The sequence below is a fragment of the Equus caballus genome, chromosome 1 (assembly GCF_041296265.1).
Source record: "Equus caballus isolate H_3958 breed thoroughbred chromosome 1, TB-T2T, whole genome shotgun sequence".
In the NCBI taxonomy this organism is placed as follows: Eukaryota; Metazoa; Chordata; class Mammalia; order Perissodactyla; family Equidae; genus Equus; species Equus caballus.
Genome location: NC_091684.1, coordinates 159,893,808 through 160,177,364, shown reverse-complemented (window position 1 = coordinate 160,177,364; position 283,557 = coordinate 159,893,808). Strand labels below are relative to the sequence as shown.

The 283,557-nt window shown below is 47.3% G+C and overlaps 6 protein-coding genes across 53 annotated transcripts in view; 4 read left to right on the top strand and 2 right to left on the bottom strand.

The window, feature by feature from the left end:
• MGA (MAX dimerization protein MGA) overlaps nt 1-84,688 on the top strand; it is a 153,167-nt gene extending 68,479 nt beyond the window's left edge. For 8 of the 39 annotated variants that reach the window (XM_023619444.2, XM_023619473.2, XM_023619441.2 and 5 more), the window contains 22 exons: nt 24,218-25,166; nt 26,003-26,081; nt 26,200-26,295; nt 34,522-34,653; nt 35,125-35,229; nt 36,537-37,198; nt 38,377-38,722; nt 53,874-54,100; nt 55,153-55,329; nt 55,948-56,020; nt 57,366-57,886; nt 60,119-60,416; nt 61,601-62,221; nt 65,620-65,910; nt 66,088-67,604; nt 70,453-70,583; nt 73,176-73,227; nt 75,505-75,711; nt 76,573-76,684; nt 76,967-77,200; nt 78,324-78,500; nt 79,377-84,688. In XM_023619444.2, the coding sequence (XP_023475212.1) occupies nt 24,218-25,166; nt 26,003-26,081; nt 26,200-26,295; nt 34,522-34,653; nt 35,125-35,229; nt 36,537-37,198; nt 38,377-38,722; nt 53,874-54,100; nt 55,153-55,329; nt 55,948-56,020; nt 57,366-57,886; nt 60,119-60,416; nt 61,601-62,221; nt 65,620-65,910; nt 66,088-67,604; nt 70,453-70,583; nt 73,176-73,227; nt 75,505-75,711; nt 76,573-76,684; nt 76,967-77,200; nt 78,324-78,500; nt 79,377-80,653 (8,284 nt within the window). In that variant the 3' untranslated portion in view covers nt 80,654-84,688. Of the gene's footprint in view, nt 1-24,217; nt 25,167-26,002; nt 26,082-26,199; nt 26,296-34,521; nt 34,654-35,124; nt 35,230-36,536; nt 37,199-38,376; nt 38,723-53,873; nt 54,101-55,152; nt 55,330-55,947; nt 56,021-56,357; nt 56,574-57,365; nt 57,887-60,118; nt 60,417-61,600; nt 62,222-65,619; nt 65,911-66,087; nt 67,605-70,452; nt 70,584-73,175; nt 73,228-75,504; nt 75,712-76,572; nt 76,685-76,966; nt 77,201-78,323; nt 78,501-79,376 lie in introns of those variants that run through there. The other 31 variants (XM_070238922.1, XM_070238915.1, XM_023619495.2 and 28 more) reach the window with 25 other exon arrangements.
• Nucleotides 84,689-86,765: 2,077 nt separating this feature from the next.
• Nucleotides 86,766-136,578, top strand: MAPKBP1 (mitogen-activated protein kinase binding protein 1). Of its 9 annotated transcripts, none has more exons than XM_023619536.2 (32): nt 86,909-87,022; nt 87,619-87,840; nt 109,501-109,592; nt 119,856-119,918; nt 120,143-120,200; nt 120,957-121,127; nt 121,524-121,661; nt 121,919-122,101; nt 122,334-122,351; nt 122,678-122,838; nt 123,616-123,805; nt 124,357-124,503; nt 124,727-124,902; nt 125,671-125,762; nt 126,057-126,182; nt 126,552-126,622; nt 126,784-126,905; nt 127,189-127,264; nt 127,375-127,486; nt 127,664-127,727; nt 127,983-128,117; nt 128,314-128,450; nt 128,645-128,700; nt 129,807-130,043; nt 130,507-130,673; nt 130,906-131,051; nt 131,213-131,365; nt 131,534-131,618; nt 131,919-132,202; nt 132,427-133,023; nt 133,461-133,546; nt 134,166-136,578. In XM_023619536.2, exons 1-32 carry the CDS (start codon nt 87,008-87,010, stop codon nt 134,391-134,393), a joined length of 4,608 nt encoding a protein of 1,535 aa, XP_023475304.1. In that variant the 5' UTR covers nt 86,909-87,007; the 3' UTR covers nt 134,394-136,578. The 9 variants fall into 9 exon arrangements, with proteins under 9 accessions (XP_070095153.1, XP_023475304.1, XP_023475291.1 ...); XM_023619523.2 differs by having other exon boundaries at nt 86,910-87,022; nt 131,168-131,365; XM_023619541.2 differs by having other exon boundaries at nt 86,925-87,054; nt 131,168-131,365.
• Nucleotides 136,579-137,054: 476 nt separating this feature from the next.
• Nucleotides 137,055-143,184, top strand: JMJD7 (jumonji domain containing 7). Its single transcript, NM_001204232.1, has 8 exons — nt 137,055-137,118; nt 140,808-140,961; nt 141,037-141,290; nt 141,649-141,705; nt 142,200-142,295; nt 142,504-142,580; nt 142,809-142,968; nt 143,096-143,184. The coding sequence occupies exons 1-8, from the start codon at nt 137,055-137,057 to the stop codon at nt 143,182-143,184; spliced, it is 951 nt and encodes a 316-aa protein (NP_001191161.1).
• A 1,600-nt stretch (nt 143,185-144,784) lies between these two features.
• PLA2G4B (phospholipase A2 group IVB) lies at nt 144,785-154,321 on the top strand. Its single transcript, NM_001204234.1, has 20 exons — nt 144,785-144,793; nt 146,026-146,098; nt 146,406-146,542; nt 146,690-146,821; nt 147,213-147,253; nt 147,444-147,486; nt 147,727-147,781; nt 148,105-148,235; nt 148,498-148,581; nt 148,872-148,909; nt 149,785-149,920; nt 150,649-150,785; nt 151,045-151,267; nt 151,412-151,529; nt 151,851-151,988; nt 152,137-152,241; nt 152,410-152,589; nt 152,943-153,109; nt 153,725-153,911; nt 154,077-154,321. Exons 1-20 carry the CDS (start codon nt 144,785-144,787, stop codon nt 154,319-154,321), a joined length of 2,379 nt encoding a protein of 792 aa, NP_001191163.1.
• Nucleotides 154,322-155,518: 1,197 nt separating this feature from the next.
• Nucleotides 155,519-210,576, bottom strand: SPTBN5 (spectrin beta, non-erythrocytic 5). Its single transcript, XM_070241851.1, is given in 70 exon segments — nt 155,519-155,654; nt 156,387-156,547; nt 156,792-156,876; nt 158,022-158,107; nt 158,222-158,313; nt 158,407-158,493; nt 158,756-158,827; nt 159,010-159,225; nt 159,554-159,658; nt 159,829-160,005; nt 160,235-160,424; nt 160,560-160,777; nt 161,013-161,168; nt 162,139-162,333; nt 162,593-162,797; nt 162,916-163,112; nt 163,589-163,801; nt 164,033-164,219; nt 164,399-164,655; nt 164,737-164,874; nt 165,777-165,923; nt 166,069-166,159; nt 168,005-168,177; nt 168,820-168,897; nt 169,162-169,350; nt 169,566-169,728; nt 170,002-170,123; nt 170,318-170,431; nt 171,204-171,318; nt 171,403-171,518; nt 172,972-173,067; nt 173,244-173,435; nt 173,581-173,730; nt 174,249-174,416; nt 174,821-174,925; nt 175,146-175,295; nt 175,466-175,669; nt 176,936-177,115; nt 177,334-177,444; nt 177,580-177,694; nt 178,432-178,577; nt 178,843-178,975; nt 179,363-179,520; nt 180,620-180,736; nt 180,919-181,119; nt 181,348-181,534; nt 182,390-182,604; nt 183,062-183,226; nt 183,695-183,874; nt 184,600-184,699; nt 184,900-185,039; nt 185,193-185,433; nt 186,501-186,788; nt 187,103-187,342; nt 187,579-187,709; nt 190,184-190,336; nt 191,019-191,219; nt 193,209-193,415; nt 193,493-193,693; nt 193,782-193,935; nt 194,180-194,412; nt 194,524-194,662; nt 196,217-196,848; nt 197,669-197,897; nt 198,434-198,591; nt 200,673-200,789; nt 203,501-203,668; nt 203,908-204,017; nt 204,020-204,382; nt 210,438-210,576. Coding segments are annotated over 70 exon segments (11,787 nt in total). The 3' UTR covers nt 155,519-155,529.
• EHD4 (EH domain containing 4) lies at nt 207,599-283,230 on the bottom strand. 2 transcript variants are annotated; one of them, XM_023619430.2, is made up of 6 exons: nt 282,839-283,230; nt 264,019-264,195; nt 255,679-255,776; nt 228,291-228,703; nt 218,970-219,134; nt 207,599-211,667 (listed from the first exon to the last, which is right to left on the bottom strand). In XM_023619430.2, exons 1-6 carry the CDS (start codon nt 283,072-283,074, stop codon nt 211,140-211,142), a joined length of 1,617 nt encoding a protein of 538 aa, XP_023475198.1. In that variant the 5' UTR covers nt 283,075-283,230; the 3' UTR covers nt 207,599-211,139. The 2 variants fall into 2 exon arrangements, with proteins under 2 accessions (XP_023475198.1, XP_070094912.1); XM_070238811.1 differs by lacking the exon at nt 282,839-283,230 and adding an exon at nt 269,183-269,543.
• Nucleotides 283,231-283,557: the final 327 nt, after the last annotated feature.

The following is a 283,557-nucleotide window of genomic DNA, read 5'->3' as shown; positions in this document are numbered from 1 at the left end:
AAGATTTTTTTTTTGAGTTAGGTTCACAGCAAAATTGAGAGCAAGGTACAGAGATTTCTCGTATACCCCCTGTCTGCACACATGCATAGCCTCCCCAATTATCGACATCCCCTACCAGAGTAGTATATTTGTTATAATTGATGAACCTACATTGACACCTCATAATCACCCAAAGTCCATAGGTTACATTAGGGTTCACTCTTGGTGTTGTACATCCCATGAATTTGGACAAATGTATAATGATGCATATCCACCATTAGAGAATCATACAGAGTATTTCCATTGCTCTAAAAATCTTCTGTGCTCTGCCTGTTAATCCTCCACTTCCTGCCTAACCTCTGGCAACCTGTGATCTTCTCATTGTTTCCATAGCTTTGCCTTTTCCAGAATGTCATATAGTTGGAATCATACAATATAGAGCCTTTTCAGATTGGCTTCTTTCACTTAGTAACATGTATTTAAGGTTCCTTCATGTCTTTTTGTGGCTTGATAGCGTGTTTCTTTTTAGTGCTGAATAATATTCAATTGTCCAGATGTACCAGTTAGTTCATTCACCTACTGAAGGACATCTTGGTTGCTTCCAAATTTTGGTAATTATGAGTAAAGCTGCTGTAAACATTCACGTCCAAGTTTTCAGTTCATTTCAGTAGATACCAAGGAGCATGATTGCTAGATTGCGTGGTAAGAGTATGTTTAGATTTGTAAGAAACTGCCAAAGTGTCTTCTGAAGTGGCTGTACCATTTTGCATTACCATCAGCAATGAATGACTTCCTGTTGCTTTACATCCCTGTCAGCATTTGGTGTTGTCAGTTTTCTGGATTTTGGCCATTTTGATAGGTGTCTAGTGGTATCTCGTTTTAATTTGCATTTCCCTGATGACCCATGATGTGGAGCATCTTTTCATACACTTATTTGCCATCTGTATATCTTCTTTGGTGAGGTGTCTGATAGGTCTGTGGCCCAATTTTTAATCAGATTGTTTTCTTATTAAGTTTAATGGGTTCTTTGTATATTTTGGATAATAGTCCTTTATCAGATATGTCTTTTGCAAATATTTTCTCCCAGTCTGTGGCTTGTTGTCCTGTTCTCATGACGTCTTTCACAGAGCAGAAGTTTTTTATTTTAATGAAGTTCAGCCTATGAATTATTGCTTTCATGGATCATGTCTTTGGTGTTGTAGCTAAAAAGTCATTGTCATATGCAAAGTCATGTAGGTTTTCTCCTGTGTTATCTTTTAGGAGTCTTATAGTTTGTGTTTTGCATTTTGGTTTATAATTCATTTTGAATTAATTTTTGTGAATAGTGGAAGGTGTGTGTCTGGATTCATTTTTTTGCATGTGGACGTCTGGCTGTTCCAGCACCATTTATTGAGAAGAGTATCTTTTTTTTTTTTTTTTTTTTTTTTTGCTTTTTTTTTTTTTTTTATTAATGTTATGATAGATTACAACCTTGTGAGATTTCAGTTGTACATTTTTGTTAGTCATGTTGTGGGTACACCACTTCCCCCTCCGTACCCTCCCCCCACCCCCCCTTTTCCCTGGTAACCACCGATCAGATCTCCTTATCAATATGCTAATTTCCACCTATGAGTGGAGTCATATAGAGTTCGTCTTTCTCTGACTGACTTATTTCGCTTAACATAATGCCCTCGAGGTCCATCCACATTGTTGTGAATGGGCCAATTTCGTCTTTTTTTATGGCTGAGTAGTATTCCATTGTGTATATGTACCACATCTTCTTTATCCAATCATCAGTTTCTGGGCATGTAGGCTGGTTCCACGTCTTGGCTATTGTAAATAATGCTGCGATGAACATAGGGGTGCAACGGACTCTTGAGATATCTGATATCAGGTTCTTAGGATAGATACCCAGTAATGGGATGGCTGGGTCATAGGGTATTTCTATTTTTAACTTTTTGAGAAATCTCCATACTGTTTTCCATAGTGGCTGTACCAGTTTGCATTCCCACCAACAGTGTATGAGGGTTCCTCTTTCTCCACACCCTCTCCAACATTTGTCGTTCTTGGTTTTGGATGTTTTTGCCAATCTAACGGGGGTAAGGTGATATCTTAGTGTAGTTTTGATTTGCATTTCCCTGATGATTAGCGATGATGAACATCTTTTCATGCGTCTATTGGCCATATTCATATCTTCTTTTGAGAAATGTCTGTTCATGTCCTCTGCCCATTTTTTGATCGGGTTGTTTGTTTTTTTGTTGTTAAGCAGTGTGAGTTCTTTGTATATTATGGAGATTAACCCTTTGTCGGATAAGTGGCTTGTAAATATTTTTTCCCAATTAGTGAGCTGTTTTTTTGTTTCAATCCTGTTTTCCCTTGCCTTGAAGAAGCTCTTTAGTCTGATGAAGTCCCATTTGTTTATTCTTTCTATTGTTTCCCTCAAATGAGGAGTTACAGTGTCCGAAAAGATTCTTTTGAAACTGATGTCAAAGAGTGTACTGCCTATATTCTCTTCCAAAAGACTTATTGTCTCAGGCCTAATCTTTAGGTCTTTGATCCATTTTGAGTTTATTTTGGTGTGTGGTGAAAAAGAATGGTCAATTTTCAATCTTTTGCATGTGGCTGTCCAGTTTTCCCAGCACCATTTGTTGAAGAGACTTTCTTTTCTCCATTGTAGGCCCTCTGCTCCTTTGTCGAAGATTAGCTGTCCATAGATGTGTGGTTTTATCTCTGGGCTTTCAATTCTGTTCCATTGATCTGTGGACCTGTTTTTGTACCAGTACCATGCTGTTTTGATCACTGTAGCTTTGTAGTATGTTTTGAAATCGGGGATTGTGATTCCGCCGGCTTTGTTTTTCTTGCTCAGGATTGCTTTAGCAATTCGCGGTCTTTTGTTGCCCCATATGAATTTTAGGATTGTTTGTTCAATTTCTGTGAAGAATGTTCTTGGGATTCTGATTGGGATAGCATTGAACCTGTATATTGCTTTAGGTAGTATGGACATTTTAACTATGTTTATTCTTCCAATCCATGTGCAAGGAATGTTTTTCCATCTCTTTATGTCATCGCCTATTTCTTTCAAGAAAGTCTTGTAGTTTTCATTGTATAGATCCTTCACTTCCTTGGTTAAGTTTATCCCAAGGTATTTTATTCTTTTCGTTGCGATTGTGAATGGGATAGAGTTCTTGAGTTCTTTTTCTGTTAGTTTATTGTTAGTGTATAGAAATGCTACTGATTTATGCACGTTAATTTTATACCCTGCTACTTTGCTGTAGTTGTTGATTATTTCTAATAGTTTTTCTGTGGATTCTTTGGGGTTTTCTATGTATAATTCATTTTGAATTAATTTTTGTGAATAGTGGAAGGTGTGTGTCTGGATTCATTTTTTTGCATGTGGACGTCTGGCTGTTCCAGCACCATTTATTGAGAAGAGTATCTTTTTTTTTTTAACAGTTTTTTTTTTTTTTTCCTTTTTCTCCCCAAAGCCCCCCGGTACATAGTTGTATATTCTTGGTTGTGGGTCCTTCTAGTGGTGGCATGTGGGACGCTGCCTCAGCGCGGTTTGATGAGCAGTGCCATGTCCGCGCCCAGGATTCGAACCAACGAAACACTGGGCCGCGTGCAGCAGAGTGCGCGAACTTAACCACTCGGCCACGGGGCCAGCCCTGAGAAGACTGTCTTTACTTCATTGTATTGTCTTTGTTCTTTTGTTGAAGATCAGTTGATTCTATTTATGTGGGTCTGTTTCTGAACTCTAGTCTCTTCCATTAACCTCTTTGTCTGTTCTTTCACCAATACCACACTGTTTTGATTACTGTAGCTTAATAGTAAGTCTTGAAGTTGGGTTGTGTCAGCCCTCTAACTTTATTCTTCTCCTTCAATATTGTGTTGGCTATTTTTGGTCTTTTTATTTTCCATATAAACTTTAGAATCAGTTTATTGATACCCATAGAATACCTTTCTGGGAGTTTGATTGTGGTTCCATTAAATCTGTAGATCAAATAGGGAAGAACTGACATCTTGACTGCATTGAGTCTTCCCGTCCATGAACATGGAATATCTATCCGTTTATTTGGTTCTTTAATTTCTTTCATCAGTTTTGTGATTTTTCCTCATACAAATCTTGTACATATTTTATTAGATTTATACCTAAGTATTTTATTTTTTTTGGGTGGTAATGTAAATGGCATTGTGTTCTTAACTTCTTCACTTGTAGATTGCTGGTATATAGAAAGTGATTGACTTTTGTATATTAGCTTGTATCTCGCAACCTTGCTATAATTGCTTATTAGTTCCGAAGTTTTTTTGTTGATTCTTATGGATTTTTTACCTAGATGATCATGTCATTTGTGAACAAAGACAGTTTTATTGTTTCTTTCTCCAGTCTGTATTATTTTTGTTTCCTTTTCTTGTCTTACTGCATTAGCTAGGACTTCTAGTATGATGTTGAAAAGGAGTGGTGAGAGGAGACTGCTTTGCTTTGTTCCTGGTCTTGGTGGGAAAGCTTCTAGTTTCTCACCACTAAATATTATGTTAGCTTTAGGCTTTTTGTAGATATTGTTAATCAAGGTGAGGAACTTCCCCTCCATTCCTAGTTTACTGAGAGTTTTTATCATGAGTGAGTGTTGGATTTTGCCATGTATTTTCTGAATCTGTTGATATGATCATGTGATTTTTTTCTTAGTCTTTTGATATGATGGATTACATTAATTGACATTTGAATGTTGAACCAGCCTTACGTATGTTGGATAAATCCTACTTGGTCATAGTGTGAGATTCATTTTATACCTTGTTGAATTCGATTCACTATTATTTTGTTGATGATTTTTGCATCTATGGTCAGGAGAGATGATGGTCTGTTATTTTCTTTTCTTATAATATCTGTCTGTTTTTGGTATTAGGGTAATCCTGGCCTCATAGAATGAATTGGAAGTATTTTCTCAGCTTCTGTCTTTTGAAAGAGATTGTAGGGAATTGGTATACTATCCTCTTTAAATGTTTGGGAAAATTCATCAGTGAACTCATCTTGACCTGGGGCTTTCTCTTTTGGAAGGTTATTAGTTATTGATTCAATTTCTTTAATAGATGTTGGCCTATTCTGATTATTAGTTCTTCTTGTGTGAGTTTTAGCATATTATTTTTCAAGAAATTGGTCCATTTCATCTGGTTTATCAAATTCGTGGACATAGAATTGTTCATAGTATTCCTTTATTATCCTTTTCATGTCCTTGGGATCTGTAGTGATGTCCTCTCTTTCATTTCTGATAGTAGTAATTTGTGTCCTCTCTTTTTCTTAGGTAGCCTGGCGAGAGGCTTCTTGATTTTACTAATCTTTTCAAAATAACAGCTTTTGTTTTCGTCTCTTAGTTTTCTGTTTTCAATTTCATTGATTTCGGCTCTGATTCATATTATTTCTTTTCTGCTGCTTTTTAATTTGCTTTTCTTTTTCTAGTTTCCTAAAGTGGAAACTTAGATTATTGATTTTAGATTTTCCATCTTTTCTAATATATGCATTTAATGGTATAAATACCCCTCTAAGCGCTACTTCTCTGCATGCTACAAATTTTGATAAGTTGTATTTACATTTTCATTTAGTTCAGATATTTTAAAATTTCTTTTAAGATCTCTTCTTCTTGGACCCATGTGTTATTTAGAAGTGTGTTGTTTAGTCTTCATTTCTTTTGGGATTTTCCAGTCACCTTTCTGTTAATGATTTCTAGTTTAATTCCACTGTAGTCAGAGCGCAGACATTTCTTGATTTCTAGCCTTTTAAACTTATTAATATGTGTTTAATGGTCCATCCAGAATGTAATTTTTCTTGGTGAATCTTTCATATGAGCATAAGAAGAATGTGTATTCTGCTGTTTTTGGTTAGTCTGTAGATGTCAATTATTTTCAGTTGATTGATAGTGTTATTGACAACTATGTCCTTAACAGATTTTCTGTCTTCTGGATCTGTTTCTGATAGAGGATGTTGAAGTCTACCTATAATAATAGATTTATCTATTTCTCCTTGCAGTTCTATTAATTTTTGCTTCACATAGTTAGACACACTATTCTTGGACACATGTGTTAAGGATTGTTATGTCTTCTTGAAGAATTGATTCTTTATCATTATGTAATGCCCTTCTTTATCCCCGATAACTGTCTTTACTTTGAAGTCTGCTCTCTCTGAAATCAAGATAGCTACTTGTATTTTCTTTTGATTAGAGTTAGCATGGTATATTTTTCTCCATCCATTTACTTTTAATGTTTATGTGTCTTTATATTGAAAGTGGGTTCTTGTTGACAATATATAGTTGGGTCTTGTTTTTTGATTCATTTTGACAATCTCTCTCTCTCGGTGCATTTAGACTATTGACATTCAAAGTGATTATTGATACAGTTGGATTAATATCTACCATATTTGTTAGAGTTTTCTCTTGCCTTTTTTCTTGCTACTATTTTTGTCTTCCACTCTTTTTCTGCTTTTTGTGGTTTTGATTGAGCATTTTATATGATTCAGTTTTCTCTCCTTTCTTAGTATATCAGTTGTACTTTTTTTTTTTTAGTGATTGCTCTAGAGTTTGAATCTACATTTACAACGTATTCAAGTCCACTTTCAAATAACGCTATACTGCTTCACAGGTACTTTGTAATTCCTTCTTCCTATCATTTGTATCATTGCTGTCATTCATTTCACTTACATATAAGCATATGTACATATAATATATACATAAGTACATATAATCAAATAGATTGTTGCAATTGTGATTTCAAACAGACTCTTACCTGTTAGATCACTAAGAATAAGAAAAATAAAAGTTTTTATTTTACCTTCATTTATTTCTTTTTTGTTCTTTCTTTATGAAGATCTGAGTTTCTGACCTATATTATTTTCCTTTTGTTGAAGAACTTCTTTTTAACATTTCTTGCAAGTCAGATGTACTGGCACCAAATTCCCTCAATTTTTGCTTGAGAAAATCTTTATTTCTCCTTCAGTTTTGAAGGATAATTTTGTAAGGTACAGAATTCTAGATTGACGTTTTACTCTCTGAAAACTTTAAATATTTTACTCTCTTCTTGGTTCTCTGGTTTTTGAGAAGTTGGATATGATTTTTATCTCTGTTTCTCTATAAGTAAGGTGTCTTTTTTTCCTCTGGCTTCTTTCAGTATTTTTTCTTTATCTTTGATTTTCTGTAGTTTAAAAATATCACTGTGTAGTTTTTTGGGCATTTATCCTGCTTGGTGGTCTGTGAGCTTCTGGATCGGTGGTTTGGTGTCTGACATTAATTTGGTGAAATTCTCAGTCATTATTCTTTCAAATAGTTCTTTTGTTCCTTACTTTCCTCTCCTGGTATTCCCATTATGTGTATGTTACACTTTTTGTAGTTGTCCCACAGTCCTTGGATATTCTCTTCTGTTCTTTTCAGTGTTTGTTCTCTTTGCCTTTCAGTTTTGAAAATTTCTGTTGATATGTCTTCAAATGCAGAGGTTGTTTTCACAGCTGTGTCCAGTCTACTAATAAGCCAGCAAAGGCATTCTTCATTTCTTTTACCATGTTTTTGATCTTTAGTATCCCTTTTTGGTTCTTTCTTAGGATTTTCACTTTTCTGCTTATGTTTCCCATCTGTTCTTGCATGTTCTCTCCTTCATCCATTAGAACCTTTAGGATATTAATCATAGTTATTTTAAATTACCAGTCTGATAATTCCAACATGCCTGTCATGTCTGGTTTTGTTCTTTGCCCTGTGTCTTCAAATTGTGTTTTTTGCCTTTTAGTATGCTTTGTAATTTTTTCTCAGTAGCTGGACATGATGTACTGGGTAAAATTAACTGCTGTAAATTTGGTGTTAAGGTGTAAGTGTGGGGGGAGAGGAAGTGTTCTATAGTCCTATAATTAGGTCTCAGTTTTTCGGTGAGCCTGTTCCTCTGGACTGTGAACTTCACAATTGCTTCTCATTTCTCCCCTCCCTGCTTGACGTGGGACAGGATTGGCTACAGTGGGCTGGAGTTGGTCATTTCCCTTCCTTCAGGTCAGGCTCTGATAAAACCCCAGCAGGTTAGCCTCTGGCTAACTAGTTTCTCCAGAGGTCAGGCCTTGTTGAGAAGAACAGAGTGCTCCCCCCCTCCTCCTAGGGATTTTTCTCAGGGCATATTTACTGTGAGAGTCTTTTCTAATTCCTGGAGGTAAAATTCACAAAAGTGTGGGAGCTCCCTTCTCCCCCATGACTGAATCCTCTGGAGCTTCTAAGTGTCAGACTTCTCCACACTGAGCCTCCAGCAGTTTGTCAGAGGTTGGGTTTTCCTACCCTGACGCTGATTCCTGCAGTGGTTTCCACTTGTCAGTCTCTCTCCTGGTAAAGCCACGATCCCCCGCTGTATTCACCTCTCTCAGCATTTTGCACTGTGTTCTCACCTCTCATGGATCCAAGAAGAGTTCTTGATTTTTCAGTCCATTTAGTGTTTTATTTGTTAGGACATAGTGGCAATTTCCAAGCTCTTTACTTGTGGAACCTGGGAACCAGAAACTTGCTTTATTTTGAATGTTAGAAACCAAGTTCAGTGGAAGTAAATCCCAGCCCAATACTTTTACTTTACCTTCCCTTTCTCACTTAATTGATATCCCATTAATAGCTACTGTTTCAGTTTGGAATCCCTATGCTGATGAGTTCTCCTTGACTTGTCTATTGGCAAGTTCGTGCTTTGTTTTTTCTAAGCGTTGACAGGTACAGTGAATGCTACTAAAGCAATGTACATGTTTTCCCTTTTTTTCTATGAAGTGGGGAAGTGGTTTTCAGTTTACGCTTTTTATTGTGGCATTTTTTGTAGTTGCAGCTAGTAGATGCCATCTGTCATACTTGATTCTCCAACTTACAGTCTCATCATCTGGATTACCCAACAATTAAAAAAAATTTTAAACACTTCACCACCAATATTTTTATCCTTGTCATCCAAAAGCAATTTAATCTGTCCTTGGATCATGGAGAACTTATTTTTAAAATTAAATTACTTTGGAGGCCAGAGTGAGGAGGGAGTTTGTTAACTGAAAGAGACAGATGTTTTTATTATTTATCTTTGTTATATGTTATGTTCTTTGATTTAGACAGCAGTTTTTGATGTTATATCTGGTTGAGCTTTTAATCTTAATAGATCAAGAAAATGGTTCTGATTTATGAATGCATAAATATCTCTGTCACTGATAGGAAAAACACAACTTGAAGTACATGCCTCAAGAAATAGCATTGTCTTCATGTGTGAAAATGGTATTTAGCTATATGCAAACTTTGTCTCCAAATGCTTAGTTTGGGAGTCCAGAGGAATGGTGTATCTTTTCGTGATATGAATGCTGGTTATATGTTTGCGTTCAATTCGCGAAAATTCATCTAGGGGCCGGCCCCATGGCTGAGTGGTTAAGTTCGAGCACTCTGTTTCGGCGGCCTAGGGTTTCATCGCTTCGAATCCTTGGCCCAGACATAGCACTGCTCATCAGGCCATGCTGAGGTGGCATCTCACATGCCACAACTAGAAGGACCCACAACTAAAAACACACAACTATGTACCGGGTGGCTTTGGGGAGGAAAAGGAAAGATAAAATCTTTAAAAAGAAAAAAAAGAAAATTCATCTAGCTGTACTGTGTGCATGTGTGTGTGATATGCATCACATTTCAATTTAGTAAGTCACATAATTAAAGAGAGGAAATGAGAGCCTCTTTAGATGTTTTGTTTACCTTTTTTTCTTTTTTGAGGAAGATTAGCCCTGAGCTAACATTTGCCATCAATCCTCCTCTTTTTTTTTCCTGAGGAAGATTGGCCCTGAGCTAACTTCTGTGCCCATCTTCCTCTACGTTATATGTGGAATGCCTGCCACAGCATGGCTTGATAAACGGTGCCTAGGTCCTTACCTGGGATCTGAATCAGCAAACCCCGGGCTGCTGAAGCAGAGTATGTGAACTTAACTGCTGTGCCACTGGGCCGGTCCCCTCTTAGATGTTTGGCAAAGAAAAAAGTGGTAGATAAATTTGGTGGCATTATGCAAGAGAGACTGAAGAGAGAAAGACAATGGCAGATAATTTAGGAATGAAGTGATGGAAGCCTGAACAGGAACAGTAGTAAGAATAAGAAGGGTGCAAATCTCAAATACCACAGAAGTAGAACCAGTAAGATTTGGTGGCCAAGAAGAATAAGAATAAAAGAGAAAAACAAGTTCTCTTCCATTGTGTATTCTATACGTGTGTTCTTAAACTGGTACCACAGTGTTTTGATTACTGTGACTTTGTAGTAAATTTTGAAATCAAGGAGGGTGAGTCTACCGACTTTGTTCTTATTTTTCAAGATCGTTTTGGCTATCAAGGATCCCTTGAAATTCCATATGAATTTTAGTATTTTTTTTACTTCCGCAAAAAGCACCGTTGGGATTTTGATAAGGATTACACTGAATCTGTATATTGCTTTGGGTAGCGTTGCTACCTTAACAATATTATGTCTTCCAATCTATGAACATGGGATGTTTTTCAGTTTATTTAGGTCTTCTTTAATTTCTTCCGGTAATACTTATAGTTTTCAATGTAAGAGTCTTGCCTTCTTAGTTAAATCTTTTCCTATGTATTTTATTCTTTTTGACACTATTGTAAATTGAACGATTTTCTTAATTTCTTTTTTGAAAAGGAAGTTACTGTTTCATATTGTATATTTTTCATTGCATAGAAATATAGCTGTGTATTTATTTTTTTAAAGATTGGCACCTGAGCTAACTACTGTTGCCAATCTTATTTTTTTTCCTGGTTTGTCTCCCCAAATCCCCCCAGTACGTAGTTGTGTACTTTTTAGTTGTGAGTCCTTCTAGTTGTGGCATGTGGGATGCTGCCTCAACGTGGCCTGACAAGTGGTACCATGTCCTCGCCTGGGGTCCGAACCAGCGAAACCCTGGGCCACCAAAGTGGAGCGTGCGAACTTAACCACTGGGCCACAGGGCCGGCCCCTATAGCTGATTCTTGTATGTTGATTTTGTACCCTACAGCTTTGCTGAATTTGTTTATTAACTGACAGGTTTTTTTTTGTGTGTGTGTGTGTTCTTTAGAGTTTTCTTCGTATAAAATCACATCATCTTTGAATTTACTTCTTCCTTTCCAATTTGAATGCATATTTCTTTCTTTTTCTTGGTCTGATTGCGCTAGCTAGAACTTCCAGTACTATGTTGCATTGAGGTGATGAAATTGGGAGCATTGTGGTTTTAATTTGTGTTAAAGTTGAACGCCTTTTCATATACTTATTGCCCGTTGGGATTGCTCAGCTGATAATATATGTGAGGGTCTGTTCTTGGTGTCCAGAGCTTTAGTCAAGTGGGTGTGATTGATTAAATCGTTGGCCAGGGGATTGAACTCAGTCTCCAGCTTCCTCCTTCCCCTCCCTGGAGGTCAGGTGGCTGTAAAGTCCCAATCCTCTGATCACAGAGTTGGTCTTTCTAGTGCTCAGCCCCCATCATGAATGACAAAGACACTGGTATCACTCATGAATTTCCAAGGGTTTTAGAAGCTCTGTGCGTGGAACGCTAGAGAAGACCAGGCAAATGGTACATATATGTAATTTCAAAAGTTTAAATAAAACTACATGATGAAAAATAGTACTCCCTTGCTTCACTCCTCTTCACCTTCTAATTTCCTTGTTAGAGGAGATTTGTTTTTCCATTTTTAATCATTTCTCGTGATATTTGTCTCTGTCTAAATCATATGCTTAATGCCAGCTAATTATCAGTTTTATGTTATCCAGGTCTTTCAGCTGTTACTCTTCTCGAATCTTGTTAGTATAGTTACACAGAAAAAGCGTCCGTTCTTTAATGTTATGATATATGCTATACTGCTGAGCCAAGTAGTATACCATAATTACATTTTCTTGTATAACTTTTTCAGTAGTTAATTGTTGCCATGTTTTTTCTTTTCCTTAGTTTTCTATGTAGCTGGTACTAATTCTTCTCAAATTCTTCAGTTAAGCCTGAAATCTCTTAGTTCATTCACACCCTCAGATACATTCATCTAATGAACGTAAACTTTTTTTTTTGTCTCCTCTGGATACTACCCTTAGTCGTTCTTTATCCTCCTTTACCACTCAAACTGGTGGGTCTCTTAAGACCTGCCTTCTTGGGATTTCGCTTTGCTGTCATCTGGCTGTCTGTACATTTACCTTTCTCTTATGTAGGTCCTCCTGTTTCCTGTATCTTAAGCTATCTGTCTTGGTTTGTTTTCTCTTTTTTTGTCAAGTACATATTTCAGTAGTTTCCTAAGAAAGGATGTATGGGACATAGAATTTTAGAATGTTTAAATAAAATCGCTTTTGATGAAAATAGTAGTCCCCTGCTTCACCCCCTCCTAACCCCTAATTTTCTTCTTGTGTGTTGAAAAATAGCTTTATTATGCCCTCATACTTTATAAATTATTTGATTTGGCATAGAGTTCTATGTTGAAAATGTGCCGTTGTGTTCTACTTCCTCATTGAGAAGTTTGTTTTTTCAGGTTTATTGAGAAATAATTGATATACATTACTGTATGAGTTCAGGGTGTACAGCATGATGGTTTGATTTACATATATTGTGAAATGTTTATTGTGGTAGGTTCAGCTAACATCCATCTTCTCATATAGATACAATAAAAAGAAAAAAATTTCCTCCTTGTGATGAGAACTTAGGGTTTACTGTCTTAACAATTTTCCTTTATACCATACAGCAGTTGTTAACGATACTTATCGTGTTCTCCATTATATCCCTAGTACCTCTTTATCTTATAACTGGAAGTTTGTACCATTTCTGTTGAGAAGTTTGATGCCATTTTGGTTCCTGGTCATTTGAGGGCTCTTAAGATCTTTTGTTGATCCCTCATATTATGAAATTTCACAGTGATGAGCCTTGGTATGGTTTTTCTCATCGTGTTATGTTTTTTCTTTCTTTCTTTCTTTTTTTTTTCTGTGAGAAAGATTGGCCCTGAGCTAACATCCATTGCCGATCTTCCTCTTTTTTTTTTTTTTTTTAAAGATTTTATTCTTTTCCTTTTTCTCCCCAAAGCCCCTCAGTACATAGTTGTATTTTCTTTGTTGTGGGTCCTTCTAGTTGTGGCATGTGGGATGCTGCCTCAGTGTGGTTTGATGAGCAGTGCCATGTCCGCGCCCAGGATTCGAACCAACGAAACACTGGGCCGCCTGCAGCGGAGTGCACGAACTTAACCGCTCGGCCATGGGGTTAAGTTCCTCTTTTTGCTTGAGGAAGATTGTCCCTGAACTAAAATATGTGCCAGTCTTCCTCTCTCTTGTGTGTGGGATGCTGCCACAGCATGGCTTGGTGAGGGGTGTGTAGGTCTGTGCCTGGGATCCAAACCTGGGAACCCTGGGCCACTGAAGCAGAGTGCGAGAGCTTAACCACTGTGCCACTGGGCTGGCCCCCTGTGTTATGCTTTTTCAATTAAGAAATTCATGTTCTTTGGTTCTAGGAACATTTTTAGTATTATTTCTCTGATAATTTTTTCACTTTCATTTTTCTGTTTTCTTTTTTTTTTTAAACTCCTGACAGTTGGATGGATTGATTATCATATATAATCTTTTATTTCCTATCTTTTTGCTCTACTTTATGTAAGATTTCCTTGATTTAGCTTCTAAGTTACTGAAATTTTTATTGCATCTGTCAGATTGCAATTTCCAAGAGCTTTTTTTTTCTTTCACACTCTACATTCCCTTTTCCCAGTAGATCTCTTTTTTTCCTGTTAGTCTAATAAGCACCAGTTTCATGGAAGACATTATGTTATGGGTTCTTCTGATGTACATGTCTTTGTTGTAGCCTGTATTAAATTAAATACGCTGTATAGGCATACCTTGGAGATTTTGCGGGTTTGGTTCCAGACCACCACAATAAAGCAAATATTGCAATAAAGCGAGTCACAAATTATTTGGTTTCCCAGTGTATATAAAAGTTCTGTTTACACTATACTGTAGTCTATCAAGTGTGCAAAAGCACCATGTCTAAAAAAACAATGTACATAATTAAGAGAAATTTATTCCTGAAAAATGCTAACCATCATCTGAGTCTTGAGCTGTAATCTTTTTGCTGGTAGGGGTCTTGCCTTGATGTTGATGGCTGCTGACTGATCAGGGTGATGGTTGCTGAAGGTTGGGTTGAGTGTGGCAATTTCTTAAAATAAGACAACAATGAAGTTTGCTGCATTGATTGACTCTTCCTTTCATGAATTTCTGTATGGCATGTGATGCTCTTTGATAGCATTTTACCCATAGTAGAACTTCTTTCAAAATTGGAGTCAGGCCTCTCAAACCCTGTCACTGCTTTGTCAGCCAAGTTTATGTAATATTCTAAATCTTTTGCTGTCATTTCAACTGTCTTCATAGCATCTTCACCAGGAATAGATTCCATCTCAAGAAACCACTTTCTTTGCTCATCCATAAGAAGCATGAAGCTCTTAAAGTTTTATCATCAGCAGTTCAGTCACATCTTCAGGCTCCCCTTCTAATTCTAGTTCTCTTGGTGTTTTTATCACATCTGCACTTACTTGTTCTACTGAAGTTTTGATCTCCTCAAAGTCATCCGTGAGGGTTGGAATCAGTTTCTTCTGAACTCCTGTTAAGGTTGATATTTTGACCTCTTCCCGTGAATCATGAATGTTCTTAATGGCATCTAGAGTGGTGAATCTTTTCCAGAATGTTTTCAATTGACTTTGCCCAGATCCATCAGAGGAATCACTGTCTATGGCAGCTGTAGCCTTACAAAGTGTATTTCTTAAATAATAAGACTTGGAAGTCAAAATTACTCCTTGATCAATGGGCTTGCCGAATGGATGTTGTCTTAGCGGGCACGAGAACATTAATCTCATTGTACATCTATCTCCATCAGAGCTCTTGGGTAACCAGATGCGCTGTCCATGAGCAGTAATATTTTGAAAGGAGTCCTTTTTTTCCTGAGCAGTAGGTCTCAACAGTGGACTTAAAATATTCAGTAAACCATGTTGTAAACAGATGTGCTGTCATCCAGGCTTTGTTGTTCCATTTATAGAGCCACAGGCAGAGTAGATTTAGCATAATGCTTAAGGGCCCTAGGATTTTCGAAATTGTAAATGAGCATTGGCTTCAACTTAAAGTCTCCAGCTGCATTAGCCCCTAACAAGTGAGTCAGTCTGTCCTTTGGAACTTTGAAGGCAGGCATTGACTTCTCCTCTCTAGCTATGAAAGTCTTAGCTGGCATCTTCTTCTGTTTTGTCTACATTGAAAATTTGTTTTTTAATGTAGCCACCTTCATTGATTTTCTTAGGTAGATCTTCTGGAAACGTGCTGAAGCTTCTACATCAGCACTTTTGCTGCTTCATCTTACACTTTTACAGAGGCAGTTTCTTTTCTTGAACCTCATGAACTGACCTCTGCTAGCTTCACACTTTTCTTCTGCAGCTTCCTCACCTCTCTCAGCCTTCATAGAGTTGAAGAGAGTTAGGGCCTTGCTCTGGATTAGCTTTTGTTTTAAGGGAATGTTGTGGCTACTTTGATCTGTCCACACCACTAAAACTTTCTTCATATCAGCAATAAGGCTATTTTGCTTTCTTATCATCTGTATGTTCACTGGAATAGCACTTTTAATTTCCTTCAAGAACTTTTTCTTTGCATTCACAAGTTGGCTAATTACTTGATGCAAGAGGCCTAGCTTTGGGCCTGTGTTGGCTGTCGACGTGCCATCCTCACTAAGGTTAATCATTTCTAGCTTTTGATGTAAAGTGAGAGATGTGCAACTCTTTGTTTCACTTGAACACTAGAGGCCATTAATTGGCCTAATTTTAATCTTCTTGTATCTCAGGGAATAGGGAGGCCTGAGGAGAGGGAGACAAGGGGAATGGCAGTCAGAACACACACATTTATCAGTTAAGTTCACCGTCTTGTATGTGCATGGTTTATGGAGCCCCAAAATAATTAACTAGTAACATCAAAGATCACTGATCACAGATCATCATAACAAATATAATAATGACCAAGTTTGAAATATTGTGAGAATCACCAAAATGTGAGACAGACATGCTGTGAGAAAAATGGTGCCAGTAGAGTTGCTCGACACAAGGTTGCTACAAACTTTGAATTTGTGAAAAAAAAACCCAGTATTTGTGAAGCACAGTAAAGCAAAGTGCAATAAAATGAGATATACCTGTATTGTCTACTTGTCTCCTGCACTGGTCTGCACTATGTCTGTATTGTCTACATTCCTTGAATGTAGGGACTGTGCTTTATTTACTTTGGTAATCCCTGTGCTCAACAAAATGTGTCTGACAGATTGTAGGTGCTTGGCAAATGTTCGCTGAACGAGTTTATCTATGGCACTTAAAGCTTTTTAAGTGTGTCTCAGAGTGGCTGGTATATGTCTTATTTATTTGTTGCATTGATTACGTACTGCCAAAAAAAAAGTGTAATTCTTTGAATTAATTGATGTGTACTACATTGATTTTGCCCATATTCTTGCTTAGATAATCTTTGATCTAATTTATTTGGATAGAGACTTCATAGAAGTGTGAAACTTTAGGATTGTTTGCAAAATCTTCTTGCCAAGACAAATTTCATGCATTATGCATAAAGGTTTTATTGGAAGATAAGGAGAGAGACTTTCTGTGAACGTTTCTAACTTAGCAAGTTTCATTCCTCAGGATGATGTGGAAGTAGTCATTGCAGTAGCAGCCAAGAACTAGCTTTATGAGGTTCGCAGCTATGGCAAACAAAATTTGGGTCATATGGCTAAATGAAGGTAGAGATTTTTTTCTTACACTTTGGACGTTAGGGTCTTGAAATGTGAAGATAATGAGAGAATCATTAAGTGTGAATATACTAAGTTACTTAATAGAGAATGGCATTTATATATGAATATACATAAAAACAGATAATAGGGAAAGGGAAAAGAGAAAGGTTGTTTTGCTTAACCTTTAAAGACATAAAGGAAGACTGGATTGTGGTGATGATCGCAAAATAAATTTATTGAAAATCATTGTCGTCACTTAAAATGGGTGGATTTTATGTTGTGTAACTTATACAATAAAGCTGTTAAAAGAAAAACGGATAAAGAGCTGTTTCCACCAGTTAAGTGAAATTTTTGAAAACGGGAAGTTGTTTTAGCTTTTACTTTTTCTTTTTTTGGTGAAGAAGATTGGCCCTGAGCTGACATCTGTTGCCAGTCTTTCTCTTTTTTTTTCTTTTCTTTTTTTTTTTTGAGGAAGATTAGCCCTGAGCTAACTACTGACAGTCCTCCTCTTTTTTGCTGAGGAATCCTGGCCCGAGCTAACATCCGTGCCCATCTTCCTCTGCTTTCTATGTGGGACGCCTACCACAGCATGGTGTGCCAAGTGGTGCCATGTCCACACCTGGGATCTGAACTGGTGAACCGCAGGCCGCCGAGAAGCGGAACGTGCGAACTTAACTGCTGCGCCACCGGGCTGGCCCCAAGTCTTCTCTTTTTGCTTGAGGAAGATTGTCCCTGAGCTGACATCTGTGCCAGTCTTACTGTTTCATATGTGGGACACTGCCACAGCATGGCTTGATGAGGGGTGTGTAGGTCTGTGCCTGGGATCCAAACCTGTGAACCCCAGCCTGCCGAAGTGGACTGCGTGAACTTAACTACTATGCCACAGGGCTGGCCACAAGCTTTTACTTTTAAGTCTGTAATCCTTCTTGGCTTAATTTTTGTGTATGGTGTGAGGGTGGAGGTCAAGGCTCATATTTTATCCATGCAGATATCTAGGTGCTTCTGGCATCATTTATTGAAAGACTTTATTTTCCCCATTAAAATGCACTTGTGCCTTGGAAAATCAGCTGACTATATATGGGTGGGTCTATTTTTGGACTAAATTCTCTTCCATCTGTTTGTCTATTCTTTTGCCAATACCATACGGTCTTGATGACAGTAGTTACAATAAATCTTGGAATTTGGTAGTGTAAGCCTCCAAATTCTGATAGTATATAGAAATATAACTGATTTTTTTATATTAATCTTGTATCTGATGACTTTGTTGAATTCACTTACTAGTTTGTAATTCCTTTGGATTTTCTACATACACAATTATGTTGTCTCTGAACAAAGTTAGTTTTACTTCTTCCTTTTCAATCTTTACACCTGTAAGCTCTCTTGCCTTATTGCCCTGTTTGGACTTTCAGTACTATGTTTTAACTAAATTTTGAGACTGGTCATTCATGTCTCCTGATCTTAGAGAAAATCATTTGACATATCTTGTTGGATATTATGATGTTGGCTGTAGGTTTTTTGTAATGCCCTGTATCACATTGAGAAGCTTTCCTTCTAGTCCTAATTTCCTGAGTGGTGTTAAGAAAGAGTGTTGAATTTTATCAAATGATTTTCCCGTATCCATTGAGGGTGTCATATGTTTTTCTCCCTTTATTTTGTTAATATGCTTAGTTACATTGATTGATTCTTTTGGAGGGCGAGGGTGAGGGCTTGAAATAGTATACTATCCTTGCATTCCTGGGATAAATACTACCTGGTTATAATATCTTTTTTAATATTACCAAATTCACTTTGCTAATATTTTGTTGGGGGTTTTTGCACCTGAATTCATGAGGGGTATTTGTTTGTAGTTTTATTTCTGGTACATTGGTTTCAGGGTCATGCTTTCTTCATAAAACAAGTTGTAAAGTGTTGCATTTTCCTGTATTTTCTGAGTTTGTGCAATATTGGTATTTTTTCTTTATGTGTTTGATAGACTTCATCCGGGAAGCTACAGAGTTTTCTTTGTTGGCAGGTTTCAAATCACAGATTCCATTTCTCTGTTGTTTTCTATTGATTTTTTCCTCTCATCTTTATTTCCTTCTTTCTGTTTTCTTTTTGTTTAATTTGCCTAGCAGTTAGCAGACTAAGACCCATGGACCATACCTAGCTCACTGTTTATGTTTTTTGGCCTACAAACTAAGAATGGTTTTTATATTTTTAAATGATTGGGGGGGAAAAACAAATAAAAGAAGAATAATATTTTGTCACATGAAAATTATATAAAGTTCAAATTTGTGTCCATTTGTTAGAACAGGCTATGCATATTTATGTGTTGTCCGTGGATTTTTTTTAATGCTATAATAGCGTAGTTGAGTAGTTGCATAGAGACCATGTGGACTTCAAAGCCTAAAATTTTTACTATCTAGCCCTTTAAAAGTTTATCAACCCCTAACTAAGATAATTGCTTTTAGATGTTTTATTTAAAGCTATATTATTCCCTTTGAGCACTGCTTTAGGTGCATCCTACAAATTTTGATATGTTCTGTTGATAGTTGCTATTGATTTGTAGTTTGATTCTATTGTTGTTAGAGAACATGTGACTTAAAACCTTTGAAATTTATCATAACTTTGCTTTATTGTCTAGCATATGGTCTGTTTTGATTAATGCTTCTTATATACTTGAAAAATGATGTATGTATTGTACAGTTGTTGGATATAGTGTTCTATAAAGTCTTGTCAGGTAAGTTCGATTGATAGTATTGTTTAATTCTTATATCTCCTTACTGAATTTTTTTTTTTTTTTGGTTTGTTTGTCTTATCAGTTACTGAGAAAGGTGTGTTAAAATCTCCCAGTACAGTTGTAAATTAGTCTGTTTCTCTGTTTAGCACTATAAATTTTTGCTTCAGATATTTTGAAACTATATGATAACGTACACGTACATTTGGGGTTATGTCTTTTTGATGAATTGAGCCCATAAAATTTTTATAATGTCTCTATCTCTGATGGTACTCTTGTTTTAAAGTTTACTTTGTTTTCTTTCTTCTTGATTTTCTGTTTGCATGGTTGTATCTTTTTCCCTTCTTTTCCTTTCAGTCTGTGTCTTTTTGTTTAAATTGTGGTTCTTTTAAGCAGCTTATAGTTGGGACGTTGTCTGCTGTTAAAATCTCTTGACATTTAATTGGGCTGTTTTATTCATTTACTTTTTAGTGTTATTGCTGGTATGGCTGGGTTTTAAGCATTTCCTCTTGCTGTATTGTTTCTCTCATCTGTTCTTTGATTATCCTTCCCTGTTTTCATTTGAATTGAGTTTTAAAAATTGTATTTGTATTGCCTGTTGGTTTTCAGCTATACTTCTGTAGGCTTTTTTTTTTTTTTTGGTGTTTGTATTAGTTTGCTCAGGCTAATGTAACGAAATACTGTAGACTGGGTGGCTTAAACAACAGAAATTTATTTTCTCATAGTTCTGGAGGCTGGAAACTCCAAGTTGATGGTTTTGGCAGGGTTAAGTTTCTGCTGAGAGCTTTCATCCTGGCTTCTAGGCAGCTGCCTTCTAGCTGTGTCCTCATATAGGGGGAGGAGAGACTCCTCACCTTTATGACCTCATTTAACCTTAATTACCTCCTCCAGACCCTCTCCATCTGCAGTCACATGGGGTGTTAGAGCTTCAATGTATGAAATTGGGAGGGACACAATTCAATCCATAGCAGTGGTTATAGAGATTAAAATGTGCATAAATAACTTATCAAGTAGAATTGGATTATTCTAACAGTTCATGAACAGCTCATGTCCTTATAGTTCATGTCTTTATATATATGTTATATAAACTCCTAAAACATTATTTTATTTGCTTTAGATAGCCAGTAGTCATTTAAAGAAATATAAGGAAAAGCCTTTAATAGTTACTCAAATATTTATTTTTCCTCGGTCTTTTCTTTTGTTTCTGGATCCATTTTCATATTGGTTCATTTCCTAAGAACTTCCTTTAATATTTCTTTTAACTTTTTAAAAATTGAGATGTAATTCACAGCTATAAAATTCACCCTTTTAGGGGCTGGCCTGCTGGTATAGTGGTTAAGTTCACGTGCTCCGCTTCAGCAGCCTAGGGTTTGCCGGTTTGGATCCCGGGTGTGGGCCTACACACTGCTATCCAGCTGTGCTGTGCTAGGCGTCCTACATATAAAGTAGAGCAAGTTGGGCACAGATGTCAGCTCAGGGCTAACTAAACTTCCTCAAAAAAAATTCCACCCTTTTAAAGTGTACAGTTCACTGGTTTTTAGTATATTCACAGACTTGTCCAGTCATGACTACAGTCATTTTTGGGACATTTTCATCACCCCCAAAAGGAACTTTGTGCCCTCTGCTAGTCACTCCCTATTTTCCCTCAGTCACTCATCAACCCCACCCCAACCATATGCAACTTTTTTTTTTTCCTTTGTCTCTGGATTTGCCTATTCTGGACATTTTGTGTAAATGGAATCATATAATATGTAGTCTTTTGTGCCTGGCTTCTTTTACTTACATAGTGTTTTCAAAGTTCATTCATGTTATAGCATGTATCTGTACTTCATTCCTTTTATTGCTGAATAATACTCTGTGTGTGGATATACCACATTTTATTTATCCATTCATTAGTTGGTAGACATTAAGGTTGTTTCCACTTTTTGGCTATTATGCATAATGTTGCTGTGAAATCTGTGTACAAATTTTTGTATGCAAGAAATTTTGAGTGTTGATAAGCCCATTCTTTTCCCACTGAATTGTCTTGGCATCCTTGCCAGTTGAAATCAGTTGGTATAAATGTGGGTGTTTATTACTGGACTCTGAATTCTGTACAGTTAATCTGTATGTTTAGCCTTATGCCAATATCACACTGTTTTGATTACTGTAACTTTATAGTAAGTTTTGAAATTGAGAAGTATGAGTCCTCAAAGAATTTTGTTCCTATTTTTTGACATGTTTTTGGTTATTTTGAGCTCTCTTGTATTTCCATATGAATTGTAGAATCAACTTGTCAATTCCCACAAAAATCGCAGGTGGGATCTTGATAGGGATTGTGTTGGATCTCCAGGTCACTTTCAGAGAGTATTGCTCTCTTACCAATATTAAATCTTCTAGTACATAAACATAGGATATTTATCCTTTTATCTAGGTCATATTTAATGTCTTTCAACAATGTTTTGTAGTTTCCTGTATAAAAGTCTTACACCTCTTTGGTTCAATTTATTCCTAAGTATTTTATTCTTGTTGATGCTATTGTAAATGAAATTGTTTTGTTTATTCCTAATGTGTAGAAATAAAATTTTTGCATGTGTGTATTCATTTTGGATCCTGCAGTCTTGCCAAACTCATTTATTAGTTGCAGTAGTTTTTTAATGTAGTCTTTAGGATTTTTCTATATACAAGATAATGTCATCTGTGAATGGAGAATTTTACTTCTTCCTTTTCAATCTGGATGTCTTTTATTTCTTTTTCTTGCCTAATCACCCTGGTAGATCCTCTAAGTACAGTTGAGTAGAAGTGATGAGAGCCAATATCCTTGTCTTTTTTCTTATCTTAGGAGGTGATATTTCTTGTGCTGTCTGAATTCTGTCAGCTATCTGAAAATGTCTTTAGCCTTGAAGACTTCTTTTGGTAGATCTTAGAACATTAGGTTGATTCTTCAAATACTTCATGATGAGTGTCTTTCCATTGTTTTCTGGCATATATTGTTTCAAATGAGTAGTCAGCGTGTGGCATTCTCATTGTTAGTCCTCCCGTGTAGTGTGTCTTTTTTCTCTGCTGCTTATAAGGTTTTTCTTTTGATCTTTAATTTTCACCAACCTGATCTTTATGTGCTTATCTATGACTCTCTTTGCATTTGTTATCCTTGGTGTTTGCTGAGCTTCTTGGAAGTTAGGTTAAAATCTTTCGCTTTTGGAATGTTTTTCATTTTCTTTTCAAATGTTTCTCCTTTCTTTCTCCTGCCTTTTTGGAAGTGCTGTTACTAGTATGTTAGATCATTTGGTGGTGTTCCACAGGTGTCTGACACTCTTTTCTTTTTTCTTTTCTATTCTTTAGGTGATTTGCTTTAGTTAATTTCAGCTCACTTCTGGGTTTCAGATGTGTTAAGGGTGGCGTTGGACTCCTCTGTCTGATGTGACCTTGGGATCTAAGCGCTGGGAGACTCCAAGTTCTCTGTTTTCATGCCATGTTTCCTGCATCACTGCTGCTTATTCTGCAGAAATCCCCTGGAGGATAGTTGGTGGGAGCAAGGACTAATTTTCTGTTTGGGGTTCTCCTGATTCTAGTCTGTCCATACTCAGGCATTAAAAGTTTGCCTGACTTCTTTGTGTCCCAGCAAAGATCTTTTGCCTATAGCTACTTTTTTCTCTGTTCACTTGTGCTTCAGGCAGTGTAAATGCTACTCAGGGTTGAAAAATTTTGGCAATCTGCAGTCACGTAGAGAAGACTGGTTCCTTTTTCTAATTCAGTTCATTTAGACTTATTTGTGTCCAAAGGTCTTCCATGGCTTTAAAGAAAAAGAAGGTTTTTAATTTATCTGGTATTTTCTCATTGTTATGATGGAAGTGATGGTTTTGTGATCTCCCACATTCTAACTGGAAGCGAACATCCTCCATTGAAAGATTTTTGAGCAAGGTCAAGATCTTAAGTAAATCATGCAAGGAACAAGTAACTGTACATTGACAGAATGGTTGCTTGTGCATATTTGAGATAAATGAAAGTTTTACAAAGACAATGACTTTAATTGGGTTAGTTAGTTCTAGCATGTCCTCAAGATACGTTGGTACAGTTTGTATACTTTCAATGGTTAGTTGGGAGGAGGGAGAAACTAAAAAGATGATTTTATTTTTTTAATGAATTATGAACACTAGATCTACCTAGGTCATATGTACTTGCCTTCAACTACCCTACCCTTTGATTTTGGAATAATTAAGGTGGATTCTTTATATTGAAAGTGAATTTCCCTATTTTAAAATAGAAAACTCACCTGGCAACACCATCGTGAATAAACTAAAAAACTACTGGATTGTACATTTTTAAATGGTTAAAATGTTATATGAATTTTATCTCAATTTAAAAAAGAAGAGAAAAATTAGCGGGAAGTTTAAAAGGCCTTTCCTGATGTTTATTGCAATTTGTAATTGCAGTGGACTTTTGTTTGCTTTTACTGCACTTGGTAATCAATGTGTAGATTGATTTCTATAGTTTGATTTTGGGTCAGTGCCAGGTGACTTTCAAAATTGAGTTCATTTGAAAAATACCATTAGGAAAACAAGTGTTATATCTTGCTTTCTGATTTAGTGATAAGAGGGGCACTTGTTAAAGCTTTACTCTTTATATATTTTCTGTGAGAAATGGACAGAAAATGTAAAACTATGATGTTGATAAACTGCTTTTGAGAATCTTATGTTAAACAGAGTGTTTTTTGAGGAATGGCTTGTGAAATCTGATGTGTCGCTTGGTTTCCAGGAATCTTTTTTTCTCTTGAGTCTTATTTATGGATAGTTCTGTCCTTTTTAACCCTACCTCCCCTGTATCTCCAGTCTTGTTGCCAACAATTTTGAAGACGGCTCTCATGTAGCATCACCATTAGACCCGAATGGAAACTTCAATGTTGTCATTAAAGAGGAACCACTAGATGATTATGAATATGGACTTGGTGAGTGCCCAGAAGGGGTCACTGTGAAACAGGAAGAGACAGATGAGGAAACAGATGTATACTCCAACAGTGATGATGATCCTATACTGGAAAAACAGCTAAAGAGGCACAATAAAGTTGATAACCTAGAAGCTGACCATCCGTCTTCTAAATGGCTACCAAACAGCCCATCAGGTGTTGCTAAAGCCAAAATGTTCAAATTAGATGCTGGAAAGATGCCAGTAGTCTATCTGGAGCCTTGTGCTGTCACCAAAAGCACAGTGAAGATTTCTGAGCTCCCTGATAACATGCTTTCCACATCTCGAAAGGATAAATCTTCTGTGTTGACAGAGTTAGACTATTTGCCTATGTACATTGAAAATTCCAATGAGACTGGCTTCTGCTTAGGCAAAGAATCAGAAAATGGTCTTAGAAAACATTCACCAGATCTCAGAGTGGTACAGAAATATCCCTCACTTAAAGAGCCTCAATGGAAATATCCTGATATATCTGACAGCTTCAACACAGAAACAATACTTGACAGTTCAAAGAGTTCAACTGGGGACTCATTTTTAGGAAAAGAGGACTTAGGCAGAAAGAGAGCAACTATGCTTAAGATTTCAACAGCCTCCAAGGCTGTGAATGCTAATCAGAATTCCCCTCTAAATGTACCTGGAAAAAGAGGAAGGCCACGAAAATTGAAACTCTCTAAGGCAGGGCGACCGCCTAAAAACACAGGAAAATCTTTAACTTCTACGAAGAACACTCCCCTGGGTCCTGGGAGTACCTTTCCAGATGTGAAGCCTGATCTGGAAGACGTGGATGGTGTTCTCTTTGTTTCCTTTGAATCGAAGGTAAGATTGTCATTTTCAGCATTCTTTCTAAGGGCAAATAGTCATTCTTGAGTTGTATACTTTGATAACTTAGAATCTAGTTTTTGTGAGTGCATCCATTATGTAAGCTTGCGTGCCTGGAGAGGGGAACGTCTCCATAATGTTTGGTTTAGTTAACAGGTATCACTTAAGATATTTTGTTTGAATGGACTTAAAAAATTATGTCTGCTTTGATCTCAGTTCATGATTTTTGCATTGTGTTTAGGTTGAATTTTTAAAATCTTTGGGTCTTACTCAAATTTTCATTATTATGGACTTTAAAAAAGCATGAATACATGAAAAGTTTACTAACTCTTTTGGGGCGCCCTATCCCCTGATTTACATCAGCAATAGAAGAGTACATTGGAGAACCACGTATTAGTAGGCTTCTTAATTCTGCTATCTTACATGTCGATAGTTTCTTTCTTTTACTCTTGAACCAGATTATTTTTCTTTCAGATTTTTATAGAAGCTTAGTGTTTCTAAACTGGCTACACAGAGGTTGAATTCTCTCTACCTGGTCTTTTCCTCCCCCCTTGTTAATTGCTGAGAAAGCTGTCTTTACATAGGCTCTAAGAAATCAGTATGCAAATGGGTACAAATATAGTTTTAGGTCATTTATCTGAATATGTTATATTCAGGTTTTTTGCTCTCTTTTTTTCTTTCTGATTATTAAAGTAATGTTTAGAATATTTAGAAAATACCCTAAAGTATCCAAAGGAAAAAAATGTTCCTAGTTTACTTTTAAGCTTTTAGAAGTCATATATGACCTTTTTGTTTGTTTTTTGTTTTTTTTGTTTTTTGTTTTTTTAATATAGGAAGCTCTAGACATTCATGCAGTTGATGGGACAACAGAAGAACCCTGTAGTCTTCAGGCATCAACCACAAATGACCCAGGTATTACCTAATAGTAAAAAAAAAAGATCTATTTGGGATTTGGCTCCAGAAGTGGAAGATGCAATGTTCATTTTTCTGTAGGATATAGTAGCTTATTTTATCATTGTTTTCTGAGTAGGTTGCAGAGCAAGAATTTCCCAATTGGAAAAGGAATTGATAGAAGATTTGAAGGCCTTGCGGCACAAGCAGGTGATACATCCTGGTCTTCAAGAAGGTAATATTCTCTAAAAAAAAAAAGATACAAGCCAACTTTTAATTTTATTCTCTTTCTTCTCTGCTTCCCATCTCTTCCCCCTCTTCCTTTTTCTCCTTCCCCCTTTTTCTGTTTTGTCTCCTTTCCCCCATCCTTGATTTCATTTCTTTCAGCGCCTCTCTAAGCTTACATTTTTGTCTTCTCTCTGTCCATGACTCTTCCCTTTAACTTAAAAACATGTCTAGGTCTTTTTTAGCGTAAGAGAAATTTACTTGTGAAGCATAATATCTTATGCATTAAAAAAATGTATCAAGAAAGTGGTGTTTTCTCTTTTCTTTCCTATATCCCAGTATTTTCCCCTCTATTTCTCATCTTTAAATTTTGGTTGCTTTTGTTTTTGTGTTTTTTTTGAGGGGAGGGTCCTACTTATTCTTAAGCACTTAGTAATATATTTGAGTGTGTAAATAGAAGAATACTTTTCTTTCTCGTGTGGCTGTAAACATATTTTATATGTTTCATATATTTCTTGGGACTTATTTTAAAATTTTCATTATTATCTCTATTTTGTTGTAATAGATTATCTTGACTTTGATTACATCACTTAATCCTTTTTTTAAAATAATGAAATCTGTACTTACTGCCATCGTAGTAACTACTGATTTTCCTGTTTGCACTGTAAATGAAAGATTGTAAGCCATGCCCCAAGTTTTAGTTTCTTTTTTTTTTAAGATTTTGTTTTTCCTTTTTCTCCCAAAGCCCCCCAGTACATAGTTGTATATTTTAGTTGTGGGTCCTTCTAGTTGTGGCATGTGGGGTGCCATGTGAGCATGGCCTGATGAGCAGTGCCATGTCCGCACCCAGGATTCGAACTGGTGAAACCCTGGGCTGCTGAAGCAGAGCACGCAAACTTAACCATTCGGCCGCAGGGCTGGCCCCCTAAGTTTTAGTTTCTTAAATCTTTGATTTTAGCTGTGCTTCTTGGAGTAGTTTATTGTGTTTTTGACTGTTAGTCAGTTTTGTTTTCAAAGGACTATTTAGCTGATTTACATTATATAGTAGATAATTTATATGAGAGTCTAAGCATTATATACTAACAAATGAAAAGTTGATTTATAAAATAATCGTTCAGTTTCTAAATCAAGGTAATACCTGAAGAACTTTTGCTTTAATATGAGATGGCTTGTGTGACAGTGTGATCTTAAAGTTTGCAAATCTCAATCTAAGTGATAAGGACTGGATACTAAAGATTATAAGGACCATCACAGTCATATCACAGTAGTCTTGCTGGTAATAACATTTGCTATCGTTTATTGTCAGCTTTCACTTCTGCCGTTTTATTTAAATAATGTTCTTTTCCCCCTGTAAGTTAACTTATCCTTTGTCTTTTTTCCCTCTCCTACTTTCATCTTTTGTTGGTAATGTACTTTGATAATGTATAAATATTATGACATTTATATTGTGTTCTTTCAGCCTAATCCCTGCATTCGTTTTAGTCTTAATTCTAGATTTAAATATATTCATTGCTCCCTGCTGGTCTTTTTGCTCTGGTGTGTTTGCCCATTTCCTGGTTGGCTAAAGTTTTAGTTTTTTCCTTCTCTTATAGACATTTTAGTCAAATCTGTAAATTTTTTCTGTGTATAATGAAGTTCAAAGGCAAATACTTATGGAAACTAAGCAGGTAACATAAATAAAGTGAAATGAACCTGAACTTGCTGGTGGGGTTGGACTCTGATGAGCTGGAGCACAGGTGCCTCTTCTAAAGGGGCAGTCACATCAGGGGATTGTTGTCATATGGGAATGTGGGCCCAGTATTTTCAGAAATTCCCATTGTTCAGTAGAAGCTGAAGTCATTTTTATGTAATGTCTCTCAATTTTTAAGTGGTGGCAGCTAATACTAGTTTTTTGGGCAAAGCTTTAAAAGCACTGTGAGCCAAATAAAACATGTGTGAGACAGAGTTTGACCTGCTATACAGATACTGCATTTGGTGTTATGTTCAAGTTTTCATTTAATTCTTACATTGTGAAAATTAATCCAGCTGCATTCTTAGATAGTTTCAGTTCTTTAAACCAGATCTGTAATCCATTTGGTACTTACTTTTCATGAGATGTGAGGTAGAGTTCTATTTTAGATTTTTTTCCTCTGTTTTATTTTGACAGATGTTCCCCCCACACCCCAACCTTTGCTTCTTAAGACTTAGGATTTCAAAAGAATAAGTTAATTTGGCTAACTATTTGTAGTACCTGAGTGATGCCAACCCCAGGTCTCTGAAGATAATGAAAGTGTTCTTCCAGATCCCTCTCTAAAAATGGATACTTGAAGTACTTTGTTAAATTTCAGTTCAAAGTCATATTTCTTTGCTTTTCTATTAACTGTAGAGTTTCAATATTCTTTGGAAAATAAGCAGTTAAAAATCTTTTTGAGCTGAAAAAAGCTTGAAAGCTTTTTTTTTTTTTTTTTTTGGAGGAAGATTAGCCCTGAGCTAACATCTGCTGCCAATCCTCCTCTTTTTGCTGAGGAAGCCTGGCCCTAAGCTAACATCCGTGCCCATCTTCCTCTGCTTTATATGTGGGACGCCTGCCACAGCATGGCTTGTTGAGTGGTGCCATGTCTGCACCCGGGATCTGAACCGGCGAACCCCAGGCTGCTGAAGGGGAACGTGGAAACTTAACTACTGCACCACCAGGCTGCCCAGCTTGAAAAACTTTTTGAGCTTGCTTAGAAATTGTGGAAGAAATGTTAATTAAGCCTGAGACAATGCTTTTATTGTTGTTGATGATAGTTTTGTTGCTAAAATAAAATAGGGTTCTTAATTTTGTTTTCCAGAGTACTATATTTTTGTCTCTTATACTACCTTTATTGTATCTAAATTGGTTTATTTTCTTTCTGTCAACCTGAAAATATCATCTGTTTTTGAACTTTAAAGGTATTTTTGTAAAAACATTTCTACTTCATTGCTACCAAACTAATTCTATGTCATTTTTTGTGTGTGTGAGGAAGATTGGCCCTGAGCTCACGTCTGTTGCCTATCTTCCTCTTTTAGCTTGAGGAAGATTGTTGCTGAGCTAACATTTGTGCCAAACTTCCTCTTTTTGTATATGGGACCCCATCTCAGCGTGGCTTGATGAGTGGTGTGTAGGTCTGTGCCTGGGATCTGAACCTGTGAACCCCAGGCTGCTGAAGCGGAGCATGCCAACTTAACTACTTTGCTACCGGGCTGGCCCCTCAATTTGTAAATGAACTGTTTTTTTTTTTCTTTTTTTGCTGAGCAAGATTCACCCTGACCTAACATCTGCCGCCAATCTTCCTCTTTTTTGGTATGTGAGTTACCACCACAGCACGGCCACTGACAGACGAGTGGTGTAGGTCTGCGCCCAGGAACCGAATCTGGGCCGCTGAAGTGGAGCGTACCAGACTTACCCACTAGGCCACCGGGGCTGGCCCTAAACTTTTTATTTTATATAAGTTTTAGATTTGCACAAAAATGGAGAACATAGTATACTCATATACTATGCACCCAGTTTACCCTGTTATTAACATCAAACATTAGTGTGGTACATTTATTCCAATTAGTGAACCAATATTGATATATTATTATTATCTAAAGTCTATCGTTTTTCAGATTTCCTTAGTTTTTGGTTCCAGGACCCTATCTAGGAAACCACATTACATTTAGTAGTTGTGTCTTCTTAGAATCCTTTTGGCTGGGACAGTTTCTCAGACTTTTTATTTGTTTTTTTTGAGGAAGATTAGCCCTGAGCTAACATCTGCCGCCACTCCTCCTCTTTTTGCTGAGGAAGACTGGCCCTGAGCTAACATCTGTGCCCGTCTTTCTCTACTTTATATGTGGGATGCTTGCCACAACATGGCTTGATAGGTGATACATAGGTCTGTGCCCAGGATCCGAACTGGTGTACCCCTACCTGCTGAAGTGCAGTGTGTGAACTTAACCACTACGCCACTGGGTCAGCCCCAGACTTACTTTGTTTTTAATGACCTTAGCAATTTTGAAGAGTACTCGTCAGGTATTTTGTAGAAGGTCCCTTCGTGGGGATTTATCTGATGTTTTTCTTATGGTTAGAGTTAGGTTACGTGTTCATGGAATGAAGACCACAGAAGTAAAGTGCCATTCTCATCCCATTATATCAAGGGTATATCGTATCAACATGATTTTTCACTGACCTTTCCATGCTGTACTCTCTTGGAAGGAAGTGACTGGGTAGCCCACATGTAATGAGTGGGGAGTTATGCTCCACCTTCTTGAGGGTGAGGTATCTGCATAAATTATTTGGAATTCTTCACTAAAGATTTGTCTTTTCTCCTTCATTTGTTTATGTAGTCATTTTTTTTAATATCAGTATGGACTCTTGTCAATGTTAATGTTACATTCTTTTGTGACAGTCTTTCTAGCGCTCTCTACCTTTTCCTTTTAAGTTATTTAAAACTGTTCTATTTCAGTTAATTTAAAAATATCATGAGAGTACTGTTAAATGTGTCGTTAGCTGGAGTTTTTCATTTCTATTTGTCTGCTTTTTTTGTTCTGTGTTGGCTAGTTATATAGCTTTTTATTCCTCTTGAGTGTGTTTTTGTGGATACTTTATATTTCAGTGGGTTTGGCAAGAGGCAGGCATTTTTTGCCACAGTTTATTGTCTTAGGTGACTCTGTCTTTGAACCTAAAGGTTATCTTTTGTTCATTTCTAGTCTTTTTTGTAGTGATGTGATAGTATGTCTTTAAGAAGTAGCTCCTAATATGGTGAAAAGACAAAAACATTTAGAAATATAATTTACTTTAAATTGTCGTATTTGGAAAAGATTTTCTGGTTTTTTGGGATACCAATTATGATTTATCTTGTTTTCTGCAAGCTAAAGTTATTCTCATTCATATGAAACCAACTAAGTGTAGATTTCATGTATCTGTTACTTGGGGAAGGATTTTCTTGGCAGAACAAACATTTCAGGATAGTATAGATAAGCTAAATTGGGAATTACTTTAAACAGTGTCCATCTGCCCTTGACCTCTCTATTTTTAGAACTTTTAAAAAATTAATACGTATGTTTAAAATAAATTTGGCTTTTATCTTGTTTTGAGACTTGCTGTCACTTTCAGGGGAAGGAGGCGGTTCAGAATTCAAGTAAGTGCAGACAAGGAAATATGAGAAATAGTCTCTAAATTTGATTGTACGGGTCTGGATTTTGCCTATCTACCTACTTGGCTATATGGGTACATTTTTAACAACTGAATTCCTTTCTTTCTACCTTCTGTGTAGGCAGCTGTTCTGGCAGTTTTTGTCATTAATAACAATAATAGAATATTTTTCTCTTCTCAAAGCACTACAGAATCTCATTTTATCCTTTGTGTAGGATTTAGTTCTCACTTGAGTTTCTGCAATATCTTACTTTCTGGTTCCACTCGGTTCTCCTTCCCCACCTTTCCTAGTTAATTCCTACTTATTCTAACTTAAGAATTCTACCTCTATAAAGTTTTACTAGATTCTCTTGGACTTTGCACGTGTCATTTCTTTTTGCTCACCTCTCATAGGACTTATTTACTCTATTGTAACTACTAATGAGTCAGTTGGGGAAATATAACTAAACCTCCTTGAGGTCTGGGAAATGTCTTTTATCTCTGTCATCATCTGTATAACAGAGTATTTCACAGAGAAGGTGCTGTAAATTCTTAAAACATGAAATGCAGTGTGGTGGACTGGCATTGATTTTACTGATGAGGAAGGTAAAGCTAAGAGAAGTTTACCCCAAAGATAAGATTAGAAACCATTTGTTTTGACTCATTATCTTATTTTCTCCCCACTTGATTGGAAACGAGGAAAGAATCTTTTGTTTTATTGATGTTAGTTTTAATCACATCATGTGACTAAGTAAAATAAAAATGATAAATATTTGTTTTAAAGAATTAGAATTGCAAACTAAAACAGAATAACCATCTTTTTTTCAGGTAAGTTCTATGTGGAAGATACACAAATTAGCCATAAGAATTTGTGGCTCATACCGTACCTATAATGTCTTCACCTTTTAGGGACCAGCACTGTGTAAGCTGTTGGAAACCTGTACCTATGACTTTTAATGGTTATTACTGTGATACTTTGAACTCCTTTGGCTTCAGTTTTGTCAAAATTTAAGTAAATACTTTCCTGCTCCATAATATGAAGCCAGTAATCCACAAATGAGGAAATCCAAATTAGAAGACTGTCAGTAGTAACAGAAAAATGAGAATTTAGGAACAATGGAATGTAAATTTATACCGATAAGATGGGAACCATTTTTAAAGTCCAGTGATATAAAATATTGGAGAGGTTGTGGATCAGCAAGAACTCTCATGCGCTACTGACAGGAGTATAAATTGAGAGTAATTTGGCGATATCTAGCGCACACATTCCCAACCAGTGCATTGTTGCACATCGTTATCCATGAGTGTGTGACAGATATGCTCTTGAGATACTGATCTCCTCAGAGTGGCCAGGCAAGACCAAGGGAAATTAATAGCTGTAGAGTTGGTTGCCTCCAGCCAGAAACAGCCTCATGTTTATCCCAGTTTTGTTGTATAATTATTATTTTATATGCTATTGCATAACAAGGATTCAGAATAATAACTATAATAATAATAATAACTATATAATAATAACTAATAACTGAATTTATTAAAGAATATCAGATGACTTAGAGAGTCTCCCAAAAGGCCAGAGAAGCAAGCCCCGGGACTGTGCAGTCAGGAAAAATGCTGAAATTACATTCCCAGACTACTCAGAAGCAATCCAACAACATTGGACAGTCACCACCGTTTTCAGTATGGACACTGAAGATGATATGCTAGAGCTAGGACTTTGGTTCCTTTTGCCTCTGAAAGTTCTTCACTTGACCAAACACTCACCCTCCTTTACGCAATTCTGCATGGTATCCCTTTCCTCGTGATGCTCTCTTTTAAATTGAAGTGTTTCATGGATGCATCTGATTGATGAAACCTATGTCCTATATCTGCACATAAACTGCAAGGCATGTTGGAAAGTGAGTTTTTCTAACACCTACCTTGAAGAGGTAGGAGTGATAATGTGGAAAAGTAACAGCTGTAGGAAGGGTGTTCAGAATATTTTGGGCAGCCACAAGATATGCCAGACACTCACAACATTCAGTACATTGAAAGATGAACATACTCCACACATGGCAATTCCACTCCAGGGTAAACGTCATAAGGCAAAGCTAAATGCACTAGAGAAGTTCTTGCACATGTTCACATGTATGATGTGCATTCTGGTACAAGATGTACTGTTATACTGCGGCATTGTTTGTAATAGAAGTAAGAGACAGCTTAATTCTCGTCAGTAGGAAAATGGTGGATAAATTGGAGTATATTCATAATCTGGAATAGTGTACAGCAGTGAAAATAAGTCATCTAGAGATAAATCTGTCAACATAGACAAATCTCAGATGTTAAACGTTAAGCAAAAAAAAAATTGTAAAAGGATATGTAAAGTAAATACTTTCTCAAAAGATTGCCTCTTAATCCACAAATAAGTCATGATATTTATAGGCTTAATTAACCATAAAAACCAATAATAGTAACTACAGAATTAGTAGCCTTAATCAAGCCAAAAGCTCAGTCTAGGGCAAGTTTGTGTTAGAGGTCCCAGAAAGGGTTAAAGCACAAAAGATCTGAATTCTGCTGTGTTTATATATTAGTTATCTATTGTTGCTTAACAAGTTACCACAAACTTAGTACCTTAACACATTTATTGCCTCCCAGTTTCTGTGGGTCAGGAGTCTGGGCACGGCTTAACTGGATCTTCTGGTTTGGGTCTTCCAGACTGCAATCAAGACGTCAGGCCTGGTTTCTCATTAGAAGCTTGGCTAGGGAGGGATCTGCTTCCAATTTCTCTCAGGTTGTTGGCAGAATTTATATCCTTGCAGCAGCAAGATGGGTGATACACTCAGTCTTATATTATCATTCACACATAATCATGTACATCCCATCCCTTTTGCCATGTTCCATCAGCTAGAAACAAATCACAGGCCCATACTCACATGGGGAAGGAGGAGGGGGGAAGATTACACACACATGTAGTACCAGGAGGTGAGCGTCATGGGGTCACCTTAAAGTCTGTCTGCCACTTTTTATTTTTATTTTGTCATTTTTGCTCTCCGCTATCTCCTTTATCTCTATTAACCACCCCTCCTCCCCCCCCGCAACCAAAGGTTAAAAGAAGCTAATATGATTTGTGGTCCTTTTTTCTTGTAGTGGGCTTAAAATTGAATTCAGTGGATCCAACAATGAGCATTGATCTTAAATATTTGGGAGTACAGCTGCCTTTGGCTCCAGCCACTAGCTTTCCTTTCTGGAACCTTACAGGAACTAACCCTGCCTCTCCTGGTGAGTGCATCACATTTGTAAAGTCAGACAAAGTTGTGATATAAATAAAAAGCTACCTTTGTTAGAGACATTTAAGGTAGTTCTTTTAGCTACTCTTCTTCCTTTTTTTTCTTTTTGGTGAGGAAGATTGGCTCTGAGCTAACATCTGTTGCCAATCTTCCACTTTTTGCCTGAGAAAGATTGTTACTGAGCTAACATCTGTGCCACCCTTCCTCCATTTTTGTATGTGGGATGCTGCCACAGCATGGCTTGACGAGTGGTGCATAGGTCCGTGCCCAGAATCCGAACCAGTGAACCCCGGGCCACTGAAGCGGAGCACTCAAACTTAACCACTAAGCCACTGGGCCAGCCCCCTAATGGCATAATCTTAGCAATGATTTATACATTTTAGATAAAGTCTTAGGAATTGATGAGATATTAAATATTGGCTTGCTAAAATTTTGGTCATCTTTTTTACTTTTTCTTTTATAGATGCTGGATTTCCCTTTGTTTCTAGGACAGGGAAGACCAATGACTTCACCAAGATCAAGGGATGGAGAGGAAAGTTTCATAGTGCTTCTGCCTCTAGGAATGAAGGTAATTAGCTTTTTAAAAATTTATAAGTAAGTTCTGAAAAATGCTGCCAAAAAAAGCCTTTTGTTAAAATTGTCTTGGTTGTTTTTCTTCATCTCTTCTGTCCATGCCTTAAAATAAACTGAAAATTGTTGGCTTTTGTTCATTGCTGGTGTTCCATAGCCCCGATCCTGGGGTTCAGTCCCTAACCATGTTAGGCTTAAGTAATCTCTGCAGCCCTTTTTAAAAACCGCACTTCCTTTCTGTTATTCCTGTAGTTACAAAAAGCATCATTCTCAAGCATTATTTCAAAACTGTGTACTTCAGAGCTGGATAGTGATTCCCGATAGCATTATACTTCAAAGTAAACTTCTAATTCAAGCATTTTGACTGAATGCCTGTAGGTCTCCTTTCTTAGTGCTTTTCCTTTCCCTCTGTACTTTTTTGCAGTTTATGCTCCAACCAGATAAATATAGTGTTTGTCCAAAATAGTTTTTCTCATCTTTGACTCTTTGTACAGTGTTATAATAGTGTAATACTTGTGTCTCTACTAAGCTTGCTTTTTTGTTTCTTAAAAATGAAATTTTGTACTCTTCTTTTTGTGCTCTTACCTCTTCATTGTATCAGAGTCCAGGACTGCAGGCTCTTAAATAATCTCTTGGCATTCTTTTGAGGTCTAATTTAAATATATTTTGTGCTCTTATGTTTTTATTTAGATGTGGTCTCTATACTAAGGTTATAAGTTGTCAGAGGTTGTAAACTCTTAACCCTAGTGTTAATTATTACTATTCCTAGGACTTTGTAAAAATTAATGCTAAGTATGTATTAAGATAATGTTAGATAATGGCTTTTAATATAACTAGCAGATGATATTCAGTCTCTTTACTTGGTGGGTTTTTTTTTTAATATACCTTTTGGTGAGGAAGATTGGCCGTAAGCTAATATCTGTTGCCAATCTTCCTCTTTTTCTTTTCCCTCCCCAAAGCCCCAGTACATAGTTGTATATGCTAGTTGTTGGTTATTCTAGTTCCTCTATATGGAATGCCACCTCAGCATGGCCTGATGAGTGGTGCGAAGGTTCTGTGCCCAGCATCCAAACCAGTGAACCCCGGGCTGCTAAAGGAGAGTGTGTGAACTTAACCACTTGGCCCTAGGGCTGGCCCCCTTCACTTGGTTTTATATTTTATATTTTTCTTCATTCTAAAGAGGGACAGTTTAGAAGATTTCAATAGCATATAACCGAATACTTCTGGCCTTTTAAGTATATTTTTCTAGAGATCTAAAGGTCTGTCCTAGATTTCTTTTAAGTATCTGTATCTCCTTATTTCTAGGTGGAAATTCAGAAGGTTCACTGAAAAACCGTTCTGCTTTCTGCAGTGATAAGCTAGATGAATATTTGGAAAACGAAGGCAAGCTTATGGAAACAAACATGGGTTTCTCTTCCAGTGCTCCCACATCTCCTGTGGTATACCAGCTTCCCACCAAGAGTACCAGCTATGTCCGAACACTTGATAGTGTACTAAAGAAGCAGTCTACCATTTCCCCTTGTACGTCTTACTCTTTGAAGCCTCATTCTGTACCCTCTGCCTCTCGAAAGGTGAAGTCTCAAAACAAACAGGCAACTTTCAGTGGCCGAACTAAATCATCTTATAAATCCATTTTACCATACCCCATTTCACCAAAACAGAAACACACTCATATAATTCCAGGAGATAAGGTTACCAAGAATTCTTCCAGCACCATCTCAGAAAATCCGGTGAATAATTTTGTTGTGCCAACTTTAGATGAAAATACATTTCCAAAGCAGATTAGTTTGCGGCAGGCACACCAGCAGCAGCAGCAACAGCAACAGGGAACTCGCCCTCCAGGCTTGTCTAAGTCTCAAGTGAAGCTAATGGACCTGGAAGATTGTGCACTTTGGGAAGGAAAACCAAGGACCTATATCACCGAAGAGCGAGCAGATGTATCCTTAACAACTCTGCTTACTGCTCAAGTAAGTATCTGTTGTCTTCCAGAAGCATATTAGTTCTTGGCTAGAAAGAATTAGGTTAGTGAGAGGAAATGGGACTAGGGCTTTTTGGCAGGAGGTTTGGGCATTTAGTTACCTCAGTGACAACCAAGGAGATGTCCTCCGCATTTGTTGTTCTTTATCAGCTAGATATCCAAGTGTAGATCCTTCCTGCCAGCAGAGGGAGACAGTACAGTTGTGCTTTGAATAATGTCTTTCTCCTTTATAAAGGCAACTGGCTACTCTGAAAGTCTCTGATTTCATTCTCCAGAGGGTGGGCAAGTACATTTGCTGATCTTGTTAAAACAGCTTTGAAAATTCTGCTTAAAAGGTGTACTAAATCCCAGAAAATCCAACAAATTATAAATGTACAGAGAAAAAGCTTTTGTCTTTTGTAAAATTTTATGTTAAGAATTTTTTATTTTTATTATTGATTCATCTTTCTTAGCAGCCTCTGATGCATGTGAAATGACACAACAGCATCTGGAAAATTTTTTTAATGACATTTCTGTACTTTACCTTCCATTTTTTAATTCTGTTACTAAATTCTAGAGCTAAAAATCCTCAGATGTTAGGACTAAACACAAAATGTGTCCTTTATTATTAATTATTCCTAAAGACTTTTATGCACATATTATCCTATTCCTTTTTTATTAATTACCGTGAAACAGAGGTCAGCAAACTGTTTATGTAAAGGGCCAGATGGTAAATATTTTAGGCTCAGCAGGACGTACACTCTGCTGCAGTTACTCACTTCTGCTGTTGTAATGCCATAGACTGTAAATGAATGAGCCTGGCTCTGTTCCAGTGAAACTTTATGTATGAAACAGACTGGCTTTGGCCCGTGGCCTTAAGCTTGGCAACCTCTGCCCTAGAACATTATGTGTGATTTCTGTGGAGACTAAGTTCATCCTTGTTCATATTTTGTCTCATAATTATTTAAAACACTTATTCTCTTGCTTGTCTGTGCTATGCATTAGAATGGGAGATTGTTCAGAATCCTTGTTATATTCATTTTCTGTTCTTTGAAGCTGTGCTAATCTTTTGTTGTTACTACTGAGTGCTCAGAGTCAGAGAAGAAGACAGACTAATATATGACTGTAAGTAATTGGTTGTGTTAGGGGATGATTTAACAGATTTACAATTTTCTACTTTAACTTTAGGCATCTCTCAAAACTAAACCTATCCACACAATCATAAGGAAGCGAGCGCCTCCATGCAACAATGACTTCTGTCGATTGGGTTGCGTATGTTCAAGTCTAGCTTTGGAGAAGCGCCAGCCTGCTCACTGCCGCCGACCAGACTGCATGTTTGGCTGCACTTGTTTGAAAAGAAAAGTTGTGCTTGTTAAAGGGGGATCCAAAACTAAGCATTTCCAGAGGAAGGCTGCCCATCGTGATCCAGTTTTTTATGATACTCTGGGAGAGGAGCAAAGAGAAGGAGAAGAGGGAGTCAAGGAGGAAGAAGAACAATTGAAAGAGAAAAAGAAGAGAAAGAAGCTGGAATACAGTGAGTATTAATTGAGAGTTAAAACAGAGTATAGTTTTATATTTTTAGAAAAGTATGGTTATTTGAAACCTATTTTGAATATTACTATTACTTTAATTCTGATCAATGATCTAAGAAGAATTTTGAGAAATTCTTATTATCCTTAAATGCTCTTTCTATATGGCATATGTGATACACACATGCACACACACACACACACACACACACGTTCTTTTTAAGTTTTCTCTTGAAGATGGATTTTTTTGTGCTAAATTTGAATTGTTCTCTCATTTGGACTTTCGGAATGCATTTGAAGCTTCATTTGTTTTTCTGTGTGCTCCACTGCACCCCCTGCCGTGTTCTTTGAATATACAGATGATTGGTATAATCCATCATTTTCTTTTTTTCTCTCCAGCTGTATTGAGGTATAATTGACAAATAAAATTGCAAATATTTAAAGTATACAACATGATGATTTGGCATATGTATACATTGTGAAATGATTGACATAGTCAAGTTAACTAACACATCTCATTTTATTTTCTAAAAGAAGAAGTTTGTAACAAGACCCTCTGGTTATGGTTTGAGTCATTCACCAAGTGGTTGGAGATTTAGGGACAGAATAAGGACGTAACAGTTGAGCATTATATACTCTTTTGAAATCCTTATTCCTTTTTGATAAAATATTACAAAAACCCAGCTTACGTATTATTTCATTCTTGATTTTTTTCCCTTTCTACTGTCTTTTTTTATTTTGTTTAAAATAAATATCTGGAATAAATAAATTCCAGATATTAGCAGTTTAATTTTTTAAAGTCCATTTATTAATCTAATGAAATATATTTTTAATCTTGAAGATAGAGAAAGACTTTCTAAGCAAGACTCCAAAGAAACCATAGAAGGAAAAGACCTCCAGACTTAACTATCTCTTGCTTTTTTCCTTTTTTGAGGAGAATGGGGGAGGAATTTTGAACAAAACTAAAATATGAATTATTATATTACAGCCTGGAAAAAATAAAACTCCTGGATATGTAGGAAAAAAACACAGCCACTCCAATAAAAGTTAGGAAAGAATTCAGAAAGGCAATTTACAGAAGAAAGTTTATGACAAATGGTCAATAAACCTATCACTAAAGACATATAAATTTAAAACAAAGTATCAATTTCTGCCTACCAGTTTGAATATCCAGTGTTAAGAGTATAAAAAAACTGGCACTATCCAACTGTTGGTAAAAGTGTAGTTGGTACAATTCCAGCAACATCTATAAATGTTTAAAGTGCACTCACTTTATAATATCATAGCATAATGTCACAGGAGTTTCACTTTTACTAGCATATCCTGAACATAGATGTTCATCACTGAATTGTTTATATTAAAGAACACCCAAAAAGGCTAAATTGGACAACTTAGATGAGATGGACAAATTCTTTGAAAGACACAAAGCTACCAGACTCACTGAAGAAGAGAAAAGTAACTGCCTAGCCCTTTACTTATGAACTTGTAGTGAAAAACCCCACAATAATGACACCAGGTCCAGATGGCTTCACTGGTGAATTCTGTAAAACGTTTAAGGAAGAAATAATACCCATTCTACACAACACTCATCAAATGGTCTCATTCTATGAGACCAGCGTTGCCCTGATACTCAGACCAGAAAAAGGCATTATGAGAAAACTGTGGAGTAATATCTCTCATGAACGTATGTAAAAAGTATAAATAAAATTTTAGCAAATCAAATCCAAGAATATATTTAAAGAATCATATATCATGACCAAGTGGGATTTATCCCAGGAATGCAAGGTTGATTTAACATGTGAAAACAAACAGTGGAGTTCACTATTACCATAGTGGACTTTTTATAAAATGCCATATGATTGTTTCAACAGATATTTAAAAAAATTTACAGAATCTATTTCTGGTAAAAATTGTTGGCACACTAGAATAGAAGAAAACTTCCTCAACCTGATAAAGAGCATCTAGGAAAAACTCTACAATCCACATATTAATGGTGAAAGACTGAGTGCTTTTCCCCAAAGATTAGGAATGAGGAAGAATGTCTTCTTTTACCGTGTCTCATCATACTGGAGGGCCTAGACAGTGCAGGAAGGCATGAAAAAGAAAATGCATCTAGATTGGAAAGGAAGAAGTAAAATTAGCTTTATTCATAGATTGGAAAATCCTAAAGAATCCACAAAAAAGCTACTAGAACTATGTTAGTTTAGTGAGGTTACAGCATACAGCAGTATCGGTATACAATGTATTTGTATATATGCCAGTGAACAATTGGAAATTGAAATAAAAAATACCATTTAAAATAGCATCCAAAAAATTAGACACTTAAGGATAAATTTGATGAAAGTTGCGTAAGACTTTTATGCTAAAAACTGCAAAACACTGCTGAGAGCACTTTTAAAGGACCTAAATAAATGGAGAGAGATACAATTTATGCATCAGAAGAATGTGTTGGGAAGATAAATCGATTTGATGCTGTTCCAGTAAAAATCCAAGCAGGCTTTTTTGGGTGGAAATGGACAGGTTGTTTCTAAAATTTATGTGGAAAAGTGAAGGACTTGGAGTAGTCCGTTGATAAACAACTTTGATAAAGCGGAACATGGTATACTTATACTACCTGATTTTTAAGACTTACTGTAAAGCTCAAGTAATTTGGATAAAGAAAGATATATAGATCAATGGAACAGAATAGAGAGTTCAGAAACTGATACACACATATATACACAAGGCCAATTAATTTTTGACACAATTCCAAGGTAGTTCAATGAGGAAATGATGATCTTTTCAACAGATGGTTCTGGGGCAAGTGGATAACTATAGACACTCACCCCTCCTTCCCCATAAAAGGTGAACCTCAACCATTACTTCACACCATACACAAAAATTAACTCAAAATCTGAGTTAATGTCAAAGATTAAATGTAAGTTCTTAAGGTATAAAATATATAGAAGAAAATATAGGAAAAAACCCTTTGTGACTTTGTGGCTCATAAAGATTTCTTAAATAGGACATCAAACGCTTGGATTATAAATGCAAGAAAAGTAATGAAATTGAATTTCTCAAAATTAAAAACTTGTTCTTCAAAAGACCTTTAAGAAAATGAAAAGACAAGCCATAGACCAGGAGAAATACTTAGAAAAGATGCATCTGACATAGGACTTGTATCTGCAATAAATAAGGAATTGTTGAAACTCTTTAAGAAGAATGCTTACAACTCAGTAAGAAGGCGGTCAACGTAGTTTAAATGAACAGGAAAGCAAAAAGACTCTTCACTATGAAAGATATATTAACAGCAGATAAACACATGAAAAAATGCTTAGCATCGGTAGTCATTAGGGAAATGCTTATTAAAACCACAAGGAGACACTGCTGTGTACCACCAAGTGGCTAAAATTAAGAAGTTTGACCATACCAAATACTGTGAGAATATAGAGCAATTGGAAGTCTTATACATAGCTAACAGGAATGTAAAAGTCACTTTGGAAAACAGTTTGATAGTTTCATTTTACTTCTGTGTGTTTATTGAAGAGCAGTGATAGCTTATGTCACCATAGAGTCTTTTACATGAGTGTTCATTACAGCGTTATTTGTAATAGCAAGAAAATTGGAAACAACCCAGGTGTCCATCAACAGGTGAATGGGTAAAGAAATTTGGGATGGATAAAAACAATGGAATACTACTCAGCGGTAAAATGAAACAAACTGTTGATACACTCAGCAACAATCAACCTCAGAATAATTAGGCTGAATGAAGGCGGCCATATCTCCCCTGTCCACCCCAAAAGTTAACGTTTTTTTCCCATTCATGTAAAAAAACTTTTTAAATAGAAACTGATATATAGATCACTGGTTGCCTGGGCAAGAGTTGGGGTGGTGTTTGGAAGCAGAGGGAGAGATGGATGGATTTCAGAGAGGTAATCCAATTACAATTACAAGGAATCTTGGAGGTGGTATTTACCTTGACTATCTTAATTGTAGTGATGGTTTCACAGGGGTATATGGATGTCAAAACCCATCAAGTTGTATCTATGGTATCGTAGGTCAATTATAGCTCAAAACTAGAACAGAAAAAAGGGAAAACAAATTTAGTTATAGGACTATTTATTGCAGACTTTAAAATTGAAAAAAAGGGATAAAATTTATTGTATAATCTGGGTTAAATTTTTATATATCTCTACAAAGGAATACAATATAGTCATTAAAAATGATGTAGAGGGGCTGGCCCTGTAGGCGAGTGGTTCAGTTTGCACACTCTGCTTCAGTGGCCCAGGGTTTCAGTGGTTTGGATCCTGGCCACAGACATAACATGCCACCACTGCTCATCAAGCCATGCTGAGGTGGCATCCCACATAGCACAACTAGAATATACAAGTATGTACTGAAGTGCTTTGGGGAGAAGAAGCAGCAGCAGCAGCAGCTTGGCAACAAATGTTAGCTCAGGTGTCAATCTTTAGAGAAATCAAAACAAAAAAACCAATGTAGAATGTTTAAAGGCACAGGAAACATCACACTGTAGTAATTGATAATCATAAAATAGTATGTACCATATTATCTCAATTACATCAGGATATATATGTACATATATGCACTTAAAAACAAGGAAATAATGCCCAATTTTTACAGTAATTATCTCTGGATATTGAGATTTTGGATGACTTTAGATTTCTAATTGTTTTAAATCATCTGCAATGAATATCTTATGTTGTAATTAGTAAAGGTGTCTGTATATATAAAGTGTATATGTAAAGGATGACATATGACAGGGCTGTAAGTTTGGCTTAGCTATGAATAGTAGTATAATTTGCCATAATAACAGATTAGAGGAGAAAAATCTATATTAGTTAATGTTGTGAAGTTGATAAAAATTCAGCATCCATTCTTTAAAAATTTTTTTACTTTTATTGTGGTATACACTTAACATAAAATTTACCATCTTAACCATCTTTAGGTGCACAGTTCACTGGTATTAAATACATTCACATTGTTGTGCCACAGATCACCACCACCTACCTCCATAACTTTCTTCATCTTTTTTTTTTTTAAAGATTTTATTATTTCCTTTTTCTCCCCAAAGCCCCCCGGTACATAGTTGTATATTCTTCGTTGTGGGTTCTTCTAGTTGTGGTATGTGGGACGCTGCCTCAGCGTGGTCTGATGAGCAGTGCCATGTCCGCCCCCAGGATTCGAACCAACGAAACACTGGGCCGCCTGCAGCGGAGCGCGCGAACTTAACCACTCGGCCACGGGGCCAGCCCCAGCTTTCTTCATCTTGTAAAGCTGAAACACTATACCCATGAAACAATAACTCCCCATTTCCCTCTCTCCCCCAGCCCCTGGCCACCATTCTGCTTTGTATTTTTTGATTTTGACTTCTCTCAGCACTGCATGTAACTGGAGTCATACGGTATTTGTCTGTGACTGGCTTATCTTACTTAGCATAACATCCTCAAGGTTCATCCATGTTGCAGCATATTGCAGAGTTTTCTTCCTTTTTAAGGCTGAATAATATTTCATTGTATGTATGTACCACATTTTGTTTATCCATTCATCCATTGATGGACACTTTGGTTGCTTCCATGTTTTAGCTGTTATGAATAATGCTGCTATAAACATGGGTGTACAAAAGACCCTGCTTTCAGTTCTTTTGGGTATATAGCCAGAAGTGGAATTTCTGATCATATGGTAATTCTACTTTTAATTTTTTGAGGAACTGCCATATTGTTTTCCACAGCCAGTTATACCATATTACATTGCCATCAACAAACAGTGCATAAGGCTTCTAGTTTTTCCATATCCTCGCCATCACTTGTTATTTTGTTTTTTTGATAGTAACCATCCTAATGGATGTGAAGTGGTATCTTGTTGTAGTTTTGATTTGCATTTTCCTAATGATTAGTCATGTTGAGCATCTTTTCATGTGCTTATTGGCCATTTGTATATTTTCTTTGGAGAAAGGTCTGTTCAAGTCCTTCGCCTATTGTTGAATTAGGTTATTTTTCTTTCATTGAGTTTTAAGAGTGCTCCATGTATTCTGGATTAATCCCTTATCGAATATATGTTTTGTAAATACTTTCTCCCATTCTGTGGGTTGCCTTTTTCTCTGTGTCTTTTGGGGCACAAAATTTAAAAATTTTTATGAATCCAGCTTGTCTTTTTTCTTTTGTTATCTGTGCCTTTGGTGTCATATCTAAGAAATCATTGCCAATCCAGTGTTGTGAAGCTTTCGACCTGTGTTTTTTTCTAAGAGTTTTATTGTTTTAGGCCTTACGTTTAGGTCTTTGAGCCATTTTGAGTTAAATTTTTTTTTTTTTTTTTTTAAAGATTTTATTTTTCCTTTTTCTCCCCAAAGCCACCCGGTACATAGTTGTGTATTCCTCGTTGTGGGCTCTTCTAGTTGTGGCATGTGGGACGCTGCCTCAGCGTGGTCTCATGAGCAGTGCCATGTCCGCGCCCAGGACTCGAACTACGAAACACTGGGCCGCCTGCAGCAGAGCGCGCGAACTCAACCACTCGGCCACGGGGCCAGCCCCCATTTTGAGTTAAATTTTATATGTGGCGTTGGAGTCCACCTTCATTCTTTGGCATGTAGATAGCCAGTTTTCCCGGCACCATTTGTTGAAAAGACTGTCCTTTTCCCATTGAATGGTCTTGGCACCCTTGTCAAAAATTATTTGACCATATATGTGAGGGTTTATTTCTGGGCTGTCTCTTGTATCCCATTGGTCTATATATCTTCCTTTATGCCAGTATCATACTGTTTTGATTACTGTATCTTTGTAGTAAGTTTTGAAATCAGGAAGTGTGTGTCCTCCAGTTTTGTGGCATTTCTTCAAATGCTTTTTCTGCGTAAACTGAGATGATCAGGTGGTTTTTTTTTTACCGTCATTATGTTGATGTGGTGTATTACATAGATTGATTTTTGTATGTTGAATCATCCTTGCATTCCAGGAATAAATCTCACTTCTAATTTTCTTTGTGATTTCTTCTTTGATCCATTGATTCGTCAGAAATGTGGTGTTTAATTTCCACTGTTTCGTGAATTTTCCCAGTTTCCTTTTGTTACTGATGTCTAATTTCATCCTGTTGTGGTCAGAGAAGATAATTTGTGTGATATCTGTCTTTTAAAATCTACTGAGACTTAATTCGTGGCCTAACATATGGACTGTCTTGGAAAATGTCCCACGTTGCACTTGAGAAGAATGTATATTCTGTTATTGGGTAGAATGGTCTTTGTGCCTGTTATATCTAATTGGTTTATTGTGTTAAGTCTTCTGTTTTCTTTTCTTCTGTTTGGTTGTATTCATTATTGTGAGTGGAATATTGAAGTCTTCAACTCTTACTGTAGAACTGTATTTCTAACTTCGATTCTGCCAGTTTTGCTTCATATATTTTGGTCTGTTATTAGGTATGTAAATATTTGTTATTTCCTCGGGATGTATTGAACCTTCTATTAATAAATAATATCCTTTGTCTCTTTTAACGTTTTTAGATTTCATGTTTATTTTGTCTGATGTTGGTATAGCCATCCCTGATCTTTTTTAGTTATTTGCATGGAATATCTTTTCCATCCTCTCACTTTTAAGCTCTTTATGTCTTTGGATCTCAAGGGAGTCTCTCATAGACAGGATATAGTTGGAACAGATGTTTTTGTCAATCCTAACAATCTGTCTTTTGATGGGAGAATTTAACTCGTTTGCATTTAAAGTAATTACTGATAAGGAGGGAGTTACTTCTGTAATATGTGCTATTTGTTATCTGTATGCCTTATGGCTTTTTTGTTTTTGTTTTCTTTATGCCTTATAGCTTTTTCCCCCTCATTTCCTGCATTACTGTCTTTTGTATTTAGTTGATATTTTGTAGTGAAATGTTTAAATTCTTATTTCCTTTTATGTATATCCTATAGCTGTTTTCTTTGTGGTTACTGGAGGGATTACATCCTAAAGTTATAACACACTAATTGGAATTTATACCAACTTAACTTCAGTAACATATAAGAACTTTGCTCCTTTACAGCTCCATCCCCACCCCTTTTGGTTGTTGATGTCATAGTATTACATCTTTATACATTATGTGCCCCAAAACATAAGCTAATAATTTTAAAAAATGTGTTAGTCTTAAATTATGTAGAAAACAAAATTTGGAGTTACAAACTAGAGTTACAGTAATACTAACTTTCACACTAATAATTGTTTTTTTTTTTAAAGATTTTATTTTTTCCTTTTTCTCCCCAAAGCCCCCCGGTACATAGTTGTGTATTCTTCGTTGTGGGTTCCTCTAGTTGTGGCATGTGGGACACTGCCTCAGCATGGTCTGATGAGCAGTGCCATGTCCGCACCCAGGATTCGAACCGACGAAACACTGGGCCGCCTGCAGCGGAGCGCGCGAACTTAACCACTTGGCCATGGGGCCAGCCCCTCTAATAATTGTTTTTTATCTTTAAATGTATTAGTCTCTTAAATATTGTAGGAAAGAAAGTGCAGTTACAGACCATTGTTATAATAGTACTAGCTTTAATAATGCTCATGTGTTTACCTTTATCGAGATCTTTATTTTTCCACATGGTTTTGAACTATTGTCTAGTGTCCTTTCATTTCACCTTACAGAACTTCCTTGAGTATTTCTTGGAGGCAGGTTGAGTGGTCATGAAATGAACCCCCTCAGCTTTTGTTTATCTGGTAATTTCTTAAATTCTCCCTCACTCTAAAAGGACAGTTTTGCCAGAAACAGGAATCTTAGTTGATAGTTTTTTTCTTTTAGCACTTTGAATATATCAGTCCACTGTCTGCTGGCCTCCAAAGTTTCTGATGAGTAATCTGCTCATGTTTTTATTAAGGATCACTTGTTTGTGGTGATTTGTTTCTCTCTTGCTGCTTTCAAGATTCTTTCTCTTTGGAAAATTTGATTATACAGTTATGCACTGTGTAATGATGTTTTGGTTCATGATGGACTGCATATATGATGGTGGTTCCATAAGATCAGTACCATTTAGTCTAGGTGTGTAGTAGGCTATAGCATCTAGGTTTGTGGTAGTACACTCTGTGCTGTTAGCACAATGATAGAATTGCCTTATGACACATTTCTCTGAATGGATCCCCATCACTAATAGACACATGACCGTAATGTGTCTCAGTGTGAATCTCTTTGACTTCATCTTACTTGGAGTTTGTTGAACTTCTTAAATGTTCCTATTCATGTCTCTCCTCAAATTTGGCTCGGTTTTAGCCATTATTTCTTCAGATATTCTTTCTGCCTCTTTCTCTTTCTCTTCTTTTTCTAAAACTCTCATGATGTGCATGTTGGTACACTTGATGCTGTCCCACAGGTCCCTTAGGCTCTGTTCGCTTTTCTTCATTTCCTTTTGTTTCTGTTCCTCAGACTCCATAATTTCCATTGTCCTGTTGAGAAGTTCACGGATTCTTTCTTCTGACTGTTCAAATCTGCCTTGAATCCCTCTAGTGAGTTTTTCATTTCAGTTATTGTACTTTTCAGCTCCAAGTTTTCTTTTTGGTTTATTTTCAGATTTTCTGTCCCTTTGGTATTTCCATTTTGTTCACACATTATTTTCTTGACTTTCTCCACATCTTCCTGTATTTCTTTGAGGTCTTTAAGATAGTTGTTTTTAAAATCTTTGATATGTCTGCCATTAAGGTCCTTTTCAGGGACAGTTTCTGTGATTAATTTTTTTCCTTTGAATGGGCCATACTTTCCTGTTTTTTTGTGTGTCTTGTGATGTTTTGTGGAACACTGGACATTTGAATCTAATAATGTGGTAACTCTGGAAATCAGATAGTCTTCCTTCCCTAGGGTTTTTGTGGGGGTTTTTTTTTTGTTGTTATTTATTTATTTATTATTGTAGGCTGGCTTTGTGCCAAGGATCAGCCTGAGGTGTAAACTTAAGGTCTTCTCAGGTCTTTTCTGAGCCTTTCCTTGGGCATGCATGGTCATTTTCTAGTTTTTCCTGTGTATGCAGTTGATTTTGAATTTTCTAGCCTTTAATGTCTGGCTCCTGAAGGGGGAAAAAGTGAAAAACGAAGGGGAGAAAAAGGATACTGGCTTTTTAATCCCTGGAAGTCACTTAAGACAGAGTAGGATAAGAGCTTGGAACAGTGAGGAGAGGTGCAACAACAGTGACTGCCTACCTCTTTGCACCTCTGTGGTCAGAAGCAGCAATCAGAGCAGAGACCCCTGATATTTGGAGGACAGAGTCCTTTTTAACTACTGGCTCCCCAAGATGTGTGCAAGCTGCTGTAGGAACACATGCACAGCTGCATGCCAGGTAGCTGGGGGCTTGGGAAGGCATAGCTGCTACTGTGCTAAGAGCTGAAATTGACCACAGTTAGTGACAGTTTACTGTCCATATCTTCCCCGAGAAGTTTCAAGCCTTCAACAGACTCCACAGTTCCAAAATAATTACACCGGACAGATTCTACAGTGTAGTTATTCAGATAGGGAGACAGATTTCTTGGTGCTTCCCTCTCTGCTGTCTTCCCAGAATCCTGTCAACATCTATTCTTGATTTAGATAACTGATAGCAGGCAAAACTGACTATTATAAAGGTGTCACTTCTCATTTTCATCTGTAAGTTCATTGTAATCCTAATCAAAATCTCAACAGGTTTTATGTGAAACTTGAAAAGCTGGTCCCAAAATTTACATGGAAATGCTAAGGACCTAGGTATAGCCAGGGCAGTGTTTAACAATGACAAGGTGGGAGGACTTGCCCTTTTGAATGTCAAAACTTACAAAACCACCACATTTAAGAGGGTTACACTGGTTTGAGGATAAAGTCAATAGACTAGTAGAACAGAATAGAGAGACTAAAGTAGATTCAAACATATATGGACAAAACGGCAGAGGAATAAGGAAAGAATGATTTTTTAAATAATTGGTTGCAGGATCATTGAATATCCGTATGGGAAAAAGTGAAACATTTTATTCCTCACACCATACACAGAAATATATTCTAAGTAGATTATAGACTTAAGTTGAAAAGCTAAAATATACAAAACAACTTTTAGAAGATAATACAGAAGAATGTGTATATATGATCTCTCATTAGGAAAGGATTTCTTAAGGATAACTGAAGAAAATACCAATCCTTAAAGAATAATACATTTGATTATTTAAAAATGAGAAATTCAAATCTTTAAGACATTGAGTTAGTGAAAATGTAAGCTACAATGAGAGAACAGATAGTTGTAATACCTACCTAAGGACCTGTATTCAGAATATATAGAGATGTCAGCAAATTAATCAGAATTAAACAGTCCCATGAAAAGTGGGCAAGACTTTTAGAGGCATTTCATAAAGAGGGATGTTGACTATCTCAATCATAATTAGGGAATGCAAACTAAATTCTCAGCAAGATTCCACTACATGCCTTCCAGAATGGTAATAATTAAAATCCTCTGATAATATCAACTGTTGATAAATGGGAACTCTCATACGCTGCTGATGGGACTGTAAATTGATATAAACACTTTGGAAAATAATTTGGCAATATCTACTAAAGTTGGTGATACACTTACCCTTGTTCTAGTAGTTTGACTCCGGAGTAACCAGTAGAACTGCATTGTACAACAGTGTTGATGACATTATGATTCACAGTAGCTGAAACCTTAAAACAACCCCAGATATCTAATACCAGTAGAATGAATGAACAATAGTATGAATAATCAGTGGAATAGTGTACCACAGTAACAATAAATTGTAGGTATGTGCAACAGCATAGATGCCTTTTACAAATATAATATTCAGTGAAAAAAATAGGCAAAAGAATACATCTCTGTGGTTACATTTATATAAATTTCAAAAGCTGACAAAATTAAGCTATGATATGTAGGGTATGGATTTTGGAGTTAAAAAAGGAAAGCCAGGGAAGTGGCTGTCATTTAAGTGATACTCTTGTGGGAAGGGATTTTGATTGAGAAAGGGTGTGCAAAGGCTTCTGGGGTTGATGGCAGTATTCCATTCCTTGACCTGTATAGTGTTTACATGATTGTGTACTTGTTAATGTGTATTAAGATGTAAGTGCATTATTTCTGCCCTTTATAGGTGTTATATTTTGCCCATGGGTATATGTATTATAAAAAGAGTTAAAACACCTACAAAAATGACAAGGAAAGGAATATAGTATGCTGATTATTAGCATAGCAGTTTTCTGGGACTTCTCTAACAGTATTCATTTATGGAGCAACTACTGTGGGCTCTTGTAGCAGTGAGAGGAGCTAAGATACAGACAATTAAAACCAAGTCCATCTCTAAGAGGTTACCGTTAATTTGACAAAACAGGTGTGTGGTAAACATTTAGATATGTATTTTTTTTGTAATTTTAAGTGCCACAATAACAAAAGTGCCATAATGTTTTAAGTGTCATGAATAAAAGGCTTATTGAGATCCCAGAAGACAGAGTGATAATGCTAGGGGACCTTGGGAAGGTAATATGTATTAGGAGGCATTTGAATAGAAATAAGGGGATACCACCTCTTTCTTGAAATGGGTTTCTGTGAATATATACTACACTCTTCCTTCAATCTTGCCTTTGCTAGCTCCTTTTTTTATGGGTTTCAGGTAAAGGGTAGGGGGATCTCTAGTGTATTGTGAAGGGGAGAAGAGAAGAGCTCTATCTTGGGTCCCAGGCTGTGAAAAGGAATCAAGTGGACAGTGGGCTAATGGAGTGTGACGAAGTGGTCTGTTGTTGTTGCCCTTGTGAGGAGTCTGTCCATTTTCATGGCTTCGTATTTAGTCTCTGCCAGTGACAGTCCTGATTTTTACTGCTTACCGTATTTGATTATGTTGCTATCACTTCAATCTTACATGTTCTAGACAGAACTGAGTCTCTACCCTTCTCAGTCAGCTCCTTTTATGAACTCCTCTGTTTACTGGAACCACTTTTTCCATTTATCCGTAGTTGAAACTATAGAGTTGTCTTTGATTCCCTGTGAGGGATTAAGATGTTCTAGGACATTTTTAACAGATTTTGTTCTGAAGTACTGTACTCTGCATTTTGTAGCTATTATTTTCAAAAGAAAAAGATGAAAAGGGATCTTTACTTAGTATAATCCTTAGCTTATGGAAGCTTAGAAAATCCTTGAAAGATGATTGAAAGAGTTCAGAGATAAAGTGCTTGCCCTGAAAGCACTTTTGTTTTTGTAATAGAATTAATATGTATATGAAATAATTGGCATCACTTGGCAATACAGTTTTTACCAAATGAATGGTAGAGCCTCTGTAAATACCGTCTTTATTGTGAGGGCTTCCCTGGGTGTCTGTTTTAAAATGGCGGCACTCCCCCTCAAAATACATACTCATACATACTCACTATATATACTGCTTATTTCCCTTTTCTGCTTTTCCTCATAAGCACTTATCACTATCCAACATATTTTCCTTGTTTGTCTTGTTTATTGCCTGCCTCACCCTCTTCCTTCTGGCTTAAATGTAAGCTCCTTGAAGGCAGGGACTTTTGTCAGTTTTGTTCATTACTGTATCTGCAAAGTCTGATACGTAGTAAACATTCAAATACTCAAATGCGTGAATGAATACTAGGGTCTTAGAAGCCTTTGTGAATTATGTAATAAATGAGCTAGGTTATAAAACTTGGATAACAGAGACTGCTAATTAGCTAAGTAATTGGCTCAATCACCTTCTAGCTCTGAAGTTTTTTTCCTCCCTATTTTAACCTTCAAGCCTTTATTCAGTATTTTGTGGTTATGCTCTGAATGATGTTAGCTCTTAAGAGACTTTTAGACAAAGTTGTTCTTTACTAGTGGGGTCTTAATGTTCAGAATAAATATACTTAGGAATGAAATCAGGTTGCATTTTGGATTCTGCTTTGTTATGAAAGATTAATTGAACTAAGTATTTGAATTAAGTGTGAATGCTGCTCAGTCACATTTTATGTGACTTTAGGCAAAGATTTTGGATCTTTGGCTTAGAACCAGCTACGTCTTCTCTGAGGACTGACTGCTAAAATACAAAATAACAATGTTTGCTTCTCTGTGGCTGTCTTCTTTATGGGAATGGGCAGTTTTGCTTAAAGAATAAAGCCAGGAGCCTCTTAACCTAGATCCTCCATTTAATTTGGTTAAGTACTTTAGTGCGTGTTTTCATTTGTGTAGAATTTCTTGACAGTAGGATTTCATCTCAGTTGGGTTTCATTGCTTATCTGTTGATACATTTTTGCTCCTATGCTCAGTTCGGGCTGTCTTTTGAATATAATTTATCATCAGAAGGCAACGGTAACAGCTCAGTCGCTGGAGCCAGGTTGACTGAGTGATCCTGATTCTGCCTCTTACTCTTGGACTCCCCTGAACCTCAGCTTCTGCAAAATGGGAGTAATAGTATCTCAAGGAGTATTGTGATCATTAAATGAGTTAAAACATATTAAGTGCTTAGAGTAAGTACAAGTAAGATTCAATAAATAGTTGTTGTTTGTTGTAAAATTAAAAGGTGTAGTATAGAATGATTATCTTTGCAGGATAAGAGAAGGCCTTTTCTGACCATACTAAATATAATAGCAACTCCTGTTAATTCTCCATCCCTTACCCTGCTATATTTTCTGTGTGGCACTTATCGTTACTTGATGTTATATGTTTATTAGTTTGTTTCTCCTACTGGACTGGAAGCTCTGTCAGGGCAAGAACTTTGTTTTATTCATAATTATGTTCACTCTAGTGCCTAAAACAGTATCTGATTTATAATAGGTGTTCAACAAATATTTGGTTAATAGATGAATAAATTAAGGTGCATGAGAGCGGCTGGCCCTGTGGCCGAGTGGTTAAGTTTGCGTGCTCCGCTTTGGCAGCCCAGGGTTTCGCTGGTTTGGATCCTGGGTAGTACTGCTCATCAAGCCATGCTGAGGCGGCGTCCCACATAGCACAACCAGTAGGACCTACAACTAGAATATATAACTATGTACTGGGGGAATTTGGGGAGAAAAAACAGAAAAAAAAAAAGAAGATTGGTAACTTGTTAGCTCAGGTGTTAATCTTTAAAAAAAAAAAGTACATGAGAACAACTAAAGATTTTTTAGGCGGCATCTGTTTGATTGTTGTAATGAGTTACTGCTTTTTATGAGGGAGTGTATTTTGTTTTGGCAGTGCCTCAGTGAACTTCTGTTGCCAAAGGCACCTAAAATCTTATCCTTCTTTTTCTTAAGCTATATGTGAAACAGAGCCTGAACAGCCTGTTCGACATTACCCATTATGGGTGAAAGTAGAAGGTGAAGTAGATCCAGAGCCAGTTTATATCCCAACGCCTTCTGTCATTGAGCCCATGAAACCATTGTTGTTGCCTCAGCCGGAAGTTTTATCTACTACTGTGAAGGGCAAATTGCTCACTGGAATTAAACCTGCACGGGCATATACTCCCAAACCCAATCCTGTGGTAAGCCTGGAGTTTAATGTTTTATTGCAAGTTACAAAAATCATTTGTAAAGATGGTGGGTTTCAACCAGATTTTGGTTTGTATTCTGTTTGCTTTCAGGTAATATGCCTGCAAGCCATCTCCCTTTCTGATTTAATCAGTTTAGTTGCTGGCACTTAAAAAATGTCATAAAAGTAGAGGTGAATAGTGGTGATTCTTAAAAGGTAGCCAAATCTCTTTTAAGGAGGAGCATATAAAGGTGGACTTTTTTTTACATGATGTCATGAAAGTCTTTTAAAGAATGTTGAGCAATTAGGATGTAGTACATGTTATTAATAAAAAAGCATTAAGAAGAAGCTTTTGGAAGTAACTCATCTTTTTAAAGCAAATTCTTTATATACAATAATAGTAAAGTTCAAGATTTAAAACAATAGTTGTTATATGATTGTGTGAAGACGGATAGGTAAAAGAGCTGATGCTTCTGTTGTGTTAATAGCTTAAGCATTTCTGATTATTAAATCCACTTCAGTCTTCTCAGTGCATTAAATTGAAGAAAGATCCTTACGTACGATGTTATTCAGTGTGATCTCTGTACCAGTGCTGGTCCAAAGTTGTTTGTTACCAGTCTGAGATGAAACAAGAATGGAAAATGAGTAAATATTTAGAAACTTTTACAGCAAGTTGATAGAGTAATTTATATTTATTAAATTGAATACTAAAAAACTTGGGCTTGTATTTTAACGTCTTTCGTTTTTATAGTAATTTATTTTATTGTCGTTTACAAAAGTATCAGTCTCTGTTGGACTGGTAATTAAGAAATGTATCCTTTGTCACAGATCATTGACAAGCAGCGTTTGGAGTGAGCTGAAATTTCTTAATAGAGAACCAGATCTTTTCTGACTGGCCCAAGTTTCACTACATATGAACTATACTTGTACTATTTAACTTTAAAGTTTGTGTTTAAAAATTTCAAGTGTTGTAATAGAAACAAAGATTAAACATCTTTTTCCTTTTGGAATCTAGAAGACTTTTTTCTCCATTGCATAGAATGTTTTGTTATATGACACTTACAGATTCGGGAAGAGGACAAGGATCCGGTCTATTTGTACTTTGAAAGTATGATGACTTGTGCCCGAGTTCGAGTATATGAACGAAAAAAAGCGGAACAGAAACAACCGTCACCATCTGCATCCCCATCATTTCAGCAGCAAGGCTCATGTCATTCTAGTCCTGAGAACTGTAATGCAAAGGTGAACTGCTTGTTGCGTAATTTCTCGTTTTAACTTCCAATTCCCTGTTACTGATATGAGAATTTGAATTACTATTAGAATAATTCGGAGTAATTCTTGTGGGGTAGAGAAGACTTACTTGACGTGTATATCAGTTTATCTGTTTTCTTTGTGTACTTTTTCTAGAAAACAGTCCCTTAGGATTATTAAAAGTATTATTCTTTCTGCTGCTGGGGTAATTTTTAAAAGTTTAAACATTCGTGGTTTTAATTAAATCACTTATCTTTATTAAGCTTTGTGTCATTTCATGTTGGTGAATTTCCTAAATAACTGAAGCTTGTTCCATTAAACATCAAATATTTGTCCTTCTTTACCAGAATATACTATCAAGTACAGTGTAAATTCCTCTCTTGGTGACTCAGTCACTATCAAGGACATTAGAGAGCAAGACTGCTTATTTTTGCTGAGGGTCGTATAATGTGATGGTAACATAGCTGTGCATGGCAATGTGATGCTTTTGCCATTTTAGTCTTTGTGCTGTCTCAGGCTTCTTTGAGAGATTTAATGCTTGTATTCTAGTCTCTATTGATATTAAATATTTGTTGAATTGAAATATTTCTGTGTTATTTCTTTCTTCAGGAGCTGAATTCTGAACAGCAGCCCTTGAAACCAATCACTTGTGACTTGGAGGATGATTCTGATAAATCACAAGGTCAGAATGAAAACTAGATGTTATCAGTTGATAGTAATTATATAGGTGTGGATTATAAAAATAATGGGGGAAAACCAAAACTACCAATCCAGAATGTGTCTACCTAGCCCTTTTTCTAGTTTCTGCTAAAAATAGAGAAGATAGATCAGTCTTTTTCCATTATTTTGGTCTGTTATCACTCCTGTTCTAAGAGATAAAATTCATTTGTGTTGATATGGTATGTTGTTGCAAGCGACATTTAGGATGAGGGCAGTGATTCTCTTTTTTAAATCTCTTTCCAAACCGCAGCAACATTGGCATCGTTAGCAATTGAACTTTTCCCTCTGATTCTCAATAGTTGCTACTACTGGAGAAATGCAGAGGGAGAAAGGAAGGATTATCATTGATTATCTAGCTGAGGCTACTGCCAGAATTGCTATGACGAGAGGCAGTGTCTAGGGAGATACCTAATACTGCTCTATACCTGCTAGATACCTACCTGCTTCTTAAGACTTCAGACATGTAAGCCGCAGTGCTTCTCAACTTTTTTTGGTGACATGGTACACACAAAAAATGATAATGTTTCTACAGCACACTCGGGTAAGTGGAGAAAGCTGCTGGGGTGGTGGGAACCTGCCTGAGAGCACAACTACCCTGAAGGCTGAGGGGATCTGTATCCTGATATAGCCTCTAACCATGTTACATTGGTTGGGAGACTCTTCTCTAGAAACCAAGGTGGCTAGTGAAATATACATCTAGTTAACTTGTTGCCACGAATATGAATACATGGGTGAGTTGAGTGATCTGCAGACAGTGTTGAAATGGAGCAGTCACATCCAGAGGCATGGAAGTAGTTCAGAAATATTTGCAGTAGAAACTAGAGGTAGAGTGTACCCTTTTTTATAAACCAGAACACTATCTCTTTTGCTGTTCTTTACGATTGATTCCATCCTCATATGTTACAAAGTATCTTACATGTATCTTTGCTTTGCCTATATGAATAGCAGAACATTAAAGTATACTAGATAAACTAAACTTTGGTTATAGGTCGTGATTTGTTTGCAAGATAACACTTATGTAACAGTTATGGGTTTTTAGAGCAGTCTTAAGTGGGATTCTCTTTTTATTAGAGAGCCTGGTCAGCAGGATAGTGAAGAACATTATAGTCTGATTCTCTGGAATCTTTCTTTTTCCTGGAAAGCTCCCAAATTATGAGAGGTAAATTACCACTAAAAGTATGTGGGAAAGGAATACTAGGCAACTGTTGAATTTCTATGACCTTGGCACTTTTCTGAGAAGGAAAATAAAAATCTTTCAAAATGCAACATAGAATCCTGTGATGCGGAAATATTTTTCAATTTCTTAGCAGAAAAGAGCTGGAAGTCTTCCTGCAATGAAGGGGAATCCTCTTCTACCTCCTATGTGCATCAAAGGTCACCTGGTGGTCCCACCAAACTGATAGAAATCATCTCAGACTGCAACTGGGAGGAGGATCGGAACAAGATTTTGAGCATCTTATCCCAGCACATCAATAGCAACATGCCACAATCACTTAAGGTGGGCAGCTTCATCATTGAGTTGGCTTCTCAGCGAAAGAGCCGGGGTGAGAAGAACCCTCCTGTTTATTCTTCTCGTGTGAAAATCTCAATGCCATCATGTCAAGACCAAGATGATATGGCTGAGAAATCTGGATCAGAGACTCCTGATGGTCCATTATCCCCTGGGAAAATGGATGATATCTCTCCTGTGCAGACAGATGCCCTGGATTCAGTGAGGGAGAGATTACATGGAGGCAAAGGTCTGCCCTTTTATGCAGGGCTTTCTCCTGCAGGGAAGCTTGTGGCCTATAAACGTAAACCCAGTTCAAGCACATCTGGGCTTATCCAGGTGAGAATTATCTTTAATCTGGATGTAGCACCTTTTTATACTTAGGTAACATTTTGATTTTTCAGAGCCCCTGTGGGCCTTATATCATTTATCCTTACACTTCCTGGGAACTGGGTAACAAAATCATTATCTCTTTTTGTAATAGGCCTAGGTTAGATGCATACCTAGAGTGAACTTTTGGCACCTTTACAAACAGAAATGTAGAGCCCTGTGTTAGCTTATAATTTTCTTCCTAGTCTTCCCAGAAAGTTGCTCCTCTTAAATTTTATTGCCTGGGCTCTCACGCTACTTTGATAACCAAGCAAGGATAGGTAGGGATTCAGTTTAGTTCTTGCCATTTTTGTTAGCACACAGCTTTCAAAACAAAACAAGGTGAAACTGATTTTAAGATAGGCAGTGTATGTTTGGAAACTTTGGGAAAATTTTTATTTAGTAACGTGTTATTCAAATACGTAAAATTTTAAACAATTTAGATGCAGTTTACTTATATTTTTTTCTTTATTTGAATCATTGGGTTTTTGCCAGTATAATCATTGTTGTAGGACAAATACTTCTTTGCTGTTTAGTACCTCAGGCAGGTTATATTAGTAAAATTATGCTGGCATCTAGAAAATCCTTTGGAAAGAGAAGTTCTGAATCAAAATGTAATCGTAGTCAAAAAGGTTTTTTCCTCTTGCTCAGTGACATGAAATGCACTTTTATCTCAGAGCAGCAAACGTGTTGAAGTGTCTGACGTTACTGCTAAGGTTACTTGACTTTACTAGCTTGATTGCTTCTCTGGGTTAAGGACTGTTCCATTAATAATAGGACTGATCTACTTAATTAAAACTTCTTATTACAGTTTACTCTTGGTGGTGCTATGTAACTGCTTCTGTTGGTAGTTCTTAAACTCTTAATGATGAGAACAGTGTTTTCTTTTTATTTCATTTATTGATTGCTATTTTGAGAGCAAAGACTTATCTGAGATCATTTCTAGTGGTACTAGATCCCCTGAAATTCAGCCATGGGTATTTTGTGTTCTCCTTTCCTGTCTAGGACTCAGAAAGCCACCGTAAAATGTGAACTTGCCTAAGCAGTCAGGCTACTGTAACGTGGGCTTTGGGGAACCTGCCGGGTAGTCTTCAGAGCAAGTCCCAAAGGACCAGATGGGGTATTTGACCTAGACTCCTAGAGCCTGAAAAAAATGTATAGTAAAGTTTACTTTGGGATCACATTTTTGTGTACCAAACTTGAGGTGCAGATATTCCTGATCTGTCTGGGAATAATCATAATTTTAAGTAGCAGAGAGTAATTTTGTTTTGTGTCTTTGAAGAGAGAGTGGCTTGCTGTAGCTATTCTCCTCACCAATTCCTTATTTTATTTGGAGAAGAGGAGTTTCTCCAGTTCACTCCACCTCCTCCCCCTTTTAAATGATGGAAAGGAGGGACAGAAAAGGATGTCTTCTTTAGTCACCAGCAATATAACTTAGAGAACGTGGGTAAGAAACTTGGGAGGTTTTTGGGTTTTTCCTTTTTAAAAAACAGTATCCTTTTGCCCAGGATGGGTAGTCTTATCAACTCAGGCAGTAGAGAAAAATCTTTACTTCATTCGTTGATTCACTTTCTTCTGATAGTATAGTGACTATTTCTAAAATCATGTGTTTCTACTAGCATTTTTCTTGAGCCCAAGTTTTGTCCAAGATATGAAGACGATATCTTCAAAGTTTGAGTTTTTTGAAAACTGAGGTGACTTTGTGGCTTTCTTATAATTTAAAGTAGACTCACCATATGTTTTTGAAATATTAAGGATGCTTGAAAGGACCCTTGTGAGAGGCTTTTAGTATGACTCTCTGGTCTTGTCAGAGAGATTCTGTGGAACGGTTATTCACTTTTTGCTGATGATTGTTAATAGCATAACTAGAATTGCTTATTGACAAGTAAAACAATTGGATGATTCCTTAGACTGGACTGTATCTTTCACATATCTAGGATGCAGATATGATGAGTTTCTAAGATTGTCTGTTTCCAGACTACCAAAATGAAGGAGATGAGATTAGTTTAGAATATCAGGTGACGGCATTTTTTCACCTCCTAATTACTCAGATGATACCAAATGGAAAAAGTCAATTTCTTTTTCCCTTTAAATCTGAAAAATAGACTTTTAAAACCTTGTAAAAATGAAACCCCTGTCAAGGGAGATGAGTTAGCAAGAGAATTTTATCTTTACAGAATTTCTCTTTGCCACTTGTTTCAGGTTAATGGTAAGAGTTACCCGCAGGCTAAGTTGCTATTGGGACAGATGGGGGCATTGCATCCAGCCAATAGGCTAGCTGCTTATATCACAGGCAGGTTGCGACCCTCAGTCCTGGACCTCTCAACCCTCAGTACTGTCATCTCCAAGGTAGCATCCAATGCCAAGGTGGCTGCATCCAGGAAACCACGTACCCTGTTGCCTTCAACATCCAATTCCAAAACGGCATCCTCCTCCGGCACCACAACAAATCGCCCTGGGAAGAATCTGAAGGCATTTGTCCCAGCAAAAAGACCAATTGGTAAGTTGGACTGTATGTATGTTTTGGAAAGGCCTGTGACTTGGTGCTGGGCCAGTGGATACAGGTATGGAGGCTGTACAAATTAGAGAAATAGAGAATTTGGCATTCTTCTGATTCTTGACATCTGTTTTGCCTGAAATTTTTGTATTTTTGGGTAACTTTTCTGATGACCTACAATACTAGATGAATCGAACTCTAGTTTTTACACTTATTTCTCCGACTTTTAGACTGGCTTTATTTATGTAGAAAAGACTCAGGTTTTTAATTTTGCTTTTAAAAAAGGAAAGACATATTCTTAAATACATTCCCTAATTTAGTATTTCTCCTATGAGGACTGGAGTTTTTGGTACCAATCATATATGTATGTTCCTTGAACTTATGAAACCAAAGAGCAGGCAAAATCAAAGTGGTTTAAGTTGGTATAGTTTTGAAGTAAAGTCTCTTGTAAAACATAAGTTTCGGGAGCATTACTTTATTCTATTCATCCCTGTTCTGTGAATGCAAACCTCTTTTGTTTAACATTTCAATGCTAGAGTCTGTAATAAATTTCCTTCTTGAAAGCATTTGTGTTTTAACATTGAGAAGTATATTCAGTTGGTTTATTGACTTCCTCTTTTTGTTGTTTCAAACATTTAGGAATAAGAGAAAGTATCAATTGCTGTGTTCTTATTCTGGTAATTCAAAGAAAAAGCAGTCCTGTCCTCCCCTCTTGTGAAAAATGTCTTTATACATTTTAGAAATACGAAAAACTTAACTATCTCCTAAGAGGACAGCAATAAAGAGATGGAGGTGCTGGGACCAAGATTAAGTGGCGGAAACAAGTTTTAAAATTAGAATTAGGAAAAAATATCTGCTGCTTTCTTTCTGCATCTGTTTTAGATGATGAAGTTGTGTGCTACTGTATTGTCTTTTTAGTGTCCTGGCACTTTGGCTCTATTGCAGAGCCAAAAGAATTTTAGTAGGAACACGCAGTTTCAATCCCTTTCTTGTTAGAATTATAAAGTTGTGGTTTGGGTTGAAGGAAGTGTTTGATTTCTTGAGTGGAAATTGGCACATATAATACAGATAGGTAGTACCTGTAAGAAATTGACCCGGTGGTGCACAATAAATGTTGATAAACACAGTCACTAACAGGATAAAATATGAGAACTAAAGATTTTTGACCTGCAAATTTTTATTTGCAGCGGCTCGACCCTCTCCTGGTGGTGTGTTCACACAGTTTGTGATGAGTAAAGTTGGAGCCCTGCAGCAGAAGATACCTGGAGTTAGCACACCCCAACCCCTAACAGGGCCACAGAAGTTCAGTATCAGACCTTCTCCAGTAATGGTCGTCACACCTGTGGTTTCTTCTGAGCCAGTTCAGGTGTGCAGCCCTGTGACTGCTGCTGTCACTACTACCACCCCTCAAGTGTTTTTAGAGAATGTTACTGCTGTGACACCTATGACTGCTATTTCTGACGTGGGAGCTAAAGAAACTACTTCTGGTGCCACCACTGCAGGGGTTGTTGAGGTCTCTGAAACTAATACCAGCACCCCTGTAACACCTACCCAGTCTGCAGCCACTGTGAACCTTATCAAAACGACTGGGATAACTACCCCTGTGGCTTCAGTTGCTTTTCCTAAGTCTTTGGTAGCATCTCCTCCAACCATAACTCTTCCTGTTGCTTCCACTGCCTCCACCTCCATAGTCGTGGTGACCACAGCTGCATCTTCCTCCATGGTGACTACACCAACTTCATCTCTGGGCTCTGTTCCCATTATACTCTCAGGAATTGATGGGAATCCACCAGTGAGCCAGAGACCAGGTAAGGCCTAGTCGTTACTAGCTGGTTTATTGTTCAGTTGTTTCTGTAACTTGTGGTTGTGATAGGATTATAGATATATCAGGGTAACAGTGTAGGTGTTTCTGCTATAACATGATATATGTATTCCTGAAAACCTTTGCACTCTGCAAAACTGAACACTAAAAATAATAGAGCTTGTGGTTAATATAGGGTTAGGACAAATCATTGAAAATCTATGCAACTTTGTAACCAGAGCACTAATAAAACCACAACTGGTACCTTGGAGATAAATTGAACAGCCTTGACAGATGGTTTAGTGGGACTGGAGATTTCCTCAGGAGATTGAAAATACCCAAAAACATTAGAATGGAAATGCTGGCTGAAGGTTACTAAAATAATGTAGAAGGGAGTGGAGCTCTGAACCAGTGGAGCAGCCAGTTAAGTGGGCAGAGGAGGAAGTGCAACCTGCTGTGTGCTGAGAGCTAGGGTGCACATCTCTGAGGAGGGAACCCAAATGTAGGTGCTCCCTTTTTTTCCGGGGAGGGGGGTGCTTTTAAATTAAAAAAACAGATCAGAGGGCTTTTACAGTGCAGCCAAGCTGAGGGCTTTTTTTCCTGTCTCCTTGCTGAAGATTAAAGTCTAGGTCCTCTTGCCTAGGAAAAATCATTTGTGAATCAACTCAGCTCCCATGCACTACTGACATTATCCTCCTACTTAATTATTATATATGAACTGATTGAAATAAAAATAAGGAAGCATATTTCTTTGTTTAGGACTCTGATTTTTTATATGTTTATCAAATTTTAATTGAAATTAAAATTTTTCTCTTGTTGGCTTAGGTTAAGTGAATTTAAAATAGGAATATCCTACACTTTGGTAATTTTTATATTCTCATTTGACCAGCTAAGGTAAATGGTTCTCTTGGTGTACTCAGAGAGGGATTGCTGTAGAAAAGAGTGAGAGACTTTGCAGGGTTTAGGGGGAAATAAATAGCCAACAGCAATTCTGTTTTTGTTACTGATATTTATCCTGCTACATATTTGTGCCTTTAGTGGTATGATCCAAATCCCTGTTGATAATTTAGGGAAGAAGTGATTTGGGAATTAGTTTATAAGTTGAAAGGAAAAGTGAATCCCAGTATTAAATTTGTTGTCTTCTGCTTCTCCCCATAAATAAAAACATAGAAAAAATGGTTAGTTTAATGAGTAATTTCGGAAGTGAGATCATTGTTGATGAAGCTGCTTTCATTTCCTATCGAATCTCAAGGTTCATATCTTGTCATATTTTAACTGGTTGTGTTTTCTAAACCATTTGCATTCCAATCTTTCTTTATATTTTTAGTTCTATTGTGAAACAAAAGTAGTCTGGCTTTTTATAGTTCTTTGGTTTTTTGTTTTGTTTGTTTGTTTGTTTGTGAGGAAGATTAGCCCTGAGCTGACATCTGCTGCTAATCATCCTCTTTTTGCTCAGGAAGACTGGCCCTGAGCTAACATCCGTGCCCATCTTCCTCTACTTTCTCTGTGGGACGCCTGCCACAGCATGGTTTGACAGGTGGTGCTGGGTCTGCACCCGGGATCCGAACCGGCAAACCCCGGGCAGCCAAAGTGGAATGTGCAAACTTAACCGCTGTGCCGCCCAGCTGGCCCCTTTGTAGTTCTTTGGAAACAGTAATAATAAATATTAAATTCTAGCCAGCTACTAGATGTTCTTAGCATGTGGCTTGTTCTCTGTTAATGAAGAAAGCTAGAAAATGTTCGCATAATATTAAAGACATCAAAGACTGGTACTTTCTTCTGTATATAATCCAAAGATTAAAATTGAAAAGGGAATTACTTTCTCACAGTGTGATATTCGGTGTTATTCTATATCCGTATATCACCTAAAAGTATCTTCTCTAATACCACTTGAGGAAATACTAATGTTAACAAATTTTCTTGTTTGCTCTTTTGTAAGTGGAGTTGAGTCAGATAACTGCTAATTCTAAGGAATTGTGGGTAATTTTGTTCTGGGTTCATAAAGAGGATCCCAACTCAGGCACTTAGACATCTGTGACATTTTCATTTGACTTCCCTTATTTTTCTCTTTCCCCCTCTTCCCCATTTCAGTAAATACATGTTTAGTGTGTGTATAAAGGCTGCTTTCTTTCTCTGAATTGCAGTAATTTGTTTTTGAATCACTTTCTAAAACTTAATTTGCATAGAAATGTTCAGGAAATTAAGTATGCTTTAATGTATTTCTTAATTGACGTAAGATAGATGAATGGTTTTTGTTTAAACTGCACTCTGTTTTTTTCATGAACAAGTTTGTCTTTGTGTTTTGTTTCATTTTCAAGAGTAGTTAGGAGCTCTACATGTTAGGAGCATGACCTTCTTTTAGAAATTTGGTACGTTTTTGTGGGCAGAGTGCTTACCTGATAGGATATTACACGTTACGCTAAAATCTTTGTTTCATTTGGTTTGTTGATTTTGTGCCAAACTAATGAAAAGTTTTGTTTATTAGTAATTTTAAATAAGTTCACTAATTTGAATGGTAATGTTAGACTAGTTTCATTTATGCTTACTATTATCATTATTCCTACCTCTTTATCCCCCTGGCCAAAAATAGATCTGTGGATTACTCATATTAGTTTTTCCCAGATCTTTAGTATTTCTGAGTACCTCTTCTAGACATTAAATTGCATCTTTAGCTACTATTAATGGTTTGAAATCTCTTTTAATTCACATCTTCTCCATTAAATTTCTGCTTTTTCTGTTTGTTTTAAAACTATCTTTTGCCTCTTCTTAACCAGGCTTTATTTCCCTACTTCTTTGATGTCTCTTTATTTGTTCCATTTTGTGGGGGGGGGGGGGGGGGTATGTACTTTTTCTTTTTCTTTTGAAAAATAATTTCCACAAAGCAAAGACGCTTTGCTTATTTGTCAGTGAATTTTAAAAGCCAAGAAATTTTTAATACCTTGTGGTTTTTAGTCTTTGGCTTTATCTTACTTGAGTATGACCTGTGAAACTAAGTCATAAGTCTAGTTAAGTGTTAACAGCCTGAATTTTAAAGTTGAAGAATAGAATTTTATCATGAATGATCTCTTTAACTTTCATGAGAATCCAAATTTAGAAGCCTGCCCAAGTTTTTCATTAGGCAGAAGCGTTATCTCTTTAAAGGTGCCTCTTGACAACTGATGCTTTCTTTTTTTACCATTCCAAATGTAAGGCCCTGCAATGTCTGGTTAATACTTAGGTTTAAGATAAATTGTTCTCAGCCATAGTACTATTAAGTAGTGTCTAATAGAGGTATAGGATTTCACCAACTTTATAATTCAAATTAGAAATTATTTGTAGCATGGTCAGATCCTATGTCATAATAATTTTTTCCTATATATGTTAAAGGGAAATTCTAATACTATGTTTCCATTTCCTGTTTTTCAGAAAATGCCCCTCAGATTCCAGTGGCTACTTCACAGGTCTCTCCTAACACAGTGAAACGTCCTGGACCTCGATTGTTGTTGATTCCAGTGCAGCAGGGTTCTCCTACTCTTAGACCTGTCCCAAACACACAACTTCAGGGGCATCGGATGGTCTTGCAGCCTGTTAGGAGCCCAAGTGGAATGAACCTATTCAGGCACCCTAATGGTCAGATTGTCCAGCTCCTCCCTTTGCATCAGCTTCGAGGCTCTAATACCCAGCCCAACTTACAGCCTGTCGTGTTTCGGAACCCAGGTATAAAATTGGAGATCTTTCTGATGAGTTTTCTTTTGTTGAATCATTTGGCCATATAGTATGTTAATACACCAGGATTGGTTTTATTAGTCTCGGAGTCATCTTCCAAGAAGAAAAGCATACCTTGGAAGTCTTGATATAGGCAATGGTGATTTAAAATTTTCTTTTTCTTGCCAGGGTCTGTGATGGGAATCCGGTTACCCACTCCTTCCAAACCTTCAGAGACTCCACCATCTTCTGCTTCATCCTCTGCTTTCTCTGTTATGAATCCTGTAATTCAGGCTGTTGGTTCTTCTCCAGCAGTGAATGTTATCACTCAGGCACCATCATTGCTTTCTTCTGGACCTAGTTTTGTGTCTCAGTCTGGTACATTGACCCTTAGGATTTCCCCTCCTGAACCACAAAGCTTTGCAAGTAAAACAGGCTCTGAAACCAAAATAACCTACAGCTCAGGAGGGCAGCCTGTTGGTACAGCCAGTCTTATTCCTCTCCAGTCTGGAAGTTTTGCCTTGTTGCAGCTCCCAGGACAAAAACCTGTTCCCAGCTCCATTCTTCAACATGTTGCTTCTCTTCAGATGAAGAGAGAATCTCAGAATGCAGACCAGAAAGATGAAACAAGCTTTTTAAAAAGAGAGCAGGAGGCTAAGAAGGCCCTACAGTCAGAAGGAGACGCTATAGACTCTGAGACTAATATAATAAAGCAAAACTCAGGAGCTCCTGCCTCTGAAGAAATCCTGAATGATTCCTTGGAAGATGAGGGTGATCATTTAGATGAAGAATCTCTTATAGAAGAAGATCCTGCAACTGTTAAACCTTCTGAGCACTCCTGTATCAGTGGGTCACACATAGGTGAAGACTATAAAGATACTGATGAAGAGTATGGGATTACGAATCATAACAGTTCTAAAGAAAAACTGACTGTTCTAGAAGTTAAGACCATTTCTGAAAAAGCTAGTGATATGACAGTCCAAAGTGTAAGTAATGTACAGTTTAAAAAACCTGGTGGTGTGAAAATGGAACTGCAGAAAGGATTGGTTGATCCAGAGGAAAAATCAAATGAATTTCCAGTCATCTCTAAGGAAGAAAGTAAACTTGAATTATCAGGGAGCACCGTTGTAGAGCAGCAATCTAATCTACAGCCAGAGGCCAAGGAGAAGGGATGTGGAGACTCTCTGGAGAAGGACAGTATTAGGGAGAGATGGAGAAAACACTTGAAGGGCCCTTTGACCGAGAAGTGTGTCGGAACTTCACAAGAATGCAAGGAGGAGGCAGATGAGCAGCTAATTAAAGAAACAAAGACTTGTTCAGAAAATTCAGATGTGTTTCAACAAGAACAAGGCATCTCTGATTTACTTGGAAAAAATGGAACTACTGAGAATACCAGAATTTTAAAAACTGAATGTGATTCTTGGAGTAGGATTTCTAGTCCTGCAGCCTTCTCCGTTGTTCCCAAGAGAGCTCCAAAAGGGAGCAGAGGGGAAGGACATTTTCAAGGTCACTTAATGCTGTCAGGAGAACACATACAACCAAAGCAAGAGAAGAAGGGTGGGAGAAGCAGTGCTGACTTCGCTGTTTTGGATCTGGAAGAGGAGGATGAGGAAGATGAGAATGACAAAACCGATGATTCTATTGATGAGATTGTGGATGTTGTTTCTGACTACCAGAGTGAGGAGGTTGATGATGTAGAAAAAGTGGTGAGCCCATTTTTGTTGTGACTGAACCCTCAAGGATTTAAATGATTTATTAGAGACAGTAGCTTTTCCAGAAGATCACTAATACCTGATGCATTCAATTGGATGCCTAGGTTTAGATCATGATTAAATGACTTTGTAGTTTTTAGGCAGTGTCAGTCATGTAACATTTATTGAGCTTATATTGTTCTTTGAGACTTAGCTGATATTAAGGAAGGCGGGCTGAAGCCTCTAGGGGGATAGATGCTTGAGAGTCCCTATCAAGTTAGATTTAAAAAAAGAAATCCTGAGACCACTGCTCCCAATTGATCTCACTTAGTTTCTTTGACATTGTCTATACGAAGTGGTAGATATATAAGAACAGAGACTGAATGACCTTAGAACTGAAAGAGAACTTGCCTACCTGCATTTAGAGAAAGATTTTTATTTTTGGAGAAAAATGGAAAATACTATTTAATATTTTAATATAACCCTTCCTTTAAGTTGCTTCTTAATTATCTGCTAAAATTAAGTAGTTTCTAGAATTTGTATTCTGAACTTTGATCATCTTTTGTAAAATTTATTATAATTTTATTTATTTTATAATTTATTTATTTTTATAATAAATATAATTTTTATAATTTATTTATTTTGTTTTTCTGAAGCCAATTTTGTAGACTTCCTATTTAGGGTTTTGTTTACTGAACTGAGTAACTGAGAGTCAGGTATGATACAACGCAGGAGTTGGACAAACTTTTTCTGTAAATGGCCAGATTGTAAATATTTTACACTTTGCAGGCTAGATGGCGTGCTATTGCAACTACTCAATTGCTGTTGTAGTGTGAAGGCATCAGTAAACAGCAATAAGTGAATGAGTGTGACTGTGTTCCAGTAAAATTTTATTTACAGAAACAGGTGGCAGGCTGTGATTTGCTGACCCCTGACATGGGATCTGATGTAAAACCTAAGATTATAGCCAGCTGTTTGTGAGGTGTCCTGAAATCTAAACTGTGTCCTTCTCTTCGGGAGCAGATAATATGGCTCTCTGCACAGATTGTCATGCAATTGGTTGTTTAGAATCTTACTTGAGATTCATTCAGCCTCTGTGTTACCTGCTCCTTCTCTGTTAATCCCCATCTGCCTTATGAGGATAAAATACAACAAAAAGATTAGTATTTTAAAACTCTACAATGTTTAAATATTTTAATGTTCCTGTGTTGGTTATTTCTGTACCTCAGTTGTCTCATTTGTAAAATGAGGATCTAGCCTTACAATTGGATGATTCGATATGTATTTGCCTTATAGTCTATCTATAGCATAATCCTTTTGGAGGATAGATGTCTCTAGGTAGCTGAAGAATCTGAATTCATTGAGCTTAGGATTTAGATTGCAGATCATCTTGTGCCTTTTGTAGAGTCTCCCCTTGTAAGTCAGCCAGAGTAAGCATCAGACCAAAAACAGTCCAACTTGAAAACCAGTGAAAACTATTGCTGTCAGTAGAACTGACTTAATAGAACCTTTAGAGTGTCTTCATCATACAGGGTGGCATTGCTTGAATTTCCTAATAGGAAATCTGACATACAGGGTATACTGACTTTTTTTAAAGTAAGGCTGTTATATTCAGTGATCTCTTAAATCTAAATTCTACATTGTCTTTATATACATATCCAACACCTATGATACCTTTATGCTTGTGGATTAGCATTATGTTGGAATAATATAAGGAAAGTTGTGAGTAGCATCTTTTAATTTAAATCTTCCACTGTGCAATTTGTTGGATATTATTTACAAAGCCTGCAGTTAAAGCCATGCAGTAGGCAGACGTTCTTCAGTTTAAATATTGTAGAGCATCTATCTGTATTACTATTCATACTCTTGAGATTCTGTTGATTTAGCTTCCTAGAGTTAATTTTGATACACATTGTTTAAATTTAATATACATTGTTTAAATTGTGCTTAAATTGGGGAACATAAAGGATGGCTTGCATTTAGTGTCTGTCAGCTTTATGGAGCCTATAATTTGGGGGTAAGTAATTTTTCCAACAAGTTTAAACACAGGATTAATAAGGTGATTGGGATGCCTCATTTTGAGTTGTGCGCCTCTAGTATACTACAATTATAGATAATATATTCCCTGTTTAGTTTCTGGCGTACTAAACACTACTTTTAAAGGTGGACTTAAAAATATCTTCATATCCCATAATCCAAATATTCTACTGTTACATAAAATACACAATGAGTTTCTACGACAGGTGCTCAATAAATGCTTACTGATTGACTCCTCTTTTGGTATAATCAAGTACAGCAAGCCTGGACTTCTTTCAATACCCCAAATTCTTCAAAAGTTCTCATTCTATGGGATTGAGAGTCTTAGAATATAGCCCAGACAGCCTTCTATTTCCATATCTGCCTCGAATATTTTTTGTGGGTGTCTGATAGGGGATTAGCCATGAAGCACTCTAAAAATAGAACCTGCATTTTTCTCCTTTTCACCTTCCCACTCACCAAATTTTATTTTACTGCTATTTAATCTTAAGATTTATGCAGCTTTAATACATCCATACCTGAATTTTGTCCACTAGAAATAACACTAAATCAGCAATACAGCCCTTTGAGGACTCTATTCAGTCTAATGATGTCTGTTTAATAGATATCTGTAATTTATAATGTAGTTCTTGGTGGTTAGCTCTAATCATATGTTGTCTTTATGACTTAATTTGTTAATTATAAGGAGGAATTTAGGATTACCAATACTCATGGTATAAGATCAATGTTTGGCACTGGTTGGTTTTATAAGGGGAGCATTCGGTTGAAAAGTCTAGGTGTGCTTGCTTCTCAAAACTTTATTTACTCTTGGAATGCTGTATTTCAGAATAACTGTGTAGAATACATTGAAGATGATGAGGAGCAGGTGGACATTGAGACTGTGGAAGAGCTCTCCGAGGAAATTAATGTTGCCCACATAAAGACCACAGCTGCCCACACACAGACTTTCAAACAGCCGTAAGTCTTATTTCTCTTTTGATTGTTGTTGTTGTTTTATGACTATAAACAAACTAAATGTTCTGTTTTGGAGTTCTGCGTAATCGACCTGGTTCCTTTATTCTCTAGTTTTTTTCTCATCAGTAGATAAGAAGAGAAGCTGGAATTTAGAGGTAATTAACTTGGCTTGGTTATTTCTAGAAGACAGTTTATAAATGTAAATAACATATGCTTTTGGAGCCTGACATATTGGTTAAAATACTAGTTTTGCTAGTTTGTAGCTATATAACCTTGGGCAAGTCTTTAATCTCTGAATCCTAGATTCTTTACCTATGAAATGAGAAAAAAGGCCCCAGTTGAAGTGTTCAGTGAGATAGTGTGTGCACCTAGCATAACTGACATAAGTGGATGACTCAACAAAGCTTAGTTCCTTTATCTTTTAAGAATAAGGCATTAGGGGCCGGCCCGGTGGTACAGCGGTTAAGTTCACACGTTCCGCTTCTTGGCGGCCCGGGGTTCGCTGGTTTGGATCCCCAGTGCGGACATGGCACCGCTTGGCAAAAGCCATGCTGTGGTAGGCGTCCCACATATAAAGTGGAGGAAGATCAGCCTGGCTGTTAGCTCAGGGCCGGTCTTCCTTGGCAAAAAGAGGAGGATTGGCAGTTGTTAGCTCTGGGCTAATCTTCCTCAAAAAAAAAAAAAAAAAAAGAATAAGGCATTAAATTCTAAATTTGGTTACTTTACTAGTTGAACAGGTAAGATGCAGTTAGGAAAATTTTCCTACCTCTTAAGTAGATGATGAGATGAAAATATATAGGGCATGGTGACTCGCTCAGGAAAACTTATTCCATTTTCTGTTTTAGTAAGGCTTGTATTGATTAAAGATTAAGGTGTGAGAGACAGAAGGGAAAGAAGGTATGGGTTCTTATTTTGTACTAGATATTCTGCTTTTCCTGTTATCTCATTAACCACCATGTAAAGTAGCAATGAGTTGAGAAAGAGTAATTCTTCATCCCTAGTGATGCTGAGAAGGTCTGAGGAGCAAGAACTAGGCCTAGTAGTTTTCTTCACTTCAGAGCTGTTTGGAGGCTACTTCAGTTGCCTACTGGTTAAGGTTGAAAGAATTTAAATATCTTAAAAGCTTAATTAGACTTAAGTTCCATGATATTGAAGGATACAAATTCTGTATACTGAAATCAAGTTCCTAAACAATAGGAACAAACAAAAAATGTAATATAAAAAATGCCATTTACAATAATAATAGAAAAAAGCTGTTTGGGACTATTAACAAAAACTGTGCAAGGCTTTTATAAAATGTTATTGAAACACATTGAAGAAGAATTCGATAAATGGAGAGATACCATGTTAATGGACTGGAATAATAAAGGGCCAAGAATAACTGACACACACAGCACAAACTGTAAAAGAACAGATTGTTAAAAATTTTTTAATTTCTATCTATGAGAACACCATGAAAACAGTGAAGGGGCAAATTCAGACTGTAAGGAAAATATTTGCAATACATGTTTGACAAAGGAGTAGTATCGAGGATATAAAATAACTGTTACAAGTCAATAAGAAAAAGGTGATCCAGTAGAAAAGTAAGTAGTGGATATCACAGGCAATTCACAGAAGAGGAAACCTGGATGGCCAGTGAACACCTGCACATTTGTTCAGCCTCACACATAGTTAGGGAAATACACCTTAAAACAACAATGACTTCACCAATTCACACCCATAAGACTGACGGAAATTGAGATTTCTGTTAGTAGTTATCCAGTTGTGGAGCAGTAGGAACATACTACAAGTGGGAGTATAAATTGCTATAACCACTTTGGAGAGCAGTGTGATGTTACTAAAGTTGAAGATGTGCCTCTCTTTCTTCCACCCGGCATCCCGCACCCTAGAAACAATTTCACATGTGTACAAGGGGTCATGTCTGGGACTATCCACTGCAACATTGTTTGCCATTATGAAAATTTGGAAACAACCTAAATTCTAACATTCTGAAAAAGTAAGTTTTGGAAAATTCACACTTTGGAATACTGTATAGCAGTTAAAATGATTGAACTCGAACTATATTTATCAACATATGTCAGATGTAACTTGAGTGAAACAAATCAGTTGAAGAAAGATACACTATAATATATAATGTTTAAAATGCTACATGGTATTTTCTGTTTAGGGATACATCATACATTCTAGTAAAATAGTGATGATGTGCCTGGTAAACGCACTTATGAGAAGGAAGGAAGAAAAGACATGTCGTTGAGTAGGCTGCACATAGGATCTCTTACATTTTTGAGATGTTTTATTTATCAAGCTGAGTGGGTAGTTACATGGATATTCATCATATTTTTGTTTATACAGTTTTGTATGTCTGACCTATTTCATGATTGAAAAAGTAATTTGTAGTTTAGGGACTATTTGGACGCTTTTCTTAGAGAAAAAAGTATACTGTTGAATAAATCGTCTTATCACATATTGGACTTTGGAGAAAAGAAGCTAGTTACACTTTAGACAATTTGGGATGGTTTGCTTTAATATAGCTGTGAAATAGGTCTTAGATTATTGAATTTCAGTAAGATATTGGAAAATGCTGTCTTTATCTAGGTGCCGAACCCATATCTCTGCAGATGAAAAAGCGGCTGAAAAGAGTCGAAAGGTATTTACAATATATTTAATGATAATTACTCACTTAAAATTGATAAATTTGTCTTCAGGTTAAAACATTAGCAATATTAGCTATGACTTTTTTCAGGGCTATTTTTCCCAGTGAGTTAATAATCAGCTTTTTTTCCTTATTATACTGTTAATACTTTTTTTTCCTCTTAATTCTGTACAATCCCGAGAAGATAGAATAATTTAGAGGAATTAAAATGGGTATGGAGTGTATGAAAATTGATGTGCTTATTTGAAAACTAATCCTATAATGTAATGATGTGATGTAAACAAGCTGGCATTCTTCTTTGTCTAGGCTCATGATTGTCGGTGACCTAGAAAATGAATTACTTTCTGAAATGATGGCTAGTAATTCAAGGAGCCATGAAATTATAAACCTTCTTTGATTTTCTTAATGTATTCCATGCATGATAATCACGGTACCATAATTAAGCAAGGTTTTCTCTTTATCCTTACTAACTTAAGAATGGAAGAGAGTCTAGTTGTTTAAACCATTTTCAACTTGTTATTCTGTCTTCTTAATTTAAGAGATAAAGACAATGATGGAGATTGGGTTGAGGTGGAAGGTGGTATTCAGGTCCTTTCAAAAACCACTGGGCAATTAGTTTGGGTTTGGTCTGGTTATGGGGATCATATGATACATATTTGCGTGTATCACTATATTTAATTTTTTTCATCATAAAACATTTTTCAGACATAGGAATTTTCAGAATAGCTTATTTATACAATCCATTGTTTTGTACCTTCATTAGGACGTGCAAATTATTTGTAGTGTCTTGCTATATTTAAACTTTGTGTTAATTTTCTATCTTCTTGTATCTTTTCTTCTCCTATGCTATACTAATGCACAATGAATTAAACTTTAGAAAGACCCTGAGTTTATATTAGAGTTTTCAGGTATTGTCAGGGTTATAATAAAGGCAAACAGTGGCAGAAAAAAAGAAAGACAATTAGAGATATCAGAAGGGGGAAAACACAAAACCAAAAAACTGCGGAGGACAGGAAATACAATTATTGCTCACTTTATGAATGGTATTCATGTTGTCATAATAGGGTAGTCACTGTTGATGATTTTTTAAAACTTTTATAACCTATGAATAAAATATGGAAGACTTAATTTAAGTCTTGAAAAAAATGTGTAAGTACAAATGACAAATTGTGAGGTGAAAGAGGGAAGAAGAAATAAAGGGAAGGATATAAGTGGGCATCCTCATTTTACAAAGAGATACTGTCTGTTGTTGATGAAATGAGAAATTGAGATAGAATTATATTCAAGTTGCAAAGGGATCAATAGAAGAACTAAAATTAATGATCTCTATTAGGAAGATGGGATGGTGAGATGTAAGAGAGTAGTATGAGTTAAATCATCATCTGCGTAGCAGGGCATAAATAGATAGCATTGAAAATTGAAAAGTAGCTTATATTGCTGTTTTTTATTTAGGATATATATTTAAGAGCCAGAAACAGCCACTAAAAGAATCAAAAAGTGGTTGTTTCTAAGGATCCAGGTACAGGTGCAGGGCTTTTCATTGTAAGTTCTTTAAATGTTTATATTTAAAACTCTATATGCCTCTATTACTTCTTTGTAGTAAATAACTTTAAAAATTGAAATAGAATAAATAAGAGAGAAAGGAAGCCTAAGGCGTCCTGAAAGTCAAGGAAGACTTTCCTGAAAAATGCAAAGTTTGAGTTTTAAACGTTAAGTTATGGAGGATAGGGTGGGAGGGATAGGTGCAGGCAATAACCAGTGTAATGGCAAGGAGGTGTGAGGTTGCGGTGTGTTTTGGAAACTTCTAGCACTCTGGAATGGTTGGAGAAAACAGTCATTTAGGAAGAGTGGCAGTTGATCCTTTACCAATTTGTAAAGGGTCTTATAGTATTTAAGAAAAAAATTTTAAACGTTTTACACCAATCAAAATTTTGTCAGTTTTTTTCATATAATTTGTGTCATGAAAACAAGTTTTAATAATAATAAATTACATGGATAAGCCTTTATAGATCCCTTCCCCTCAGATTCTTCTCATTTGAGAACCACTGAAATTGGAGCAGGGAAGTGCTATCACAATAGCATGTATTAGGATTTACACTGTGGAAGTTAGATTTGGAGGAGGATGGACTGGTAGTAAGATTACCAATTAAGAGTCTCTTATAGTAGTCTGGACAGAAGATAGTAGGTGTCTGATATAGTACCATTTGGGATGGAAGGAAGAGGGCAGGTACATGTGAAAAATATTTAGGTGGCAATCTTTTATTTGGACAGGCTCCACCTATTCCTCTAAAACTGAAGCCTGATTACTGGAGTGAAAAGCTACAGAAAGAAGCAGAAGCTTTTGCTTATTATCGCCGAACACACACTGCCAATGAGCGGCGCCGGCGTGGTGAAATGAGGGATCTCTTTGAGAAATTGAAGATCACATTGGGATTACTTCATTCTTCCAAGGTTTCCAAAAGTCTCATTCTCACTAGGGTAAGTGTTCTGTGTAAATGACAAATAAGAACTTGAGTAAGAGAATCTTCTAGAGGTACTATGAGAAAGAGAATCCGTTACCAAATGAGGGAGATTGAAATAGAGCTTGTATTTAACATTTGAATGTGGACCTAGTGAGTGCTCAATAAATCCCGTAGGGGGAAAATCCCGTTGAGTCAGAGTAGCTTTTCACTGGAAGTCAAATTCTTCACTGGCTGAGCTATCCTTCCTTCAAATAAAGTCAGAAACTCTGGTGAGCTCTGTTTAGCATAATCTCTTTACATTGGTATTCTCCATAGCACTTAGAAGAGTTTATCACAGTGAAAAGTGCAACATAAGTGATATTTTAACACACTTCTCAACAGTTGACAGTCATTTTAAAAGAAAACCTGAAATTTTCAAGCCAGCAGAAGTTTTAACTTTGCATGTAGAATATCTAAGATAATTTCATTTAAATTGCTTTTAAGTAGAAATTGGAGGAGTCCAAGGCAAGCATTCCTGTCCCTCCAGGGTAAAGTTATTTCAACCAGATTTTACGTAGACTAGGAGATGATTTTAAAGTTGGTTATTAAAATCTGAGCAGAGTAAAATGTTTTGTATCTCCTTGCAGTGTTGGGAACACCTGTTAATTACTCAGTGATGCATTTTGGAAATAATCATGTTCCTTAAGAGTATAAACCAGAAAACCTCCTACAGTTTAACAAAAAATAATTTCCCTAACTTCAAGAATTGTTTTAAATGGCATTATAAAGTTCTCTAAAATATCAGATAAAAATTTTTTCATTGAAGAAACTGTGTAGGCCTCACTCATTTTTAGGAAAGAGCGAATCGATTGACATGATGTTACTATTTCTATTCTAGGCGTTCAGTGAAATTCAGGGACTAACAGATCAGGCAGACAAGTTGATAGGACAGAAAAATCTGCTGACTCGAAAACGGAATATTTTGATACGGAAAGTATCATCTCTTTCAGGTAAGATATGTGAATGATCTCTGGTAAAGAGTATAACAACAGCTTTAGTGAGGAGAAATCCTCAGTAGACCTTTCAGATACTACTTAGTTTAAGGCTTGGTTCCCAGAGTTCACACCAGTTATCCTTTGACAGGGTGGGACATTTCTTCTGGATGATAATCACTCTTGGCTTCCATAGTTTTGGGGAATATAGTTAAGTCAACTGAATTTCAGTTGACTCTATTTCTCATTATTATTTGGGGTCATATAAAGAGTGACTATTTATTCCCTATCAACCTATAGGTAAGACAGAAGAAGTGGTCCTGAAGAAGCTAGAGTATATTTATGCAAAACAACAAGCACTAGAGGCACAAAAAAGAAAAAAGAAGATGGGATCAGATGAGTTTGATGTGTCTCCCAGGACTAGCAAACAGCAGGAAGGATCTTCTGCATCTTCTGTAGATCTTGGACAGATGTTTCTAAATAACAGGAAGGGGAAACCTTTGATTCTTTCCAGAAAAAGAGACCAGACCACAGGTAGGAGGGACGTTTTGCTTTCCTTAATGTAGATGAACATGTTTGTAGTGGACTGAACGTCTTCTCTTGGCCATAATTTTAGTTTCAATTAAATGAATTAAAGATAGGTTTTATAAAATGTAGAACGTTAATTACATTAGATTTCAGTTTCTAGCTTTACACACACAAGCAAATCCTAAGAAGTTACCAGTCATGGTAACATACAAGACCTACTTCGATAGCAGTCTACAGTGATGCATTTTTCTTCCAGTGTTTCAGTGAGTATTTTTTTAAGCTGCCCTCTTTTCAGACTTTATACTTGAACTCTTGATTTCCCTGCAGATCTGCTCATGAGTTAAGGAAGTTTGGATCTAGCTGAGACAAAGAAATTGGAAATTTTAAAAAATTTTAATTTCGTTTAATCAGGCTCTATTTTCCATCCGATTGCCTATCAGTGAGTTGCTATTAAGGAACAAAGTAAATTGGTTTTAAGTTCTTGCTCTCTCCTATTTTGATTTTGGAAATGAGGCTATATTGATTTTACATTCCTTGTTTATATCCTTAGAGAATGGTATATCCTTTTTTACTCTGGGTAGCCCAGTGTATGAATCAGGAAGTCTGATTTATTATATCAGTTAAGAAAGTAGTGATGGATACTAAAATATGAGTTCGTTTTTACATTGCAGAATCAAATCATGTTATTGCTAAGAAAGGATTTTGATGATCATTTATTCCAGTCACCTCATTTCACAGATGGAAAAACTGAAGTCTAGAAGCTTGAAGTAGTTCAGTAGAAGTGTGTAGAAAAGGTGTTATAGAGCTGTAAAGGATAGAATTGTGTGTGCCTTCATCCTGATTCACCATCAAGACTATCAGAAGCATTCCACTGAAAAAGTGGTTCCATAGCTCTGTTCCTCAGCAGAAAGCAACTCTGTTCCTTAGGAGAATCAGTGGACACGTAACCATTACTCAGTAAAAAGTGGTCCAAAAAGTAAATTCCAAGTTGAGATTCCCTAACTAAATTTGAAATTTACTTCTTGCCTTTTAAATCAGGGTGTGGTTTTAGGGATGTTTCCTAGACTCTTAGGCTACTCTAGCTTTAGTGTATCTTTTATACTTAACTCATTTTTGATCTTCCTTACAGAAAATACCTCACCCTCTAACACTCCACACACCTCTGCCAACATTGTGATGACTCCACAAGGACAGTTGCTCACCTTAAAAGGTCCCCTATTCTCAGGACCAGTGGTAACTGTTTCTCCTGCTCTCTTAGAAGCAGATCTGAAGCCTCAGGTTGCCAGCAGTGCTATGGCTCAATCAGGTATGTCTTCAGTGTTGTCTTCCATGGATACTAAAAAAGAGTTATCCCTGGTATCTGACAGTGACAGAGAAAGCCTTTGAATGTGTTTATTAATGTTAAAGAGCTATTGTATTTGCATTTGCCTTAGTAAGAGAATACCCTCTTTTTAGAACGTATTCGGCTCAGTCTGTGGTATTTACTGGTCTTTTTGCCTGGGTTTGGGAACTATTTTGTGAGCTCTAGTTATTTCTAAGTAGGAAAAGAATTAAAAAGGTGAAAGTCAAAGGAAGACAAGGAGTCATTGTTTCAGTTTTTAGTGTTGATAACTGTTTGTCATTTTTGTGCTGTACTCAGAGATGGTGTACTCCTACATTGCCAGCCTGATTCAGTTTGAGCACCACTCCCTTTGGAGGCTAAGTAGAGTTGAAAAGGAAGTCTTACTTTGATGACTTAGGTTCTAGGCACCTAAATTTATATTAAGGTAAAAGGGTAACCTTACCAATACAAATACTGCTAAAGCCAATCTGGAGGAGTCAGCCTTTCTCTTACAGCGCTGCCTCTAGGGCTTCATTTTTCCCTTAGAGTAGCAGATAACTGGGTGAACAGAATCAAGTTGCATGTCTGCCTCAAGATAAAGAATTAACTTGGGCAACATTTCTATAAAATAATGAAAGGAAACTTTTATTAATGATGAAATATCAAAGAGTCTTTTGGTTAGATTTTGCCTGTTTTCTTATTAGGCTACGTCCATAATTTGAAGAACTAGTATTTCCTTTCATCTTCTTGATAAAAGTAGACAGGTGAATTTTGACTACAACTCCCTAAGGTGGTTATTGAGTATGAATAATGAGAGACAGTCTTACCATTGTAGATCTAAATGCTTTTTTTTCCTCCTAGAAAATGACGACTTATTTATGATGCCGAGAATTGTTAATGTGACTTCACTGGCCACAGAAGGAGGTTTGGTAGAAATGGGTGGCAGCAAATATCCTCATGAACTTCCTGATGGTAAGCCACCTGACCACCTGCAAAACACTGTCAGGAATGAAGATAACTCCTTTGAAGATTCAGGGAGAATCTCTTCCAGAGGCAACCATAGAGATGGCAGAATGGCATTGGGTCCAACACAGGTTTTTCTGGCAAATAAAGACTCTGGTTTTCCACAAATAGTTGATGTTTCCAGTATGCAAGAAGCACAGGAGTTTTTACCCAAAAAGATTTCTGGTGATATGAGAGGAATTCAGTATAAATGGAAAGAGAGTGAATCAAGACGAGAGAGACTGAAGCCAAAGGAGTCTCCATTTCATAAATTAAAGATGAAAGATCTCAAAGACTCAAGCATAGAGATGGAACTGAGAAAAGTAGCATCAGCTATAGAGGAAGCAGCACTAGATCCCAACGAACTGCTAACTAACATGGAAGATGAGGATGATACTGATGAGACACTGACTTCTTTGCTCAATGAGATTGCCTTTCTTAATCAGCAACTAAATGATGATTCTGTTAGCCTGGCTGAACTGCCCAGTTCTATGGATGCAGAGTTTCCAGGGGATGCTCGGCGGGCTTTTATCAGTAAGCTGCCTCCTGGGAACAGAACAACTTTCCAGGTTGGCCACTTGGGAACTGATTTAAAAGAGTTGCCTGATGTACAAGGGGAGAGTGACTCTGTCAGTCCCCTCCTCTTGCACTTGGAAGACGATGACTTTTCTGAGAGTGAAAAACAACTTGCAGAACCAGCCTCTGAGCCAGATGTCCTTAAGATTGTTATTGACTCTGAGATAAAGGATCCCCTCCTTTCCCACAGGAAAGCCAATGATGGAGGGAAAAATACTTCTGGCGTCCCTGCAGAGCCTGAAAGTGTGTCCTCACCCCCCGTCCTACACATGAAGGCTGGCCTAGAGAATAGCAGCACAGATACTTTGTGGAGGCCTATGCCAAAGTTGGCACCTCTAGGTTTAAAAGTAGCTAATCCTTCCAGTGATGCAGATGGTCAGAGTCTCAAGGTGATGCCTTGTTTGGCACCTGTAGCTGCCAAAGTTGGGTCAGTTGGACACAAAATAAACTTAACAGGGAATGACCAGGAATGCCGGGAGAGCAAGGTGATGCCTACATTGGCACCTATTGTGGCCAAATTGGGCAACTCTGGGGCCTCACCAAGTTCTGCAGGGAAATGAACTTATTTGTCCTCAGGCAGAAGCCAGGCTGTGAGAGGAACCCTCCTTTCTCTGCAGGCATCTGTTTATTTGTGTCATGGAACAGTGATCCTTGACTTTGATGTGGTAGATAACGGTAGAGAAAGGGGGTAGGGTGCCGACCTCGGTATAAGAAATTACTACTATGAAATTCTGATCATGTTAAAATGTGTTACCTCACTTGTGGTGCTGGGTCTCCTCATCCTCTCTAAGAAGATGTGATCCATTACTGAACACGAGGTGCCCCTCTTACCCAAGGAATTCGTGACAAGACTCTAGGTCCATAGTGGTTCCTAGTTCTTCCCTCCCAGAGAAAAAGCTGCTTGAGACTTCGGAGTTGCTATGGACTGAATTGTAGTTGATAGCTGTTGTTTAAGTCGGAAATCCAAGGAATGTGATGCACTTGTGCAAAGGGATTCAGAAGAGAGAGTTTTTAGTTGGTGTTTCAAGAGGAGGGGGAGAGAGGATAGGTACCATGGAATACCAAAGTGAAGGACTTTGTGTCATTCAGTGAAATTTTCTCTTCTTTCATATCCCAAGTAGTTTTCATTCCTTCATCTTTTCAATCAGAATTATAAATCCAAGCCTTCTGGTAAAGTAGGAATGCTTTTAACTTTTATTAGTAAGATAATTATTTTGAGATGTTTAAAAAAATACTAGTTCTCCCTTATTGTCTTTGGGTATTGAAAAGACCATTTCACAGTACCAGGGATTTTTCTACCTGGAATGTGTATTTTGGAGATAGGCATAGAGGGAGCCCTCCCCCTTTCACAAATCACGTCATTCAGGAGACAGCTAAAATGAAAAGCATTCCCTCCCCAGACCAGAGACAGTGGCCAAAATAAGAAATTGTGGGGCTGGATATTTCCCAAATCAAACCAGCCTTCTGGTGCTTGAAGGTTTCATTCACTATTACCTGCACAGGATGTAAGGAAAAGTAAAGTCACAGTAGGCACTCTTTACCAGGGAAATAAGGCAGTATTTGAATCACAAGATATATTTTTTATTATCTGCTACCATGGATTCAATGATCTGTAGAGCTTTTTCACTCATTAGCTGTCAGGGTATGAAGGACTGATAGCCTGTAAAGATAAAGATATTTATATTTTTGTATAGTTGTTTTCATAGATTTCTCAAAGGCTGAAGATTTCAACCTAGAAGATGAGATTTGTATTGAGTATAGAAATGATGTTTCCTATCTAGTTTGTAAATAATCATGGTGCACTTGAGGGGTCTCTTGGAAACTCCTGGGGGTAAGAATCACTATTCTGAAAATGTATAGATTGGGGTTTAGCTGCTGCATTTTGCCTTTCTTAAATAATTATATTTTGGAATGTAACCCCTGTTCTGTCTTCATTGACAGGATTTGCTTGTGTTGTGAAACACTAACACAAGAGCTTCCAGTACCTGGGCTGTGCCTAGGTGATGCTATTTCTTCTACATCCCCTGCCTTCTTTATCCCAAATCCCACTCAGCATATCTTCAGACCCAGTTTGTGAGACCAACTTGGAATAATTTTAGTCGGTAAATTATTACTTCCGTGGTTGGTTCCCTTTCTAGTAACTCTGATAATCAACAGATTGAAAAATTTCCTCTGCAAATGGCAGTGGGAGCAAATCCTTTGTTGGTTTTGCGCTACATGCCTTTCTAGACCTGCTCATCAGCATTCATCCTTCACTCCTCTAAAGGTTACTGAAGAAGCTTGAAGTAGGTAATGAGCGCCCCATAGCTTCTCATTATCCCTCTCACTCCTCTTTACCCAGCAGATTTCATTCAATGCCTTAGCCAAGGAGTCCAGCACCTGTCTCCCCTGCTAATAATTGTCCTTGGAGATGCTAATACTTTAATCCAGGTATAGCAGTTTCCCATTATTTCCTTGCTTGCCTCATCCTCACATTTCCTCCTGACTTCCCAAGGCTCTTGTTATGGCTTTTGAGGGTCAGCCAAGGAGCAGGCAAGTGAGTGAATAATCCTCAGGAAAAGGACCACCATTCTGCTTCTGAACACTGTTCTCTTTTTTAGAAGGAAAATAGACAAACAGTAATAGTCAGTTCTTGGTGGGAAGATATTTGACTGTTATGAGAGATGTACAAAGATGGAAATCAGAGATGATTACGGTTGTGGAAGGGAGGCTGCAGATGTCATTACAAATCCTCAAGATAATGGTATTTTCAAGACCTCTTAGAAGTAGGAAGTCATCAGGGCTAATTTGAGGAGGCCTCAGTCTTCAGAACAATCCTGCAGTCTTGACAGAAATCTAAAATCTCCAAAAAACTCCTACCTTTTAACCTTTCCCCAGGAGAAACTGATCTTTGAAAATTATGTGTGATTATGAAAGATGTAGTTGAGTAAGAGGAGGTGAGGAATTGGGAGGGTAGTGAGCTCTCACCCTAACTCAATAAGAAGCATGATCTCAGTAGACCAATAATTCGCCTTTTTATACATCTGTAAATAAATGGAATGTTTTTAAGAATAAAATTATGTCAGATTTAGCTTTTTCTTTTATATATTAAATATATATCTTTCCTTTTCTGCTTTTGAAAAAATGACTATTTTTTTAGAAACCTAAGAACAGAAAAAGTTTGGCGAGTGGAAGGCAGAATGTATAAACTTGAAATAAATCAGTTATAATAAAGCAGGACTTGGTGTTGGGAGCTTTGTGCTGAGTTGGACTAGAGAATTCTAATGCCCTGAGACATATTTGAGAGAGGTGTCACTGAAGTAGTTTTATCATAGGAATTCCTTACTGTTATAAAAGTGTCCGACATGCCTTTTGGGGAAAGTTTTGGGTGTTCTAATCTTTGTAGCATGTTTTACATGGGGACTTCAAAATTTTGTACAGCTTAATGGCAAGTGTTTGTCTCAAGAAGTCGTTCTACAATCAAGAAAGGCTAGCTTCATAGTACCAAGGTGTGCAAGGTAATATACCTGTTACCCTGGGGAATAACAGGACATTAAACACAGTTTTACAGGCTAAGGACAGTAGAAGTTCTTAAAGCAAGATACATGTTAGCCACTATCATGATTTACAAAAAAATTTTATTAAAGGAGTGCTTTACACATTGAACTACTCTTAGATCACAGATCAAGTCCAGTTATATAAATTTCATATAAATTACTTTGTGTAATTTATAGTAAATGCAGGTTTTTTTCCCCCAGAATTATGGTTGAAATACCTGACAGCAGGTCTTTCTATAATAAGTTTGAAAAGGTTTGAACACAGAAGAAAGGGAGACAATCCATATATTTTGAAGGCACGGTTTAATAGTATAGTTTTTTTCCCCTAATTATACTGGTTGAGATATTGAAATGGAATGGGTCAGGTGAATTGAGAGAGAAATGCACTTTGAAGACAGGTCTAAAAAATGGTGATAACCTTTTCCTCACTCCCAGAAGATTAGGGGGGAAAAAACCAGTGCACAGAGTAGACAGCACATTTTGAGGTACTCTTATAGAGAATGATTGAGAACCAAGAATTAGAACACATTTCTTGCACAAAATTGTTGATTTTGAAGAAAGTGCTTATAAGGGCATCAGTGCTTCTTGTCATTGTATTATCTCGAATGAAATTTTACATGAACATGAATGGCTGGATGCATAAAAAATTAAAACTGAGGTGTACACACTGCCATTTGGAGGGGAAAAAAATGCATTTTTAAAATTAAGTTAGAGGGAAATGATATATATACAGCTTTTGAACTGAGGCATAATTGTAGTATATTAAATGTGACTGAACTAGTCTACAAAGATACGTAAGTGTTGAGTAATAGTGATGGAGGTGTGTGTGGAGAGTGAGAAGGCTAAACCATGGGATGAGTTGGGAATTTTGAGACAAATCTAAGCTCTACTAAATTCTTTTGTTGTAAACTCGGCTGTTAGATTTTGTTAAATAGGAAAGCAGTCTTAGAAGCATTGTTTTGAGATCCATCCTGTTTCCAACTGCAAGCATTGGTCTCAGCTGTCCCACAGTGCCTTGCATGTAAAGGTGCTCAATAAATATTTGAACTGATGAGTAAATGTTTAGCCTGTTAGTTTTCCAGGATCTTATAATTGCATCTATTTGCATCTTAAGCCTAGGGTGAATTTTAAAATCTGAAGAGCATAGTGCAAAATAAACAATTGTATACATCTCTTCCTAGACATGTAGAATTTAGAGTCTGACAACCATGTATACATGTTTAGGACATATACAAGGAGAAGAAAAAGTGAAGTAGCGTATGGATGGTGAAATAGTTATGTAAGGGTCAACTGCACTTTGGAGAGTGGGATGACAAATATTTAATTTGGTGAAAAGGGAATAACACTTCTGTTCATACTGGATCTAGGACTATTTTCTAAGGAATTAATTCATGAATCAGGAGAACAGCATGCAGCTTGTACCCTTATTAGCACTTCAAAGGCTGCATGGTACCTAGACACTAAGGCTGGACTAAATTGTGAAGAATTAAAAATAGGTGCTTTTGGCTTTAGACTGGGAATATCCAGATTCTGAGACACACGAAATCTCATTACACTGTTCTCAGTTGTTTTTCAGCTAGATCGTCTTAGACAGCAAAAGCAGGAGCTTGGATTTGCTTCTCCAACTTGAGCTTCAGATGAGAGTAATTTGGGGAACATTTTCTCTAAGGTAGCTTTGGACAGGAAATGACCAATGATACTTTGTAAACCCATTTACCAGGCCATGAGTGGTTAGGCAAGTGAGAAAAACACTAGTGGACGCAAAATGATCTGGAGAGAATTAAGGACAACTCATGGGTGGAGATGGCAGTTGCTGGGGAATGCAGCACCCAAGTAAGGACACCAGGTGGCACCATCTATTAGCAGTTATACATTGCCTCCTACCTCCAACAGAGAGGTAAAATCACAGGCTAGCAAGGAGTTGAAGGAACCAACCCCCCATTACATACTGTTGTGGCTAATGACTCTTGCCTCCTTCCTCTAGATTTGGGAAATAAATGTGAAAATCTCATTTTATGTTTCGTTACATCTGCATGGTAGAAGGGAAGGAAGCTTCCTGCTTCTGGTAGGTATTGCCAGTTGGTCTTTTAGGAGGTTGCTTCCCTGATCTTTGTGTCAACATGTGAGCTTTACAGATCTCGCTTTTAATACGTGGCTACAATACACACAGGATCATACTTGATCTACAACTTGGCCAGTACAATACCCACCCACAGCGATGGGTTTAGGGGTCCTTTCCCTCTTGCTAACATATATCCGCCAGGGGTTCTAAGGCTCTGGATAGGGTGAGACAGATACACCAGTGTACTTTTTCTCTGGGACTTAAGTCTTGGCTTAGGCTAACCTTTTCATAAATTTCTTGAAATAGCAACAAGAGAGAAAGTCAGGCTTCTAGAAAATAAACTCTCAGGCTGAGACATCTATGAAATATGAATATGCAAAGATACTTCTGTGTCCCACCCCCCAGCTAGAAAAACTAGGCCACTAAAACTAGTGCCACTAAGCTTGACGGTGACCTCGCTAAAGTAACAGTACTAGGGAAAAGGTTTCACCAGTAAATTTTAACACGAACGAGGAAAACATCTGGAGCAACAAGGCTCTGGTTAATTCTAGGTGAGAGAGCTTGGTGGGACATTGGCTAAAGCCTAAAGAAATCATGAAGCATATATCCCATAGGCACATTCGCTTGTCTTCCCTATCCCCAACACACCTAAAGCGCCCTCCCCTTTCTTCCCTCATGGCCAATCAGGTCGCAGAGTTCAAAACACTTTAGCGATCCAAAGAGTTACTCAGGAGAGTAATTTCCGCGTAGGTCAAAGCGGTCGGGCAGGCGGTAAGCAGAAACTTCTCCAATCGCTTTAAATCCTAGCGTTTGGGGTCGATGGGAGCAGAGCCGTATGGCTGTACCTCAATCTTATAATTCTGAGTTGGGAGTTAGTTTCAGCTCTGGTCCTTCGGGCTTATCAAATCCCAACTGTAGCACCCTGGGGGCGTGGTTACCGTCTTGTTGGGGCTCTGGGAAGTGCAGTTCTGTGGGGGACCAGTCCTGATAATACCATAAAAGGCTTGGTTCTCTCAATTCTGAAGCCATATTCTGTTGACCTTCCTCTAGGAGCGATACCCGCGATTCCGTTGTGCAGAACCCGTGGTTCTCGAGTCCCACGTCCTCTGCTTCCTAGGCCCTTCATTGGCCCCGCCCCCATAAACCTTACTCGTCCACTCTCGGAACGCCCTCCTGGATGCAGACCGCACCCCCTCGCCTCGGCTCCGCCTACCCAGCCCGTAGCTTGGCCCAGGCGGTAGTTCGCGTTTTGAGCCGTTCGTGCCACCATAGCTGCTCCTACCGCTGCTGCCGCGGAGCGCAGAGCGCTGAGCGCGATGCCTGAGGGCGCTGTAAGCGGGGCGGCCCCCTCGCCCCGGGGCTGGTGAGGCCGGGCCCGAGCGGGGGCGCTGGCGAGTAGCAGGGGCTTCTGAGGGAGGTGAAAGATAAGGGTCCAGTGCTCCTGTGGAGCACCAAGAGCGAGCTCCAGAGGGTCGGGGGTGGGGGAGGGAGGCTCCCGTGGCAGAACGCGTTGCCGGGCCACAGCGAGCCCCGCCGCGCCGAGTGTCCCCGTAGCCACCAGCACAGGTATCCAGGCCCCCTGGGGGACTCCTTGGTGCCCTCTGCGGCCTCTTTTCTCGGGCACTGCAGTTGCCATGGAAACAGCGGGTCATTAACGGGGACCAGAACAGTCACAAGTCCTACTACGGCTCACCCCATCCCTCCAGTTAAACTCCTCTGGCAGGCGTGGGCCTGGCATTTCTTCGCGGCTCCGGCTTCCCTCCCCTCCCCCCACGCCCCCCCCCCCCCCCTTTTTCGTGGGTCTGCCCTTCAAACGTTGTAAGAAACCGCGCAGGACTTGAAGGCGGGGAGCAGGAGAGGGCAATACCTAGAGATAAGAGCTGCAGGCACGGCTAGGCAGAAGGTAAGGTGGCCTCTGCCATCTCAGGTCAGTGAGAGGGCATACTGGAAGGCCGTGTGGAGTGGGAAGGCAGTGCCACTGTTGAGACAAGTCCCAAGATTGGGCCAGGAACTGTCCCGGGGGCTCCTCATCATGACGGCTGTGGAAGGGTCGACCATTACCAGCCGGATCAAGAACCTGCTGCGGTCCCCATCCATCAAATTACGCAGGAGTAAGGCAGGAAACCGGCGAGAGGACCTCAGCTCTAAGGTGAGTCCTAGTGTTGGGAGCCCCGACTTTGCGACCCTCCCCTCCTCTGCTCCATGTTCCTCTTTCACCTTCCTCTTTCTTTGGAAAGAGGAGAACTAGAAGCTCCTGTTGGCTCTAAAGGATCAAGTGTGCCCATCTCTGCCCCTCAAGAAAGCATTGATTTAGTTTCAGATTAAAGGAAAAAGAGCACAGGGGTGGGCATGCTGAGATTCATCCGTGAAAAGAGAGAAATAGGAGGAAGGCACCTTGGGTTTAATTGTGGCCTCACTACAAACTAAGTCTGTGCTTGGGGAAGCCAGGTAATACGCTATGACTCAGTTTCCCTTCTTGGAAGAAGGTAGTGGGGCCAAATACCCTGTGAAGGGCTAAGCTGTGACTAATGTGACTACAAGTGTTACTGTCACAGCTAAGGTTATGTAAGACAGTAGTAGCAGAAAGAAAAATGCTGAAATACCTAGGCTGAGGAATTGGTTTGGTAAATGCTCTTGCCTGGGTCAAAACGAATTTCTCTCTTCAAGAGACCTAAATTGATTTAACCAAAGCTTCTTGGCTTCTTAGGAATGATAACATGCAAGGAGCCAGATATCTGCCCGAAAAACAGTTCTGGTTTGCCCTTGAAGATTACTTACCTTATTCGCTATATGCTGGGCCCTGATGCAGAAGTACCTCGGAGGCCAAGTCCCTTTCCATCCCCTCACTTGTCCAGGTGTTGGTCTGAATGCCTTCTTCAACTTTGTTGAGCCCCATAGCTTCGAGAATGCAAAAGTAGACTGAATTTATTTAATCCCTGAGGGAATCTAGGGCTTTGTTCCCATAGGATCAGATTAGACTTTTGTGTCTTATTAGCAGCCTGTGAGCCCAGTAGCCTTGTGTGGTACAGGATTGCTACAGGGAGAGGCGTATTGAGACAGCAGCATTTTATTGCCTTGCCTGTATCACATAAAGCCAATGAGGAACGATTTAGAGTGCTAATGTGCAAGCTGGCAGGGTTCTGGGAGGGATTCATTCAGATCCCATACCCCTTAGCAGAACCTTGCTTGGATTTGGTCAGAAGGTGAAGAGCTTTCCTGTATATTTCAGCAGAGATGGTATTGAATAAAAATTGGCCACAAGATTCCACGACAGTGGAGATAGGGACCTTTCCAAGGGCTTTTATTAATCATTGTTCATATTCTCTAGAGGCAGGAGAATGAGCCTGAAACTGAGAAACTGTCTTAGATCTGCCTCTGTTTACTCATTTGCTGTGTTGGATCATTCTTAGTACTGCAAGCTCTCCTATTCCTGGCTAGGAACTTGGCAATGATCAGCACTGTTAGCGTAATCCTCTCATATCTTTGGTCTCTTTTTCTGACCAAGAATGGTATAGGTAGTAGAAATGTATGATGAGAGTTTAGTCTTCCGTGTCAATACTTATTGTAATTTTGATCTGGAATCCAGAAGTTACGGTCACCATTCTTTAAAACTTCGCATGTCATTCATCATTAATGCATTCAACAAAAATTTATTGCATGCCTATTATGTGTGGAATCAGTGATGAATAAAACATTATCCTTGCCATCAAAGAGCTTGTGGCTAGTCAGACATGTAGACAAATAATTACAACATGGTGTGGTAGGTGCTGTCCTACAGGTATGCATAAAGATGTTAATGGCATCACAGGGGAGGGAACCTAAGTCAGCTTAGAGGAATTAGGAAAGATTTCATAGAGGAAGGGATGCTTGAACTGTTGAGTCCTGACGCAAGAGGAGAAGAGTAGAAGCTCTCCAGGAAAACAGTGAGAAAGAGCATCCCTGGCATCGCCATTAAACAGCCCTGTTTCAAATAGGAATTCATTGCTTCAGACTGCTTTAAATGGCTTTGTTTGTCCTTGAACTGTGAATGGAGGAAATGCTTAGCTGAAGTTGAATGACCCTTGAATAGTCCAACAGAGCAGAGTGCTGGTGCATATCTTTAACACCCAAAAGTAGTAGCTGTCTTTGTTTGCCTAGGACCCTACAGATGCCTCACTCCCCACACTCCTTATTGCAGACTCTGCCTAAGACGATTCTAAAAGCCTGCCTGTGGTAACCCGTATAGGACCTGGTGTATAAGGCTTCATGAGCTGCTGTAATGTGTGGTAGCTGTGGGTAATCATGGTAACAGTCAGCGAGTTTGTGATTCATGGGTAACTAATTCTGAAATAAAATTCGAAAACCAAAAGACATGTGCCTTTTTTGTAGAGGCAAAGAAGGAAGTGACAGAGGGCCTTTACATGGCTCTCACCTCACATGGCCTGCTGCTTTGAATCATACTGTTCCTTCTATCTACAGTAGCCTTTTCACCAAATTCTCCACTTATTTTTAGATCTAGCTGTGTATTTTCTGGAGCCACAGGGCCTTCTCTGACTAGCCCCACTACCTGGGAACCAATCTCTAAGTGTTCTTTTATGTATGTCTTCGTTTCCTAAGGTCAGGGGTCATGTTCTTTATTTCCTTTACATCACACTTTGTAGAATAAGTGAATGAGAACAATTTAAAGATGTCAAATCTAGTAGGGATAAACTTGGAATTCCAGAAGAATGGGAAATGATCAGGAGGAGTTTGTGACCTCTTTAGAAGAGAAATCAAATTTAGGAATAGTAAAATGTTGAAGAAGAAGTAGAGATGCAGCCTGTTTAGGTGTGGAAGGCACAAGAGAGAAGGAGAAGTGCATATATGCAGAAAATAGTGCTCGTTAAAGGCTTTTTAATTCAGGAGAGACCTAGTTAAAAATATGGTTAAAAGCTGAAGTGAGAGCCAGTAGAAATGGGGATTTAAGTTATTAGAGAGAGAGTAGATTAGAGCTGAGATTTTTATGAAAGTTTCTCTAAGGGAGGGAAATCTCTGCAATGTAATAGAATTGGAAAAGAATAATTTGAGGTTTTATGCCAGATCTGCTGAGTCTTGATGAATGTAACTCAAAGTTATCAGTCATAAACACCCCTCCACTTCAAATCCTATGCAGTTGTCAGTTCTACCTCTCATCTCAGTTGAGGCTGTGTTTTCCTTAGGCAAATGTGTGTGCTCTTGGTAGCTAACCCTCCCCCTCTTTTCTTAAAGTTTCTGAAAGATTTTTATGTGGAGGGAGCTGGATTGTTTTTCTGTTTCAACAAAGGACAGAAATGGACTGAAGCCGAGCAGGCAAGATTTAAGTTAGGGATACAAAAGGATTGCCTGTGCTGGAGGGTTGTTAGATTTTGAAAAAGTAAGTGGGGGAGGTTTTGAAATTCTCCTCCTCCTTAATAGCCATTAATCCAATCTGGGTTATATATTATCCCTTCTGGAAACAATGGGCAAGTTGCAGCTTTCTTCTAGTTCTCAGTTTTTATGAATACAAGTCTAATTCATTCTTTCTTTTTCATTTTTTCCCAAAATTTTCTCTTGTTTGATTGTATGGTGCTGCTTTGAGCCTTTTAATATGTGTCTCTAAGAAGAGTTTGTGCGGGTGAGTTTCATGGAGGAGAAAAAACTGACAATAATCTAATCTCAGCTTTTGCTCAGTGTTTGAGCCCAGGTGTTACTATTGAGACTCTTTAATCTGTCTGTTTGGTGGTGGAAAACATACTCATTTTCAAAGCATTGTGTGGGTCGTTGGCTCTAGCTCTAGCTTGTTGGCTCTCAACTTGGAGGAGGGGTCAGGAGGGCAGTGAGACATCAGAATACGTGTGCAATATTTAAAAATACACATTCCTGGGCCCATCCTAGCTATATGGAATCAGAACCTCTGGGGGTAGAGTTTGGTAGTTGAATATATATTAAGTTCCACCAGAAGTCCACTGCGGGGTTGTGAACCCTTGACTTAGGTGCTAGGACCCTGAAATCTTTTGGCTTCGCATCCAAGTCCTCATTGAGGCTTCCTGAGAGTAAATAAAGCCAGCCCAGTAAGTGTACTCTTCTCCTTGAGTAGTTTTCATCTCCACTGTGTCTTCTAGACTCATGGCTCTGTAAACTGCTGTGTCCTGAGAGAATCTGAGAGAACTACCCTGTTGCAGGGTCAGATATGAGGAGCAAGTCATTGCCTTACTAAGAGAGTTTAACAGGAATTTCCTCTGGGGGCAGGTATAAGAAACTTTATGATAATATCCCTGAGTCCTGGCCAGTTTTTTCTGTCACCATTCCATTACCCCCTTCCCTTGGGACTCATAGAAACCAAGAGTTTTTAGTGTTTAATATGCACTCTCTGGGCTCCCTACCTAGGCTAGATGACCAAGAGTAATGGCCCCTGTGGCCAACAGCCCTGCCCCTCACCTCCCTTTGTGAGTGAACTTGGGCAGGTTCTCATTGAGTTTTCTATCTCTGATGTATTCTTCAATTAAGGCTTGTGAAGTGTCTTGAGATCTTCAGAACAGGTGGTGTACAATGAAAGTGTGAGGTATTTTCCTGGTTTTGTTCCTTTGATCTCCATTTCATTTCTCCTTCCGGTGCCTGCAGCTGCCCTCAGCCTTCAAAGTGATTCTCACTGGAGAGAGAGGATTCTTCTCTCCCCAGCCCAACACCTCTTCCTTTGCTGCCTAAAATAGCCCAGCCTAAGTTGTCTTGCAAAGCTGTCCCTCATCTACTTGGCCTCACTCATTTCAGAGTCCAACAGCCTTGCTGCTTTCCAAGTTTCTTTTCCCTCTCTCAGCTTGCAATTTAGGGCAAGTTTCCCCTGTTGGATCAGTTTGAGTCACTGTCTTATTTCTTGCCAGTATTTTGAATGTCTCTGGGACTATTGGTATTTCTCTGAGTTCATTTCTCTCTTCCATTTGTCACCTGTGTGTTTTCATTTCTTGACTAATGAAAAAACATTGGTAGAAGTGAGGCTTCAGCCTGACCTCTGTAATCTCTTCGTCAACCCCCTCAGTCTAAAGTTGGGCTTGTGGCTGTTATCACTGTCTCTTTGTTTGGAAAACAGTCGAGGGCTTGAAATTTGGGACTATGTTTATTCAAACTAAGCTTCTCTGGGAACGTGGTCTGTCCCACTGTTGTTCACAGAGTATCTGTTGGTTTTACTTCATGTACAGACTGCAGTGTTGGTAAGAAAAAAAAAGCTACAGAGTTTTCAGTAGGATTTGTTATATTATACATCACATTACCACTACTACAAGCTAAGCCTTTCCTCTGGGTTCCATTGTTGAGTGCAGGACAAGGCCAGATTTTCTGTCAGCTTCCTTTTACAGCAGTTCTCAGTAGAGGTGTGGAATGAGAGCTGCCCACCTGCTTGGAAGTTTACTGAATCAAATCCACATTGTGGGTTTTACCTTAACTTTTGTTATCTGTTAAAATTTAAAAAGAAAAAAAAAGGAGGGGAGGGCAAGAAATAAAGTGAATATGACAGACAGATTGGGTGGTGTGGATCTTTAGGGTTGGTATTTTTCTTTTTCTTTTTTTAGAGATTGGCACCTGAGCTAACAACTGTTGCCAATCTTTTTTTTTCTTTTTCTGATTTTTCTCCCTAATTCCCCCCAGTACATAGCTGTATATTTTAGTTGTGGGTCCTTCTAGTTGCGGCATGTGGGATGCCACCTCAGCGTGGCCTGATGAGCAGCGCCATGTCCAGGCGCAGGACCCGAACCAGCAAAACCCTGGACCACCCAACAGGAGCACACAAACTTAACCACTCGGCCACGGGGCTGGCCCCATAGGGTTGGTGTTTCTGAGTGTTCAGATTTTCCAAATCTTGGTTTCCTTCCGCCAAACAGTTATATCAGCAAGTCCACAGCGCTTCTTACTTGGCCACAGCATTTTCCTTTGGTTTGAAGGACACTTACAGAAGAATGAGATCACAGTATGGATGTCTCCTCTTAGACTTCTAGGGAGTAAATTCCACCACCTCTCATTTTATCACAGAGAGTGTTTATAGTGCTTTTTTGTTGCTTCCCTAGTCTGTAAAACAGTCTTTTTTTTTTTAATACTAGATGTTTAAGTTTATGCACCTTATCTCTGCCCCTAAAACTAGAATGAGGCTAAAGATGTTTTCCCTTCCCTGCTCCTTCATTCATAGTTGAGATTTAAATTTACTTGAAGATCTTGGAACAACACTTTGTGAAACCACATGGCTGATTTTTTTTCACTTTGTCAAATTCTCTTTTGGAGGAGTGCTGGAAGGGCGTTTCTTAGGTTCTCCTGGATTTGAACATTGCTTCTCATTCATGCTGAGCTCACTAGAACTTCTAACTTCCCATCATACCTCTCATCAGTCTTTGAGGTCTCTGTTCCTTTAGTGGTGCTTCTGGTCATTTCCCCATAAGTTCAGCTGACCCCATTAAAGAGTCTGGCACTTAAAAAACAAAACAAAACCTTTAAAAAATTATGAAATAGACATAGAAAATTTCATGAAATATAATAATATCGTATTGTGAATAATTATAAAATGATTGCCCGTGTAACCATCACTCAAGTCAAGAAATAGAACACTGCCAAGGTGTTGGTATTTTCTGAAGGATGCAATGCTGATGGTGTCATCAAGGTGGGTGAGGGTGGACTTGAGGTTTTTGTCTTATGTAATTAAGATGATTTTATTTTTTAAAATTAAAATGCCCAAGGATTTGTTCTTTTACTTTTCAGGTTTCTTCTTTTCCCATCCATTACAGATTTGTGCCATTCACCATTTTGAGGCAGGATGCTTACTGAAACCACTCCTTTCCAGCCTTTGTTGTCAGTGCTGCCTGTCCTTATCTTACTCTCCAATAATAATACTAGAAATAATAATGTTTATAGGGGTAATAATGACTAACATTTATTGAGCTTTTGCTATGTACTGTGCTAAGCATTTTACATATATTATCTCATTCAAGTTTTACACTACCCCACTATAAATACTATTCCTGTTTTGTAGATAAGGAAACTGATTCTAAGAGAGGTCAGGTGAGTAGCTGGTGGTAGGCTCAGTAGGCAGCTGAGCTGGATTCAAACCTCAGCTATCTTAACTCCGAAACCCACACCTAATCTTTATTCTGTACTCCTTGCAGGGAGTCTTCACGTGCAAAACGTGACACTAAGCACAGAAGTATGCCTAGTATTGCTGTAGCCAAGAGTCGCATTTTGCATTCAGCTTGGAAAGTTGCAAGGGCAGTATCTGAAAAAATATGCTTTTCCCTCAGCATTCCCCATAAAAGTTCATTTAATGAATTTCTCAGATTGTTATTTTAGAGCCATCATTTAGTAACCCTTGTCCTTCTGCATCCTTGCTCCTCTTCCCATCCCCAACTCCAGATTTCCTGAACTGGTATCCCCACTTCTCTCCCTGTGGTACTGTTAGGAGCTATACAGCTTGTGTTTCTGTGGGTACGTGAATGTCAGCTTGACAAGGTGCAGCTGTGTGGTTCCAGATGACCATAAGCCACAGGCAGATGCTGCTTCTTTCTTGGGATTGGAGCGGGGTCGGGGAGTGAAGTGGAGACCCACAGATGCCGTGGTTGTTTTTGTATGTGGGTATCATGGGGCTTTAAGCTGTTCTGCTCTTAGTTGGCAGTAGATTGTGTAGCTCATATTCCTGACTGCTTGCTAGTGCTACCTACCCTACATCTCTTCCTCTTTGCCTCTGTACTCCACCTCTTTGGTATCTCTGTGGCTGTCCCTACCCACAATTGACCTCTTCTTTGAAGCCGTGGAGAGTCGCTGAGTTAAAATGCCTATTTTCTGTGGAAAAAAACTGGGTCTAAAATGTCCTATGCCAGGGCTGACCTGGATAATGACAGTTGGGGTTCAGTGAAGATGAAAATGAGCAAAAATGAGGTCATTTGCCCATGTGACTGTTTGGCTAGGTTGCTACAGGGTTGCTAAGTTCCTTGAGTAAGTGCCTTGGCTCATCTGATCTCAAATTTGTATTATTTTGGTTTTCTTCCTCAAATGGGCAACAGTGATGACATTATGGGTAAAAAGCATGGTTTTGGGTTTTTTTTCTGAGGAAGATTCTCCCTGGGCTTAAATCAGCTGCCAATCTTCCTTTTTTTTTTATGTGAGCTGCTGCCATAGCATGGCCAATGACAGAGAAGTGGTGTGGGTCCATACTCAGGAAGTGGGCCCAGGCCGCAGGAGCAGAGCATCCCAAATTTAACCACTAGGGCACAGGGGCTAGCCCAAAGCATGGGATCTTAATGGATGCTTTCCTGCAGCTGCCCCAGTTAGTCCTGAGGAGAGGAAGCCCCAAGCCAGGTGGATCGGGTGGAGGGCAGTCTACAGGCAGTCTGTGTTCATGGGGGCGGAGCTCAGAGCACGCTTAGAAGCCTTGACCCTTGCTGCCTCTCAGCTCCTGCCCTGGAGAAAAGCAAGCAGCTGCTTGTCAGGACTAAACATGCAACAGGCAAGCTCATTGGTCAGCTTCTGTTTGGGAAAGCACAGTATCTTTGCACATCGTGATTGTTTTCATATAACATCATAACCTGCTGCTGACTTTTCTAAACATGTTCTTTCTCTTTAGATTGTGCTTGCTTCCCTGGGCTGCTCTGGTCTCTTGTGAGGCCCCTACAGAAGGTGTTGCAGAGGCTTTCCCTCAGAGCAAACCCAGAACTGCTAGTGAACAGGGCTTCTAAGAGTTAATGTGCAGATAGATTAGTTGGTGGGGCAGCGTCTTCTTAAAATGCAGATTCAGATTCAGGCGCACCCTGGGACTCTCTATTTCTGCCAAGCTCCCAAGTGATTCCTAAGCTGCTCTTCCTTGGGCCATATTTTGAGAAGCCAGGCTATTTGTGTGTGTGTGTGTGTGTCTAGTGGGGGTGTTGGAGGGGTGGGACAGCTTCTTCATTTCTGAGGGAGCTGGCTTCTCATTTGTAAAATTGGAATACCGATGGCTTTTTCCCAGGGCTGTTGTGAGGATTAAATGAGATTTAATGAATGTGAAAGAACATTCTAAGGTCTAAATAAGTTTACAGCTATTGAGGGGTTGCTAATATTATCAAGATCCTTAGATTTCTAGAATACCCAGGAGTTTTTCTCTGATTTGCTGACAAGATTTTGTTCTTTCAAGTTTCCATTGTGAGAAGTCCTTTTTTGCCTGTTCAGCCTCTTCTGTTCCAACATTTAATCATCCTCCCTCTGCAGCTTTTTATTGTAACCTATCTTTAGTACCTTTTTCTTGCCAATATTCTAACTTATATAAACAATACTTTAACTGCTGACCAAAAGGAAGGCTTAGCAAATATTCTTTTTGATACTAACTACTGTGTAATTTATTTCAGGGCTATGGATATGATTTTTTGGAATTTAAAAAGTCAAACCAGTAAACCAGGGGTGGGGGAGAGTCCTAACTTACTGTATCTGATTAGAAATCACCAGAGTGGTGGGCATGCTTTTTAACAGCAATAGCTTCTCTAGAAATAGAAATAACTTTTTTCTTCTTTTTTGAGATAATTCATTTATATTGAGAAATAATTTGGGAAGAGAATTAGTCCTAGAGCTTCCTCTTAGAATAAGAATTTAAAGGCAGAGTGAAAACACATTAATTTTATAACCCATTGTTTTGAGTTTCTAATGTTGTGAAGAGAGTGAAATATTCTATTTAAATAATTTTTGCTTAGAGAAAATATACATGAAGATGTGGGGGAACAAGTGCACTCCTACCCTTACACTGTTGGTGAAAGCATACATTGATCCAACCTTCTTAGGAGACAATTTGGTAATATCCATTAGAAGAATTTGTATATTCATATCTTTTAATCTAGCAGTTATAATTCTGGGATCTTATTCTATGCAAACATTCATGCCACATGAAGGTGTATATAACTGAATTTTTTTTTTTTGGTGTTATTCACAATAGTGAAATCTTTGAAGTAATCCAAGCAGCCATTAATAGAGGATTGGTGTACATACGGGAAGTGAAATACCTTGTACTTGCTAAAAAGAATGAGATCAATCTATATGTACTGAGGTGAAAGGTATACAAACTATATTAAGTGACAAAAAGCAAACTGTGTAACAGTTTTTTATGTTAATGATTATTTATATTTTTGTTAAAACATATATGTTAGTATATGCATAGAAAAAAGTGAGGCTATAAATACCAAACTGTTGTTAATAATGGTTACCTCAGGGAGGGATCGTAGATTATGGTGGACATTCACTATCTACATTTCTATATTTCTGTAATGTTGGAATTTTTTACATTGAGTCTGTATTATTTTTGTAAGTAGAAAAATACCAATAAAGATAAAAGTCTCTCCAATTTAAACATGTGTATTTCGTATTTAAATCTAAAATGTTTAAATTTTAAAATCTGTATACCCATTTTGTTAAAGCAGTTATGCAGAAATGTTGAAAAATATATCTGGTATAATAAAATTTTTTTTTAGTAATTGGACATAAAAATATTTTCTCACAAAGTCATCATTAACTTGTTGAATTTGAGATAATTCGTTTCTAATCTCTTCAAAAATATTTCCTTGGTTAGCTTTGATAAATAAAAATTTTTTTTTTTTTTTGAGAAACAGCCCTGAGCTAACTGCTGCCAATCCTCCTCTTTTTGCTGAGGAAGCCTGGCCCTGAGCTCACATCCGTGCCCATCTTCCTCTGCTTTCTATGTGGGACGCCTACCTCAGCATGGCATGCCAAGCGGTGCCATGTCCGCACCTGGGATCCGAACCAGCGAACCCTGGGCCGCCGAAGTGGAACGTGCGCACTTAACCACTGCGCCACCGGGCGGGCCCCTAAAATATTTTTTGATACTTTCCAAAGAACATGTGCTTTCTGAGAAGGTTTTTTAGACAAGTAATATAGAGAAGCATAAAGAGAAAAACAAGTCATCCAGAATAATTCAATCCCAACATCCAGAATAACTCTTCATAGCTACATCCTTTTCTGGTTATAAAGGACAGGTAAAGTTCTTCTTAAACAGCACTATTGTCACTTTTGTAAAAAATGTTTTTTCTCTAATCTTTTTGGACTTACTCTGTAATTATAATTTAAGTCAAATTTGTGAAGAGCCGTGCCGTGCATGTATTTACTAAAGTCAGGGATAAGACTGTTTTATTTGCAATCATTTAAGGCACATGGATTATTCCATTGAGGCCTTCCCTAGTCTTTCTGGAAAAGCATCAAAATCCTTCTTCCTGCTCCAGCTTCTAGGGCTGGCTGTGATACGTAGAGAATTCTCTACGAGGTTAAAGAACTTACTAAGTAAGATGAACCAAAGGATATTCACAAATATTTTCAAAGTATTAAAAACAGATTCAACAAATATATGTTAAACACTGTACCCTCTGCTGTAAGCATTGAATTGTATGAGACACAGCCTCTGCCTTCTAGGAGATTATAGACTAGTAGGAGAAATAAGACAGATCCATAAAGAACTTCTGTACCAGGTACTCAGTAGCCCATGCCATGTGAATGATGCAAACTAAGTGCTGCGGTAAGAATCCCAAGGAGGGAGGAATCATTTCTGGCCAGGGTGATTACAGAAAGAATCATAGGGGATGTGATGGTCCTTAAAGGAAGGGTAGGATTTCATTACGGGGTGGTGGAAGGGAAGGACGTTCCAGGTAGAGGAAGAATGCAAACTAAAGCCCTGAAGCTCCTTTCTAGAATAATGAGTAATCCAGACTGACAAACACACATGATTCATATGGGTGAGTAGTAGGAAATAGAGGTGGGGACCCATTGAGAGACAGCTTTGGATGCTAGGCTAAGACATTTATAATTTATTTAGTTGGCAGTAAGGAGCCACTGAAAGTTGTTAAGCAGAGGAGGGACATGATCAAAGCTATGCTATGGGAAGATTATTCTGTGGGTTCTGGGAGGGGAGGACAGGGTCTACAGTAAGGAGATTCATGAGAAAACCATTGCTATATCCAGGAATGTGGTGGTGAAGGCCTAAACCAAAGTGTTGGCATTGGGAATGAAAAGAAATGAGCATTTTATAGAGATTAACATGTTGCCGAAACCTTCCTTCTTCCTAGGAGAGTGTCGTGGCACAAGTTGGCATGATTGCAGGGGCACCAAGAGCCCTCCCCACTCCTCTTTTTGTCCTAGAACACACATTCACTTTGCACACTTAGTCCAGACAAGGAACAGATAGTATTCTCTCTGGTTACAAAGTTTAGAAACCAAGAGATGAAGAAAACTCAGGCATGTAGAGTTGGTGAATGAGGAGGAATTAGATCCTTCTTGATGATCAGACTTTTAGCTCATAAAGCTTTGTGCTTCTGGTCTTGCTGCAGAGAGAAATAAAATTTTTCCCTTATTCTGGTTGCCTGAATTGAGACATCTCCTATCCTTGACTTTCTGATAACTGGAAGAGAAAGGGAGGGTAGAAGTGCATGCTCTGTACCAGGCTCTGTGTTGTTAAAGCTGCTGTGTGGACTTGGGTGGACGCTAATGTTGTATGATAATTGAGTCCTTTAGCTAGAAGCCCCTCATGCCGTCCCCTCCAGTCTGACGTCTGATGCTGTTTTTACCTCTTCCTCTACCTGCACACAAAATCAGATTCTCCTGCTTCTGACACTGTAATGTCAGTTGCCTTGGAAACAGGTGTCAGCTGTCCATTTTGACTGTAGGTTATAGCGCCAGCTGGACATGGGCAAGCTCTGACCATGTGGGATACTCTGGCATTGGAAGACCCTTCATTCCTCTTTCTCTGCAATCATCTCAGTGAGGAGAGGTCAGAAGCCATTTTTTAGACCCATTTCAGCAACTGATAAGGCCTGCTAATCTTTTTAAAACACTACAGCTAGCAGGAGAAGACCCTATTGTCCCTCTGCTTCATCTTGTGCCCTCTCTCTGCCTTCTACATTGGTTCTCAGACCTGTCCTTGATGCCTCTATGGAGGCACAGTGACTTCCCTGTGTGCTCTTTCAGAAACTGCCACATTCTGGTGGTTTTGGGGAACTATAGTTTGTGGAACCAAACAGACCTAGGTCTAAATCCTGGTTTTTCCACTCACTACCTACCTGACTCCTTTGTCTGTAAAACGGAGATGATACTAGTCCTTCATTAAGCTGTCAAGAGTATTAAATGAGATAATCTTGTAAAGTGCTTAGCACAGTTCTCAGGTCAAAGTACACATGTGAATCGTGGCTGTTATAGCTATAGACCCTCTCTCTGCACAAAACCCTTTGCACCCCATTGGTCTGGGTATTCTTGTATGAATACTTAGAATATTGTTTTCTCCTTAGTCCCAGGAGGGGCTGAAATTTGGAAATAAAAAGTCAAAATGCTTTAATTTAGTAGTTCCCTACCTGATTAATCTGTAGAACCAACTGGAGAGCTTTAATGTGCAGATTCTTGAACCCCACTCCTTATCTGTTGGTTGAGAATCTTGTGGAGGCAGGGGATGGGGATAAGGTGGGGATTGCTATCTGAAAAAATCTTGTTAAGCTGTCTGAGTAAGACTATCCATAGGCCAAGATCAGGCACCCTTGTTCTGTAGTCTCCAGGGGCTTATGGCTAGAGGAGCTCTAAGGTCACCTCCTCCCAAGCAGTGGCAGATTACCTTCCTTAGAAGCTGAGGCTATTTTAATCCCGGCACCGGAGAATTGGCTCAACTCCAACTAATTCTGAACTCTGAGGGGGCCTGGTTTTTCTGTCATACTGTAAGTTATTTGTTTCTGGGATCCTTCATAGTATAGACAGTAGAACTGTAAATCAGCCAGATGGGGTAGATACCAGGAGCAGAGTAGAGAGGCAAGGTCTGTTCTGCAGTCTTGGAGTGGCCATTGTGTCCCTTCCTGCCTCTGGGAAGATAGCACTTTGGACTCTGAAGGAGCAGGAGTGAGCGAGCTTGGGCATGATACCCGGCGCCACCTCCCCCTCCCCTGGCCAGTCACTGGGTCTCTGCCCAACTGGCTACGTCTCTGCACAAAGCCTGCTGGTCTTGGGCTTCCTCTGTGGCTTTTGCATAAGTGGCAATTCTCAGAATCTGGTGGAGACTCTGCTTTGTGAGATGAGAGTGTAGTGTGTGGGCAAGAGACAAGCATAGTTATTCTTAACCTGCAGGAAGGGAGGGAAGGGCGGAGAGCTCTCTGGGACAGGTCTGTGACATGCTTGTTTATAGAAATAGTAAGCCCATAGTTTGGCTGGAATGACTTATAACTCAGGTATTTATAACTTGTGTCGAGTGGGATTGAGAAGTGGAGAAAAGGAGAAGGGGGGAAGAAAGAAACTGGTGGCAACAAAACATGGCAACAAAAACAGAGATCAGCTTCCTCCCGGTTGCTGGGGTTTCTTTACCAGTTTGAGGTCAGCTGAATCCTAGATGACCCTGGCCTTTTGTGGTTCTGCCCTCTTAGTTCTCTCTCTCAAGGGAGTAGCTGCTCCCTTGCCATTGCAGACTCCCTGTGGTGGCTCCTCACTCCAAGAAAGGAAGAGCAAATCTGAACCACTTAGGCCATGGGCTCAAGCAAGAACCCCTTCTCTAGCAGTGCCATTGTCTTGGCTCCACAGACTGGATCTTTCATTGGCTGGTGCCTCTTTAGCTTGTGGACTGATTAGATCTAGGGATGAGAGAGAGAGAGATACCAGAAAAGCTTAGAAGGCACTGCCCACAGTTCCTGGGATCATGTGTTTAGGGATCTGGGACTGCTGGGGACCCTGTGCTGTGCCACCTATGTCACAGATGGCTGTGGACTATGGAGAGTCCTTTTCTTGACTCCTTCACTTCTTTTTTGGCACTTCATTGACTACCTCTCCCTTATGGAAACTGCCTCCTTCACTGGCGTCCTGGCTCTCCTCTTCCCTTTCTAATTGCCTGCCACCTCATCTTCTCCGTACTCTAAAAATAGGTATTCCTCAAGGTTCTGTCCTCAGCCTCTCTCTCTCCCTTCCCTCTGTCTTCTCCTGTCTCATTGTACTTTCAATGGTGGTTTTCACCTCCATGTAAATAATTCTCAAATATCTATTTCTAGTCCTGACCTCTCTGCCAAGTATCAATTCCATGTTTATGTTGCTAAATTGAATGTTCTGTGGTTCCTATTAAATATTCTTGGAGTGCATTAGGTTCATCTTATCTAAAACAGACATCGTCGGCTCCCATCCTTCTTCCTTTGTCCAGATGCAGGTCCTCTTTCTGATCACGGCACCATTTCTTTTCACAGCACCACCTTGTTTCCTATCTCTGAGGTTCAAAATGTGTCTTCTGTCTTTTTCCTTCAGAGTTTTACGGTGCCCAGTCTTGCCAATTCTATTTGCTTTGTTACTTTTGAATCCATCATTTCTTTTCTCCTCCCACTATCTTCATGCTGGTCTAGATCCTCGTTACTTCTCGCCTGGACTATTGTAATAGCCTCCTAGTTGGGCTCCCTGCCTGTGTTGTGTGTCTTATAGACATCATCACCAAAACATAGCTTTGGTTGTGTCCCTGGCCCAAAACCCTTCCGTGGCTTCCCAGAACCTACAGATGACTCCCCTTGGTTTGGCGTTCAAGGCCCTTCCTCGTCTGGTTGCAGTCTACCTCTCCTGACTTACTCTCCTACACAATCTTTGCTTTTACCATTGTTTACCTGCTGTTTCCTTCTGCCAAACTTTTTGTTCATGCAGCTTCTTCTACTGAGAATTCCTTCTTTCTGTATTTCCACCATCAAAATCCTATCCTTGCTACAAGGCCCAGGCCAAATACCATCTCACTCCCAGGAAAGCTTTGTTGTTTCCCTTTCTTGATCCTTTTCAGAAATCATCTCTCTTCCTCTTCTGGAGCACTTTATATCTTTCTTATGACCCTCATCACATGTGGGATTGCTTTGTAGTATATCATTTATCTTCCTTGATGGATTTTGAGGGTAGAAGGTAAAGTCTGTGTATTCTTCATCTTAGGGTCCCACATAGCATACCAGTGGCTCTCAAGCTTTTTTGAGAACCACTCATATTAAGAAACACCTTTTACATTGTGACCAGTACGCACACACACACCCTTGAAACAAAAGTTTCATGATCAATATTTCCCCTTACTACATGCCATGAGATTTTTGTTCTGTTCTATTTCTTCATTTCCCACTAAATAGATTTCAGGTCCTGTTAATATGCTGCAATCTGCATGTTGCAAAATACTATTCTGTCTAGTATGAATGAGTAGTCCTGTCTATTGCCTCTGAGCCACCTGTTTTTTCCATCTACTTTAATGAGAGCCAGAAGAGCACTTAAACAGTTGACTTTATTCTTTCCTTCTCTCTTGGGAATAGGCTATTATGAAGTTATCCCTTTATTTCATTACAGTGAGGGATGATTTTCCTTCTTTCTTTCTCTCAAGAGGTTACAGTACTGCCCTGCCTAGTGCATATTAGGAGTGGTGGGTATTCAGTATATCTGTAGTAATTCTGCCCTCCTGCAGCCTTGTTTCTGGGGAAAGATGACACCCTCTTTCAGGTTGGTGTAAGCTTTCCTCCATCTCAACACTCTCCACCTGCCAAAGCAAAGGCTAGGTCACAGCTTGAGTATACTGCCTGCTTCTAGGCTGAGTTTCGGATGTGGAGGAGATCACTAGAGTACAAAGTGGGTGCTCTCTTCTTAGTTCTGAGTTTTCACTTGTGCGTGAAGCGATGTTCGTAGAACTGTGGATGTATCAGAGCACCAGCTTCTTGTAGCAATTGTGCCCCAAGCCACTGGCCATAATCAGTTACCTGGACTGATGTGTGTTTTGGGCTGTGTTTCTTTGGCATTTGGGCCATGAGGGTTTGGAGCTGAAGTTCCTGTCAGAACGTTGGGCCCCATCCCAGACTTTGAGGACTATTTTCTCAGAGGGCCTCTTCCCTTCCTCAGTTTCCTCAAATGATGTTTGAGGCCAGAACTCCCACACTAGTGAGCTTGTTTCCTTGTGTGGAAAGATGCTGTAGTATTCAAGAGGGGCTAGGTCATTGGTTTTCAAAGTGTGGTATGAGAACCTTTGGGGTCCCCAAAACCTTGTTAGGAGATCTATGAGATCCCCCTTTTCCAATTACATATCCAAATGAGGCTAGATTTTCTTCATCTTCAATGAGAATAATGTATCACAACAGATTGAATGCAGATGTAGATATGGCAATCCAGCTGTTTTCTATTAAGCCAGACATTAAACAGATTTGCAAAAATGTTAAACAATGCCACTCTGCTCACTAAAATTTTTTTTGTTTTGGAAAATAGAGTTATTTTTAATAAAAGTGTTATGTTAACGTGTAATGGGTTTATTGTTATTTTTAATGAATTAATGAATATATTTAAATATTCCCATTGTAATTTCTAACATAGTAAATGTTGATAGATGTAACTTGCATCAATAAAAGCTCTTTGGAGTCCTTGATGATTTCTAAGAGTGTAAAGAAACCAGAGTGTGAGAGATCAAAAAGTGTGAAAATCGCTGGGGTAGGTCATGCTGTGCTAACCAATCACCTCAAAGTCTCCCTGACTTAACAGACAGTTTCTTTATATTCAGTGCGGGTCAGCAGAGGGCTCTGTGCATCAGGTACACAGGGACCCAGGCCGAGGGGCCTGGCTCGTCACCTGCTGCCCTGCTTGCAGTCAGGAGAAGGAGTATGCACAGTGCTTCGTGAAAGCTTCTGCTGGAAGTGGCATGTCAGAGCATCGTAACAATGTGCAGCCTCATAAGCACTTAGTGAGAAACCTAAATCAAATAAAAACACGTGTTCTTGAGTTCTTTGTACCCTTTTGCCCCAGCATTGCTGGGTTAGTGAGTGTCAGTGAAACGGCTTGAGGATAAAGAGAGAAGTCAGGGTTGTGAATTATAGAAGGATGTTACTCATGAGATACTGAGCCCCACACCACATCCTGGACCATATCTTTTCTCTCTTTTTAGCATTTACTGTGCAGTATTTAAGACATACAATAAAGACATATGGAATAATAGCATGAACAATTGTGTGCCCAACATCAGCTTAGGAAACAAAATGTTACCTGTACCATTAAGCTCTGTTTGTGCTTGTCCTGTACTGGCCTGAAATACCCCAGTTTTCCTGAGCTTCTCATGTCTTATCTTTCACTGTTCCTGAAGGCTCTGCCATGCATTCATTTAGTCATCAAATATTTATCAAGCGCCCATTGTGTGCCAGGCACTGTTTAAAGCACTAGGGATCCATCAGTGAGGGGTAGCAACTCTGGTCTTGCTGTCAGGAGCTCATATTCTGATGGAGAAGACAGGGTAAGTATGTGGATAGAGATGTAATTAATGTTGAGTCACTACCTGATTCTAAGTGCTATCAAGAAAAAGCAGAGTAAGTTGAGTATAAAGTGACAGCAGTAAAGCTTGGTCTAGAAAGCCTTCTCTGAGGAGAAAAGTTCTGAGCAAAGATCTGAGTGAATTAGCCATGGGAATAGCTGAGGGAAGAGCATTTTAATCGAAGGAATAGCATATGCAAAGGATCTAGGCTAGAATCTGCTTGAGGTGCTTAAGGCAGCCAGGGTGGTTGAGGTGGAGTAAAGGAGGGGAAGAGTGTAGGAAATGAGGTCAGAGAGGTAGCCAAAGGCCAGATGATTTAGGGCCTTGTAAACCAGGGTAAAGTATTTGGATTTGAACTTAAGGATGGGAATCCATGGGAGGCTTTTGAGCAGAGTAGTGACATGATCTCATGTATATTTTAAAAGAATCACTGTGGCCTGCCATGTTGAGGAAAAGACTGTAGGGGGCGAGGACTGAAGCAGAGCGAACACATGAGAGTTACACCCGTAGTGCTAGTGAGAGATAATAGCGGCTTCAACTGTCAAGTGCTATGTTGGTAAATGTTTAGTCTCTCTGAGGGGAAGAAAGGGGCCCTGAATTGTAGCATTTCTGATTTACATGGTGTCCATACTCCCACCATGTTAATTTCAAGCTACCAATGTGCTGTTACTGAATGTGGAGATAGGGAAAGATGTGCACAGTCAGCTCTCATGAGCCGCCTCCAGCACACCACCGCGCGAACTTGGGTGCACTTAGACTGTGGTGTGTTTGCAGGGGTGTCCAGGTTAGCCTGCATTTTTAGGGTTGATGGAAGCTGTAACAGCTTTTTGTAAAGAGAAGCTATGAAGAAGGTTATGAGAGGAAGAGAGTCAGTCTGTAAAGTCCGTCGTGCTGGAGCCTTGCAAAATAAGCCTGGATGTTGGAGACCTTGCAGGAGCTCTGGACTCTCAAGATCCTTTGAAAGTGGAGCTCAGCCCAAAACCTCCCTGCAAACAGGAAGCTGGTTTGAGTTAGAACATAAAATAAAAACCAGCTGATGCCCCTGAATGTTTTTTCCCTGCTCCTCCCCCTCCACAGCGCCAAAGGAAACTGCCTTTTTCCCCTTGGATAGCTGCTCAGAAAGCCAGAAAAAGCCCAAACCCATAAATCCTTTGAAAATAAGCCAAGTTTTGAGCCCAGGCAAACTCCTGCCCCTGGGGTTTCCTAGCCCGGATGTCTGTTCCACTGCTGAGAGTCCTGGGAGGAAAGTGACTAAGGAACACAAAGGTGCTAGAGATCAGAGCCTGGAACCCAGGCCCGGCGGAAAAAGGTGGTCTGTAGCAGGGCTTCTCAAGCTGGAGCTGCCAGCCCATTTGTAGGTCATGAAATCAATAAAGTGGGCCAAGACCAGAATTATTTTTTAATGAAATAGAATATAATAGGAAATAGAGTATATCATCTGCAATAAGAGTAAGTATTGTTTTGTGAAACTTTATTTCAGTTTTATGCACATACACATACATGCATGTGTACTGGGTCATGATATAAAAGAGACATAAAATGTGTCTCTTACTGTGGGTTGTGGTCAGAAACGTTTGATAAACACTGATCTTTAGGGTCTGAGTAAGTCTGGTCTCCTTGCTTTAGATTGCTGTTGAAAAGTCCAAGCTAGTTTCAGAATTAATTCTCACTGGAACTGGATCATCTACCCACAAAACACCTACCCAAATTCTTGTCAGAGGGAAGGGAAGCTGAGAACTAACAGATTGGTGTGACTTCTTGGGACCAAAGCTGAAGTAAAGGGAGGGATTGATGTAAAATTGAATCCAAAGAATTTGCCTGAAATCAGATTAGGTTGAAGAGTATAGGAGTTGAGCGGGCTTTTAGCTCACTGCACTTGATTTTGTAACCTTTCCCATCTATGTGGGTAAAGCTGACCTCGGGCTCTTCTCTCTCTCTTCTCTGCTGTAGGCAGTTGGTGTGGTAGGAATGTTCCTGAATACCCCTCCCCCTGGGATGGCCAGAGGCACAGTGCCAGGAGAGGGAGTGGTGCCCTGAGCTAAGTATCCCCTGGACTTCCCCAGGGTTATTTTGTACTCTCCAGTCAGTGCCTGATGCTCAGGCCTTTTAGAAAAGTGACTGAGTGCCAAGTGTGCATTAAACTGAGAAAAAGTGTGGGTGAACTCTCAAGGATGTGTAGAGTAGGCTCATGTTTAGTTTATCCCACATTAGGTTTAGTGCCTCAGGTAGGCCCAAGGGCAACTGGCAAGTTTGGTGCTTGCCAGGTGGCCATGGGTTGCTATGGTGCCCTAGAACTAATAGTCTTTGGCCACCACAGGGCATTTCTTTCCAGCCTAATTCAAATGGTCTTTGGAGATAAGAATTTAAACAGGCCCTCTAGGAGCACTTTGAGTTCTCTGGTTGGGAGAGATCCTAAGATTACCCTAATTGATTCTGGGCTTCCTCTCTCTAGAAACTGGCCTGGACTAGGAGTAGCTCACCCTGCCATGGATATAAACACCCCTGAAGTGTTTCTGGTTTATGTCACCCTCCTAGGGCCTCTGAAACTCTCTTAGCAGAGAACAGGCTAGCCTGTTTACGTCGCCATTCTGCATTCAGAAGCCCCTCTCTCTGAGCCAGTGAAGACCAAGAACATCCCTGAGGAGGGCCACTGCAGGGAGTCCAGACAGTACTGGAGGAGACTGGACCTGGAGTGACAAGCAAGACGTTCTGTAGCAGAGAGTGAGGTGGAGTGATAAGCAAGAGGTTACAGGGCGGTCTGAATCTCACATGGGATCATGTAGCAGAAAGACCAGTAAACAAATTTGAGGTTAGTCCAGTGTGCGCCTCAGGGCTGCAGACAGCGCAGGGTAACGATAGTGATGATGAGAGGGATGCTGAGTGTCTCTTGTGGCTGTGTCCTCTCATAATCTCTGAGCACTTCACACATGTTTCTCTTTCATCTCTGTGGGAGTTGTGGCTTAATAATAATAATTAGAGTACTCTGAGCATCTGTGCTTTGCAAAACACAGCATTAAGCCATGTTTCTGCCTCCTAGGCTCGTAGTCTGTATGAACTGGCAGACATTTTGGGGGGTGGAATCCTCTGATGCAGGGGGAGAACGTGATGGAATGCAAACATCAGGGATATTATGAATCACCTAAATGATACCTAACATTCTTCTGGCTCTTAGTAGATCAGAGTGGCCTTATCTTTCATGCCTGCGAAGGCATGAAGATCAGTAACCTCCCCTGAGTCTCATAGACCCAAGAGGCCAGGCTGGGGACCCAAGGCTTTCTCTTGGAAACAGAGCCTTCCTGGGTTGGGGGAGTGCTTGTTCCTCTGTGGCCATGAGCTGAGCTTTAACCACTTCATTTTCTTTCGCATGGTCCCAGAAGGTTGGGTTAAAAGCTGGCTATGCACACTGGCTTTTCCCTGTGTGATCCAGGGGCCTGGGGCCAGAACAGAACCTAGACAAGTCAGTAGCGCCACTCTCCTAAGACAGAGTCATCAGGAAAGCAGTCAGCCCTGCTGGATGGTCCCAGGTAGCTTCAGCACCTCCTTCCCAACCCTACTCTGTCCATAACATGTCATTTCTCTGTCTTGCTCTAACAGGTGACCTTGGAGAAGGTGCTTGGAATAACAGTGTCTGGAGGCAGCGGACTTGCCTGTGACCCCCGATCAGGTTTAGTTGCCTACCCAGCTGGGTAAGTGCCTTGGAAGAGGTCTTACTGCATGGGAGTGTATAGCCATGCTAAACCAATTGGGGTGGGCAGGAGTTTTCTGGTATCTTCTTGGAGATATATCCAGGTTAATAATGTTTTGGTGCCATTTTTTAAAGGAGATATAGGGCCAGGTAAAGGCTCTTTGTTGGATGTTGTTCTTGTTGCCATCCTGTCCTGCTTTTTGGCCATCCACTCACACTCAGAGAGTCACACTTTATATTATACATAGCTCCCAACACCATCTTCAGTATCTAATTTCTAGTCATTTTTAAAAATAGCTTTATTGAGATGTAATTCACATATCACACAATTCACCCATTTAAAATGTACTGTTCAGTGGTTTTTAGTATATCCACAGAGTTGTACAACCATTACCACAATCAAATTTAGAACATTTTCATAATGCCAAAAAAGAAACCCCACACCCATTAGCAGTCATTCTCCATTTCTCCACAAGACCCCTAGACCTAAGCAACTGCTGATCTACTTTGTGTCTCTATAGATTTGCCTCTTCTGGACATTTCCTATAAATGGAATCGTACAACACTTGGCCTTTTGTGACTGACTTTTTTCACTTAGCATAATGTTTTCAAGGTTCATACATGTTGTAGTGTAGGTATCAGTACTTCATTCCTTTTTATGGCTAAGTAACATTCTGTTGTATGGATCTACCACATTTTACCTATTCATCAGTTGATGGGCATTTGGGTTGTTTTCACTTTTTGGTTATTATGAAAAATGCTGCTCTGAACATTTGTCTACTCTAGTTACTTTGAGAGATGTCAGTGCTTTAGAAGAAAGGTAGGTTCTGGGGCTGGTGTTCTTTCTCTTGCTACCTTTTCACTCCCCTGCTCCTACAGATGGGAAAACCCCAACCATAGTATGTTTAGGCTTTTGCAGAAGTGCTTCTTTTGGAATCTTAGGGTTCCGTCTGCTTCTGGTTCTCTCCATCAACCTCTGTTCCTTGCTCCTGGGCACAGGAACAGGAAAATGGAAGGCCACTGCTCCACCCCTCTTCCCCCACCATCAACTTGGGAATGCTGAGTTCCCCAGTGTGATTTCCACAGCAACTTTTGTAGACGGTTTTTGTACCAGATATGTGACTCTCTTAGTTTTATCATCCCGTTAAAAAAGCTGCCTTTGTCACGAATTTATTCTGTGCCAGGCACTTTGTTAAGCACTTTACAGGAATTATTTTATTTAATACTCAGAGCAACCCTGTGAGGTTGGTACTGTTATCATCCCATATTTTAGAGGAGGAAACTAAGATTCGAAGAGGGTAAGCAGATGGCTCAAGGTCACACTGCTAATGAGTGTCTATATTGGGATGCCTATCCAAGTAGTCTGACTGCAGAGCTCCTACTCCTAAAATTGGGAAGGGAGGTGGGGGAGACTAGACTTTCTGCTTTTTTTTTTTTTTTGAGGAAGATTAGCCCTGAGCTAACATCTGTGCCCATCTTCCTCTACTTTATATGTGGGACACCTGCCACAGCATGGCTTGACAAGTGGGGCATAGGTCCACACCCTCCGAACCGGTGAACCCTGGGCCGCCAAAGTGGAACGTGCGAACTTAATTGCTGTGCCCCTGGGCTGGCCCCTCTGCTTATTTTTAAAAGCTGCTTTTCCCCTCAGCTGTCTACCTGCAATTCGAATGAGAAGAGCTCAATTTATGGGCATCTCAGTCTATGTCAGGGAGACTTTTGCCCCTGGGTTCCTGAATCAGTGTCTCTCCTGAGCGGCCCTCTGGCGTTTGATGTCTGTGGTGGGGGCGCTGTGGGAGCTGCACTGGCTTTACTCTACAGAGGCCGAGGTGGCCTCCTGCTCCTGCAGACCCAAGCTGATGAATGACCTCTGTTGCCGGCTACCCTGTGCAGCCTGCCTCAGGGGAATTCCACTAGATCTTGCCTCTGCCTGGGAAAGCCAGGTTTCTTCTTGTTGGAGGTGGGGCTGTGGTTGAATGTGGGATGGGCAGGAAAGGCCTGGACTGCTTCTCCGAGCTTGCTGAGCCCTATGTCCCTGCCCTGGGGAGTGTGGAGCTCTGCTCCCCGTGCCCCCCCAGGCCTGGCGCCTTTAAGGGTGTATGCTTCTGTTTATGGGCAGGTCCTAGTCTGGTGCGTGTGCCTGGGAGGCCTTATCCTTCCAGGTGGTGTATGGAAGCTTCCCTGCTGTGACCTCTAGTAGGTTTCCTTTGCGTGCTTGGCTTGGGCCAGCCCTGGGCAGTGCCCCGATCTACTCCCTGGCTTTTGATTTCCGAGAACTTCAAGCTCTCTATGCCAATGGCCCCTTTCTGGGTGTTTTAGTTTTGCTCTGTCTTAGAGCTCCGAGATGTGCCTCTGGGGTGTCTGGAGGCCACCAAAGTTTGTGTGAACCGAGTGGGCTCTTTCCCTCCCTGCCTCTCTTCCTTCTCTTTCTGTCTAGTGATCCTAACCCCACTCTCCTCCCCCACTCTCTTGTTCCTACTGAGCTTGTTGCTCTAGGAGCAGCTCAGGTATCCTAGAAACAAGAAGAGAAACAAAGCTCAGAAAATTCTCCCAGAGGCCTAGAGGCAAATATCAAACCAAAACAAAGTTTTCTGAGAGGAAATGAAACAGCTCAGGGAGGGTGGCGTGGAGGGAGATGTGTGTCAGGCAGAGGTGGGTTGAAGTCTCTGGGCAGAGACCCTTCAGTTTTAGTGGCTCTTGCATCACTTCTTCAGAGTTTTCCCCACGGGAAGCCCACCCCTAACCTGTCACACTTTAAGCCCCCCTGCTCTAGGAGGCCAGGCTGGTCCCAGATAGATAGCCTCTTTGAGGGACTTAGTTTAGTTGAATACCCACAACTGACTTGCGACCCTTTTCTAGCTGGCTTCGTAGAGCGTTCAGGTGCTGCAGAGCCCAGCACAGCCCCTATTGCCACTGTGGAGGCAGTCAGTTCTGAGAATGAGTTTCTCTAGACCCCCAGTGCCAGAGCACAGGGCCTGGCCTCAGTGAATGCTCTGGGCAGAGCAGCTACTAGAGTGGGAAGTGTCCTAGAAAGGTGATCACCCTATCCAGCAGCCAAGAGGAGACCTCTTGGTTGCTTTAAGTAGCGAGAGGAAGAGGAACCCAGCTCTTCTGAGAAGACACTCCATTTACTCAGCCCATATTGGAGTTTATGCTGAGACCCCAGCTCCAAAGCATTGGACTGAGTGTGAAGCCACAGAATCTCCTGAACTGTGTTCAGCTTCTTCTGAGCTGAAGGAAAACAGAGCTGTGTTCTTACTCTCTGTGGCAAGCCCTGTGTGGGGGTTTGCCAGGGAGTGTGTGGGGCAGTGGAGAGACTGGTGGACCAGGAAGAAGAGAATGCTTGAACTTGGTGCCCTGATGGATGTGAAGCATATGCAGGGGCACTCTCAAGCATCGATCCCCTCAGTGCCTTTTCTCCTGGTTTCCCTGAAGGTCTCACACCTGAAACTGGGGGCTCTTAGTTCTTCCCAGAACAGTCCATTCATAGATACATGCATTCGCTTGTTCAGCATATACTTGCTGAAAACCTGCTCTGGGCCAGGCACTGTTCCAGGCACAGGATGCACACCAGTGAATAAGACAGACAGGTCACTGCTTTTGAAGGGCAAACAGACAATAAGCATGTAAGTAAATAAGTGAGCGAGATAATATCAGAGAATGGTGAGTGTTCTGAAGAAAATAAACCTGGGTGATGGAAGGGAGAGTAAGTGAATAACTGGGAGAGGGGTAGGGGTCAGGCGACTTTTAGATTGGGTGGTCAGGACTCAGTGGGAGGTCACATTTGAGCTGATGTCTGAATGACAAAGAGGAATCAACATGTGAAGATCTGACACCAAAGTGTTACAGGTGGAGCAAACCTCGAGTGGAAAGGTCCCAAGGAAAGGAGGAATCAATTCACTTGTTTGAGGAGCTAAACAGCGGCCATGGTGGCTAGGCCATGGTGAGTGAGAGGAAGCTGGCTCAGACACTGCCATTTTGATCTGCCTGTAAGTCTTGTGGCTCACAGAGATCCACCTCTTGTCCTGGCAGGGAGTAGGTTTAGTGTCCTGTGGGCAGAGAGAAGCGTACTGGTAGCTCTGCTCCGGTGGCCATGTTATTCATTGGGTTATTACCACCAGGTCTTTTCTCATGCCTTTGAGGGGAGCTTGTAAAGTGTCCCAGAAACAGAGATGCCAGTGGGTCTCGTGGCCTGGCCTAAGAGGATTACTTATGTGGAAGGCATTGGATTCTAGGTCTCTAAAGAGGACCATAACCAGAGATGCCCTGGGAAACATCCTAGACTCATTATCTCTTAGAATAATTAATGCTATAAGATTTCCCCTTTGGGAGTGAATCTGGAGGGACAGTTTGTAATTCTGCAACCTAATGAGTCACTAGTATCCAGCAAATCCTGGATGGGATATCATAGTCGGGGTTCCTATTTCAAATGCAGACCCTTGGATAGCCCTTTCATTGTTATTGCTACACCAGAGTACTCTTCAAGAAGATGGCTAGGAACACCATGCTGATGACTTTGCACATTATGTTCTTCAGTTCTCATAACAATTCTGTGAGGTAGATATTGTCATTCCTGTTTTACTGATGAAGAAACTGAGGTTCAGAGAAGTTAAGGAATGTGTCCAAGATTACACAGTATGTTAGCAGACAGGTCTGCCTGACCCCAGTTTTCTTGTTCTTTTCATCATCACACTGCCCTCAGCATCAGTGAGTCCTAAAAGCCTAAGGCAGGGGAGAACCATGGACCTGCCCTGGAGCCTGACTTCCTCGGCAGTCAGGGCTTTGAGATTTGGGAGCTATAGTGACTTAAAGATTTATTTACTGATTCACAAAGAGTTATTAAGTGCCTATTTTCTAGGCCCTGGGGATGTAACAGTAGACAAAACAGACAGAAATACTATTTTCACAGAGCTAGGAATCTAACGATAAAGATAGATCTCCCCCACCAAAAAAAGTAAATTTTATAAAATATTATAAGTTAGTGTGTGCTTTGGAAAAAAGTATAAGCAATAAACAGTGAAAGGGAATAGGGAATGTAGGGGGTGTAGGGTTGTGATGTCAAATAGGGCTAGAGGTAGACGTTTGAGTAAGGCTTGAAGGACCTTTGGTGTGCCTCTGTGAGTCACCTGATTTTACCTGGTCTGAGGAAGAAATGCTAGGGTACAGGGTCTCTGCTCCCCACTGTGCTGTTATATTCGTTGCTCATCCCAAGGTTCATTTGTTTCTGCTTTCTGGAGGATGGAGAGTGGTAGGAGATGGATCCTGTGAGAATGCCGGGCTCTTCGTGATGGCAGCAGGCTTGGACTTGTCCAGGGAAGAGGGCTGTCAAGGGCTCAGCCCTTCCTCCTTGAGAGAAGTTCCTGGGCAGTGGGCCCAGCACCTGGTACTGGTGCTCTACCTTGTGACCTCCGGGCAGAGGTCCCGAGGGACTGAAGCCTCACGCACATGTACCCTGGGGTTCTGAATTACGGGACTCAGCCCGTTGGGCCAGCCCCGCCTTTTTCGTATTGAGGGTTTCAGCCAGCATTGCTGCAAGGGCATGTGAAGATGACTGCCTGCTGTGCTGGGCAGGATCAAGGGATCTGGAGGCAGAGGGCCAAAGATTGATGCAAACTGTGCCCCACCCACCCCTCCTAGCAGACTGAGGGGCTTACTCAAAGGTCAGAGAAGACTGAAGAGGCTGCTACATCAGTGATTATGAGCTCTCTTCTCTTGGGAGGACCTCAAGGAGCTTGAATGTCTTTCCAACTTCTGCCCTCACTTTAACATCTGCATTATTGTCCTACAAGTGGAGCTGTGACCATGGGTTGGTCTCTTTCTCTCTTTTTCTCTGTGTTGGAAGGTTTCTAAATTTGAATAATTAGAAGTAAAAATTTCAGCTTAAGGGCCTGCCTCTGTGTGTTTCCCTCCTTTGCTTAACTCTTCCATGCCATACTCGAGAATTTTTCCATCCCAGAAGGAAAGAGTTGCCCCATAGCCAGTCATCTTTCTATGTACATTGTATTTTTACGCACACATGCTGCTCTCCCTTGTCCTTCTACCATGTAGTCAAACTTAGAGGAAGGAGGAAACAAGATGTGGTGGCCCAGCAAAATTCAGAATTTGTGTGAAATGACTTGGAAAGTGTTTTAAGCAGTCTGATGCACTGCGCTTGAAAGGTAATGATGCTGCTTTGGGATGATGGGTTTAAAGAAATGCTCAAAAGCTTACAATAGAGCCCTCATCACCTACTTTTTCTGGATTTGTAGTGTGGCTGGCCAGAATATCCATTGAGTCAGTTCATGTCAGATCAGCTCTCAGCTGAAGCTCTTTGCCATGGTTTAGCTGTGGCTGATCAGAAAGCCTGGGTAGCCTGTAACCACTCAGACTAGAAGTCATTGCTAGAGAGATGAGCCTGCAGAGGGCCTCCTCAGTAGGGCAGCACAGATAGCAAGAAGGCTCAGAAAACATCAGTTTGCCCAAGAACTTGCTGGGCTCTTCTTGATGGTGGCAGGCCTGGTGGGGATTGTTTTTCACACGCTAAATGAAGTATTAAAATCTAAATATCTAAATCCATGAACTTTGAACTATAACTGCCATAGTTTTCATGCATCTTGTTCTGATTTCCAAAAATTCTGTAGCCTAAATCCTTTTCCCCTCAAAGTGCCCCAGCCTTCTTTCCCTCTTCTCAGAGGCTCCTGCCCTAGCACCCTGTGCATTAGGTCAGTGTACTTCCTATTTTTCAAGTCTCCTCTTCAACTTCAGTGTTCTCGTCTTTCCCCCACTCACTCCACTCTGCTTTTCTTAGAGCACTGCTGTTGGATTCCTGGCTCTATTTTGCTTTAGCTGAACGGCTTTGAGCAAATGACTTTACTGCTTTGAACTCATTTCTCCATCTTAAAGTGGGGCTAATTGTACCAGCGTCACAAGATTGTTGTAAGGATTAGCTAAGACCAGATATCTAAGGTGCTTAGCAGAGTGCCTAGCTACATAGAAGGTGCTTGGGAAATGGTAACTCTTATTATTGCCCCACCCTGTGAAGAGCAGTAGACCAGTTACTACAGGAAGTAGAAGCCTTCATGTTTAGGGTTCATTGAAACTCTTGTGTGGTGCTTTTCACCTTAGCCAGGAGATGTCACTTCCGTTATCTTTCCGTACTTTTCTGTGCTGCTGTCCTAGACACTTGAGGTAGTTTCTCAACATTTCCCCTTCCTTGCTACCTTCCAAGCTTATCATCTCCTGAGTGAGTGAAGATGTAGATATTTTCTTTTATCCAAACTTAACCCAGCTTTCCTTTGTTGGCTCCTTTCCAGAACAAAAAATAAGGCCTCCTTTAAAGTTTTTACCGTTACTCAGATCCTAACGGGACTCACCTCCATTTTTCCAAAGGAAGAACCTGACACAGTCCCTTGGTACCTCGTTCCCCACTGCCAGGAGCCCCCTTTCAGCTTCCTTTCCATGCTCCAGGAGTAGCAATATTAAAAAATGCCATTTGTTATGGCTCCTACTGTGTGTCAGAAAAAATCATTTAGTCCACAGAAGTCCTATGATCTAGATCCAAGTGTCTCCTTTTTGACAGATAAGGAAACAGGCTTGTGACTTACCTAGGCTCACAAAGCTGTCCATGGCAGAACAAGGACTCAAACCCTGGTCTCTGACGCCAGAGCCCACAATGTTCCCACTGTCCCACACTGCCTCTGAAGATCCACAGGTCCTTGGTGCCCCTTTCTGTAGAAGACAGGTGGGGCATGGAGTAGGGAGGACAGCTGGGCTTCCTGATGCCCCACCAGGACCAAGCTTGTGAACCAGGGGAGGCATTCCTCCTTTCAATAAATGGTTCTTGAACATCTGCAGTGGGCCAGACTCTGCTAGTCACAGGAGACAGAGCAGTGAGCAAGACCAGGTCCAGTTCCCACCCTCACGGAATGCACAGTCTAGGGAGAGATAATCAAAAATAAATGTAAAATTGCAATTTTGGTAAATGTTACAAAAGATTGATACAACTGTGTTCTGAGAGCATATACTGAGGCCATTTGACCTGAGATCTGAAAGAGGAGGACTAAAGGTTAACTAGTTGGAAAAGTGAGGGAAGAATGTTCTAGACAAGGGAAACGGCTTCTGCAAAGACCTTGGACTGGGAGGAACATAGCAAGTTAAAAGGAGTGAAAGAATGTGGTTGGAGCATTTTGCAGGGTGAGGCTGGAGGGTGGACAGGGCTCACACCACCTGGGGCCTTCATGGGAACTTGAAGGAGTTTGGTCCTAGAAGCTCCCAGGGATTTTCAGCAACGGGTGACATGATGAGATCAGAGGTGCACACATATTTGATGGAAAGAGCACTGGGAGTCAGAAGACTTGTGAGTCCTGGCCCTGCTCTTTATAAGAGCCTGGGTTTCTGAGCCTAGGTTTCCTCATCTCAAAATTTTGGAGGGTTGGACCAGGTGATCTTTAAAGTTATCTAGCACAGTGCATTTAATTCCTCCCATCCTTCTTCCCAGCTCTAAGTTTCTATGAGTCTATCTGTTTTGAAGGAATTAGGCTCTCTGTATCCTGGACTGCCCTTAACAGAAGTTGGGCAAGTGTGCGTGGATGTATGTGTGTGTTTTGGGAGGGGAGAGGGAGAGTGATGGGGCACAGAGTTTCCAAAGCCATCTGATTTTTGTTTTATATATATATTTTTTATTTTATTTTATTTTTTTGCTGAGGAAGATTTGCCCTGAGCTAACATCTGTGCCAACCTTCCTTTATTTTATATGTGGGTTATTGCCAAAACATGGCTGCTAATGAGTGGTGTAGATCTGCACCTAGGAACTGAATCCTGGCCACCGAAGTGGGGCACGCTGAACTTAATCACTAGGCCACAGGGCCTCTCCTGATGTGGCATTCTGGAAGGGAAACAGGAGACTGGAAGTTGGTATAAAGAGAAAGGAGAAAGGAATGAGGAAAGGAGATCAAGGCAAGATTAGGAGATGGAGAGAGAAGGAGAAAGAGAACAGTGAGGTAGGAACTGGGGGAAGGAATTAGAGGAAAAGATGATGTGACCCAGGAATCCCAAGGCTGTTAGTCAGCTGGCAGTTCTGGGCATATCTGGTATACCTCAGAGATCCCAGCATCCCCAGTGATTACCTGTGGAATTTGCATATTGAAGTGGTTTATTGAGCCTGAGATGCTAAGCACTCACTAGCAGCTTGTACCTGTGTTCGCTTCAAGTTTCTACTAAGCACTGCGTTTCCCGCTAAACAAGGCTGGGTCTGGGGAACATTAGCCCTCTGTTCATTCTCTTCCCATCCTCTTACCTGGTGTAGCAGGCTCCACACTTGCTCCTGTCGTCTAGTTAGAGTGCTGATGAAGTGGTGAGGCAGAAGGAGCAACACACCGAGGCCTGCTGACAGACAGGGAGCCTGAGGGGACCATTGCCTAGCTACGGCTTCTGGCTTCTTGCCTCTGACTCCTACCTCCTGGCCTCCTCTCTGGAGTTGCCTCTGGAAAGTGAATCTGAACCTGATCCCATCCAGCCTTGCCGCCTGGATGGAGAGAGTACTCTCACCCTTCTCTGCATGGCACGTGGAGTTCCTGAGTGCCTTTTGGCAGTCTAGAGGGCCCTTCTCAGGCTTTCTGGGGCCAGGGGTTCTCAGGGCTGGGCCCAGGAGCTCCGAGGCACTGAACAGGCTTCCCCAGGCCTTCTCAGGTTCTCTCTGCCCACCCTAACCCCCCAGTCTTACTGAGCCTCCCTGCAGTTCTGGCCGCCTGCCTCCAACTCCCTCCTTCATCTGATGCTTGGAGGATGTAGGGGACCAGCTCCTGCCAAGTACACATATGGGCGCACACGTGAGAGGCCTCAGCCACCCTTGGAACACAAATGCGTGACGCACGTGTCACTCCAAGCCTGTGAACTGGACTGTTTTGCCCCAGTCATGTGTAGTCTTCCTTCCTACACCCTTCCTGGACTATGTGCAAGGGCAGAGGGAAGGCCTGGGTCCCTGCTAACCTTTGTGGATATGACCAGAGATGGTGCTGGTGCTTAGGGACCTGGTGGGGATAGGCTTCCAGGGAGCCCTTTTACCTTCATGGGACTGCAGAGATAGGCCCTTGTGGGTGGGGAAAGGAAGCAAGAAGAACAGGTTGCCAGGAGAAAGCAGTCAGTTGCCCTCCGTGGCAAGTGCCGCCCCTCTGAGCTTGTTCTACCCAGTTCCCTCTGCTGGGGGCCCGGGATTTCCAGGTGGCCTGGGAGCTCCTGGGGGAGCTGTGGTTTGGTACTAAATCTGTTGTTTCACTCATCTCCCCAGGTGCGTGGTTGTGCTGTTCAATCCCCGGAAACACAAACAGCACCACATCCTCAACAGTTCCAGGTAAACGGGTCAGGGCCACCTCCTCCTCCTAGGGGCTCTGAGAAGGGCACTGTCTGGGGTCTCTATGGCTTTGGGGGTTGGGACCTGGTTGGGCCCCAGGGCCAGATAGGGAAATGCCAAATGTGCCATTGATGTCTGTGGGTCTCACCTTTTGAGGGGACTATAAGGGGGCCAGGCTTAGGGCAGGCTGCCAGTACCCCTCTGACCCTCCTCATCTCTTGCAGGAAAACCATCACTGCCCTTGCCTTCTCCCCTGATGGCAAATACTTGGTCACCGGAGAGGTGAGTAAGGAAAGGGGGCTGCAGTACTTTGAAGCGGGGGCTGCCTGGCCTCAGCAGAGAGCTACAATCCTACGCCTGGTTAGGCTGCTACCATCCTCGCTTCCTGAACAGACGCCAAATCCTGGTTTTTGCTGTACCTTAGAACAGTGATTCTTAAACTTTAGTGTGTATCAGAATCACCTGGAGGGCTTGTTAAAGTGCACATTACTGGGCCTACCCCCAGAGTTTCTGATTTTACAGGTCTGGGATTGGACCCCAAAATTTGCATTTCTAACAAATTCCCAAACATGCTGATTCTGCTGGTTTGGGAAGCACTCTGAAAACTACTGCCTTAAAATATTCCTTATCCCCGGAGGCCCCCTGCTGGGCCCATGAGGAATACCTCTACCTTAGTCTTAGAGGAAGGCAAGCTGGGGGGCAGAAGTAGGCATGAGTGCTAGGTACTGCTTCTCAACCCTGACTGCCCGTCAGAATCACTCAGTGAGCCTTGAACAAATACAGAGGTGCCGACCCTCACCTAGAGATAGTGAGCAAAACCTGGGGCCATTTTCTCCCTGCTAATCATTGTGGTCCTGAAGTGTTTATCATGTTTCCTCTATGCCTTTGCCCTGTATAGCACTCTGAGCCTGACTCTTGGCCTGGGAGGCCCTTAGAGAGATTGTATCCAGTAGCTGCTGGGGTGGGGACCCCCACACTGAAAACCTAGGAGAGGCTGTATGCCTCTGACCCTCACTTCCAGTTCTTGCCTCCCTGCAGAGTGGGCACATGCCTGCCGTGCGAGTTTGGGATGTGGCTGAGCATAGCCAGGTGGCAGAGCTGCAGGAGCATAAGTATGGTGTGGCTTGTGTGGCCTTCTCCCCTAGTGCCAAGTACATTGTCTCCGTGGGCTACCAGCATGACATGATCGTCAACGTCTGGGCCTGGAAGGTAAGTGGGCTGGGTGGGCTGGCCTGGCAGCCTCCTGGGGGTCCAAGGGCCAGTTGGGGAGCCAGGAAGCTGCTGACCTGAGCCCCTTCACTCCACCATGCTGATCTCAGTCTCATTCTAGAAAATGATCTGAAGCAGAAAAGAGCAACTGTGTAGCCAAGCATCTTGGTAGAAAGGGGCTAGATTTGTGTCTTCGAGGACCTCCAGAGGAAATGAATCTCTTCAGCTCCTCTGGAAAGGGATTCTCCTCCCTCCCCTCTTTTTCTGACCAGAAAATCCTGGAAAGAAACATTTTTTCAAGTACAAATCCTCTCTACCCCTCCTCCATCCTCAGAGCCTCTTTCTTCTTAGCCCTAAGAGGCAGACCCTTGATTCTTCCTTTGGCTTGCCCTCCAGAAAAACATCGTGGTAGCCTCCAATAAGGTGTCCAGTCGGGTGACGGCAGTGTCCTTCTCTGAAGATTGCAGTTACTTTGTCACTGCAGGCAACCGGCACATCAAATTCTGGTACCTCGATGACAGCAAGACCTCAAAGGTGAGATGCTGAGTCTAGAGGTAGCCACCAGGGCCAGGGCCTGCCCAGCCCACCCCAGGAGACCCTGCTGCTCTGGGGCCTCTCTCTGCTTGCTCAGCAGCCATACAGAAGTTCTGATTGAACCAGATGCTGTCTGGGCCCAGGAGGCATCTCAGAGCAAGGGGGCGCTTGCTGCTTATCTTCCCTCTCCCTAGTGCCTGGTTTCCAGGGGCAGGCTCTGGGGTGGATGGGTGTGCAACAGTGGTGTGTCTCAACAGGTGAATGCCACTGTGCCCCTGCTGGGCCGCTCGGGGCTGCTGGGGGAGCTACGGAACAACTTGTTCACAGACGTGGCCTGTGGCCGAGGGAAGAAGGCAGACAGTACCTTCTGCATCACGTCCTCCGGGCTGCTGTGCGAGTTCAGTGACCGGAGGCTTTTGGATAAGTGGGTGGAGCTGAGAGTAAGTACCTCTGCCTCAGTGGGCAGGGGCTGCCCAATCTCAGCTCAGGGGAACTGATGCCTGTGGCTCCACTTTAGGGGCTGGGCCCTCATGCATGCAGGAGGGGACCCCAGGAGAGAGAAGCTTGGGGGAGCCAGAGCTTGGCCCAGTTTCAGCCCATGGAGATCTGTATAACTGCTTCCTCTCTGCTCTCTTTCTGTCTGTCTTTCCCCTGCTTTCCTCTTCTGCTCAGAACACAGACACCTTCACAGTAAGTGGTGCCTAGAACCTCCTCTCTTTCTCATGCTGTTTCTTTCTCTTTGCTGGGCTTTTCCCACTTTGCCCTCTTTGCCAAAACCTCTAGTGCCTTAGAAGGGTCTGTGACTCCCATCCCCCAACTGCATGTGGCTGTGGGCCCTCTGGCCACCTGCTGCTGGAGGGAGGGGCATCTTTAGATAACAGCTGAGGGGCTCAGTCCAGAGCAGCTGGGCTGTTTTTCCCTCGTCCATGCCTTGGCTGGTCTCTCCTCTTGGCAGGTGACTGTTGAGGAGGGTTTGGGCTGGTGGCCCTTGCTGACCTGAACCCCTCTGCCTGCAGACCACTGTGGCCCACTGCATCTCTGTGAGCCAAGACTACATTTTCTGTGGCTGTGCTGATGGTACCGTGCGCCTCTTCAACCCCTGTAACCTGCATTTCCTCAGCACCCTGCCCCGGCCCCATGCTCTGGGGACGGACATTGCCAGTGTCACTGAGGCCAGGTGAGCTTCGTGGGCCCCCTGCACCCAGCCTTCCATGGCATGCTTCAGGGGACAAGGGGAAGAGTGGATTGATGCCCCAAAGGTTACCAGAAACGCTTCTGTAGGTGAACAAATTTGAGTTTATTGGTTCTTTTTGCAGCCAAGGAGGCCATACACTGTGGGGAACTGGGGCGTGTCTCAGTAAGTGGGTGTTAGGAGGGGCTTATTTAAGATTGGGGCTTGTGTTTGATATTTTAGGAATGGTTCAAGGGATTGAAGTTTTGCTCTGGTTGGATGCTATTGAGAAGAGGAGACAGTTCTACAATTGGACATCTTAATTTTTATTTAAAAGGTGGAAGGAAAAGTCTGAGGCTAAGCTGTAATTGGTAAAGAAGCAGCAGTCAATTGTGATAGAGGAGAAAGAGTGATGCCCAGTCATTTTTGTGGTTTGTACAGTGATCTTGGGTTTATCTCTGCTCAGAAGTGATTATAGAGTAGTCTTGTTTCTGTGTCTCTCTGTCGTGGCCACAGAGTTACGTTGTCTGATGGTGGTGTTCTGTAACGTGTTCTTTAGGAGAATACCATGGCCCAGCAGCTGGTGCCGGGTCAATTTCCAGCTGACGGCTGTCAGGTGCTGCGTTTTTTCTTTCTCAAGCAGCTGCTTCCAAACTTGCAGGTCTGGAGAAGGCTCCCTATGCTCTGCTCCTTCCTTTGTGGTTGACTTCTTTTTTCATTCCCTCCAATCCCCCATTTCATCACCTCCTCACTCACCAATTTGCCCTGTTCTCTTCTCCACAGTCGCCTCTTCTCTGGAGTGGCCAATGCCAGGTATCCAGACACCATTGCCTTGACCTTTGATCCTACTAATCACTGGCTGTCTTGTGTATACAACGACCACAGCATTTATGTTTGGGACGTGAGGGACCCCAAGAAAGTGGGCAAGGTGTACTCGGCTCTGTATCATTCCTCCTGCGTCTGGAGTGTGGAGGTATGTGGGCTGGGCTGCTTGAGACTGACCAGGTTTGCTGGGATACCATTGTGAGGATGGAAAGTGGGCATCCACACGTATGATGTTAAGCTCCTGCTGCCTCCTTGTTTCTCCATCAACATCCTTGTATATCTGCATATCCTCAAATGGGTCCTGAGGATTGAGCTTGAATTTTAGTGCTTATATATCTCAGTGTGCCCCTGTCCATCCTTAGCTTTGCCTTGTCCTGGGCTGAGTGATCTGCAATAAGTTACTGAGCCTCAGTTTCCTCAGCTGTAAAATGATGTACCTGATTAATCTAATTGTTCTAAGAAATTAAATGAAATAATGTAAGTGGGAGACATAGAAGAGTGCCTGGTACATAGTAGGTGCTTGGTTAATGTGCTTCCCCTTGGTGATTATGAAGAGTATCTAATAGTTATGGCTTGCTTACTATATGGCAGACACTGGGCTAAGTCTTGGCCAGTGTTATCTCTTTTATCTCATTCCCTTCCATCTCCAAGGGATGTTCCCTAACTACAGATCTGACTTTGATCCCTCTGCCTCTTCAGGTCTACCCTGAAGTGAAGGACAGTAACCAGGCTTGCCTGCCTCCCAGTTCCTTTATCACTTGTTCCTCGGACAACACCATTCGCCTGTGGAACACAGAGAGTTCCGGGGTACATGGCTCCACCCTGCATCGAAACATCCTCAGCAATGTGAGCCCTGAGGCCTTAGGGCCCTCACTCCACATTTAATACCCCCATCCCCTCAACCTTCACACTTCCTTCTCAGGAACTGGGTCCCCAGGCCTTGATCCTCCAGCTCTTATTTGGCCAGGCTCTGTGAGCCAAGGGTTTATCTTGTCCAGCATTTCTCTCCCCTTGCAGCTGTACTGGATCAGGCCTGGCTTATCCATGTCTTCTCCTAACCTGCTCATAGGACCTCATTAAGATCATCTATGTGGATGGGAACACTCAGGCCCTGCTGGACACTGAGCTGCCTGGAGGAGACAAAGCTGATGGGTCCCTGATGGATCCCCGTGTAGGCATCCGCTCTGTGTGTATCAGCCCCAATGGACAGCATCTAGCTTCAGGGGACCGTATGGGCACACTTAGGTAATGCTAGGCCTGGATTGGGTACTGACTTTGCCTCCCATGGCGCAGGCTGGGGGATTTAGGTCCCCAAGGTCAGAGCTGTAGGAAAGTTTGACTCAAAAAGATTGAGGAACAAGATATTTATTATAAACAAGGGAAATATAACTTTACAACAAAGAAATCCAGCAGAAACCATCTTAACCAAGTGATCCAGGTTATATCCTCATATGTGTGGATAAGAAGGATACAGCATTGTTTTTTATTCTTGCCAAAAATGTATAAACTTGGTCCAATAATGAGAAAACATCTGACAAACTCAAATTGAGATACATATGAAGAGTAACTGAACAATAATCTTCAAAAGTGTCAAGGTCACGAAAGATAAAGAAAGACTGAAAAACTGTTAGAGACTCCAGGAGACTAAGGAGAAGTAACAACTAAATGCAATTTGGACTCTGGATAGGATCTTGGATCTAGAAAAAGGACATTGTGGAAAAAGTGGTGAAATTCAAATAAAGCCTTTAATTAATAGTATTGCACCAATGTAAATTTCCTGGTTCTAGTAATTGAACTTTCGTTATGTAAGATGTTAAATTAGGGAAAGCTGGGTAAAGGAAATATGGAAACTCTCTGTAGTCAGTGCAACTTTTCTCTAAGTCTAAAAGTTCAAAAATGAATACAAGTAAATTTTTAAAAGGTTGGAGGAGAAGATATAGGAGAGGGAAGCGGGTGAGTCTCTCCTCGTACAGCCTGGCAATGACCTCTTTCCTCCTCTCCTTATCTTTGCAGGGTGCACGAGCTGCAGTCCCTGAGTGAGATGCTGAAGGTGGAGGCCCATGACTCGGAAATTCTATGCCTGGAGTACTCTAAGCCAGACACAGGTAAGGAGGATGCCTGGTACCTAGCCCAGAATGGTACAGGATAGGTTCAGAATGGTACAGGGCTCCTCCAATCTTGCTAGTGCCACTTATATCTATCCTGGTTCTTGGATGTGGGACTGAAAATCGTTGGATCATTTGGTGTCTTTGTGGGTTTTGAGGAGAACAATATCATCCCTACTCCATGGTTCACTTGGCTTAGGGATATGGGGTTCAGTGCTTGCAGGCCTCTTTGCTGGGCCCAGATAGGGACCTGGTCTGGGCAGTCGTGGGCTGATGGAGTTCTTCCAACCCCAGGTCTGAAGCTACTAGCATCAGCGAGCCGGGACCGGCTGATCCACGTGCTGGATGCTGGACGGGAGTATAGCCTACAGCAGACACTGGACGAGCACTCATCCTCCATTACCGCTGTGAAGTTTGCAGGTGGGGCAGGGCACTTGAGACGCGTTCTGCCACCTACCACCAACATCCCCCACCCCCACTGCCACCTGCCGCCATGAGATGGGTGTGCCAGTCACAGAGGAGTGTTGGACAGCAGCTGGGAGGCCCGGGGCTGGATGGGAAGACAAGTGGAATGTAGACTCACAGTCCAGGGGACCCAGAGCCCACAAGGTTGGCTGAGGATGGGGAGAAAGGAAAGCCTAGCTTTGGAGGGATGCATTCTGATGTAATTGGTTGTCCCAGCCATGTAGAGTAGCTCGATAAGGGGAACATATGGAGGGAAGGCAGAGGAAAGGCAGGCCCCCCTTGTGGTGACAGCAGTGGGAACAGCTAGGCGCCCCTCCTTCATAGCCAGCGATGGGCAAGTCCGCATGATCAGCTGTGGAGCAGACAAGAGCATCTACTTCCGCACTGCCCAGAAGGTGAGGCTATGGGGCTTCCCTGCATGGAGCAGCGGGTTGGGGAGGGGCACGGTGGGGGTCTCTACCATTCCCCTACCTGAGGTTGCAAGAGGTGAAGGGAGGTAAAAGTAGGGCTCTCTGGGCCTGGTGAGGCATTTGGATGCAGGGTCTGTCCCCTGCAGTCTGGAGATGGAGTACAGTTTACACGGACACATCACGTGGTACGGAAGACGACCCTCTATGACATGGATGTGGAGCCCAGCTGGAAGTACACGGCCATCGGCTGCCAGGACCGAAATATTCGGTGGGCATCCCCTTCTCAGACCATCTGACCACATTCCTTCATGTCCGAGGGGGTCAGCTCTAGGCAGCTCAGTCCACATGTCTATCTTTTTGTCCAGGACTTTGTGCTCCCTTCAGCCTACAGAATGAGTACTTTGCCTCACCCAAGAGGCTGTAGCCCCTTTGGTGTTGGGGAGTGGCTCCCAGAGAAAACAGGGCTGGGAGTGAATGCTGACGTTTCTACCACCTAGGTGTGCTTGATTGTGACCTCCTCCTCATGTGAATGAGAGTGTGTTTCATTACAGGATCTTTAACATCAGCAGTGGGAAGCAGAAGAAGCTATTTAAAGGGTCACAGGGTGAGGATGGCACTCTGATTAAGGTAAGGGCCCAGTAGGATGGGCACCAGCTAGGGAAGCGGAGAACAGGGGTGCTACGTAGAGAGGGTCTGGTGCTTCCCATCCTCTTCTAGTTGTGTGTCCCACTCCTCAGGTGCAGACAGACCCCTCAGGGATCTACATTGCCACTAGCTGTTCTGACAAGAACCTCTCCATTTTTGACTTCTCTTCAGGAGAGTGCGTGGCCACCATGTTTGGCCACTCAGGTAAGTATAGCCCCAGTACTGTACCCCTGGAACTTTACTCTTTCTTCACTTAGTTTCGTGGGACCCAGCAGAGCTGCGTGCTCTTCTACTCCAACCAGCCCCCACCTCCACTGTTGGGACAGAAGCTTGGCTGGGACTTGAGGGTGGCTCATGGGCCATATTTTTTGTTCTTCACAGAGATTGTCACTGGCATGAAGTTTAGTAATGACTGCAAACATCTCATCTCTGTATCAGGGGACAGGTGAGCAGAAGCCAGCTTCCCTGAGACACACATTCTTCCTCTGTGCCACAAACACCCCGTTCCTTCCCCTCTCCTCACTTCAGTGATATCTCTGGGAAGTAGGACTGAACAGAGATATTTCTTGGCTGGGCCTGACTGGCTCTAGAGGGTGGCTCTGGTTTCCTTGCCAGCCCATGGAAAAGGGGTAATAATGGTGTTGCCACCACCAGAGTCCTACCCTACCGCTCCTAACCCAACTCTGTGGCTCTTCCCCAGCTGCATATTCGTGTGGCGCCTGAGCTCTGAGATGACCATCAGCATGAGGCAGCGTCTGGCTGAGCTGCGCCAGCGTCAGCGAGGTGGCAAGCAGCAAGGGCCATCCTCTCCCCAAAGGGCTGCTGGACCCAACCGGTGAGAAGAGAGTATGGGATATGGGCATGTGGTGGGTGGGCATCCAGATTGCTCGCTGTGATCTCACTCCCTTCCTCTTTGCTCTGTATCTGCCATTCAGCAACTCTGTATCTCCCAACACCTGTTTCTCACACATAGACCCATGATGTTGGCCTCTTCCCCTACTGAGTTTCCTCTCCCCTTGTCTTGGACTCAGGCACGAGGCCCCATCTAAGCTCTCTGCTGGACCAGCTCTCTCATCAGATAGTGACAAGGAGGGAGAAGACGAGGGCACCGAAGAAGAAGAACTTCCAGCTCTCCCCATCCTTGCCAAGGGTACCAAGAAAGAGCTAGGTCTGTGGAAGTCTGGTATGGGGCCAGACAGGCACCAGTTGGCATAGTTTTGCCCTTTCTGGGACTGTGGGGGTGAGAACAGTGTGAACTAAGGAAACAAGCATCATTGTGGTCATGTAGGGTATGGGCTGGTGTGGGGCCAGGGCTCCCGGGTGGGTGGGTAGGAGACACTCTGATTGTCTGTCTCTGTCTAGCCTTGGTGCCCAGCCCGGCCCTGCCCCGAAGCCTGTCCCACTGGGAGATGAGTCGGGTGAGTCACTATGGTTAAAAACGCCCTTCCAAGGTTTCAAGAGGTGAAGGAAGTTGAAAGCAGGACTCTCTGGGCCTAGCAAGGCATTTGGGTGTAGGTTCTGCCCAAATGCTCCACTCCTTGTGTCCAAGGAAGGGTCTTATGCAGGAAGTTGGTGCAGCTGGGCTGGTCCCAGGTTAAGGATGATGAAGCCCAGGTATTTCCTTCCTGTGGGCCAGGCGAGGTGGCCTGCGAGGGTTAGTCACCACTATGGGAAGTGTTCCACTTGTTCAGCCTTCTGGGGGCCTGGGAGTAAATGTGGACAAAGAACAGGTAGAGGTGGAGGTAGGGAGTAGAAAAGCGGTGTCTGAGCTGAACAATTAGGACTAAAGTTAAGAAAATCAAAGATCCAAAGAGCAGAAATCTAGAGAAACTAGATTTCTAAAGACCCCAGGTTAAGAGGTAAGCTCAGAACTTCCAGAAAGTTAGTTAGAGGAAGAAGGCCATAAGAGGACCTACTGAGTGGCTGCTTCAGGGTAGCCAGCAGGAGGATGAAGGCTTTCAGAGCAGGCCCCGAGGCAGCCCAGCCCTCCCTTGTTCCGTGTGGAGATATCAAGCACCAGCACCTTCCGTCGTCAGCAGCAGTTCCATGGGACGATGGTGGCCTGGTATCTCTGGTGTGTCCTGACCAGGCCAGGGGTCTGAAGGCTGGGCTCTTGGTTTGTCCTTGGTGCTGTGCGTGGACTTGGGGGCCCCGTTGGGGCTGTTCTCAGAGTAGGGGACTTTTAGAGACTCCCAGCTCTGAGGTGTCCGTGATACTAGGTGAAGACTGAGACCAGAAGGTTCTCTAAGACAGGACGTAGAGTGAAGCTAAGAGCAGGAGCTCTGAAGCCAGACTGCATGAGGTGTAACCTGCAGGCAGGCCGCTTACTGTCTGTGGGACTTGGACAAGTTACTTAAGTCCCCTATGCTTCAGTTTTCTCATCTGTAAAAATAGAGATAATAATAGTACCTACTTCAGAAGGTCGTTGTGAGGTGCCTGGCATGCAGTAAGTGATATATGAGTGTTTGCTGATACTATATGTGATTGTTATTGTGACTTCTCTCCTACCCCTGCCCCACACCAGGCACAGGAGACGGTGGAGTTCCTGGACCCAGCTCCTGCAGCCAACCAGGGACCCAGAAGGAGGGGGCGCTGGGCTCAGCCAGGCGTGGAGCTCAGTGTTCGCTCCATGCTGGACCTGCGGCAGCTGGAGACACTGGCCCCAAGCCCTCGGGACCCTAGCCAGGACTCGCTGGCCATGACCCCATCTGGTCCTGGGAAGCATGGTCAGCAGGCCCCGGAAACCTCACATGCCAGTCAGGTGAGCCAGTTTTCTCCCAGCTCCCTAGAGATCTCTAAGCAGCCTTAGCCAGGCTTGTACCAACAGCTGGGGCCTGAGCACTGGTCCAGCTGTGCTTGCTCTGTCCCTGTGGCACACGGGTAGTCTGAACTGCAAAGTCAGGGTAGGGCTGGCTAGGCTGTGTGATATGGTGATTGGGGTGGAGAAGCAAAGGGTACCCTTTGTCCTGGGCTGGCTTCCCTGGAGGGCTCATGATATTAAGTCATGGCTGGAGGTTGGCAGCTCATAGTGCTAATATAGTTCTTCCAGAAGCTCAAGAACACTAGTTGGAACCCAGCCTGGCTTCTTGGTGTCTGTCCTCAGAGTTGGAGTATGCAGCTTCCCCTAGAATTGGTGCACACTAAATCCTTGCCCACCTTCATCTTTTTTCCTAGACCCTCTCTCACATCAGCAAGCCCAGTAACATCCCTCTGTGTGTTCCCAGAGTGAAAATCTCCCTCGGCTTCAGCATTCCCAACCCTGTTCCTGCCCCCACCTTATCCGATTGTTATCCCAAGAGGAAGGGGTCTTTGCCCAAGATCTGGAGCCTGCACCCATCGAAGATGGTATTGTCTACCCAGAGCCGAGTGACAGCCCCACCCTGGATACCAGGCAAGGATCCTGCCCTCACCAGACCTCTGGGGCCATGGAGCCCCCAGTCTTCCCTTCCCTCCAAGTGTTCTTTAGTTAGGGGAGGGCTGGCCCCAGGGTACTCAGCGCTTGCCCACCACTGTACCACTGCCTCATCCCCAGTCCTACCCACAGGTGGGGGAGAAGGAAGGCAGGAGGCCAGTGCTCACCCCTGCTCACTGCCTCTCTTTTCCCCTGCTGGCCTTCCTGGCAGTGAGTTTCAGGTGCAGGCACCAGCCCGAGGGACTCTAGGAAGAGTGTACCCAGGCAGCAGAGGCTCAGAGAAGCACAGCCCTGATAGTGCCTGCTCTGTGGATTTCAGCAGCAGCCGCCTTTCCAGCCCTGAGCACCCTAATGAAGGTGAGGCTGCAGTGCTGAGGGAGGGCTAGGACCATGCAGTGGACTGAGGTGGGAGTGGAGGCTCTGGTGAGAGATGGGTGCAGCATGATGCTTCTCTCCCCGTCCCCCACATCCAGACTCTGAGAGCACGGAGCCCCTGAGTGTGGATGGCATTTCCTCAGACCTTGAAGAGCCAGCTGAGGGTGATGAGGAAGAGGAGGAAGAGGAGAGAGGCACTGGCTCCTGTGGGCTGCAGGAAGGCAGCCCCCACACCCCAGACCAGGAGCAGTTTCTAAAACAGCACTTTGAGACTCTGGCCAATGGGGCTGCTCCAGGTGTGGTCAGAGGGCCAGTATTTGGTCACTGCAGTCTGCCCTTTGCCCCTCCTTGCCTGGCTGAGAGGGAGGGTCCAAGGGCAGGCCATGGCCTGGGGTTGCTTGCTAGGGGAGGTAGAATCTGGGGCAAGGGCTTGCTTCAATTTGTGATTTCTGTCACCCTGACAGGGGGCCCAGTCCGAGTACCAGAGAGGACAGAGTCTCGGAGCATCTCTTCACGATTCCTGTTGCAAGTGCAGACACCCCCACTCAGGTACCTGTCCTCACAGCAGCTCTCACTCTCCTGCAGGGAGCTCCGACTCTCCTCACCTCCCTGTGCTCCCAATAGGCCCATCCTGCCCCTGGGGCAGCACACAGCCCTCCTCTCCAAGGCTTCTGTCTCCCCATGCCCAATAGTATTTTGCACTCCAAGTTTTGGGACAACAGGCCTGGCTGGCTTTGTGCCTGCCCTTCTCTCCTAGCTCCTCTCTAATGCTGTGAGAGCTTCTCCTCATCTTGGCAGGGAGGAGCCCTGAGCCTTCTCTGGGCCTTCTTCTATGTTTCCTCCCTCTAGGGAACCATCCCCATCTTCCTCAAGCCTGGCACTGACGTCGAGACCAGTCCAGGTGCCACAGGCTTCTGATGAGCAGCTGAGAGGCAATGGTGCCAATCCTCCAGGAGCACCCCCAGAGGCAGAGCCCTACGCTGGAAACCCTGGCCCCCAGCAGGCAGCTCCTGTGCTGTTGCCACGACGCCGTCTCAACCCAGACAGCAGCTGGGCCCCCAAGAGAGTGGCTACAGCCAATTCCTTAGGTGGACTCCAGAAAGCCCAGTCTGTGCAGAGTCTGGTGCCACAGGGTGAGGAGCCAGTGTGCTCAGCTCCAGGGTGCGGGGCATGTGGTGCACTTGAGCATGCTAGAGGAAGGAGGGCCAGGTGAAGCCTTGATGTGTCACTGTGCTTGCCACTGGGTGTCCCTTAAGTGGGTATATACAGGGCACAGCAGCTCCTAAGGAACTGAGCATTAGCATCTGGGACATCTTCCTCACCACCTGACCTGCATATATCTCTGTCTCTTCTGCAGATGAGGCCCCTCCACCAGGCCCATTGCTCATACGGGGGATGGAAGCTCAAGAGGGCCTGCGCTCCCTGCCCCAGGCTGATGGGCGGCTGTCTCGGCCACACTCCTACCAGAATCCCACCACCAGTTCTATGGCCAAGATATCCCGCAGCATCTCTGTTGGGGAGAACCTGGGCCTGGTGGCCGAACCTCAAGCTCCTGCCTCCATCCGAGTTTCACCACTGAGCAAGCTAGCCCTGCCCACCCGGGCTCACTTGGTCCTTGACATCCCAAAGCCACTGCCTGATCGACCCACCCTGGCCACATTCTCACCTGTTACAAAGGGCCGGGCTCCTGGTGAGGCAGAACAGCCTGGCTCTCCAGCAGGCCTAGGAAAGGCTCACAGTACATCTGAGAGGCGGGCCTGTTTGGGAGAGAGTACCACTTCCAAACCTAGGACAGGGTGCCAGGCTCAGCGTGGGCTCAACATCCCATGTGCCCAGCAACTGCCGGTCAGCAGTCTCTTCCGAGGCCCTGAGAACTTGCAACCCCCACACCCTGAGAAGACTCCCAGCCCCATGGAATGCACCAGGCCAAGGGCAGCCCTGAGCCAGGACTCAGGTGTGCACAGCTCCTCAGCTCTCATCTCCTGCCCCATCCTTTCTCTCCTGTCTCTGTTGGCCGCTCTCTGGCTCCACCCTATTTCTGTGCATCCAGCCTATGGCGTTTATCGTCTTGTCTGCTCCTGTCTCGGTCCATAAGTCACACCCCTGATGGTGAGACACTCCTGCCAATCTTCATGATCTCCCTGTGACCCATTTGCCCCTTCAGTGCCTTCTGGCCCCTGGGGCTGGTGCTGGCTCTTTCCTCTGGACCTTGTTTTCTGTGTGGTTTGGGAGGGTGTTGGGAAGGAAGGAGGCAAGAGGAAAGGACTGAGGGCAAGTAGAGGGGGTGTGATGTGGGGAGGTAGGCCTCTCCTGCTCTGAGCGGCCCCTGGGTGGGGAGGCCTGAAAGGGCAGCTTTGCTGGGCCTTCCTGAACTGAATCTGTCCCTCCCAGAACCAGCAGTGAGCCTGGAGCAGTGCGAACAACTTGTGGCAGAGCTCCAGGGCAATGTGCGCCAGGCTGTGCGGCTCTACCATTTGGTATGTGTTGGTTACCCACCACAGGGAGACAGAGCATGTCAGGAGGGCTAGCTGAGACTCCAGAACATAATGATAAGGCTTTTCCACTGACGGATGGGTGGGGCAATCAAGAACATTCTGAGTAAGCAAGTGGGTTAGAGGCCAGGCCAAGCCTCTTGAACTGAGCACCTATTAGTCATTTCTGGCTAAGAACTGGAGACTTCCTCAGACAGGAGGGTGGGGTGTAGAGAGCCCACGTGTCCTAGTTTGCTCAGGATCATCCCGGTTTATGCCTGTTGTCCCAGTGTAATTATTAATAGCATCCTTTTTAATATTCAGAAACTATTTGCCCCCTCCCCACCAAGATAGGGGACAGTTCAGCAGGGCCCAAGCCTTGAAAGAGGAGTTGCTACCAAGACGTAGATGGTGCCATAATCTGAAGGGTTCCTCCTTTGGGGTTATCCCCAGAGTCTACCTCCATCCCATAGCCTCTGGTCATAGTTGCTGATCTTGGAGCCAGCTGGGCGTGCAGTCCCTTCTCTGGGGGCAGGCTAGACCCAGGCGGGGCTCCTCTCTATTATACATCTGTTGACAGGCCCCTCCACTGTTCCTCCAACTCACTTCCGGGGTCCCGTTGCAGGTGGCTGGCTGCAAGACGCCCTCAGCAGACCAAAGTCGCATCACTCAGCTCCTCAGAAACACCTTCTCTTCACTACGGCAGGAGCTAGAGGCCCTGGCCGGGGCAGTGTTGTCCAGCCCAGGAGGGAGCCCTGGGGCTGTGGGGGCTGAGCAAACACAGGCCCTGCTAGAACAATACTCAGAGCTGCTGCTTCGAGCTGTGGAGCGTCGCATGGAACACAGACTCTGAGTCTCAGAAGCTTGTCCCAAGTGAATGCTCCCCCTTTTCCAAACTGTAGTCCCTCCTCCACTCACCAAAACCTGTGGGCGTACTTGGAGTGGATAGTAGGGATCAGTGCTCAGAGGGGAAGCAGCTTTCCCAGCAGCTCCTCGTGGGGCCCCTGTATTTATTAATTTATTTCCTTGACCGTTGCCTCACTTTCTTGGGACTCCTGCCTCCACAGCCCCTCCAGTGGCTCATGCAGGGGTAGGTCTTAGGTTTTTGTCATCTTGGTGCTGTGAGGAGTAGGAGGGCAGCCTGCCCCATCTGGGCGAAATCGGGAAGGGCTGGCCCTCTCTTCTTAGAAGCCATTTGAAATTACTGCAGGGATCAGCTCCCTGGGGTGGAGCACACACAGGGTATTTGGTGGGGTAGAGGTGAGAGGCAGTGTAGTGTTCAGTGCCCTCCAGCCAACAGCAGAGCTTCACCTCTACCTCCACTTCCCCTCCCACACCAGCTGCACTCCCCTGGCTGCCAGAGCGGGGCTTGTCTGTCTTCCCCAGTTCCTGGCAGTTCAGAAAGGCAGAGCCCTCTGGCCCAGGGTGTTCCCAGCCGAGTTGTTAGCAAAGTCTGAGCCCCCACATTCCACTCCCGTTCCCCTGCAAGGGGGCCCTATTATTGTCTCTCTCCCTGTGCCCCCTTTCTCTCCTGGCCAGAACTTGTGGAGCCAGCTGTGGGACGTTGCTGCAGGACAGTAGAGCCCTCTCCTGGGCAAACATGAAGCCCTGGCCCCCTTTCCTTGGCCCCTTGGTCTTTCCTGTCCTCCAACCCTGGTCCCCTCCAACCCTGACAAGCCCAGAGGCCACCTTCTCCCTGCATCCTGAGTGATGCTCAGTCAGAAGCCTGTTGGAACTTCCCTCATGGTTTACAGGGTGCTGGCCCACCTTCTAAGGACCTTGGCCACAGATGCAATCTTACACATGCACGCACGAGTGTTCATTGCTAGAGTACTTGGCTGGCTGATGTGTGCCTGGTTTCCTCTCTTCCCCTGCCCCAGCTTCACCACCCTGGCTCATGTGGAACTCCTATCAAGGAGCATGAAAGGGGATTCAGGTTTACACACTAAACCTGAATTCTGGATTCTTGGTGTCCACAACCTAGCTGACGTGAGATGATGGCCTGTAGGGAACCAGGTTTGGGTAGAAGGAGCCTCCTCAAAGGGAGTGCTGGGCACCCAGGGTGCTCTGGATATGGGAGATTGAGGGGAGGGAGGCATGTGGAACTGCAGCAGGGGCCAAGAGACACACTGGAAGGGTAGTAGGCGGGACAGGTAAGTGGTAGAGGTGAGGGGATAGATTAGAATTAGAGGGCAGTTGTTAGGAGTGAGGGGAAGGAGATGGGGCAGAGAGGGCAGGTAGAGTAGGACCAAATAGTGAGGCAGTTGTTGAAGAGCTCGGGTGAAGAACATGTGTCTCTGGGCCCCGCTGCTTCCCTCTGCCTCAGGTAAGTCAGGGCAGGTTTAGCGCAGCTCCTGGCCAAAAAAGCCCATTCTCTCATGGACAGACCTTTGGACCCTGCTCACCCTATAGGCAGAGGCGTAGGAAGAAATTGGATTCTGAAGGGTGCCCAGATCTGTTTGCTTCACCCTGAGTGCAGCAGAACAGATGTAACCTGTTTCACCCCACTATTTGCTACCCCACCTGCATGGTTCAACTACAGAGAAATCCTGGCCCCAAGAACCCTTGCAGCTGAGGGTGGAGCCCTGGCAGGGCTGCAGCTGCTCTTGTGAGGGTTAGAAATCCACCGCCACTCTCCGAACCGGCACACGAGCCACAGCCCACCCAAAATACGCCTCGGGCCTGGGCCTCTGGGCTGGGTTCTTAGCGATCCTCAGCCAGCCTGTCCCTCGAGAGGAGGGAGCTACACTCCTGCTAAGGTTTGTGAGAAGGTGGCCGCCCTTTCCCTACCCCTAGCCCAGTGTGGGGCTCCTGAGGCCGGGTTGGCGCCCGTCCCCTTCTGCATGTCTGAGGCCACTGGCAACTGCCGCCCCGTCCAGATTTACCCTGACCCAGTTTTGAAAGCCCTTTATTTATAACTTTTATACTTTGTCAGACCCTGGCGCTTCCCTCCCCAAATCTCACGGGGCAGAGGCTGTTTTTAACATGTCCATTTGTATTGATGTATGAACTCGTCAATAAACACAATCATTTGTTAACTCTGGGATGCCAGCGAGTGGGTCAGGCAAGAAAAGGCATAGCTTCTTACTCGCCGCTTGGACAGCAGAATCCGCTGTGCGCCGGAGGGCCGTGGGGAGGCAGTGGTTCGAGGCAGCGGGATTCTAGCGGCGGGAGCAGGACGACGCCTCGAGGAGGGCCTCCGGGGGGGGCGGTTGCGTGAGCTGGAGCCGCGGCGTCAGGCCTCAAGGGTAGCGGGGCCTCCGGGCCCTGTCTCAAGGGAGGAGGGCGGGGCCTCAGGGCCGTGTCCGAGGCGGGACGGGGCCTCGGGGGCCAGGGCTCTAAAAGAGGGCGGGGCCTCCGGGTCCGGGCTCGAGAAGGAAAGGGCGAGGCCTCGGGGCGGTGTCCCGAGGAGGGGGGCGGGGCCTCGGGCCCGGACTTAACAGGAGAGGGCGGGGCCTCGGGGCCGGGTCCCGAGGAGCGGTGGGCGGGGCCTCGAACCGGCAGCCCCGGCGTCATGGCGGAGGCGGCTTTGGACGCCGTGCGGAGGGAGTTACGAGAATTCCCGGCCGCGGCAAGGGGTGAGTGAGTTAGCTCAGAAGCTTTGGCGTCCTTACTTCGCCCGCCGAACAACCTCAGGACACGGGAGGGGCCTTGGGTATGCCGGGAACCCGGTCCCGGAGTCGGGTGCGCCCTGGTCCTTGCTGGGCCGCTGACACCAGGGTGCACCCTAGTTCTGGTGCTCAAGGAGCTCAGAACTGCACGTGACTGGTGATGGCCCCTCTCGGATCACGCTTCTGTCGCACACCCCGCCCCCCCAGCCCCATGAGTGAGTCCTCACCTCCCTTCTTCCCGTGTTCGCCCATCCTCATGGCTTCCTGGGGTGACTATTGAAATTATTTCCAAGACCTGGTCCAGCTTTACTTAACCTGGATGCTATCCTATTCCCATAGTCAGCCTCGCACTGCATAATCGGGCAGTCTGTTGCCCTTCCCTGCCTTTCCTGTGGTGTTCTTCTTCAGGTGGTCGGATTCTCCCTCTCTGAAACCCTGCTGGAAGTCTGTTCTGGAAGAGACTCCTCTAAGCTAGGAAGGGTGCGGAGCTTTGGGGGGATTGTAGGCAGTGACCCCTGGCTCTTCCGCTGCTTGGTTTCTTGTTTTTCTCCCTCTCTGCCTTCCTCCCTCCCTCATCTCTATTTTTAAGGATTTCTTACTGCTGAATAGCAACACAGGCACGTGGTTTAAAAAACAACGGGTGTATAACCTAAAGTAAGCCTCCTTCCAGAAATACCGTGTTTATATCCACGCAGACATATGACTACATAACTCCCTTCTTATGGAAACGGTAGCCTGCCAAACACACTCTTCTGCACTATGTCCTTGAAGATCATTCCATATCCTTCTAGCTCAATCTTAATCACACTGTTGTTTTCAATAATGCTGCAGCAAATACTTTGAGTATTCATTTAAGACATATTTATTAAGTACCTCAATGTGCCAGGCTCTGTTCGTCGTGTTTAGGGTACATCACTGAACAAAACAAACCTCTGCCCTTGTAGAGTTTACAGTCTAAGTGAGGAGACTGACAGCCATCGGCACAGGAAATGAGTAAATTATGTACTAGAAGAGCTATGTTAGAAGACAAGTGCTATGGGGAAAAAAGTAAAGCAGAATAATGGGGCTCAGGATGTCGGGGTGGGGGCATGTTACGAGTTTAGATGGTCAGGGTAGGTAGGCCTCCTTGATAAGGTGACATTTGAGCACAGACTTGAAGAAGGAGAGCGTGAGCCTCACAGACATCTGAGAGAAGAGCCTTCCAGGTAGAGGACAGGGCTGGGCAAATGCTCTAAGGCGTGAGAGTGCCTGGTGGGTTCAGGGAACATTGAAAGGCCAGTATGCTTGGAGCAGTCTGTGCACATGAGTACGCCAGTATTTTCCTTGGTTAAATTCCTAGCAGAAGAATTCTTGGGCCAAAGGAATTGTTTGGATCCCTTTTCAAATTCTGTCACTTTGAAGCCCCCAGAGGGAACAGTGGCCATTCTCTAAAGGAAATCTATTAAATGGTGAGAAAGTAAAACAAATAATTGCAGAAAATCCAAAAGGTAAGAAAAGAAAAAAAAAAAAAAAGGCAGTTTCTACATGTTTTAAGAATCCCAGTGAGAACAATAAGGAGATTTCCTGAGCCCAGATCACCTCCCAAGGTGGCTGCTTTGGTGAACTGGTATGATTGGGAAGGCCCTTGCCAGATTCCTCCCCCTCACTCCCTTATCTACGTGGCAGGTTCCATCTTGCCTCTCTAGCCAGTGAAACAAGCACACATGCCAGCTCTTTCCTTGGCCCACCAGAGGCTTCCCACTCAGTTCCAATTTTTTTTTTTTTTTTGAGGAAGATTGGCCCTGAGCTAACATCTGTGCCTATCTTCCTCTACTTTATATGTGGGACGCCTACCACAGCATGGCTTGGTAAGTGGTGGATAGGTCCACGCCTGGGATCTGAACTGTTGAACCCTGGGCCGCTGAAGTGGAGCACACACACTTAACCGCTGTGCCCCCGTGCCGGCCCCTCAGTTCCAATTTTTGATCTAAAGACATTCACTTTCCGACTGATTGGAAGGCAGGGATGACGGGTGTGGAAATGCAGTTATGAGAAAACATGACCTCAGAGGTGAAAATAACTGCAGTAGCTGTTCAGAGTAGGATGCAGTCACTGCCCATTGGGGGCCAAGACATTCAGGCTCTGTAGACTTCCAGGATGAAGGTAACAAAGCAAAGCCCTGTGCCAGGAGAAAGACATTCCAGTCTGAGTGAGCAGCAGGAACAAAGTTTGGCACCCCTTGAGTAGAGAGTGTGTGGTAAGGGGCAGGCACCAGACAGGAGGAAACCAGACTGGAAAAGTAGGTTGGTCCTGATCACAGAGCACCTTGAGTGCATGCCAGGGCAGACTGGATTTCGTGAGGAGTAGTGGTAAGACATCAAAGGATTTTTTACTAGGGGCGTGACAAGATGAGATTGCACTTTAGGAAAATGACTGGGGCCAGGGTGAGGGATGCTTTGAGAGGGAGTGGAATTAAGCCAAGAAAACCAGTTGTTCACTGCAAGATCTATCCAGCCAGAAGATGTTGGAGACTTTCATTCTACCATTAAGCAAATATTTACTGAGCACCTACTATGTGCTAGGTAGTATTCTAGGTGTCAGGGATACGTCAGTGAACAAGACAAGCATCCCTGTCATCAGGGGACTTACATTCTAGCAAGAGAGAGAGACCAATTAACAGTTTGGATAAGTGAAACATCTAGTGTGTTAGATGATGACAAATGATAGAAAAAAAGGCTAGGGGTTCAAGGATTGCTGGGGGCAGGTTACAATTTTAAGAAGGGTGGCCAGGGAAGGGAGCCTCATCGAAGTGACATTTGAGGACCCCGAGGAGGTAGTTTGAACGTGGATACCACCAGAAGAAAGAAGGAGAGGATGGTTTGAGAGACATAGAAAGTAGAATCAAAAGGACACCATCAATAGGATGACAAGAGTGAGGGAGAAGGAAGAGCCCAAAAGAGATTTTTATTAAGAGTGGCACAAGGCCACTACAGACATCTGCACAGGTGGTACACGGCTCAGCCCGCAACGTGCCCAAGTGCACATGGCAGTGCATGTGTCTGAGGACGGTGATGCTGTTGAGTAAGACTGAAAACACAGTTCAGCCCTTGCTTTTCCTCCACTAGTTTTGTGTAGTAGTCTGTCTCCCCAGTTAGGTTGTAAGCTTCTTGAGGTGATGCTTGGATCACCCCTTAATACCTCCACATTGGCCGAGCCAAGTACTGAGCACATTCTGGGTGCTCAGTAAATAGGACTCTTGGAGGGTGCTTTCAACCCGCCCACGCTAGCCCGTGGCTGTACACACTCTGGAGCTCTCAACTCCGCCTCAGTGGCTGACTTTCCTCGTGGATGCTAGGAGGTTGGCCACTCTAGAGTGGGAAAGCCAAGGGTCCACTGTGCAGAGCTGGACATGGCCCCATGGAGGGTTTGGGTTGTGGACTGAGCAGCAGCCCCTGGCCCTGTGGACTCTTATGGCCCATCCTGGTGTGTTTGTGGGTGCTTCATGCCTTCTCCCTTAAGTTTCCCTCCTCATTCTTCAGTTCGTGGTTGTCCCCTGGTCACCTGTGGGCCTTGCTCAGTGACAGAGTATGGCCCCAGGGAGGGCATCTCTTATGCAGGCAGTGGGGCAGGGACTGGAGGCTGTTGGCTTCAGCACCCCACCCCCTTCTTTCTCTCAGAGCTCAGTGTGCCTCTTGCTGTGCCCTACCTGGACGAGCCCCCCACTCCACTGCACTTCTACCGGGACTGGGTCTGCCCCAACAAGCCCTGCATTATCCGCAATGCCCTGCAGCACTGGCCGGCCCTCCAGAAGTGGTCCCTTCCCTACCTCAGGTGGGGGCTGCCCTGGGTGGGATTGGGGGTGGTGCTTTGGGCATCTGGGCGTGGGCTGAATGTCCATTCCTCCAGAGCCACAGTGGGCTCCACAGAAGTGAGCGTGGCCGTGACGCCAGATGGTTACGCGGATGCTGTGCGAGGGGACCGCTTTGTGATGCCTGCTGAGCGCCGCCTGCCCCTGAGTTGTGTGCTGGACGTGCTGGAGGGCCAAGCCCAACACCAAGGGGTCCTCTATGTGCAGAAGCAGTGCTCCAATCTGCCCACTGAGCTGCCACAGCTGCTGCCTGATGTGGAGCCCCATGTGCCCTGGGCCTCCGAGGCGCTGGGTGAGTGGAGGCGGGGGCTGAACAGGGAAGAGATGGGAAGGAAGGAGTCCACCCTCCTTGCTGCTTCTCTCCCTGTGCTGAGGACTTGGCCCCTACTCTCGGCCCCACAGGGTCAAGTTCCCCGGTCCCCACGTCATATGGACAAACTACTGAAGATTGCTGCCCTTCCTTCCACCCCAGGGGACGGAGGGAGGGCCCTCCCAAGCTCACCCACCTCTGCTCCTTCTCCCTGTTCTCTCCCTGGAGCCCCTCTGCTCCCTGCTCAGGTTCTGGCCCGGCGCCACTGCATGGTGGTTATTTCCATCTTGGCCTTCAGGGACACCCACTCCTAACTTACCCTCTTCCCTCTGACATGCAGGAAAGATGCCTGATGCTGTGAACTTCTGGCTGGGGGAGGCAGCTGCAGTGACATCTTGTAGGTGTCGGGAATGCAAAGATCGGGGAGGGGGTGAGGGAGGAGAGAAGGGGAGGCCAAGAGTGGAAGACTGGGCCTGGATAGAAGTCGAACTGACTGCTCTTTAAGATTTCCTCTGGGATTCTGGGGCTCAGGTACAAGAGAGAGCCAGCCCTGACTGCTCAGATGGGGGAAGTACTCATGGCATTGGGGATGGAGAGCACTATTTCTTCTAGATCCCTAGAAAGCTCTCCTAGGCCAGCTGGGTCAGAGGGTAGACTCTGGAGAATCCTGTTTGCATTAATTTTCCTCTGGTAAATATGAGCCCAGGGCCTGGTGAGCATCAAGCCTCTGATGGGCAGAAGTCTGAAATCCCCGCCAGATTCCTTGGCACCCCCTTGAGGCTACTCCAACTTTGCATGCTCTTCTATTTCACTGTAAGCTGTCTTGGGGTGCAAGGCCCCTCCTGTGCCCCGCCCGTCATAACCCTGCCCCATGGGCCTTTGTGTTGGCAGTACATAAGGACCACTATGAGAACCTCTACTGTGTGGTCTCGGGAGAGAAACACTTTCTGTTACATCCGCCCAGTGACCGGCCCTTCATCCCCTACGGTAGGGGGCACAGCCTGCAGGGGCTGGGGATCAGGTGGCCCAAGGTAGAGGAGGGCAGCGAGGGCCCCAGGCATGAGGTGTGGACTCAGTGTCTCCACTGCACGAGGACCCCTGACCCTCTTGCTCCTGCACCCAAGGAACAGGTGAGGGTGGCTGGCAAGCCCCAGGCCATTTGAGGTTTCCCACACCTTTCTCCCTCTGGCTTCAGAGCTGTACACACCAGCAACCTACCAGCTAACTGAAGAGGGCTCCTTTACGTTGGTGGATGAAGAGGCCATGGAGAAGGTGTCTGTCTTGTTCCTGGGACCTGGGCACAGGGAAGGGTGGGAGCCTGGGCTCTGAGGAGCAGGCACAAAAGAGTTGGGGAGGTGGCACTTTGCTCTGAGGAATTCCTAAGTCTGGGGCCTCCCAGTGCTGAGCAGGGTAGGGCCTGTGGTCTTTACCTTTGGAAGGGACACAGCTGGAAGGCCTGGGGACTTTGGGCCTGCTCCCTGGCATCCATTGTGTCCCCAGGTGCCCTGGATCCCACTGGACCCCTTGGCTCCGGATCTGGCCCAGTACCCCAGTTACAGTCAGGCCCAGGCCCTTCGCTGCACGGTGCGGGCTGGTGAGATGCTCTACCTGCCGGCCCTGTGGTTCCACCATGTCCAGCAGTCCCATGGCTGCATTGCTGGTAAGGAGCTGCCCAGGTCTCCCAGGGGCAGCCCTGTCCAGGTGCAGCAGGGCATCTGGGGGATGGGCTGGGGAGGCTGTAGGTTAGAGGAGGGGCCCTTATGCTCAGGTCTCCCTTCTTGCCACAGTGAATTTCTGGTATGACATGGAGTATGACCTCAAGTACAGTTACTTCCAGCTGCTCGACTCCCTCACAAAGGCCTCAGGCCTTGACTGATGGAGCCCTGGTGAACAGTGCCAACAACAACTCTGGGAAAAGGTTGAACCCTTCCTGGGCCGGGTCCATTCTGGAGGCAACCTGGAGTGAGGCGTGCTGGCTGCCGGCCCAGCTCGGCTTGGGATCAGCTATGGAGGATTCCGGGAGGCAGTCTGGAGGCCCAGGAGGTGCCAGGCAGGTCTGGGTGTGGGCTCCCAGGAAGTTGCCACACAGGTGAGGCTGCAGCCTGTAATGGAGGAGGAGCAGGGCTGCAGGTGCAGCACCGCCACTCGCCAGCACTGTGGCCGTGACCTTGGGAGAGCTGCTGCCACAGAGCATTGGTGTCCTGTCTGTAAGATGGAGATAATGATGGTTCCTACCTCCTGGGGTGTTGTGAGGCTTGGAGGTGACATCTGTGTGGAGGTCATGGGGCTGGCATGGCAGAAGTGGTCAATAAAAGGCGGCTGTGGTTCGTGTGTGCTGTGACTCCCTCTCACATTTGCCTCCCATGGTCTGGGGAGGGCTGGAAGGTTCACGTAAACATTTCAGGGTGACCCTGGTTGGGGGTGACAGCTGGGTCCAGGCCTGAGCCTGAGGAGCTTTGCTGCCAAGACCCTTCTGTCCCTGACAGCCATCACAGCCCCTCTTGGGGCAAGCAGGTCGACCCCAGCCATGTTGTAACTCTGGTGCAGACCCCATTGACTCAGGGCCTGTAAAGCTATTCCTAGGTTTGCTCTGGCCTGTGTCCTCTCCTCTTCCAGCTCCAGGGCAGCTGGTGGGTCTGGTGCCCTAAGGGTCACCCCGTTTCTCCCACAATAAGCACAGAAACCCGTGCTCCTCCTGAGGCTGTTCCCCTACGGAAGAAGTGGGTCTCCGTGTTCGGACTCCCTCCCTCCTCACACCAAGCCAGCCCTGGAGACCCGGAGACGGAAGAGCTCCCTTCCCCGAATGCCAACCCATGCCTCATCCCACGCCACCCAGCACCCAGCTCCGAGGGTGGAGCCAGCTTGGCGTGTGACTTTGAAGGGCTGGTTCATAGAGCAAACCATGCCCCTGCCAGGTTATGATGGGGCCCGGGGCACTCCTCTCAGATTGGCCAAGCACTTCAGTCAAGACCGGGCATTCCTGTCACGCTGGCGCTGGGAGGTTGCGAAAGGCCCAGCGACAGGGGACATGGCTTTTCTGTTTACAGCTGCTCTGGGCCCACCTCCTGCTTTCCAGACCTCAGTGGCCCCTTCAGGCCCCACCTTCCAGTCTCCTTTCTGCTCAGCCTCTGACAATGAGCTCTCCTGGGGGCCCCACCTCTAGGTCAGGGCTGGGAGAGCAGGGTTGGGTAGTGCAGGCACAGATGGCGATGGTTGGAGAGAATGGGTCTTTGGACGTGTTGAGCCCCCACCGTGGGGGTGTCAGCACTTCATACAGGTTTAAGGTGGCTCACTTCCTGGACAAGTGGCTGGTCCAGGAGTAGGCGTGGGGCCTGGGTGGAGCGGAGGCGGTTGGGAGGGACCAGGGAGGAGCTTGGGACCAGCTGGGACATCCCTGGCTCTGGGTTAAAAAGCCCACAGTCCTCTGTCCTTGGGTCACTGCCCATCATTCCTGGCTCCCGAGGACTCTTAGCCTCATGGCTCTGGTAAGACCCAGTAGGGCACTGGACCCCAACTCTGATCTCTGGTTCCCCCAGGCCTGGTTAACACTTTCGTAAGGGAGCTGTGGGCTTCTCCAGGTGTAGAGGGGGGTTTGCTAGCCTTGAACCAGGGTGGAGAACAGAAGCCAGGGAAGAGGCAGGGTCTTGGGATGAGGGGTCATCCTGAGTTGTTCGTGCCCTAGAGATGGGGGCACTGTGGATTTGGCCCTGAGAACTCAGGCTCCCAGTTGCCATCCTGGGGCCCCAGAAGGAAGCGGCTGCTCTGGTCCTCCCTCTGACTCAGTTGCTTGAGGTGTGGGCGCCCCAGGGCTGACACTGATAGATAAGCTTCCCCAGCTCTGCCCCTGGACTCCATCCATTAGGGCCCCTCCTGAGGCAGGGCTCAAGGCCAGAAGGAACGACCAGTTGGCACAGGCTTCCCTGCTCTGGCACAGCTGCCAGGGTCTACGTCCCGGACCCCGGGTCGTGGGTTTGGATGGAGCTGCCAGAGGACCTTCCTCAGCCTGGTCTTGTAGGACCTGGAGGGCTTGACAGCCTGAAGGTGGTCTGAGCTAGTAACTGCTGTTCCTATCCTGACAGAGAGCAGATTTCCAGAATTCTCTCTTGGCCTCTCCTGGCCAGGGGTGTAGAGTATGGGGACAACTCAACCATGGCCCTGGGCTAGGTTAGGCCTTGACGTGCCTCTCCCCTACCTCTGTAGCCTATATCCCCCCGATCCTGGGCCTCTTGCCGCCCAAGACCAGCCTCAAGGCTGCTTAGCAAGGGGGAGCCAGAGGGATGGGGTGCAGAGACCAAAGGAGGCTGTACCAGGACCTGGAGGCAGGTAAGTGGGGGGTTGAGAGCACAAGTCAAGCTAGCCTGGTCCAGTCCTGGCCCTGGACCTCGGGCAGGTGACTACTTAGCCTTTCTATGTCTGAGTTTCCTTGTGGCGTTGGCCATAATAAGCAGTCCCCACGCACAGGGCAGTTGTGTGATTAGATGAGTTAGTGTGCAGGCAGCCGTGGGACGGGAGCTGGCCCGGAGCGTTGTGGTAAGTGTTGGCAAGCGTCATCAGGAGATGCCGCAGCCTCCTTTCCATTCAGGATTTGGATGGGGTGGAGGGCAGGGCTGTGGCTGGGCAGGATTAGGCCTCGAGGGTTGCCCTAGCTTCCCCTTCGGTCCTTGTCACCTTGGGGCCCATCAGCCTGCAGCAAGCCTGTCCCTCTCTCCCTCTTCAGGCAAAGGTGCCCGGGACCTGCCTTCTCACCATCCGTGTCCTGCAGGCCCGCGGCCTGCCCTCTAAGGACCTGGGTGAGTGCTGGGCCTGGGGAGGGCAGCGGTTCTGCAGCTGGATTCAGGGTGGGGCAGGGGCAGTGGGAAGAGATGTGAGTAAGGCTGGGCGTGCAGGGGGTCCTGGAGAGGGTACCAAGAGGAGGTCCTGGGTGGAATGTTGCCATCAGGCCTCAGCCTCTGCTCCTTCTGCCTCCTGACCCAGCCCCATTCCGTGGGTTGGGTCTCTGGGTCCCCCGGGGCTGCCTGTGATGGGAGGACATGGACTGGGCAGCTGGGTTGGCAGTGGCTCTTGGCCACACTGGAAGCTCATTCCTCCTTTCTGCAGTGACCCCCTCTGACTGCTATGTGACTCTCTGGCTGCCCACGGCCTCCAGCCACAGGCTGCAGACACGCATAGTCAAGAACAGCAGAAACCCCATCTGGAATCAGAGCTTTCACTTCCAAATCCACAGCCAGCTCAAGGTGGGCCAGGCGCAGGCGGCCCTGCTCACTGTCCCTGTCCACCCACTGCCACTGTCCCCTCCCAGCCCCTCATTCCCTGCCCCTGCCCTGCTCACCGTCCTATCCCACCACTCCATCTTGCAGCCCCTTGCTCTGTTTCCCTTCCAGAATGTCGTGCAACTGAACGTCTTTGACCAGGACCTTCTGACCAATGATGACCCCGTGTTGTCGGTGCTGTTTGACGTGGGGACTTTGCGGGCTGGCGAGTTCCGCCGTGAAAGCTTCTCGCTGAGCGCTCAGGCAAGGCTGACACAGGGCAGCGGAGGGCCTCAGCCTGGGAAAGGGGACGCTTTGGAGGGTGGCTAGGTACATGGCCCTCTTCTTCTGGACCAGTGAGTGGCCCAGGCTTCCCTGGCATCCCAGAGGCCTCTGTCAGCCAGGAGCTACTGTCCACTGAGGAGCAGTCCCATCCCTGACCCTCCTTCTTGGCCTCTGAGCTAAGGGCGGCTTTCTTGGAGCGGTCCAGAGAAGGTGGACAGAGCAGCCTGGGGATGGACAATGGCTCTCAGCACTCGGCTGAGGCCCCAGCAACCCCAGCTGGCGTCTGGGTGGGAATCTGCACACGCACCCACACGTGCACATACACGCTCACTCACACTCCTCACCCTTTCTAACTTGCTTCTTTCTCCAGGGTGAGGAGCAGCTGGAAGTTGAATTTCGGCTACAGAGTTTGTGAGTCAGGGGCCGTGGGGATTCCCGGGTAGGGGTGCTTCCTTCCGGGAAGGACAGAGCCCAGCACACCCAGAGCCGACACCCCACCCCGGGAGACATCCAGTGGTGGAGGAGGAACACCCAGGCCTGCTTGAGGGGTGAGAGCCGGGGAACCTGGACTCCCATTAAGGTCACTGGGGGCTCTTTTCAGGACAGACTGTGCTGAGCAGCTCATCAGCAATGGCATCCTGGTGGTGAGTTGAGAACCCCTCCTCCCCGGGCCTGAAGCTTGGGCCCGCCATGGGGGTCAGTGGGTAGAGCCAAAGTGGGGGGCCCTGGGACTTCAGTTCCTCAAGAGGATACACTCTCAAGTGAATGTTTGGTGGCTCAGGGCCAAGGTAATAAAGTCTGAGAAACAAGAAGCAGGATGCTGGGAAGGTGGGGTCTCTGACAGGCCAGGGGTTCGCGTCTGAGGGGCTCTCTTGACAACTCAGGCCCGGGAACTCTCCTGCTTGCATGTTCGACTGGAGGAGGCAGGGGACCAGCAAGGTGAGTTCTCGACCCACGGGGATGGCCCCCTGCCCTCAGCCCTGGTCTTCCCCCTTTCTAAGGAGCCCTCACCAGCTGCCCTCGGCTCTGGTGCCCCAGGCAGGAGTGGGTGTTGGGGGCAAATCCATGCTGGGCCCCCCGGGCCTGAGCTTTTCCCCTTAGTCCTCAGAGGGGCTGGGGTGGCTCCATCTCCCAGCCTCAGCCTGGGTCAGACCTCCGTCTCAGTGGGGGGAGCAAAATGTCCCCCAACCCCCTTAGGCAAGACAAGGACCTTTCTGGGCGGAGATCCCATTCCCGGCCTCTGCTCTGGTTCCTGTTTCCAGGGTCAGAGCGCAGAGTGCAGCTTATGGTTCCCGGGTCCTGTGAGGGCCCGCAGGAGGCCTCTGTGGGTGCCGGCTCCTTCTGCTTCCATTGCCTGGCCTGCTGGGAGCAGGAGCTGAGTATCCATCTGCAGGTAGGGTGCCACTCCCTCCCGTGAGGCAGCCCGCAGAGCCTTTCTCCCTCCTTCCCTCAGCTCCTCCTCCTAGCCTCTGCCTCTGCTCACCCTGAGCCCCCATCACTCCCTGGCAGAGTCAGGTACCCTGCGAAGAGGGTGGGGTCGATGGCAGCCTCCTGTCCCCCTTCCTACTGCTTCTCTGTCACTCCAGGGGCAATGGGTGAGGCCCTTGATGGAGCGGAGGGTAGAGATCCTTAGTCTCCTTTCATCCCCCCTGCAGGATGCCCCCCAAGAGCAACTGAAGGTGCCCCTGAGGGCCCTGCCCTCTGGCCAAGTGGTGAGGCTCGTCTTCCCTACATCCCAGGTACTGGTCACCAGAGGAAGAAAGCCAGATGCGTGGGCAGGGCTGGACCCCAGGCCTTGAGGGCCTGCTCCTGTAGCAGCTTCCGTCCTTAGGCTACACCCTGGACAAGTGCTGGGGCCAGGCTCTGGGGAGAGGGTCCTCTGAGTATCCCTACCTTCAGGCTCAGGCCTGGCCCCTGTGGAGATGGCTGGGGACCCAAGGGAGCATGGGGACATGGTGGGGTGTGGCTCAGGCTGGGGCCAGAGGCACAGGCAACCAGCCTTTGTGACTGTAACATTCATGGTTTTCAGGAGCCCCTGATGAGAGTGGAGCTGAAAAAAGAAGAAGGGTGAGGTTGGGCGGGCACTGGGAAGGTCATGGGGAGGCAGCCAGTTACGGAGGCGGCAGTCAGGCCTGCGCCCTGGAGGAGCAAGGCGAGAGACAGGGTGGCTCCCAGCACGGTCGCCATGCGTCCTCTCTGCGGACACTCAGGGGTTGGCTCCCAGGGCAGAGCACAAAGTGCTGGGGGAGCCGTAGCAGAGAAAGGCCCTTAACATTTCACTTGCGTTTCTGCTTTCCCCTTCAGAGGGGTGTGTGTCTTGCCCAGTGTCTGGTGCTTGGGAGGCACTGGATCAATGTTTGGCTGGAAAACCAGGTGGAAGGTGAGGAGAGTGGTTTGAGGCACAGAGAAGGCAAGGAAACCAAGAGAGGAGAGAAATGGTGCCCTTTCGGGTGCAGCTGTTGTGGGTGGACCTTAGCTAACCTTCGTGAGATGAGAGGAGTCGTCCACCCTGGCCCTCCGCATGCCTGGGAGACAAGCTTCTCACCACGAAGAGGTGGGGACACTGTTTCCCGCCCCCTCTGTAGTCATGTTCATGTAGGTGAGGGAGAGAAGCTGAGAGGCAGAAGTAGATCTATGGTATTGGGTCCCACCAGGGGCCTGTCTACACCCGGGACCCTGGTAGGGCCTCTTCAGTCACCAGCTTCCTGGCATGCCTGTGAATCCACTTTACTGCGTTCCCCAAGTGTGTCCCCACGTGGGTCTGGGCTCCCCTTCTCCCCATTGCACCCACACACGTCACGCTTCACTAGGACACAGAAGCAGGGGTGAGGGGTGTGGAGAGGAGAGGAGAGATGGCAGTGGGCTTTTCAGGGCAGACAGACTCAGCTTCCCTTTATCTGACGAGGCCAGTTGCTGCCTCATGGTCCTTCCTCCCCACCCAGACCGAGGGAGCTGGCTGTGCGGCTGGGCTGCGGGCTCTGCACCGAGGAGCAGGCTTTCCTGAGCAGGAGGAAGCAGGTGGTGGCCAGGGCCCTGAAGCAGGCCCTGCAGCTGGATGGAGACCTGAAGGAGGACGAGGTCTGGGTGCTGGGCTGGATTGGGTGGGGTCTTCGGGCAGTGCTGAGTGCTGGAACTGGTTTTTCCCCAACCAGACCAGAGCTGGTGCCAAGCGGGGCTTGATCCTGCCCCCTGTCTGCCAGCCCCTGCTCTGCTTCCCCCTCACTTGATGGTATCAGGAGCTTGATGACATCAAATGCAGAGCATTATATGGGGCACCTGGAGCTCGCAGACACAACTCCCCTGCTGGGCTAGCTTTCCTTCTGGTTGTTTCTCAATCTTTGGCCCGGTCCGGGTTTTGAGACGGGCCTGGTCTGACTGATCAATGAGACCTGCGGCCTGAGGGCTGCCTGCCGGCCTGGGCAGTCCCTGGAAGTTCAGATCAGCCTGTGGCATCTCCTTGCAAGAGGGGAGGGGTGGCTGTGTGGGAGACTGTTGAGGTGGCCCTGGGGCTTCTAGAAAGGGATCACCAGAATCCTCAGGGGCTAGAGGTGAGGAGATGAGGCCTGGAACTTGTCCATTTTTCCTGGAGTTCTTAAAACCAGACAAGCCTGACCCTCTCGAGGCTGTTTCTGACCAGACCCTCCTCAGTAGGCCTGACTAGAACTCGGCCCAAGAGCCTTGATCAGAGCTTGACCAACCTTGGCTGTGGGTGAGCTGAGTGCCGCTTGGCTTACTACCTCCCCTGCCTGTGGCTTGGCCTTCCCCCTCCCTAAGGCCTCTCTGAGCCTAGCTATCTTCTCTTCCAGATCCCAGTGATAGCCATTATGGCCACTGGCGGTGGGACCCGGGCAATGACTTCCCTGTATGGGCACCTGGCTGGCCTGAGGGAGCTGGGCCTCTTGGATTGCATCTCCTACATCACAGGGGCCTCGGGCTCTACCTGGTGAGCTGGCAGCAGGTTGAGTGCAGGAGCCTGGGGGTGGCTAGTTGGGTCGTGGCAGGTGGGTCCGGGTGGGAAGGCTCTTAGACCCCACAGGCCTCTCTGACCACCTTGGGAGGGCTGGGAGAACACGTGTGCCTGAGAGAAATGTGCTCAAGGGGACCCTGGGAAGGTGCCTGCCAGGCTTTTGTCCTAGAACGGAAAGCCCAAGGCAGGCAATGGGGTCCTTGAGTGACGATGCCCTGCCTTTGGCTTTTCCCAGGGCTTTGGCCAACCTCTATGAGGACCCAGAGTGGTCTCAGAAGGACCTGGCAGGGCCCACTGAGTTGCTGAAGGCCCAGGTGACCAAGAGCAAGCTGGGCGTGCTGGCCCCCAGCCAGCTGCAACGGTACCAGCAGGAGCTGGCCGAGCGTGCCCGCCTGGGCTACCCGACCTGCTTCACCAACCTGTGGGCCCTCATCAACGAGGCGCTCCTGCATGATGAGGTGTGGGGAGGGCTGCAGCCTGGGGTGCAGGCGGGGGCGGCCAAAGCCGGGGCAGGGCTGGGGGTGGTGAGCAGCCCTGGGCAGCAGGGGTGGGAAAGGCCCCAGGCCGCCACAGCTTTAGGTTCAAATCACTCCCTGCTCCAGCCCCATGACCACAAACTCTCAGACCAGCGGGAGGCCCTGAGTCGCGGCCAGAACCCTCTGCCCATCTACTGTGCCCTCAACACCAAGGAGCGGAACCTAACCACCTTTGAATTTGCGGGTGCGTAGCCCTGGCACTGAGACCTGTGCTCTCGCAGTCGGCGGGGTGAGGGGTTGCGGGGGCTGTGTGTGTATGGTGTGGGTTTTACACCCACCTCTTTGGGGTCAGGTCCCATGCTCTCCAGAGACTGTCATTCTACCAGAGTCACTCAGGCTTGGGGATGGGGGCACTGGCCTTGGCTCCCATGCTCAAAGGGCCAGCAACGAGGCCGAGCCTCCTGGTCACCAGGCTGCCCTGATGTGAAGCCCGTGGTGGGTGCATTGGTGCCCAAGAGTTCTCAGGTTCTGGGCCCTGCAGTGAGGCTGTGTGGCCTCCTCACAGAGTGGGTCGAGTTCTCCCCCTACGAGGTCGGCTTCCCCAAGTACGGCGCCTTCGTCCCCTCTGAGCTCTTCGGCTCCAAGTTCTTCATGGGGCGCCTGACGAAGCGGCTCCCTGAGTCCCGCATCTGCTTCCTGGAAGGTGAGGGGGTCTGGAAGGCTGGCGAAGTTGGGGCTTGGGGGACATGGACGACCTTCCCAGCTCAGTTCCCTGGTCCCGAATGGGTGGTGGGGAAGGCCAGGTTGTGACGGGGTGGGGCACTCTCCTCCCCTCGTGTCCCCTCTCTTAGGCATCTGGAGCAACCTGTATGCAGCCAACCTCCAGGACAGCTTGTACTGGAGCTCAGAGCCCAGCCAGTTCTGGGACCGCTGGGCACAGGCTCAAGCCAGCCTGGGTAGGTGCCTGAGCGGCTTTGTAAGGATGTGGAAGGGCAGCCTGTGGGGCTGGCTCTGGAGGATGGTGGAGTGGCTCTCAGGCCTGTGGGAGTCCACAGAGGCTGGGATAAAGGTCCAGGGGCTGCTATTTCCTGAAAGATGCCCCACTTCCCCCCCTGACTGTGCAGACAAGGAGCAGGTCCCTCTTCTGAAGATAGAAGAACCTCCCACCATGGCCAGCAGGATGGCTGAGTTTTTCACCGACCTTCTGACGCTGCGCCCACTTGCCCAGGCCTCCCACAATTTTCTGCATGGCCTCCATTTCCACAAGGACTATTTCCAGCATCCTTACTTCTCCTTCTGGAAAGGTGTCCGCTCTTCTCCCCCTGGTCCCAGCTCTCCAAAGTCTTCCCACCGCCGCCTGAGCCTTGGGTCCCTGGTCCAGACTCCCGCACTCTCCAACCCCTCAGCCCCAAGCCCTGAGAGCTCCGTTCCCTGGCCCTTGGAGCAGGAGCCCCTTCTCCTCTCCATGTGTTGGGCATCAGGACCTGTCTCAGGCCTTGGGAAGTAGAGGTGCTACTTTGGCGGGAGAGGGCAGGGGCCAGAGAGCAGAGTCTCCTTCCACCAGCAGCGAGGAGCTGGCGTTAGGCCAGGGGGATCTGGTGCCCCCAGCACCAATGACAGCTGCTGCTTCCCCACCCCATCCTCTCAACCTTCCCAGCCACCAAACTGGACGGGCTCCCCAACCAGCTGACCCCCGCAGAGCCCCACCTCTGCCTGCTGGATGTCGGCTACCTTGTCAACACCAGCTGCCCACCCCTCCTGCGGCCTACCCGGGATGTGGACCTCATCCTGTCACTGGATTACAACCTCCATGGAGCCTTTCAGGTGGGCTGGGGGCGGACAGGACATGTCACGGTGGGACCTGAGGTGCTGGGGCAGGCTTGGGAGGCAGTGGGGAACCTTAGGCCTGACATCCTGGCTCTGCCCCTGGGGAAATCTACCTTGGAGTCCAGGACCTGGTCCAGTTTCCCTTAAGGGCTATGACAGTGACACCATGTGAAAGGAAGACCGTGGATTCTGTGAATTCACCACCAGGGACTCTTACTCTGCTCTGGAAGTTGGAGTGGGGGGGGAGCTGGTGATGTTTTCAGATGTATTCCATATTTGGGTCCCCTTTGCCGCACCTGCACCCCTGTTTGCTCCTGGACCTCTGGGACCCCATGCTTTGAGTTTCTGTGTTGGTCCAGGGAAGGTTTTTGCCTCCCAGTTGCAGAACCTGGGGGCAGTTAGCAGCCAGCTCAGTCAAGCCCAGAGGAGCTGCAGCAGAGGGGCATTTTCCAGGTCTGGCCTGACTCTGTCGGGTCCACTAGAGTCTGATTTGGCATCTGGGCACTAAGTCCCATGCGTCTTAGCGGGCCTCCATGTTCAGTCAGCCCAGCGTTGAGGACCTGGGGAGCCCATGAGTCTGCCCTTCTGACGCCCCTTCGGTCCACCCTGCAGCAGCTGCAGCTCCTGGGCCGGCTCTGTCAGGAGCAGGGGATCCCGTTCCCGCCCATCTCGCCCAGCCCTGAGGAGCAGCGCCAGCCGGGGGAGTGCCACGTGTTCTCGGACCCTGGCTGCCCCGAGGCCCCTGTCGTGCTGCACTTCCCTCTGGTCAACGACTCCTTCCAGGAGCACTCGGCCCCTGGTGAGCCATGGTCCCAGCCCCTCCAGCTCGCTGTCGTGGTGCCCCTGGCCCCCTGTCCTTCGTCCCACCTCCTCTGTCCTCTATGCCTCTCCGCAGGTGACCCCAAACCATCCTCCACCCCGTGTGTTTTCCCCTCCATGCCCGGCCGGTACTCTCTCTCCTTAGGGGTGCAGCGGACCCCGGAGGAGAAGGAGGCTGGGGAGGTGAACCTGTCTTCGTCCAACTCTCCCTACCACTACTCGAAAGTGACCTACAGCCCAGAGGACATGGACAAGCTGCTCCGCCTGACGCATTACAATGTCTGCAACAGCCAGGAGCGTCTGCTGGAGGCCCTGCGGGAGGCTGTGCAGCGGCGGAGGCAGCGCAAGCAGCAGCGGCCGGGCCCAAGTGATGGTGGTGCCCTGGCCTGAGGCTGCCATCCAGCCCCTGCCGCCCCGGACTCTTTTTCAGGCTCACTCCCCGTCTGCCTGGCTGCTCTGGTTGAGTTGGGGGGGAGACTGTCGTCACCAAGTGTTCCAGAGCCTCTGGGGACTCCATTGGGTGTGTGCCCAGCGCCACCCAGATGTAGCACTGAAGCCAGCAGCAGCCCTGCCAGGCACCCCTGGGTAGGTCGAGGGCTTCACACAGGGGCAGGGCCCATCCCTCTTGGTTGCCGGCCCGTTGGGGCCTGGTCCCAGAAAGGCGGCTGGAGCTGGCTTCCTCTTTGAGTGAGTGGCCGGAGCCCAGAGCAGTGCTGAGCCCATCTGTGTAAGCAAGCAGAGCTCTGGCCCTGTGTTTGTCTTCCCCTCCGTGCTCCCTTGAGGAGCTGTACAGTGAAATAGAGCACGTCCTGTTTTACAGAGGCTCACACACCTGTGAGGCGTTATCTGAGATTATCTGTCATTGCTGCCGAAGGGACATTCATTACAAGCTCTTGGTTACACGTGGCAAGGATTGGTTTAAAAGACAAAATGGGGGCCGGCTCCGTGGCCGAGTGGTTAAGTTTGCGCGCTCTGCTGCGGCAGCCCAGGGTTCGGATCCTGGGCGTGGACATGGCACTGCTCGTCAGGCCACGTTGAGGCAGCGTCCCACATCCCACAACTAGAAGGACGTGCAACTAAGAGATACAACTGTGTATAGGGGGGTTTGGGGAGATAAAAGCAGGAAAAAAAAAAAAAAGAAGATTGGCAACAGTTGTTAGCCCAGGTGCCAATCTTTGGGGGAAAAAAAAGGAAGATTGGCAACAGTTGTTAGCCCAGGTGCCAATCTTTAAAAAAAAAAAGGCAAAATGTAATGTCTCCCCAGGCCCCATACAGAGCTAGTGGGTCAGCGTGGGCTTCCCCTGAGGGGTGGCCCCCTGCTCATGGCCGAGTCTACCCCATGCTCAGGGCCACCCTTTTCAAGCAGGGACAAGGCGACTTTCGCCTGTGGGTTTCCGCTGCTGCAGCCCTGGCAGGTGAGCAGACTTGCAGACAGTGACTGCCAGCAGAGAGGCCAGGGACTCAGGCAAAGGGCTGGTTCCTGTCCCACAGTAAGGGTGGCCAGACCTGGGACCAGATGAGCTAAGGAAAGAGAGAGCGCCAACGGTGTAACTCCAGCAAGCAGTGACCTTGATGGGGCCGTCCTCACAGAGAACCATCTATTCTAGAAGTTGGTCACGAGGGGCCTGGTTGCTGAGTCTCATTCTGGTCCCCTCGTGGGTGTCCTCACTTGTAGCTCTGAGGTTTGGTGCCACCTCAGGGTTCACTTCAGGGCCCAGACCTGCTGGGAGAACAGGGAGGCAGAGTGAATTTAGGGCCCAGCCACCCTAGAATCTTATCCAGGCACTGGTGCCCCAGGCCTCTTGCCTCCCTTCGAATATTCCACCTCCTCCTAACATAGATGTGAGATGTGGATGCTGGGAGCAGTAACCACTGTGTGTGGGGCGGGTGGGAGACAGGTGGTTCTCATGCCCCAGCTCACTGCATCTGCCTGTCCTGGGCATGTGGCTCGAGTCACAAAGCAGCAGAAATGGCTGCCTTGGCAGCTGCAGAAGCACTGTGTCCAGGACAAGGCCCGTTCACTCAGCAGCACATCATCTGAATCATAAATGGGAGCCTGCAGGCTGCAGGAGAAGGAGTGGATAGTTAGACCCGAGACACAACCATGGCTGCCGCCCCGTCACCGTGGGAGTGCTCCTCAGGCACACGGCTGTATGTGCGCGTCTGTCTCTGTATCTAGTCTGTGTATGTGTCCGGGTGACGTCCCGGCCCTCTCTAGGACAGGAAGGCCCCTCTCCCCTTTGGACTGGGGAGAGCAGGAGAGGATGGAGGCAGAGGCAGGGACAGGAGCGCGGGTGTGGCAGGGCTCTGGCTGTCCTGTAAACCGCCGTGCAAACAATGCTGTGTCTTGGAGGGAGAAAAGGAGCAGACCAAGGAGTGAGGGCTGCATGGGCTCGAGGCGGACAGAGTGGGCAGGTTTTCTAGCATGTGCAAAGGGGACCCGTGTGCCCCTCACCTGGGGTCCGGCCTGAGCAGGAGAGGCGGTGGGAGCCTTGTGCGTTTTCCTCTGCAGGGCCAGCCATCGGCAGGGACTCCAGGGGCTGTGGGCATCTCTCCCTCAGCGGGGAGGGCAGGGCCCCAGTGGCACTAGCCCCTGGTGGGGGACGTCCGTGGAATCTGTGGGGAAAGACAGACTGCCATCACTGCAGAGAGTGAGCATGGTTTGCACCAGGCGTTTGATGGAGGGGGCAGTGCTAGGGCTGTCTGTTTCCTGGGGGTGGTCGAGGGTCTCAAATGTGGGGGTTACCCCACACCCTAGCAGTGTAGGTCTGAGTCCCAGGCCTGCAGGCTTGAGAGGGCACCATCTGTGGCAGTCACGGAGGCTCAGGACTCCCGCCCGCCCGCAGCCCACATGCCCTACCTGAGCGGAGCGGCCATGCTGGGCAGCCCCTCAGTGGCCAGGGAGCCTGGAGGCCTGCCTCTGGGTTCTGGGCTCAGACTGTGGGCTGCAGAGCAAAGGCAGAACAGCGGTCAGCCCTGACCCGGAGGCCGGCCATCCGCAGGCAGCAGCCTCCCTGCGTGCTGCTTCCTCCTTGCACCCTAACCCCAGGGCGACCGTATTAGGAGGGGGACCTTCGGGAGGTGCTTAGGTCATGAGTTGGAGACCTTATAAAGGAGACCCCAGGAGCTCCCTCTCCCCTCTGCCCTGTGAGGCTACAGCAAGAAAGCAGCTGTCTGCAGCCCGGAAGCAGGCGCTCACCAGACACCCAATCTGCTGGCGCCTTGATCTTGGACTTCCCACCCTCCAGAACTGTGGGAAATAAATGTCTCGTTTAGAACCTGCCAGTCTGTGGTATTCTGTCACAGCAGCCCAGCAGACTGAGGCACTCCTGCCTCTGGAGGCCCTGGCCGCACAAACCTTCCCACCAGGAGGTCGGTGCGAGCAGGGGCGGGTCTGCCTCCCGGACACTGAATGCAGAGGGACTGGTGAGAAAGGCTCAGCGGGAGGAGATGCTGAGACGCTGAAGAAACTCAGGATCCCTTTGGGGTTCTCAAAGGACAGGCTCAGGGAGAGACCCGAGGGGGAACAGGCAGAGCGAGGAGCCCAGCGAGCCTGGGAGGAGCAGGAAGGGACTCCTGGTGGAGCCCCAGCAGTCTCAGGACATGCCTCAAGCACGCTCTCCTCCGGGACTGTCAGACCACAGAGAAGGTGCTCGGTAGGGGTGCTTTCTAAGCGCCCCCTGGTGGCAGAACTGGGTTTGGCCGCTGTCTACAAGACACCGCGAGGGAGGTGCATTCAGAGCAGTCTGAGGACTAGAGTGTTAGAGACGCCCCAGGATCAGACAGCAGAGCCTAGGAAAGCCCACGAGGATCCTCACGGGAAGGGCTCTGGAGTCAGACAGCAGACCAGGAGGCCGCCAGGCATCATGTCTGACCCTGTCTGTTACTAATGAGCTATGTGATCTTTGGCAAGCTGCTTACAGGCTCTGGGCCTTAAATTTTTTGAGAAAAGACAATAAGTCCCACTTACCTCTCAGGCTATAGAGATGCAAGATGTGAAACTTTCCAAGGATGCATAAAACAGCAGCAGCCTGGGGCCCAGGGAATCAGTGCCCCCCACACCCCACCCTAGGCTTCCCCTGGAGCCCACCTGTGGCCCTGCTCAGGGCTCGCAGCCAGCTGTCAGCCTGCGCTTCTGACGGTGCTGCAAACAGGATCTCCGTCCCGCTGCTCAGCCTGGCTCCCAGACAGCCATAGGTCACACTCTTCGCAGGGGACCCCTGCCTCCAGCCCCCTGTGCCCGCTGAGTCAGCATATCCTGGGCGGTGTCTCTCCCCAGGTGGTGCTAACCTTAAGGAGAAGCTGTGTTTCCTGCCTTGGTGGTCCCTCGGCTTCTCACACTGGGCTCCCACGAGGTCAAGGGTGGCCATGGAAGCCACTTTCTGAGGGGAAATAAGAGGCAGGTCACCATGGCCAGCTCAGCTTTTCCCCATGGGGCCCTCTGTCCTCTGCCCTCCCCACATGCCATCTGGTACCTCCACTGCCATCCTCTGATCTGGGAACAGGCTCAGGGAACTGCTTCCCAAGACCCCATAGCAGCCATCCCAGGAGCTCGAGCTGGGCTGTGGAGAGAAGGCAGTGAGGTGGCACCGGGCCCAAGGTGCCCATGGGGAAGAGGGAGCCATTTCCAGGGAGGCTGGGAGGAGGAGCCCTGCCTCACCTGGGTGTGGGCAAAAGCTGTAGCGTGGTCCCAAGAAGCTGAACTGCCCTAAGAATGGGGGCCGGGAGGGGGAAGTCCACCCAGAGTCCACAGCAGCCCTTCTGAGCGCCTTGAGTGGTTCTGGGGAGGGGAGCTGCCTGGAGACGGGATCTCCTGGCACTTACCTGCCTCTCCCCGGCCAGGGGCTGCTGCTTAAGCTCCAGAAACCCCTCCATGGTGGGGGCACCCTTTGCATCCTGGAAATGCAAGATGGGGCCCAGGAAACATCAGGACCAGCACAGAGGATGGGCCCCTTCTGGAAGGTGGGCTTGGTATCCACTCCTCCCTGACCTCCTCATTGCCCGTGACCCTCAGCTCCTGTGCCTGGTGCTCCCGGCCGCCAGTGCCTCAGTGCTGGCTCCAGGGTGTGGGCCCCTACCCTCATGGCCTCACTGGGCTCCTGCTGTCCGGCCGCATGCTCCAGGGAGATGGTGGTGGCAAAGAGTGTGCGTGGCCCAACAGGGACACCCGATGGCAGGACCCTTGTCTCAGCCAGCTGTGCTCCTGGCCACCAGCTTCCAAAGGGCCTCTGGTGGAGGGAGGTCAGCTCACTGCCGACTGTCCCAGGTTTCAGCCCCTTCACTTGCTGTTCCATCTTGGGGAGGGGAGCAAGGTGAGCCAGGTCAGGGCTCCAGGGGGGGGTCCATGCCCAGCCTCTCCTCCCCAAACCCCTCCCACCCAGAGAGCCCCTGTCTCCTCACTGTTCTTCATCTCTTCCTGCTTCACTTCAGACTTCCCTCTCAACCCAGTCCACAGTGGTGCCCTAGCCTACCAGGACAGAGGGTGACAGGGACTGGCAACGGAAAGTGGGGCTTTCCTGAAGGGTCAGATGTGGACTTAGTGCTCTGGGGAGACCCCGACTCTCAGGCCCCCAGCCCTCAGGCCCCTGTCTCCTGGTGCACCCTTGGCCCAGCCTTGCTCACCTCCACCTTCCTCTGCAGTTGGGCAAACTTTTCTTCCTGGGCTGCCAGTAGCTTTTCGAAGTCCTGGTGTCTGCGGAGCAGCAACTCCACATCTGACACTGACCGCTGGGGAGAAGTGAAGCCCGGGTTGAGGCCCAGCTCCTGGGGCTGCCGAGCCTTCACCTCGCCCTCTGCAACCGGGCCCGGGTGGCCAGCGAGCAGAGGAGCAGCAGGACCTGCCCTTGGCCATAGCTGCTGGACAGTGCAGCCCGCTAGAGGACAGGGCCTCGGCTCACCCCGCAGTTGGGGTCCAGCAGGAGGCCCTCCCGGGAGGCCAGCCAGGCCTCGGCCTGGTCCAGCCCCTGCCGCAGCTCCTGCAGCCTCGAGTTCTCCGCGCAGCGTTCCTGGTACAGGGCCCAAGCCTCCTTGAGCCCTTGCAGCCGCCCTTCCAGCTCCTGCAGACACTCTGTCACCTGGTGGGGAGGGGGTGCTGTGGGCGAGATGCTCAGGCAGAGCCACCTGGGGAGGGGAGGGCCAGAGTGCCCAGCAGTGGTGTGCAGGGAAGGCCTCGAGGCCTGGACCCTCCCCTTCTCTGCCTCTCTCTCCGCCCCTTGCTTGGCCTTCCTCTCCTGCTGGGGGTTCCAAGGCCTTGGTGATTGGACCCCGTGCCCAGCTCAACCCTAGGCCCACCTCTGCACATACCTCCAGGGACATGAAGTGGCCTTTGTCCACCAGCTGTTGCCCCTCCTGCTGTGCATCCCAGGCTTGAAGGCAGTGTTCCTTGATTTCCTGCCGTAGCTCCTCATGCTGCCCCAGGAGCCACTCAGCTCCCGTCATGTCCCCAGCCAGCTCCTCCGAGGACACCAGTGCCTGCCTTTCCTGAGCCCACGCTCTGAGGGGCAGGGAAAGGAAGCTGTCAGGGCGGGAGGGCAGCCTGGGGAGGGAGCAGGGCAGGAGCTGTGCAGGGGAAGGGAGAGTCCAGCTCCCTGAAGAGCTGAGCCAACAGCCCGGGCAGGATGCCACTTACAGTAGTTCCCGACAGCGTCTGAGGAAGGCATGGCCCTGGGCAGCCTGTTCCAGCTGCTGACTCTGCTCCTGGGCCTTTGCCCCCAGGGTGGCCCAGGCATCTTGCACCTCAGCCAGCCGTGCGGCCAGGCCCTCCTGAGCCGCAGGGTGTAGCTGGCCCAGTCGGCAGGCCTCTGTCTGCACCCGTGCCACCTCCTTCTCCATGGCCGCCAGTTCCCTCTGCCGCCAGAACACACAGTCAGGCCTCGCCCCCTGGTAACCAGCGGCATGCTCCTCATTCAGTCCTCTCTGAGGAGTCCCGCTCTGCTTCCCAGACTGGGAGAGGCCACCTTGCTCTGCTCCACACCTGGGCAAGCAGTCCCAGGCTGGGAGGCCCCTCACCTGCCCTCTGTGGTGCCCTTAGCCACTGCCTTCAGGGAGGGGCTCAGACAGGCCACAGGGTGTAGGCCCTCACCTCCAGGCACCTGTGCTGTTGCTGCAGGGTCTGCACAGATGACAGGCTGTGGCCATGGGCATCTCGCTCCATCAGGGTGGCCTTCTCCTGCATCCAGCCCCAGAGTTCAGCGGCCGCCTGCTCAAAGCCTCGGACCTCACGGGCTGTGGCTAGGTTCTGGGAGGAGAGGGAGGGTCTGCTCTGGGCTGAGCTCCCAGGGTCCTTTCTCCCTGGAGACATGGCCTCCTGGGCCACCTCCTTTTAAACAAGGAGGACCATGGGACTTACTGACCCGTTCATAACCACCAGGTACAGAAAACATCTTAAATGTGGCAGGTGCTCAATGAACGAGTGTTGCTCCTGATGATGCGGTAGGGCCCTGGGGGCATTCTGTGAGGACAGGGTCTTCAGTGCACAACTCATGAGAAAGGCAGAGATGGAGGCTCTGAAGGGGTGGGGAAGGGCCTATGTGAGGGGGGAGGTTGGTTTTTGGGGTCTGGCTCGGCCCAGGCAGGCACCACCTGCAGCTCTTCTGATGGGGCCAAGAGAGGGAGAGAGGGCCAGCTCAGGAGGCTGCCCGGCCTGGACCCTCAGAGATGGCATCTCTGGGCTGTGATCCATCAGGGACTCAGGGGGCTGGGCTGCTTGTATAGAAACCACCAGTTGTGGCTGAGAGCTCAGGTTGTGGAGGAACACCGAAGACTCCCTTGGCAGACAAATCCACTCAGAGCGTTTAGATCAGAAGGGTGAGTGAGTGGAATGAAGGAGCCTCTGTCACATGATGTCGAGATCTCACCCCATTAAGTGTGTGGTTAAGGAAGGGAGATCAACACGGTGTGTGTCTTAATAAAACCGAAGCTTGAGTTTAGGGGGCGCTTCAAGCAATTCAGTCATGCTTTCTGTTTCTCCTTGGAGATGTGAACTGAAGGAGGAGGAAACAAAGTGTGGAGCGGGCTGGAGGTGGAAGACTTCGAGACTCTTTGAGACTTGCTCAGTCCTGGGAGTTAGACGCAGCCACCTCCCTCCACACACACACAAACACACACACACACACTCATATCCCCGCTGTTGGGTCTGCTTGTCCCTGGCCCAGGCAAAAGGCACAGGGGTCCCCGCCCCTTGGCTGCCCCTGGCCTGGTCTGGCTACCTCTGTGCGGGCTTTTATTGCCCTGTCCAGTCTCTCCCAAGTGGCCTCGATGCGACTCCTCTGGGCTTGGATCTGGGGACAGCACCGGGGTGCTGCCCGTTCCAGGGAGCCTGCCAGCTCCCTCAGGGCCTGAACCTTGGCCTGCCCCAGGCTCTGGACTTCCTTTCTGAAAGCATCAAACTTCTCTTCCAGCACCTGCAAGGAGGTGGGGCCAGGGAGGGTCACCCTGGAGGTGGTGCCCAACAGCTCTCCAAGCTCACGAAGGGCTTGGCAGTACCTGACAGTTCCATCGGCACTCGGCCCCACCTCTAGAACCGCAGGGACCCTCCCAGAGCCCAGAGACCCCCATTTCCCCTCTGCTCACCTTGGCCTCCCTTCCACCCCACATGAACACCTCTCCACCCTTGCTCAACCTCAATCCACTCTCCCCCAGGTTCGTTTGGAAGTGGCTCACTTTGACGGCCTCCAGGTCCTGCCCACAGTCCTGGGACTCAGCAGAAGCCGCCTTGCTGGCCAGCCAGGCATCAAGGAGCAGGGCCTCTCGTTCCAGCTGGTGGAGCTGCAGCTGCTCCCGCAGGCCTTGGCCCCTGCTCTCCACTCTCCGCAGCAGCCCCGAATGGGCCTCCCTCACTGTCCGCATCCGGGCCAGCACCTTGGGGCTGTGGCAGGAAGGACAACCCCACTGCAGCCCTCCTCTCCTGGTGGTATCAGCCTCGCACGCCTCTGTAGGGAGCGCCCCTCTCCGCTCCTCACTTGACAGGCCTGGCTCCCACGCACCTTTCTGGGTTCTGCCCACTCTCAAGGAGGGCTGCAGTCTGCTGCAGTCTCTCGATACGCGGGCCAAAGCCCTCCAGCTCTCTCCTGGTGGCCTCCAGCCGCCGAAGAAAGGCCTGTGTGGCCTCTGCACTCTGGCCCACGTCCTCAATGTCCAGGACACAGCCCCGTTCTGCCAGCCAGGATTCTGCCTCCAGGAGCTGGGGTGACATAGACGGGGTAAGCTTTCCCTGGTCGATGCTCTCCAGTGCTCCCAGCTTGGGGTTCATGGCCACCCGGCTGTACACTGGAATCACTGGAGAGCTTTAAAAACTCCTGCTGCCTGGGTCTCACTGCTAAAGATTCTGATTTGGTCTGGAATGGAGCCTGAGGATCAGTATTTCTTAAAGGTTCCAGGTGATTCTGACGTAAAGCATTGACTGAGAACTACTGGTTTAGAGAAACAGCAAAGCCAAACCAAACCCAACCGAACCCAGTGGCCTGTATTCTGGGAAACACGCAGGAGGAAGACCTTGGGGGCAGGAGGTGGAGGTGACAGAAGATGCCCACTCAGTGGAGGTGACAGAAGATGCCCAGAGAGCTGGAGCCCCACGTGGGGGTCCCCTTCCAGGGCTGTGTACACTCTAGGCGTCCTCATGCCCAGCCCCGGCCCTTGGGGTCCGCATCGCCCCCTCACCTCCGTCAGGAACTGCTGGGCCTCCTGGGCCTGCTGCAGCCACCGCCTCCTCCGCGCAGCCTCTGCCCGCAGGCGGTCCACGGCGCTCTCCAGCTGCCGTACTCGGGCGGCCACGTCAGGGGCAGCGAAGTGCCCAGCCTGCACCAGCTTGTGCCCGGTGCTCACCACCGCCTGGGTCAGAGCCTCGTGGCTGCTCATCTCGCTCTCCAGATTCTGTGGAGCCAGCGGAAGACAGCACCAGGGATGCTACTGGGCACTGCTTGGGGTCCCCAGAGTTGTGCCTGCAGCCTCATGGGACCCCAGAGACTTGCCCCCAAGGACTTCCCTGTCCTTGTGACCAACAAAGAATCCAAGGCGTCCCCAAAACCCACAGGAGGCAGAGCCCCCAGTTGGGCCACAGGGCCATCTCTCTGGCTGATGGAGCCGCCCCTGGGGGGGCCCCACCTGGTGCTTCTCCTGCAGATGCCGCAGGGCGCTCAGGCTCTGGCCGGAGTCTCGGGCGGCTGCCAAGGGCAGCTTCTCCTGCACCCAGGCCATCTCCTCGTCTGCGTCCCTGAAGAACTGCAAAAGGAGGCTCCGGGCCTCCAGAGCCGTCCTGCGCTCCCCCAGGGGCCCCCGCAGGCTCTCGAACCTGCAGCAGTGGAGGGCAGGACCAGGACAGGTGGCGACTGCGGGCATCAGCATTAGGGCCCAACAGTGACTCAGAGAGCTCACCCATCTGTGCCCGTCACGTGGCCATGGGGACACCCTCAGGAGACAAGTGGGGGGCAGGGAGGAAGAGGGAGGGGAGGATGCAGACGGCTGATCTACCTCTGAAGCAGTCGCTGGGCCTGCTCTTCCACATCTTGGGCCAGGCAGTGGCCTTCCTGTATAAAGGCTCGGGTCTCGCCCACCAGGGCCTGTGCCCTCCTGGTCTGCCTGTCCACTGAGGCCTCCAGCTCTCCCTGGGCCTCCAGGAGCTCATCCAGCCCAGGCTGGTCCTGGCCCCTGAGCGGGGCTCTCAGCTCAACCTCCATGGGCCCCAGCCAGCTCTCCAGTTCCTGCACACTCCTCCGCAGACGCAGGCCCTGCGGGAGAATGTGAGGTAGGCACGAGGGGCAGAGGCCCGGAGTCCCAACCGGCCTGCTCCGTCGCTGGCACAGCCTCACCTCGCAGGCCTCCTGGAGCTTGGCTGCTGCCTTCTGGCAGTTGGCCTGCAGCTCGTCCCAGAGCAATCCCAGCTCCTGCAGCTGCTTCTGGATGGTCTCTGAGGCCTGGTGGCCCCCCTGTAGCAGCCTCTGCCCTTCCTACAGCCACAAAATGGCACAGACCTCAGGGACTCAGGACGGCTGGTTCCAGGGCACTTGTGTTGGCTCGAACCACTACCCCTGCAGCTCTAGGGTCTCTGCATGCTAGCTGTGAGATCTTGAGCAAGTTCCTTAACCTCTCTGAGCGCAACTGCCTTATCCATACAACGGGGATAACAATGATTGTTTTGTTTAAATGAGATAAAACATTTTTTTTTAAAGATTGGCACCTGAGCTAACAACTGTTGTTAATCTTCTTCCTCCTTTTTTCTGCTTTTTCACCCCAAATTCCCCCAGTACATAGTTGCATATTTTAGTTGTGGGTCCTCCTAGTTGTGGCATGTGGGACGCCGCCTCCACGTGGCCTGACGAGTGGTGCCATGTCCGTGCCCAGGATCCGAACCAGTGAAACCCTGGGCCGCCAAAGCGGAGTGCATGAACTTAACCACTTGGCCACAGGGCCGGCCCTGAGATAACACATTTAAAATACCTAGCAGGCACTTTATATCGGAGCAACCCTGGGGTCAAGGCCTGCCTTTTGTAGGTGGAAGCGGGTAGATTTAAAAGGTGATACACTTGACTCTTTACCCACGGGACCGCTGGTGGTGCCCTGACTCTGAACATTAATGTCTTTCCTTGACAGTTTTAAAAACCATCATGTTAAAATACTATCTTCAAAATTCTTGAAAAGGCACTGTTTTTGGAGAGGGTGCCCCAGGAAGCTACTGCTTCTAGCTGCTCTTTGCTGCTTGGCATGGCGCCTGCCCACAGAAAGCACTCGATGAACGTTGGCCATCCATTACTAAGGTTCAGAGCTGGCTGCCGGGGCTCTGTGAGGTCGCCCCACACTCTGGGGCAGGCAGGACTGTCGCAGGCCCCCAGCCAGAGCCCCAGGGCCTCACCATCTGCAGCCTTTGTCGAAGGTGCACACTCGTATCCAGTTCGGCCTGGAGTTTCTGCTGCTTCTGCACCTGTGCCTGCAGCGAGGCTGGGTCCTGCCAGCCCTCTTCCAGGGCCACCAGGTTCTTCTCCCTGAGCCATGCGGCCGCCTGGGCATATAGGGAGAACCAGGCTGTGCTGCTTAGGGCTCTCCTCTGGCCCCCTAGGCTCTGGGCTGCCCCGTAGGAAGGGTGGCTTCCCTCTGGGGCAACTCCCTGCCCCTCATAACCACTCCCCACCCCGACCAAGGGGCACCTCGGAGGAGTCCTGCAGGAAAGTCTGCAGCTGCCGGAGCTCCTCCAGCTGGCGGCGGCTGGTCCCGGCTCGCTCCACGAGTGCCTTTCTCCTGCCAGAAGGAGGGTCTCATGGGCCCGCAGGTCTGCGCGCCAGGACCTGGAGCTGCCACAGGGGTGTGTTTGCGTGTGCATGCCCACACGTGCACATATGCGTGCCCTTCCAGCCTGGGACAGCCTTTCTTGGGTATCAATATACCCTCCGTCTGGGGTTTCCTTTGAAATAGAGACACATTCTACTTCTCCTCTCTAGTGGTGTCAGTTATGGGCTAAATTGTGTCCCCCTAGATACTTATGTTGAAGTCGTAATCCCCAGGACCTCAGATTGGGACAGTATTTGGAGAGACGGCCTTTAAAGGATGTAATGAAGTTAAAATGAGGTCATTAGTGAGGGCCCTGATCCTATGTGGCTGGTGTCCTTGTAAGAAGAGGAGATTAGAGCACAGATACATAGACAGACGACCACGTAAGGACACGGAGAGAACACGGCCAGCTGCAAGCCACGGAGAGAAGCTCTGGAGAAAGCAACCCTGCCCACACCTCAATCTTACAATTCCAGCCTCCAGAGTCGCGAGAAAATACATTTCTGTTGTTTGAGCCGCTGAGTCTGTGGCGTTTTGTTATGGCAGCCCGAGCAGACTGAGACAGTATCCAAATCACTTTCTTGATCGTGTAATGCTATCAGTGAGAGTTTTTTAAGTAGGCACCCCCCAAATATATATGTATGTATGTGTGTGTACCTCTGTACCAACATATTAAGTGTATTGCCATAGGCACAAAAGTAAAAATAAAAAATAAGCTCTTATATAATAAATACCAAAAGAAGTTCTGATATCTTCCCCCGACCCCGGGGTCCACACACCCCTCCCATCAGCACAGTCCCCACCCTGGTGTGAGTGTGACCCTTGTCTCCCTCTGTGGGGGCTGCTGAAGGGTGTGGGAGCAGGGAGAGGCAGACAGACTCCAGTGAACAGAACATCTCTTTAGAGGATGCCAGAAGCCTGGAGTGGAGGGGGTCAGAGTGGCACTGTCCTGGGGGGCAGCCGGGCCTGCCAGGAACCACCTAAGGTGACTGCCGGGAGGGGATGTTGACACAGACCAGCAAACTAACGTTTGCCATCTGTCAATCAAAGACCTCCAGGGTACCCAGGTGTGGTCCACCTGCAAGGAGGAGGGGATGGCCTGGCTATGCACAAGGAGCCACAAACATTGAGGGCACTGGTGGGCTCTCTGGGAAGGATGGAGACCCCCACCAGTCTGGGATCTGGCTTTTGGCCAAATCTGCCTTGATCTGAAAGGCTAAGGAGCTGGATGAGGCAGCTGAACCAGACGGGCTTTTCCGAGGAAACAAAGGTGGAGCCTGGTGTCTCATCACTGGCTGTGCCAGTGGATTCAGTTAACTGAGCACAAGAAATCTGTGAGCTTGCCCAAGAGCCAGGCACCATGCTGAGATATCACAGTACCTTTTCAGTCCTCACCAAAACCCTGAGAGGTCATCCCCTTGTTGCAGCCGTGAGACTCCATGAGGAATCTGCGCCCAGTCCCACCACGAGCGGGCAGCACAGGAGCTCAGGACCCTCTGCTCTGGGGGGGCTGACGGTAACCACTGCGCTCTGGCTCTGCCATTGCATCAGGTCGTCTCTCTCTGAGTTTCCTAGTATACGCCTCTTGGTAAAACTCCCTCTTAGCTCAGCTGGATGACCCTGTGCTGCCTGACATCCACAACTGGCCGACACACTGCAGGGCTGGGTGTGGTGGGCCCTGGCATCTGACCTCAGCCCTTGGAAAAGGCTGGTGAGCCTGGGCCAACAGGTGGAAGGGCGGGAAGGGAACAGCTGGATGCCTAGTGCCCACGCCAGCCCACTTATGGCTCCCCTCCACCCCAGAGCCAGCGGTACCTCAGGAGCATGGCTTGGCACCGGCCCAGGGCGCTCTGGGCCTCGGAGTGCCCTCCCTGGTGCAGGCTGCGAGCTGCGGCTTCCAACATGCTGATTTTGTCTGCCTGTGCCTCCAGGCCCTGCTCAACCACCTTGTGCTTCCACAGAAGGGTCTCCACATTGGCCAAGGAATCCTGGTGGGAGTGAGGAAGTGAATAATACCCATGGGGCTGCCCCACCCCATCCCAAGCTATCTGCTTTCCCACCTAGAGCATCCTACAAACACTCAGCCACAGCCTCTGCTTCCTCAAGGCTGTATCTGCCTTCAGGACAGTGATTCTCAACCAGGGAAGGTGCCTGGATAAGGGTCAAGGGTCAGAATTTCCAGGGGGGAGGAGGAGCTTTTTCACATAACAGGGACACCCTCTCCCCTGCACCCCCAGTAAGACTACGTCAGCACAGGTCAGCTGAGGCCCTGATTATTCTCTGAGGTCTCCTGTGAGTCAGGCTTGCCTGCCACAGGAGTTGGGACAGTGCTGGGAAAAGAAACCTCAGGGTGTCAGGAAGTGAGGAAGGCAGAGGTGAGAAGGGTGGTGGGAAGGAGGCAAGAATGGGTCAAGGGCTACACGCTCCCCTCCTAAGCTCCCACGGCATTCCCTGGGGGTCTAGGCCAGGCCGCAAGAACTGCTCACGAACGATGGGCACGTGACTGCTCAGTGACCAGCTCGGTCGAGGGAGGGGAGATCCCCTTGGCCTGGGCAGCTCAGGGAGCACTGGCTGGAGTGATCCCGAATGCTGTTCTTGTAAACCCTCCCTCCCTCCTGCCCGGCACCTACCCCCTGACCCTCAATGGCTAGGCAGGCTTCCTGGCTGCAGAGCCAACTTTCCATCTGCTCCACAGAACTCAGAACCAGCTGTTGAGAAAGGAAAAGGTAAGAAGAAGAGATCAGAGGGTCCAGTCACTGCAGATGGAGTGACCCTATTGGTGGCCAGTGGAGAAATGGTCCTGGCTCAGCAGAACAAGTCCACAGCAGGCAAGACTTGTGGGCGAGCTGGGCGGTAGGAAGTGGGTGGTGGGCAAAGCCCCTGGCACAGCAGCCTCTCCGGCTTTGGCTTTGACCAGGGGCAGTGGGGTTAGCACGGGCCCCCATGGGTGGGGCAGGATGGAAGTTGCCCACCTGTAGCTCCAAGGCCTGCTGGAGCTGGAGCTGGTGCTCCTGCCAGGCCCCTTCCAGGCTGTTCAGCTCCTGGTCTAAATCAGCCAGGGCCTGGCGGGTGTCAGGGGCGGACGGGTGCCCCGCTGCGAGCAGTCGCTGCCCAGTGCTTCGGGCCAGGCTGATGCTGTCTGTTCGGGAGTCCAGCTCGGCCTGTAACAGGACTGGGCTCAGCTCCCAGAGGCTGAGGCTCTCTCGGTGGGAGAGAGGAGGCCCAGTGGGGAGGAGGAGAGTGTGGAAGACAGCTGAGGGGGTGCGATGGAAGAGCAGAAAGGCAGAGGCAGGCGACAGAGAAAGAGGGGACCCCAATAAGGGAGAGGGCAAGGAAGAGGTGAGATCCCAGGAAAGGCGCAGGTCCCACCGCTCACCTTGCGCTGCTGGTGTTCCTCCAACATGTGCCGGGCCTCCGCGAGGCTGCTGGGGGCGCGTGGAGCGTCCATCTCAGCCCGCAGCCTCCGGGCCCAGACCAGCAGTTCCTGCAGCACTGCCTGCAGTTTCCAAGCTTGGTGCAGGGCATCCAGGCACTCCCTCCTGCCCACGGGGTTCACCAGCTCGCCCTGGACCTCTGAGCCCTCCTCTCCCACCTTCCCCCCCTACCCCGTGCCTCCCAGGGCCTTCTCTCCCTGAATCCCCTCTGCCAAAGAAGCACCACAGGCTGAGAAGTGGTGGGGTGACAACACAGATGGTTATTTGAAGGACAGAGAAAGACTGGGGGGGGGGTGGGAGGGGGGAACCGGGCCAAGGGGAAGTGCGGGGACTGAGATGCTGCAGAGGAAAGGGACGAGCGGCCCAGCGGCTTCATACCACTTCTGGGCCCTGCTCTGGAGCTGCCACCAGCTGTCCATCATCTCCCGCCGCTTGTGGCTGAGGCTGGGGGCTGCCCCAGGGCTTCTCTGGCAGAAGCGGCCCACCTCTCGCTCTAGGGCCTGTGGGGGAAGCCAGGTCAGAGGCGGGGAGGCAGGCTGTGCTCAGGGAGGCCACTGCAGGCAGTGGGGTGGACAGCTGAGCGGACCTGGTGACGCTTGCTGTCCCGAAGCCGCCCCGCCCTCTGCATGCCTCTGCGGGGTCCCACAGAGGAGGCACCCTGGGCCCTGGCCCGCCTCCACACCTGGCTGCACACCTCCACCTGCGCCTGGATGAGGCCCATTTGCTGCTCCAACTCCTTGTGTCTCCGCAGCAGCCTCTGCACGCTCTCCAGGTCTTTCCCGTGGTCCGGGCCCTGGATCAAGGCAGCCTGGAGAGGAGCGGGGCATTACAGGCCGGGCCTTGGCTCCAGCTCTGGCCTCATCACACAGGGTCCTCAGTGGCTGGGTTTCTGTGCGGAAGGTGCCCAGCCTGATGCCCTTCCCAGGGCTCTGAGCGGGCTGGGGCAGGGCGCTGGCCCCGACCAGAGGTCCCTTCCTTCTGTGCAGGAGGACGACTCTCAGAGAAACCTGGGGCTGGAGAGTCTCCATCTGTGTGGGGCTTCCACGGACACTGTCTCATTTGACTCTCCCTTTAGGGGAACTGAGCCTGGACAGACACCCAGGCCTGGCCGCCTGAGGCAGGAACCCAAGGAGGAGGAGGAACATTCAGCAAGAGCCCTCTGCAGGCCAGGGCCAGGGCACTGTCTGTGTCACAGACAGTGTCACAGGGGCTTCTCAGGCTGCACACCACCTCTTCACTTCCGCCCCTGTCAGTGGTTAGCCCACATTTCTCTGTGGTCACTACACAATCCTGGACAAACCTCCTGCGGGGCTGGGCTTGTCCAGGGACAAGGGAAGAACAGGGTGCTCTGGCCTCTGGACCCACAGTGCTGCCGGGGGCAAAAGGGGTCAGGAGGGCTGGCCTCCAAGCCTGCAACGGGGGCTCTTATGGAGCCCCTGGTAGACCCCCTGACAGATCCCTTGTGGGACCTGCCTCCATGTACCCCAGCTGCAGAGAAGTGGGTGAGGGGCGGCCCATGGGAGACCCTGGCACCCTCACTCCCCTGGCCCATGGGCTGCCATTGCTCCCTCACTGCTTACTTTCTCCCCAATCCGCTCAGTGATGTCATCTAGCTCCCGGGACAAGGAGTGCATCTCCAGGGCCCCTTCAAGCTGCCGCTGGTACCGGAGCAGGTTGCCCTGGAAACTCTTCCACCTGGCAGAGAGGGTGTAAGGCCGAGTGTGAGGTGGCCCTCCAGCCCCTCTCCCAGCCCCCTGCTTCCCCCACTCCAGGACTGGCCTGTTGTTGAGCTGGTGTCGCCGCTGGTGGATGGTCTTGACTTGCTCAGGGTCCCGGTTCTTGAGCTGCAGCGACCAGTCATTGATGCTCCTGATGTGGGTGTCATCCACCGTGTCCTGCAGGGGTGCAGGGTGAGGGCATTGGTGACACCGGCTCTGAGCCCCTTCTTTGCACTGCTGTCAGCACGTGGAGGGTCAGCTTGGGCCCAAGAGAGTGAGAAAGGCAGCATGTCTGGGAGTGGAGGCCTCCATCTCATCGTGTGCCAGGTGCAGTGAGCAAGATACACTTGGGGTCTGCAGCCCCACAGTTGGCTCCAAGGTGAGAAAATGTGCTCCCAGAAGCGGGAGGGGGTGGGCAGGGACGCACTGATTAACAGAAGCCTTTAAAGTGAAAATGCAGCTTCTCCGGATAAGAAGAGCAAAGCGAGGGGTGGAATGCGATGGTGGTTTGGGCCTCCTGGGGTCTGGGTGTCCCCAGCCCTGGGAGTCACTGGGCTGAGGCTGCCACTGCTAAGACACAGGGTGAGGCTTATAGGTACTCAGGGAGGGGGTCCTCACAGGGGTGGGATTGCAGGCTTTCTGCCCCTGGCACGAGCACCTTGCATTCGTAGAGCTTGTTGAAATTCCCAAAGCCCCGCCCTGTGGAGAGTCTCCTTCGTGGAGGGCATGGAAGGGCATTTCTTTCCTGGTGTAGGTGCCAGAGCAGAGCTGGGAGGCCAACACAGCTAACTTGTGACAGAGCCAGGATTTGAGCCCAGCTCTCTGGCTCTCACTCGACTATAGCATCTGGCATGGTGGCTGTGAAATTCCACCCATAGCAAAGGATATCGGAGCACTGTGGACTTTTAAGAACTCACACACACTTACATCAGGGGTATGAGCTTAGCACATTCTGCCTCTAACGCCGGATTGTGAATACATTTGTCCAATTTCTTTCCTCTATACCACATAAGAGAAATAGATTTTTGGGGGGTGTGTGTGCAGGGGGTGTGGGGAGGAGATGCTGAAGGAGGGTTACGAGTGGCTGCAGTGTATTGATTACCCACTACATCCAGGCATATGCGTGTTCTTTTTTTAAATTTTGAAATAATTATAGATGCACAGGACATTGCAAAAGTAGTATAGGAAAGTCCCACGTACCCTTCTCCGGCTTCTCCCGATGGTAACATCTTACATAATTACAGTAGACTAAGAGAACCAGGAATGGGACACTGGTATAACTATTACGCAGATGACAGACTTTATTCAGAGTTCATCAGTTCCTACAGGCACTCATCTGTGTGGGGGGCAGGTAGAGTTCCACACAGTTTATCACATGTATAGACTCGTGTAACCACCACAGCACACATATGCTCTCTGACCTATGAGACAGGTGTTATCCACATTTTAAAGATGAAGAAACGAAGGTTTGGTGAGAAAGGGAGGCTGCCTAGGCACGTGCCGGCAGTAAGTGTGGAGCTGACACAAGAGCCCACATCAGGCTCCAGAGCCCCTGCTGGGTCACTACTCTGAGCTTTATTTCCCAATGGGGGGATGCCCCGGCCGCCCTCTCCATGGAGGGCCCCCTTACCCCGGCCCAGACTCCTCGGAACATGTGGAGCTGCTTACGGAGCTGCAGGCAGTGCTCAAGGTCCTGGCCCAGGTCACCGACATTCACCATCACCTCCTGCGGAGGCAGCATGCTGAGCACTAGCCCTGGGTGCACCCAGCCCCCTGGCACCTAGCTGCTGGGCAGCGTTGGGGCAGGTGGCGTCTTCAGGAGCTTCCCACTGGGGTTCCCACGCCCATCTCTCAGCCCCACAGCCCCACCCCCAGCTCTGCCCCTGCCCAGCTGGGTCTCACCATCTCCTGGATCCAGGCCTCTGCAAGGTCCACCCTCTGTAGGAACTCCAGGAAGTTCTGCTTGTCCTCCAGGTCCTGGCCCCGGAGAGCCAGCGCCTGCCTCAGCTTCTCCCAGTGCTCCTGCAGCTCCCCGAGTCTTTGGGAGACCTCTCCCGCCCGAGGGTTGCTCTGTGCCAGGAGAGCCTCGCCCTCCTGGGGAGAGATCCCAGGAGATCTTGCCTGTCTCCCTTCCTCCTGCTTTTCTCACCACAGGCTCCCTCTGCCAAAGGCTTTTCCCCTTGCCCATGCTGGAGTCCACATTTTGGGACAGGGCTTGGGCTGAGGGCCTGGCTGTTACCTTGGCGACAGAGGTTATGACCTCCTTATGGGCCTGGACCTCAGCTTCGAAGGCCTGGTGTTTCTGCAGGAACTTCAACTTATCTTTCAGGTCCCCAGGAAGGATTGGCTCTTTCAGCTGCTGGACCCGCTCCTGGATCCAATCCTGGGCCTGGTGGGGGTGGGGACATGAATCCCATGATGCTGATACTGCCTCCATTCACAGAGATGTCCCACATGCCTGTGCCCAGGTAGCTGACTGCTGGCCTCAGCGGCAGGGCTGGGCAGCGCCTGGTAAATGAGATCCAATGGTTGTAGCCCAGGAAGACATGTCCCAGGCCCAGCGAGCACCCCCAGCCACAGGAAGGGGCTGGCAGGGCCCTTGGGTGGAACGTAATTTGGGAGATGAGTCTTGCCTGCTCCTGGGCCCTGGACTGCTCTGCTCCTTCCCTCACCCCTCTTTGTGCTGACCCTGGGATTGCTCAGGAAGCAGTGGGGTCTCCATACGCAGGGTCTTTGAATCGAATGTTCTGGGCTCCAGCATGGCCTCTGGGAGAGCTTTTTAACTCTCTAAACTTCAGTGTCCTCATCACAGGGTTGTGGTGAGGTCTGAATGAGCCCGTGAAGGTGAGCATCATCTGTAAAATGTGGCCCAAGTGGAAGGCACTGGGCTGGGGGTGGCCCTCAGACCTGGGTCACAGCTCTGGTGAAGCTGGCCATCAGCAGGGAGGCGTGCAGGGCGTGTCCCCGGCTCTCTGCCAGCTCCTTCACTCGAGCTCGACGCTCCAGCACTGTGTGGAGCAAGTCCTGCACCCGGGGGCCCCTGAGCGTCTTCACATCCTCGCACAGGGCTGTCTCCTGTGGGGCGGAGGTGGGGGACGCAGTCACGTGGGAGGCTGGAGCAGGGGCCCGCCCGCAGGGATGCCCTTCCCTCAGCCTGGTGTGGCCTAGGGCTGGCCCATCACCCAGTAAGCCAGAACCAAGCCTCTCAGCTCCCCAGTGACCACGTAATCTGGAGCCAAGTGGCTGCCACGTCCCTGCGGTGTGGCCCAGCCCAGCCCTGTTCTTGAGCCACACGTCCTACTCTGCCTAGTCAGCCCAAACCAGGAGCCCCTAGCCCCACAGGCTGGCCCCATATATCAGCATTACCTGCGGCACACACCAAGCACCCCGTGTCCCCCACTTAGGACTCTCCAAAGTTCCCAGATTCCCCTCACTGGCCCCCAACTCTGACCACGCCCAGGACTCCCCGAGCCCATTACCTTCTCATCCTGGGCAGTCAGCACCTTCTGGAAGGTCTCATGCTTGCGGATCAACTGCTCCACCTCTTCCACCGAGCTCCCCAGGGCACTGGTTTTCAGGGAAACCTGGATCAGCCCATGGAAAAGTCAGAGGCCACCAGCGACTGTCCAGACAGCCAGCACCCCCACCCTGTTTGCAGCTGTCTGTGCTGAGGCAGTGCACAGCTCTGTGCCCCACATCAGGGAAGAAGGCAGAGCCCCAGGAAGCAAGGCAGTGAGTAAGGAGAGGGGAGACAGGGAGAAGAGGGAGTGCGAGGACGTGTGTTGTGTGGTGAGGGGGACCTGCCTCCTGGGCCGTGAGGATCTGGTCTAGGCGGCCACACTTTCTGAGGAAGAGCTGCTCCCGGTGCATGGCCTGCAGCCTCTCTTGCTTCCTTTCCCAGGCTTGGAACACCCGCTCCCGCTCATCCTGCAGGGCTTGCAGCCCTTCCTGGACCTGGGGACGGGTATGGGGGGAGCCTGCACTGGGGAGAGCCGCATGAACAAGACGGAAGCAGATCCTGAGGAAAGCCTCTGAGGAGAGGCCAGCGTGGCACGGTGGGGCAGGGCACAAGGAGGCTTAGGCTAGGTCAGGGTAGGCTGGGGACACCAGAAAAGGGGGCCCACCTCCTTGAGGGGGGGCCCTGCAGCCAGGAGCACCTGCCGGCCCAGCTGGGCGGCCCGCTGGTACAGCTCCTCCTGGGCCTCCAGCTCTGCCCGAAGCTGCTGGTGGGCACTGAGCTCTAGGGGGCCACTGCTGGGCTCCTGGAAAGTGTCTTCTCTCTGCAGCTCCTGCCACACATGGGCTGCCCAGGACGCATAGTCCCGCACCTGGATCCCGGGAGACGGAGGGAGGGAGAGAGCTGAGTGGGGGCTGGGCCGGGTGGCAGAGAACCAGGCTCTGAGGCACAACGACAGTCCCCCTGGATCCACTAACACATTGGAAGGGCCAAGCTGTCCCAGGTCAGAGCCTCAGGCGAGGCCCTCAGGGCCTTTTGTCACCTGATTCCTCCATCGTCATCCAACCCAATCTGCCCAGCTCCCCTAAACTTCTGCGTGTGCCGGACCAGCCTCCTCATTGTCCTCACCGAGACTCTTCTCCACCCCTTGCTTTTGAGGCCCCTCTTGTTTAGATGTTCCTTCTCCTTCCTTCCATCTCTTCCAAGCCCACCCCCTCTTCCAGGGCCAAGGCCTTCTTCGCCTCATGCAGAATTCCCTGGCACCTTGACATCTCACTGCTCTCCCATCCTCTGGATTTCCAATTGAATACTTACAACCGTCTTCTATTGATTTGTGTACAAACACCGTGTTAGAGCTGGAGGGGCCTTGGATCCTTGTCCAAACACCTCATTGCTTAGACGAAGAAGGGTCAATGGCACAATGTGTGTGAACAAGTTTTGTAAACTCTAGGCACTCAAACAGGAGGTAACAACCTAGAGATAGAGGCCTTGCTCAAGCCCACGCTGCCAGAAAGTGGCAGAGGTGGGTCTCTAAACTCAAGCCTTTTTGCAGTGTCATAATTTGGGCATCTGGGTCCACCAGGCCCCAGGACATGGGGACTCCTGGGACATCCCACGGCCAGGGCCCCCTGTCATCCTCAGACTCTCCAGGGTATTAGGCTCATCTCTCCAGCTATATAGGCTCCATGAGGGCAGCAATTCCATCTCACAGGGCTTCTACATCACCCTCCTCTTTCCACCCACAGCTCCTGGCAGAGAGCTAAACACAGATGTTAAATAGACGCTGGTTGATCCAGAGGTCACTGTCTAGAATATTTGTGTCTTCAGTTATGGGCTTTTTGGGGCTGTTTTTACTCCTCAGCTCTGGCTGGGACCCCTGTCTCCTGACTGCCCTGTTATTCACTTGGTGTTGACCCAAACCTAACGCATCACTGCTATGCCCCACATGCTCAGCCCTCTGACCAGCCAGCCAGACATCCAGATGTGCCCAGGCTCTTCCTCCTCATGTCCAAATTTGTTTTCCTTCTGGAGCTAGAGGTTCTCATTAGTGCATGCACATGCCTGGTAACACACACACACACACACACACACACACACACATGCACATACACACCACCCAAGGGGAAGGAGCCCTCACCACCACATGGAAGCGAGCCAGGAGGTGTGCCTGCTCCAGCTGGGCCCTGTGCTGCTCCATGTGTAGCTTCAAGGCCTCCCAGGCCTGCACCAGAGCCTGCTGCCTCTGCTGTACCATGTGGGCCTGAGGCCCTGGACCCCGCTTCTGCACGGTGCCTCCAGTCTCCAGCAGTCCCTGCAGCTGGGGTCAGGATGGGACATAGGGAGAGAAGGGTCATGTCCTCCTAGACACTGAGGGGCCTGCCCGTCCCACAGAGCCGTCCTTGGGCCATGTCCTACCATGCACAATGGGCTCCACTGGAGGCCCTGAGCAAGTATGGAAAATCTAGAAGAATAGATGGGCAGGCCTGAGGGGGCCTGAGAGGCCTGAGGGGGAGAGGCAGCCAGACCTGGGCTCACCTGCCGCTCAGTGCCTAGGAGTTCACGCTCCAGCCCCTCGTGTCTCCTCAGCTGGGCCTCCAGCCCACGCAGGTCTTGGGCCACGTCCCTGGGGAGGCTTGCGGCTTTTTCCTGAGGAGAGGAGATGGCCATGGGGATCAGGAATGGAGCGGGGGGGGGGGGGGGGGGGGGGGGGGGGGGGCGGTGTGCTGAGCCTGGGTGGATCCACTTCTAGAAAGAACCCCCTCCCTCTCCCCTGGCTCACACCTGGACCCAGGTGAGGGCTTCCCACAGATCTCTGTGAACTTTGAGGGCAATCTCAGCATCTCGGAGCAGGCGGCCTCGGGCCTGGGTCAGCTCCCACAGCTCCAACCAGGCGGCCCTGTTCCCAGATGGGCAGGAGACCAGCAGCAGATCAGCCATTGACCCAGTGCCTCATTCCACCCCCTCGCTAGGCCGGGTCAGCCCTCTCCTCTCGGGGCTGCTTCCAGAGCTCGGCCCTGCTGCAAACCCTCCTCCCTGGAGCCTGTCTCTTCAGCTTTCCTAGGAGCCGAGTCCTGCGCTGCTGCCACGCTCATCACTGAGCCAATTCCTGTGCTTTGTGATATATCCAGTGTGTCCCGGTCTCGACACGTCAACCAGACTATAAACGGTCGAGGGCAGTGGCCCCTCTTCTCTCCGTGCCTCCTGTACTCGGCCCACTCTCCCTGAGCTCCTGAGGCTTCTGCCAGCCGGCTCCATGCTAGGGGTTATGGACAAGTCACGACCTTGCCTCACAGCTCACAGGCTTGGGGCAGATTCAAACCAGCCGGGTGGACAGCAGGGGGGCTTCCCACAGCTCCTCCTCCAAGTCCTGGAAGCCTGTGGTTTGGAAGAGTGCCCCTGGAGGTCTGGGCGGGGCTCTCGGACCTGCACCCCCAGCCTCGACTCCCTTCACAGGCCACGGCCACCTGTGGCGGCCTCAGCCTTTCCAGAACCAGCGCCTCTCCAGATTCGGCATGGGCAGGCAGAGCAAGTGTGGCCCTGGGAGCATGCTGCCCTCTCCTTGCACTCCAGGACCTGCCTGCCCAGCACGCTCCCCCAATCCCATGGCCCTGGCCTGCTCTGCTGGGCACTCACTGCAGATCCTGCTGCCTCTGGCAGGCCTTGGGGCCAGCGCTGTGTCCATGCTCCAGTAGGCTCTCTGCCAGCTGCTGGCAGGTTGCCACTCGCTGGCCGCCCAGCTCCACTTGGCACTGAAACTTTGCAAACTTAGTGCAGAGGTGCTGAGGAGAAGAGGGGAGGAGGTGACAGGGTGGCACTCAGCTGATAAGACAGCAAGCAGCTTGGGAAGCGAAGGACCTCAGTGACCATCTGGGCACCCTGGGGGCTTGGCAGCCGCAGAGCCTGCCCACTCTACTCAGAAGGCCTGTCTTCGGCCAGGGCTCTTGGCTCCCACAGCCCCCTTCTCCACACAGCCCAGCCTGGCTGGGCCCCCTCGCCCCAGGGCTCTGCCTCAGGTGTTCCTCCTTGCCCCAGCCCTTTCCTCACCAGGACCTGCTCGTGGTCCTCTCCGAGGCTCTCTCCTCTGGCTGTCTGCTTCTGGCTAGCCAGCCAGCTCTGCAGCTCCTCAGCCTCCCTCAGGAACTCGTGCAGCTTCAGGGTCCCCTCCAGCTCCCGATCCCTGTGAGGACAGCCCACAGTTCCCCACAAGTTAGCTGCCCAGCCCCCTGGGGAGGGCTGGCCCAGCCTAAGGGGGGTGACCTGATGGTCTCTGCCCAAGCCTGCAGCTCTGGATTCAGGGAGAAGTAGACTCAGGAAGGCCAGTAGGGCAGGTGAGGGTGTGGATGTGGGAAGACTCAGAGAGCTAGGAGCTGGGGGTCCGCGTTCCTGCCCAGTGGGTCCTCACTGAGGAATTTATGGAGAGAGGTGAGCAACACCCAGCAAGGCCTCATCTGACACATCTCTGTCGGCCTGGGGTCATGGGTTCCTTCCAACTCAAGGTCATGGTATGGGAACAGTCAACCGTGGCTAGGCCCCCCGTACCCAGAGTGGGTACAATGACCCTCACCGTGAGACTGACAACTCTTGCAGCGCCTGCAGCTGCTCCCAGAGCCTCCTCTGCACTGCACGCAGCTGCTCAGAGGCCACAGGGCCAGTGAGGGTCTGGGCTTGTTGGTCAAGCTTCTCCATGGAGCTCCAACAAAGAACTAGTTCCTGCTGCAGAGTCTGCCAGCACAGGGACCCATGCCAGGCTCAGAGTGGGTGACTCATTCATCTACCCATCCATCCACCCACTCACTTGTCTCTCCACTCACCCATCCATCTACCCCCTTCCACTCGTCTACCCACCCATCCACTCACCCATCCACCCACCCATCTATTCACCCATTGATCCACCCATCCATCTATCCGCCAACCCATCTGTCCACCCACACATCCATCATCCACCTACCCAATACTGATAGAGTTCTCACTGTTTCACAAAAGTGAAGACATGGTCTGTGTTCTCAGAGGGCTCACTATTTAGCAGGGAGGGGTGAATACTGGGTAATCTGGGCCAAGGAAGGGAGGGCAGAGGAGGCACTGAACTGAACCCTAACACCAAAGTATATGAGATGGGCAGAGTTAAGCAAGCTGCCCAGGATGCCTGGAACACTGAAGCCCCATGAGGCCACGGCTACAGGCACACTCCATAGGAATGGCTCACTAAAGTCCTCAGTCACAGGACCCTGGAACATGGGCCACCAGGGCTACCTGGGAAAACATGCCCAGACAAGAGGACATTTCAGTGACAGCAGGAACTAGGATTGCTGTGGTCCCAGCTTTGGAGCTGGTGTGGTCCCGAGGGTCTGATTCCAGGAAGGAGGAGGTGTTCCAGGCCTCTCTCCCTTTAATCAGGGGATGTTTGTGTGTATGGAGGGGTCAGATTTCAGGAAGGGCATTTGGTTAACTCAAAGGATGATATTCAAAGTATGGGAGGAAGAACCCCCAAGAGAGAAGAAAGTGCCAGTGGGAGGAGGGCAAGCGAGAAGAGAAGGCAGAGAAATCCCGAGGCCACAGGGGTGTAGACTACTAAAGAGAGTAAACAAGGGGGATGCCTTCTTCCAAGGGCTGCCTCTGAAGAACGGGAGCCCTAGGGATGAGGAGAGGCCCTGCAGGATGGGGCGGGTGGCGGGGAAGGGGCTGGCCATGTCTTCAGGAAGAAAGAGCAGGGCTTCATGCCTCCAAGAAGTAGGATGTGCCCTTTGGGTGTGTGACAGACCTTTTCCTCATGGCCCATCATTACCCAAGTTCAGACTGATGAGAGACGCTCAGGACATGGTACCTGATGCTTCTTAATGAGCCTGAGAGTGGCTGCCTCGTCTCCACCATAGTCCTGACTGCTCACCAGTGGCCACTTCTCCTCCACCCAGTCCTGCAGCTCTGATGCATCCAGAAAATACTGCCAAGAATGGTGCCGACTCAGCTCGATGATCTCAGATGGGACCCTCCATCACCCCTTGGGGACATCAAGCTAGGTTCTCCAGCAGCCAGCACAAAGATGTTTCTGTGCCCACATGGGGACTAGCCAGCATCTGTCCAGCTTTTGCCATTTCCCCTGACCCTGTGCTCTCTGCATCCTACCTGCTGGAGAGTGACAGCCTGTTGCAGGCACCGAGCCCGTGCCTCACATGCATGCTCCAGCTCTACCCAGTGGTCTTCCAGCTCCTGGCACTGCTTTATGATGTCCCGGGTTTGGGGGTGCCCTGAGGCTGCCAGGCTCCGTCCGGAATCCAGTAGCCGTTGCATCTGACCCTGGTGGGCTTTCACTTCTGCTTGGAGCTCCTGCCACAGAACAGCAGGAGCGGCTGCTGCCTCCAAGATTCCCTTAGCCACGGGGTGCCAGGAACAGAGCCATGGATGCGGCTCTGGGCTCCAGGCATGGCAAAACTCGCAGGCAGAGAATAGCTGGGGCAGAGACTTGGAAATCAGGACACCCCGAGCAGCGGCAGAGGAATTCTAAGGTATGCGAATGGGACATCAGGGATCCTGGGAGAAAAAGGGGGCCGTTACCTCGTGTTTGTGGCAAAGGCTCTGGGCACCATGTAAGCACTTGGTGGAGCCGGTGGAGCTGGCACTGGGCATGTGCTCAGCCACCCACGTGAGCTCCATGCTGCTCAGTTGGTAGAACTGGTACAGCTCAACTGAGGCCTGCAACTGCCATTGCCGGGCGGCCAGACGTCCCTTCAGGGACTCAAACCTGGGCGGAGGCAGAAGGGATGGGAGAGGTTGGGAATAGGCAAGGTCAAACCCTCAGTCCTTTCCTTGACCCTGTGAAAGATGACACAAGTGGTGTCATATTAAAACAGAGCCAGAGCCGCCATTTCAGAGCATGTCTTGTTTTCTTTATCTTCCAAAGTGGACCAAACCACCAACATTCCAGGAAGCCAGTAAAGACAAAAATATCCTGTCTGTAAGGACTGATGAAACTGGACTTTGCTGATGACCGAATGTCGACCAGTCAATGAAGTGCGAGTCTAGCTTTTTGCCTGATGAGCGATTCTCAAGTCAATCTATGAAGTACAAACCCAGCCTACCCCATTTGGTACCAATGAACTCGTCTTTAACACAACTCACCTCATCCTTCCTTTTCCCATAAAAACCCTGAGCCCCTCTCCTATAATCAGGACACTATTTGGGTTTCTTCCTGAATCTGTGCTCCCTGAATTGCAATTCTTTGATCCCAAGTAAAGGTTTTGCCTCTTAAAAGGGTTTCTGTTTCTGTAGATTGACAGCCCAGTCAGGGGCCCATGAGGAACAAGGTGGGGCACGGGGAAGCCTCATCTGACAACGGGGAGGCAGCTGGAGAGGGTGCAGGGCCCAACCTCCCACCCAGACGACCCTCCTGACTTCAGAACATGGGGCGCTTAGGATGCCTAGCTGGGGGTCTCTGACTTGCCCTCCCTGGGAACGACTCTACTCAAAAGGGCAGGAGGTTTGGATGACCTCAGGTCCTGTAGGTGCCACCCTGCTGGGCTCACTGGGTGAAACTGCCCTCATGTTCACATTAGGGGTGACACACAGTGCGGTGAAGATGGAACAAGCAGGCAAGTACCTCTGGAGGTACTTTTGGGTCTCCTCCACGATGGTCTGGGAATTGACCATGTTGAGGGCCTGGGAGACGAGGGCGGCCATCTTCCCGGCCAGTGCCTGGCTCTCGCCCTCCAGCTGGTGGTGCTGTTTCTGCAGCCTCCGGCTGGAGCTCAGGTCCTGCCCTGTTTCTGCGCCCTGCAGGGCCCCCTCTAGCTGCTCCATCTTCTCCTTGGCATCCTGGGGAGGGTTGCAGGGCGCTGCATTAGGCTCTCCATGTATAGGCCAGCAAGTGGCCCTTCCTGGGCTCTAAGGCTGCAGTGCTGGTAGCACACCAGATTCACCAGGGATCTATTGGGGACATCTGTCCCCGCCACTGCCCACCCCCCACCAGAGGTGCCCAAACCTTCCCCCAGAGCCTCATGAATATCCTGTCCCCTTCTTCCTCCCTGGGGGACTCAAGTTGTGCTGCTCATACATTGAGCACCCAGGAGACAATCTTGTATTGGCCTATTGGTGGGTAAAGCCAGGCTCAACTTGTCACAGGCCAGAGGCCTCCAGAGGCTGCAGGTCTTCCCAGGGCTGCTCCAGAGTCAGCAGGACACCAGATTCCTCCCTCCCCTTCCCATCCTGCCTGTTCCCAGCCCAGCCCAGCCTCAGTCTCCCTCCTGTGCCCTGCCCCCCCTCTTTGGCCGACCTGCAGCAGCCCCCGGAGCTGGTCCTGCTGCCTAGCCTGCCGGAGCTGGTCCCCACGCTCTGCCATCTTGAGGTTCAACTCTTCCCACTTGCTACTCAGGCCCTGAAGCCTGGCCTGCACGTCCTCCTGAGCACTGAGCCTGCTGCTCAACAGCTCTCTCCCGGCCTGCAGTGGAGACAAAGGCCAGGGAGTTTTGTTGAGCTGCTGGTATCATGAACGGCTGCAGCACGCTGGACCCATGTGGCAGAGGTGAGGGGTGGCTGGCTACAAGCTGCGTTCCACAGGCTGCAAGGGCTCAAGCAGTTCATGTAGCCCCAAATCTGTGGGCAGAGGTGAGAGGCTTTCCCCTGACACCAGCAAGTAGGACAGGGCGAGTGGGCATCAGGCTGCCAGGGGAATGGTGACGTTCAGGTGGAGGCAGTAGGCTCCGGAGCTGGCCCGAGAGGTGAGGGGACGGGTGCCTGGCTGAGTGAAGGAGGGTGGGTGGTGAAAGAGGAAGCTGGACGATCCTCATTCCATGGTAACTGAGGCTGAGGCTTCCTTCAGTGAGTTGTTTCCATGAAAACCTGCTGCATGGCTGGGCTGGGCATTTGAAGATGAGTAGGCCCTGTACCCGCTGCCTAGCGCCCCCACCTGCCGCAGGCCCTCCAGGTGCCCACGGGCGGCCAGCAGCTCGCGCTCAGCTGCTTCGTGCTGCTTGAGTTTCTGCAGGACGCTGCCGGGCTCTCGGGAGGGCTCGGGAGGGCTCTCGGCCGTCACCAGCCCCTTCTCCTCCATCCACAGCATCAGCTCCGCCACAATCTGCTTCCATTCCTGCCCGAGAACCAGGAGAGAGTGGGTCTCAGACCGGGAGTGAGGGCTGGTGCGAGGACCTCTGGGGAGAGGGGTCTCAGGGACCCCCGTGGGGAGGAGCGGGACCCAGAGCCAGTCCTAGGGTGCAAGAGAGGTGGGGCTGGGGTTACCGCTCCCCAGTGAGGACAGGGAAATGGAAATCGAGGGGACTGTCGCCCTCACAGGAGGAGGCCTGGGGACTCAGGGCCTGGGCCCCATGGTAGAGGAGCGCCTGGTCAGTCCCCCTACTCTGCCCACATCAGATCATGTCTGGCCATGTCTCCAAACAGGCTGAAGCTCTGGGAGGCCTGTGGACCAGTCCAGCTCTGAGCCCCTGTGGGGCTGAGCAAATATCTGACAGAGCCAGGGCCTGAACCTGGTGCCTACCGTGCATGTGAGAGCCCAGAGTGTGGCCAGAAATGATGGGGAAGGGGGAGAGCTGGATGAGGGAGGGCAAGCGGGTTATTCAAGACTTTGGGCCCAGCCCTGCCTCTGAGCAGTGCAGCCTCAGCCTCAGTTTCCCTCATCTGGAAAAATCAGAGCCCCAAGGCCTGTGTCACAGGAGGTGCTGTGAGGGTCAGGGACATAATACGTGGGAAAGTGCTTGGTAAACTGTAAAGTGCCCTGCATAGTGCACAGTCGTTCGCGCAGCAGTGGACTCAGGCATTCCTCTCGGAAAGCCTCAGGCACCTGGGCCGGCCCCTCACCTGGAGCTGGAGGGAAGCCTGCAGCTGCTTCCTCCTCTGCTCACTCCTCTCCTGGATCCTGGTCCATTGTGCCTGGATGCCCTGCAGCTGCTCTCTGACCCTGGAGGGCAGGTGGAGGCGGGGAGGGTGTGGGAGGGCTCCACTCTGCCCCAGGGCCACCCCAAAGGTTGGGCCCCTCCACCCCCAGGGTGCACCCTCTGGCCCCCTACTCCCCATCCACTCTCCCAGCCTCAGGGCAACAGGCTGTGCAGGCTGAGAAGGAAAGCAGGGCAGGTGCTGCCTGGACAGGCCCAGGCTCACTTGTGTGCAGCAGCATGTTGGCTCTGAGCCAGCTTCTTGCCATGTGCCTGTAGAGCCTCTGCCCGAGGGCCGAGGGCACCCAGGAGCCACCCAAACTCCTGGTGCCGCTGCAGCAGGCTCTGAGCCTCCACCACGTCCTCCTAGGGGTGCAGAGAGCAGGGTCACGCTGGGAGGATGGCGGTCAGCACCATCTCACCCACTGCTGGCCCAGAGGCCTCCTGCCCAGCCTGGCTTCCAAGCTCCCTCCAGTGATGGGGACGCAGCACCCCAGCTGCACATCCCTGGCTCCATACCCCAAGGCTGTCCAGCTGCAGGAAGGCCTCGTGGTTGGCACAGGTGGCGGTGAAACCATCCACTTCTCGACTGAACCTCTGCAGCTCCAGCCCCTCCTGCAGCCGCTGCTGTCTCTGCTCCCAGGCGGCCATCAGCCTCCGGCCTTGCTGGCCCAGGAGCCTCAGAGCGCTGGCCACCTCTTGGGAGTCCGGGGAGTCCAAGGCTGCCATGGGCTGGCCCTGAGCCTCCAGCTGCTGCAGCCTGACCAGGACGACAGGCAGAGGGTCAAAGCCTGGCCACTCCTCTCCCTGACCTTCCTCCCCTCTCGCTTCCATGGTTATTCCTTTTGGAGCTCTGGTGGAAGGGTAACTGAGGCTGGTTAGCCTCATTGGTTCACTCATCCCACGGGACAGCTGTGCCCTGGCCCATTGGTGAGGCACTGAAGGTAATGGGCCCAGCACAGGAGTCAGGACTCAGTGGTTCCACGCTCCCTGCCATGTCACACCCGTGCTACAGTTGGCCATTCTAATGGCCGATGCCCAGATAAGTAGACAAGCTGAGATAGCACCACACAGAAAAATCGCTCACATGGCGTACATGCCTGAGGGCAGGACCACAGCAAGCCCACATGGAGCCTCGAGCAATTAGAAAAGGCACCCGTCCCTCTCAGCCTGGCGCAGCCCCCAGGCACACAGCTTGGGAACAGGTGACACCTTTGAGTGAATTAGGAAGAGGCTCCACTTCCTCTGAGCTGACGCAGCCCTGAACCGGATAGGAGAGTCCGGCGAGCTGAGGATGGAATGGATTCAGTGCCTGCTTGGCCACCTGTCAAGTCCTCTCGGGTGGGGCACAGCCTGAGGACTGTACTCAGTGACCCCGCCCGCCGGACAAACCTGCACTGTCATCCCTGCAGGAGGGGAGGCATCGCCATACTGAGGAGGTGGGTGTCTTAGTCCCATGGGGGGTCCTGAGCCATTTGACTCCAGGGGCTAGTGGGGTCTGCATTACCCAGAATGGCCAGGGAGGCTAGGCTGCCCTGACTGAAAGCAACCCACTAGGGTCACCTGGATAAGGTACAGCCAGGCCTGGACTGGATAGAACCTTCCAGGAAGCTCAGACTCTGCCCTGGATCCCTCTCTAAAGTATGCACTTTGCCTGACTAGTCCCCGGTTACATCCCCTCCTTGAAAATCTCAAGCACCATGCCAGACACCAGCCTGGGCCCCTCTCCTGGATGACACACTGCTTCCTGCCTCCCTCCCTTGGGTGGCCCATCCCCACAGGCCTCGGCCATCCTGAAGCACGCCCTGTCCACCCTCCTGTCCTGACCTCGCCTGCTGCAGGTGTATCTCCTCCAGCAGGTCTTGGTGCTCCGTCAGCAGCCGCTGGGCTGAGGCCACGTCCCCCATCTCCTCCTCACTGCGCAGCTGAGCCTGGACACTCTCTGCCCACAGCAGCAGCCGCTGGCTCTCTTGCAGGAAGCTCTGCCTGGCCCGCACCCCAGCTTGGGTGCTGGCCCGCTGGGCCACTTGTTGCTGCGCTCGTTCCAGCAGCCCCTGCAGCATCTCCACCTGTTCTTGCAGGGACTGGCTCTCTGCAGGGCCTGACTCCTTGACTCTGGTGGACGGGGCCCACCGCCCAGTCAGTGCCCTGCCCTGGGCTTGGTGCCCAGACCTGTGTTCCCCAGGGGAAGTGGGGGCTACTCGGAACTCCCACTTCACCCTCGACGTAGGGGCAGCAAACCCGTGTGGCTCTCCCTTTCCCCACGAGCATGTTCTCAAGCTGTTCCCCCATCTTCGTCCCTACCCTTCAAACAGCACATCCTGCCCATCCTCCTCATCCCCGCTTCTGTCCCCTTTCTCATTCCATAACCCTGCTCAGGCCTTCCCTGCCCCTCAGGGCACAGTCACCCGGCCAAACCCAGGCCGTACTTTATGGCCACCCTTTGCAGGGAGTGGATGCTCTTCTCTAGCGCTGGCATCTTCTGCTGGGCCAGGTGTAGGATGCGGTGGCTGTCCTCTGAGCGCCCCGGCTCCAGGGCTTCCAGCTGGAGTATCACGTTTTGCAGCTGGACCTGTGTGGCTCCACACTCCTGCAGGAAACTGCACACGTCTGCGGTGTGCGCCAGCTGCATTTCTTTTTCTTTCTTCAGGGACTCCAGCTGCCCCCACCTGGGCAGAGGGAATAGGGTTGTCTCCATCACAGGGACACCCTTCTGTCCATCCTAGGGCCTCGGCCAGAGGCTCACATGACAGAAGCAGCCAGGCAGGCTGTCCCCATACCTGTTACTCCCTGTCTCCGACATGTTCAGTCTTTCCTCCTGGCATCTCAGGAGGCAGCTGAGCAGGCCCTCGGGCCCAGGCACCCAGCCTACGTCCATTACCCCGCACTCCCTCCTCGTTCTCACCTCTGGCTCAGTTCCTCCTGCTGTCGCTGGATTCGGGGGGAGTCTCCAGGACATCTCTGCTTCAGCTGCTCAGCAGAGCTGCTGACCTCAGCCCAGCGGCCCCTTCCCACAGCCAGAGCAGAGAGGAAGTTCTGGGGAAAGGAGGACCCAGGGCTTGAGGGGGCTTTTTCTCCTCCCACACTCCCCTCAAGACTGTGAATGACCTCTGACACGCTCTGCTACAGAGATGTTCAAGCTGCACCCCTTTGGCAGGACAGGGATCTGCATCCTTACAGGGCTGGGAGGACCCTTTAAAAATTCAAGGCCAGGCATTCAAATTGGAAAGTAAAAAGTAAAACTGAGACTATTTGCAGATGACACAATATAGAAAACCCTAAAGACTCCATCAAACAACTGTGAGAACGAATAAATGAATTCAGTAAAGTCATAGGATACAAACATCAATATACAAAAATCTGTTGTATTTCTATACACTAATAATGAACTATCACAAAGAGAAATTAAGAAAACAATCCCACTTACAATTTCATCAAAAATAATAAAATACCTAGGAATAAATTTAACCAAGGAGGTAAAAGGCCTGTACGCTGTAAACTACAAGACATTGATGAAAGAAACTGAAGAAAACACAAATAAATGGAAAGATATTCCATGTTCATGAATTGGAAGAATTAATATTGCTAAAATGTCCATACTACCCAAAGCAATCTACAGATTCAATGCAATCTCTATGAAAATTCCAATGACACTTTTTCACAGAAATAGAACAAATAATCCTAAAATTTGTATAGAACCACAAAAGACCCTGAATAGCCAAAGCAATCCTGAGAAAGAAGAACAAAGCTGGAGGCATCACGTTTCCTGATCTCAAACTATAACACAAAGCTATAGTAATAAAACAGTATGGTATTGGCATAAAAACAGACACATAGATTGATGGAACAGAATAGAGAGCCCAGAAATAAATCCATGCTTAATATGGTCAATTAATTTACAAGAAAAGAGTCAAGAATATACAATGGAGAAAGGACAGTCTTTTCAATAAATGGTGTTGGGAAAACTGGACAGCCATGCGCAAAAGAATGGAACTGAGCCACTATCTTACACCATACACAAAAATTAATGCAAAATGGATTAAAGACGTGAATGTAAGACTTAAAACCATAAAACCCCTAGAAGAAAACATAGGTGGTAAGCTCCTTGACACTGGTCTTGGCAATAATTTTTTTGGATTTGAACCAAAAGTAAAGGCAACAAAAGCAAAACTAAAGAAGTAGAACTACATCAAACACTTCTGCACAGCAAAGGAAACCACTGATAGCATAAAAAATGGGAATGGGAGAAAATATTCACAAACCACTTATCTGATAAGGGGTTAATATCCGAAATATATAAAGAATTCATACAACTCAATAGCAAAAAACCCCAAACAATCTGATTTAAAAACAGGCAGAGGATCTGAATAGACATTTTTCCAAAGAAGACATACAGATGCCCAACAGGTAATGAAAAGATGCTCACCACCACTAATCATCGGGGAAACACCAATCAAAACCCCAGAGACATCACCTCACACCTGTCAGAATGACTATTATCAAAAAGATAACAAATAAATGTTGGCGAGGCTGTGGAGAAAAGGGAACCGTGCATTGTTGGTGGGAATGTAAACTAGTGCAGCCACAATAGAAAACAGTATGGAGGGTCCTCAAAAAATTAAAAATAGAACCACCATATGGTCCAGCAATTCCATTTCTGGGTATTTATCCAAAGGAAATGAAAACACTAACTCGAAGAGATACCTGTTCCTCCACGTTCATTGCAGCATTATTTACAACAGCCAAGACGTGGAAACAACTTAAGAGTCTTTTAACGGATGAATAGATAAAGAAAATGTGGCGTGTGTATACACACACACACACACACACACATATGGATATACATATACACATACAATGGAATATTATTTGGTCATAAAAACGAATGAAATCTTGCCATTTAGGACAACAAGGATGGCCCTTGAGAGCATTATGCTAAGTGAAATAAGTCAGACAGAGAAATACAAATATCATATGATTTTACTTACATGTGGGATCTAAAGAAAACAAGCTCCTAGATATAGACAACAGATTGGTGGTTGCCAGAGTTAGGGTATGGGGAGGGGGCAAAACGGGTGAAGGTAGTCTAACGTACAAACTCCCAGTTATAAAATACATAAGTCATGGGGATGTAATGTACAGCATGGCAACTGTAGTTAATAATACTGTATTGCATATTTGAAAGTTGCTAAGAGAGTAATCTTAAAAGTTCTCATCATAAGAAAAAATTCTGTAGCTATGTATGGTGACAAATGTTAACTAGACTGGTGGTGATCATTTCATAATATATACGAATATCGAGTCACTATGTTGTACACCTGAAACTAATATAACGTCGTATGTCAAGTACACATCGATAAAAAACTCACGGCCAGCTCCCTTAGCTTCCTCCTCTGAGAAAGGAGCACAGTTAACACAGAGAACTGAGGAAGAGGCGTGAAGGACAGGAACAAGGAGGGGCAGCAGGACCAAGCAGCTGAGACCCCCCCTCAGCGTCACGGGGGCTATACCTCGTATTTGAGCTGCAGGACCTCCACGTTGTCGGACTGGGGCTGCAGTGTTAGGAACAGCGCTGTCTGGTTTTCCAGCCAGGACTGGAGCTCCTCACACGAGCCATAGAAGCCAAAGAGGGCCACCGCCTCCTCCAACTGGGCCCTGCGGTGCTGAGGATGGGGGGAGCGTCAGTGCCCTCTACAGGGTGCTCAGAGCTGGTCCCCATCACCCCCAAACACAGAGCCCAGGGCCAGGGCAGAGAGGGCCCTGCATTCTCTGTCAGGGGTCAGGGAAGGGAGCTGGCAAGAACTCAGCATCGGGTTAGGGGCTCTGGCAGCGTGCTCATCTGATCTTGCCCTTTCGCGCCTTTGGGCTCTAAGGTACAACCCCCACCTCTCCCATGGGACTGGCCCCGCCCACCGGCCCACTCCCTCTCCAGGCTTTCCTCTACCTTCTGCCTCACCTCTGTGCTCCGGGCACCCGCCTTCGCTCCTCCATGGGGCCTCTTTCCTGCCTTTGCACAGGCCCTGCCCAGAACACTGCCTCCCCGCCACCTCCTCTGCCCTCCTTCTGGCTTCACCTGCTCTCAGCTTCTCCTTGTTCAAGTCACAGCCTAAATCTCCTTCCCCCAGAGCCGCCCTCCCTGACTCCCCCGCCTGACCTGGGCTCCCCTCTCACATGCTCCCAGCACACCCACATCCGTCTCAGGACTTGTTTCACATCTTCTCTGCATGATGTAAGCTCCTTGAGGCCAGGGAGCGCATCCAGTCACTGCTCTGTCCCTGGGCTCTCCGCTCAGGGTCTAGCACAGAGTAGGTGCGCCATGAATGTTTCTTGAACAAGGAAGGTTACCTCTGCCACGGCCTGCAGGCCCTCGTAATCCTGGCTCAAGCGGTCCTGTGTCTGGAGTATGGTGTTGGGGTCAAAGCTGGGGTCAGGCTCAGCCGGAAGGGCCACCTTCTGGGTGTCCCAGGGGCCAGAGTGGCAAGAAACCTCACACCAGGCCCCCAGGTTCCTCCGGCCTTCCCTTGGAGAACTCAGGGCAGACAGCGCCTGTGATGACAGGACAGAGAGCAGTGCGTCCAGAGGGGGCTCCTCGCAAGTAGCAGAAGGCTTGGCAGGGCGGGGCCAGTGCTGGTACCTGGGGTTCCTGCTGTAGGACGTGGCTGATGGGCACCTTGGCCTGGCAGCCCTCCCAGTCCTTCAGCTCCCAGGTGTCAGGGCCCCTCTGGTGCCCAGGCTTCAGGGCCTCTCCTGGGAAGGCCAAGAGAAGGACAAGGGCTGGACCTTCTCTTCCAGGGGCTTATGACCTTCTCAGGATTGCAAGGTCACAAACCCAGAGCAAGTGGGACACTATCTAGGACCGCCCATAGATAAGCACAATGTGCATGGTGTGAGATAAATACTACGGGCATCCGGGGGGAAAAATGGCCAGAACGGTCTGGGGCCATCACGAAAGATTCCAAGGACAAGGTGGGCTTCAGCGGGCCTTGCCAGGGGAGGCGCATTTGCAGACGGGGAGGCAAAGTGGCTCTGGTGGCAAGAACTGGGGCAGAGAGGGGTGGAGGAAGCACAGGCTTGGCCTCCTGGTAGGGGTGGACGAGCCTCTGGTCTCAGTCCCTCTGTGCCTCTGGCCCTGGGCAAAGGTCCGACAGAGCAGTGGCAGCCAAGCTGGCTGCTCAAGGTTGGGCTGAGGGAACTGAAGAAAAGGAAGAGGCACAGAGACAGATTGGAAAAGGGGAGAAAACAGAGAGAAACAGGAAGCAGGAGAAGGGAGATCAGAATTTCAGGCAGCTCCACGTCCTTCTTTCTGCTGAGCCCAAAATGGCCTTCCCTTAATTTCCTCCCTTCAGTCCTCAGATGCGCCAGGGAGCCACACAGAATAAATTGATGATGGTCTGTTGAGGCTCCCACACCGGGTCTTGGCCTTGTACCTCTGTAGATGAAGTGCATCTGGACCTGGGGACATGGCTGCTGACTGCTGGGTGGTGCTAAGAGTTGGGTCCCATCCTTGGGTCTCCCAGGTGTGTCCCCATCAACCCTGCTGCAGTCTTCTGGAGACTCCCTCTGTACGGAGGATGGAAGGCTCTGGTTAGCTGCCAAAGTGGCTCCCCATCTGCAGCAGAGGGCCACCTCCGTACCTCCCCCAACCCTACCCCTGGCATTACTGGGCAAAGCCAGGGCCTGAAAATGCCAGGGAGCAGGCCCAACCCCTCTACCAATGCCAGGAGGCCAGGCAGTAGAGGACACAGAAGGATAAGGTACCTCACATTCACTCGTCTACACAGTTAAACTGGAGAAGCAGGCCACACAGAACAAGAGGAAGGCAACACCCAAAGCAGCAGGTGTTAGCATAATGCAACTGCCTGGAGTTAAACATCACCGCCACGCAGTGAGCGACAGGGAAGAAACAGCCCTGGACGGGGAGTCGAGAGGCCTCTCCAGCAGGGATAACCACATGTCCCTGGGCAGAAACTTGGTCTCTTGGTCACCTCATCTGTAAAGTGAGGGGGTTGGACCAGACAACTGCTAACATATTGTGGATCTATTTTCAGCAATTGTTAATCATGTGGTCCAGGGAATAAATGCAAAAGGAAGAGCTCGACCTCGGCCAAGTTAGAACCACAGGCCTTTCAGACCTGGTTGTGTCAGGTGCCACATAAATGGTCAGTGCGGGCTGAGACTACAACTCTGGTCAGCTGCTGACTACTCGGCCAGGCCACCTCCCGAGAAGTGAGGACCTGAGCTGCAGCCCACAGGGTGCATGGGGCATGGCCAGGCGGAGAGAAGGGAGCCCGAACATGGAGCCTCCTCAGGGATGAGGGTAGCACAGCCAAACCTGAGTGCAGGGTCTGAAGGCCGCACTTGACACACCTTGAGCTACATACACAGCTTCTTGAAAGACAATGGAACAGACTGATGGGGCTGGGCCACCTGCCCACCACCCACGTGCTTTTTAAAAACTGGGGGTTCGATGAACTGACCCAAGGGTTTCAGAAAGTAGTCCCTCCGTTCTGGGTCCCTTCCCGGTCCCGCGCATACCGTGAGCGCTGCCCGGGCCGCCGCCGCCCGCGCCTGCTCATCCAAGCTGTGCAGCTCGGCCCCGAAGGCGCGCACGGCGCGCCCCAGCCGCAGGTGGCGCCGCAGCAGGGCCTCGGCGGCCGCCTGGTCCTGCCCGCAGGACGCGCTCTCCATCGCGCACTGCTGCTCCCGTAGCCACGAGGCCGCTTCTGCCGCGTCGGCGAAGTACTGCAGGGAGGGGCTGGCTGGGTGCGGGCCGACCCTGCACGGCCGCCCCGGCTGCCCACCACCCGCCGCCCCGCTACCTGCTGGACGAGCAGGGCTGCCTGCAGCCGCGCACCCCGTCCCGCCGCCCGGGCCCGGAGCCACCGCCACGTGCCCTGCACCGCCTCGGCCCGCTCCCGGGGGTCCGGCTGCGTCGGGGGCCCGCGGGCACCCAGGTCGCAACCTCTCCGCACGAGATCAGCGCACACAGCCTGGTGGCAGCGGAGCTCAGCTTCCAGGGCCTGGTGGAGCGCAAAGCAGGGAGCTCGGTGAGGGGAAGGGAGGGACAGCAGGGAGGTGGGGACCGGCGGGGCGCCGGGCATCAAGCACCTTGTGTTTCTGCAGGGCCGCTGAGATCTGCCTAAGATCCCGGCCCAGGGCCGTGTCCTCCACCAGCTGTCGGCGCTCCCTCAACCAGGCTTCCTCCTCCTCACAGTTATGCAGGAACTCCAGCCGCTGCAGGGTGTGCTCCAGCAAGGCCCGCCTGAGGGACAGCAAGGGCCACCAACGGGCTCAGGGAGTCATGGGGCTTGGGGAGGGGGTTGCCCACCAGGCTCAGATGCTCCCCCATAGACAGGACTTTTCTTTCCCCTGGATGACTCAACAGGGGAGGCTGAGGCCTGGGGGCTGAGGGTCAGGGTAGAGGAAGCTGCCAGGCCAGCAGTATTTCAACCTGGGCGGGAGGTAACTTGGGCAGGAGAAGGTGGAAGAGTTGGGCAAGCTCTTACCGGGCCCTGACAAGAGGCACCAGGCTCTGGTGGAGCTGGGCCAGCACCCCGGCCTTGGCCTGCAGCACCTCCACCCCAGTGCCCAAGGAGGAGTCCAGCTCCGTGGTCCGGCGGGCAAGATGGCTCATGTGGGCTCCGTGGGCTGAGACCTGGGCCTCTAGCAGGTCATGCCTCTGCATCAACTCCACTGCCTCTGCCAGCTGCTGCCCACAGGCCGTGGAGCTGGCTAGCACCTGGCCAGGGATGATGAGTGGTCACTGCAGTCCCAGAGTGCTGGGTCCCCACCAGTGCCACTGCTGGTGCACCCTGCTGTGTTTCCCAGGGGTCTGTTGGTCCAGGCCCACCTGCAGCTCCTTGAGCTGGTTGGAGGCAGTCTCCACCTCCTGCAGCAGGCTCAGCACAGGCTGCATGCCTGCCATCTGCCTCCTCTGCCCTTGCAGACACTGAAGGAGCCGCTCCCAACGCCGAGTGATCTCCAGTTGCCTGGAGGACGTGAGAATAAGGGTGGTCTCCACTGGGCTGGGGCAGGGAAGCTACTGTAGGGTCCACAGCTGGTGGGGGGCTTGGTTGTCCTGGGGGAGCCCGAGCTCCGTGGCTGGGGCTCTGCGCATCCCAGCCTGGGATGGTTGGGGCAGTGTGTCCTTGCCTCGTAGACACAGGCAGGGAAGCCAGAAGGAGGGTCTGGGAGGTCTATGCCTTCATGGCCCCCCCAAGCCTTCTTTCCAGTCCCCATTCAGCAACTCCGTCCTTCCAGGTGCCCAGGTTAAAATCTTGATAATTCACTTTCTCACACCTCCGTGCTATTTGTCAAACATGCCAGATCTGATCTGTCTGCAAAGCCTCTTGGATTCAGAATTTATCCAGAATCCCACCCTTTCTCATCACCTCCCCTGCTTCTCCGACCTGGATTATTGCAATGGCTTCATAACTGGTCCCTCTGCTTCTGACTTTGCCCCTTCAGTCTATTCCCGACATGGCATCCAGAGTGATCACGGGGAAACAGGTTAGATTGGGCCGCTCCTCTGCTCAAGCCCTCCCGTGATTTCCCAGCTTTCTCTGAGTAGAAACCAAGTCTTTACTGCGCCCTACAGAGCTGGGCATGATCTCCCCCCTCGCCCCTGAACCTCCCTGACCTCAGCTACCACGTGTTCACCTGGGCCAACGCTGGCCTCCGTGCTATTTGTCAAACATGCCAGGCATGCGCCCCCCGGGGACACCGCATTAGCCCTTCTCTCTGCCTGGTATACAATCTGTCCCCATACCTGGATGGCTGCCCCCTCACTTCTTTCTGGTTTTTGCTCAAAAGTCAACCTCCTCTGACCACCCAATCCACCCCCTCCCCTGACCTTGGCACTTCATAGTCCCCTATCCTGCTTTATTATTAATTTTTATCACTGTCTCACACACTGTATATTTTTCTTATCTGTCTGTTTTCCTTAGTAGTGTGTGAGCTCCATGAGGGGAGGGATTTTTATTTGACCTCTTCACTGCGCAATCTCTAGCACCTAGAACCTTGCTTGGGTTGTAGTAGACACTCAATAAATGCTTGTTTAGTGAATGAATTAATAAGAAAGGACAGTGCTTTACCAAAAGGGATGAATTATGGGCGGTGGAATTGCAGACATCAGTGGGAGCTAGATCTTCTTATTTCTTTATTTTTATTTTTTTGGTGAGGAAGATTGGCCCTGAGCTGTTGTCTGTTGCCAGTCTTCCTCTTTTTGCCTGAGGAAGATTGTCCCTGAGCTAACATCCATGCCAGCCTTCCTCTATTTTGTATGTGGGACACTGCCACAGTGTGGCTTGATGAGCAATGTGTAGATCCATGCCTGGGATCTGAACCTATGAATCCTGGGTCTCCAAAGTGGAGCATGTGAACTTAACCACTATGCCACTGGGCTGGTCCTATCTTTTTAAGTGGAACCCTGAAACCATAAATCACCCCTCTCCTCTGTGGCAAGGAATGGGCATGTGTCAAATAGGGCTATGCTAGGAAGGCCTTAGCCTATATTGAAGACAGTTCATGTGCCCGAAGCTCACCTGCGGGCTATATCTGCCCAGCTGTGGTACTGTTCCTGCTGGAGGATGTCCGCGAGCTCCGCTAGGGCCTGGAAGCGCCCCTCCTGGGGCAGGATGCTGGCTTCCAGCATGCCCAGCCTCTGGGCAGCCACCTCCACTATGGCCGGGCTGGCTGGTGGGGCTGTGGCTTGGCCCAGCACGTGCTCTATATCTGTCAGGAAGCTCTCCCGGAGGGCCGCCTTGCACTGGAAGCGCCGGGCCAGGGTTTCCAGCCGCTCTAGCTGCAGGAGCCTCTGCTGCAGGGCCTGGCTCCGAGAGGCCTCTGCCTGCTCCAGGCCTGCCCAGCACTGGGACAGCTCCACAGGGCCCAGGCCCTCCTGAGGCAGGAACGGCCTGCGGTTCTGGGCTCTGAGTGCTGTCTGCAGCCGGAAGAGCAGGGCCTCCGTGGCCCCTCGCTGCTGCAGCCGCGGTGGCTTCTCCTGGGTGCGGAAGGAGGCAAAGGCCACCAGTAGCTGGCGCATGGCAGGCAGGGAGTCTGGGAAATCCCGCGCCTCCAGCTGCACCTGCTTCTCTGCAATCCAGCATAGCAGGTCGGCCACCAGGTGCTCGTACTGGGTCTGCAGCTCCTCTGTCTCCTGGAGCTGAAGCAGGATCTGGAGGGGGCATGCGAAGGGATCAGGGTGGCACCCGGGGCAGGCCCTGGAATGGAGGCATGCCCCTTTTGGATGCTGAGTGCCAGCCAGGGGTGCCCAGGTGGGTGGTATCTCCTTCCTTCACTGAGGATGCACTAAACTGGGGGTCCTCCCAGCCCCCAGAGAAGCGGGACTGCCTGCATTGCATACTCAGACCTGAGAGTGTGGGGCTCCCGCCCTGCCTTGTTCCATCTTGTACCCATTTGGCCTCACCCCTGGGGGTGCTATTTTTCTTTTTCTGAGCCTTCTGTCCCTTCCCTGAGGCCCCCACACCCCTAAAGCAGCTCAGAGCCCTTGGCCTGGATCATCTCCTGCAAAGAGACACCAACCCTGAGAACAGTCCTCCCTGGCCTCAGCCTCTGCCATCGTGTCCAGAGAATAAGAAAGGCCCCCCAAAACATGGACTCGGCCCAGCAGAACTGCTTCTGTGCTTGTCCTTGCAGAGTCCGGCTCTCTGAGCCTCTTATCCTATTAGGAGCTTAACAGCCTAGGAGCAGAGGGGGATGGGGCCTGGGAGGGACGGGAGGGGCTGTCGCTCACCTGGCTTTCCCTGTGTGCCAGGCGCCATGCTGGGCACTTTTCTTGAACACTCATAGCAGCCTCTGTTACCCAGGCATTATCGTCTCCATTTTACAGTTGGAGCACAGTAAAGTTAGGCAACGTGGCCAAAGCCACACAGCTAGGAAGTGGCAGAGGCAGGCTTCAAACCCAGGCGTGTCTGACTCTAGAGCTCATGCTTGCCCCCACCTCTCCTCGATGCCCCCTTCCCTTTGTGCCCAACCTTCGCGAGCCTTCTCTGGACAGTCTGCCCCTGGTGCAGGCGGGAGAAGTGGTGGTAGTAGAGGGAGACGTAGGTCATGATGGAACGCTCGTCAGGCTGCAGGGCCGCCACGTCCTCGGGGTCCAGCAGCTGAGCGATGCCCAGCTCCTGCTCAGCCACGCGGAAAGCGAAGTCCAGGTTGTGCATTGGGCGGTCAGCACGCAGGGAGCCGTAGTCAAGCAGGTCTGGCCTGGACAGAGAACAGGCAGTGCTCTTCACCAGAACAAGTTACCGCTCGGGTTTAAGTGGACGTGTTAAAGGGGCAGACACGTCCTATTGGTCATTCACACCTTCTCGTACGTTAGTTTCCCCCTGACAGTTATCTGAGGCGCTGGCTGTAGGTATAGGGCCCTGGGATAATTTGGCTCAGGGGCGAGGCTCGTGGGCAGGGGGAGAAGCTCTAAAAGGGCCGGTACTTGCTCGGGAGAGGACCAAGAATAGCATCAGGGACACAGGACATGAGAAAGGCAGGGGTCAAAGGCAAACCTGGTCAATTCCGTGGAATTTCCCAGGAAAGCGGGGAGGGGTAGTCATAGTCCAGGCCTTAGCCATCAGCCCTCTCTATTTCTGTGCCCAGGGCACAGGGGCCAGAAGGATGTAGGAGAATGGGCAGGTTGAAGACCCAAGCCCTGGAGCAGTTGGCTCAGTGGCGGAGGCCCCAGGAGGAAGGCTGACAGGCCAGGTCAGGGCTGGGAGGGCACTGGGCCCCCTCTCCCTCACGCTCACCTGTGGGCATGGATGAGGGCACTGAAGCCGAGCCCGTCACTCCAGCTGCGGGAGAAGTCGGTGATGCTGACGTTGGCGTAGCAGGCTGTCTTCCGCTGGCACCAGACCAGCAGAGCTTCCTTGGCAGACAGCAGGGCTGCGCTGGCCCCGAACTCCTCCTGGAAGGGACAGGTGGGGAGGCGGCAGAGCCTGAGGCAGTGGGAGAGGCAGGCTGGGCGCAGTTGTAATCCTGTTCCCCACACCTGGAGGCGGGTGTGGACCACTCTTTTCAGAGCATCTGATTTTATTCGATTTCATTCGTGGTGGGCTGTGATTGGGGGTGAGAAAAATTGTCCTTCCAAAGAAGCGGGGCACCTGAAAGCTGTCGCCTCTGAGCACCCGGCTTTGAGTCACAACAGCAGTGGTAGCTCCCGTTTCTCTAGCCCTTCTGATGGCCCAGGTGTTGTGCTAACCGACCCTGGGCTGCACAGAATTGAGGCTGAGTTTCATTAACCGGCTTCTGTCACCGAAGGCTTTCTGCCATCCAGGATCTGGGCCCATACGCATGGCTCTCCACGCCTCACAGCCATAGGAGGGAGGCACGATTAGTATTTATATTCTAAGGATCATACAACGAGATGCAAGAGGAGAGATTAGGAAGCAGCCCAGGGTTCCGCAGCCAATAGGGGAGGGTCTCGCTTGACCCAGGACCGTCTGACAGAGAGCCCACTTCTGAGTGGTGAGCCCACCTGCCCACCACCTCAACAGCTCACTCGGCTGCCTGAGGGCAGAGCCCTGGGAAATGGCCATCTCTACCTGGTTCCGATCCCCTCCCCCACAGCACGTGCCTCTCATTGATAACTTTCTTTGCTCTGCCACTCTTGGCATCCACCTGCCCCGCCCCTGCCCTCTTTCTTCCACTCAGTGCTTCTTTCCCTCCTCCTTCCTTCCTTCTCCTGCTTCCCTGCCCTCCCCTCAGGGGCACTCTCCTTCCATCCACTCCCTTCCTCACCCCTCACACGCCAAAGCCCCCCGTCGCCTCTCTCCTCTCCCTCGCTTCCTCTTTTTTTCTCCCCCTTTCCATCAATTTCTGTTTATAAACTCAAAATGTCAAAACACAGTAGACTGCATTTCCTCCCCTGGCCTTTGGGCCCCGAGCGTGGGTAGGAAGGACACGTGGGCAGAAGTGCAGGGGGAGGGGGACAGGAGCTGGGCTCTGTCACAGCAAGGCCACTGATAACCTGAGCGGCCGGCCGCCTGGCAGACAGGAACCAGGAGAGATTCTGGAGATGAGCACGTGAGGGAGCAGGGTCAGATATGGCTGAGTTTTGCAGGGAGCAGGGCCGGAGTTGGCTGAGGACAAGCAGAGCCAGCAGGGCGGATGGTGGCCCGTCAGAGGATGATGCAGACCTGCTGCTCCCAAGGGAAGGGGCGGCAGGGCACTTGGAACTGGCTTAGGGGCCGGGGGAGGGGAACCAGGCTTTCTGGAAGGGCTTGAGGTCAGCTAGGGATTCTTCCACCTGTTCATTCACCACAGAGGTGCTAGGCTCTGGGGACAGCCAGGCAAGGGCCCTGCTCTGCTGGGGCTCACATCACACCGTGAGTTCCAAGGGGCCTCCTGGATTTGAGCCAAGTCTATGGCCTCTTTTCATTAAGGCTTCATTCTCCAGGTTGGTTTTCCTAACCTTCTGGACTCGAGTTTTAGTGGTGTCTTGGAAACTATGAAACTATTAAGATTGATAAATATGAGGACTTTGTGTTTTCACTCTTTCTGATCCAGTTGTGGGAAAAGGAGAGGTAGAATGGAGGAAGATGAGGGACCATCTCTTTGGTCGTCAGGACACTGGGGGTTTGGAAAGCTGCAGGGCTGGGACTCCCTCTGTATGTTCCGTTTCCCCCAACGGCCCGTGAGAGTGTGATGGAAGTTATAGGGTTTCGGTGCCAGGGAGGCAGCAACAAGTTGGGAGTGAAAGGCAGGTCACAGGCAGTCGCCTTGACCCCTCACTAGTGAAAGGCTTGTCCCAGATGGGGTGTGAAGCCCATGAACCTAGTTCTCACTTCAGCATATTACAATCTCTCAGACATTCTGAGCTCTTTGCCCATGGTTGAAGAGTGAATATTGATTGTGTGGATGCCACGGATCTGCTCTGGGGATCATAACAGTCGGGTGGACAGCTCTGTCCCCAGGGGCCTGAGGTGAGGCCAGGGCTGGGCTGGGCTGGGCTGGGCTGCATGCTGGGTGCTGGGGGCTGAGACATACCCTGTCCAGGGAGATGTGGGAAATCTGGAAACGCAGAATGATGACCCAGATGAGTCCCAGGATAAGCGTCTGGTCTCCGTCCACGATGTTCTCTGGCCCAATGAGGGGAATTGGCACCTGTGGGCACAGTTGGCTTGGCTCAGCCATGAAGCCCATGAGCCAGAGAAGACTCAGAGTAACCAAAAGTCCAGGGGGCCGTTTTTCAGATGGGAGGGTCCTGGAATCCATCCTGCCCTAGGAGGTCCCCGAGGGAGCAGCAGGCAGGGCACAAGGCCAGGCAAGTGAAGGCTTTCTAAGTGGTTGGGACTTTGACTCCAGGCCCATCTGGGCAAAGCCCCAACCTGGTGAACTGGCTGGACCACTGGAGTGGGAGAACCTCCTGTACGTGAGCTACAGGTAAACCCAGGCCGAGATCAATGGTTCAACTACAGGGGTTGGAAATGAGGGGTCATAACAGTCAATGTATGAGCTCAACAGCAATAGCAACTGTGCCTCCACCTCACAGGGCATCTCAGAGTCTCCACGGAGTGCTTGGGTCCCTGGCTCACACCTGAATCTCAAGCTTCCTCACCAGTGTTTCCGCTCCTGTTAAAAATTCAGATTCCCAGGCCACACCCACTCAGACTCTCTTGGGCCAGGGCCTACGAATTTGCATTTGGACAAACACCTTGGGTGGTTCCTGTGTGCACTAATGTTGAGAACCTACTGCCCTAGATCTTGCTGCTTAGACAGGGAGGAGGAGCAGATCAAGGGGAAAAAAACCAGAATAAACATAGAAGCTGCAATGGCCTGGGCCCCTTCACCCTCTGGCTCCATCTTCCTCTCCTGGATCACATGGCCAGGGCGCCTGGGATTCTTGTAGTCCCTGAGATTCTAAGCACAAGCCTTGGGGCCTTTGCACTGACTGCCCCTGCCGTCTGAAAATAATGCTCCCCCAGACAGACACACGGCTACTTCCTTGAAGTCTTTACTCAAATGCCACTTTCTCAGTGAGGCCTACCCTGCCACCCTATTTAAAATCAAAACCCAAGGGCTGTTCCTCCTGTCCGAACACACTCCCTTCAACCCCTCACCCTGCTCGGGTGGGGATGTTGGTTTAGTCCTTGCTGTCTCCCAAGCACCTAGTAGAGTGTCAGCATGTAGTGGGTAATTGATAAATATGCACTAAATGAAGAGAGAAAGGGAGAGAGACTCCATCAGACCTGGCGGGAAACTGGCTTCAGCCACCCGCCAGCCTGGAGGGAGGGGCTGCATCCCCGGGAACTCCCCGTGGGTACACTGTCGTATCCACCTGGTCTCTGAAGGGCCTACCCCCTGCTCTGCCCTCCTCTCCTGGCACCTGAGCCCTTCTGCATTCGACTCAGCTTGGAGTCAGAGCATCTGGTCGGTGGGGTGTTAGAGTCTGCTGCCGCCAGCTCTTGAGAGCTGATCTTCCCAGCTTTGTATCAACGCCACTGAAATCAGCAAATGCTACGAACCAGGGCTTTTAGTGCCCCCTCCCCAACTCCCCAAGAGCTGGTTGTTAAACATTTACCAGCACACCACTGATCTGGGTTCAAATAAACTGTGTGCCCTGAAACTGCAGGCCCCTTGAAGTCAGGTCTGGGCTTGGCTGACTGCGGTCCCCGGAGCCTGGCGCGGAGCACCTAGCACATGGCAAGGTCTCCAGAAATGAGTGCATCCCACATTCTATTTATTAACGGTGCTTTGGGGCAGGGGGGTAATCATTTGACCACAGCTGCCTTATATGTATAGTGGAGACGAGGCTGTCACCTTTACAGGCTATGTATCAGTGCCATGCTGTGTATCAAAGCTCGAGGGGAGCTACAGAGCCTCTGACAAGGGCCACGGGGCTCACGCCCTTCCCCAGTCCCCGGAGTGGAGGTGGCTGGCTCACAGGCCATTGTCCCCAGAACCAAGTAGGGCCTGGCATTCTGTGGCTGGTGGCTTTCTGCTCTTCTGTGTGCTCGGGGACCACAGTGTTCCTGTCCTTTGCTTTGGTTTCTTACCTCCCTGGCCACCCTCCAGCATATCAGCACCCAGGGCTCTGACTGTGACCTCCATTCCAGGACATGAGTGACCGGCACACACACAGTCAGGCTCAGCCCAGCCAGTTCCAGGTCGGTGACTTCCCAGCCTCCAGGAACAGCCACCTCCCGGCTTCAGTACCTGAGGCCAGGAGAGCTGTGGCTTCCCAGTTCCCGGTTCTCAGTATAAATGACCTATGCACAGCCCCCTGACACTGGGCACAAGGGTCCCTCCGTGTCCCTCGAGCTCTTGCCTCCTTTTAGTGACTCTTTCTTTGGCTCGTCTCTTTCTCTCAGGGTCCCTCCTGTTGGCTGAGCCCCTCCCTGCTATCTGGTCCAGCTTCTCCAAGGCAGAGCCTGTGTCTCTTCCCTCCACTGCCTGGCTCAGTGTCCGGGCTCTTCCCGAGTCCTACCCTCAGCCTGCCTCCCACAGCCCCGCATCTGGACTCTGCTGGCCAGTTGACCATGGGTCTTGCCTGGTAAATAATTTCCTTATTTATGAAAAGGGAAGGTTAAGAGTCAGTCCTTCAGCTTCGAACCCTGCGATTCTCTCATCACTGTCAATGGCGTATTTCAGTCCCACCCGCCAGGAATGATGGCTGTTCCTGCTTCAAGCTGGGAGAACCGTGCAAGGAAGGGCTTTGCTTCCTGGCCCCCAGTATCCCAGCTGCTGCTTCTGGATTCAGGCTCCAGAGCTTCTGCTCTGCCTTGTGGCCAGCCAAGGAAAGATGATCTAGTGGTCCAGCCTGCCCCCGCTGCCCGCCCCAGCACCAGGCCCAGAGCCCTCTCCCCAGTGCCCACCTTGGCCCTGAGGAAGGCCAGAGCTCGGCTGCTGTTCTCTAGGAAGTGCACGCGCATGCGGCCCCGGCTAGGGGGCGGCAGGGCCTCCCCGGAGATGAGCTCCAGCAGGCGCAGAAGGTGGATGCCATCGGCCAGCTCCGTGTACAAGTTCTGGATTTTGATGCCAACCTGGGAGGGAATCGGGGAAGGCACAGGGTCAGCCCAGCCTCACCTGTCTGCCCCATCCCAGGATATGAGGGGCAGAGCCCAGAGCAGCTGCCTTGAGGAGGGAACGTTGGCTTTAGCTGTGCTTTAGGGTCGAGAGAAACCTTAGTGGATGACCTCACAGTCAGCCCCCCAGGGTCCACTGGCCAGGGAGCTGTGGGCATGGTACAGGTGGGCTGTGGTGCACACCCAGCTACACTTACCTGGCCGTGCTGGAAGATGTTGTTGATCCAGTTGGTGAAAGTCTTCTCCTGCACCCGCATGTGCCGTGCCTGCAGCTTGCGAACGTGGCCCACCTCGTACGCAGAGTCCATGGCGGGACTGGACCAGGAGAGCCGTCCCTGGCCCCCTGCTTCAGGTGTCCTTTAGCCCCAAGGAGCTGCTGGGGATTATGGGGCTGACCAGCCAGCAGGCCTGCAGCCCTCTGGGGACTAGGGACCACAAGACGTTTCCCTAAGCTGGAGATGTTGGGGCGGGGGGAGTATGGATACGGATGACTCCCTGGGAGAGGTGTGCCTCTGCCAGGGGTAAGGGGGCCCCTCCCTGCCAGACTGTCCCCACATTTGGTGGAGGATCGAAGCTTGGAGCCTAGCCAGGTAAGGTTCTGGGGCTCTGGCTGATGCCCTGTGCTTGAATGTCCCAGGGACCCTTTCACCCCACCCCACTTTCCAGATTCTTCTTCTTAGATCTCTGGATCGGCAGCTGCTTCTTGGGATGAATAGGGCAGGTGGAAGGAGAACAGGAAACGGCTCACCTTGGTGATGTCCAGGCCTGGGGAGGAGACCCGGCTGGACAGACGGAAATAGCAGATAGCAGGGGCTGTGTGGGGAGGAGAGGCTAAGGCCGAGGCCGGAGTTGGGGCTACGCCATGGTCCTCCTCTTTAGCAAGCAGGGCCGGGATGACGGCACACAGAAGGCATTGTCCTCCCACCTGCCGCAGGGCGTGGCCCAGACTGGGAGGGGGCGGCTCAAGAATGCTGTAGACATTGCTCCAGGATCTCCTCCATCATCATCCCCCAACGTCAGCCGGGGGTCCTGGCTCCCAAGACGCAGAGGACCATGGGATGGCCTTGAGTTGGCTCTGGGTGGGAGTACTGTGGGGGGCTGCGGTCTGGGTTAAAGGCACCTCTGGTCAGAAGCTTCTGCAACCCTGCAGGCCCTCTTTGTGAACACCTGCAGGGGCGGGGATGGAGGGAGCATGTTGGGCCGTGGCCCTGTCGTCTTCTCCTGGGGAACACCCCATAGACAGAGGGGAATCAACACACCCTGTGCTTGGCTTTCCAGGCCCCCCTGACAGAAATGCATCCAACCTAGCCCAGGACAGGAAGGTGCATGCCTCCTCATGCCTGGGGGCTACTTCCTGAAGGGGGCTCCCCCTGGGAAGGGATAACCTGGTGCCGCAGAAGCTGTGGAAATGACAAAGTCAGAGACACAATGTTCACCTTTGGGGGCTCCACAGAGAGGCACCCAGGCCCTGTGCTCCCGCGGAGCCGGCTGGGCCCGGGCTTGGGGGCAGGGGCTGCGGAGGGGGCCAGCAGGCTCCTCTCTGTCCCTCCACGAGCAACTTTAAGCTACATGCCAGAGAGAGCGAGTTCTAACTCAGGTGGTGTCACAGAACGACCTGGCTCAACTCAGGGTAGCAGTCACTGGGTTGCAGTGTGTGTCTGTGTCTGTGTCTGCAGTGTGGGTCGATCCATCCGGCAGCCCCAGGGGCTCTGAGAGGAGACGCAACACTCTTCATCGGGGGGTCCTCGACAGTCGAAGCCAGTGAGGGGAGCAGCGGCCGCAGCCTGCCCTCGAGAGCTGGGCAGGAGGAACCACACCTGATCCCCAGGCGGGGGCTCAGAGTGAGGGGCACGGTGCTCTTGGGGTGGGGCAGCTCCCCTGTGTCTGTTGTCCTCTCCCTGCGAGGTCCCTCCTGCCACTGTCTTCCCGATGCTTGGGATAAGCCCGAGCCTCCTCCTTGCTTGCAGTCCCAGATCCAGTCAGCTGCCAGTGGCTGCCGCTGTGTGTCCCCAGCGCTCCACGGTCCACCCTCCCACCCTGTCTATGCTCACCGCCCCTGCAGATTCTTGGCTTTTCCTGCTCTCTCTCCCCTCCCCACACAGCCCCTGCTATCTGCCATTTCCGTCAGTCCAGCCGGGTCTCCTCCCCAGGCCCAGATAACACCAAGGTGAGTGGTTTCCTTTTTTCCTTCCACCTGCCCTGTTCATCCCAAGACGCAGCTGCCAATCTGCTGCCAGAGATCTGAGAAGAAGAATCTGGCTCATCACCGGTCCCCAGCTCATCATCCTGCCTGCTCCTCAGCTACACACGGTCCTCAGACTTACCTCCCAGAGCACAACTCTGCTCACGCCTATGAAGACACCCCATTGCCTGGACAGGACCAGAGCTTTCCTGCCCAGACCTGGGCTCAGCTGTTCCCTCTCTCAGCTTAGAATGCCCCTTCTGCTCCCCAGTGCCCACATTCTTCTATCCTATCCGCCCCAGTTAAAATCCTGCTTCTTCTAGGAAGTCCCCTCTCCTGCCCCCGTAAGCTTGTTTCTCCTCCTATTAAGACCCTTGCCCCAGGCATCTTGTGTGATGTGGCCACCAGAGGACAGGATGGAGCTGCAGGACGCTTTGCACAGAGATCTCAACAGAGGTTGTTTCATTTGAGGTTGTTGAGTGGGGCTTGGAAGTGCTTTTCTTCCTTCTTAGCTCAACTGTAGCTAAAGCCATTGCACACGCTGAAAGGACCTGCTCCTCTTTTGCAGTAACTGATTGCAGCCCCTGCTGAAATCCCCATTGGTCAGTACATAGTTTTGGATTATGTACATTGTCAGTAACTGAAATCTCAAGTCAAATGGGTTTAAACAACATAAAGGGAATGCATTGACCCATGTAACTGAAAAGTCTGGCAGGAGGAGGACTTTAGGTAAGGTTTGATCCAGCAGCTCAAATGATACCACCTGGATTCCCTCTGCCTTTCTCAATGCCTCCTTCATCTTCATCTTCCTCAGGGTGGTTGCTGTCAGTCTAACCTCACTCCCCTACTCCCAGCAGCTCTGGACACTCCCCTCAATGTTGTTTATACTGTTGCACCAATAGACTCACTTCTTTCCACTGCATGGTTCTGAGAGAGAGAACATCTCTCTCAAGAGTTGGAACAGAAGTCTGAGGGGCCTGGCTCTCATAGGCTTGAATTGAGCTACATGTCCATTCCTGAACCAATTTCTGTGACCAGGGGGATGAAATACTCTAATTGGCTTAAGCCAATTAGGACCCACCCTAGAAAAAGATGGGGGTCTATCTCACCCAAACCTCAAGGCTTAGACTGAGGATGGGAAAGCAGGGAGTGCTCTGCAAAGTAAATTCCAGGTGTGGAATGCCAAAAGGGCAGATGTGCGCTAGTGGGAAAAACCTGGATGTCTGCTATGGGTGGTCCACACCTGTGATGTGTGGCAAGAGGCAGGGGCAGTGGTAGCCAGCCTGGGGGCTCCACCTTAGCAGGACTGCACCTTCAGATGCATGGGCCTGCCCGAACACTGGAGAGAGGACGTCACGGTGGGCTGGTCTCCTTGGAGAGTGCTCAGTGATGCCCTGTCCCTGCCTCAGAAGGGTCCACCTCCATGGCCCCCTCCAGTCTTAGCTTCCAGTCACTCTGAGTTGGGACCTGAGCCTCCCTGGGGGCCTGCTCCCGGACCTGGCCTCTGCCCCCAGCTGATGGAGCTGCTTTCCTGTTAAAGAAGCCACCCAGAGAGGACACAGGACGGGTAGTGGGTCACAGGGACGGCACACAGAAGGGGCGCACCCTCCCTGACTCCTCTGCTTCATTCAGAATGGATCCAAGGGACCCCCGCTCCACTCCTGAGACAGCTGGCACGCAGTCACTGGAAACCAGAGCCGATGGGGTGAAGGTCTGATTTTTCCAGAAGTTTATTGATCAGTAGACTGCATCCTGTTTGTTTGACACTTCAAAACAAGATTACAAAAAAATAGAAGCACTGTGTATTAACCGCATCGGCTAATTGACATGTAATCTGATACACTCTGAAATTAGACCCACGTTTATCTGAATAAACTCAGTGGTTATCTGTCCTAAGAATGTTCTTCTGCCACACTCCCTGGAGGAAATCAACAGTGCCTCTGCGAAACGCTCTCCCCATCTTCAAGGCAAGGTGCCGAGGGCATTATGACAGAGTGTAAGGTGCAAAGTGGACAGGTCCACCTGGGGCTGTCAGGCCATGACTCTGGTGGTGAAACCCCACCCTGGGCGCTGGACTCCAGTATAAGACTTTCCCGGTGTGGTGGGCGGGGCTCCTTAGGAGACCCAGCGGACAGCAGAAAGGGCTGTGGTCAGGGCAGTGGGGCCAGGGCTTTGCCGAGGCCTCTCCTGCAGGCTGGTAATGGGGGCGGGGGCAGTGTTAGGGGAGAGCAGGAGGCATTTTGCTTCTCCTTGCATGCTCTCTGGCCCACCTGGACACTGAGTCCCATGACACAGAATCCAGCTCCTCCAGCCCACCATCCTGTGGGAGGAACATTGCCCCAAATCCAAAGGTGCTATTGCTGTGTAACATGTCCCAGAGAGAACCCAGCCCCGCCCTGAAGAAGCGAGAGCCAACTGAATGAACGGCCTCCCCATGGAAGAGTGACCCCGTCCTGGGCCATGCAAGCGCGCAGCAAGGAAAGAGTCCACATCCCAGGCCGGGCTGGGGCATGAGGCCGAGGCAGGCTGGACGGCTGCGTGGGACCCTGGAGCTAGGGCTTCGGCAGGTCTTAGGGCGACATTTCCTTACAGGTAGGTTCAAGAGGGCCTCATTACCAGGCTGACAACTAGGAAGACGACTCTGGGAGAAGTAGGCTGAAGTTTTCATTTTTCTCCCCTAAACTCAAGGCTGCAGAAGTTTGTGTCATGCCATACATGTGCTGTGTAGAAAATAGATTCAAGATCCTTAGCTTTTCTCCTGTGGAACCATGGAGAGCATGAAGATAGTTTCACAGAGCTAGAGTTCATCTACTTCCACCCTCCTGCCCATCCGTAAACACTCTGGGGAAGGGCACTTTGAAAACTGGGGTGTAAGGGGCAACATGGCCGGTCAAGGGGAACAGCTCCGAGAGGGCTCGGCCACCCCACTGCGGGGGGACAAGGTGGGGGTGCTATGGACACAGACCCAAGGAACTCTGTGTGGGTCCTGGGAAGATACGGGTCCTCACTTGGCCGCCATCCCTCATAATATTTTCCAGCGTTTTTCTTTCCAATCAACTTTTCATGATGAATGACTTCATGTCGTAAGAGAAGAAATTAAGAAAAATGGACACATGACTTTTTTTTCTTCCCCCCAGCAGGGAAAGGATTCAGCTGCCAGACATTCTCCCACCTGAGGGCATGGGGGTAGGGGTCACACCATGAGAGGTTTCCTTCCACGTAGAAACCAGAAACAGTCTGCTGGCCCTCTAAGACAGCTTTCCTACGTCTCTACGTAGACAAAACTTGGCCATATCTACATAGACACACGTTGACAAGTGTCAAAAATACATACTCATGTGATATACGTATGTGTATATATTTATCTTTATATATGACAATTGATGTTTATAAATGACTATTGAGTTAAGGGAACAAGATAATTCTGAATGGAAAACCAGCTACCTTGGCATCTCTAAACCTTTGGACAAATGAACTCTCTTCTCTATTTGCCCTGCGGTGGACTTCACTGTGCAGTCATCAGGCGTTCACAGAACTATCTGCTCATATTACAGTACTGGAATTACAAACGTCTTTTTTCTATGTGTCTAATTAATTTAAAAGTGCTTATTAAGATTAAAAACCATATTATGCATTTACTTCTCTTAAAATGACTTAGAAAGTGAGCTTGGGAGGGTGAGGGCTGGCATCTGGATAACTGCTTCTCTAAAAGAAAAATCTTCCCTAAGTCTGCACTTCTGACCCTGATGTCACAGGGGACATCAGAAAAAAAAAATATGTAGTTTTGGAAGGCCCAGGTGGACCTGTTCTGGTTTCATTCATTTCTGATGCCGCAGGGCCCCATGCCATCAGCTGTCATCCTTTTGTCTTTTATTGCATAAATACTGGTGAAAGGCATGTGCATCCCCAAGCTGGAGCCCACACGTCAGGGAGGGTGGCAGTGACCATCAGCCCCTCCACTAGACCCAGGCACTTGAGCGAGCAGTCCAGAGAGGTTTACATGGGGGAAGACCCTCCCTCAGGAGCCAGTGTCCAGGTACGTCCCCAAATCCTGCCTTGCGATGGGCATTCATGATACCAACTGCACAGCCTTTCGAAGAAAAGGTTTTATATGAAATAGTCTATCCCGTTTCTGTATAAAGGCTTTTATGTAAGAAAAAAACTGGACATAATAAAAATGCCTATTTTTTATAAAAATAGTGTCTAATGCTTGTAGACTGATGTTTTCTACCTGACAGCCCGGGGCAGGCTGGCCTCTCTTTCCCCTTTGTGTCCACAGGCCCAGGACACAGCACACACCAAGACGTGTTTTTGCTTAATTTAAATCCTGCCGTCAACCAAGGAGACCTAGGGACAGGGAACTGCACTAACTGAGGCCTGAGGAGAGCCACGTCTTCTCCTTACTGTCATTAAGTATGATACATAGACGTTGCTACATAGTATTGGACAGGCCAGTAAGAAAAGCTAATCTTCAGACTTCAACATGACTTGAATACTAGAAATCTTGCCAGGGGTTAATAAAGGCTGTGAGTTCCAAATTCCTACCCGCATACAACTTTGCTGGGCGGGCCCGGGTCAGGGGGCCCTGGGAGGGCTGGTCAGGGGGTGCTGGGACAGTGGCTGTTGCTGGCTGGGCGGCGTGTTCTGCTCGAGGCTGCAGAAGGGACGGGGGGCACCCAGACATCGCGCCTCCTCCTTTCAAACCTGGGGCAGCAGTCTCCTTCTCTTTGGCAGAGTTTGGACAGAACAGAAACCCTCTCTGCTCTGTTTTTTTCCACTCTGACTATAGCAGGAAACAAATAAGATCATCTTTGCTCCCTCCCAGTGCCCTCTGAGGGACAGAGAGGTTCACGATGATGAGTGGTCCAGGGAAGCCCAGCAGCCTCGGCTGCCCCAGCAGAGCCCCCAGCTCGCTCCCCGTGGCTCTGGGATTCCACAAAGCCCACCTCCCCATCTGCACCTCCCCGGACATCTCAGTACTCTTTGGTTAATTTCTCTTTCTTCTCAACCCTTCAATCTCCTTATCCAGCCCCTCTCTCCAATATTATAATAGAAACTCAGGAAATTTTAGAGGTGAAAGGACCTCATCTAGTGTCCAGTGTCTGCCCTCCCCATTCTACAGATGGGGAAATGGAGGCACAGAGAGGGCAGTGCCTTGCCCAGGGTCACTCAGTGAGTCAACGGCAGTGTGGGCCTCAGGCCCAGGTCCCCCACTTCCCACCCCCCACCCCGTGTGCGGCCTGCCCCTCAGGGCAGGGACTTCCTGTGAGAGGGAGGCACGAGGTGGGGGGGCAGGCTGTTGGGCAGCTCGTAGCCGTCGAGCTTGATCTTGATGAGGTGCTTGGCCAGTGCGAACTCCTCCTCGTCCAGCATGCCATCACAGTCACAGTCGGCCAGCTTCCAGATCTTGCCCAGGACGCTGTTGGGCAGCTTGGAGGTCACCATCTCCTTCTTGGCGTTGACGCCCGATATCTTGCCATTGATGGGCGACAGGGTGTAGAAGAGCTCGTCGTAGATGGGCTTGTCTTTGGCCACCACCCACTCCTCCTCGTCGGCGCCCTCCTTGGCGCCCTCCCCGTAGCCTTGGTTGAAGGGGCCCTCGGCGGTGCCGTCGAAGGCACCGCCCTGCACGAGCTGCGTGGGCATGCTCATCTCCTCCTGGCTGATGAGGCTCATCAGGGACGAGATCTTGTTGCTCAGCATGTTGTCCACGGCCTCGATCAGCTTGGGCTTCAGCGAGTGGAATTTGGTGAAGTCGTAGTTCTCAAGCTGTTCCTGCAAAAGGAGAGACCACAGACTTGGTCAAGGCCCTCCTGTCGGGAAGTGAACAGAGAGAGGGATAGCTGGACGGAGATGAATTCTCCCTTAAAGGGGACATCTCAGACCCTGGGCTGTCCCAGAGCTCCCTCTTTAGTGGGGTCTCCACATCCAAACTCGCCAGATACAGGAGTGGCTTTTGGGACCAGAAACAAGACACCTGGGATGCAACGTTTTCTTCTAGGAGCTGATCTCTGCTGGCGGCAGCATGAGGGGCAGCAATCCTCTAGGGCTTGGAGACAGCTGCCTTCATCCTGCCTTTTTTTAGAGCTCTAGAGATTTAGTATTTTATCTTTTAAGGTGATTTTACAACATATTTCAGTTGATCTTCACAACAATGATAGGAATAAGGAAGGGCAGGTACTAATAACCCCGTTTTACAGAAAGCACTTGAGGCGTCCTGGTGGAGTCAAGACTAGAGATCATGTAACCTGCCCTTGACTAGTGCTCTTTGTGCCGTAACGTGAAGCTGTGACAGAGGGACTTACCTAGGTAAAACAATTATTGAAGGACATTGTTTTGGGATCAGTTAAAAAAATGTAGTTTAGGGTACAAATAAGTAAAAGTTGAAACTGGTAAGGGGGAGAGGAGTAGGAATGGGGAGAGCGAGTATAAATCCAGCCAATAGGGCTGTGTCACTAGCCAGGTCCAGGCAGGTCTTGGCTCCACCTCCCAGGAGACCTGGCCCGTTGGCAGATAGGGCTGCAGGACCTCAGGCTTGGAAGATGGCTCCAGGAGACACAGCAATAGCCTGGTTGGGACAGGAGCCAACTGTAGAGGCCACAGAGGCTCTGTGGAAACAGTCCTTCCTTCCTACGTTGGTTCTCCTTGGTTACTCATCCATGCATCTTCCATCCATCCATATAGTCATCCATCTAGCCATCCATCCATCTATCCATCCTTCGTCCATCCATCTTCATCCATCCATCCACCCAACATTTATTGGTCATTTGTTTTGTGCCAGGCCCTGTTCTGGGGCTTGGGGATATAAACAAGAAAAGCCGTGGCCTCTGCCCTCAGGGAGGTTATGTCATAATAAAGGAAGGACTTTCTAGTTTTTTAGTTCCTGTCTACCTTCAAAAAGGGCTTGACTTAGCTTACAGTGAAAAAATAACATGAAACAGAAGAAAGTCAGGAGAAAAGGAAAAGCCAAGTAATTAAAAGCAAGAAGGAGTGACTCCTCACATCAGACTACTCAGGTGAGAAAAGCCACTGCTCCTCAGCTGTCCCGGCTGGGGTCCCTAGCGGTCACACCCCTCGCTGAGGGAGAAACCACCTGGTCATCGCGAGAGACAAGCTTTCTCTGGCCCTGAATTGTGGGGGTCACCTGGGGCTCTTTAAGCAGGGCCTCATTGAAAAATGTCTTCAACAGCAGTTTTGCCAAATAAATGCAGAAAATTCCAGGTGCAGCAGTTTTTACATGGACTCTCTGTGAAGTATATTTCTGTTCGGACAATCCTAGATGGCCAGAGAGGGACCAGCCAGGCTTGCAATTTCCTGGAGATGTCTCAGGGAGGGTCGAGGAAAAGAGGTTTCATATATCCCTCAGACCTGACTGTTTTGGACAGAAGTAATGCGACAGGCAGTTGGGAAAAAAGAAAACTTTATGCTGCCATAAATATCACACTTTTATTGTAAAAATCTGGGAAAAAAGTGGTAAACAAAAATAAAAATCTTAAATCACTTGTAATACCCTCACCTAGCAATAACCTCTGCTGACATTTTTTGGCATACATTTCTAGCATTTTTTTTTTTTTTTGAGGAAGATTAGCCCTGAGCTAACATCTGCTGCCGAGCCTCCTCTTTTTGCTGAGGAAGACTGGCCCTGAGCTAACATCTGTGCCCATCTTCCTCTACTTTACATGTGGGACGCCTACCACAGCATGGCTCGCCAAGCCGCGCCATGTCCACACCCGGGATCCGAACCGGCGAACCCCAGGCCAACGAAGTGGAATGTGCGCACTTAACTGCTGCACCACCAGGCTGGCCCCTCTGGCTATTTTTATAAACACACACACACTTTAACTGAAATAAGGCCACATTGTTTAATAACTTGCATTTTTAAGAAATAAGGTATATCTTTCTGTGACATTAATTTTTATACAGCCTTATTTTTGATAGCTACATAGTACTGCACTCTATTTACTCTGTCCCATGTAGTTGGACACTTAGCTTGTTCTCAACAGAGAATCAAAATTGTGGTCTCTAGGGTGTACTGGCAGGGCAGATGTTCTGTGCTATTATTTAGAAGTGGAGCCCTGAGCTTTAAATGGTGGAGGGGACAGAGCTGAAAGCTAACCAGCCTGACATCTCTCTAGAGAGGCACCTCCAACACTCTTCTCAGTAGGAAACTCTGCGGCTGTCAAACCATGCTGGGCTGGGCCAACACCCAGCATGCAGCTCGCACTCAGCTCGGACGGCTCGGGTAGCGCAGGCCTGGTTTCTAAAGTGCATTCCGGTCTGTGTGTCTTCCATCCTCACTCACAGACCACAGGCACCTGCACATCCCCCAACATCAGCACCAAACAATGCTGCCAACACTTTGGGCTCCTGCTGCCAACATCTCAGTCAGCTAAGGGAACTGAGAAGAGAAAGCTCAGGAGGCGGAGGGCAGGCAGCCTACACAAAAATCCGAGTGCTGTTGGGGTAAACAAGTCTGGATTCCCCTGGGTGCATGAACACCTACCCTATTTCCTCATGAAGGAGCCCGAGCTCTGAGCACACACAGGGCCCCTGTGTCTGGCCAAGTGGATGAATGAGGGCGGTGCCCGCCCAAACTTTCCACCCTGTGCAGGGGACGTGGCTTCAGACTGCAAACCTCTGGAAAACTGGCAAGAGGAAATGGGCACATATTTGTAGGGGTGGACAGGAAGGAGCAGAGCCATTCCCGCCCCAGAGGCACTTGGGAAATAAGCCCTACACTCTGATCCCTGGGGTACCCGCCTCCCAAGGGCTCACAGGGAGTATGGGATACAAGGTAAACCACTGCCATCTCTGCCCCTCACAGGGTGACTCCAGAACAGAAGTCTTATTATTGGGATGAATACTCACTGGGGAATTTAAAGATTTCCTGTCAGCAATTATATCCGTCAGAGCCACCAAGCCCCAGATTCTGGAACTGCTCCTTCACCACAGCCTCCAGCCCAGCCGCCCGGGACTGTCCCTTGCCCACTTACTGCCAACATTCTCCAGAAGTAGTTTCAAATCCACGGGAGGGTTTGAGCAGATGGGGATGGCTCTGCTGCCCTCTGCTGTTGAAAAGCTGCCAACTCATCAGCTGTGGGGGCCAAATTGTCCGAGCAGGAGGACACCTAAGTCAGCAATCAAGGTGGCCTCGCCAGGGCTCGCCTCAATCTCCAGTACAGACACATCCGTGCAGTAAATTAGATTCCCTCCCCAGAGCGTGCAGGGCAGGCGCAGGCAGATTCACTAGCAGGTTGTGGGCCTCTCCCTGCACCAGCCAAAAGCCTTCAAAAGACACCTGGCTGATTGCTGTGGCTAAGAGGTGCCCTGGTCACCTTGGTCCACGAGAGCTCAGCAAAAGAGAGACTTAAGGCTGGCATCAGTGAGCTCTCCGAGTGACCCTGAGATGTACAAAGATCATAATAAAGTCATCGCTAAGCATATGCCCCCACGGCTGTCCCAGACACAGTCGATAGGAGGTTGAAGGCCTGTGTTGGAGGGGATGTCAGATGCTCATCGGACTCAGGGATGACAGAGGCCCTGACCCACACCATGATCCCCCCAAAGCTTCCTGGGTGACAGCAAACCAGCCTGAAGCATCAGATGCCAGTAAGCAGCCCTCCAGACTCCAGGCATGCCATGTTAAGCGGGCATTCCCTGAGGGACTGGGGTGGTGTGATCAGGGTCTGGCCGGCTTCCCAAGGAAGAATCCTCTTCCAGCTTCCAGGGGTCTGCTCGGGAAACCGCTGGTCAATAAGCCCTGTGGGAGTCAGGGCTGGGTCAGGGTCTCAGAAACTCACTGCCCTAGAGCCTGCTACGATACAAACATACACTCGCTTGTTAATTAACTCGCTAACGCCTCCTTATTGAGCACCTGCGACACCCCAGGTGCTGGGGATACGGCCGTGAACAGGACCTGGGTCACCGGTCTCATGGAACCACAGCCTAAAACAGGAGAGAGACACTAAATAGTAGACACTGAATACGTTAATTAATTAATTACACTAAAGCACAACAGTGCTGTGTCATAACATGGAGCACACGTCCCAACAAGGGGCTTTGCTGCCAAAACTTCACTGCCAGCCACAGCCATAGTGGCAGAGACCGTGACCCTAAATGGATGCTCCACAGGGCCAAGGGTTTTTATTTTTGTTATTGGTTCATTTTTGCTCATGGACTTCTTCCAGGGGCCTAGAACAGTGCCTGGCCATAGAAGGATTAATTGATATTTCTTAGATGAATGAATAAATGAATACAGGGCCACGGGCCACCTGTCAGGTGGGACTCCTCGCTCCCAGCCCTAGGGTGCTCAGGGGTCTGTGAAGGTGCTGAGGCACCAGGGGTGGGGCCTGACCCACAGGGTTCTCAATGAAGGTTTGGGCCCTTCCTGTATCATCCAGTTAAACGGGCCGTGGCTGCACCTGAGGTGAGGGGGCACACAGCTTCCTTGTTTTCTTCCCCAGGGACTGACCCTCTGTCCCAGCTCTGAGAGGCCTGGATGTCCTCTGACCCAGCCAGGCGGAGGCTAACGTGGCCACGAGCAGCTCTGGTCGCAGAGTTGGCTCCCTATGTTATGGGGTTCACCTGGGGACGGGCCAGTGAAGCCCTGAAAGGGAGGGTGCAGTGGCCCCCTGATGGGCTAGGTGGTGGCTCAGTTCTCGGGAGCCCCATCTCTTTGTGGACGGGTCACCGTGGTAGCCTCTTTAGGCTAATGAGCCACAGAAGCCCCATTAGGCCCTAGTGTGCATTGAGTATTTATTCATAGCTTTCATTTCAGTCGAGAAACCCATTTCCCTTCAAAAATATCTGAAGGATTCAAGGAAACAGTTGTCTTTCAGTTTGGTCATGGCGTGCAGGCCACAACCGAGGGTGTGAAAGTGGAGCCTGCTCAGGAAGGCCACTCCAAGAGGCCCCAGGAGCCTGCAAACGCACTGTCTCGTGACTACAATAAAAACCCCGATTCATTCTCTGAGGATGCGAATACCTATTTCTAGAAGAAAAAGATGTTTCTGTATTTATTTTGAAGCCAATTAAATCGCATTTGACCAGATCATACATCCCAGATGCAGGCACCCTGAGCCCTGCCATCAAGATGGTAAGTGTAACCCACTCCTGTCTGAGTGTCTCCTTTCCATAAGGCTTACATTAACAACACCCTCAGGATGGAAGCTTCCCCTCCTGCAGCCGCTCGATCCTTGCCTCCACTGCTTGACCCTTCTTCCTCCTCCTCCTCCTCCTCCTCTCCCCTCCTGAGGCAGGCAGGCAGCTCACAGGCCCGGCCTCCCAGCTGCGTATTTTAAGTTGAACTCTCCGTTCAGTGCCGTCTCTCTCTGGGGCTCAAAGCAGAAGGCCGTCACCCGTCTCCAGGGTGCAGCCAGGCTGCAGGCCTGCTTGGTCCAGCCTACATAGTATTCTTTGGAAGTTTGAGCCAAAATTTGAAAACCAGGTGACTTTACGTACAAATCCAGATTTCCAGCTTCTGGGGAACCATTCAGGCCCACGGTCCCAAAGGGCAGCGGCCACTGGCAGGGCAGGACTTCTCACCGAGGTGGGGCCTGCCCTCCCCTGTCTGCACCCCACCCCCGCCGTCTGCCCCCACAAGTTCCCATTGCACTCGCAGAATTGTTTTCTTCCTGGAAGAGACTATTGGAACCCACATCTCTATCACAGGTCAGAGAATAAGGTGGTCAGAGAGGGCGGCATGGTTTCTCTTTGCGTGGCCTGCCTGTTCACGCTACCAGCTGCTGGCTGCAGGCATCTGAGTTGATGTTGCCTGCTTTCCAGAGAGGACTGTGGCCTCCAGTGCAGCTGGCTTCTTGCACTGGACAAGAAAGTGGTCAGTCTGGCCCTGGAAGGAGCCAGGTGGAATGGCCTCGCTCGGGAAGACATGGTCAGTATGGCTATGGGCATCTAACACCACTGTAGCGGGGTGGACACCCTGGTCAGGCCAAAGCAGCTGAATGCAGCACCCAATCGGGCTCATCTGAGGCTGCCCGACACAGCTCAGGGAGACCCTGAAATCAGGCCAAAGGCTGCCCAATGCTGACCTCTAAGCAAAATCCTCAGTGAGCACAGCTTGCTGTGTCCGGCAAAGTCCAGCCATGTCCACAAACCCCCATCCCTCTGTCTGGGCCCCTGAGCCTGCAGCAGCAACGCTGCCTGAGCACATAATCCCACAGCGCTTGGCAGCGCTGGGCAGGGCTGGCTTGAGGAGACCGCCTGAGGTGACCTTCAAGGTCCCTCTCAGCTCTAATTCCCTTAAGGTTCCGGGATTCTGCAGAACAGGTGTCGCCTCAACGTCAAATCAACCTTGAACATAGTCTGAGAGGGCTGCTCATCTGACTTTTTCATGTGAGCTTGATATCGACCCTGATATCAGTTTCCCCACATTAAACTCAGCATATATGGGGTTAAAACCAAAACACTCATTCCCTGCTTACTCTCTGGCTTCCTGGCTCCAGAATCCACTATCCTCCATGGAGACAGACACCGCCAAGGACAAGCACCTGGACTATCTCCTCCCGCAAAGAGATACGGGCTGGTGGGAAAGCGGCTGACCAGCAAGGTCATGAGTTCCCACCTCTCTGCAAGTGTCTCAAGGCCAAAGACAGGCTGGTGGGAAAGCTCTGACCAGCAAGGCCATATGCTTCCCCTCCCCTACCTCAAGCCCCAAATAAAAACCCTTCCTTTTAGCTTTTTGGGGAGTTTGGGATTTCAGCGTTAGCTGCCCTCTCTCCTTGCTCAGCACTGTGCAGAAATAAAGTTCCTACTTTCTTCCACCACCCCCGGTGTCAGAGATTGGCTTGCTGCGCAATGGGTGAGCAAACTCACTTCAGGTTTGGTAACAAGCTTAATCTACTTCTGGAAATGTGTCCCTTTTTGCTTAAATGTTTTGGGAGGCAGGCAATTTCTCCTTTATTCACAGGAGCCTATGATCACGGATCAGCATTGGGAAGATGAATTCACTGCGGTCTCCATCCTAAACCATGGAACCCTCAAGCGGACTCAGCAACCAGCCGGACAGGGTGGCAGTGCCTCTCCGCCCCCTTCCCTGACATTGTAATGGGCTCCCAGTACCTGCATGGCCTTGACCTCGGGGAAGTCCCCGGCGGAAATCTGGTACTCCCGCTGCAGCTGGATGTAGATTTCTGGCAACCTGCTGATGAGCTCTCTCTTCTTGTTTTCCTTTCCAAATACGCTGGGCATCTCCTTCTTCAGGTAGCTGATGATGTAGGCATGTACCTGAAGGGGTATATGTCAGTGAGACATGCCATTTAGAACTGCACCAGAGGGACAAACAAGATGGCTTCCCATATGCATCATAACACATAACAGGCACCCCACAGAGCCATGGTCCTCAGGACAGGAGGAGGGTGAGGATTCGAGGAGAGGATGAGGAAAAATTACAAGCCTGATTTTGGGCATGTGGGACGTGAAGGATGTGAGGGACAGTGAGGTGAGCTGTCTCAGGGTGTCTGGAACGCAGGCCCAGAGCTCCAGGGGGAGCTGGAGTAGAGGTGGTGGCCAGAGCCACGAATGAATGAGACCACCCAGGGAAAGTGAGCAGAGAAAACCCCATCACTAAGGGCCAGGAGGAGGAGCCAGAAAAAGACGTTGGGAGGTGGCATGTGATCAGAGCTATGGGAGGATGAACCTAGAGGAGAGGTGACATCTGAGTCGGGCCTTGAAGAACAGGTAGGATGTGTGGGTGAGGGGAGGGATGCGGCAGCCCAGGGGAGGGAAGAACACAGATGGAGGTAACACACTGAGGGCAGTGTCATGTACGTGGCTGCAAGGCAGGCTTAGAAGGTGGGGAAGACGGGCTGCATTGAGACTCTGCTTGGTGGGTGCTAGGAGCCAATGGAGGATTTAGAACAGCTTTGCTAACCTAACATTGTACTAGTGACAGTTCTGGGAGACTGGAGAGGCCAGAATAATGCCGAGAGCTCCCTGCTTTCCAGGTAGGCTGGTGATGCTTGGCTGGGGACGGGGTGGGGTGAGGTAGGGTTGCAGAGAGAATTTCCCTTGGAACCTTGTCCTAAAATGCATCCCCAAGGAAGGGCAACTGACTTGGGGAAGTTCCATGGCTGTGCTCAGTTGTGCCTCTGAGTGGCCATTCCATGTCTGTGTAGAGAGGAGCAGTATGGTGGGGAGGGTTGGGGGGGGCGGGAGGGGTGGTGGGCTGGGCGGGAGCAGTCTTAGTTCTGCTGATTAACCAGAAGACCTAAAGGAAAGTTTCACCAGGGTCGGTGCCTGGGAACACCAAGAAACGAAACTTAGGGCTGACGTAAACGGCTGATCTGCAGAAATCTGTGCCCAATGAACAGTGAGATGAGAATTGCCATAATGTCCCTGTGGACAGTTTAGACCCCGAGATCGCTACAGGTGGCACTAAAGTCATTTCTGCGTAAGACCAGCTGCCTGGGACCAGGCTGCTCAGCAGAAGCTCCCTGTGGGAGAGGGACCCCCAGTGTGCAAGGGGGGAAGCCCCGGAAACCCTGATCGCCTGGGGGTGGAAGGCCCGGGACTGTTCCCGAGGGGTGGTGAATCCCAGTGGGAGGGCTCTGCTTGGTCTGCGTCACCCCGTCCCTAAATCTCCACTCTTCTGCGGATTTCCAACTTTAGGACATTAAGACATGTTCATTACAAAAGTGCTCTTTGTCTATCTCGAATCCTACAGAGTAATTGAGAAGTCAAGAAAATAACTAAAACAAGAAAGGACGAAAAACAGAGCAGTGATTACAAAAAGAAAATGACTGTGTGGCTATGGAAAATCCTATTAAAGAAAACAGACTTCTACTGTAATCTTGTGGGAGAATGGAAATTAAATAAAGGGGTAAGCAGACACCTTCCATAGCTCAGCGGAGGGCCTCTGGTATGGATACCCACCGGGCACAGCCAAAAACACTGTGCTAAGATCTGAAACTAAAAAATAGGTGCACAATGCAAATGCTGGCATGATCGGACCAGACACTGCTACCCTCTCCATCTGGATAAAGGACATGTCAACATGAGCACACATCGTAGCTGTTGCTACAAGTATAGATTGGGAGAGATGCTTCTAAACACTTCTGTCACTAGTAAACTTGTTTATTTCCTTATTTTTCAAATTGAAACAACTTAAAATATTTACACAATTCTTTGAGACAGCTGGAGAAACCCAAAGTTTGGGAATCTTTTATTTAGAGGGATGGGCTTTAACTGCATTCTTGAAGATCTGAGGAATAAGTGGTGAGATTGACGACTGACTTGCCTCGGAGAGTGAACACCCGGCTGGGGGAGGGCCTTGTGCAGAGATGAAGGACTTGGAGCAGCTGCGTACACCAGGGAGAACCAGTTGCTCATCGGCTGTCCTTGCGTCATCTCCTTGGCTCGGCCCTCCTGGAATCTCTGGACTGGGCCTGGGGGTACCTCTCCCTTCCATGCTCAGGCCTGCCCTGCCCTGGAGCCAGCCCCAACTGAAGCGGGAAGTCCCATAGCTGCTCAGTCTCCCAGCTGCAAAGGTTTCTTACTGTGAGCGCCCCCACCCTTCCTCACCTCCCAGCTCAGGCCGGGGGCAGCAGGGTTCCCCATGACCCCTCACCACCTACTAGAGTGGTACTGCAGGGCTGCCAGGTCCCTGCTCAGGGAAGGCTGACTCCCCACCCAGCTCCCAGCCCCCCTAGGACTGGCACCCTCTTCCTGAGCACTGAGCACTGCCTGGGGCCCAGAAGCCTGCGTTAGCTGCGCTAAAGTGCAGGGGTGTGCACCTGCCACAGCTCTCCACCACCGCCTGGCACCTGCTCCCTCATCTCAGCCCTTGTGGTGTGCGCTGGCTGATGACTGAGGCTGCAGGTTAATGGGCCGCCCCTGGACACCAGGCCTCCAGTGCCCTGCCATGACCGGCGCAGTTCTTGTGCCAGGCTCAACTCCCTCCTCCTCCCACCTGCCTGGCACTACCTGAGTCATGACCCTCAAGTGACCTACTCATGCTGCAGGCTACTCTCAGCCTCCACCTCCACGTCCAGGAAGTTCCATTGGCCTGATCTGTGGAAGTCTCCAGTTGTACTGCCTCTGCATGGCCACCCACCTCCTGCCCTTCCCTGGGCATCCTAAGACAGTAATCTGGGGTCAGGTTCTATGCATGGGCCTTGTCCCTAAGAAGTCTATCAAGTTACAAGGTAAATTATCATCCTCAGGATCATGGAGCATTAAATCTGGAAGGAACCCCATATATCTGACTGAACTCCAGGTTCTAGGAAATTCAGATGACCTACTCAAGGTCACACAGCTAGTGTGGAGATGCAGAGCTGGCACTAACATTTAACTGTCCTTATAGAATTAATTGCTTTCTGCGGGTATGAATTAAAAATCTTACTGAAGCTGTTGAAAATCTGGAATTCAAAATGCACTGTGTCCTATGGCACAACAGTGTGGGAAACTCCGACGTCTGGCTTCTGACTGTTCCTAACTCCCAGGGGAGCTTTGGAGAGGTGATTTGCTCTCCCCTCCCCATACACGAAACAGACACGTCATGGCACACACCATCATGAACGCCACACAGGATGTGGGTAGGCTGCAATCTTCTGGCAGGACGGCACCTCATAATTTCCTAAGGACTCTTGGTAAACACTGGGGACGGCCTGGATGGCTGAAATTCCCAGTCAACTTCAAAAGCTCACTGCTCCCTAATGTGTTGAAGACGCCTCTCAAAATAAATGCAGGAGTGGGGCCAGACCTGGCGATGTCCCCAGGGAAGGAGGTGGAAACAGTGTGAGAACTTTTGTTCTTATAATGAGAGAAAACTAATGGAGAAAAGGAATAGGAAGGAGAAGAGAGGAGAAAAGGGAGCGGGAGAGGCAGGACGAGACCTAGTGTGGAAGGTCAGGGTAAGGCCCTGCCACCACCGTCCACTCACTGAGCTGCATGAGTCATCTAATTCCCACCTCAGCTTGCTCATCCTCGAACTGGAAATCACACCCTCACCTCACAGGCTTGTTACTAGGAGAATCAAAAGAGATCACGCATGTGATTGCACTTTGTCTACTAGCAGGAGGAGTGAAAAATGTCATTGACTAATAGTCAAAGGCCAACAGCTGGAGGGGTAGTAACACCAGAGAAGGCTTGTGGCTACTTAGTCCTCACTGAATAACTAACAAACTCTATATATTTGAATAGTAATATGATGAATTAGGGTCCCACATGCTTCCTTCACAAGTGAATGACACTGAACCCTGGAGGCTTTCGAACATTCTTATCTTGTCCAATTCGCCCTTTGCCTTGTATAAAACTGGAAAAGCCCCAACTCATCCAAGGGTGAGGGCTGGGAGTAAATCAAATGGATCAGAAAGTCAATTTTTCCCTGGGCTGGTAACTCAATGAGCAGAAAGAGATGTCCTCCCCTGTAAATGAACACAAATTTGTAGTTCATGTGCACACTCTGCCACAATCTCATTAATCGTGTCCAGAGACAAGTGTTTATACATACGCAAGACTGAGAAGCATGTACTCAGAATGAGAGTGGATAAACTCACCCTGGCTTGGAGGGCAACCCCTAGCAGCAAGTGCTGGCAGCTTCCAGTGCTCATGGTCAGTAGCAATGGAAATGCTCACGGAATTTGGATACTGGGGAGCAGTTTGGGGAAAGTCAGGCTGAGAAAACACAGTTCTACACCGGGGGCAGCCTCATCTGCAAGCTTACCACGACCTGTGGGAGACCTGTGTCTTTGTAGGCTCAGCTGGAAACTTGCATAGAGCATTTAACATCAGGGGATCAGCATATTTTAAAAGTGGGTTTATGATGATATAAAAAATCCACTTCATAAATTAAAGACCCAAAAGATGAACCCATGTGGTAGTAAGAGTTTGAGACTGCGAGAGGCAGAGAAAAGCGGCTGGTTGGTTCCCACTCAAGCAGGGGTTTGTTATTCTGTGGAAACAAAGCTAGCACCAATAGCATACGTGACCCTGAAGAACCTTAGAGGGGACTGAGGTGGCCCACCCAATCACTGACCTTCAAAGAGACAGGCTTCCTACACGGACGCAAGCACTGACACACATTCACAGCAGCTTGGGGCTGCTGACTGAGCTGTTTTTGTTTGTTAGTTTTTTGAGAAAGATAAGCCCTAATATCTGCCGCCAATCCTCCTCTTTTGGCTGAGGAAGCTTGGCCCTGAGCTAACATCTGTGCCAGCCTTCCCCTATTTTATATGTGGGACACCCGCCACAGCATGGCTTGATGAGTGGTGTGTAGGTCCGAGCCTGGGATCTGAACTGGTGAACCCCAGGCCGCTGAAGTGGAGTGTGCAAACTTAACCACTATGCCACAGGGTCGGCCCTGACTGAGCTGCTTTGGTGGACTAGGCATTAAAGGGGTCATCATCAGCCACTGTAGAATGATTCTCAACACAGCTTAGTCCAGGTCCATTTGGTGATTCTCAAAATGCCTAGCTTCCCCACAGAAGGAACTGGCAGTGCAGATGGAGCGGAAGGCTGGGCTCTGCACGTTACACGTGACTAAGAGGAGAACATGCTTTGAAGACAAAACTAACTCCACAGAACTATAGTAAACTCCCTAAATCACTGACCTCGCCTTTTCATCCTCATTTTTAGTTGTTCCTTCCTCAAATGTTGACTCATTTTTTGTTGGAAAAAATCTCCAGATGGGGAGGACCTTTCCTATCCTTGGGCAACGTGTTTATAAAGGCTGAGGTCCAACGGTGAACTTGCCTTGTTTTTTACTTTTGTTTAACTTATCCCATAAAATACTATTACTCGGAGTTTCTTTAATTTGGCTATTTTAATTATAGCTGAATAAAACTAACTTATATTTTCTAGACTGTTTTTTGGGCTTTCCTCAAATAGCTTACACTAAAGAATCACAAGATGAACCTTGACTGGCATCTTAGATTATGAACAGTCTTCAGAGAAGGATGTTCACGGACATCAGAAGGTGTGATCTTTGGGGCTAACCACAAACCCACTCTAAAGGTTTCCTGTTCCTTGAAAGAGAGAGTTGTGAAAAAACATGTAAACAGAAAAAGCACGGAAATCATTAAATTTCAAGACAGCTTTGGCAAGGGTGCCATTTTTCACATCATTAAAGTGTCATCTTCATGACACCTTGAGTCTGATTACAGTAGAACCCAGCAGGACGTTAAAGACAAACTTATTTTATTTCTAGATGGTCCATGGATTCTGCCTGATTATGGTGTTTTATAGACATACTCCACACCCCAACTCAGATCTGACATCTCCTAGGTGACATCTGAAAACTTACCCTTCGCATGCTTTCAAAATGTCAGCTCGATAAACCTCTGCACTTTGTAGGGTTTATGTTGATGGAGAATTTTATGGAATAAAAAGAATGACAGATTCATGCAGAAAGCAAGGACATAGCAAAGAGCGACAGATACCGTCTACTCTGGATTTCAGGGGAACACTTTCTGGATGAAGGAGTCAAGACTGATTGGGGTTTGAATCTATATTTTGCAACTTACAGGCTGTGAAGCCTTGGGCAAGTTACTTCGCCTCTCTGAGCTTCAGTTCCCTCCCGTGAGAAATTAAGAAAATGCTCAACTTTCACAGTTATTGACAGGATCAGACAAAATAACACCTGTGATAGAAATCACAGAGCTTCTGGAACAGTGAGGGTTGGCTTACAAAAGGAAAACTGGATCAAGAGAAATGAAGTTTTATACACCAAAATCAAAGAGCATTTTTAGGAACTATAAATACGGCAAAGAGAAAAACTCAGGTGACTCCTTCTCCTTTGAAGCAACGACAAGTTCACAAATGGCCACAGAACTGCAGATGGTGTAAGCTGACGGCAGCGGTTAGTGGCCGAGGCCATTGTGCTGAGTTCTGCGTCTCGTCCACCCGAGACTGTTTCCTGTCCCCCTCGCAGGGTCGTGGTACCCCAGGAGCACACTGGCACGGAGCAGCTCAGGCTGGAAACATCTGTCCTTCAAACATTTTCCTTTATGAAAAGGAACAAGCCAGATACTATTCTTAGGAAGGAAAAAAGGACCAGCTTTTTTCCTAGAAGTAAGCTCAGCAAGTTGGCCGCCCCCCGCCTCTACACAAGGGCTGCATTATTCCCGGCGTCTGTACACAGCAGCACTCTGTGCCTCTCTGAACAGAGGCCATGCTACCCCTTCACAGGGCCTCATGCTCCAGGATGGCAGGGAAGCCCCACGGTCTTGCCACTCCCAGTAAGCCCCCTGCTCTACATTTATTTATATGACTGAACACAGCTGTGTCTTGAGTCACTAGGCCCTCGGCAATGAGTGGCAAATTAAAAATGCCCACAGGCATTTAAAAAATTGTTCAAAAAACCCTTGAAATCTGCAAAGGCTATGACATGATTTATCAGCCTTGGTTATAAAAAAAAAATGTTGGGTACTGTGTACCCTGAAGGTTAAATCCAGCCATACCAGCGGGAGAAGAGAGAAACCACAGGCCAAAGTGGGCATGGAGTGGGCAAACCCAGACATCCTGCCACCAGGCATGAGGCCCAAGACAAGCAGGAGAGGGAAATCATTTTGGGAGAGCTGCAGATATGTGGACCTACAGACTGGTTAACACAGCTGCCTTGCAGAACTGGACAAAAGTGGCTCTAGTTCTGGAAAGGAAGCAGCCTGTGCCAGGCAGAAAGGATAAAGAGCAGTGACTCACAGGGGTGCCAGTGACTACAGCGTGGCTGAGCGAGACGGGAGGGGTGCATGAGGCCGCGCTGGGACGCAAGTTGAGGAGAGGGGGAAAGAGCAGACTGAGGTACTATGCAGGGGGCCGCGGCAGCCAGGGATGGGTCTCTTTGGACCTAGGAGAGACACTGCTGTGCGGGGACACTGGCATGAAGACAGAGTCCACGGAGGAGCAATGAGGAGGTGATGGAAGGCTGGTCACCTGCCTGGCGGTCACCCTCAGCAAGGCCCTCCCTGCCTCCCCTGGCCAGTCCCCCTCCTCAGAGCACAGTGTCCACCCCTCAATCAGCATACAGCTCGACATTCTGTAACAGGGGGCTTTGGCGCCACCTCCTCCACCAGACTAGGCTCCCCGGCCTTTGCCCAGGGCTGCTGAGAAACTGTCGCCTGAATGAGGCAAAGTAGTGGCAGGCCTGCTGGGCCCTAAGGCCAGATCAGAAGCTGCTCACTGTGCAGCAAGAGGATGTGGGAAGGGACACAAGTTCTCTGCCACCAGCAGACAAAGAGGAAGTGAGCTGACCTGACCAGGGTACTAGCAGATGTGGAGAGGCAGCCCTGTGGACTGGTTTTAGCTGAAGTGACAAGGCCGAAGCAGAAGGCTGGAATGAGAGCCAGGAGGGCTGTCTCTTAGTCCTAGCTTTGTCCCTAACGGGTTAGGTGACCCTGGAGAATTCACTCATTTTGTCTTTGTAAAATTAGGGAGTCAGGACAGACCTCTGCTTCCCAAACTTGGCTGATCATGAGAATCATTTGGGGAGCTTTCCACACACACACACATACACACACATATGCATGCACACATATGTGTACACAGGGACAGGCCCCCACACATGTGAATCAGAGGCTCTGGGGCAGGGCCTGGAAATTTACGTTGGTTAAAGCTCCTGGGTGCTTCCGACGATCCCTGGGACTAGATAAACTCTGCAGGCGCTCGCAGCATTAGAGGAAGATGATTTTATGAAATGTACACATAGCTTTTAAAGAACTATTTTTTTTTATACTTTTTCTTAGAGGAGTCACACGCTTTTCTCTCTTCAGAGATGTAACAGAATTGACTAGACTGCTCGAGGGCGGGCAGCAGGCGACCCCTGGCCCCTCTTGGGCAAACTCGTGGGGCGGCTGAAAGTCTCAGCTCTGCGGTGGGGGAGCAGGGAGCCACAGCGGGCGTGCTCACAGGCCGCAACCCAGAATGCGGATGTGGTGCAACCCCAACCAACGCACCCAGCGGGTAGGCTGAGCCAGCCTTCCTCCCAGGCTCCTCCAGATCCATGCGGTGACACGGGGATCTATGCATTAGGCACAGGGTGACTGGTGGTGGCATCTCAGTACCCTACTAGTCTCTCCTATTTGGCTGGTTACGTGTCCATTGACCTAACAGAATAGCAGCTTCCAGGTAGGGAGCACGCTGATCACTCCCTGAGCACCAGGTGCATCGCCAAGCACTTTGCAAGGCCTGTCACATCAGCTCCTTACAAACACCATGTGACATGCTCTTCCAGCTCCATTTTACAGATCAGAAAACAGGTATGAAAAGGTTGAGTCATTTGCCCAAGATCACAGAGCTAGGGGCCAAAATCTCAACACGGACACTGTTCCACGTTCCATTCCCTAAGGCTCTTGGAATGGAGCCTGGCCTACCACCACCTTCCCTTGGAGGAGAGAGTGGGAAGGGTCCCCTGCCCCAGGCTGCCGCCCAGGGCGTCTCCGGGCTTACCTTGGCCAGCCTCGCTCGCTTGATGAGGTCATTGAGTTTGCGCACCGCCGCCTTCTGAGGAAGGCTCTGGATGTCCCTGAAGAGGTCCTGGGCCTCGGCCTCGAAGAGCCGGCGGTTGTCAGTGTTCTGCAGGGGCTGCGCCCAGAAGGAGCCAATGTAGACGCGCAGCACCTCGGGCGTGTTGATGACCTTGCCCAGGGACCACATGAGGGCCCCGTAGACCCGCATCAGCTGCTGCGTGTCCACCTGGTCGGCCTTGTTCAGCACCACGCGGATCTTGTCGTCCTGGCCCCGGAAGGCCTTGATGGCCTCCGAGAACTCGTCCGAGATGTCCAGTTTGTGAGCATCGAAGAGCAAGATGATCCTGTCGACCCGTTCAGCGAACCACTGCAGGACCTGGCAGAAGTCGTACCCTGGGTGGAGAGAGGAGCACGTCAGTGCAGGCAGGTGCCGTGGAGATGTGTTTACCAGGAGGGCTTGGGCATCATCTGGTTCTCCAGCAGCTGCCAGGGAGGGAGCCCCGTCTCCACGCTGGAGGCAGTGGAGGCCTCAGGACCTGAAAATCATGTCCAACGGGGCCTCCCTGGGCTGGGTGTATCGAGTTAATGCTGGGGATCCTGGGAGCCCTTCCCCAGGAAGAAATAGAAGTAAAAAGGGGCTCAAGGTCACTCTGATTGGGCATTGCTCACTTCCATATCTGTAATTTCATTTCGTCCTCATAAGTCTCTTACTTCACCTAGTACAGTCCTTCGGATCAATGGAAAAACTGATCAATGGCTCTGCAAAACTGCAGGCCATGGGTCAACAGCTCTTACTTCTGTCAAAGTCTCACTTTTCTGAAAGTACCAGAGATGGACAAGGAAGAAAACCTGGAGGCCGTTCAGAGTCCCACGGGGTGTCCAGAAAGCACAACGAAAGAAGAATCGCCTTCTCTTAACCCAAGTTTTTAAGAGTGTTAAGGGGGTCAAAGGTCAGCCTGGCTGAAACTGTGACCAACATTTATCATTTGGACTATTTTTATCTTAAGTATGTTGTAAATATTTAAAACATGTCTCACAGCCATTCTGTCAAATGGTCTGTGGCCAATTTCTTTTTTAAAATGGCCAGGCCCACAACAAATTGTTTATTTCGCTTTGGCCACATCCCAGGATGCTCCAAATTGTGCAGCTAAATAAACACCCCTGTCAGCCTGTGGTCCAGGACTTTCAGGAATTTCCCCGGGGAGGTAGCGTCCCATGAAGCAAACAAGAGGAGGCCGGTCCCACAGGTTTATTTTTAATCTCGGTCTGACCAGCTGTGGAGTCAGTCTTTTCTTAGATTTTGAAAACTTCCAAACACATAGAAAAGTCTAGAGAATAACAGAATGAACGCTGATACACCCACCTTGTAACGTGAATACATTTTGACACTTGGCCTTGTTGCTTCAGATACCTTTAAAAATTTGTCTGGTTTATTTATATAAGAAAATACTATATAGCAGTGAGGGTGAACTAGATTTTTCACTCACCAACACAGGCAAATCTCCAAAAAGCTGGTGAGTAAAAAATCAGAGTCAAAGGGCTATGTACAGTACGATAACATTCATGTAAAATGTTAAAAAACAAAGCAATACTCAACAGCCTATGGATACACACCACAGCACAAATACAAAAATGTTAACACCAGTTCTGGATGCTGGTTGACCCTGGGGATGGGGAGAGTGGGGGGTTGAATGTGGCTGAGAAAGAGTCTAGAGGAGAACGAGCTATCAGGCAAAAATAAGGGGGTCTGTGGCCTAAAGTTTCCATGAGTTTGAAGAACAGGAGTAAGGAGAATAGCTGGGCGAGCAGAGTGGATTCAGACACATTCTAAATAAAGAAAACAAGACATTCAGAAGCGCTGAAGTCCCCGTGTACACCTCCCCAAGCTCCTCCTCAGCCTCCTCCCCCGAGGGAACCACTGCCCCGAACGTGGTACTCAGCCTCCCCACATGTGTGCACACCTCCAGCTCACGCTCCTCACTTCTCTGTTCTGTCTCTCTGTAGCATGCCCTGATTCCCTGGGGATAAGGAGCACAAAGGTAGTTCTCGGAATGCGGGCCAGAGTTTATTTTCATCGCTGTCAGTAGCCAGTTTAGAACAGAGGAAAATCAGAGGCCTATTGAACATGTCACACAGTGGTGTGTAACGATTCAGAGTCAAGATTTTACCCTGCGTTCTGGCCCTGTGAGGCCAGAGCAAACTGCCTCCCAAGGCAGCAGTCAGTGGGCCTGTCATTGAGACGGACTCGCACGCCAGAAGGCCCAGAGGCCGGGTAGCAGACCCTCAGCTGATGAGCGCCGGCACTGTTCTCCAGGTGCCGGGAAGATGCCGTGGAACCACCCAGCAGAAGGACCTGCATGTGACCTTGCTCTTCCAGTAGGGATGGTCGGCTTCTCTCTCTGACCCAACACTCTTTACTTGGTCTCCTTTGGGATCAAAATCGGGTAACTGAAGGTTCAGAAACAGATTAAAGAAAATGCTGTGTCCGGGGTGTACGCTGGAGTGGGCATGAGTTGTATTTTGCTGAACACCCTTCCTTTTGTCGGGGTCAAAAAAAGCTGCAGCGGTGGCAGACAATCCCTGGCCCTGCTTGTTAGCAGGCTGGGGTGTGGACAGGTGGTCTAGAATCAGACAGTCCTGTCCTTCCACCAGAGCAGGGTACTGAATCTTGAGGGAATGACGCAAAGACACAGGGAAAAGCAGAATTTATTCATGGTGGAGGCGGCTGAGTTGAGGTCCAGTGGTGGTGGCTTCCTAACCTAGTTTCTGAGCCTAGCTCTCCAACCTTCCCATTAACTCTGTGAACAAGCTGATCTTCTGAAAAATTCCTTTTCTGCTTAAGTCAGCCAGAATCAGCTTCTTTGATTTGTTACTAAGAACCATGACTGGTAAATAATTATTTCCCACATTTAAATATTTCTGAATTCTGGATGCTTCTTACAATTAGTGCTCAAAGAAACTTGTCACCACCGGTGCACGTGCAAATTCAGCCATGCAGACATGCCCCCTCCCTCCGAGGGCCACCTGCGTTGACAGCTTGGCCTCGACAGCACCGTATGTGTTTAAACTTTAATTTGCTTCCTGTTATTTTAAATGTCTTTTTAAAAGACTTCATTCCAACACTTCAGTGCAATAAAAAGCTACTAGGAACAGAGCTGCCAGGTGTAAGTTTACTATAAGGGAAGCCATTACTCATCGCTGGAGGAATGGCCACATGTCCATATTTTCTTGTTTTAAATAACACCGAGAGCTTACTAGGGTTTAAGAAGTGCAGGTAGGTAGAACTGTGTTTGTTTGTCACTGAGCAGGTGTAAAACGATTGCTTGTCACACAGCAGGTAAAGCAATCAAAGGTGAAGAAATCTCCAGGTGTCTCAGAAGCAAGCAGAATTATCAAAGTGAGGGGAGGCTGGTCTGCTCAGTGTCCGCTCCACATACAGTTTTTATTATTATTATTCCGTGGCATTAAGTACATTGACACTGCTGTACAACCATCACCACCATCCATCTCCAGAACTCTTTTCATCTTCCCAAACTGAAACCCCGCCCATTAAACACTAACTTTGCATCCTCCCCGCCCCCCAGTCAATTGCAACCTCCATTCTATTTTCTGTCTCCATGAATTTGTCTACTCTGGGAACCGCGTATAAATGGAATCATACAGTATTTGTCTTTTTGCGACAGGCTTAGTTCACTTGGCATAATGTCCTCAAGCTTCATCCATGTTGTAGCATGTGTCACAATCTCCTTCCTTTTCAAGGTTGGATAGGTCTGTTCAATTCTTATATCCTGAAATAATAGCACCAAATACCCATCTACCAAAAAGTTCTGGCTGATTTTTAAGAAATGATTTAATTTAACGATATGTTAGTCTGCCTGCTGAAGGAAAACAGTGATTCAGAAGGACCTAGAGACCAGTGATTCTCAAAGCATGGTCTTGCATCAGAATCAAATAAGGGGTTTGCTAAAATTTAGACTCTGAGGCCGCTCATCAACATTTCCTCGTCTGTAAAATGGGGCTAATGATGGAATCCACATAGCTCATGGGGCTGCGGAGTTAACATATGTGAAGCATTTACAATCATCTTGGCACCTAGAAATCTCTCCAAAATGTTATCTACCGGTTATTTAAAAAATCTTTGTATCCAGTCCCAGAGTACAGTGGGGGTACAATAAATGTTTCTTGAAGGATGCTTGATTGGGGCCAAGCAGAGTCTGCAGCCATGGAAACAAACAAACAAATTAGGGTAAATGGGACAACGCAATGGTGCTTGAACCAAGTAACAGAATAAGTGCTCAGAAAACAGTTAATGAAAGATACCGATCTAGCAGAGAACCGCTCATATTTTACAAATAGAGCTAGTGGACTCACAAAGGCCAGAGGCCTTTCTTTTGGTTGTGAAACAGATGGAGTTCTACCAGTTGGTCTTAAAGACCCTGGGTTATTCCTAAAAGAAAGTTACGATCCTAATCAGAGAATTCCCCCTGGCCTAGGACAGCCCTGCATCCCCTCGCTGGCTGGCATAACTCAGGGCATATGATGTACTCAGTAGGAGCAGAGCAATGAATCTTCTGTTACAGAGGGTGCTCAGGTCCCTATTAACACGAGAGTTCAGCCACACTATGCAAAGTAGGTCTGTGATGGCGCTACCACTTAAAACAAGGTTTAAAATTAGTGGCCCTCAGCTTCTGTTTTGTTTGGCCTACATGGTGTCTTTACATTCTGAGCTGACTGTCTTTGGTCTAGACACGCACTGCCAGTTCTTACAGACTGCCAGTCCACACACGTCTCCAGCACCTGGTGACCACTTGTGAGCAGAAACACTACAGCTCTGGCTCAGCCTCTGAGACCAAACTAGGTCCTCTGAGAAGCTGCCCCCCCCCCCCCCCCCCCCGCCCCAGCTCTCCCAGGCTCCTGCAGGGGTCTTACAGCTCCCAGAGAATTGCACCCTGAGAGTTCACAGGTGTCTCCCCAACAGGGCCGTGGGCATCCGAGGACACAGGCCCTTCCTACCCTGCTCTCTCTAGCTCCAGAATAGTGCTCAAACAGGCAGGTCTCAGTAAATGCTTCCTGAAGGACCGAATGTTCTCTGTGGAAAATGTGTTCAGAATTCTCAGAACTGACGTTAACAACCTTTGGCACACGTCTCTTGGAAATTGGAAGTACACTAAACATCTTGGAATCTAACAATACATTTCAAATACAAAAGTCACAAATGGGTTAATTAATCATTATTGAGTGCCTGGGATGTGCTTGCAACTGTTGCTGAGGGACACAGTTCTACAGAAGAAGGCTGCTAGCTTTTCCATAACAGCCCCACGCTGGAAACAATCCAGATGCCCCTCACCAGGCGAATGGATACACTGTGGCACATCTACAGGGTGGAATACTACTCAGCGAGGAAAGGAACCAGCTACTGACACACCCAGCCACATGGGGGAGTCTCAGAAACATGCTGAGTGAGAGAAGCCAGAGGCTAAAGGGCACACACTGTACGATTCCATTTATATTAAATTCTACAACAGGCAAAGCTAAGCTACAGTGACAGCAAGCAGACGGGTGTTTGCCTCTGGCTCAGGGTGGGGCTGGAACTGACTACAAAGTGGCCAGAACAAAGAAGGAACTTCTCAGGGAGATAGAAAGTTCCTATTTCTTGATGGTGGTGGTGGTTCACAAGCGTGCAATAGTCAAAACTCATCAAGCTGTACAATCAAAATGAGTGCATTATTATATGCTATACTTCAATAAAATTGACTTAAAAAGTAAAAAAAAAAAAAAAAAAAAGAGGGAAGGAAAAAAAGATTGCAATGTTGCCAAACTTGTTTGAAGATACACATCTCCACCAGCTGTGGCTTGGACCAGGAAGCTGAAATTGGTTCATCACGGGGACCGGGTGAAGAATCAGGCTGTCTACGGAGCTGGATTGTTGGATTCAGCTGAAGCAGGAGCCCTACCCTTTAGTCGAAATCGGTCTTAGCCAAAGAGGTTAACGTAAAATTTGGCTCATCCCCTGGAACTTTAAGAGTCGTATAATTTCACGAGTGTCCCACCTTCTAGCCAAGGTGATAAAAGAGCCTCTCACAGTGATGGATCAGGGACGAGAATGCTCTGAGTTTATGGGAATTGGTTCTAGCTAGGCAGAATGCACCATGGCCCGGGGCACATACACATCTGGGCGTGTGTGTGTGTGCATGCGTGTGTGTGTGTGCACCCGCGTGTGTGTGTATGCACATGAGCACGCATATGAGTGTACTGTATGTATTTATGTAAGAGTGTGTGTGGAGGGCACAAGAATCAACATAATAATAGAACTGTCCTCATGGTGCTCAATATATTTTTAAAATTTATTCACTCATTTATAGACATTTCAATTCTATAAGACCTTCCAATGGAACTTTCATTAGTCTGGAACAAAAGAGAGATGTAATTAGTCCAACCGTTTAAAAATATAGTTTCTATCTTTGCAAAAGGACCCAAAAGCTATACAGCTTTGGGAGCTGGGAAAGAGAAGTTGTCCTGGGGAGGATCCTGGCGTGGCATTCCTGGCTCCAAGTTGAGAGGACAAAGGGAGGGGGCAGGAAGGAAAGGGCCCCCTTCTACCTAATCAGGGGCTTCCGCCACAGCCCTGTGGAAAACCGTGGGCTCTGTCCCACCAAAGAGACCCACCAGGAAACGGCATCTGAGGTTAGAACAGCGGCCTCGTGGCTCAGGTAAATGCATGGTAGGGGCCCTGAGGAAGCAAATTTGGCAGACTATTTTTAACAGAACAACAGAAAAAAGTGCTTAAATTTCTTCCCAGAGCTAAGTTTCTAATTACATGAGTTTTAAACAAGATGCGTATCAATAAAAGGATGCAAGATAATGGAGGCCAGCCAGACTTGAGGCCAGGTTCTCCCTGCCCGTGTCCCAGCCTGTTCTTGGGGTGGGCAAGGCCCCTGGCCCAGTGGACGTGGCACAAGACTCTGCTCTGACCTCTCCTCTTTGGTGGGGCCCTGGCTGCCCTCTCGGAGCTGGCGGCTCCTGTTCCGTGCCTGGGCATTTGTACCCACACCCAGCGTTGACTATGCTGGTTTGTTTGTTAACACCAGCTTCTTTCCCTGAGTCCCCTAAGTGTCATGTCCATCTTTGTCCCTCCAGCACCTAGTCAACTGTCCAGCACAGACTGTCCAGACAGGCATTGAGAGAGTGTTGGCCATGCCCCTTAACTACACTTCTTGTCCCCATGCTCCTCCCTCTCTGATCCAGCCCTCAAATGATTCCCACCCCTTCTTAGAACTCAGAGAGAGTCTCCAAACTGTGAGTGCCCTGCTCACTTCTAGAACAAATGTTTACAGAATAAACACTCCATGACCAGCCCCTACCTTACTTCTCCAGCCTTTGCTCAGTTCTTATGAAACCCTCCCCTCCCCACCCTGTACACCACTGGGCTCTTTGCTGTTCCCTGAAAGCACCCTGCACTTTCCAGCCTCCGCACCTTTGCCCAGCCTTTTCCTTCTGCCTGGAATGCCCGTCCCTCTTCTCCATCTCCAACCGCCCATCCTTCTGTGGTCACTTCTGTCCAGGACGCCTTCCCCACCCGTGTGGAACCGAGCCTCCCCGCCTTCCGAGGGTCTGTTCTCTGCCATGGCCCATCCACTAGACTATACGCAGCCCGAGAGCAGAGGCCAAGTGTGAATCACGTCGGGAACCCAGAGGCCCAGCACAGAACATGTTACAGCGTCTAAATCAGGTTCTCCATGGCGTATTCTTACAGCACCAATGATTTTTCCCTCACAGCACTTATATTCTATAACAATGTATTTATTTGGTGATTATAAGACAGAAATTCTATGAGGGCGGAAACTCCACCTCTCATTGTGTTCACCATGGAACACCTGAGATCTACTGCTGAACACAGTAGGTGTTCAATAAATTGTTTATTCCTCAAAAAATTAAAAATAGAACTACCATATGATCTGGCAATCCCACTTCTGGGTACATATCCAAAAGAATTTAAACCAGGATCTCAAAGAGATATGAGCACTCCCCTGTTCATTGCAGCACTATTCCTAATAGCCAAGACATGGAAACAACTTAAGTGTCCACCGGCAGATGAATGGATAAAGAAATGTGGTGTAAAAAAGTAGCTAAATTACCCAGGTTGATGGCTGGCAGCTTCTGCTTTTGCTGCTTGTCCCAAGTCTGTTATTTTTTATTGCTGCTGAAGCCACAAAGGAATTTTCTTTTTTTTTTTTTGATGAGGAAGATACACCCTGAGCAAGCATCCATTGCCAACCCTCCTCTTTTTTTGCTTGAGGAAGAATAGCCCTGAGCTAACATCTGTGCCAATCTTCATCTATTTTGTATGTGGGTTGCTGCCACAGCACAGCTGATGAGTGGAGTAGGTCCTTGCTTGGGATCCGAACCTGTGAACGTGGGCCACCGAAGTGAGGCAAGCAGAACTTTAACCACTCAGCCACGGGGCCGGCCAAATTTTTCATGGCTCGATCCATGAGACAGATTTTGGTCCTAATTTTGCTTGACCCTGCTGCTCATTTGATTCCTCCAAAGACCTCTTACCCCTCCCTACTGCACAGGGGTGGGAAGTTTCACATATGAGAAAGAGGCTTATTCTTTTTTTTTTGAGGAAGATTAGCCCTGAGCTAACTACTGCCAATCCTCCTCTTTTTGCTGAGGAAGACTGGCCTTGAGCTAACATGCATGCCCATCTTCCTCTACTTTATACATGGGACGCCTGCCACAGTGTGGCTTTTGAAGAGGCTTATTCTTTAAATTACAGAAACTAGAATAAAGACTTTATATAAAAAAAAGTAGTGTGTCCATATGATGGAATATTATTCAGCCTTAAAAAAGAAGGACATTCTGCAGTATGCAACATGGTTGAAGACGTTACACTAAGTGAAATGAGCCAGTCACAGAAGGACAAGTACTGCCTGACTCCACTTACATGGGGAATCTGAAATAGTCAAACTCATGGAATCACAGAGGGGAACGGTGGTTGCCAGGGGCTGGGGGGAGGGGAAACTGGCAGTCACTAACCAAAGGGCACCAAGTTTCACTTATGCAAGAGGAATAAGCTCCAGAGAGCTGCTGGACACCACTGTGCCTGCAGTTAAATACTGTATTGTACCCTCAAAAATTTGTTAAGAAGGTAGATCTCACGTTGTGTTCTACCACAATAAAATAAAAGAAAATAAATTTGGTTTAATGAAGTAAATTGACTTGAACAAGAAGTGTAACTGATTTTTAGCCAGTTAGAGGGTTTAGTTACTTAAATGGTGCTGTGAGTTTCTAACAAAAGAGCTATTACTAATTACAGGAAGCACAAATCATCTCAAAATAAACATCCAATATCTGGGATCGCCCAGGTATTAAATATATATTTTCAAAAATAGTCACTTCAGTTAACAATGACAACTACTCCAGTTGAACATGTGCAAGGAGTCCTTGTATTGTTTCCAGGCTGAGTTTACTTTGCAACTGGACAAGGCTGTTTTTGAAAATGTTATTGGGGTCAGGCACAGAATGATAGCTAAAAATAAATAATTGTAGCAAATATTTACTGAGCTCTCTCAACATTCCTGTACTGCCCGGGCAACTTTGTGTCAGTATAATCTCCTGTAACCCTCACGATAACGCCATGAGGCAGGTTCTACAAGTATCCTCATTGCACAGGTGAGGCTACAGAGACACAGAGAGGTTGAGTAACTTAGCCAGAGTCATCCAGGTATTTCCTGGGGGAACCAGGAGTCAAACCCAGGGACTCTGATTCCAGAGCCTGTGCTTTTACCCACTGCACTGCACCATTTGTACACCAGGATGGTGGGATTACAGGTGATTCTGATTTTCTTTTTGATCTAAAAAAATTTTCTAAGTGTTCTACAATGGATATACATTATTTTTCTGATTAAAAAAAACCATGTAAAACATTATTGGTCCCTATGTGACTAGGCTAACGATATTATTGAAGAGGGCATTCCTTTTCTTCTATAATGGTGTTTACAGCTAGGGTTTGGATTTCTAGTGATTTCCAGCCTATCGCCCCCTCAAGAAACCCTGAGGGTGAAGCAGCATTTTTGCCACTACACAGTCCCTTGGGAGACCCTCGCATCCCTCACCCCCCGCCGTGTGCTTCCCAGAGCAGTGGGAACACGCTGGCGGGAAAACAAGTCAGACTAAGGCTTAGCTCCTGGTGTCTCCCCTACCTCCCTCTCTTCTCTAGCTGGCTTCCTCCTCCTCCAAGACCGGACACACCGTGGGGGTGGGGTGGGGTGGAGCGGGGTTGAGGGGGTCTAGGCTCCTGCTGGGTGTGGGGAGGGGCTGATAGCAACCCCTTCCCAGAGATCCAAAAAGGTTGCCCAGAGCAGATAAACACTGCGGCCTCCGTACTGGCACAGGTGTCCCGAATTCGCCTCTTCTTGTGGAGGTTCACTGTGTGTGCACCGCAAAGCGTTCAGCGGGTAATGGTCACCTTTTGGAGAACGTAATTGGCTACAAGAAAACCCCTGCGGTTACCGAGTTCCCTGCCTCACTGTGCCTGGCCTGAAGGGGGTCTGGCCACTCAGCGTACCACAATTTAAATAAAATCAAGGACCGAATCCGTCCTGGGATGGGCTTGGTGTTGTTTCTCCTCTATCTCCTCTCTTGACTTCTTCGCCCTTTGGAATTGAGTCCAACACCCTGTGAATTAATTTTTCTGTGCCTGTTTCCTCCTAAAATAAAAAAGCTAACCTTCAAACTTGACTCTCCATCCTCTGGGGGATGTTGTGCAGATAACGATGGGGCAGGTGGGGGCCACGTGACCCCAAGGGCCCCTCGCATCACAGCTTTACACCATACCGTGGATGGGGAACAGAGAAAGACTCTGCTCGAACAGTTAGCCGGATGAACGCTGTTGTGGCTTTTGGTCAGACGAGCAAGCAAAAGGGAAAATTGAGTTTCATTTCTCATTTTCCATCTCAGATTGAAAATTAGGTTAAGAAGCAGGTCTGAGCCCTAGAAAAAGACAGCAACATTACACGGCACTTTAGGCTTTTGGCGGAGAGAGAAGTTGGTGGAAATTACCAAGAAAAACCTAAATGTCCTGAGCCTGGCTCAGCCATTTCACTTGGCTGGGCCTCAGTTTCTATATCTATCAGACGCGTCAGATGATCAATTAGGATTCTTTCCAGATCTTAAATTAAAGTTAGATATAGTGGTTCTGAATATTAAGCTTTTCTGAAATAAAAAGTCAAATTCTCAGGAAAATCAATTTAGTGTCTGTATATAGACATCAACTAGTTACAACCAGAATAAGAATGTAAAACTGTTCAGATGGCTACAGGTATACTCAGTGACGAACTCTAAATGATACGATTAACAAGTAACAAGTTTCATTTTACTCTATGTGTTCCACTGGACTCATGTGCCATAGTATTTGGGGCTCATCTGGAGGTTCTTGCCTGTTTCCACAGGGGTAGTTAGTTGCCCTCAAAATTTCTTTGTCATTGGATTCCAAACAACTCTATGCTGAAATAAAGCACCAGAAGAAAAGTCACAGAATCTGAGACCTTCAAGGATGCTTAAGAGGTCATCAGATTCAACCTTCTAATATTATATTAACAGAATCCAGGAATCTAGTGTGACGCACATGGAAACTGCCCATTCCTCATTTTCAAGTGGGCTTTGTGTACCTCACGCAAGAAAGTCTCATACAATACGTCTATAAATCAGACAGAGTCAGCCTGTACTTGTATCGGATTTTCTTGAGGCAAAATGCCAGTGGTATTCAGACTCCACCCAAGTATGAGGAGGCCCCCTTGACAATGCCTCTTGTCATTTTGTGGTTCAGAAAGGCAAAAAGACAACGTTTCTACAAGCCACCTTTTCTAAGGAGAAATGTTAAACCAAGAGGACAAGAGCCTGGAGATCAAAAAAGGGCTTGCTAGCAACTTGTGAGCCTGAAGACCCCGCCCTGCCCTGTTCCTCCTTTCAAACATTCCCAGGGTTGTGTCCTTGTTCTGTGGGCATCTGGACGACAGCCAGTCATGAAGACAGGCTCCAACAACTAAGTTATCAGCTCACTCACTCCTGAAGCCAAACTATTACTCATAGATAGTTATTTCTGGGTTTACGTCACAGATGGAAAGACAGATCAAGTCAATGGGGATCATGTGAGGCCACATTGGGCTCTTCCTTAAAAAAAATGACTCACTCACTTTATTAAATAAAAGTCCATGTAGTTACCAATGGTATTTTAAAATGGTCAAATACCTCCAGAAATGAAATACTTTGAAAAGATTTTTAAATGTGAAAAGATGCTCAACCACACTAACAATGAGAAATGAAAATTAGAATTATAATGACATGCCATTCACCTATCAGAAAATGCAAAGATAAAGTGCAGATAAAGAAAAAAAAAATCTGGAATGCCCTGAGTTTGGGAGAATGTGTGGGTCATTGGTGGGAATGTAAACAGGTCCATCTTCTAGAAAGGACATTTTGGCATCAGCTAACACGGTAAAAAAAATCACAGCTCCTTTTGATTCAGCAATTCCACTCCTAGGAGTGTATCTTATGGTTACATTTGCACATTACTGTACACATGTGTATACTTGCACTGTATGTGCAAAACCATCTACATTCACTGTGGCACTGTTTGCAACAGCAAAAGGTTAGAAACAGCCTGAAATGCCATCCATCAAAAGGAGACCAGCTATTAATTTTGGCACATTTATATGATGGAATAAGGAGGCAGCTCGAAAGTCCTGACAGGGACATGCTCCAAGATTTACTGCTAAGTGGAAAAATCTTGGTGCAGAGCAGTGTGGAGGGGACCCTCCCACGCTGGGAGGAACCCTGAGAGACTGCTGACAGGCTTTGTTCTGGAAGAGGATCTGGGGGATGCGGGTGGGACAAACGCTCTTCATTAACTTTTCCTAACTTGAATTTTTTGTCCCAAGCATGTGCACACTTTACACGGAACGGTGGTACTCCTCATGAGTACTGGAGAAAGGTGAGATGCTGCACAAATGGGCTGCCTTGTGCTCTGCATCATGGTTTGGATTCAAACAGGAGGTGGTTTTGAGAAAGAGACTAAAAAAAATCTAGGTGAATTGGAGGTTTCTTGAGGAAAGTGTGTTATGACACATGTGAGAAATATCCCCAGACACCAGAAAGAGGGTGATGGCAAAAATCAGAAAAGTGACAAGAGTGGGGCCCTGGGCCACAGGAGAACACCTCCCACGGGTTCACCCAGCTCCATGCCTTGGTGAATTCTCCTGGCACTCTTCCATAGCTCCACTCTCAAGTCCAAATATTTCCTTTATCTTTCCCCCGCCTTTTTTGGGGCCTTGGAAGAGCAAGGCCCTCGCTGGTCGGAGTTCTAGGACTTGGCCACCATTGGCTGTCTCTGGGGGAACTCTGGAGCACTTGGCCAAGCTGACCCTGCAATCCTGGTCGGCCTACTCTGGGACCACCCCAATTCCACGAAATGAGCAAAGACCACCATCACCACCAGTTATTCAACACGACTCTAGGCCAAATGGTATGGACATGCTATGTCACTTTATCTTCAGACAACTCTGGGAAGCAGAAGTTCCTCATTTTATAAAAGTGTAAACTGAGGCTCAGAGGGGCCCACAGGGAAGTGGGGGTCCTGGGATCTGAGCTCAGCTCAGCCTCCTCCAGGGCCCACAGAGAGTTTGCCTGCACCTCACCACCTCCCTCTCTGCTTCCCTGGAAAACAAAGATGTCCTGCAGGGGCTGCTATTCTCGGCGTGTTCCTGCATCCACTCAGGGCCTCCCGCCAGGCACCAGGGCGGGAAACCTGACCCGGTCCACGCCTTGGGGCCTCTCACCCCTTGCACTTCGGTATTCACACCTACTATTCAGACCCTCACAAGATCCAACTCCGTGAGGGACAGTGCTTTTCTTCTCATGTTACAGAGGAGGAAACTGAGGCTCACAGAGGTGGAATAACTTGCCCAGGGCACCCGGCTGGAAAGTGGAAGAGCCAGGGAAATGGAAAAATGTCTCCAGCCAGCGTTTCTCGGCATTACACTGCTCCTCTCCCGCCTAGAATCCCATATGATCTATGCTTCCCACCCTCCGGACTGGGGGTCCCCCACTGGGGCACGGTGATTTTGGGGAGAGGGCTTTTGCCACACATAGCAATAGAGATGGAGGCTGCATGACAAGCACATAATAGCATCACAGCAGTGAAGTTATTAAACATTTGAAAACGCGAATGAGAAATCTTTTTAAAACCTCTTCTTTATTTTTCTTTAGAGGTTCCTAAAAATTCTAACTCCCCAAGAAGCCTAGAATGGTTTGGGGGTGCTCCTACGTGGAGCAAAGGCACAGGAAGGGGACAGCATCAGGCCAGGACGCCCTGTCAGACACCCACGAGGCTGATGCAATAGCAGTCACCCGGTCACCAGGGTGGGGTAAAGCCACCTCTGCTCCCTTTCAAAGCCCTCACCTGGGAGGATGTCGGTTAGTCACAGAGCCCAGCCCAGTGCCGGGCCACCCCTCACCCGACTCCGAACCTCCCCGCCCGCCTCGCTCACATTCTCCAACCTGTCCTGTAAGCGGGCAGCACTCACACTGGTGAGACGGAGACGGGAACTCAGCTCAGGTCTGTTCTGGGGGGTCTTCCAAGTGTGTGATCGTCTTTTCTTTCACTTGGTTTGGAGGCAGCAGAGCAGATAGCAAAGGGGCAGACTCCACACCGCCCCATATCCCTCAAAGTGGGGACCTCCTGCATCAGAACCACTGGACAGGCAGCCCTCTGAGCATCCTCCTCCCAAAATGGTTTGCGCTTGAGGCCAGGAAGCAGTGTATCAACATGTTCCCGGAGCCTGAGAATCACTGCTCTGAGCTCAGTGCATCATTCACAGACGCATCGACTCCCTGACAGAGGAGGAGCCAAGGGGGAGGGTGACCTGAGAATGGGTACCACACAAGAAGTGACAGTGACAGCCTGGTGTCAGGGAAGAGAAAACCAACCAACCAAAGGAACCCACACAAACTGAGCAATAGACCCAGGGCAGTTCCGTTCTGGCCCTGTAGGAGAACACCTGGGTTCACAGCCATATTCTGGGTAATCTGGAGAAAGTTAAAAAAGATCATCCTTCAGCGGCTTCCCGTTCCTCTCAGAATAAAATCTACGCGGCCGTTCCCCAGTGGATGCTCCAGGAAGGCAGTGACAGCGTCCATCTGCTGCTGCTAAAATGAAAGCGCCTGGTACCTGACACACAGGATGTGTTCCAGAGATGGACCAGGAGGCACCTAGCAGAGTGTGGGAACGGCAAACATTCTGTGTAAGAAAACCTCTTCCCTTCCTCACTATCCTTTGAATGAGAAGGCAGGGCGGTGTGTACTGTCTTTCCCAAAGATTCCCATCAAAAATCGCTCAAGGAAGAAAACCCAGGAGGTTTGGTGTTTATAGGGGAAAAGTGTCAATTATATGGAAACTTGCCCAACGTAGTATCCTTTCCCAGTGCTGCCTTCTCAGTGTTGTGTGTGAGTGCAAGAGAGAGAGAGACCGACTGCCTGCCTGCCTGCCTGCCTGTCCGCCCGCCCGCCTGGCAGGGGTATGTCCCTGGTTTGTGTCCTCGTCTCTTGCTGTTAACAGCACACGCTCTGGAACGAGGCTGTCTGGTTTGCATCCCACTCACCCACTTCTAGCTGCTTTGGTTATCAGTCACCTTAAAATGTAGTGGCTTCAACAACAACTTATTATTTCCTCTGGTCTGAGGTTGACTGGGCTCAGCCGGGTGCTTCTTGATTGGGGTCTGTCCTGAGCTGACAGACGGCAGTTGAGGCTGGAACCACCTGAAGGCTCAGCTGAGCTGGTCGTCCACGATGACGTCCTCCCTCACACCTCAGCTGGGCTAGCTGGGACGGCCCGAGGCGGCGCCAGCCTCTCGGCCTCTCCGTGTGACTAGCTTGGGCTTCCCTCACAGTTTGGTAGTCTCAGGGTTGAACTTTCTAGATGGCAGTTGGCCTCCCCAGAACAAACATGTCAAGAGATCCAGGTAGAACCCTCAGAGCTTCTTATGACTTAGACTTGGGAAATCATGAGGCATCAGTTGTGCTGAAGTCTACTGAGCAAAAAGTGAGTCAGAAGGCCATCCCAGGTTCGAGGGGAGGAGACTGCACCGGGGTGTGAACACTGGGAGGCGCGGTTCATGGTGGTGGGGGCGGCGGGAGGAGAAGGCATCTTTTGAGACCAGCTACCACGCTTGCTATAGGACTGGGGGTGAACTACTAAACCTCTTTCCGCCTCGGTCTTCTCTCCTATAAAATGGGATAATAGTTCCTACCTCACAGAGCTTTTGTGAGGAGCAAATGAATTAATAATATACGGAAAGCACTTAACAATGCACTGTGTAAGCATTACCTATTATTATTATTACCTAAAAGAGTAAGGAGCAAACCTTTTCTCTGATTCAACTCTGTATCCCAATGTCTGTGCTTTACGATCATGAGCTGCTCCACATGGAAAGTAAGAGAAGTACCCTTCTCTCCACCAAAAACAATTTTGTTTTTCATTTAAAAGTCCAGGTAGGTTTAAAGTTTGGGTAGAAGCAGTCATTTCTCATGATTAAGTATGCATTTAAAACATTAACAGAAACTAAAAATAGCTGCCAGGACTTGGTGAACACCATTCTGAGTCAGGGTGATGACGCGCTCACATCAGGGGCAGAAGCAGCAACACTTGGGGTGTGGAATTTCCCGTGGCACCAGCGGAAAAGGAGCCATGAATGTGTTTGTCAGCTAACTTCCCTGAAACAAAAAGAAACCAGGATTTCCTGCTGGAGGCCCGAGAAGTGAGTGATGTCCAAGGCCTCAGAACCCAACCTCAGGCTGGCCTTTGCCTGGCCAGAAAACAGGATCTGCAGACTAATCACCAGCCGTCGGCCCCAGCCCTGGGGGATGGAATGCTTTTCTGTTGCTGCCAAATTCAAACAAAGCTCAGAAACAAGTCCCTGAGCTCAAACTCTAAATATAAAAATGGCTTCATGATCCAGCCTGTGGACATATGTTCCAGTCTATAGAATTCTCGAACAACTCATCCTCTGCCTCACACCCCTCAGTATTCCACGCAGCCTTCAGGACAAAACCCAGTCTCCTGACATGTGTGCGCACCCGCCATACACCCAAGTTCTAGCCATGCACACACTCGCATTCCTCCAAAAGGTCCTGAGCTCACGCACCTCCCCCTGTTCTTGCACGCACTCTTTCTGCCGTCTGGGAGAGAGTAACAATAGTAGCACAGCCACGGTTATCTTTCCCTTGACTACGCACCAGACAGGTGCTGTGGGAAGAGCTTCACGCCATCATCTCACTTGATCCCCACCCCCGTCCTATGGGCCCTGACCTCACCCATTCACCTGGGGGCTCTGACCAAGAAGAACTGCTTCATAAGGTCAGACACACAGCTCAATAAAATAGAACTGAGAGTCCAGAAGTAAGCCTTCACATTTATAGTCAATTGATTTTGTGTGTGTGTGTGTGAGGAAGATTGGCCCTAAGCTAACATGTGTTGCCAGTCTTCCTCTTTTCACCTGAGGAGGATTGGTGCTGAGCTAACATCTGTGCCAGTCTTCCTCTATTTTATGTGGGATGCCACCATAGTGTGGCTTGACAAGCCATGCTAGGTCCATGCCCAGGATCTGAACCTGCGACCCCTGGGCTGCCAGAGCAGAGCATGTGAATTTAACCACCTCGCCACTGGGCTGGCTCTGCCAAGTGATTTTTAACAAGGGTGCCAAGACAATTCAATGTACTGTCTTTTCAACAAATGCTACTGGGACAACAGGATATACATAAGCAAAAGAATCAAGTTGGACCCCAACCTCACATCATATACGAAAATTAACTTAAAATGTATCAATGACCTACATGTAAATACTACAACTATAAACCTGTTGGAAAAAAATTTAAGAGTAAATGTCCATGAGCTTGGGTTAAGCCAAAAGCACAAGTGACAAAAATTAAAATAGATAAATTAGATTTCATTAAAATTGAAAACTTCTGTCCTTCAGACAACCCACAAAATAAGACAAAATATTTACAAATCATATATTTCACTAGTATATAGGATATATAAAGAATGTTAAAACTCGACAATAGAAAGACAAATAATCCAATTTAAAAATGGGCAAATGATCTGCACACATATTTCTCCAAAGAAGATATATAAGTGGCCAAGAAAGCACATGAAAAGATGCTCAACATCATTAGCCATCAGAGAACTGCAAATTGAAATCACAATGAAATACCACTTCATACCTACTAGGATGGCTCTAATCAAAACGACAGTGTTGGTGAGGATGTGGAGAAACTGGAGCCCCCATATACTGCTAGCGGAAATGTAAAATGACGCAGTCACTTTGGGAAATAGTTTGGCAGTTCCTCAAAACACTAAACACTAAGTTACTTTATGACCCAGCAATTCTGCTTCTAGGTATATACCCAAAAGAATTGAAAACATATCTTTTCACAAAAACTCATGCATGAATGATCATAGCAGCATTATTCAAAATAGACAAAAAAGTGGAAACAACTCAAATGTCCATTAACTGACAAATAAATAAAACGTGGTATATCCATACAATGGAATGCGATTCAACCATAAAAGGAATGAAGTACCGACACATGCTCAACATGGATGAACCTTGAAAACAGTATGCTAAGTGAAAGAAGCCAGATGCAAAGGCCACATATTGTATGATTCCATTTACCTGAAATGTCCCGAATAGGCAAATCCATAGAGACAGAAGGTAGATTAGTGGTTGCCAGGGTCTAGGCAGAGGAGGAGAATGGGTAGCGATTGCTAATGAGTACAAGGTTTCTTTTTGGGGTGGTGAAATGTTCCAAAATTGACTGTGGTGATGGTTGCACAACTCTGTAAACATACCAAAAAATCCCACTGAATTGTTAAAGAAAGAGAGAGAGAGAGAGAGAAGATGCAAATCCCTCCCCCAAAAGATGGGGAGGGGGAGGGGAAAAGAAGAGCCCCTTCTCTTAGCAGCTTCATTGACTGCTGCCTCCCACTCCCGCGGGGGGCTGGGGAGTCCCCCTGCTCACTGCACTTCTTGATCAGAATTCCTGTAATGCACACGGTCAGAGTGCCTTTCTTGCAGGTCCATCCACCTCGAATGAGTATGAGCACTCTGGCCAGGGCCTGTGTCTCACTCATTTTGAGAAGTGGCATCCAGGACAGTGCTTGGCACTTGGTAGATAATCAATATAAATGAGTGTTGAACAAATAGTCTCGCATGCCCCTAATATTACCCATTGCTTTATATGCCATCACTTCTAAAACAGAGGAATACCAAAAGGATCATATACACAAATCTACAAAATGTCTGTCCATTATTTAAAAATTCCTTTTCCATCAAATATTTTTAAAATTGGATGATCAATTCCAGTGTTATCTCTTTTCTACTTCCAGAAGGACATATGATTTCAAAATTTAAAAGCCAATCAGCAATAAAATGACCGAGACACGTGGGAAAAGGCAGAAACACTTCTCCAAAAACAGCACATTTAGTCTCTGAACAACAAACTCCACATTTCAAAGAACGTGACAAAAATTTCTCCTACTCTGCAAGACAGACGACTTTAAGAGGCAAGAAACCAATATAAAGGCTGATTAAACTCAGCTTTTGAAACGCTTTGGCCTTCAACAACAAAGAAAACAATAATACGATGAGATGATGAAGGTAATAATAACAGCTAACATTTCCTGAGTACTTACCATGTGCTAGGCTGGGCATTATTTTCAGTTTTCTATGTATGAACTCAGCTATAACAACATTATGTGGTAGGTACCATTATTACCTTCATTTTACAGAGAGATTATCAACTGTCCCAAGGCCACAGGGTTGGTAAATGGCTGAGCTGAACTGGAATCCAGAAGTCCAATTCTACTGTCCACAAGCTTTCCGCTTCACAACTGACGGCCTTCAGGGACTACAGTCTCTCGACTGGACCAAGGAAAGCCAACTGTCTGACTCTGAGTTTATAGACTGATTAGCGTAGGTTATAGAAGAGATGTCAGAAAAAAACATGAATAGGCAGGAATTGAAATCCATGTGTGAATATCTGATACTTGCATGTCTATTATTTTATATATCCTTTCTATATCAGGTGGGAAATATCTGAGTAGACAACGTGGTCAGCCCAAACTTGCAAACCTTGACCTGCCCCACTCTGCCAGCCGGCTCCTTCTGAGCTTTCAGCCACAGGCCTCCCCACCTTCCAAGTGTGGCCGTCCCACCTCGCCCCTTCTCATTGAGTTCAAAGTCTTATCCTTCCTGGCAGTCATCAGTACTTACAATGATTGTATTTATTTGTTTACCTACTTTTCTTGTCTGACTCTCCCATCAGAATGTAAATTCCATAAGGGCAGTGACCATCTCCCTCTTTTTTGCCCAGTGTTTGTTGACTGAATGATAACTCTCTATTTAGGTGATACTTTTCTTTCAGAACAATTTGGTGCATCAGTGACTGGCTGGATGACCACACTAGGCTGTGGCTACCCCAGGGCAGGGGTGGTACCTTGTTCATCTTTACACTCCCAGTTCCTGGCTGGTACCTGGCACAGAGGAGCTGAATACATCTCAAAAGAACTTGTTTATCGATGAATTGCTGTCAATCTGGAGAGCAGTCTATCGGTGTGCCTCAAGGCTCTGCCTTGGGCCCTGTCCACCCAACTTCTGGATCCAAGGGTGAAGGCCCAAGGGCATGCTGAGGAAGCCTGGGGACGCCCTGAAAGTGTGCAGCAGCCGCAGTGGACAGGGAGTGGAGCTGACAGAGCTTGAACTGTCGTGAGGCCAAAAACCCAAGAAACAAAACCAAACCAAACAATCAAGAAACCCTGCACCAACCACAGGATGGGGAGCTGGGGACACGAGTAGCACCTACAATAAGGGCCACGTGTTCAGTGAGCTCAGGTGACCGTAGTCTGGTCACACCAAGGTCACATGATGTGGTCCGGAGCTGTATCTGTGGTCGTGTGATGACCCGAAGGAGAGAGGGGATAGGGCTGCCTCACAACTCCCTCTCCGAAATGATTATTTCTACTCGTATTTATAAGGCCTGAACTTCCTTGTTCCAGCGCTACCCGGCAGGCCCCTCAGAAACCCTTCATGAAGTCCAGCGCTGACACCTGCAGCCTTGGGCTGCGCGGTCCCCCGCAGTGACAGGCTCCACCTGCCAACACTGCCCCCTGGGAGCTGCTGGCCTCTGAAGTCTCTTCCGCTCTCAGCTCTCTCAGTGCTTCTAGGACTGTCTTTGCTGCTGTGAACCTGGTTCACATCTTGCTCCACGCCTTCTCGTTCTTTCAGGGGAAAAGACTCATTCCTCTCAAGTACGGGTGTGTTTTCCTCTCTAGTCCTTCTTGTTCCCAAGGCCCGAGAGGGGAAGTCATTCTTATTTGGACATCTCTAAATGTTCTCTCTCTTTTTTCGGGCAGCCTTCAAAATCCAGCCTTTTGTCTCTCAAGTTCAATACACGTGTCAAGTAGATGTGTTTGCACTTCCCTGATGAGTATGTTTTCGTCGTCTCTCCTTTTTCTACGCCTTTATTAATGACAGGTTGGATTCCATGCCCTGTTTCCGGAGTCTGTCAATTCTTTTGTGATATGACGATTGGACACCTCAGCGGGGCTGGCAGATCCCTGAAACCGCCTGTTCACAGCTACCTGTCACTATCAGATGCCTTTTTATTCTTGAGGGCTTTCCTTAAAGTTGCAAAAGTCAGGAGGACCTAAGGCTGTCTGTATGGACATGTTTAAGCATGAATGAATGTTTTTGAAGTTAATGTTATTGTCTGTGATGTTATTTGAAGCAAAGTTAGAACCCTTCCGTTTCATGCATTACTATTATTTATTGCTTTTACTAGCAGGTCATTTTCTGCCCTTTTATTTTTCACTATCTTCTCAGTTCTACCCATTGACTTATAACGAGAAGGGCTCAAACCTCAGGAGACGACACCCTCAAACTTTCACTTGACAAGCTGTTGGCCCTGGGAGAACAGGTAGATCTGGAAAATTCAGATCAAGAGTCTTTTCTTCTAGGGTTATTTACATTTTCAAAAGGGAAAAATCTTACTGTTTTTGTTATACAAGTCAAGTCTTTTGAGGCTACTGAAAACCTCATACTCTCAGGAAACCAGAGGAATAATTATTTGCTGCTAAAACAGCACCTTCCGAATGCTTTTGTGCTAAATAGATGGACAAGTACACAAGCTGCCACGTTAGAATTTTCCAGTGCTCTCCTGTCAGACAGGGACATTATGATTGGAGCCAGAACCCAGAGTTTTGTACCAAGTAGTCAGGAACACACTTGTGTTCATGCTGAATCCAGAAATAAACCCAAGATGATGTTTAAGTTCAGCATGAAATAAACAGTATTTTAGAGGGCAAACAGTTCAGGAGTCAGAATAATAAGAGACTAGGAATGAAAATAAGGATGTGTGGATAAATGTGCTCTTTTCTCGCCACATTCAGTCAAAAATGTGGATGCCATCATCGGGGCCAAGGATGTCCCCAAGCGTGATCCAAGTCAGATTCCACCCACCCACTTCAGGAAAATAATTTAGAAAATCCTAAGAATTCAAACATTCTTTTACTGGCTCCAACAAAAGAATCAAGAAAAGTCTGTGGGACTTTTAGGCAGCTCTTAGTTGATTAGAATAAAATTATTATTATAAATATGTCAGAACACGTTTATTCCCATAAAAAATGGGAATTCTTCATGTCAGCCAAGGCAGCTGCTGTGGAGTAACTAAACTCAATCTTTTGTTCCTAAACGTTTTCCGCTAACTATAATTAAACTAAGGAACATGTGAAGGGCAATGGGTTTCCACATGGAGTAGAATACTAAAAATTGCTCCAAAATCAATTATCCTACCGGGTTTTATTTATAGAGCTCCCAAATAGGAGATTTAGATAACATTTACTCCCTCCAAATGTTCTTGTTTCACTCTGGAGCACAGAGCAGGGAGGCAGGGGGTTTAGTACCTGACTTCTAGGGTCAATGTGAAGATTCTGCAGACGAGAAGGCTGTGCCAAGACGCATTCTAATTGGTAAAGGTCACTCCGAACATAAGAGTGGGTTTGCCATGTTTTGCCTCAAACCTAACACGACAAAATAGGAACCATCATGCAGAAACATCAAACGTTTCTTCTTGTCACCTATGACTTTGGCCTACAGAAGAGCAATGACTATGAAATGCCCTGTCCTCCTGGTCATCATGCTTGCCCCCTCCATGCAGCACAGAATAAAAAGGAACCAGGCTTATGATGTCACGAGAGAGAAGAATGAACAAACGAGGAAGAATGAAGCCCCCGCGAGGTGAGGTGCGTGGCCGAGCCCCAGGCTCAAAGTCCGCATTTGTGCTTCCACCACTAAGGCATCAGGACTCCTTCCTGGAGGTACATCCTCACTAGGCCATCTGGTCCCCAGAGCTCAGGGACACCTGGGCAATGCCCTGGGGGTGCCTGAGGGCTGCCAGTGGTGATGTGAGGCCAGCTCCCCAGTTCAGGTCCCTCCTTCCCCATTCCACCCACAGCAAAGCAGCACAACACTCTACCGCTCCACCTGCCATCTATCTCATCCCGTGCTGATGGGGAGAACTCTGGGTGCGGCGCAGCCAGTAGGTCTTCCTGGGGGTGCTCAGCAGTTCCCACACACTCACCACTTCCTCCCGCAGCTGCCCCGGGTGTCCAGCATGCTCTCAGCCGGGGCTGCACAGCCCTGCAGGCTAGAGGGTGGACTGGGTCCACCCAGCAGCTTCGGCCTTCAGCAACTGCCCGAAGCACTCTGAGCCTGCTCTCCAAAAGCAGCAGCTCATCAACAGTTTTTACTCTGTCCACTCTCCAGATGTCAAGCTCGGTCACCCATCTGGCCCAGCAGCTGGGGAAAGAATTCTTGTGATCGCTGGAAGGCCCCGCTCTGCGGGAGCGCCAAGGGCAAGGGCTAAGCTTCTGTCTGAGCATGATCGAAGGCAGGTTTAACTGAGACAGCAAATCCTCCATGATCAGCAGTGTCGACACGCAGCCAGGGCTCAGTATCCAGCAGCTGCTCTCACACTGCCAGCATGGAGCACACTTCAAGGAGGCTCTAGTGTGCAGGAGGGACCTGCCTGATGAGACTCCGCTGGCTGAGAGCGACTCCATCAACTGCACAAAGGGACAAGGAGAAAGCATAGCAGCCACCGCCCTTCCTCTTCCACAGATGAAACACCCCAAAGGGAGGCAAATCTCCACTAATAAAGTCAATGGGGGATGTTTCAAATATTCTACGGGGTCACATTTTGTACCAACTACCTCATCCAACGTTGACATAAATGACTGGTGCAGGTGGTGCTGTGATTTATGAAGCGGGAGGGATGGAGGCCGAGAGGGGCAGGTGTGAGAAGGTAGCGCTGTTGGCAACAGTCTAAGCTGAAGCAGCTCTCAAACAGTGCATGTTCTTTGGGGCTAATGTGTTGAAACTGTCAGCCGAGTGACTCCGACCACCAGCTGTGCCCAAACACTTTATGGTGCTCAAGCAGGGGAAGCCGGCCGCAATGCTTCATGCTGTCATTGTCTGCAGCTCCCGATCCTGCCCCCTCAGCTGCTGTGTCTGTCAGGGTGGCCGGGACCGGTCAACTGGTTGGAACCATATTTGCTATTTCTGTGCTAGGATGTGAGTAAGTACATGCCATGGCAAGTCAGACAAGGATATGAGTCAGATTATCATAAAGTGTTGAAAAGAACTGATCTTGAAAGCATCCTGAGAGCATCACGCTGTGCTCCACCACTGGCAAGGAGCTACAGTCTGAAGACACTTAGAAGTACTAAGCAAAGGAGAAACCCCAAAGATCACGGATGATTAGAATTGGCCAAAGGTCTACAAACGAAAAGAAATGGAAAAGGCTGAAGCCAAAATCTAGAGATCTTAAAACTCAGAGGTAAACGTATGATTTCACTCACATGTGGAAGATAAACACACACATGGATAGAGAGCAGATCAGTGGTTACCAGAGGGGAAGGGGGCGGGGAGTGGGCGAAAGGGGTAAAGGGGCACATATATATGGTGACTGATAAAAACTAGACTATTCAGGGGGGAGCATGATGCAGTCTATACAGAAACTGATATATAATAATCTATGCCTGAAATTACACAATGTTATAAACCAATATGACCTCAACAAGATAATTAAATTTTAAAAATTCAGAAGTAAAAAGAAAGATTTATTACCAGGACCACATGTTTCTCCAGCATACTTCGGTCAGACATTTAGAGATAGCAAAACCTGGGCAGGCTGGAAAAGCTGTGGAACATGACTGTTTTATTTTCCATTTAAAACAAAACATTTTATCTGAGAGCAACTTTTATGAGGCCAAATTAATGGTCCTAAACTGACTCTTAAAAAAAAAATCTATTGGCACTGAGGTGTAAACATACAAAAAAGATGTCTATCTGTCACACTATTTGTAAGAGTGAAAAATTATTAACCATCACAATATTCACAAATTAGTTAAACTATGTTATGTCCCTTTGATGGAACCTAATCAGCTGTTAAAAAGAATAAAGTAATTTGAATATACTGGCACGGAATGATGTCTGCGAGAGACTGCTATGATGAAAACAAGTCATAGAAAATGTGCATGGTCATGGCATTTCTGTTCTGTGTATGCACAGGAAAAAGTCTCTAAGGAGCCAGAGAAAACCATTAATAATTGTTATTTGTGACAGAGAGACATTTTTGTATACTCTTGTTCATTGCTTGAATCCTTTACAATAAATGTTACTTTTCTATCAGAAAATAAAACCAACAAAGATGTTTATGAGAGAAGAATAGCATTAACCTGGCTTTTTCTATAAGAGCGATGTTCTTGGAGGCCTCAGCTCCTAATGGCCCGAGTCCCTGATGGAATGGGTGAAGGCCCAGCGAGGTAGTGAGAGCTCTGGGAGTCCCTGGTGGCTTCAGGTCAGCATTTCTGATACACCACCAGGAAGAATGGCTCATAGACCTCGGAAGCCCTTTCTTTATCCCTGTCACAGGACTCTTGCCTTCTGGCTCCCGGCATGACCTACAGCCTGTGTAACTGTGCTTTTGCTTCAGGAGTGCTGCGGGAGTTCACGGCCTGGCCCTGACCCACGGCCGTGACACAGACAGGTCACCGCTCAACCTTGGCATGCCACCACGTCCCAACATGGTTCGACTGATGGGCTGTTCAACAGGCTGTGAAGAGTTATCAGCGAGAAGTGACAGCAGCAGTCCATCTGCTCTATCTTCTCCCCGCCAGCAAAACACGAGGAACGATCCTTTGTTTCAAGGGCCAGGGCGAGGGGAACTTGACCTGTCGCTGTGACGCAGGCATCATCCCAGTGCACTTCCGGGCAGGAATTTCTGTAAGTAAACTGTGTCCTCTGGTTGGCCCCTGATGGCCCCTTTCTCCAGGAGGGTGGGAGGGACAGCAGGCCCATCTGCTTAATCAGAATGCACGGGTCTGGAAATAGCTACTGCCTCAGCCTTGCTTTCTGAAGGCTGAAGGAGCCCAGACGTCGCTATTCTTCACAAACATCTTCCAGGCTCCCTAGATCGCCTCTGAACACTTTATCAACTCTGCTTCCCTTGGGTGATTCCTATTCATCCTCCAGATTCTGGCTCACATGTCATTTCCTCTGGGGAGCCTTTCGCAACACCCCAAGGCCAGGCCAGGTCCCCTTACACCCTGATATGCGGTCCCCATCGCCGAGTGCTGGTCCCAGCTCTCATTTTCCATTTTTTTCAGTGACAACTTGATTAACGTCTGTCTCCCTCACTAGAACATAAGCTCCTCGAGGGCAGTAACGGTACCTGTTTTTGCTGATCCCCAGTGTGCAGAACACGGTCCAGGGCCAAGCAGATACCAGCAAAGCTCAGTCAGTGGAAGGCGCCGCAGAGGCAGCCAGGCTGGAGCATGTGCCAGGCAGGAGTGGGCAGAGGAGCTGGGAGGGCTTCTCTCCCTTGCAGTGACGAGCTCACCTCCTCTATTTTTGTCATGTGTGTCCAAGTGAATGGTCAGCAAGCGATATGTCCCCTCTTAAAGTCTGAAGATTTATCTGAGGTGGGTACTAGCAGTAGACAACAGTATTTAAAGGAATTAAGGTTATGGCTAAGGCTCCAGAAAGTTTCTCCATTGAAATGGCAGAACCTTGGATGCTCTAACTCCCTGGTTATTTCTTGGGGCCCCTTCAGCTCTGGACCCCAGGGCTGCTCAGGGATGCTGGGGGTGTCCTGGAGGATGGATAGGATATAACAGGGATACAAATCCTCCACCAACATGAGAGAGAGTCTCAGCCAGCACTGGGGGAGGACAGGGTGGGGTGGGCACTGACCTCGGCTGATGCGCTGCTTCTCCCCAGACAGGATCCCAGGGCTGTCGATGATGCTGATGCTCTTCAAGACCTGATTGGGCAGCTGGGAGCACATGAATCTGGAAGACAGGGAACAAAGGTGGGATGAGACACTGCGCATCACAGAGCGGTCTAACTGCGGAGCTCCCCGCCTCTCTGGGCTGCTGACATCCTCTGTCAGGCGGGGACTCGCAGGAGACTGACGCACCTCCGCTGGTGCTCCGGAGACCAGATGCTGGACCACAGGGCAGGTGTGGCAGGGTGCCCTGGCATCTGCTGCTACCTGCTGCCGGGTCCCTTACTGTTAAGTGTGATTTTAGCTAACATTTAGTGGAAGCTCAGGTATTTTACAAACATCATCTCATTTGCTCCTCATATTAACCTCATGAGGAAGAAATTACTGTTAACCTCAGAGAGGTTGAGTCACTTGCTCAGTGTCACTCAGAGCTGGACCTTAAACCCAGGTCAGCCTGACTCCAAAGCCTACCAGTGTCACCTGCCCTCCTCCATGATGCTCCTGGCCCAGGATGCCGGGCTCCTCCTCCCAGCAAATCCCAGGCCTCCCCAGGGTCACTGCCTCACTGGGTTGGAGCATCCCTAACATGACAGTGGAGGTACTGGGGCCTGTTTTCACTGTCTGATGCCTCAGGGACTCAGCATCCAGCCTGGCACCTGCTGTAGCTTGAGGCTCAGGGTGGGGCACACACCTGTGGGCAACACCCCAAGTCCTCTGGGTGCCTCGGAGTCCTAGGGGTGCCCTAAGAGCAGAGGAAGGGGTGGGGTGGGGGAAGACCTTGGCCAAGCTTCTCCAAGCTGTCTTCCTTGTCCATCACTTCCCCGATACTACCTCCTCCTTCTCATCTCAATCCCCCTCCTGTGGCTGCCCTGGTGTCGGCCTCCTGGAAGCAGAGCGGAGTGGCAGGAAAATCGCGGCCTGTGGGTCAGCAGACCTGGGGTCAGGTTCAGCTCAGCCTGTGCCAATAACTTGCTGTGGGATCCTGGACAAGAGGCTTCCCCTCTCTGGGCCTTAGTTTCCTCACGTGTAAATGGAGACATCCGGACCAGGGCCTGGCGAGGTCTTTTTTAGCTTTAACACTGTGTAACTGAAGTAGCTGAGGGAAGTGCTCCGTTATTCCACCCCTGGCAACAGAGCCCGAGGCGGTTCTCTCCTAGGCACTGTGTGTGTGTTTTAAGGCATAAACTGTAGAGTGCCTCTCCTTTTCCTGGACAGCCATGCGTTGCTTAATAAGGGGCACGTGTCCTGAGAAATACATCATAAGGAGATTTCATCATTGCGTGAATACCATGAAGTGTGTTACACAAACCTGGATGGTATAGTCTGCTATCCACCTAGGCTATGGGGTACAAATCCTATGGGACCCTGTCCTGTATGTGGTCCGTCATTGACTGAAACATTGTTATGAGGCGCCTGATTGTACTGTAAGCAGCTAACTTCTGCATCTGTGTGGGCAGAAAGCTTGGAAAGCTCAATTCTTCCATTCAGGGGAACTGGTGGGATTACTCAGAAAGTAAATATGCTGGGAATGCAGGCCAGGGAGGCCTGCCCGGCCTTCACGGCGCACACGTGGACAGCAAGCCCCACGGACAGGGTGGGGACATAGCCAGAGGAGCAGGGGTGGGCAACCCCGAGCAAGAGGTACAGTTCCCAACATTTCAAAATAACTTTCTTTGAAGGTGCTCGGGACAAGTTTCTCATACTGTCTTTCCTGTATTTTCAAGGCAGCCCAGGAAGATAAGGAAAAGAAACACCGTTATTCAATTCTCTAGAATTGGGGTAGGAACAGAGTTCTGAGCACATCTATGGCGGCCCACATTTCTTGTCAGTAATGATTCAGTCTCTTATCATAGTCCCGTCCTTTTTATCAGACGGCTTGAGACCTTTGGCAATGTGAAAAAAATTGCACATATGTGAAACCATTTTATGTAAAATATTCCTGTGAGAGGCTGATCTTTTTCCAAAAACACACGCTCACACTCGATATCAATTTTTCCAAAACATAAAACCCCTGGATTCTAGTGTGAAGTTAACAGAAAGATTCAAAATTTATAAACTGTCCACTCCCTCTGTGCAAAGCAACGTTTCAACAATTCTCAAGCCTCCTGATGTGAAAGCCAAGGCGAAATGTGTGAGCTACAAAACAAGATGCGGTCCGACGTGGTGACATCACCACACAATAAACAAGGGAGCAGGCGAGGGGCCAGGACAGATAACTGTGGTGGGGGAAAGAGGAGGACCAGGGGGAGGAGGGGGAAGGAGGGAAGAGGAAGGGGGGGAGGGAGGAAGGGAAGGGGGTTGGGGAGGGGGAGGATGAGGAGGAGGAGGAGCAAGCTCTCCAGGGGCACCCCAAGAGAGGGTGGTTGGGGTTGTGTGTGCCAAGCTGGGCTCCACTCCATGACAGAAAGTAGGGGGGCATGTTGGGCGGGTGGGCAGGGGGGAACAGAGCACAAGTTAGCTTTCAGACCCCCGTGTGGGGGCACAGCTCATGCTCTAGGGGTTAGAACCACATGTTTTCTTAAATAGTTATGCTGTAATCAGAAAAAAACCCTACTGCAATGCTGTTTGAGCGATTTTGTCTTACTTTGAGGCTCTAAGAAAGGAAGGGGAAGAGCAGGGTACTTATGAGGTACACCACAGTCAGCACGGGTCAGTCCCTGCTTTGGTCTGTCTGCTGAAACGTTCCTAAGCACAGATTTGCTGTCCCAAGATGGATTTCCTACTCCTCCCAGAGGGACTAACATAAAATGCGCCCATGCCTCGCTGTCTACATTTCACAGGAAATATTCAGACACGGGCTGGTGAAGCCCAGGAGCCTCACGTAAGCTTTTATGAAGTGTCTCCCTCACCCAGGGCTGACCTGACACACTCTGTTTTCTCACAGAAGGAGGGGAGGAGCGGACCAAACCCTACGCTGGACCCCATTCCGTCACCCACCCCAACCAAGGAAGGCTCAGGGGTTGCAGAAAGCGGGTAGCTAAGGGAATGGTCTGGGCTGTAAGGTCTTGGCCAGTGGCTAGGAGTCCCGCCCACAGGAGAAGGAGGAGGTGAGAGGAATAGAGTTCTTAAAATTGCCTCCGGACACTAACATTCTGATTCAATGATCAACATTTTTAAAAAACAGGCAGTCTCTTAATACTGCTTTTGATTTCCAAACAATATAGTGATATCCAGCAGTTCCAGTAATAACAAAATAGCACAAGCATTCCCTAACACTTACTGCGTGTCAGGCACTGTTCTAAGCACTTTCCGTACACATTAACTCACTCGATCCTCGCCACAACCTCAGAGGGAGGGCTGTGCACCACCATCTTAGGAGGGAGGAGACTGGGGCACAGAGGGGTCACATACCACAACTTGCCAAGTCACATGGCTGACAAGGGATGGAGCTGGGGTGCTATCCCGGCAGTGCTGACTCCAGAGTCCAGGTTCTTGACTACTAGGCTGCTCCTACCACTTCATGCACTTGAACCACTGCCGTGTACCTTTATCACACAGAGGGCAACATCCTGAAACAAAGGAGTGACGTGCCACAGCCCTGGAAGTCCGTGCCAAAGAGGCTCCCGTGTGTGCGACCTGCTCCCTACCTACTGGTGGAGAGCAGGGCAGCAAACAGGAGGCAGAAGACCCGGCTTGGGCTCACTCACCCTTTGACTTTGTGTGGGTTTCTGAACAATGCTACCAGCCTGAGGACTCTCAGGCTGTCATTAGGTTCAAATAAACCTAAACTTGCAATGGAGAGAGTATGCAGCTGTTTCAAAGCACCTCCTTCCAGCCCAGCTCACTTCATTGATGACAGTAAGACCAGAGAGACTACACGACTTTCTAAGTTTGCACAGTAAATACCACACGATATGCAAAAAGACTTTGACAACTAACCTGTAACAATTACTAATACACGGTCCTGCCACAAATGGCTGATCAACCTTCCACTGCCCAGGAGGAATTCAGTTTCACATCCAGACTCTAAGAAGCCCATGGTGCCCCCTTAGATCAAATCTGAGATCAAATCAAATCAAATTCTTAATCCTTCAGACGAAAAAAAAACCCCAGCAATTTTGCTGGTGACTCAAGAGTGATTCTTGGCAAGAGTCTCTTTTCCTTAATCTCCGTGGCTAAGTGCACTGCTGGAGCCAGCCTGTGTCTGGACTGATGCTGTGTGCCCACATTAAGTCAGCTTCTAAAAAATTCCCAATGGTACTAAGGGACTATGTAATATTCCTAGTCTAAAAAAAGTCTATTTAATGAAGCCTCATTTAATTAGAAACATAGAGGTAAAAATAGAGTATAAGTCCAAAAACACATGTATGCATTCTGTTGTTGCTAAATCATTACACAAATGTAAGACAGTAGAGTTTTTTTAATCATCACCATCATCAGGCCTGGATAAAATGATTGGACTCCTGGAAGTACTGTTCAGACTCCTTCAGCTCAAAAGGAAGTTTCAAAATTTCAATTCTTAAGGCCAGTGATCACAGTTATTTTTCAAAAAGAAAGGGGCAATGAAGAAGTAAATGAGACTGAGAATTTCTTCTGTGGAAGACTACCTTTTAAAATTATACTAGATCCTACATTAAAAACAACATCTGTAGCTATCTGGATTTAAAAAGAAGACTACCATTTTTAGAAAAGTAGATTGAGGGAAAAACATGAATCCAATTCAAAAGCAGACTGCAGGGGGAAACGTCGGATGCCAATTCCTGACTCTTCTCGAACTGACGGAAACACACTGGCGGTTCCCAGGACGCGTGCCCTCAAGGTGCCGTTGGTGTGTGCATCTCCTCCACCGGGAGGTGGAACTGCCTCCTCATAGCAGACTTTGGAACTCCAACAACCACATCCCCATGCAGCAACTCCAACCTAGGTCCGTCTGTGGAATTCCTCTCGAAAGTGGAGCAGCACAGCGGAGTCTTAGAATGTCACATTAAAGTTGTTTCCACAGAACTCTTTTTGTTTTAGACTCAGCTCTTTCTTCTATTATCCAAGTACGGAATTTCTATAATGTGAGACTGCCTTTTTGGGAATTTGTCTTCAATTCTCGGAAGTGCCCTGTAGAACCCCTGTCATTTTCTTAGAAACCAGCCTTGGAGATTGACACTCAGGCTCCACCGCTTTGCTTAATGCTTTGAGGCTGGTGTCACCCTCCAGGCATCATCGGGTATCACCTGGCAAAGGACTAAACTCTTTTAAAGATGCCCCTGGGAGCCGATGTCCAAGCCAATGCCCTGTAATGAGAGGGCCAGGGTAATGAGACCCATCCCAGGGTGACCGGTGGTTGCCCAGTTGGGTGGCAGGGGAAAGTTCTCCTCAGCAGACAACCAATTCTCTTCCCTACTCAGGACTGTATTTTGACCTGGCTCCCAGAAAAGATGCTGTGGAAAAACGAGTCTGCCTGCCTTTAGAGCTAATCCTGCTGGTGTCCCCCAGGGAGGCCATAATTACGCACACACCTTTGAGCACCCTACACTAGCTGACTCTTTCTTACATAAGTGCTGGGTGAAACAGCAGCATTGTCAGGTGGATATGGGATACGACTTAATCAGGTTGTTTACTCTTAAGTATGCTATTAATATACATGAGGTCCATGCTGACACAGGAGCATCACATAGGCGTGGCCATCAGGATGGCTGGAAGGACAGAAACTCCTCTTTGCTGGTGCTTCCTGAGGTGCAGGGTGATAGAGACAAGGGAAGAGGAAACCCAAATTCTAATCCTGTCTCCGCCTCTTCTTGGGTAAGTCATTTTACTTCTTCGCTCTCAGTTTTCTCATCTCTAAAATGGCCATAGTATCATCTGTCTTATTAACTCTGAAAAGGTAGTGTATATGAAATCATTAATCTATAATTTGGGATATAATCATTATCATCTTCATCATCCTTGCTGGCAGGCTATACTAAGGACAGCCTTACAAGGTAGATAGAGGGCAGTAGGCACTCATTCTTAGCCCAAATGTCATGCCATTTGGCAGCTCAGTACAGTGGGCACCAGCAGGACCCTGGGCCAGACCGCCCAGGTTCCAATGCCAGCACTGCCACTTTTCAGCTGAGTGATCCCCTGGAAGTTAAATTAACCTCTCTATGCATTAATTCCTCCTCTCTACGTTGGGGATAATAGTGGCACCGATGTCATGGGGTTTTTGTGAGGAGTTAGAGCTAATATATAAGTTTAGCACAGTAGCTGACAGAGTAAACACCATGTAATTATCTGCTGTTATTTTTCTATGTATTCTGAATTTAACACTGGATTCTATAACGCATGGATTATTTTCAGCAAATTTTAAATGCTGAGATAATGAACCTCGCCATTCAAAATCTTTCCCAAATGCTTCTTTTCCATACTCATCTGCTGTATGTTTGGGATTTGGGAAAAAAAAAAAAAAAAACTTGTTAGGAAAGTAAGTCATCTGCCAAAATAAAACAAGCCAATAGCCATTTTTCCTAGTTTTTGTCCTTGTGAATATGGACTTTGCAAAATGGGAATTTGCAAAAAGTGGCAGCTTATTTCTTTTTTAAGCCTTTGTCAGTCAAAAAGAGTGAAACTAAGGGCAGTAATGAAACCACAGGATTCTAGGCAGCTTTCCACGGAGAAGGATCCTGTGCCCTGCACCTTCCAGGGCCTCCGGAACCCTCTAGGGTCAGTCTTGGGACAGGAAGCCTGGCTGTTCCCTGCCCTGTGACCATGGCTCCCTGCAAGGCCCTGACGGGGGAGCTTCTTGTCCCACTCCCCCTCAGCTGTGGTCCACTCCATCCTGAGGGACCCTCTGGTGTTCTCCCACCCGGGCTCAACCCCACTTCTCCCACAAGGAGATGCTCTGGTGCCAACCAGGGCTGCTCTGGAGTGGAGGACTAAACTCCTCCAGAGGAGAGAGTCCTGAAGGTGGGAAAACTCCTCTGGACAGAATTCTGCAAATCACTGTCAGCAACAAGATGGAACGTCTCTGTGACTCCACCTACATCATCAGCACATTTCTGTTTATCCTACCGCCACTTTCCCTTGCTGCCACTTGGATGCTTTCTTTGATTTGCGATGGGAGCATAACAAAGCCCTTAAAGGACAGCACAGGTCCCGAGAGAGTCCAGTTATGCACAGAAGGCACCCGTGGAGGTTGCCAGGGCGGCCTTCGGTAGAGCCACGGCACAGCACCCGGGCACATCATTCACTCCACAGTCCTTGTGAACGGTGCCCTCTCGGGCTGTGCGACGAGGGCCTTAGCAGTCAGCTGGGAGGAGCCTTTCCTATTGTTAAGAACATCTAAAAAGGAGAAGAGCAGTTCAAGTCTCTTGTCTGTTGGTTCTAGTCCCACGTCTCTCTAAAGGGGTTTGGATGACCCCCTACCAGGCTCTGCACCCTCCACAGCCCGCTCCCCCAGACCAACCAGTCTAAAGTGGCAGACTTATAAAAGAGAGGAATGGAGGGGCAAGGGGAATGACAGGAAAGAAGAATGAAAAGGTTTTTTTTTAAAAAAAAAAGGCCAGGAGGAGTGACAAAGAGGAGGAGGGGAGGCAGGTAAGAAGGTAAGAGCAGATCATGTCTGAAAGGGCAGAGCTTCATCCAGGAGAGGCTGCTGGCTTGTTCTCTGCCCCTGCGCCCCTTCATGTCACTGGGAACTCTGGGGGAAGGGTTAGTGGGCAGCAGAAATACAACACATCTCCAGTGAAGACAAAACCACAGTGACCCCAGGACTTCACATCTACACAATAACGACCATGTAACAAAATGAACTTTTGGTGTTGTTTTGACTCTATTTCCCCTGCCCCGTTCTAATGAATAAGGAAGCAGCTAAAAGCATGGGAGTGAGAAGCATAAGGGACAACCAGGGAGGTGGGGTGACCTGTCCTGGAGTAATCAACAGACTAAATCTGGGTGTCAGGTAAACTTCAGGGGCCCTCTCGGCTAAGCTCTCTGAGCAGGAAGGAGGCCCCAGCATACCACACCTGAGAGCTGGCCATCTAGCCACCACTTAACATTGCCAGTGATGGGGGGCTCACTACCTCACAAGGCAACTTGATTTATTTTTGTGCAGCTCGAATTATTAGAAATTTGTTGCTTCTACTGTGTAGCCTTATAATGTCCAAGCCTGGGCCTTAGCTCTGCCCTCTGAAGCCACCCAGAATAGGTATAAACGATCATTTCCTATGATAACCTTTCGAATATCTGAATATGATAAGCATACTCTCTATAGCCTCTCTCTTCTAGAACAGACATGCTCCGTTCTTCTGTTTTTGAACCTTTACACATAATTAGCAAGAATTCACAGAAAAGGTTTAAAACAACCTGATCCAAGATGGCAGTTTGCTGGTCCTTACCGATTCAGGAAAGCATTTCCAAAGCGACTAAGCTTTCGAAACGGCTTTTTGGGGTCCACGACTAGAGCATTCCCTGGGGTGCTGCCCTCCGTCTCCCCGTACATCACGGCGATGAAGGAATCGGTGGTGGGCTCTGGACCAATCCTCATGCCGGGGAAATCTTGCTCCAATAAGTATCTGGGAAAGAGGAAAAGACAAGAAACTCAGCATGTTGTCACAAGAGGTCAGACAGTTTCCTGTTTAACATAACCATTTACAAACCTAGAAATAGAACCCCCAAGACAAGGAGAATGATTAGCATTACATTTTTCTGCTAATAATGAATTTTCAAAGCTTAAAATCTACAGACCTACTTTCCCCCCAGTGTAGGGAGCCTAGGGAAGGAGGTCAGGCGTCTTGCAGATTCGCTGGGCTTTCTCAAAGTGCACCTTTGCTCAGCACGCGGTTCTCGTTTGCGGTTCCCTTGGCGCAACAGACACCACCCAGAGAAGTGTACCCAGTCATCTCCTAGGCATCCTAGAAGGCCCTACTCAGGTCCATCTCCTTTAGGGAAGCACCCCTGTCCCCCAGTGTGGTGGTGATGCGTCCTCTTTGGGCCCTGGGCACCCTGTACCCACGGCCATCATGGTACTCGCCATGGGTACTACACTCCTCTGTCTGAAGGTCCTTGCAGGCAGGCCCCGTCTATGGCCAGATGCATATCCCCAGCACCCAGCACTGTGCCTGCCCACAGATGGCACTCAGTATAGTGGATGAAATAATGAAGCATCTTCTTCCTTGTCCCTGGCAATCAATGAGGCCGCCACATCCTCCCTTGTGCATTTTACAGCTCTCTTGGGCTCCTGGAGGTCGTGGCCATGGAAGACGATCTCCAAAGAACTCAGCAGCAACAGAGGCTGCTATGGGCATGGGGGTGAAGGAGGGGGGGCTCAGATTAGATGTCACCAGGGCCATGGCTAGCCCTGTGTACAAATTGGAAAAGATGCCCCTCGTTCTAGGCAGACACAGCCCTGCACTCGGATCACAGACAGCAAGCAGGACACTAGCTGGATATTACCCCCCACAGCCCCCCTGCCAGGTGCCCTCATATAGTTTAACCTGCACAACTGTATACAGTGGCCCTAGCAAACGTCATTGAGGGTCCTTATTCAGGGGGCAGGAGACCAACTGATGTGATATACAGCACAGGACTGGCTCAATGACACGGTTGGGGTGGGGCAAGGGAGCCAGAGGCAGAGCGGTGGGGAAAGTCTGCTTTCTGCGGGAAATGGCTGAGTCCTAACATAGCTCTTCCCTACCCCACCAGCACTCCCTTCACTGAAGCCACTCAGACGCCCTCCCGCCCTCCCCACCAAGATTCTTTCCGTGATGTAGGAACACACTTATGTGTATTCAAGCATATATGGGATGCGGGGGCAAAGACCCCTCCCTCCTTCCTTTGCAACCAAGGGGAATACGAAAAAGGGACTATTTGGGAACACATCTTCCTCATTACCCAGCAACAGGTGGAAACGCGACACCTTCAGAGAACACTTGACAGTGACTGTGAACGGGTCCTGGGGTGGGGGGCAGTGGAAGAGAAGCCCTGTTTGCGGGGACGGGGGCAGAGCTGTGTCCCAGCCCCGCCAGGGAGACGATCTTCACCCTGGGGACGAGGCTCACGGGCAGAAACCCACATGACTTCCTCTAGCTCCCCACTCCTGCAGCTAACAATCGAGCTGGTCCTAAACGATCTCTTTGTTTCTAAAATGTTCTGCCTGATCAAATTTAAGGCCAGAACCTGTGATTTTATTTCCAGGGACAGAGGGAAAGAACTGAACTGTTAACTGTCCAATAAAATTTTGCCATCTTTCTAAGAATAAGAAATTAAGCCACTCTTTAGATCTCTGTTTGCTATGTAAATAAAATCAAAATTGTCCAGCAATCTTAGCATGGTATCTTGTAAATATTTAATTGATTTCAGTGCTAGTTTTAACATCATCCAAATCTTCTACATTTCTGTGAAGTTGTGGAGTACCAGCCTAGATGCATCATTCAAGCATGTCCCCTAAATTTAGAGTAAATGAGGAAAAAATGTCAGCTAATAGCACCCAGCATTTACCAAGAACTCCCTGTTTACCTGATGTGGTACAAAGCCCTAATGTGCACAACCGTTTCATTTAATCCCAACACTCTGAGGTGGGTGCTAACACCATCCTCATTTTATAGGTGGGAAAACTCAGGCATCAGACAGGCTAAGCAACCTGCCCAAGGTCACACAGTAAGGGCTTCAGTGGAAATGGAATACAGATACTTGGACTCCAGTTCTTGTGCAGACTGGGTTCGAGCTCGTGGTTTGCCTAGAGTTGAGGAGCATGAGGGCAGTGCAGGGCCCTCACGCAGAGTGTGCCCATGGGCACAGGCTCCACGACCTGCAGCTTCCTCAAAGTGAGGGAAAAGAGCTCTCCAGAGTGCTCTCCTGCACGGTCCTGGGGCTGCCCCATGCACAAGGGGCCAGCTCTCCCATTCTCCCCGGAGAGAAGCTGGGGAGAGGAGGTGCTATTTTTTTAAACATGTTCAAATTTAATTTTCAAAATTTTTCAAAACGTTTCCGGGCACCTAGTAGACTAGTAAATACCCTTAGGCACAGAAATGCTCCTGTTTATAAATTCTTGTGCAATTCCACACCAATCTCAGAAATCTCGGTAAAAGCTACAGTGACGGTGTCTCACACCTTGTGGAACTCGAGCACAGACAGAGTGCACATGGTGTGTGGATCTCACACACACAGATGGACGTGGAATTTAGCTTTTACAGCCACTCTGGGCGCTCAGGTCCGAAGTCACCCAGCAGCAAAGCCAGAATTCAAGTCCAGATCACACCCCTCCCATGTCCAACTTGATTCCCATGCCCCACGGCCCAGACGAGGCTGCGCCAGGAGGCCTGTGGGAGAGACGGAGGAAGGGGAGAGGGCCGGGGCTTGGAAGAACAGCAGCCAATGTCACCAGGCTCCCTGCAGCACGCACAGTTCCCAACTGACTAAAGAGAACCTTTGTTCAAGGGTTGGTATGAAACTTGACAGGCGCCTTCCCTCAACGTTAACAGCAACGGTTCGCTGGCCAAGGCAGCGTACGAAAGGTCACACACACCAATAAAACAGACAAAGCCAACAAGAACTGTCGCACTACCTTTTAGGGGAAGAGCTCAGAGTTGAGTTCCACCTTGGGTGGCTCTCTGTGATACGGCCCCTCCTCAGCACCTTCCCAGGGCTGGGTGGGGGAGGATCCTCCAGCTCCAGGCTGCCTGGAGGTGAGCAGGGGGCTCAGGCAGGGGTGGCGGGAGTGTGGGTGCCGTAGTCCAGCAGCGAGTCACCAGCGAGGCAGTAACTCACTCACACACAAAGGTGTGTAAGGCAGACCGTCCTTGCCAAGGAGTGCCTGAACTGCTTCCTGATGTTTCGTTTACATACAAAGCACAGAAAACCCCACTAATTTTGGAATAACGGGGGTTTCAATGAAAAACCTAAAGTATGAAATTATTTAAAGTAGAGCAGGTGTTTCTCACTTTCAAGTTCATACTGTAAGAGAAGCTAGAATTTCCTAAGGAACAACCCTGCCAAAGAGAACTTGAACGAATAATCATTTTTAAAGGTTGCTGCTAATGTGAATCAGGATGAAGTAAAAGATGCCCGCTGAACTGTGACCTTGGGAAATCATTCAATCTCCGAGTCCCAGGCAGAGAGGAAGAGCCTGAACTACGAAGAATTACTGTATTACATAGCTTGCTTACATTATTAATTTGCTTCGTGATACTTTCTTCCACAGATAACAAAAAGCCAAAAATCAATGTTCAATTTCACTATCAAAGTAATGCCAATTAAAGATTTAGCATATTAGCACTTTAAAAAACTCATAATACTCAACGCTCCTGAAGGTGCAGTGAAATAAACACCCTTATGTATGTTGGTGGGGGAATAAGTTGGTATAACCTCAGCGGAAAGCAATTTGATACTTTGTGTTAAATGCCTTTAAAATGGGGTAACTCTACTTTTTGAAATCTATCCTTAGGAAAAATCCTAGACACATGAAAAAGATTTTGCATGATGTCCATTGTAGCATTATCTATAACAGCAAAAAAAAATTTAAAAAAACATGTGTTCTCTTCCCCATAGCTTGTATCTCCTTCTACCACAATATAAAATTTACTTATCTATTATTATTTGTTATTTATTCCCTGTCTCCCGCTGGGGGAGTGTAAGCCCCATCAGGGCTTCTTGTCCGTTTGGTTCACTAACGCTTCTCATATGCTTGGAAGTCTCTGGCACAGGGCTGGGGTGCTCAATGCCCCCAGATGCCTGCATGTTGAACAGCACCTCCTTAGCGAGGCCTTCCCACGAGCACCCTGACAAAAGGAGCCTCTCCAGTCTGTCTGATCCCCCACCCCCTCCCCCCATTACCCTACTCATAGCACTTACCATATCTGAAATTATCTCATGTTACTGTTTGGGTGTTATTATCCCAGGATGGTAGAAGCACCTTGAGAGAGGCCCTCATTGGTCTGGCTCACTACCGCATCCTCAGCATCCAACACAGCATCTGGGACACGGTAGGTGCAGAACCAGCATCCGTGCTCTGACGGACTTCTCCCCTCATCCAGTGGCCATCAGGCTCCAGCCTCCCTCTCTCACTTCTCTGCTTCCTCATCACACCTCATTTGGGCGCTGGTCACTCCATGCTTCCCAGCTGCCTCCCAGCCCCCTTCTCCCCCATCTGCCCTGGAAGATCAGATTCTTTTTCTAAAGCACTGCTTTAATCAGACAGCCTTCACTAACGCCCCACTCTTTCCCAGAAAACTTCCCTTCGGGGACCTCCACCAGTCACTCCCTTCTACCTCACAGTCTGGGCTCTTGCTCCTCTCCTATTATGGACCTCCTTCCCTCCTTGATTAGCCTTTTCCAGGACCGAAATACCTGTCCCCGTCTTCCCTCACTTCATCTCTTCTGTCTGGTGGGGAATCACGTCTCATGAGCTCCACTCTCTATGCTACCCATTCTTTAAGTCACTTTACAAAACATCACCTCCTCCAGGGCAGTCCTCCCTGATCACTCCAGGACCTTTTTTTTGGCCACTTCCCACCTCCCGTTCTCTTGTGGAGCTCCTCATGGAACATCTAGTACTGGCGTTACCTGTGGGCCTATTTCTTCTCTTCTGACAGGTTGTGATTTCCTGCAGGGCAGTCCACACACCAGAACTTCAGAGCCCCAGAGTCTCATAGGAATCACCTGCTTCGACCCCATGTCTCCACAGGTGAAGAGACTGAGGATTAGAGCAGGAAAGTGACATGCTGCCAGTCAAACCCACTAGTGGCCGTGCAGGACTCGGAGCTCCTCCCTCCTGGCCCGGGGTCTTTGCTTTTACACCAGGCTCAGTCCCATAGCCTTGAGGTCCCACACAGCCCCAAGCTCCTGGGACCCTAAGTAGGACCTGTCAGATACAGGAGTTAATATATGACCCTCTGAGCTGATGGCCCAGAAGAGTTTCTACGCTGGGGGCCTGTGGAACTCAGACACACTTATGTCATACTGTGGGGCATGCAGGCACGTGTCATGTGCAGTGAGAGGACTAAGAACAACCAGGACACAGAGTACCCAACACGAGCAAGTGGGAATGAAGTGATGAGGTTCAAAACCAGCACCCGTAAAGGAGGAGTCTGAGTGGATCCTGAGGTGCGATGTTTGTGTAAATGGGTTACCCACACAGCCACAGGCACGAGGCTCAGCAATTGTGTTAAACATTTTTTCTTCTTTTTTGACACCTCAGAGGCTTACCCAAAGCTATGAGTTCCAGGCACTTTGCGTTGTTATCTGCAATAACAAGAATTCAAAGGAACAAGAGGCCACAGGAAGACTACAGAAAGAATCCACTGAGGTTCAGAGCTGATTAGCCCCCCAACAGGCATCCTGTGCGTTAGACGGGGCGTTTGTCCCCGGCTCCAGCTTGCTCTCCTTTTCCTGTGTTCTTAGAGAGGGCTGCCAACTCCAGTGGTGATTGCTCCGAGTCTCCAGCCAGGCCGGCAACGTAAAAAGGCAGAGACATTTGGAGTCCAAGCAGCTGGGCGGAGGTGGGGGTTGGGAGGATGGGAAACCACCAGGGACATCTCCTTGTCCCTGTCAGCTGAGGGCCACGATTTGCCCCACACAGATGGCTCCCGGGCACTCTGGCTGCCATGCTCAGTCTGGGCTCAAGGACCTGCTTTCAAACAAGCGTATATGTGGACAGTGTCTTTTTTCTTCCATTGCTTAGGCTAGAAACTTTTTTTAACTTCATAGAAAGTCATTTGTGACAAGGGGATGAAGAAAATCTTCCAGATGATGAAAAGTCCCTCAACATACTCAAACACCATCTTCTCAGAGATGGGCTTAAGAATGACTAACAAACTATAAGAGGCACATTATTCAAGGACAGACACCCGAAATTGCAGCCGCAAACTTGGTCCTCCCCGAATACTCATCCATGCATGCAGTCTGGGTTTTGACGGTCACACTTGTCCTTGGAATACTGGAAAAGGCATTAATTGTTTTAGTAATACACCTAAAGTCTCAGGACTTGTTATGTGCTGAATAAATTTACTTCATCCTTAGTACCTTATGGGGTAGGTGCTATTCTTCCCCCGTTTTATAGATGAGAAAACTAAGACTCAAACACATTAAGTGGTTTATTAGAACCTAGGATTTCTTACTCGTCCTGCATTCTGTGAATCATCACAAATGCCCAAATCTAAGACTTTTTAGTAGGTATTTATTAAGTAAACACTCTAAAAAGTAAGATGACACATGTATTTGGGGTGCTTTTGAGCATTATTTTTAAATTCTCAAGCCAAAATCTAGAGAAATGGCTTGCGTAATTATAATTAGGATTTTAAAAAATATACATCTTTCTGCATACACTGTCATCTGTGCCTAGAGTTTGAGGGTTCAATTCACTGATACAGTCTGGGACTTTTTTTTTTTTTTTTGAGGACGATTCATCAGCCACCAATCCTCTTTTTGCTGAGGAAGACTGGCCCTGAGCTAACATCCTTGCCCATCTTCCTCTACTTTATTTGTGGGACGCCTGCCACAGCATGGCTTCCCAAGCACTGCCATGTCTGCACCCAGGATCCGAAGTGGGGAACCCCGGGCCGCTGAAGTGGAACGTGAGCACTTGCCCGCTGCACCACCAGGCCAGGCCCTGGCATGGGACATTTTTTTTTTTTTAAGATTTTTATTTTTCCTTTTTCTCCCCAAAGCCCCCCGGTACATAGTTGTGTATTTTTCTTAGTTGTGGGTCCTTCTAGCTGTGGCATGCGAGATGCCTCCTCACTGTGGCCTGATGAGCGGCGCCATGTCCGCGCCCAAGATCCGAACCAGCGAAACCCTGGCCCTCCAAAGCGGAGTGAGTGAACTTAACCACTCGGCCACGGGGCGGCTGCATGGGACATTTTTTAAAAGAGCTTTAAACCAACACCAACAGTCATTTTATCCCTTTGAGTGTTACTAAGGGTTTAAACCATAGAGATGTAAAAGAAATATATAAAGTACAACTTGCGAGTTCAGTTGGAGAAGCAGCTTTATTTCCTTACTTTTAAATCCAGGGCTATGAGGTTAAACACATTTCAATTCATAATGAGCGTTGGAAAGTTCTCCATAATGCAGTTTTTATTGATAATACCTGATCCACTACTTCACTAGGAGAGGGGCTGAAAACAAAAGGTTCGACTTTCAACTCCGGTTTGTCTTGAATCTGGAAATGATGTTTGTAAAGCAGTTTCTTTTGTTTCTCTTCATGTTTAATACCAAGAAGTAGAAGTGGGAGAAGAATCAAATGTTTATTATCACAAAAGTCTTATAAAATGGTCCAGAATAGACAATTATTTCCTAGCAAGTTAGTACCACCACCACCACATACAACAACTGTTATGACACCGTGCGGGACAGTTTCTAAGGCATTTCCCACCTGTTTCATCACCTCATCCTCACTGTCGCTGGAGCAGGTATTTTTACCCCTAACTTATAGAAAACTGTGCTTATGACTAGGTAAGCAGCTTGCAGGAGACCACACTATAATGACTACTTTGAACATTTTGATATATTTCCATCCAGTCATTTCTCTGTGAATATAATTTTTTCTTTATCAAATTGGGATCCAAGTGTTTAAACAATTTTGCATCTAGATTTTTCACCGTTAGTTTTTCCTCATGCCACTAAAAATTCTTTGAAGACACAACTTTTAATGGCTGCATGCTATTCCAAGGTGAATATGTATGAATTTAGTTTGCCATTTCCTTACTGTTGGGCATTAAATAGCTTCCCATTTCTTGCTTTTAAAAATAACGCTGAGATAAACATCCCTGAACAGACATCTCATCTACTTTAAAATTTTAATTTTCTTGGAGTTATTGGAAAACTGTCAGACCAAGCTTCACTTCCATTTTAAAACTATACGTCTTCTTTAAGCGTGAAATCTAGCTTTTATTTTCATTTTTGTTTTTCCTTAGTTAAATCATTGACATTATCATCAGGACTGCTTGTTCAGATAACATCATCTTTGAAACTGCTGTGCCTACCAAAGGAATGGACATTAGCCTGTTGGACTGGGAAAGTGGAACGGGCTGGGTAAAGCCTTGTCACATCTCTGTTTTTCCAGCTATCAATGGAGTTTAAAGTACACGGGGCTGAGATGTGTCTAAAGCACACTGCTGTCTAACCTAAGCCAATCCCTGAGCTATTCCACTCCACCTTCCATGCTATTCTGGAACGAGGGTGGAAGAAAGGGAAAGGAAGGAAAGGAAGAAGAAGAAAGGGAGAGGAAGTTTACGGGAATCAAAGGCAACATACTTCCCAGTTTCTTCCTGTCCTGTTTATTTTTCCAGTCATTCCTTTGCTCATGCAGTGAAGATCTATTAAGTGTTTTCTATGTTATGACTTGTAATTTATGAATCAGACAGCAGACTTCAGGCTGACCTGGGAGCACTATAAGGTTTCATGAGGAGGCTATAGGATATAGTATGTCCCAAAGGTGCTTGACTATAGAACCATTTTTTCTTGGAACACCTATTAGTAATCTCCCAGAATTGCATTCCACAGAACACAGGTTAAAGGAAAAGGTTAAAAGGCATTTAGTAAAACTCAACATTTATTCTAATTTTTTCAAATGAAATTCTTTTAAAATTAGTAATAGAAGGATAATATCTTAACGTGATTAATTTATAAAATATTAAACCAACAGCTAACATCATATCTTAAGGTGCAAAACAAAGGCATGACCATTAAAATGAGAAGCTTGAGGGGACCGACCCCATGGTGTAGCAGTTAAGTTTGGTGTACTCCGCTTTGATGGCCCAGGTTCACAGGTTCAGATGCCAGGCACGGACCTACAACACTCGTCAGCCATGCTGTGGTGGCAAACCACATATAAAGTGGAGGTAGACTGGTGCAGATGTTAGCTCAGGGCTAATCTTCCTCAGGAAAAAAAAATTAGAAGCTTGATATGAATGCTCACTTCCCAATACAATAAAATACAAAACATAAGAGGAAACAAAGTAATCCTGAATGTAACTGATACAGCTGTCAATCTAGAAAATCCAAGAGAATCTACCGAAAAGTTATCAGAATAACTTGAATCAAATGAACAGATACAAAACGAAAACACAAACAAAATCAGTAGCTATCTCACGTCCCAGTAATACCTAGTTGGCAAATATAAAGGAAAAAAAAAATCTGATTCACAAAAGAGTATAAAATACCCCAAAACAACATTAATCAAAGTATATAGAACCTGTATGAGTAAATCAGGCACCTTCCTGGGATATAAAAAAGAAGGTCTGAGTAAAAGCAATGCTGGGTTCCCGCTTGGGAAGAGCAAATGCCAAGACATAAAGCAGTCAACACAAATGGATCCCAGCGGGATCATCTGGGAAGAATCTAATGAAATAATTTCAAGGTTCCTCTGAAAGAACAACAGGAAATGATGATTGACAGTATTTGGAAAGCAAAGAGAAATGAGCTCAGAAGGGTATGCACTACCACTTATTAAAGAATGTTTTAAAGTGATAATACGTAAGACAGTATGCTGCAGGTATAAGATGCCACCAACAGAATAAAAGAACGGGAGAGAAAGGTCCCAAAAGGTCCCGACATTTAATAAGTCAGCCTCTGAGGGAGCCTCATGCGACAGTGGGAAAAGATAGGATTACTCAAAAAATAGTGTTAAAAAAGAAAAAAAAACCCAAAATGAACACTTTTGAAACAGATTTCACTTCCAAGGGTGTTAAAGAGTTAAATATTTTAAAAAGCCTACCTAATAAAAGAAAATATAGGTGACTATTTACTGAATCTTAGCATAAACAAGGATTTTCTAGGCATAAGAGTGATAAAAGACATCATGAAAGAGGAAAAAAAATGTTAGATTTGACACAAATATTAAATATATCTGCACGTCAAAAATTATCATAAAAAATTTAAAAGACAATCCTCAAACTGGAAAAATACTTATAATAGCTATGACAAAGACCTGATAGCCATTATTGAGCAAAATTTTTAAATAGCTACAAAATAAAGACATATACTCCAAATGAAAATTGGGCAAAGTTCACAGCAATTCACCAAAGAAATATACACGATGACTATATATAAGGTCAACTTCACTAGTTAAAAAAAAAAAGAGCAAAGTAAAAGAAATTTTTCCTATAAAATTTGCTTTTAATAGTAATACTTAGTTTTACTGATGGTTTGGTGAAATAATGATCCTCATAGTAAATTCCTTGGTGGGAGTCTAATTTGCAGTAACTTTTCTGAATAGGAATATGTGTATATATATTCAGGATGAAAAAATATAGAATACAGTATATATATATAAAATCAGGAATATTATAAATTTGAAAAATATTTATACCTTTGGATACAGTAATCCATGCTTTTCTAAGCATGAGACAGCTATTCAAAGAAAAAACCTAGAAATAAAAGATTTATAGCCAAGAATGCTCACTGCAACATTATCATAACAGCGTAAAATTAGAAACAACGTTCCAGGCTGTATGACAGAATGTGAGGCCGTCTTAAAGTTATTTTTGGAGATTATTTAATGACACAAGAAAAAGTTCACTATATCATATTTAAGTGAAAAAAGGCTGTTTATTAAATTGTGTTGATTGCATAATCCCCAGTTTTGTAAGCACGGATTCCAGGTCTTCATCTAGGTCATTTGTTAAAAATGTGAACAGTTGGAGCTTGGACCACAGGCCATGGAAGGCCGGCTGAAGCGAGACTCTCTCTTCAGGCTGGATGGTTCAGTTGTCATGATTCCATCAATTGAACCTTCGTCTATCAATGGTTCCCAAATGTTTCCCGGGGGAGGCTGCCTAAGAATCACTCTGAGAGGTGGTTTATAAAAACAAAAACAGATTTCTGAGCCTCACCCACAGACAGTCCGATTCAGGAGGTGTGGGATGAGGCCCCGGCGTCCGCTTCAGAAGGTCTCCCAGTGATTCTGACCCGCAGCCAGATCCGGGGACCACGGCTTTCTAGTTCATAATTTTCCAAGGTTTTGAAAAGGATATTGAATGTCTTTTAGAAGTAAGCTTCTCCATGTGAGTTAAGGAAGTGAATTTGATAATTAACCACAGGCCCATTTCTCCGAATCCTCTGGCACTGCTGCCTTTTGTCGGGTAGATGATGTAATGAGTGGACAAGAGGCCATCCTACAGTGTCTTGCCAAGCTGACTGTCACTACTGCCACACCCCACCCACCCTGGAGCCCCCACTGCCCTTCTCAGAATCCTTGCTCTGAGTCCTGCCTCCTCTCAGGCTTCTGAAACACCAGCTGCTTCCCCTCTGCCGCCCCTTCCATCAACTTTTCACTCTGCCAAGGTGAACCAAACCTCTGGAATGCGGGGGCCCAGGGCACGCTTCCTCCCCTTCAGTGCCCAGTTGCTCAGAGTTTCTATATTTGACGCTTCACCTCCCACTCATTCCTCAACCCACCGCCACCTGGCTTCCATCACCACCACTTACTGACACGCCTCCTGCCAAGGTCACCCTGGCTGCTGATGGCTAATCCACTGGTTCCATTCCAATCCTTCTCCCAGAAGCATCTGCCACTGCTGACCGCCCGCTCTCTCCTTCCTTGGCTTTTGTGGGTGCTGTCTGCTGTCTCACCTGTCTAGCACCCGTTTCCCCTCCTTTGATAATGGTACCCTGAGGACCCACCTTTCCCCACTCCTGGTCCACATCATGGTTTGGGGGCTAAGCACCCCACTCTGGCATGGCTATTTCATTCCCCGGGCTCTAGCATTTGTTCAGGGATGGGCATATGGCTAGAGTCGAACCAATGAGACCCAAACCTGAGACTTTTGCTGAAACTGTTGGGGAAGAAGTTTCTTTTTTCTGGGGTTGCTGGGCTGGCAGAACGTGAGTCTGGAATTGGAGATGGCCACCTGCCCACCCCATGCGGGGCAACTGCCTGAGAAGGAGGCCAGCACGAGGAAGGCAGCAGACCTGAGAGACAGAGTCCTGAGGGCACCACTTGGGGTCCTAGGCTGGGCCTGAAGCCAGCACACCCCAGGCAAATCAGTTTCATGAGAAAATTTGTACCTTTGTACTTAGGCCTTTTTTAGTTGAATTTCTCTGTCACTTGCAACCAAAAGAGCCCTAAGATGGCTCTGAACCACCATCCTCCCCTGGCATTGCTTCACCTTTCGGGTGACTTTCTCCCCAGTGTCTCCATAAGCTCCTCTTCCTCTTGCTCCGGGACTCATAAGTCCAGCCCCTCGTGGACTCTACACCTGGGTATCCACTTAAACATAGGTTGAAATTGAAACTCGTAACTATGTCCCCACTCTCCTTCTTCTTGTGTCCCTATCTCAGTGGACAGTTCTACCATCCACCCGCTTATCCAAGAAACCTGGGCCTCACCATCGACACCATCTCGTCCTGACTTCCCGGTCTCCTTTGGCAGCTAACTCTGGCTCATTCCTCAGGGCTCAGCTTTTAGGTTGCATCCTCAGCGAGGCCTTTTCCAACCTCCAAGCCTGAATGAAGTGTCTCTCCTATGCGTCCATCCCATCCTGTGCTTCTAGTGTCATAGCTCTTGTCACTGTGAACACTAATGGCTTGTTGATTCTTTTCCATATTCCCCATGAAACTCTAAGTTCTATGACAGCCGGGCCCATCCCTGAAATCAATATTATTTGAATAAATGAACACTGGGGTGTATAAATATGATCTTATATTGTATATTACAAATATAGTCTATTCTTCTGTAAAAAATTAAGTATTTCAGAGATCTGCAAAGGGCACGGTATTTGACACAGATTTTCAGGGGCTCCAGCGCCTGATGAGGGTGAGAACCACCAGAACTCCCACAGTGTCTCTCTCATGGGATTTCTTTTTAATGGGTGAACCAGGCTGCCTTGTAGTGAGTGCCTTCACTTTTCTTCTCTTTAATAACTGAGTCTAGAGCTTATCAAAGGAAAGAAGTATAGCTTTGTTCTTAAACAGAATCTATTTCCCCTCTTTTTTGAAAACTGGGACATTTGCCTGTTTTCAATTTTCTGATACTTTTCATAGTCTTCATAATTTCTTAAAAATCACCAAACACAGTTCTTTGAGCACAACTGCAAGTCCATGCTATACGGTCCTCCCACCCATCTACCCACCAGGTGTTTACTGGGCCTTGCTTGAGCCAGACCCCGGAGAGCTCCTCATTCTCTGGGGTCAATTCCCCTCAGACATGGCTGGGCTCCCTTCTACCATCTCTGGATCACTTTCTTTGCCAGAAAAGGAGGAAGCAAAATAATAGCTGAGTAGTTCTGCTTTCTGTTACTGTTACCGCCAGAGGCCACAGCAGTGGGCCCATCACTTCCTGATTCTTTTTTTTTGGTTCTAATTCTGCCTAAAAAGGCTTTTGTATTGTCCGAGGCATTTTTGCCCTCTCAGCCCACTCTTTCCGGCTTCTTAATGTTTCACACTCTCCATAAACCTTGTTTCCACGCTTGCATATGGAATCGCTGCCCCTTTTTCCCTATGAACACTATATTTAAATAATATCTAAAGTTTTAAAACACAATTACCTTATCAAGTATTTTATAGGAAAACATCATACCTGATTTTACTAACTTGAGTGTTATGAAGAATGAATATGCTTACACACTGACAAAAACATACAGGGAAAAAACCATATAGGGATTGTGTGGTGGCTATTTGCACCCCCTTTTTTCTCACGTGTGCTCCATAGCTCCTTTGTCCTTAAGTTCTTTTAGCTTATTTCCACTTTTTTTGTTTGTTTTCTTCCTGGCATCCATTTTTACTTTAAATTATTGTACCCAGATGCAGAAATCACCTGGCTGCCACTAACTGCAGAATTATGAAAATTAAATAAATCACAGGATGGTTAGTGATGGAGGACTGGATTGTTTTATATTTTTTATTGAGATAAAATTCACATACCATAAAATTCACCCTTTTAAAGGATAGAATTCTGTGATTTCACAAAGCTGTGCAACTAATACCACTATTAAATTTCAGAACATTTTCATCACCCCCATAAGAAACCCTGTACCCATTAGCACTCTCCTTGCCTTTTGCAATGTGGATCTCTAATTGTCCCGCCATTATTTGTTGAAAAGAATATTCTTTCCCCCCATTGAATTGTCTTGGAATCCCTGTAAAAACAAAGTGACCACAGATGTATAGGTTTATCTCTTGACTCTCAGGTCTATTCCATTGATTTATATGTCTATCCTTATGCTAGTACTACATTGTTCTGATTACTGTAGCTTTGTAGTAAGTTTCAAAATCAGGAAGTATGAGAACTCCAACTTTGTTCTTTTCCAAGATTGTCTGGCTATTCTGGATCCCTCACATTTCCATGTGAATTTTAGGATCAGCCTGTCAATTTCTGTGGGGAAGGCAATCGGGATTTTGGTAGAGATTACACAGAATCTGTGGATCCCTTTAGTGCAGCCATTCTAAAGGTATTAAGTCTTACAATCCATAAATATAGGATGGCTTTCCTTTTTTTTCTTTTTTAGGTTTTTACTTTCAACAAAACTTTGTAGTTTTCAGTGCATAAGTTTTACACTATTTTTGTTAAATTTATTCCTAAGTATTTTATTCTTTTAGATGCTACTATAAATGGAATTGTTTTCTTAATTTCATTTTCAGATTGTTCATTGCCAGTGTATAGAAATACAATGGATTTTCTATATTGACCTTGTATCCTGACACCTCACTGAACTCGTTTATTAGTTTTATGAGTTTTTCTTTAGGATTTCCCTAAATCGTTAGGATTTTCTGTATACAAGATCATGTCCTCCGAGAACAGAGATGGTTTCACTTCTTTCTTTCCAATCTGGATGACTTCCATTCCTTTTTCTTGCCTAATTATCTTGGTCTCTACCCTTTTAAAGCCTATACACTTTCTTGGGTGACTTCCCTCTTTCTTTCTTCATTAGATAGATGGAAGAAGGTGACAGAGTGTAGGAAGAATAAAGAAAGTGGAGTTATTAAAAAAACACAAGTTGGAACCATGTGAAGTGATTTTCAGTGACTCTCTCTTCCTCTCAGTGGAAATGTCTTCCTCCACAGCACCTGGGCCCAGGGATTTTCTGGAGGAATCTCTGAAACGTGTTTTCCTCAGGTTTTGGACACAAGCCGGGTAAGCCCAACATCCACCCTTCCTCGGCTCTTACAGAGTCTAAGACGACATGGCTACTCGCCCCGGGCCCATCTCTCCTCCTTCTCCGGACAATTCTCTCCTGCTGGTCAGAGGCAGAGCAACACTTCCTCTCATTGCACCCTCTGTCTTCTAAGAAATAAAACTGTCAGTGTGGCAACAGGTTTACCAGCTGTTCTGCTTCTACCCCAAAGAGACTTTGACAAATATCTCCCTCACATCTGAAGTCTCCTTCTGGGACAGTTTTGTGATCCATGTGAGGAGAGTCCACCCAGACTCTCCTATCTGTCCTCTTCCTTGCACTGGGGCCCCTCATGGTGATCTCCCATGCAGGAGTGTGTGTGTGTTTTCTTGACACTCAGGCTCTTCATCCACCCCATCTGGAAGACCTTTTCATCAGAACAAGGCCTACACTTAATTTCCTCACTCCAGATGAAAGTCCTGGTTCACCATGTTTTAGTGGGTCCTAGCTCTTCCCAGTCATGGGACAAAGGAGGGAAGAGTGAGGTTTCATGAAAGGTGTGGAAATGCACACCAAAGGCCTTGTTGAGTGGCTTTACAGTAAATAACATTTCCCTCCAAATCAGTGCAAGCTCTGTGATAGCATGTACAGGAAGCCAGGGGGATAAGAATCTATGGCTATGCAAACAGGTGCACCCTATCTCACAAGCAAGTGGGAGCTTCTGGTGCTCAGTGGCTAGACGTAAACAACCCAGGTACCACCAGCCTCAGAGAAAAGAGAGCCACGGAAGCAGGCAGGATCCAGGGCGGTCAGCACCCTGGGCCAAGACCTCTGCTCCCTGGTTCCAGTGTAGGACTCCCCAGGGGAGCTGTCCTTTTGTTTGGGGCTTTCCTCCCAGGAGCTAAATCTCTTCCTACTACCTTCCCTCTGAAACCAAACTCAGATCTTGGGTGCCTCACCAATCTTCCTGTTCACCCTGATTTGCTTGCAACCTCACAGGTTCACTTTGTGCCCTCTGCCTAACGACACTCTTAGGCCGGGAAGGTCTCAAGAGCAAGCGACTTCCTGATAAGGTGACTCCTCCCTCACTCTGGGCTTGCACATGGCTTGAGCGCCTACTGAGAAAAGGTCCATTTGGATGGAGTCACCAGGAGTCAAATCTCAAAATCTTTCTTAAAACTATGCTTAGCTATTCCACAAAGCTCCCTCTAAAGGAGGCAACAAAGAGAAGAGTGAGAAATGATATAATGAAATAGTAAACTGAAAAAAAGATCCATTCATGTGCCTGTACATTGTGCTCTCCTGCCTCAGACTTGCTTATTATCCAGGCTATGGGAACACAGACAGAGGGCCACATCACATCCAGGTTGGTTCAGCGTCAACAGGGGCTCCCTAATCACACACGGGACAATAAAACCCTCATGGTAAAGACAGACAGGAGGGACTGTCCGGGGTGCTGTGAAGATGCCACCACTGATGTCTAAGATTATTATACTTATAACAATGCTACCTTCTTATCCTTCATCTGTATATTTCAAAAGGTCCACCTCCCACTCTTGTACCACTTGGTCATAATACTTCATTATCCCATAAACTTAAAAATCAGTTAGTATTACTGAGAGCTTACATATATTGTCTGTCATCTTTCAAAGTGCCAGTTACTATAATATTTCTACAGTTCATTTTGAGTGTCTAGGGTGACATATTTAATACTATTTTCCTATTTTCAGCTTTTAAAAAGAACCAAATAAAGCAATTTTAGAATTATTTTCTTCAGTTTTCCTTCACATTCAATTTACTGCCTAGAACTATATTTCAATATAGCTTATTTGCTTTGCTAAATTCATTCATAGTGTATCTGCAGGCCTGGACTGAACATATTTCCTGTAGTGACAACTACTCTATTTGTGGGAACTATTTAGGTCACTGGAGTGGAGAAAAAGAGGCCGCTACTTAATAGAAATGGCATGTATCCAAATATAGAGGCAGTTCTCCGAACACCTGTTGGACATCAATGATGAAGAGATTGTTACAATTTCCAAAACCCTGGACCCAAACCTTAAACGATCAGTCACTTTGTTTCAACTGACACAAGGTTTAACCCAGGAAAACAAGTCTCCTAACCAGAGTCTCAAAATGCAAGATGCCTTAGCAGTAAAATAGCCTCTTCAAAAAGCAATGTTTCAATGTAAATTTTTTTCCCATCAAAAATCAGTTCGGAGGAAGCTATATTATGGGAAGTTTAGGGCACGCACAGTAATTCTTTGCTTTTGGAGACAGCGAGCATGCCAAATACTTTCAGTTGTCAAGGGTGAGCTAAGAGAGACTGACCCAACCAAGAAACGGAAACTAACGAACAGTAATATGACACTCCCCTTTAGTTCCACTGGCCACGGGTTGGTGGGCTGCTACACCCAGCTAACTTCCTAGGGCCGGATAAAGGCGAGACTGTGTAAGGGCTGAACGATGGCGGCCTCTCTCCCTGCCTCCCTCGAACACCGTGGCGGTGGTGGTGGGGTTGGGAAGGGGATGGGGTGGGGGGCTGGGGGGGTTGGGAGGAGGATGGGGTGGTGGTGGCGTGCAAGGACCTCAAGAGAAGTGGGCTTGCAAAATACTCTCTACTGTTGCCACATTCATTCATTCAATAAAAAGTTATGCGCCAGGCACTGTGCTGGGGCTTAACTCCACAACTATGACCCAATGGTCCATTCTGATACCCCACATCTCTGTCCCCATTTCCAGCCCTAGGCCTCACTCGCCCATTAGTAAGGTGCTTATAATCGCCTCGCTCTTCCTGCCTTCCCCAGGCCCCCAGGCCAGGGTGACAGGATAAAACCAGCTGGAGGAGTGCCTTTCCAAGAGCAAGAAGGAGGGCCCGGAGTACGCGGAGAAGGGGTTCCAGGTACCCTCCTGCCCGCGTGGGGAGAGCCAGTCCCTCCTCGGGAGGCCGCGTCCTGGGGCGGGGCTGCGGCACCCAGGCACCGCGCTCCGACGGGGAACCTGAGGTCACGCCGCTGCTGGAGGCGGAGGCAGCGGCGAGGGGGTCCGCGAGCGGCAGGAAGCCCGACGGCGGCGGGAGGCGGTGACAACGCGCGCGCACGTGGGGAGGATCGCTTCCACCCAGGTGGTGGGGCAGGACTCCAGCAGGGGTGAGGGCGGGGCGGGTTACCTGATGAAGGTGGTCTTGCCTGTGCTGTACTGGCCCACCAGGAGGATCATGGGCTTGTTTTCGAAGTCGGCGTCCTCCAGCGCAGGCGAGTGGAACTCGTGGAAGCGGTACGCCTCCTCCAGCGGCAGCACCTTGCGCAGGTAGAGCGAGCGCAGGCCGCCCGTCACGGTCTGCACGGCGTCCATGCCGCCTGCGCGCTCGCGCCCGCCCGCCTGCCGCCCCATCCAGCTGAACATCTCGCCGCCGGTCCGCCCGTGCGCTGCTCCGCGCCCGCCCTCTCACTGCCGCCCCGCGCTCGGATCCTGCTCCGGGTTCGGACCCTCCCCGGCTCGCACTGAGCTGTCCCCGCTGCGCTCGCCGCCGCCCGAGCGGGCCCCGCCTCGCGCCGTCGCAGCCAATCTCCGGTCGCCACGTCACGAGCGCTCGTTCACTATTCAGGAGGGCTCGCTCCTGTCCTTCCTCATTGGGCCGCTGCCAGCGCGGGCGGAGGCGTCAGCCAATGGAGAGCAGGTTCTTCATGAATTATTGATGCTGGAGTCCATCTGGAGGACGCGGCTGGGGAGAGGGTGCCTCTTCAATTGGGTGGCGCTGACTCGTCATCGGAGGGCCCCCCATTGGTCGCCGGGGCCCCACCTCTGGCCAGGTGGCGTCGGCTTCCGGGCAAATCTGAGCTGGCACAAACGAGTCTTCGGAGGCTGCTTAGCCTCCTGGATCGTTTA

Coding starts and splice junctions, on each gene's coding strand:
- MAPKBP1 (XM_023619523.2), top strand. Junction 130,044..130,506: donor AAACCTCACATGCCAGTCAG/GTGAGCCAGTTT, acceptor GTGTGTTCCCAG/AGTGAAAATCTCCCTCGGCT. Junction 130,674..130,905: donor AGCCCCACCCTGGATACCAG/GCAAGGATCCTG, acceptor CCTTCCTGGCAG/TGAGTTTCAGGTGCAGGCAC.
- JMJD7 (NM_001204232.1), top strand. CDS start 137,055: ATGGCGGAGGCGGCTTTGGACGCCGTGCGGAGGGAGTTACGAGAATTC. Junction 142,296..142,503: donor CCGGCCCTTCATCCCCTACG/GTAGGGGGCACA, acceptor CTCTGGCTTCAG/AGCTGTACACACCAGCAACC. Junction 142,581..142,808: donor ATGAAGAGGCCATGGAGAAG/GTGTCTGTCTTG, acceptor TTGTGTCCCCAG/GTGCCCTGGATCCCACTGGA.
- PLA2G4B (NM_001204234.1), top strand. Junction 146,543..146,689: donor AAATCCACAGCCAGCTCAAG/GTGGGCCAGGCG, acceptor TTTCCCTTCCAG/AATGTCGTGCAACTGAACGT. Junction 153,110..153,724: donor ACCTCCATGGAGCCTTTCAG/GTGGGCTGGGGG, acceptor TCCACCCTGCAG/CAGCTGCAGCTCCTGGGCCG.
- EHD4 (XM_023619430.2), bottom strand. CDS start 283,074: ATGTTCAGCTGGATGGGGCGGCAGGCGGGCGGGCGCGAGCGCGCAGGC. Junction 264,196..282,838: donor GGCAAGACCACCTTCATCAG/GTAACCCGCCCC, acceptor CCTCTTTCCCAG/ATACTTATTGGAGCAAGATT. Junction 219,135..228,290: donor AGCGAGCGAGGCTGGCCAAG/GTAAGCCCGGAG, acceptor ATACCCCTTCAG/GTACATGCCTACATCATCAG.